The sequence below is a fragment of the Agelaius tricolor genome, unplaced genomic scaffold, assembly GCF_023055355.1.
Source record: "Agelaius tricolor isolate 1412-34295 unplaced genomic scaffold, bAgeTri1.0.p SCAF_28, whole genome shotgun sequence".
Lineage (NCBI taxonomy): Eukaryota > Metazoa > Chordata > Aves > Passeriformes > Icteridae > Agelaius > Agelaius tricolor.
This window is the reverse complement of record NW_027269288.1, coordinates 4430414-4677823: the sequence shown is the minus strand read 5'-3', so window position 1 is coordinate 4677823 and position 247410 is coordinate 4430414. Positions and strand designations below refer to the sequence as shown.

Below are 247410 nucleotides of genomic sequence, written 5' to 3'. Positions count from 1 at the left end.
GCAGATATTAATGTGGCCTAGTGCCTTCCTCGAGCTGAAATGCAACTGCTGAGGAAAGAACACAAGGTGATCCTTGGGTCATCTCTTTTGGTTTTATTTCTTCACTTGGATTTAATAGATTTAATCTAGGTGACAGCCACTTTTTTGACAGCACTGGTTCCTAAGTTTGGGGTAGAGCAGGATTATGTCAAGTGCAGTATTTTGCATTTTTACCAACCACCAGCCCTGAGAATGAGAATATTCTGCACTGTTTGCTGCTCTCACCTCCCCAGCACTCAGATCCTGGCATGTTTGGAGTCTGAGCAAACCTGTCAGTCACCAGCAGCAGTTTCATTCTCCAGGGAGCTGAATCCTCTTTGACCTCATGCTTTTCTGAAGGAGATGTTGAGCTGTGAGTAGTGGCAGCCACAGATTCAGGGACTTGGGGAAAGACAGGAGGAAAAGCAGAACTTCACCTGCAGCTCCCTGCAGCTCATTCTCTTCTGTCCCGTGTTTCCTGTGGGAAGATGACAATTCAGGCACTCCTGCCCCTTTACCACCCCCGTTCTCCTGAGGTCACCTCAGCCCCTTCCTCCAGGAAGCTGAAGCTCTGCTCCATTCTGTCATTCTGCTTTCCACATCACCCCCTCTTTAGTTCCTGTGGCAGATCCTGTGAGCAGGAACACACACTGACCCAGCCTGCCTGCACTGGGCTAAAGGCACAAACCTCTGGGACAATTTATATATTCACACCTTCCCAAAGAGTCCAAACTTACTGGTTCCTTATGCTCACCTTTGTTATGGGCATTGTGAGATGTTAGCACAGAAAAAAAAATAGGTGTGATGCTTCTGTATGCATCATATAATGATTTTTTCCTGCATAACCTCCTTAAATGAGGGAAGAAACACTGTAATTGGAGAGTGACTGAAAAGTATATGAGAACACAAAATAGAAGATGCAATCTTAGGGGGACTGTGATGGCCCTAAACAGACAGAGGCAAGAGGCCACCTGACATCCCTGGAGTTATATAATGCACAGAAAAAAATTAAGGCAGATGTGCGATGATTTTTATGCATCATATAATGATTTTTTCTGCATAACCTCCTTAAATGAGGGAAGAAAGCAGTGTAATTGGAGTTGGAGAGTGACTGAAAAGTATATGAGAATACAAAATAGAAAATAAGATGCATTTTTAGGGGGAGTGTGATGGCCCTAAACAGACAGAAGCAAGATGTCACCTTACATCCCTGAAATTATATAATAACAAAGGCCAGAAAAAAAATTAAGGCAGATATGTGATGATTTTTTATGCATCATATAATGATTTTTTTTCTGCATAAAACCAGAACAATTCCTCCTTAAATGAGGGAAGAAAGCAGTGTAATTGGAGAGTGAGAAAAGTATATGAGAATACAAAATAGAAGGTAAGGTGAAATCTTAGGGGGACTGTGATGGCCCTAAACAGAGGCAAGATGCCACCTTACATTCCTGAAATTATATAATAATACAGGCACAGAAAAAAATTAAGTGTGATGATTTTTTTTTATGCATCATATAATGATTTTTTTTTCTCCATAAAACCAGAACAATTCCTCCTTAAACGAGGGAAGAAAGCAGTGTAATTGGAGAGTGACTGAAAAGAGTATGAGAATACAAAATAGAAATAAGATGCATTTTAGGGGGAGTGTGATGGCCCTAAACAGACAGAGGCAAGATGCCACCTTACATCCCTGGAGTTATATAATAACAGAGGCATGTGATTTCCAGCCAAATGCAAAGTCTATAAAAGTTGTCACTCCTGCTCATTCCAGGGGGTCACTGTGCCCTAAAAAGCAGCCAATTAATTTTGTAGCTTGCTGGCTTGGAAACTCCAATATGCTGGTAACTGATAGCTGACTCTTGGGTTTTTTGAGGGAGGGAAAGCAGCCCCAACATGTAAAAACAAGGGTCAGTTTGACTCCCTGCTCACTCTCTCCAGCTGCAAGGGCCATCCATCATGTGTAGGTACTACAAGGACATGGTTGTGTCACTAATCATCCTGACCTGCTGCTACTAGGTAGATGGGGTTCCATTTCCTACTTTTTTCTTAAGCAAAAGCATTTTTTAAATTGGATTTTTCTTTATCTGAGTTGGTTGCCTCTGTATTGTACAGGCTTTTCACAGACAGGCATCCAAGCATGAAGTTTCCCTATCAGTGTTAATGAAATGATAATGAAAATACAAATGTGGAGAGTTCCCATTGGATGTTTTCCTTCCCCATGGAAGCCATGTGGAACTAAGGAGAGGAACCCTGTTGGAAGATCAATGCCTTACATCAATCCACCTCAGGAGCCTGCTGGCTTCTGTCTGAAAATGCTCCTGCCTTCCAAAATTGTCTTCCTGCAGCTCCCTGGGGCATTTGGCACTGAACTTGGTTTCCTGAGCAGGTCACTAGTGCACTGACAAAGTAAAGGCTGCACATGCAAACTCTGAACAGATTTAAGCTTCTGGTCCCAGCTCTTGAAAAATCCAGATTAAAGCAGGAGGTGAGGTCAGGTAACCAACACAAACCTGAGCACTGGGGGAGGGCTCTGCTTGTCCAAAGTGTCAGAGAGCTCAGGGCACAGCTCCCACCTCCTGCCTCAGATCTGACCCCTGGCTGGACCATCTGCAATCCCTGGGCATCAGGAGTACATGAATTGACATCTTCCTTGATTTTTTATCATCAGACTCTTTGTGGTGTGGCCACCAGCTGCCCTTGGGCATCCCTGTTGCAGTTACAGCTTCCTTGTGAGGGGAAGAGCAGGGGCAGACCCTGATCTCTCTGGTGACCAGGGACAGAACCCAAGGGAATGGCCTGAAATTGTGTCAGGGGAGGTTTAAGCTGGATTTTAGAAAAAGGTTCTTCACCCAGAGGGTGGTTGGGCACTGGAAAAGGTTCCCCAGGGATGTGGTCACAGCCCCAAGCCTGACAGAGTTCAAGAAGCATCTGGACAATACTGTTGGGCTCATGGTGTGACTCCTGGGGTGTCCTGTGCAGGGCCAGGAGCTGGACTCAGTGATCCTTGTGGGTCCCTTCCAACTCTGCAGATTCTGGGATTCTGTGATCCCGTGATCCCATGATCCTGTGATTCTGGGATCCAGGGATCCTGTGATCCAGTGATTCTGTGATCCATGATCCTGTGATCCAGTGATTCTGTGATCCCATGATCCTGGGATTCTGGGATTCTGGGATCCAGTGATTCTGTGATCCTGTGATCCTGTGATTCTGTGATCCTGTGATTCTGGGATTCTGTGATCCTGTGATCCTGTGATCCCGTGATCCTGTGATCCTGTGATCCCATGATCCAGTGATTCTGTGATCCCGTGATCCTGTGATCCTGTGATTCTGTGATCCCATGATCCTGTGATTCTGTGATCCCGTGATCCTGTGATCCTGTGATCCTGGGATTCTGGGATTCTGGGATCCAGTGATTCCGTGATTCCGTGATCCAGTGATCCTGTGATCCTGTGATCCAGTGATCCTGTGATTCTGTGATCCCATGATCCAGTGATTCTGTGATCCCGTGATCCTGTGATCCTGTGATTCTGTGATCCCATGATCCTGTGATTCTGTGATTCCGTGATCCAGTGATCCCGTGATCCTGTGATCCCGTGATCCAGTGATCCCGTGATCCTGTGATCCCGTGATCCAGTGATTCTGTGATCAGTGTTCCCAGACCCTGGGCTGGCACATGGCAGCATTAACTTCAGCTCTCAGAGAAGGAGGCAATTCCTTGCTGTCTTTTCCAGGAAAGCCAACTCTTGGTGCCTTTTTTTTGAAGAGAGGACTGAGGCGAGTGCAGGGGGTTCAGCTTTTCTGGGGTGTTCTTGTGACACGAGTGCTGCTGTCATGTGGGGTAAGGAAAAAGGGCTCATGTCAGAGGAATGTTAGCAGAAGATAGAAATAGCAATAATGGAAAACAAGTGATATCCAAGCACAAAATTCCTGTTCCCAGAGCCTGCTGGGAACACTGTTTCTCGCAGACATGGCACACAGAAGTCAGTTCACTGCACAGTCTTACACCTCCCTCAACTCTGCCTACTGCAAGTAGCAGCAGAGGTGACAAGCTCATGATCTCTGCTCTCTCAACTGTTAAATGGAGCAAAATAGGTGGTAAAAAAAAAAAAAAATCCATCCATCAGAGAACAAAGCAATTCTTTGGGTCAGGGTCAGCCTTAGAGAATGGAGGAGTCTCTCAGGTACCAGAAAAAAAGGAGCCACAGCAGCTCCTGCCTGATTCCTGGAGGCCCTGGGCCACATCTCCCCTTTCAGTGGCAATAAATGTGGAGGAATATGTTTGACTCAACTCAGCCATGGGATTAAACAGAATCCCAGATCAGCTTGGCTCTCTTTTTCCAGCAGTAAAATGCCTTATGTTCTTTTCTGAACTCCCACCAGAGCTGCAAATCCATGGACAGCACTTGAGGAGCCAGGCAATATTTTACTGCTGTTCTAAGGACTGTGCAAAAGACAGTGGGGAGAAACACAAGCAAGCACTATCACATGTGCTTTGGTGGCTGAATAGTCTGTTACTTTCAATATTCTGATGTTTTTGACTATTCAATAGAAGCAATCTGACATGTTTCTCAACTGTCTGCCATAGCCAAAAAACCTTCTTCACCCAGATCAACTATTATAATATTTTTGAATCCTAAACCACATTCAGTTTCTCCGTTGTCCTGTTGGTTTAGCTGAGGTTTAACAAGCATGTTAATCAAATTATCAAATATAGCCTTGAACTTCTCTAGAACTGATGCTGATGTTGGTGTAGAAAAATTAAAACTAAAAAAATGTTGATGTCCTGCAGCAAAAAGTTCTACATATGTTAAAAAGCACATCAATAACTTACAAAGAACTCTGTTTAATTAATGTGCAATAGAATGCTCTGCTTCCATCATCCCAGGGACACAGCACTGAGCCTCCTGGTCTCATTCTGTTTTACACATGCAGAGTCAAAGCATCTTCATTCCAGTTTTAAAAATAAATGACAGACTTGTAAGTTTTCTTGCGTAAAAACTGCTGCTTGGCTTTTAATTCAAGCACACACAGCTCTGACCTCACATCAGTTATGAAAATAATGTCAATTCTTTCAAACTCTGAAGCTCAGGATTTGGGAGCAGTTACACTTTCTGGCTGGAGATGTCACATTTCCTGTGATGCAACGTAGGAGGCAGAGTTGCAATCTTCAGCATTTCCCTTTAAAAACCTCTTCCCATTGCCAGTCAGAGTTGCCAAAGGCACAGAGCAGAGGAAGTTCTTGTCCATCTCTCCCCTGACCTGAGTTCATTGGAGAAGAGCTGCTTTTGAATGAGCCACAGGAGCCGTGCTGAGTTTATTTGAGTTGGGTTTATATTAGGTCTGATTTCTGCTGATCCCTTCATTTTTCATCATTTCATCTGCCTCTTGCAATTGTTCCCGTTGGAGAGGGCTGTGTTTGGAGAGCTCCTGAGCCAGAATGCTGTGCCTGCAGATTCATCTCTGCACCCATCTCTGCCCTGTGCACACCTTAGACATCAATTCTGTGCCATGGTTTGAGGCTGGCACAATCCCAGTGCCCCCATGAAAATATATTCTCCTTAATGTCTGCTCTGAGATGTGACCAGAAATAGAGCAGAGCAGGCTCCAGCTTAGGAATAAAGGAAAGAACTTTATTAATTTACATCATGAAAAAAGAAACAGAATGAAAACCTTCCAAAAACATTCTTCCTCCTCCTCCCCCCAGTTTCTACCACCACATGAAAGGAGCTCTGACCTCTTTCAGGGACCAGAACCAAGAGAGAATTCCCCTGGGAGTGCTCTGCTTTTAACCCCCTGTGTTCCCAGAGGTGGATCCATGTTCCTCAGTGGCCAATATTCAAATCTGAGCCCCCATTGCTTTGACCACAGCCTCCCAAAAAACCCACTCCCTTTTCAAACCAGGACACTCTGCAAACTGCCCTAAATATCTTCAGGTCTGTTCCTCTGAAGCATGAAGTGCAGCTGAACCCCAGAGAGCTGTGAGCTCTGCTCATAGCTGCACATTCTGTTTAACACCTACATGATCTGCATTTGAACTGGGAAGGACTGGGAGGGAGTGGGTGGCCAAAGCCTCCCTTTATGGTTAGAGGGGGAATCATAAGGTAAAAATCATCTGTTGGAAAATAGAAACACAGAGCAAGCCCCCAATACCCAGCACTGCTGTTGATTTCTTCTGACCATTTCATGCACAAATAGTAAAATAGATTATTCTGACCATTTCATACACAAATAGTAAAATAGATTATTCTGACAATTTCATGCACAAATAGTAAAATAGATTACTCTGACAATTTCATACACAAATAGTAAAATAGATTGTTCTGACCATTTCATGCACAAATAGTAAAATAGATTATTTTCACAATGCTTCAGAGTGTTCTTTTGCAGTCCTTTTACACACCCTTTAAGGCTGGGGGAGCAACTTGTATTCCAGTGATCTTTATTACAGCAGCACTGCTTTACTTGGGCAATCCTTGCTGTAAAATCTGCCTGTTTCCTTTCAATGGATCATTTTTACATAGATTTCTTTCAGATTTTCATTTACCAGATATTTTTTGCACACGATGGTTCTCAGCCAGTGATTTCCTTGCAAGCTCTTCGCCATAACTCCCTCTTTGAGTGCTTGCCATTCATTAATGTGCAGTTTTCCTGTGGAACTGGCCATCCCAATCACATGGTGGCTTTGCTTTCTCCTGGCTGGATGCCTTCCAATCCCACAGAAAGCTTTCTAGGGGCTCCAGGATGTCTGGTGATGACTGTGAGATGGCTTCTGGCAGCAGTGTTAATGCAAATGCATATTTGAGTGTGTTCTCATGACATATTTCCAATCCTGTGATCAAAAACGTGCCTATGGATGTTTTCAAGGGAAAAAACCCCAGCTTGGGATGCTGTCAAAAGTGCATTTGCCTTTACTTGCAGCAGAAAATTTTCACAGTTTGGTTTTGTTTCTTTCACTGGATTTGCCTCTCAGCCTCAGATCCTCAAGGGAAAAATAATCACACTGGAAATCCTGCAAAGAGTTCATTGAAATAAGAGTGACCTCCCAACATCAGGGCATGGCATATTTCCACATGAGGGGGGTGGCATGATGGTATTTTGGGATTTGTGTTGCATATTCACCCTTGGTCCATTTAAGAAAATAAAGTGGACTGGAGTTCAGTGCATCTGAGGTTTGGGGAGTAAGAAAATGCAGGAAAAGCACTGCACAGTGTTTGACCCTCAGCTGTGCCAGCCTGGCCCTGCCAGAGCACTTCCATTGGTACAGACACAGAGAGGGGACACAGAAAATGGCACAGTCTCACCTGGTGTCACACAGTGAGATCATTTATTCTTGTACTGCTGGCACAACCCTTAGGGTCACCCAAAGACCCTTTGGTGGCAGCCAACATCCTGAGTTTCTCGCCTGGCTGGGTCTGCCAAAATCTGGGTCAGAAATCCCAACAGAATACAGTGTTTGTTCATGATCTGTTGCTTGATTATTTCCCTCTGTACAGACAAACCCTAGTGGCAAATCCCTAATGGGATTTTCACACTTGCCCCTGACTAGTTGGATTAGATTGCTGCTTCCTCTTAATGCCATAATTGCAACATTTCCATGCCTTTAACCAAACCAGGGCTTGGAAACCTGGTCCTGTGGCTGCTGCTGCTGCCCAGGGGTGTTCTGGAGAAGGGGGCAGGTACCTGCTGTGCTGAGCACAGAGCCTCTGAGGGTTTCATCATCACAGCAATGTTTGCTCAGTGGCACTCACTCTTGGCTTTTTTCTTGGAACTTTGAGCAAACGTTGCCTTTGTTTGCATTTTTCCCTGGGATTTGTTTACTGTTCATTTGTGCTGCACATGCTGTGAGAAATTAAGCCACTATGTCCATATTTTTTTTTCCTTTCTCCTGCTTTCATTCCTTCACCCCCCCCCCCCCCCCCTTAAAAATCCTTACAATTCCTTTCATTACTTGGTGTTAACAGCACAAAAGAAATAAATACTTGAAAGAAGATACAAGCTGTGTTTCTGTTTGACTTTGGAGCTGCTGTGGTAACCAAATACCAGTCTGCAAGGTCAGGAAAAGAAAGGAAGAAATAAGAAAACTGCCCAAAAAGCTCAGACCATGGGGCTCATTGGCTTTTGCCCAGCAATTTCCAGCCACATGCCCCGAGAGCTGAGCAGTCACTCTGTAAATCTCTGAGTGTTTCATATAGTTTCCTTGTCATGTGGCCATTAAGTTTTATAACCTTTATATTTCAAGGGGAACAATGAAGGTGAATTCCTCTGAAATGCCCTAATGGATCCCACATGTTTTGGATTGTTCATGGCTTGGTTGCTCTGGAGGTGCTGGACCTGCCTGTGGAGGGTTGGTGTTGGTCCCTGATGGCCAAGGGACCCATTCCTGGTGGGTGCTGTCCTCCCTGCAGTGCTGAGGTATCTGTCCTGCCACACCAGGATGTCTGTCTGTCTCTCTGTCTGTCTGAGCCCCTGGGGATGCTCAGGGCCTGCAGGACATCTCTGCAGGGCAAGGAAACACCTCAGGGTCATGAATGGGAACAGCAGGGAAAGGGAAGGGGAAAAGGGAAAAAGGGAAAGGGAAAAGGGAAAGGGAAAAGGGAAAGGGAAAGGGAAAAGGAAAAGGGAAAGGGAAAAGGGAAAGGGAAAGGGAAAGGGAAAGGGAAAGGGAAAGGGAAAGGGAAAGAAATTAAATGAAGCGAAAGGGATAGGAAAAGGAAAAGGGAAAGGGATAGGAAAAGGGAAAGGGATAGGAAAAGGAAAAGGAAAAGGAAAAGGAAAAGGAAAAGGAAAAGGAAAAGGAAAAGGAAAAGAAGGAAAGGAAGGGAAAGGGAAAGGATCACCAGTCCTGGATCCAGGGTTGATCCAGCTGCTGGGATGTCATCCTTGGTTGCAGCATGGATGCAGCTGCTGCAGCCCAGCTGATGGGATGTCCAGGATCCTGGGGACACCACCCAGACTTGGGGGGTGCCCTTTATGGGCAGGTTTCCCATTGTCAGGATTGTTTTCTCATTTTCTATCAAATCAAGAGTCACAAATGTTCTTTCAGACCTTTCTGGAAATGGGCAGAGGCTCTGTGGGTCTCTGATGATCTTGACCCCCCTTACAGTCCCAGCCTCATTCCTGTGCTTGTGCTGTGCTTATCTCCAGGAGCTGGAACAAGGATGTTTGTCCCAGGAAAGTGCTGCCCTTCCTCCCCACGGGCACATCTTGTTCTTCCTCAGGGCGTGTTATCAACAACCATCCTTACAACAATCCCTGTTTGTCATCCACAACAATCCCTGTGTGTTATCAACAACCATCCTTGTGTGTCATCAACAACCATCCTTGTGTGTTATCAACAACAATCCTTGTATGTTATCAACAACCATCCTTGTGTGTTATCAACAACAATCCTTGTTTGTCATCCACAACAATCCTTGTTTGTCATCCACAACCATCCTTGTTTGTCATCCACAACAATCCTTGTTTTTCACCCACAGCAGTCCCTGCCTTGCAGCAGCAGCCCCTGGCTGGCTCCACAGCCACCCTGCTCTCATGTTGGACACACAGACATTTCTCTCCTGGGATTCTGCATCCCAGGCCTGCACTGGGGCTGGAGTGGATCCTCTCAGGGCTGTGGGAAGGGGAGGTCATGGCAAAACCCCAGGACCCCAAGTGATCCTTACCAGCCCATCAAAGGCTGCCAGGGTCATGGGTTTCCCTGTCCTTGGCTTCAATTTAGAATCCCAGATTCTTCTGGATTGGAATAGACTCTCCAAAGGGGATCTTCCATTGAGTCCAACTCTTGAATGGCCTGCACAGGGATTGAAGCCACACCTTTGGCATTATCAGCACCATCTCACTCAATTCCTTTGTTTTAATCATCTCCTGCTGTCACAGAGTCCCTGGGGTTGCAGGGGCTGTGTCTGAGCCTGCTCTGGCAGCAGCAGCCCCTGGGGAGATGCCCTGGAGGGGAGCACTGGGTCTGTGAGGGTCTGGCTGCAGTCATGGGGGCAAAACTCTGCCTCAGGAGCCTCAGGAATTTGAATCTGCCTGAGAGGCTGGAAGGGTCAATTCCCAATTCACCCTTTACTGCCATCTTACATTTTTATGCTCTGGGATGGTTTTTTGGGAGCAGGGGATGGGGGTTTTGGGGTTTGCATGTTTGTTGTGGTTTTTTTTCTTGGTTTTGTTTGGGATTTTTCCTCACAAACAGAAGCCTCTAAGTTGGATGCATGGAGAAGAGGACACAGCTTTGAAGCTTGACCTGTTAATTGCCTTCCTGTATTTTTAAAGTGAAAGTTGTTTCTCTCCAGGTTTTCACAAGCTCTTTTCTGTAATGACCAAACTCTGGGGTCTTGGGCTGAATTATTAAAATGGCTCCATCCACTATGTGCAGTCCTTTTTTCAAACTAGGTGATTCTTAAGCTGCACCTGTAAACAATTTGAGCTCCATTGCATTCAGCTTGTCTTTAATTAAGCTGGTATGGCATCTTTTGAAGTGTTTTTGCTTTTCTGTGCCGTGGCTGGAAGCAGCAAACAGGGATCTGTGGCACTGAGCCTGTGATTGACTTTCACCTGTTGGAACAATCCTGTTCCTTTTTTCCCACCCATGACTAATTCCAGCAGTTGTGAAGAGTTAAAATCCATAACAAAGTTTGCACAAAGGATTCCTTGTATGGAAATTATACATTGTTAGTTATTTTATGGATTAATTCTGTTGGGGCAGTGGTGAGTACCTGTGCTGAGGAATACAGGACCAGGGGAGTGATGCCATGTGGGTGAGGAGCTTTTGTGTGTCCTCAGTTTATTTATGCAGCAGTTGGAAGTTTCATATCTTCCTGACAACTTTATTTGTCTCTTCTCAGCAACTTTCATGCCTTGAAATCACAGAGCATTAGATGGGCAGGGTGGATCGGATGCTTTGTGACAGCCTGGGTTTTCTTATTTCAAGTTACTCTTTGTAAACTGGTATTTTGCTGCTTGGTGTGGGAGTGGTGAAGTTTGGGATGGACGGTGTCACTGAATTAGTGCCCACATCAGAACCAGGCCAGACTTCACTGCTTGCACAGAAACGGAGCCGTGAGCCAAGGCAAGGTCATCTGCTGACCTAGAGAAACAAGTTTAATATTGTTCTTACACCACAAGGAATTTTCACTTCTTGTAAAAGCTGTCAGACTGTTCCTGCCCTCCCTGCGAGTGGGACAGGAACTCTGCGTGTTCAGACACACTGTAATGGAGATTTGGGCACTCTGATGATACAGACTGTAAAAATAATAAAAATAATTTTAAAATAATATAAATAATATTAAAATTAACAATAAAAATAATAAAAACTCTGCGTGTTCAGACACACTGTAATGGAGATTTGGGCACTCTGATGATACAGACTGTAAAAATAATAAAAATAATTTTAAAATAATATAAATAATATTAAAATTAACAATAAAATTAATAAAATAATAAAATTAATAATAAGATAATAATAGAAATAATAAAATAATAATTAAAAGAATAAATTGACCATAAAATAATAATAAAAACAAGAAAATAATAAAAATAATAAATTAATAATAATAATAAAAATTAAACCAAATAGAATTAATACTAGAATAATAATAAAAATTAATAGAAATAATAAAAATTAAATAAGAAGAAGAAGAAGAAGAAGAAGACGAAAAGAAGGAGAAGAAAGAAGAAGAAGAAAGAAGAAAGAAGAAGAAGAAGAAGAAGAAAGAATAAAGAAGGAGAAGAAGAAGAAAAGGAGAAGAAAGAAGAAGAAAGAATAAAGAAGGAGAAGAAGAAGAAGAAGAAGAAGAAGAAGAAGAAGAAGAAGAAGAAGAAGAAGAAGAAGAAGAAAGAAGAAGAAGAAAGAAGAAAGAAGGAGAAGTTGTTGTCTGTGAGAGTCTCTCCTGGACCTGAGGCAACTCAGGTGTATCAAAGCCATAACGCAGCTCTGAGGTTCTTTTGTCAGGTCACAAATGATAAAGTTAAGATTAACAGGGAACATTTGTTCTGCTGCATTCACAGAACCTTAGGCACATCCCAAAAGTCACCTCTGACAGAGGCAGGGAGGTGGGAAGGGAAGTGTGGATCCTGGGGAGCCTGAGGTTAAACAGCTCAGCAGGTTTGGTTTGTGCCTTGCTCTGAGGCTGTGCCTGTCAAATGCACTTTGTGCTGCCCTGAGGAGTGTTGGGACAGTCCTGAGCACAGCAGGAGAGCAAGGGGAGCCTGCCAGGAGCTCGTGTTCCCTCAGCTGCCCCAGCAGTTGGCATCAGCAGCTCTGGGCTCTGACGTGGGGAGCCAGGAGGAGCTGGGGGGCACCGAGCACTGCCCTGCACCCCAGGGGCTCTGGGGCATTTCCTGGGCACTGGGGCAGGATGGGTGGGAGCTGTGGATTGCCAGGGAAAGGGAAACTGCACAGCAGCTTCTGAGCAAACCTTGGCCGTGTTCTGGCTGGATTCAGGCTGGATTCTGCACAGTGAGCAGCTTATGGAGGCATAAAGGTCAGGGATGCAAATATAACAAAAAACAAACATATAATTTCCACACAAGGAATCCTTTGTGCAAACTTTGTTATGGATTTTAACTCCTCTTCAAAACTGCTGGAATTATCCATGGGTGGGTAAAAAGGAACAGGATTGTTCCAACAGGTGAGAGAGAAAGTCAATCACAGAGCTCAGTGATGGATGCAACCAAGATCAGGGAATCCTGTTCACCAAAGAGCAGCAGTGGCACCTCTTGATACCCTCCAGCCTTTCCTCCACTGACTTCACGGGATTTGGGGTGAGAAAAGCCCTTTAGGGTCTCCCTGCTCATGTTCTGTGTCGCTGCGGCGACTGCAAAATTTAAATTCATGTGTCAGGTTCCTTCTGAGGATCTTGAGCAGCAGAAATGAGGGGATGGGCACAGTGGGGTAACTGGCATGGAGGAGGCTGTGGATGTGGGGAGCTGTGTGCCAGGGGGTCAGGGATCCATCCTGAGCTCCTTTAGGAAGTGTTGCATCCTCAGGAGAGCAGAGGGAGCAGGGAGGGGTGCAGGGGGTGCCACCCAGCCCTGGGGAGGCCGATAAGCTGGAACACCACATCAGGCAATGCTGCTGACTGTGGGGCTTTTGTGTTTTCTCTGGTTGCAGCTTGGAGCATAAATAAGGATGATGTGAGCAGTGCTGAGGCAGTGCTCTGTGCCTGGCCCTGTGTCCCAGCCCCCTCTCCCCTCAGCAGGGTCAGGGGAAGGGAATCGCAGGCGGTGCCTTTGGCTGACACCAGCCCGTGGGGAGGGATGGGAGGAAGGGGGTCTGGGGGCTGGGTTCAGAGCAAGGTTAGCCAAATATCGGATAAATTAAGCAAGAGAAACAGACAGCTCAGCTTGCAGTGAACTTTTCACCCAGCTAACCTGTTCCTCACCCTGCCTTGCACAGGTGGAGTGCCACTGGAGCACTGCCCTTGCTCCCCCTGCTCCCTCTGGCCAAGGGGAGAGCGTGGAGGGGCCTGCAAGCAGAGCTGAGTTCATAGAAGAAATAACAATTGATGGTTTTGAGTGTATCCATAGCAAGGAAGAAGACAAGGCCCTCAGCATAGAAACAGATTAGGAAAGAGACATGAAAATTTTTATAAGTCAGACTACATGCATAAGTAGATGTGTATGGGTGCCTTATTAAATTTCTGTACAACTTTTGCCAATTATTTTGATGTTAATTGCTTTGCACCAATGAATATATAAGTTATTGGGATGTAATTAATGACTTAGGATCCTGCTTTGTTAAGGGTATATAAGTGGAGAACACACAGAATAAAAAACTTTTTTCTTCTTGGACCCTGATCCCGTGTGTGTGTGTGTCACATCCAAACTAATGGTGACAGGAAAGCAGGAGCTGTTCTGAATCTAAGGAACATCACAGCTCTGATTCCTGTCATAAGAGCCCTGAAGTGAACACTACTAATTGCAGAGGGGTTGGTCCCTGCTTGCTGCAGGGTGAATGAGGACTGATGATTACTGGTCACAGAGGCAAGAAATTCCATACTTGTGGGGGTCCCAGCTGTGGGATCCTCTGGGTCTGCATTGAAGGCACTGAGACAGGAGTTCATGTTCACACTCAGGTGTTTATCATTTCTTATCAGTGAAACAGTCTCACTGCTGGGAGTTCTGCAGCTTTTCATTAGAAGGCACAAAATGGCCACAATCTCTTGGTACAAGGGCTTTTCAGACTAAACTGTCCAGTTAAGAGCTGACACCTGGATTATTTCCCCTTTTAACCCAATAACTGATCCCACAGAGCTGCAAATGGGGACTTTTCTGCCCAATTACAAAATGCCACCCAAACCCATGGAGAAGGAGGAAGAAGCAGCATGAAGAAGAAACCCAGGACAACACCCTGTGCCCTCCATCTTGCTGCCATCCACAACACACTAAAAACCCCAAAACCTCAGTTTCTCACCCAGTGACACACCTGCACTGCTCTCTAGAATCTATTTCACACTTTTGTGGGTTCCAGTCTATTCTGGAGTTTAGGAAACTTTCTCCATGACTGAGGGTCAGAGTCAGTGCTGCCCTGGGGGTCAGGGCACCCCAGAGCAGACACAGGAATATTCCCAGTGCTCTGGGTTTGCACATCTACTGGAGAGGGCAAGGAACAAATGTGAGTCTAAACAGCCATGGTTAGAGATTCTTTGTGGGAAAACACAAGACTGGTGGGAATTCTGGTGTTTATTTCTCTGACTTTTCTTCTGCATTTGCAGTGCAAGTAAATACAAATAATTGCTGACAGATGTTGTAAGAGCAGAGCACTATGCTAACCATTAAGGTTAATTTTTTTTAGGTTAATAATAGATACTGATAACTCTACATGGTGTGCTTGGCTCAAGCTCCCATTACCTTGTGGAAATGGGCTCTGCTCCAGGTGCATGTGTGGAACCCAGTGCTGGACTTCTTCTCTTGACCCTTCCCTAAATCCCCATGGGCTCCACTCCCTCCTCCCCAGGAAGCTCCAAGCAAATTAAAGTTCCTGGGGTTTAAGTAGTTGCTCCGTCACAATCAGTGCATAGTGGTGAGGCCTGAAGGTTTTTATCTTTTCTTAAACCATACCTCTGGTTTGTCAGGTCTCTTGGAGAGCAGGACCTTGTACTGCTTCAATCTTGGGTTGAAAACCACTGTGTTGAAATTGCAGCTCCAGGGTTCTCTAATCTTCCTTTTCCCTTTTCTCTCATCAGAGGTAAGGAAGGTCTGAAGCCAACAGCAGCTCTCTAATGCACAGTATTTCCAGGAGCCAAGCCCTGCATTTTTCTGTGTGTGTGCCTAAATGCCATAAAAGTCCAAAAAGGAAAAAAAAAATTGTTGTAGAGCCCTCTTAAGAAGCTCCTTCTGGCAGTGAACTTCTGGATGCTGGGAGCTGTGTCTGAAAAGGGAAGAGCAGCCTGGAGATCATCCCTGACTTCAGGAAGCTCAGAGCATCCTGGAGCAGGGAATCATTTCAGCTTTGCCCCGTTCCACACACAGGGATGGATCTGGGAAGTTCTTGAACTCCCTGTAAATGTCTGCTCACACCCAGCCCCTCAGCCACTGCCAGGTCTGGGGGCCTGGCTGCAAAGGAGCACTGGCAGCATCCAGTAATGTGCCCACAGGTGAGAGGCAGGCATGGGCTGGGGGATGGAGGGGTCTTATGTTGGCAGAAATGGCCGTGGTTGGGAACAGGGGTGTGTGGTGTGGAAAGGGATGAGGTTGTGGTGTGGTTACTCTTGAATTCCTGAGCCTTCTGATGCTACTGGTTGTTGATTGAGGAGTTTTTCCTTCTCCTGCAGTTGTTGATTGAGGAGTTTTTCCTTCTCCTGCAGTTGTTTAAGAAGGTAAAAGGAGCTGAGGTGTGCACAAGGCAGCACCGCCTCTGCTGCCCTTCCCCTGCGAGGCTGGGAGCTCTGGGTGGGTTTGATGAACCCAGAGAGCAGATTCTGTTCAAACTCTCTCTCTTTGCTTGGTTTGCCTGTTGTGTTGTTGTTCTGGTTTGGGTTTGTTCCCTCAGGATGGTTCTGCCTGGCTGATTTTACAACCTGTAGCTTCAAATACAAATTCCACCCTTGGGGAGGGGACAGGGCAAGGACAAGGTCATCAGATAAGAGAGGCTGCTCCTTCTCCAGCAGTTCAGGCAGATTCATCAGAGCTCTAAGTAACATCAGAATCTTGCCAAAGACAAATTTGCCTGTCTGGTCTGTCAGAGTGTGTATTCTCCACAAAACCTGCTCCCTTTTGGATGTGCTGGTGAAGTTTCCCAGACCAGCCTGGCCAATCATGCTGGGGCTCCAAACCCCTGTCAAGGCTTCTGCTGTATTTTCTACTGCCCCTTGAGTGACATCATTGAAATGATGAGTCTCTGAGATGATTCATACCAAAAAAAGATCTAATAATCGTTACCAGTTCTTCAGATCACTGTTACTGATTTCCAGCATCCTCCCCCTGGTCCCTGGAGCTCCCTCCCCACCCACTCGTTTTTCCCTGGTATTTCCCAGGCTCTGCCTGTGGGCCCAGTGTGCCCTCTCCTGTGGTGGGGTGTGAGTGTCTGCCTCTCCCCACAGGAGCATTTGGGTCTTGGCTGCAGCATTTAGGGCTGGCTGTAGGGGCAGATCCAGCTGGGCTGGGACAGGGAGGCAGAGGGAGCAGTGGCAGCTCCAGGGGAGCTTCCCAGGTGTGGGAATCCACAAAATCAGAGGGTTTTGGGAAAGCTGCAAAAGGCAGCCTCAGTCAGAGACAGCAGGACTGTGATTAGAGCTAAGCAGCAGCCATGAGATTGGTCAGCAGAAAAATTGTTTAAACTGTAGAAAAGCAAGGACAAATAGAACAATGGTCTGTGTATTAACACTTGTCTAGAATAACTCTCTAAGCTACAGAAAAGTTTATCTAGCAAGATATTAGGAAGGTTGAAGGTTAATAATGGAGCTCTATGCGTTGTGTTTTAAGGCTCACAAGCAGGTATTGCATTTGAAATAAGCAAGCATTGTTTAACCAAAGGTACCTGTGCTTATGGTGATTGGATAGAACTACTGTCAATGTGCTTTTGCTTTGTGTGATTGGTCAAAAAACTTATAAAGTAAGTTATGACATTAAGTTCTGTGTCTGCTGCTTGGGATGTGAGCTGCTGGCACCTTCCCATTGTCATAGCCATGTAATGAGGCTGATGCTGGAAAATCAAACAGCTCAAGGCAGCTCCACAGCAGCCCTGTCCCGTTTGTGATCTGTAAATGCCCCCAGCCAGCATCACCCAGGGTGTTGGGGGCACATCCCTGAGTGTTGAATTGCACTAAATGGTTTATTGAGTTGTTGTTTTGCACTGGGTGATTGGAAATTTGTCCTGAGTGTGTTATGTCACCTAGATTGTTATTTCCCCTCTCCCATCACATGGTCTATCCCTCATGTACCCCTCTGCTATACCCTGGTGGTCTGTGGGATTTTTCTGATTCTGCAGCCTGTGCAGTTCAGCCCCAGGGAATTTTCTTCTGGAGAGGACTTGGGGAGCCCTGGGGCTGTGCCCTGTTCCCTTTGGGTTGGGGGAGAGGCCCTGTGTCACTATAGGACACGAAGTAACATGACATGGACATGCTGCTCTTTCAAGATAAATGAGTTTTTTAATTTCTGAGTTCAATATTTATATATTTTAAAATTTTTTTTTTTTTTAATATTTTTATTTTTTATAGATTTCTAAAAGTGACAGTGGATTGGAGGGTGACAGTGCCACCTCTCCAATGACACTGGACAAACCAACAAAGTCCATCACATTTCTTCTATAAAAGAATGCAAAACAATAAGTTATTTACATAAAGCGTGTGAGAAAGTTTGTTATAAGACTGTAAACATCAGAAGGCTTAGAAAAATCTTAAAAAAATCAAGACAACTGTGTTGGCCTAGCAGAACGAGCTCCCCAAAAGAGCAGCAGAGAACCTTAAGAACCTTTCTGGGGTGGATTTAGGGCCGCTCTTGTGCAAGTGCTGGAGCTGGCACTGCACCCCTCCTGCGTCAGCAGCGGGGCAGCTGAGGGGAAGGGAAGCTTGGCATAACCTTTGCTGTGTTATTTATTAACACTTTGCAGTCCCCTGGAAAATGAACTTTGGAAACGCCGGGAAAAGGCCGGGAATCAGCAAATCCATTGTGCTGCGCTGACAGAAAGATCCTGTTACAACACACTTCAGCTGCCAGCTTGCTGCAGTCACTCAATCCATCACGGTGGGCTGGGGGATCACAAGGCAGTGAAACGCAGCCTGGCGTGTTATTTTAGTCTTACATGGGCTGTGAGATAAACGGGGCATGAACCGGCCCCCTGGCAGGGGGGCGACCCCCGGCGCCCTCATTAAAGTGCCAATCAAAAAGAGTAATGGGAGGGGGAATGGGAAACTGCTCCTCCAGCCTCGCTCTGTCCCGGCAGCTCGCACAAGCCAAGGGAAATGTTTCTGTTCTGAGCAGGAGCCAGGCCTCCAGAAACGCTCCCTGCGCGTCCCGGGGCTCCTCCGGGCTTGTGGGGTGGAAACCGGGCCCTGTGGCTGGCTGTGAGCACAGAAACACCAATCACAGCATCACCAAATCACCAAATCACAGAATCACAGAGTCACCAAAGCACAGGATCACAGAATCACCAAATCACCAAATCACCAAATCACAGAAACACCAAATCACCAAATCACCAAATCACAGAATCACAGTCACCAAAGCACAGAATCACAGAGTCACCAAATCACCAAATCACAGAAACACCAAATCACCAAATCACCAAATCACAGAATCACAGAGTCACAGAATCACCAAAGCACAGAAACACCAAATCACAGCATCACCAAATCACCAAATCACAGAGTCAGCAAAGCACAGAATCACAGAGTCACCAAAGCACAGAAACACCAAATCACAGAATCACAGAGTCACCAAATCACCAAATCACAGAAACACCAAATCACCAAATCACCAAATCACAGAATCACAGAGTCACCAAAGCACAGAAACGCCAATCACAGGATCACAGAGACACCAAATCACAGAATCACAGAGTCACCAAAGCACAGAAACGCCAATCACAGAATCACCAAATCACCAAATCACAGAATCACAAGACTGGAAGAGACCTTCAGGATCATCGAGTCCAACCTGTTCTCTGACACCTCAACTCAACCCTGGCACCCAGTGCCACATCCAGGCTTTGTTAAACACACCCAGGGATGGGGACTCCACCACCTCCTTGGGCAGCCATTCCAGAACTTTGTCACCCTTTCTGCGAAAAACTTTTTCCTAATATCCAACCTGTATTTCCCTTGGTGCAGCTTGAGGCTGTGTGCTCTGGTTCTGTCAGTTCCTGGAGAAAGAGCCCAGCCCCAGGTGAGCACAGGCACCTTTCAGGGAGTTGTAGAGAGTGATGAGGGCAGCCCTGAGTCTCCTTTTCTCCAGGGTTTGTGTTCCCAGCCCCTCTCCAGCCTCGTTGCCTCCTCTGGATGCACTCAGGGGAGCTGGGAGGGTCCTCACTGGGTGCACCCTGGAAAAGGTGTGGATATGGTTTCTGTGGATATGGTTTCTGTGGATGTGGCTTCTGTGGATGCACAGCCCCTGGACTGTGCCCGTGCTCACTCAGTGATGAGTTTTCTGTCAGAAGTGGTGCCCAGTTCAGGATTTGTGTGGGAAGCTACAGTGAAACCTCCCTCACTCACAGCAGTGCTGCCCTGCTCTGTGTGTCCAGGTGTGGGTGTGGATCCCTGTGCTCTGGGGGTTATTTCCACTGGAACCCACAGCAAATCATCACTGGATAACCTTGGGGTGAATGCAGCCATGAGGCACAGGAGCAGTGCTGAGCTGTCAGTGATGCCCTGGGCTCCTTGGGACTGGGAGAGCTCCCAGCACTGCTGTGGGAATTCCTGCATGGCCTGAGATGTGTTCTGGGTGATGTATAAATTCATGTTCTTCTGCATGTAGATCTCCCTCTGGTGTGTGCTCAAAGGAGAGGGGAAAAGGTGCCTGTGGAGAGAAAGGTGAGTGAAGTTGTACTGTGTAATGTGGATTTTTATTGTTAGAAATCAGGAAGCTGAAAGTGGGGGAGTTGGCTCTTAAACCTGCTTATAAATGTCAGCTCTGGTGTGATCTCACTGTGATTATGGCCTTGGCAGCCATTTATTTTTGCTCACAAGCTTTTATCAGCAGCACTGAATTTCTCCAGGTAGATACTGATCTGATTTAAAATATATATTTTTTATGGACAGGATCAGCAGTTGGGATTAGAATTAGTGAAGCAAAATGCATGAGTAGTAATATCAAGGAATGACGACTGCCACAAAAGAAGGAGTTCCCATGTGAAGGTGACATCTTATTGTCTACTGAGGCTGGTACAGATTAGAGGCACCCAACAGAGAGAGGAAGGAAATTATCCAGGTCTGGAGCCCTCAGCACAGCAAGGACATGGAACAGATCCAGAGGAGGCCACAGAGATGCTCCAAGGGCTGGAGCTCCTCTGGAGACCAGCCTGGAGCAGAGAGGGCTCCAGGGACACCTTAGAGCCCCTTCCTTTATTTCAAGAGGCCACTAGAAAGATGGGGATGAGCCTTTTAGCAGGGCCTGCAGCTGTAGGAGAAGGGAAAGTGGTCTTGAAGTGAAGGAGAGCAGACTCAGACCAGATATAAGGAAGGAAATGAGGATGAGGCAGTCACAGGTTGCCCAGAGCAGTGGTAGATCCATGGAAACACCCAAGCCAAACATTCTATAAATATCATGGTTGGTGTCAGCTTGTACTGAGCCAGGTCAGAAATAATTGCACCCATTTATGCACAAAATTCTAGAACATTTGCCTGTCTGAGCTGGGGGATGAGGATGTAAGGATGCTGTCTCTGGATAATCCTTTGAAGGACAGTGAAATTGCTATTACACCACAAATAAAGATATGCTCTGGCATGGAAGGTGTGCTGAATAGAATCTTCACATCTCTGGGATGTTTACTTCAAATATTGTTTCCTTCATACTTTGAGAGTCAAAGAAATCTAGAAAAGGATGAATGGAAGGGCCTGGAACTGCCCATTGCCAGGGGGGTGATGCTCCTGCTGCTGGACCTGCTCTAGGAGCTGGGGGAGTCTGGCCATGCAAATGCTGGGTTACTTGTGAAAATGATTTTATTTTTTCCCTCCCATTAAACCTGCATGCAGGCACAGGTTTTTTGCTACATCATTATTTTGATACCCAGTGGTTTGTAGGGCTGGATGTCAGTTGTTTGCCAAAGCAGTCCTCAGGAATGGTGAGTCACCCTCCTGGGGCAGAGCAAATGTTTGCTTTTGTGGTGTCTGCAGGGCTGAGGGATAGCTGGTATGATGGATTTCTCCTTTATTTATTAGAATTCCTCTGCAGCTGCAGCATGCAGGGGACTTTTTTTCTTTTTTCTTTTTTTTTTTTTTTTTTTTTTTTTGCTGGCATTATCAGAACCCATTGTTCTGCAGCTCCCATCCACAGCCCTTGTCCTCTGGGTGACCCAGCCATTTATCCAAAATGGAAATGCACATGGAAGCTGTTTACTTGGCCCATGGCCTTTCAGTGCTTTTGAGTCAGCCCAGAGCAGCCTGAGGTGCAGGGTTGTTTTTACCCACACTTTGTGCTGAGCACAGGCTTGGGCAGTGCAGAGTCAGGGAAGAAAACCCAAAAAACCAAACACACACCAGCCAGCCCTGTGTGACACTGTGCTATGGAAAAATGATGTATGATATACATAATACACCCTGCACCCTATATATTTTATATATATATATATATATATATATATATATATATATATATAATTATATATATAATTTTATATATATATAATTTCATTATATGTTATAATAATATATAATTTCATTATATATTATAATAAAACTATATATTATGATATAAAATATAATATAATATAATATAATATTACATTAAATTATGTATTATAATATATTATATATATTGTAATACATAATACACCCTATAATATATAATAGTACCCTATATTATATAATATATAACATAACATAACATAATATAATATAATATAATATTACATTATATTATGTATTATAATATATTATATATATTATAATACATAATACACCCAATAATATATAATAGTACCCTATATAATATAATATATAATATCATATCACATCATATCAATCATATTATGTATTATATTATATTATATATATTACAATACATAATACACCCTATAATATATAATAGTGCCCTATATTATATAATATATATAACATTATATTATATTATATTATATTATATTATATTATATTATATTATATTATATTATATATATTACAATACATAATACACCCTATAATATATGTTAGTACCCTTCATGGGGTGGGCAGGCCCTGGCTCAGGGTGCCCAGAGAAGCTGTGGCTGCCTCAGGAATGTCCCAGGACACTTCCATCCCTGGCAGTGCCCAAGGCCAGGCTGGACACGGGGGCTCGGAGCAGCCTGGGACAGTGCACGGTGTCCCTGCCATGGCACAGGGAGGATGGGTTGGTCTTTAAGGTCCCTTCCCACCCAAACCATCCTGGATTCTGGGATTCTGGTGCTCTCTGTTCATCATGAGTGTCCCCAGGCCCTGAGCAGAGCTGACCCCTCTGAGGGAACTGCAGTTTGCACCCACAGCATTTTGTATTTCTGGCCAAAAATGTGCTGTGGTTCTGCTAAGCAAAGCAATGTGATTGTTTTCCCCCAGTGTTTGTCGGTGGTTAATGATTAACCTTTTCTTTCTGGCAGGAATCCTTGTCAGATTCTGCCCTCTCCTGCAGCCGAGGCACGAGCAGGGCTGCTCACAGACCCAGCTAGGGCTGATTTCTCAATTCCAGTTCTCAATTCCCTGTCTCCCACTCCAGAAAATCTGCTCTGGAGAGCCACAGAAACTCCCCAGCTTGCTCAAGCTGCTCTGAGTCCTGTTAACAAAACATTTCCTCAGCCAGGGACGGCAGTGGCAGGGGAAAGCAGATGGGTCTGAGCTGCCCTGAGCCTCTGTCACAGCTCCCAGAGCAGCTGCAAGAAAGGGGCTGCAAGAAAAGTCAAACCTGTGACACAAAAGGAGTTGGAAGTGCTTTGACCCAGTCCTGCATTTGATAAAATTAAGCAATGTGGAGTAAGAGTGTGCTGTCAAGCTGGAATGCTGCAGCAATCCAAACTGGAGTCTGAAGCAAATCTTATTATGCTATTATATTTTTTTATTATTTTATTTTTGTATTATTTTTTATTATTTTATTTTACTTTATTAGATGTATTTTCAGAAAATTAAGGTTGCTCTTTCTTTGCAACAACCCTGCCTTTAGGAGGGTGGAATAGAGGAGTTTGGAACACAGCCTTTGCTTTTCAAGAGAATTTTGAAGTGTATGCACATTTGGGGGTGGGTGTATATATTTAAAGAATTAATACAGATGCATAGATGTGCACAGTGTCAGGTGAAAATGTGTATAAATGGATTTTGAGCAACTCTTGACTTAATTCAAATGTGCTTTGATTTTGCTTTGTTGTTTTTGTTGTTGTTTTTTTTTTTTTTTTTAATATCTGTGCAACAATCTAAAGAGAGTATATTCACTGAAACCTGCTTTTTCAGCATGAGGTACCAGAGGTGAAGCCATTGTGAGCAGCAAATCAAGCTGGGTTCCTCTGAGAAGGAAAACAGAGCAAATCTGAGAGGATCTGTCAGCCCACTGGAGGAAGCAGCTTTGTACTAAACAGTGCTTTAGAGAGAAAAAGGAGTTTAAAAAATATGTACAACAGTTGGGCTAAGATGTTACACAGTATTTTATTGAAGAGAAAATAGGTAAATGTTGAAAAGCATCATGCAGTTTAGGAAATGAGATAGTGGAGAGATCAAAAGGTCCCTGTCACTGGGAAATGTCTGGTTATGGCTCTGGTTGGAGATGGGGCCCATTTTGCCACTTGGCTTCTCCCCACAAGAATGCAAACTCTGCTCTGCTCTGGAAAGCAGCCTTGGGGCTGGAGCTGCTCAGAGGGATCAGCACTGAGCTCTGGGATCACTCTGGGATCATCACTGAGCTCTGAGATCACTCTGAGCTTTGGGATCACCACTCTGAGCTCTGGGATCATCACCCTGAGCTCTGGGATCATCACTGAGCTCTGGGATCACTCTGAGCTCTGGGATCAGCACTGAGCTATGGGATCATCACTCTGAGCTCTGGGATCATCACTCTGAGCTCTGGGATCACTCTGAGCTATGGGATCATCACTGAGCTCTGGGATCATCACTGAGCTATGGGATCACTCTGAGCTCTGGGATCACTCTGAGCTCTGGGATCATCACTGAGCTCTGGGATCACTCTGAGCCCTGGGATCACTCAGAGCTCTGGGATCACTCTGAGCTCTGGGATCATCACTCTGAGCTCTGGGATCATCACTGAGCTATGGGATCACTCTGGGATCATCACTCTGAGCTCTGGGATCACTCTGGGATCACTGTGAGCTCTGGGATCATCACTCTGAGCTCTGGGATCACTCTGGGATCACTGTGAGCTCTGGGATCATCACTCTGAGCTCTGGGATCACTCTGGGATCTCTCTGAGCTCTGGGGCTGTGGCAGAGCAGAGGGCAGGGAAGGGTTGGCAATGTCTGCCCCATGCTCCCATCCCTGCAGGAGCCCTCAGGCTGCAGGAGCTGTTGGGAACAGGATCACTCTGACCCAGCAGGGCTGGAGCAGGGTGGAGCAGGCAAGGAGAAGGGGTTTTCACTGTGACCAAGCCACAGGACACACACAGCTTCAGCCCTGCTTTTGGAACTAAAATTCAGTTTCTCTTTTCCATTTTCTTTCATGCCTTGACAAAGTGAAGACATTTTCTGTCTCAGGAGCAGGCAGCCAAGTGATGCCTGCCTGTCTGTCTGTCTGTCTGTCTGATGTCTGTCCTGGAGCCAGGCTTGGTGACAGGGTGGGCTGAGGCTGTTTCCAGCAGGGACAGTGGGGACGCAGCCCCTGGAGTTTTTCACCTTTCCAGGAGCACTGGAGTGAAACTGGGCAAGGGAGGAGAGGGCAGGACAGAAAAGGGGAGAAAAGGGGAATAAAGGGGAGGGCAGGAAAAGGGGGAGGACAGTAAAGAGGAGCAAAGGTGGAAAAGATGGGAAAAGGAAGGAAAAGGAAAGGATGTGATGGGTAAAGGGGATGAGGAGACTGGGAAAACAAGAAGGAAAGGGGAGGAGAGTAGAGAGGGAAGACATGAAAGGTGTCATTTCCATGCTCTGTGGGTCTCTCCACCACTCAGACACAGCTCCTCCTACCTGCCCCTGCTCAGGTGCTATTTCATCTACTCTTTAGTACACCTGGAAGCTGGACAGGTTTTTTCTCACACATGACTGAGTTCAGGGCATCCCAAGGGTGTTCAGTGGCTGCTCTGGTGCTTGCACAGCATCTCCTCATGGATGGTCACTGCCCCAAGCACTCCATCCATGCCCTGAAGTGTCCAACACAGCACTGAGAATTACCCCTTGTTCTCCCTCCCCACCTGTAGCAGCCCAGTATTTTACAAGAGCTCAGAAGTGGTTTCATTCTCCCCTTCAGCATCAAAATGTTCCCATGTGTCTTCATGAAAGGACTTTAAAACCTTCAAATTATTTTACCTTTTAAAAGGTTTACTTACACTGAACCAAAAGGTTTCTGAAGTCACACTTTAAAATGCAGGTTACTCAGCAGTTACTGGAGAGCTGTGTCCTCATACCCAGACCTGGCATCTCCAGGGAGTCAATGAGACACTGAGGGCTCCAGTTCCTGTGGGTCTGGAAGGTGTTTAAAGCACTCATTCCTCCCTCTTCAGTGTGGTCACAGTGAATGAGACAAATACCAATGTGCTGCACAACATCAGGGAAAATAATTGTTGGTTTTTTTTTATTTAGAAGTTTAGTTCTCAAGATACTGTGAAGTCCAACAAGCTGGTAATGTCCTCTCCCCCCACCCTTCCTCCACCTGAGGGAAGGAAAAATCTGAAGTTAAATGTTCAATTTCCAAGGCTGCTCACTTCAACTATTTCAAAAATAAGTCAGAAAAGAGGCTTTGAGATGCAGACTGTGAATGTAAAACTGAATCCTCCCTGTATTATTTACCAAAATACAATTTTTTTGTTAAAAAAGAGGCTGACATTTCAGTGCAAGACCAGGTCTCCTGTATTTACCTGTATTAGTGAGTTAAGAGAAAAAACCAACAAAAAGCCCACAAACAACCCAACCAATGCCCCCTAATCACAGTGTTAATGCACCCTATTCATGGTGTTAAAGCTCTAAACCACAGGACACCTGTGCTCCAAAAGCTGAAATTAATTCTTGATTTTATTTTTTAAAGGTTTATCTACATTCCTGCACTGTGAAAATCAGTTTTCTCAAGGAAAAAAAAAGACAGAGAGAGAGAAGGGCTTCTGTCAGGTAGTGCAGTATGACTCAGTAGAGCTCCTTTAATTTCTTTACACAGTAAACAGACTCATATTTATACCAACACCCTCTGCAGTTGTATTTACATGGACACTTGTACATATATACATGTTAGCAAAATACAGGGCTTCTTCTCCCAGACCCAAAGCTGTGTCAGCTACACCTCTGGTATACAACTAGTGCTTAAAAAAGAAAAGCCACCTCTTTTGTTTTCTCTAAATACTAAAATTATATTTTTTCCTTCTCTAGTCACCCAGTCCTGGCTCCAGCCTGGCACTTGCAGCTCTTTCTGGCAGTGAGGAAATGGATTTTCAAGAGTCCAGCTCGAGTTGCTCTTGATTTTCACTAAGTCTCAGCATCAGCTGCTGCTCATAATAAAGGCTCTTTGCATAGTTGATTTCTTGGGACACCTTTACTGCCAGAGCTTCTGATTTCACTTTCACCTGCAGAAAGAAAGAGGATTTTTCTTAATGTGCTTCAGCTAAAACAGAACAGATTTTAGATTTGAGGTAAGGGACAGAAAGGTTTCAGTGGAGTTTCCTCCTCAGCACTTGGGCTGGAGCAAGGAAGAAGGGTGAGGGAGCACCAGGTACACACACAGATATTCGAGGGTGAGAGCAGGAACACAGGGCCATATCTGAGGTTATTTCCTTGGCCTCCCCTCCCACCTTTTATCAGGCTGCTCTGTTTGGAATGTGAACTGCCTTGGGTCAGGGGTGAGCTTGTAACTGTGCCTGTAAAACAGCCCCTGAGCAACTACTGTAATGGCACAGAACATAAACACTGTTCCAGCATCAGAGACTCACAGGAAAAACTGCTGCATGTAGGAGAAGATTAAACAGACAGCAAAGAACCCATGTGGTTAAAAGTTAAAAGCATTTCACAGGTAAATACATGTTTCTTCCTGTTACTTTTCAGCCTGTAGGACTATTTTAGTGTTTTCCTTTCTTCAGCTTTCTCAGGAGTTTAGGGAGCCACTGAAACCCTGGCAGCAGCTGTTCCCAGTGCTGACAGAACAAAGCCTGTGCCTGAATCCCTTGGCTCCCAGGGGGAAGGTGCCAGTGCTCACCATGGGCCGCTGCTGGGAGGGGCCTGGCATGGCCAGCCCGCTGCTCGTGTTCACAGCCTTCTTGGTGAGCTGGATGTAGACATTGCCGTGGTCCTTGGACACCAGGCAGTGGTACAGGTCATCATACCTGACCTCCAGGAAGATGCAATCCCTGTCTGTGAAGTCTCCACTCTTGAGGAAATACACGGCCTTGGAGGAGATGAGCACGCAGTAGCTGTCGATGTTCTCGACGGCGATGAAGCTGCAGCAAAGGGGAGAGCATTGTTAGCTTAGAGCTGGAAATAGCAAATTAACAAGTGTCCTATCCTGCTTGGGACCTTCAGAAGTCCATCAGAAAATTAAGTAGTGCCACATGTATAATTTCTCTGTATTTAATTTAAATTGTTTGGCTATGGAGCTAATGAAGGACGCTCTCACCTATTTATAAAAAGATCATGCTGTAAATCAAATATCACTGCTGACTGCCTGGCCACCAGCTTTGGGCTTTACAGGTACACATAAAAATGTCTTAGGAACAGTAATTTCCATGCTCTGGAGCACTGCAAGTCCTAATGCTGAAACTTAATTGTAACTAACTTCAGCAAATCAAATTGCTGTAAATGCTGTAAATCAAATGCTGTAAATGCTGTAAATCAAATATTGGTGCTGCCTGCCTGGCCACCAGCTTTGGGCATTACAGGTACACATAAAAATGTCCTTTGACAAGGACTTAGGAACAGTAATTTCCATGCTCTGGAGCACTCCAAGTCCTAATGCTGAAGCTTAATTGTAACTCACTTCAGTTCCAGAGCTGGTATGTGAAAGGTTTGCAGACATTTATGACAAGAGCTGTCCTGTAATTCTCCTGTGCTTCTCTGCTCCCCACACCTCCCTGCCTTCAAAACCAAAATCAAGTTGAACCTGCTGCCAGGATCAGTAGCAGAAAAGAGAAATTAGCTGTTTAACAAGGGGTGAGAGGTTAAGCAGCAAGCAGGTTTCCCCAGGGAGATTAGGCTGAGTGATGAATAGGAAGAGGGAGAGAAGAGTGAGTTAGGAATATTGAGAGTTATGATGGCTGAAAAGAATAATTGTAAGGTGCAAAAGTGAAATGGAAGTTGAACACACAAATGCTTCTCCCCCACTTCTGATTTACTACTGAAATGAACCTCATTAGTGGGGCTTTAAAAAAGCTGAAAAATTCAGCAACATGAATGTGGAATCATAGCTGAGCAGAGCAATAGAGCAGTGCTAAACAGAGTAAAAAAGCTCTGCCAGCAGCCCCCAGGGTTGACAAGCATCTGTAAAGGAGGATTCTGCTGCTGTCAGGCAGGTTCCCAATTGCTGCCCCCTGAGCCACTGCTCATCCAAACCTGCCTGCTGTCCTCACATCCTGCAGAACCCTCCACTGGCTTAGAAATCTGTGACCTTTGTCACTAACTCAGTGTTTCTGATAAACAGAAGAGTTCCCAAATCTCCAAATGCACCCTTGGCTCTCCCAGTTAAATATCACTGCACACACAAGCTACTCTGATCTGTAGTTAAATAAACCCAGAGCTATAAAAGATATGTTAATAGCCAAAACTATGGCAAGAGGTCAGGCCATAGTTTCTTTTTGTGGTATAAAAGGATAACTCCAGTAATTCTGTATTCCCAGTCCTCTCAAAGACACTGCTCTGCACTGAACTTGCCTTTCCCTGTGTGCTGAGTGCCTGGCCTCACTCCCCTCACACTGGGCAAGGAGCACACACCAACTCCAGCCCACACTGTGCCCACACTGTCATGTGCTGGGAAGGACACAGCCTCATTAAAAAGGGCCTGGAACATGCTCTGCCCAGCTCTAACCTTGGATGAAGCTCCAGGAAGAGAAAAAACTGTGTTCCTTCAAGTAAAACAAACTGGGAGAAAAGTGGAGTTTGGCTTAGAGGAAGCCAGGTGAAAGACAACATGAACAGAGCTCCAGAAATCAGCACCTGCCCTGCAGTTTTCCACTGGAGTTCAAACACTTCAGGGTAAAGTTCTGCCTTTGAAATTCGTTAAATAGGATGGAGAGTGACATTTTTTATGAAGTGTCACAGAAAACTGAATTTAAACCCAGAGCAGCAGTACAGCTGCAGAAGAACAGCCTGGTGCCCTGGACAAGCACACCAAACACGAGTGTCTGAGGGAGGCACCAGATCCAAGTGGTCAGGATGCCACCAGGGCCACCAGGACACCCATGGGGACAGATGGGCCACTGAGAGCTGCTCCCAAGCCCAGGGGATGCACCTGGGCACTGGCCAGGGGTTGCATTTGCTCTGTAGGAGCAGCACATGATGCATGAACTTCTCCTTAAAAGACTTTTACTGGTGGCATGTATATATTCTGAGGAATGGAAACAGAGGTCAGTGAGTTAATGGAGAAGCCCAGAAACATTAGCTAATTTGTAGTTCAGGCTCTACATTTTGTTCTAAGTTTGAGTCATGCACCACTACCTTTGCTCTTGCCAGCTGTTTCTTTTTTCTCAGTGTTAAGTTCTTAAAACTGGTATTTTTAACCTTTTCAGATATTACTGCAAGATACAACTTTTTTTTCTTTTAAACCCATACATCTACACTATTAAAAATATCTCAAATTAATAAAATGAAAAATTAAATGAAACATGATCCAGTAGAACAAAGTAGAAGCAACCAGATCTCTGGAGAATTTGTGGGGTTCTTAACAACATCAGGAAGTAATTACACAATATTTTCCAGAAGTGAAACAGCGAGCCTAACTGGAAAAAAATGTGGAAACATTTAGTTAGAACAGTAGAGCAAGGTATTAAACCCCCTTTTATGGATTTAACTCTGAAGGAAAATATGCAAATAATCAGGTCTTCAAATGTGTTTCTGATTATGATACTAGGATAAAAGTCAGAGGCATAATTTTGTATTTATTTTCCATGACAAGAAACACTGTGTTCCTGCTGAATGATGTTTCTAATAGCCAGAGTCACAGTGAATGAACAGTGTGACTTGGTGACAAAGGCCACTGCACTGCTATGGGCTACAGCAGTGATTGTTTTTAGTCACAAATTGCTCTTTCCAGTCTAAGAGCCATCCTGAATAGGCACAAAGATCCTGAAAGGAGATGGAAACAGGACACCCCAAATGTGAACTCCCAGGGTGACAGCAAGTGGCAGATTGCAATCTCTTCCTGAGGCAGAACCTGGGGTGGCACAGGAACCTGCCCAGTGACACTGGTGACACCAAGTGACCCTGCTGAACCTGTCCCCCCCTCTGCCAGCCCCACCATCAGCAGTTCTGACCCTGTGCCTTGGGAGATGCTCTGGTGGGTGACAGACACAGCATCTCATCCCTCCCTGACACAGCTGATCAGTAACCATGGTGGAGATCAGGCAAGTGATGAATTCTGCATTTAGACCCCAATCCAAGAAACTGATAGTCCCCCTGAAGAATCCCAGAATAATTTGGGTTGGAAAACCCTCTGAGACCACCAAATCCAACTGTTCCCCCAGCACTGCCCAGGCCAGCACTGACCCATGTCCCCAAGTGCCACATCCACCTGGCTTTTAAACCCCTCCTGGGATGGTGACTGCACCACTGTCCTGGGGAGCTGTGCCAGGGCTTTATGACTTTCCATGGATAAATGTACCCCAATATCCAACCTGAACCTCCCCTGCTGCAACTTCAGGCCATTTCCTCTCATCCTGTCCCTTGTTCCTGTTCCCTGTTCTGGGGACTGGCTGCACCTTCTGTCAGGGAGCTGTGGAGAGCCAGAAGGTCCCCCCTGAGCCTCCTTTCCTCCAGGCTGAGCTCCCCCACCCAGTGCTCCAGACCCTTCCCCAGCTCCATTCCCTTCCCTGAACACACTCCAGCCCCTCAATGTCCTTGCAGTGTTGAGGGCCCAGAACTGAACACGTGTCTGTGTGTGAAGCAGTTTTAGACATTTAGTAGAAGACACAAAGGCAGCAAACAGAACAGAAATGCTCAGAGCAGCTGTGGAAGTGGCTGTGTACTCACAACTCATCCTGGATGTTGTCTGTCAGTTTGAAGAGCTGCTCCTGTCCCTCTGCTTGGCTCTCCAGGTAGCGGGGCAGGAGCCCCTGGGGTCCCCTGCAGCACCGGGGCTTCCGCACTCGCTCTGCCTTGGTCCTGCGGGCAGAGACACACAGAGATCACCTCCTGCAGCCTCTCCTTCCACTGACACTGCCTGCACACTCAATTCCAGCCTTTGGGAAATACAAAGCCTTCAAAAATCCCAGGTCTTCACAAACACGTGGATCTGGAAGATGTGGTGGCTACTCACACATTTCTGTGAGACGCAGAACCATGCAATAATAAAAACAGAAGAACTTTATCCACAATGAAGTAGTTAAATTAGTAGGAAGAAGTGACCTAAGCAGCACATACTCTCTGAAGGTTTTGGGATGTATTTATCAGCAGTTTTACTGATTTGACCATTTCTTCTCACTGCTCTAAAGAAAGTGTGCAAAAACCTAAAGAGAGCTCTCACCACTGGACAGTGCCAGGTGACTGCACACTCTATGGTTATGGCAATTGGAACATGCAGTTAAATTAAGACAGAAGAAAAATCCTCATTAATTAGGATCCCCATAGCAGGGTTTAACATACTTTACCCTTCTGTGTGTCTATTAAAAATGACAGTAAGAAGGACACACACTTGTGGGCTGACAGCCATCAGAGGTTGATGTTGGCCACAGAACTGCAGAACTGCAGGCTCGGTTCCTCCCTTAGCAGAATTTTGTTAAAAAATAATACTCTGAATTCCTTCAAGCTCCTGGAACGCCCTGCCCCTGAAGAATTGTGTTACAGGCTGCTGAGCCCTGCTTCATCCCCTGTCCCTTCCCAGCAGCATCACTCTGGGGCTGCTCCATGGTATTTCACAGCTCCTCCAGGCTACTGCTGTTACAACTTTCCCAGCCAAATGCACCATTTTGGATTAGTGCTCTCCCTTCCCATCCTGATTCTTTGTAAAACCCTGCACAAGGAACTCCAGCCTGTCTGATCCAGGGACAGGAGGAAGGTCCCATGTCCAGCCCCTCTAATATTCTGTAATTCTGTGATATTCAATGCACCAGCCTCTCTAATATTCTGTAATATTCAACACACCAGCCTCTCTAATATTCTGTAATTCTGCAATATTCAATGCACCAGCCTCTATAATATTCTGTCATTCTGTAATATTCAATGCACCAGCCTCTCTAATATTCTGTGATATTCAATGCACCAGCCTCTCTAATATTCTGTAATTCTGTAATATTCAATGCACCAGCCCCTCTAATATTCTGTAATTCTGTAATATTCAATACACCAGCCTCTCTAATATTTTCAGTTCCTTGAGAAGAGGCATCTGAAGCATTGCAAGCAGGACTACCCCAATGGCAGTGGGACAGAACAGGGCCTTTTAATCCCACAGACACTGTAATTTCTAATGTTTGGCTCAGAGCAGGTCAGAGAAAAAGTACCAGTGCTACAAAGGGCACCACAATGGATTTCTGAAGGTTTGGCAATTTCTGAGACAAGGTTTTATGTTTTGGTTTTGTTATTAAAATGGTAGAAGCACTTCAGAGTACAATTCAGTGCTCACTGAGTGCTCAGACACTGATCCTGGTGGTAACAGATCATTCCCTTCTTGGTGATAAGGCCAGCAGTTCTCCAACCCAGTGCCACTGGTGCTGGGTCTGAACTGCATGGATTTAATCCATCACTCCCTTGGCAAACTGCTTTGTTTGGTCTGCACAGCTAAAAACATTCCACACCACTTGATTTTTTTAATCTAAAAATTTGTTCTACTGTCTCAAGTTACGTTCTGTAAATAAGAAGCAACCCTGGTGAAATCCCCAAAGCTGCAGATTTGTCAAGCAGAGCGGGCAGCAGTGCCCACATCTGGCTCCCATTAGCCAGGCACTCAGCAGATCTGCTGATTCCTGTTTAATAAGCACACAAAGGCAATCCAAGGCAGGAATGGCACAGCAGGGAATGGTGCTGCTGGATGGAGGCACAAAGGGCTGGGAGGCTGGGATGAACACTGCAGCCCTGCCCTGCTCCCAGCTGAGCACTGCAGCTCCCACTCCAGCTGACTCTGCCCACTGCAACCAGTGCATGGCATGAACTGCTTGCCATGTGCTCAGCAGTTCACAGAATCCCTGGAATTCAGCTGGCCAGTTTTAACCACAAGTTCTGTAATCAAACACATCACCAACCTGCTGAAGGAAGTGCTCAGATATAAGTGGGGAGAATTATTGACCAACTTGGGTTGAGAAAACTCTCCAAGAGACATCACATGCTTTCCAGCATCACCTGTCCTTGCTCCTTCACTCCATTTTCACCCCTATCAGGTACCCACCCCACCAGGTTCCCACCATCAGGTCTGTAGACCACAGTTCAGGATCTGTGATTCCTGCAGAGGTGCATAATTACACTGTGGTTTTGAGAACAACAACTCTTACTTATCTCTGATGGTCTCCCTGAATTGTACCTTGAGTACCTTGACAAAAATATGAAAAACTAAAATTGAGAAGGCCTCAAACTTTGTATATCAAAAGATGTTGTTCTGCTAAAACAAACCATCCCTATTCTAAAATGATTTAGGAATTATTTACAAATTTACATCTTTCGGTTTCCTCAGTATCACACCCAGAATAATTATTCATCATGATACAACTTCAGGAAATGTAGCAACTTCTGAGAAAAAGCAACACGAACAAAATCCCATGACCAACACAGTAATGGTTGGATTTCATTTAAAATGTGTATCTGGGGGATTTCTCATCTGGGTAAGGGAATAGCAGTGGAAACCACAGATCTGCTCAAAAACCCAGCCTGAGCATGCACACCCCAAATCCTTCACTGTTATTTTGGTTTTTAAGTTTTTTGATGTTTACATTTTGGTAACTTTTTAATGCACTTTATGTAAATGACTTCTTGTTTTGTATTTTTGTATGGAAGAAGAGAAATTTGATGGACTGCTGGCTTGTTTAGTGTCATTGGGAAAATAGCACTGTCATCCTCCAATCCACTGTCACTTTTGGAAACCTATAAATGTTGGAGTCAGAAATTCAACTTTCCTCTTTTGTACCTCACAGAGCTGTGTGTCCATGGAGTTTTATTTCGTGTCCTGTAGTGACACTGCACAAACAACAGCTCTAAGGAGATGGAATTCTGGCACCTGGAACCTTCATGGACCAGGCTCATCACAGACTTGACCTGCAGCAGCCAAGCCCCCCCTGGGCTGCTCCTGGCCATGGGCTCCCTCCCAAGGGATCCTTCAGCCCCAGGGCTCCCCCCAAAACTCTCTAGGAATCATTTCCTTTAGCCAGGCCCAGTTCTTGCTGCCAAAACTTCAGCAACTGTCACCAGCCAAGGTCCAGTCTCATCACCTCGTTATCCCAGCCCAGTTAAGCAGTAACTTGCTGGTTCTGGTACAGATAAAATTCAGGGTTTTCATTGTAAAGTCTTTTTTTTTTTTTTTTTCAGGTTTGCATAAAATGTAGCGCCTGCTCTGGGGTGTAGCTTGGCATAATGACTTTCAGCCTGGCAACGATTTTTATCCCCTTGAAATCATTATAAAACAATCTTAATTCAAACAAAGGAAAATGGCAGGTAATGTAAGACACAATTCAAAAGCTGCTGGTATTTTCAAGAAATAATAAAACCAAACTATTACTGGCTCTGAAAAAAGTCTGCTCCCTAAATACAGGGAGTGCTTTGTCTGAGGAGGCTTCAGTGCATTCCAGATATTAAAAGTGACATGATCTGGTAAATTAAGGGAGGAATAACCTTTATCTTCTACCCTAAAATCCACAACTAAAATACCCGGTACACTTGTTTGAGTTCCAGACCATGCACATGAGTTCCATGGAATGCAGAATGAGGACAGTGCTTGTGCCACAGACATGGTGGGAGGACACTGTGCAAAGCACACTTGGGAGTGCCAGAACCAATTAAATGCTGAACAATGTATGCCTTAAAAATGGAGCTGAAAACTCAGCCATCACAGAGACAAACTCAGTGCTGGAGCCATAGCTTGAGAACACAGGGAGAACAAATGGAAACAAACGTGTGCCACTGGTAATGGGGTCTGTAGTGCACGCTGCACCTCTGCACAGCACCGAAAATCCACTGTGCCCACGATGCTTTCCTCACTGATGCATTTAACTTTGTTTCATGTGCTGAAGCCATGTGATGAGCAGGAATATTCCCTGAATTCACTGAACAGAAGGGGAGAGACAGCAGGTTTTTGATGTGCCAGTTCTCAGCGCCTGAGAACATTTAATGCCTCAGGCCTAATTTCAGGAAAACGTGTGGCAATCCAGATTCCCCATTCCCTGGTGATTCTACTGCTGCTCTCTTTCAAGGGGTCAGTGCAGTTGCCTCCCATCCTGTGCTGCACTTTGGGGTGAAGGTCACTGATCCCAGAGATCCAGCAAAGCTCTGCCACAGGATGATGTGGAAACCCAGAATATTGGGAATATTTCTGTGTCTGCTCTGGGCTGCCCTGACCCCCAAGGGAGCACTGACTCTGACCCTCATTCATGGAGAAAGTTTCCTAAACATCAAGATAGTCTGGAATCCACAAAAGTGTGAAGTAGATTATAGAGAGTAGTGTAGGTGTGTCACTGGGTGAGAAATTGAGGTTTTGGGGTTTTTAGGATGTTGTGGATGGCAGCAAGATGGAGGACACAGGGTGTTGTCCTGGGTTTCTTCTCCATGGGTTTGGGTGGCATTTTGTAATTGGGCAGAAGAGTCTGCATTGCAGCTCTTTGGGATCAGTTACTGGGTTATAAAAGGGAAAATAATCCAGGTGTCAGCTCTTAACTGGACAGTTTAGTCTGAAAAGCCCTTGTACCAAGGGATTGTTGGCCATTTTTGTGGTGCTTTTCCAGCACGCTGAGCCTGGTGTGAACAGCGTGCAAAACTTTAGATAAAATAATAATAAACAAGAACCTGAAGGCCAAAAGAATAGAGTGGGTCTCTCTTTCCTGACACAAAACCGCTCCAGGAGGGTTTCCCCAAACAAGGGAGCCCCCTGGGAGGGCCCAGCCTGAGGCCCAGAAGTCGGGGAATCAACAACAGGTACAGGATTCACTGGCTGGTCCCGGCACAGATGCTGCTAAGGTGTGTTAAAATGCACACATGGTGCAGTCAGTTGAGTGCTGGATTTGGCATCAGAACATCTCAGTTAGATGCAAGAATGTGTAAAATCACGGGCCAGACAGCTCCCTGCTGACTGCACATCTGAGGAAGCTCATATGCGCCGTTTATTCCAGCAAACGCATGGAATATATTGTGCTTGTTAAACGTGTTCCCCAAATGCTAGTTTCAGGCAGAAACATGCAAATAAATGGTGCCTAGGGTTAAAACCTCCCACTTACAGTTAAATCCCTCCTCTTTGGAGGGATCTCCCAGCTCAGATGCTGCAGACCTTTAGCTGACCCGACATGCCTTTAGGAGAGTACAGCATGCTCAAGGAGCAACTGTTTATCATGGAACTTGTTCCTGCCAGTTTCTTGGAGACAGAGCTTTTCTCCCCCTTGCCTTTTCTTTTGTACACCAGATAAAAACAAAATTAAGAGTTATTCCCCGTGTTTGCAGTTGTACATAACCTCATCAGGCTCCGAGTTCAAAAGGAATTGAGAAGAGATTAATTAAGACACGACTTAATTGTGACATCCATATTACAAATCCAGCATCTGGACAAGGTGTATGAGCTTGCAGTACAGACAAAGCACTGACACCAGCTGCACTCTGGGCATTAACTCCTGGCACTTGCCCCACCTGTGCCTGGAACAGCTGTGCAGCAAAACTCACACTTTCTCAAGCACTTTGGTAACATCAAGCTTCAGAAGTTGACAAAACACAACACTGCCATCCCAGCTTCCAATTTCCCCCAGACTCCTCCTGTACTGATTACAGGGATGAAAGCAGCTGTCACCTTAAAGGTTTCTTGTCAAACCAATGTGTTGAAAAATGCTCCCATTCACCTCCTGACTCGATGTAAAATATGGCTCTCAGCAGGGATTTCCTGCAAACACCTGTCTGAGAACAGGAGCTGAGCATGCCTTAGTGAAACCAAAGGACCAGAACACTGCTCAGCCTCAGGGCACTGTGTGAGGGTTTCAAATATTAAATACTGTCTGCTGCCAGGCAGGGCCTATAGCAGATGGAGCACTGCTTTTATGTGTGTGCCCATGGAATCTCAGGCTGATTTAGGCCAAAAGGGCCCTTAAAGCTCATCCTGTTCCATCCCCTGCCATGGGCAGGGACACATTCCACTGTCCCAGTTGCTCCAAGTCCAGTCCAAGCTGGCCTTGGGCACTGCCAGGGATGGGGAGTCATGTTTATAATGGTCTCATCAATGCTGGTCAAAAATATCCAATTGTGGCAAATACAAACATGGTCACTTCGAGTGTAAAATACTTCAATCTAACAGAAATGCTTCCACACTGTATTCCTGCCTTTCTGGGAAAGGAAATCCACTTGGGGAAAAGAACCAAACCAGGGGCCCTGCCCAGCAACAGGACAGTGACTCTGGCTGTGCATGAAGGACTGTGTCAATCAACTCTAATTACTGGGTGTTTCTTCTCTTTCCAACCCTCCTTTTATATTTCTCAGTTACTACAACAGGCACAGCTCTAGCGCAAACCTCACCCAACAAAAAGCTACTCACCAGGTTTGTTTGGATTTTTAAAGTTTGCAGTTGCAAGAACGATTCAGATCAACTGGCTGTACTTACAAAACTGATAAAGAGCATTCCACATGTTAACAGCAACATTAGGTGAAAAAATTATCTATAAAAATACCAGCCACATGCTAAATGAGGTGACATCAAGGCAATAAATAGCTCCATCTGTATGAAAGAGTTTGCAGAACAACCCAGAAGACATCTCTGAACAAAAAAGTAACTATGGATGAAGTAGTGCTGAAATAAAAGCGAGTTGGATTTTTTTTTTCCTGGTTAAAAAAAAAAAAGATCAGTTTTACATATTTTTCCACGATCACTTTATAAATCTGCTGCACATTAGAAATCAGACACACATGCACATTTTCCACAAGTACGGAAAGTTGAAGGTTTACATTTTACTAGCAAAGTGCCTATTTGTGAATGGCAGCAGTGTATATTACAGGCAGTGTGAGAGGGTTAAACAGGACAGCCTCGACTCTTTATAAACTTTTGCCCTCTGGATATGTACTCATTGGCTGCTGTACAAGACTCGAGCTGTATTACACGCCTTAACGATATGGTTCAACTGTCGGTCAGGCTCGGGGCTGGCGCTGGGCCAGACCGCAATCAATGGGACACAAACCTCCCCCTTTCAGATCATCACGAAGGCTCACATTATCTCCTTTTTGTCGTGCTGGTTAAATTTATGGAGCAGAACCCCGAAGCTGCATTCCTTGGCCTGGGCCGGCCCACGCGGGCCTCCCTTTGTTTGGTACTGTAAGGAGCGTGCTTTGGAGGATTGCGGGGTTGTTAGTTCAGGCACTGACTGTTTGCTCATGACTGAAATGAAAAGAGTTCAGGGGAAGGGCAAAAGGACAGCACAAGTGTAAAACCCCATCCCAGCAGGCCCTGGGCTCCCATCTACCGCTCCGGCCTGGGACTGAACACAAAACCTGGTGTTGATGACAAAGGGGAGAGTCTGTCTGTCTGTCTGCTGACAGGTACCGGTCCTTCTGCACCTGAGCAGCACCTCCAGCTCTCCTGAGTCCAGGCAAGCCTGTAATTGCTATGTGTGGGGGTCCCAGTTGGTTTTTTGGGTTTGGATTGAAGGCACTTGAGACAGTAATTTGTGCTCAAACTCAAGTGGTTTTTTATTTTTATTATTTTAATTTTTTAAAATTTTTAAAATTATTTTTATTAGTAAAACAGTCTCACTACTGTGAGTTTGGCAGCTTTTCATTAGAAGGCACAAAATGGCTAATAATTTCTTGTCACAAGGTTTTTTGAGACTGAACTCTTTGAGACAGTAATTTGTGCTCAAACTCAAGTGGTTTTTATTTAATTTTTTTTTAATTATTATTTTTATTAGTAAAACAGTCTCACTACTGTGAGTTTGGCAGCTTTCCATTAGAAGGCACAAAATGGCTAATAATGTCTTGTCACAAGGTTTTTTGAGACTGAACTCTTTGAGACAGTAATTTGTGCTCAAACTCAAGTGTTTTTTATTTTTATTATTTTTAATTTATTATTATTATTATTATTATTTTATTATTTTTATTACTAAAACAGTCTCACTGCCGTGAGTTTGGCAGCTTTTCATTAGAAGGCACAAAATGGCTAATAATTTCTTGTCACAAGGTTTTTTGAGACTGAACTCTTTGAGACAGTAATTTGTGCTCAAACTCAAGTGGTTTTTATTTTTATTATTTTAATTTTTTTATTTTTTTATTATTTTTATTAGTAAAACAGTCTCACTACTGTGAGTTTGGCAGCTTTTCATTAGAAGGCACAAAATGGCTAATAATTTCTTGTCACAAGGTTTTTTGAGACTAAACTCTTCAATTAAGAACTGACACTTGGATTATTTTCCCTTTTCAGTTAATAACTGCTCCCAAAGAGCTGCAATGCAGACTTTTCTGCCCAATTACAAAATGCCACCAAACCCATGGAGAAGGAGGAAGAAGCAGCATGAAGAAGAAGCCCAGGACAACACCCTGTGCCCTCCATCTTGCTGCCATCCACAACACACTAAAAACCCCAAAACCTCAATTTCTCACCCAGTGACACACCTGCACTGCTCTCTAGAATCTATTTCACACTTTTGTGGGTTCCATTCTATCTTGAAGACTGGGAAACTTTCTCCATGACTGAGGGTCAGAGTCAGTGCTGCCCTGGGGGTCAGGGCACCCCAGAGCAGACACAGGAATATTCCCAGACCCCTGGGTTTCCACAGCTGCATAAATCTGAACCTTGACTAAGCTGTCTTAAAACACTGCTTAAAAGTGGTATATTAGTTTTAAAGCAGTGCTGTATCTCTTTGTTTGAAAATATAACCCATCAGTGCAAACAGCCACACAATTTAGCATTTCCACCACTTCAAACACATGGAGTAGCCTCAGAAAACTTGATATTTATGATGTAAAAAGAAATTCTAATAGGACACAAAATTACTGGACATACAGAATGGAGAGAAGATGTGTCAGTTCTTAACTGGATAGTCTTAAAAGCCCTTGTAGCAAGAGATTGTTGGCCACTTTGTGCCTCCTAATGAAAAGCTGCCAATTCATGGTTGTGAGACTGTTTTACTGATAAGAAATAATAAACACCTCATCCCAACATGAACTACTGTCTCAAGTGCCATCAATCCAGACCCAGGGAAACCCGTAACTGGGACCCCCACACTTTCCTGCTATTTTTATGAAGTGAAAATCCTAGAAAAAGGGCCAGAAGAGATGATGAGAACTCACAGAATGTGCATGAGGTGTTTGTCAGTGCTGGGGCCTGAGCCTGACACTGGCCACAGCCTGCAGGGCTGTCCTGGTCCATGCAGCAGACACTGCTGGCCTGAATAAAGCCTTTGTTCCTTCCTGCTGGGCAGATGCTCCCAACTTATCCCACCTCATTCTGAGCAGGCAGAACTGTGAACTGGACCTGCAAGTACTTTATGGCCCAATCTTCGATGACTTTTAGTTGGTTCTGCTGATGGTCATGCATGAATATGATTTTTTTCTTTTCCAGACTCTCAAATTCTATTCTAGGAGGCACCAATGCAGACTAATTAAATCTGCAGCTCTCTGGAACTGTTTCCCACAAGGCAAGTGTTACACAGCCTACACCAAGACAGCAGCATCCTTTAGCAGAGATGCTGTGCTCTAAAAATCACAGTAATGCCACAAAACAGGAAACACACAAAACACTAAGAAGTGTTCCTTTTACTTTTTGGCCTTTGTGTCCTAGAGCTTTGGATGAAATAGAAGTTAGACAGAACATGCAGGCTCTAGAAATACAAAGATTTCCAGAAGACATAAAACTCTCTCCCTGTCTAGCAGCATTGCAGTTAACAGTTAAATACTGTGAAGTGGACACACAGAATAGGAATTCCACTTTGTGAAGCAAATATTTCATGTCACACAAAATTTAAGTAGCAGAATAAATCTGTAGTAAATCCAACAAGGGATTTATCTGCTCTTTTCAGAAGGAGGCTCATAATTGCTTCTATTTCTGATGGACTATGCCAGGCCAATGTTACAGTGTCCTGGATTTAAGTGAATTGGAAAACATTAGTCACCTACTACAAATGTCTGTGTGCCCCAAGAAACTTTCCCATGGCCTCCAGAAGTGTTGCACTGGAAAGGGAGCAAGTTCTGAACCCACAGTGTGTGTTTTCAGCCAGCTCTCCTTTCATACCTGACCAAATTCATACCACACAATGCATTTCCCTCATTAATTTGCACCTTTTCCAGACCACTCACTGCACACAGTAACATCAAACTGAATCTGAGCCCAGATTTCTGCACTGAAGCCAGCCCAGGCAGCAGCTGAACAGGAGCTGGGCATGGCTCACTGGATGCAGCACCTTTCAGCTAAGGATGGAAATGCACCTGCTCTTACTTGGAACATCACGGCACTGCTAACGTGGCACATGTAACAACATGGCACTAAGGAAAGAAGAATGGAAACCACAAAATCCAGTTGGACACTGAGCACAGGAGGTTGGGCTGACAATGAGGAAAAGCCCATGGCTACAGCTGTGCAACAGGGACAGGAATGGACAAATCTGCTCAAAGAAAACAGATTATCAGGAAGACCTGTTATCCCACTGGGAAAAAGAGCAAAGGATATGAAGGAAATCACACTGCTCAAGTAATTTATTGATTAGACTGATAAATACACTTTCTCTCTGGCTGCTAGGAAAATCTTAGGAAGGGCTTACCAGGATAGCAGCAACATCCCCTTGACCAGAAGGGCCCTTACATGACTGACATTATTGTGAAGACTTGTAAAGTCAGACCTAGACCAAGTCCAAGGTCAGGGCCAAGGCTGGAGCACATACAGAAGTGCAAAGGTTCAAACAATATTGATCTGTTCAGCTGAGACCCTCATGGCAGCACGTTGGCTGAGCTGGTCTCCACACCATTAGGTCCCCATTTCCAATTGCTCAGTGGCACTGATATTCCTGCTCTCAACCACGCTGCTTTTTACCTCACAAGGCAAATCACAGCTAACATAGAGATGGATGCAAAAAGGCAAAAAAAAAAATTGAGTTATAATCATCTGCTTTTGACATTGCATCAAACTTTGCAACCTCACTGCACAACTCTAAGTGATGAGCAAAGAACAACTAGCACAGGTTGCTGCTTTCCACATGAAGTACATTTAAAAGAACCAAACATTTACATAACAATTTTCTTTGACCATTAATGGTTTTCCAATCTCAAACTATTCTTTACTAATAACAGTCAGGTTCGTGGACAGAATTAATCAGAACTGGGGAGATCACAGAGTTATCTACTTCTAATTTTCACATTGTGACTCAGAAAGGAACACAAACTCTTGCAGCACCAGTCCAAGAATAATCTTAAACTTGCACTGATCTGGCAGAAGCCTGAGAGAAAGCCATAAAGGCACTTTCCTGCACTACTTGTTAGGTTAGACACACGTCTAAATATAAATGTTCTTTACTTGTGCTGCACCAGGACGTAAAACACGTTTCTAGGCAAGAGCTCTCCAAGCATGTCCAGAGACAGAACAGCTTTCCTGTTTTGAACTGGGCTTTAAAACTTTTGGCAGCATATGAAAAATATGGAAATAATCAGAACTGTTGTATGTGACACTGGAGTACTTGGAACACATAAAACCCTCTCAATAAAGGTATCGAATCACAGGCATTAACTGTTTATAAATTACATCTATGCTGTACTTTCACCAACTGCTTTATGCTCTCTTCTGCGTTAAATTTAGAAGACAGCATCTTTATGATTAAATAACAAATTTATAAGATTAGCCTTGAAAAAGTCAAGCCTAAAGTCAGATTAAAATAATATTTTCTTGCCCTTTAAACCAGTCACCTTTGAAAGTACCCCTTAAGGTCTAAAGGCTTCACCTGTGCCTCAGCCATGCTGCTCTGGCTCCATGTTCCCAACATAGGGCATGTGCCAGCTGCAGGAGTTCCAACACAAATCAACACATTTGAGGACAAAAAACACTCATGTCCATGTAGTCTGATCACAGGAACACATGCTGCAGACTGTTCCATTCCATTCAAGAATTTGATGAAGTGGATTTGCTGGAATTAGACTATGTCTTTTAGGAAAGCCAACAGCCTCAATTAAAATTCTTCATCCCACTCAAACCTGATCCAATGGTTAAAGTCAAGCAGCTGAAATTCAGAGCTTTTTTTAAATTTCAACCATGTAATTAGAGAATTGCAAGGGGCCTATAATTTACAGTTAGGTATCCTGCTATTTAAATGCAACTTGCAATTAAATGGCTGAGTCAGCTTTGCAGCAGCACCAGGAACGTGCACAGGGTCAAACAGCTCTTGTCACACTCATGAACTCAGTCCTCAGGTGTTGGAATGTTGGGGGACACCAGGCAGATGATGGACTTTGGACCTGGTTAACATAAGAGATTTGATAACAGGATGCCTTGGCAAAAGCAAAGGGAACTTTGAAAATTAGACCTGGATTGCAAGAAGATTCAAATCAAATGGGTTTGCCAGAAAAAGGAAATCCCATTAAACTCTGCAAGCAAGAGATGTTGTCATTTGCATAAGTTTGTGTATGTGATTTTAGCCTAATCACTGCAGTACACATTACCAGTCTCCCTGGAATATTACTTAAGTGTTTGTATCCCACAATAAAATTGGATTCTGATCACTGGGTCAGTCTCCCCGTCTCTCTCCATCGCCGACACTCCACTGGAGCTCAGCTCCTGCCATGCATTTCCAGTCCCATCCTTCAGGGAAGGCTGCTCTTGTGTGCTGAGCTGGGAAGAGCCCACATGGCCCAGCAGGCTCCAAGCAGAGCCAGCAGCTCAGCCCTGGAACGCTGCTCTCCTGCCATTCCAAACCACACATACTTGAGCAGTGACAAACGCGCCGGGGATAGCGGGACACGGCAGCCCAGAAATCAGACAGACCCCGTGTCCTGTGGGGCTTTTTAAACCCCCAAAAGAACAATTTGGCTCCTTCATTATACAGGCACATAAAACCCACACACCAAACAAACCATGAATGCAAGGTTGCTTACAGATGGAGGTGGCATTTTGGTCCCACCTCTCCCCACACCCCTAACACTATCTACATATTCTCAAGTACATTTGTTTAGCTAAAGAAGGTTTTGATCAGACTTTTGTAGACTGGAGAACTGTAGTAACTGAGTAACCTGAGAAAGGTTGGGGCTTTTTTGCCATTTTTCTTTTCTTTCATCTTGTAAAAGGTTGTTGGGTCAGAAACTTAACAGACTGTGTGCAGGCACTAAAATCATTTCACAATACTCATCTGTGACAACAGGATTTCAAAATCTAGGGGAAGCAAAACCATGGTTCAGCTCATCTGTCTTAACCTCTTAACTGACAGTTAACAAGGCAAAGAGAAATATTTCCCAAAGGAAACACAAGCCCAAGTTCAGGCTGGCTGGGGATCTTCTTGCCCTCTCTCCCCCAGCTGCTGTCCAGTTTGCAACTGTTGATAACACCTACTGTGTACAGGCTGGACCTCACAGAAGCATGTCAAAACATGAATTTTAAGAATATGTTTCTTCAAATTACAATAGACACACAGCTGAACCAGAATTCCAGCTACCAGCACAGACAGGTGTGCTTCTCCCCCCCTTTACATAAATCAGTCAACCTGCACAGTCACAAAATTAACACATGCACAAGTGAAACACTGAATTTTCTCAGGGATGCACTTTGATTTCTCAGTTAATTTTGTCCATGCAAATACACTTACTAAATTTCAGTCCTTGACCTCTTGATTTTACAAATCAGGGTAAGTCCCAAATATGTAAGACACACATGTACAAACTTCCATTTTCAGAACAAAGCTCACCTAGGGTAATTCTTCAGGCTTCCTGCACCTCACTCACACTTCATCAGATTTATTGTTTACTGAAACCCTGATGTAGACCCTTCAGAATTCCAAGAGTGGCATAATAAAATACAGAAAATGGACAAGCCAAATGGGAAGACAAAACAAGCAAAAAACCCAACATTTTTCAAGCATTTTTTCTCCAAGCTTTCTGACAACAAAACCTACTTAGGGCTTTCTTTCCCTTCAGCACAGAGGTCTCATGTCATGCAAGAGGACTTCTTGGCACAGTAATACAAAGGAAGCTCTTGGCCACAAAGAGCACAAAGACTCTTCCCTCAGAGCAGCCCTTTCAGAAATTGGTCCTTTCCCTCTGCCACACTCACAGTCAGTGCTAATAAACACTTATTTATTTTAAACAAAACCATCATGACTTTGCTGGGCCCACATTACAACAGCAACTGACCACAGGAAGAAGCCAAAGCATCCGTCCTGATGTGCTGACACCTCACAGCCACAGGAGCAAGGGCACATGCACATAAGGGCACACAGCCAATCCCTTTCATAACTGAGAACTTTGCACTGAATAAAAATTAAAACATGGTGGCACTATATTGATGACAGAGCTCTTCAAACCTTTCAATAACTGTTTTTCTACAGTAAAATGGAAGCTGGAGGTAGAGCAGGGAGAACTTCATTTCAACTCTGTGCGTATTCAGTGGTAGAAGTATAATTTTTAGCCTTTCTAATAATTTTGCTTCATCTAATGGTGTAGGTTAATAATTCCTACTTTATGTTGTAGCTTTTCCAGGCAAATTTCACTCTTGTTGAAGTATCAACAAATGCCATCTATCAAACAAAAAGCAAACGGAACACAGTGGGCTGGTAACAGCTCACGTTAACTCTGCTCATCGCTGCTTTGCCTGAGGAAAGAGAATCAGTTCAGAAGTTGCAGCAGGCATTAAAACACAGTTTTAGAGTATTATTGATGAGAAATCCCAGCTGGGGGCTGACCTGGGGCCGCTCAGGGTCGTGGTGTCCCTCAGCGCCTGCGCGGTTTCCGAGGCGAAGTCCAGCGCTCCCGCCACGGGTTTGGTGACGGTGCCCACCAGCCCCTTGCCCAGGCCAGATATGAAACCACTGACCCCTCCTTCTGTTTTCACACCTTCCACTGTGGATGTTATCACACTTGTCAATCCTCCAACGATACCTGCCAAAGACAGCAGAGAAGTCCAAAATTGTTGGTTCTAGAACTTACAGAACCTCATCCACCTGATGCTCTCTGCTATTGTATTTGGGGGGATGCCCTGACAAAGGAAGGAATGATGAATGTGACTTCATGCTCTCAGAAGGTTAATTTATTATTATATTAAAGAATGCTATACTACCTATACTAAAGAATACAGAATGGATACTTATTGAGTGCTAAAAATATAATAATGAAAACTCCTGACTCTTTGCAGAGTCTCGACACAGCTTGGCCCTGATTGGCCACTGAGTGAAAACAACTCAATGAAACAATCACCTGTGGGTAAACAATGTCCAAACACATTCCAAAGGAGCAAAACACAGGAGAAGCAAATGAGATAAGAATTGTTTTCCTTTTTCTCTGAGGATTCTCAGCTTCCCAGGAGAAAAATCCTGGGCGAAGGGATTTTTCAGAAAATGTGAATGCCACACTCTGCCTACACAGTTTATTGTGCATTTAATTTAATACACAAACTTTCAAACTCAATTACATTAACCAATAACTTTATATTTTGTATATGTAGTATACATATGCATATGTACAAACCGTATTATCCCACAGAAAAATATTTATTTAATCATTAAATACGTGTATTTAAAAGTATTTCTATAGTGGTTCATTTCCAGCTGCACTTACACCAAGAGTCCTCATCTGTTGCACAGGTTAAGTGGTTATTTAGGATGTGATAAAATTCCATCACCACAAAAGCTGGTACAATTTGAGACAGAAAACAGTGTGCATTTCTCCACTGGATGAAGTCAATTATTTTAAACTCGCACTTTAAATGTCTTTAAAGTAATTTTAAGTGACTTTAACTGTGATGCTGCTGACAGACATTTTTGTGCACATTTCCCTTCCAGAGAACTTCAATGCTCTGAGAAATCAAGCACCTACTGAGGTTTCAAAAGACTTGGAACAGTTCACATTATCTGAGAACAGACTTTGGAGATTTCACATCTCCATGATTAAAATATCAGTTCCTGGTGCCCTGGCTGAAGCACTCACCTGCCCAGCTTCCAGCAGTGCAGGGCTCCTCTGAGCTCTCTAAGTACAGACCAGGCAGATCTAAACTGCCAAACTCAGGAAGCACAAAGTGTTTAAATCTCTCCTCTTGAGTAACTAGAGTTTATGATTAAATCCTGTCTGTTGAAATGTAGTAATTAGCAGTTCCTTTATTTTTTAAAAAAACTGAATGGGGATCATTTAAAAATGCCACAGACTTAGGACTAGAAGAGTCACACTAATTACTGGATAATACAACACACTGAAGTGCTTTTATAATGGACTTTTCAGCAGAGATTCAGATAATTTGGATTTCCTGTGTTTTTACCAATTTATGGCAGACTGTTCAGCACATTAGTGTGAGAGGAACCTTTCATGATTCATTTCACACCTACCCAGTGTCTCTGTGTGACCAAAGCAAAAGGACTTTTCTCAGCATAGAAAAAAATCCTCTTTTAGTCAAAGCCAAATCAGCTTTGCACAGGCTGCAACAGTTACATTTAACATTTAAATAACTGAGCCAAGATGATGCAAAATATAAATATTTGATTTAAACTTGGCTTGTATTGATTTAACCTTCTTCAACAGATAAATCACGAACTAAATCGATGTGAAGTTCTGGCCAAATTAAAACTAGTCCACTACCCTTTACACAAATAAATGTCTCCAGTTCCTAGTACACTGAAAAAACCCACAAAATAACTCAACTGGTGAAATGTAACTTTAAACTGATGCACTGATTCCAAGGAAACTCATGTTTCTGGAACTAAAAGCAAATATAAGAAAGCTATAACCTAGGCATACTAATTTTTTTTTTTAATGTCTGGCCCTCAAAAAAAACCTGTTTCTGTGGGTATTTTATGCCTCTACAAAACAATGGATGTTTTGGATGAACTTTCTTTGTAATTTTCATTTTAATTTGCAAAAAATTAAAAAAAAAATGTAACTGCTTTTACTTGCAGTTACATGTGAAAAATCCTGATTATAAAATGTAGTTTCTGTTGACTTGAAGACCAAACAGTGCCCCCACCCTGACCTGCCAGCACTGAAATTCAAACATAAAGCCTCTGACAGCTCCACTGCCCAGGCTTCTAGCAGTAACACCCACTGTCCTCTGCAATCTGATCAGGCCTTTTAAGAGAGAAAGGAGTTAAAATTACAGCTAAGGGTTACCATGTGCAAGTCCATGGATTCCAGCCACCAGGTGCTCCCCGCTGGTTGCAGCGTGGTATCGGATGTATTCCCGCTCTGTCTGGTGCCTGTTGTCCATCATCTTCCCCAAACCATCCGACAAGGTCCCAGCAAACTGCAAGAGAAGATCCTTCCTGTTACTGGAAGAACAGACGCTGTTTCTCCTAAGTGGATTCACTGCAGAAAATTCTTGGATCCTACTTGTGAAATGCACAACTCATTTTGATACATAACAGAATCCATCCAATCCTTTTGCCATGGAGAAAGCTCAGAATTATATCAACAATTATAGCAACTGCAATGCTGAAGTGACAAGGAGGTGCCCCAGCTACTGTGGCCAAGCCAAAACAAACCAAGTCTGTGAAAGATGCACTGAAAGCAACTGCAACACCTCAAAACCTAAAATAAATGTTATTTAGATGTAAAACTTTTCCTCTGCAAAGATATGTGCAAAGCTTAAAGGCAAATATGCCTCTCATGAAACTACAACATTTCTAAGAGCTAATTAAATTCTTTTCAGTAGCTCAGAGTAGAAGTGGCTGTGCTGTAGAAAGAGTGGGAGCCAGGCCACACTCATGCACAATGTGGGGAGATCCCTGACAGGATCCCAGCTGTGCTGGAAGTGTTGTCCTGGTTTAAAGGACAGGTGTCTGCCAAGGAAGGCAGGAATTGGAGAATGCAACACCCCCTTCCCTCCAAATTATTGTAACTTTGAAATGACTGGACTTTCAGGAAAAGATTTAGTATACTAGCATATCTTTTGCCTCTCATTATCATTTCTTAGGCAACAAATGGGAGAAAATTCCCTGAGAGAAAAAAAAAAAAAAAGAAAAAAAAATCCTAACTTCCAGCAAGTGTCCACAGGTACCAAACCAAAAGCTCAGGAGGAACCCTGAGTGTGTGTGTGGAGCATTTTAAGTCCTTACCTTGAAAAGTGTGGGGGAGGACTGGAGACATGCTCCTGGATGAAAGGGAACATTATGTCCAAACAGGATTTGTTCTGAGAACTCTGACCATTGCTGTGAGCGAGTCAATGCAAAAGCACCAAATAAAAATGATCTATTGTGATCTGCTGACCTTTAGTCTAATGTAATCAGATAGAAACCAGAAGCTTGGTGGAAGGAGGAAGGCAAGAAAAGGAGACAAAAAACCTGAAACCTTGCCTTGTATTTAGGATATTATTAGAGAAAAGGGCTCCTAGAAGGAATTTTCCTGGAACACTCTCCACAAACGATCTGGTTTTTGATTATGTGTAATTGGACACCTCTTGTACCACTATCAACTATCAGCATTTGTATGTCCTTTAAAAAATGAACAGCCTTCATCCTCTCCACCCCTGGGGAAGGAAGATCATTTACAGCTTTGTTGTGTGTTTGACTGGGGCTGGGGAATGGACCAGGTGTCACAGGAATGTCAAGGACACTCAGGGTGCTGATGTCCCCAGCCCTGCAGGACAACAGCTCTTGCAGGACAAGGAGCTCCTGTGCAAAGGACCAGCCTGTGTCTCATGGACCATCCCCTCTGCACCCACAGCAGCTCCAGCAAAACCCTTCCCTGGCTCAGGTGTGCACCAGAGGACAACTGAGAGCTGCTGTGAAACCCTGATACACTGAATATTAAAAAGGAACAGACAAACAGTTCATTTATGGGCCCAGTGCCACAATGAAGTTCCCCTCCTTTCTCTGCTATTTCTGTGTTTCTTTTTCACTAATGACACAGTGTCCTGGTCTGAAACACTCCTTTTCAGCTTAAAGACAAACCAGTCCAGTGGCTCCCATTATCTAAACAAACAGATTTTAACAACAGGGATGAAAATGAAATCCCATGACCTTTCTTGTGACTTCATCATATGGAGACTAAACAGTGATCATGGACTGAGTTACTTCTGACCTTGGTATGAACTTAATGCAGATGTTATTTAAAAAAAAAATAGCCTAGAAATACAAACTGACCTGAAGCTATCTATGAACTGTGTTTAAGGTTAGGGTTTTTTTCCTGGAAAAATACTTTGCTTATGTGGATTAGAGTAGCTGCTATAAAGACTGAAAGGCTCAACAGCTCTTCAAAATTCAAACCTCATTCCAGAATCTCTCAAGACCTGAAAATGCTTTTTCAAGAACGTGTTTTAGAAGTTACAGTAGTGCATGATTGGGCAATCAGCCAGAAGGAATAAACCAACTTATTGATGAGAATTGGTAACCAACCTCTCTTTACAGCTTTCCCCCCACCTGCACCCACATTTTCCAGCTCCAATACCCCAGCTCTTCCTGTGAATACAATCCAGTCTTTCCTCAAATATCCCTTCCTCCATTACACAGAATCTGACACCTAATTGTCAATGGTAATCCTGTTTATATGTAGACAGAATTTTAATGTAATTGTGTATTTTTCTTAGTAAGGAGGAAAAAGAAAAAAATCCCACGCACATAGTTTAAAAGTCAAACTCCATTAGCTGTAAACCCAAAGTTAAACAGGGACATTTTTGTTTGTGTTATTTAGAAAATAGCATTAAATTACAGAAGTAAGCAAAACACTTTAAGGATTTTAAGGTACCAAACATACCATGAAGGGTTTCCATTCTGCCCTGATTCAGGTGACAAAATCTGAACCCAGTACACGTTAGTTACAAAACATGAACTTCATGATGAATTGTTTAATTACATTTTGAAGCAGCTCCTTCTCCCCCCTCCCCTGGCACTGTTTGTTTCCTGGCCCCATCTAACACAAGACTGCAGCCAAACCTTTGTCACCATTTGCAAAGCAAGGGGTTCCCTCAGTGAGCACAGTGAGTGGGTCCCTCCTGAGCCAGTTCCAGCTGGACCAGCCCTGTCCTGCTCTGTGGAGCTGAGTTTGTCAGTCAGGGGTGAAATGCCAGGGGAGAGAAAACAAGGGGATGTTCCAGGCATTGGGAAGGGCTGCTGGGCAACTGTGTGAGGTTTAGACTGGTATTTGATTAAAGGTTCAGACTGTGGTGTCAGAGTTACCCTGGCTCCTGATCTGAATCACACCCACATCCATCCTCATCAGCCACTACAGGTGATACCACCTGAGTGCAATAAATACCTGCTGGGGATCACAACTGGACACTGCTTTTTACCTTTTCTGTGCACCTCAGAAATACTTACCCTGAAATGGTCTTTGAAGTCTGTTGCAGTTAATAGGATTGTATCTACCTATACAATATGGAAATTAAGGATTTCTAACATTAAAACCCCACAACTAACAAAACACCTGCACAACACCTCCTGCCCAGTCTATCAAGGTTATAATCACTGTATTGAGAACAAGTTCCTCAGCTGTTACCTCATGATCAGAAACCTAAGCAAGCATTAGAAATTTAAGGAGTTTAAGTCCAGCTTAAGCTCTGAAGGGAGATTTGAATGAGCTGAAGCAAAAGGCAGATTTACCTTTGTCCCCTGTGTCTTGCTCTTAGATCCTCCTTCGGGGAGTGCAGTATCAGCTGCTGAGGCTGAGGTTTTAAAACTTGTGAAAGAGCAGAGATGGTGCCTGATTGAGCTGTTAACCCAGTCACACAGCAAATAGGCTCCAGATAAATGAAGGTGACACCAAAAGTGCGACCCACCCTTGTCTTCCTCAGCTTTTGTTAATAAGGTGTGACCTGGTAACTTCAAAGCCTACTCAAGACCATGTAAATGCCAACAGAACTAAACACAACAGTCTGTGGAACAAACATGAAACTAATCAAGGGACTTGTAAAAACCAGCTCCCTCTTTCTCTACCCTAATTTTCATGAGTTCTTGGTCTACTTGCTGATGAAAAAGCAAAAAAAATAAAAATTAGTCACTTGGTGATTTATCTCTGCATTCTTCCCATTTCAGACATCCTTTGCCTTGAAAACAGAAGTGCAACATCATACAATAGTTTCAGCTAAGGGAAGTTACCTGCTTCCAGAGCAAAAGGCTCCTGTGTTTCTGGATGAAGCCAGTCTGCACAAGGCACGTGTAGAAGTGGGGATTTTATTGTCCCCTTGGCCTCTCCAAACAGAGGGGAATAGGAGCCTTTCAGACTACTCATTTAAAGTTCTGTCATTTCATGTACTTAAAATATTTCAACTTACCATCAGGATGTATTGTTTAATGCTTTGACAGAAGGAGAACCCCTCCTAAAAGGCCCAGGTAGCTGAGCATTTGTTCACCTCCATTCACAAGACACCCTCTGCCTCCTCTCACCCTGTTTGTTCCCAGAGCAGATGGTTCTTCCTGCACTTTCCTTCTCCAGAGGGACACTGATGTTTCCTTCCAGATCTACACTCTAAAGACACCTGGATACCTGGTTTCTGTCCCACACCAGCTCATGTATGATATGAGGCTACTGACTGGTGACACACAGCAAGCAGAGAACAAGCCCCACTTCAGCCTAGCTGCTGGAACATAAACTCATCCTCCTGAGGAAGGTGAAATCTGACATTTCCCCCAACTCCCAGGACACTGTGCTACTGTGCACATGTCTTTGGATGAGCATGCTAACCACTCTCAGCCCTCCACAATCACTGAAGATGTTACTGCACTTCTGCCAGCCTGGACCATGCTGGGGTCAGCCTCCTCCTCTGCAGATTCAAGTAAATCAATGATTCATCATTTCTTGTTTTACATTTACACAGTGTCAACAATGAATACCAACTATTCACCAAGATCTGCAAAAGCAGATGAAATACTATCTGTACCAGAAACTGATTTATTCGTGTTTGGGGTTACTTGGTCTTTTGTTTTTCTTTTTAAAGGCACAAAAATTAAGGAAGTTTTACCACAAAAACCTTTTACCACTGACTACATATCCCTTGCTGTTTCAAGCAATAGAAGAAAAACAAAACCACCCATATACAGTGTTTGTGAACCAAAGCTGGTGCCAAACAATTAAGGCTTATGGGGCACAAAAAGAATTCAGAGCAAATGAGAACTCGACTTTGGACTGCTTGTTCCCTCTAAGCCAGATGCATAAAGCACACAGCATGGAAATAAGTTTTAAGTAATCTTTTAAAGTCTTTTTAAGCTCTTGGCACTGCCTGGTTCTCTAAGGACATCCCAAAAGGATAAATACACAATTATGACCTGAGTCCAAACATTCCATTGTAATTCTAGCATCAGAGAACGGTACATTTACAAATATTATTGACTGAGCAAAGCAGAACATTCCAAGATGGAATGTTAAGGGAGAAAGTGATGAAATTAAATATAGATCACTTCAAATTTCTGTGCAAACCTCACAATGAACTGTGTTTAAAAAAGAAACCAAAGGGTTTATTTGGTTCTCATCTTTGCTTTGCAGAACTCATCTAGAAAGGAGTTCAATCCTTCGTGGTCACTTGTGTTGCAGCAACATCATTAAAAATCACCTTTATTCCTACAACTCAATAGCCTGTTCAAGGTATTTTAGAGGAAGCCAATTTTTATGCTGCTGTCTGTTTTTGTGCTGATATCTGATAAATTAAAACAGTTACAAATCAAGCATTTGCCTATGGAGGCAAAAAATCCTCACAACGTACATGTTCCAGGCTAAGGAGACATATGTGTATGCTGTTAGGATTTGTGGCTAAAAAAGGTCATCCTCAAATCTTGCTGCTATTCTTTGGAAACAGCAAAAATCAAAAAGCCCTGCCAGATTCTTGGATATACACAAGGACTGGGTGCAGTGGGACAGATAAAGTTGTCCAGTAAATTCTGCAGCCTAAATTCCCCTGCTTTTACTGCAATGTCTCAGGATTGATATGTAATATAGTTCTGTGACTTACCATAAAAATAACTTTTAGAGCAGCTTCTTGGCTCATCAGTACACACATTGTTATAGAGTGGAAGCAGTATATATTCAATTTTACAAATTGGCCATCAGTAGGCACAGACAACAAACACAGCTTCCTCCCTTCCTATCACCGTGGTCAATGGTGTGTTATACTGGGACTGAAAAGTAAAATGCCTTTATTTGAAAACATAACAGGTGTTTGTTTGTCAGGTTTCAAATGAAACTGTTCCCCAAAGTACTTTTGCAATGTCTTTGGTCAGCCTCTTAAGAATTACTTGGGGCATTTCAGCAGGGAAGATTGTGAATTCAGTTATATTTCTATGGTCTAGACTTGTACATTTTCCTTTACACATATAAAGGAAGGGAAGATTGTGAATTCAGTTATATTTCTATGGTCTAGACTTGTACATTTTCCTTTACACATGTAAAGGAAGGGAAGATTGTGAATTCAGTTATATTTACAAGGTCTAGACTTGTACATTTTCCTTTACACATGTAAAGGAAGGGAAGATTGTGAATTCAGTTATATTTCTATGGTCTAGACTTGTACATTTTCCTTTACACATCAAGACAGACCAAGTGAACTCTTTGATCCAGTCCTAACCAGAAAGGACAGTTCAGGCTGAGCCTCCAAGGCTTTATAACCCAGCCAAGCTGTGCAGAGAGAAACGAGCCCTGGCACTCTGAACAGCACCAACACACTCTTAATTTAGAAAATACTAAATCAGCAAAAAGCTGATAATCAGCTTCTCATTTTCAGAGCAACATAAACTTTGACCCTCTCCAAATTAACTGACAACCACGAGAAGCCGCCGGCTTTTCCTACTGAACAAACACGCTCCTTGAGATTCCCCGCAGCATTCCCCACCCCTATTTATGACACACGCCCAAAGTAAAGGCGCTTTAATTAGCTCACATCCCATCGTTAACTGAGCTTCCTAATGCATGCTGACAAGGGCTGCCGGCGGCCCGGGAACCCCCGATGGGCCGGGCTGGAGGCGCCTGAGGAGCCGGGAGGCCCCGGGGAGCTGCGCCCGCCGTGGCCCGGCCGCGGGGCCGCTTCCCCCGGCACCTCCCGGGAAGCGGCAGCAGCAGCAGGTGCCCGCTGGCAATAGTTTTGTGTTACAGGGCTTGAATGAGTGAGTGATCCCTGCAGGAACCGCCGGCTGTTTTCACAGACACACAAGGCAGTCAAAAGTCCACAGCGTGAACTTGGAATGACCCCAATTGCGGAGTCACTGGCGGGTTCATCTGGAGGACAACTGTGCTTTATTAAACAACTAATACTCTTAACAGATAATTCCCCTCCCCCCGGCCTTAACTCTTACCGAACCTGAAGGTCTTCGTGTTTGTTTATTTTTTGGGAATGGAATTATTTGCCCTCCTCCCCCACCGCCTTCCTTAAACCCCTCAATACACTGAAAATCAGAGAAAAAGCCTCAAGAGATGCAGTACCTTGAGCTGACAGGTAACAACAAAGAGAGACCACATTAGGTTTGGTTTTAACATCGTCTTTCCCAGCTCTCTTGAATTTGATTTCCAAAAGCATTTCCATCTGCACTAACTGCAGCACTTAGGCTCTTTCCAGACAATTTATTTTTCTGCCATGACCACCTGTGACCACACTTGGGATCTGAAAGAACCTCCTGTTTAAAAACTAACAGGCTTGCCATGTTTCTAGATATTTTGAAGGAAAGCCCAAGCAAGCACATTAATTGGACCTGTGTGTGTAAAGAGTGAACAACTCTGAGCTGTTTGGATCCCCTGCACATACAAACACTATTTTCACTCCTCATGGATACACAGCTAAGGAGCTTCAAGTTGAAGTCTGTACTATTTAATATTCAACTCCACAACTTTAAATACACAGCAGGGAGGTGCAGTCAGCCATTTATCAAGAGTGAAATTATGAATTTCAAACCCACACCCCCCATTTTTTCTCTCCTTCAGATGCTAATGGTGATATATGGGACAGATGTGCCTGTCTGACATGTAACCGCTCAAAAACCGCAGGTTAAAACTAAATTTCATTTCATCTATGATAACTGCTTATTTCCAGTGTCACAGTTTGTGACTTGGCAACTCTTTGCATACCTCATTTTAAATTCTCCCTTGCTCACTGAATTCTCCAATGAGTCAGCAAAACAGGAACAGTGCATTTTATTTCACAGCAAAATCAGTTGGTAACTCCTTTGAAATGAAGCTCTGGAGCTGGTGTGAAACCTAAAGCTCTCTAATCTCTCTTTTTTCCAATTGTCCAATGGTCACCTGTACATTCCCCTATCCAGCTGTGCACCTCCATGTGTGCAGTTGCTGCATTGTTACAGGACTCTCATGCTCAATTGAGCAATTTCTCCTGGGTAAGGCTCATCCAATGTGTAGTTTGCTTTTGAATGGGGTACATTTAGGACATTAAGTCCACATTAAACCAGTTCTTCCCATAAAATATATCCCTATTTCAGTTCAGTCTACCCATACCCATTTCTCCACATAAAAATACACTGGAGTAAAGTGTGTTCACTTTGTGCAAGAAGTGAAAAAAGAATTTTTTCACTTACTTTTTTGTAAAAGAAAGGCTGAATTTAAACCAAACTGAGAAGAAAACTTTTAACCTAGATGCTGGCCACACACGTTTTATCCCATGGTACAAATGAAAACCAGGAAGAAATACTTCAAACTTCTCAAAGATGATCCTTTATCCCAAAACCTCTTTCAAAGATACCAGTTACAGATGCCAGATGTTCTGCACATTAAAACTGACACTTTCCATGGCTTTTGATTGCCACTAATTGGTCATAAAACTTGCTGTCTTTTCAAACTGGCAGGAAATGGGGAAATGGCCTCATCTGTAATATCCCTCATGTACTCAGCATTTCTGCCTGGGAATTTCAATTGCTTTCCACCTCATAATCTACACATCTTGATACAGATTCTCACTGCTCATGTGAAGCTGCAAATCTGTGGATGAAATGCAAGTTAAACTGAAGATGATCTGCAGTGCTACCTGGACAGGCTGCAGGAGCCTCTATGCTACACTGGGAAAGAAAGATTACACAGAGGAAAATGCAAAAAAAGCTACATTTGACCCAAACTGTACAAATCACAGCTGGAATAGAAAAAATTACAGTAAATCCCACAATTTCAATACCTCAACTACCCTTTGTAAGGAATGACTGCCAGCTTTCCTGAAGGAAAACACGAATTCTAATCTGTAAGGTTGAAGATGACATGTATTCTGGCCTTCCTCACCTTTGTCCAGTGAGACTGACACTAACCACACACATTCTGCTCTCAGGAGTTAAGGAAAAGAGCAAGGAATCAAACAAACACCATGAAAATACAGAGCAGCAGGACACTCAGCAAACTCAGAACCCAAACACCACCATGACCTTTCTACAGCATCACTGGATGATTCTGTTCAAGACTTTTCTGAGGAAAACACCACCATGTATTTCCTTCTCAGGCTTCAGATACAAAGGCTTTTGTTAGAAGTTCCCTGACACAAAGATATAATTTTGTTTTCAGCTACTTCCTTGGCATTTTGATGTTGCTAGAGCTTAGCTGCAGTTAGCCCCAAGATGGGAGAATGGTAGTTGTTCTTGCTTCTGAATGAAAGAGGAGTGATTGATTAAATGAACAAAAAACCACTTTAAACAAAGGCAATCATTTGCTTTGATTGTTCTAGAAACCTTTCTGTCTGTTTTTGGACAGAGCCTGCTCAAACTGGACCTTCCTTCTGTGCTCTGGTACAGCCACTTCTCATTGTGGCTACTGCCAACTTTGTTGAAGTTAACATTCATGCAAGTCAAACACTTGTTCAAGATTTGTTTTTAAATAATCCCTTTATTACTTCCTCTTTATTTTCCATTCAGTTATCTTTATCTTCCTGTCACTGCCAACCACTCGAGATTCTGCTTTGATTTCTCTTACAAGGAGGGTTAAAATTCACATTTCCCTTGGTGTTGCTTTCATGCTCCTGTTCTACAAATGCCTCCAGGCCAAACACTCACCTGGAGCATCCTTGCTGCTCTTAAAGTTTTCTTATCTGGTTCTAACACCTCACCTCTCCTCCTATCTCTGTTGAGCACCTCTGCCATCACTCTGAACTCAGCTGAAATAAATAGATGGAATGCAAGTCCAGGGCAGAAAGGTTCATCAACCATGAAAGAAAACAGACACTCAAATGCAATTTGCTGCTCTAGGGGAGTTTTGGCATCTCAGGTGCCTCCTTCTGGAAGAAAGCCTGGCTCCCAGAGCCCTGCATGCTTCCCAAAACCCTAACAGGGACCTGCAGCTCTGACTGATGGCTTACCTCTCCTTAGGAAGCCTAACTACAATGGAAACTTCAAAGTTCAATATGAAAACTAAGCTCTTTCATGAAGTTCATGAAATTCTTTTTCTCAAGAGGAAGGGAGGTACACAACAATTATTTCCATCCTATGACCTAACAGAGTCATAACAGCTACACTACTATTTGCTCATAATTCCTAAAAGATAAGAGAATTTATGGTGGAAAGAAATCAGAGACATTAAATACAGTATTGACAAGCTGTGAATCTTTTCAATCCTTTCCCACCAGCAGAACACCTATTTACCAGTGATAGATACAACCACACTTATTTTCCCTTTGGAGAACACAAGCTACAGAACAGCTTTGTTCAGCTGCTAATTCAGTGTTCAATATTCATTTCTAATTGAAACACATCTGAAACAGGGGAAATTTAGGATTTAGTTCTATCATGCCTAACGGGGGAAATAAAAAAAGTGTGGATGCCAAGAATGTGAGACATTTCCAGGCATATGGCAACTATAGAAGGCTCCATTCAGAGGGAATGTAATTCCCTCTGGTGTCTATATTTAGGATCAAAGAACTTTTTAAAATACAGAACTTGGAATCTCCAAGGGATAAAGCTACAAAACTGTCTGTAGTGAACTTTATTTAACCTAAGGTTTTGTGCCAATTTAAATACACTGCAGCTCTCCACTTGAAAGAAGGCATTACCCACTGCATGCTCTGAAATGCATGGAAAAGCCATTACAGGGATAATCAGCACAACTATAAAATAGAAAAGCAATAAAATGACAAAACCAGATACAACTCCAATAGCTTACTTCTCGATTCAGTTGAGCAGTGTTACTTTAAAAGCCATGATTATAGTCTTACTCTTTGTTTATCTATCTACTCACACCTCAAGAGCTAACTCATCTTAAAATCTAGGATAGATTTTTATTTTAGACACTTCATAAGTCAGGTAGTCAGACAACCAAAATGGAGATTTTTCCCAGCCCTCAGTGCCTGTGCAGGACACAGGCTCCTCTGGTTTTGGCTGCTTCAGTTACCAGATCCACAGAAATGAGCTGCAAAGACAAGAGCCCTCTGTGGCACAGCTGGATCAGGTGAAAATTTATGCAGTGAAAATATACTTAAAAATACCTTCCTGGAGCACCAACAGCAAGATAAAAATGACCTATTGTTTCAGTTTTGTTTCTCTTGACTAACTCAAATTATTTTTTCTCTCCACATTATTTTCTTTACCAATACTTCACGTATCCTAGACACACTCATAAGGCACAAAGCAGGTAAAACAGAAAGTAAAAGACAAATTTCTGTGTTGTACCATGAACATAACATATCCCAAACTCAACTTGAAATGCCAATTTTTTATCCTGTGGACATTCCTGGCTTAGTTTTTGAGCAGATTTAAATGCCTGCAAGCAGTGCAACACATAAGGAAGAATTCAACCTGAATATTTGAGCCTTTTGTACCATTGTCTTCCATGCAGCAGAATTAAGATTCAACCTTTGGAAAGAGGATTAATCAAGGAGCTCCACAATGTACTACTAAGCCTTCTTAAATTATGGATTTCTCTCCTTGTTCCAAAAGGACAAATACATAAACCATAGAAAAAGCTTTGAAAAGGGAACTGTGAGAGACTTGCATCACAGAGACATTTCTGATATATCAAGGAGAAAGAAAACAAATACCTGGGAAGACAAATAAATAGTACCTGGGGTGATTTTCAAAGGTATAAGTGGGAAGCAGGCACTCAGCTCCTGTTGAATTTTGAAAGGAGTTCAGCATCCAACTGCCCTTCTGCCTTTGAAAATCTTCCTTCACAAACCCCTTGGTTACAAATGACTCCAAAGTTCAAAGAATGACCTTGCCCTTGTGGGAAACAGAGGAAGGCTCGTGCCTTTTAAAGGAAGATTTATGAGACTGTTGCTGCAGATGTGACTGCAATGAGGAAACACCACTTTCTAGAAAGGAAGCTCTAAAGAAACATTCTCCATTGGGTGGAGTGGATGGGTCACCAGAGACCACAGCCATGAGGACAGAGAGCATGGACAGGAGGACTCAGCTGTGCACAGATCCAGCTGCCTTCCAGAGGCTCAGCAAGTCTTCAACCAGACTGCTTGGGTTTGCAGTGCTGAGAGTTACAGCAGCACCTACTAGGAGATTAAGGCAGGAATACCAACACAGAATTTTGTTTGAGTTTCTTGAAATTGTGCAAAATGCTACTGCTGCAAACAAGGTAATTGTGACAGAATGTGCAGGTCATCTTTCCTCATGGCTCAGCCCTCTGGGTCAGAGCCAGCTCTGCACTTGGTGATGGACCAGGCTTGATAATGCTCTCTGTAATTACACAGACTCTGCATTTCACATCTTCTGAATGACCTTTTTTCACTAAGGAAGGGAAGAAGCAGTTCCTTGTATACAAATAAGTGGGAAGGGTTATTAAAAGATGAAGCATGACAATACACACAAAGTTACCTGCTAGGAAAACGATAAAAATAGGAAGTAAAGAATTTTCACAAAACCAAACTTACCAACATGTCCTTGTGTCAAAAAAAGCATTATTTTAGTTGTACCCATGAAGGGACTCATGCTGACACCCCATATGTTTGTCATATGTAACAAAACCATTTCAAGAACATATGTTTGCTAATTATCAAGTACAGCATCAACCATGATCCAAACTCCTTCCTCTTTCTGACTCCTGCCTCAGACCATCCCTCTCTTGGGCACTAAATACAGTTATTTTCACTGATATAATTGAATTCCTTCAGCTGTTATCAGGAAGGACAAAAGAATGTTCACCATGCAGAGACTTTGGAAATAAACTACAGATAAATACAAAGCAATCTGGAAATTCTTTAGTTTGTTGCTATGTGCCACAAAACTCCCCAAACCTCAATTGTCAGCATAATAATTGCTATTCACACCAGCTTAATCACTTCTTAAAAATAACAACTAACAACTCCTGTTATACTAAATAACCCCTTAAATACTCCACCTCTCTCCAGTGCTCTCCCTCCATGTAGATTATATACATAATTTAACACAGCTTTGTTAATTTGCATGTAGGAGTAAATGATTTCTCCCTTTGGTTAGCTGTTGATTTAACTTGCAAGTATCTGTACAGCAGTGATAGGGCTTTGAGTGCTTCACTGACTCCTGTTTCTGGCATCCCTGGGATGTATAGAAAGCATTTAAGAAAATCTACACTTCAAATGTCATTTTTACAAAACAAAGATCAAGCAATTTAAGCATGGTCAATAGTTCTATTTGACTTTTTCCCTGTTTTTTTTTGCTTATTGTTCTACCAAACTTTAATATCACAATTTTTACCTTTGCAGCAGAGTTTGACACTCCATGAGTGACATTTCTGATGAGACCACCCACATTGCCATACTTTATAAGTCCAGTAACACCTTCTGAAACATCATTCAGTAGACCCATAGGGTTGCCAAGGAAATCCACAGAGCCTAGAATGCTTGCTGCCTGACTCAGCAGCTCCTGGAAAATCAAGAGGAAGAATGAAATATTTCTTATGGATCACATTTACACCAGCAAGGTTGAGGGGAAAAAAAAATCCCACCCACAACAGAATGTAGGTAATTTGGTAGCCCAGGTAGGTTTATGAGAGAAATCAACACAGAAATACCAGTAAAATTAACAATAGTTTCATCTTAAAATACAGTGTATTCTTAGATTTCCTCTGGGGTGCTACTTCTCCACAGACAAAGAAGCCACACAGCACTAACACTTGATAGCCAGGACAGAGTTCCCACATCCCCTGTGGAGAACTCCTCAAGCAAGAGAAGTTCAGCCTTTGCCACAGCATAATCTCAGTCCCACTGACCTCCTGGAAGTGCTTCAGAATGTCATTAATGATGAACTCCTGAGTTTCATAGGGATGGACCCGGGTGAAAGGATCCAGATTAATCACAGCATCCTCAAAGCGGATCAGAGGGAAGCCCAGGGTGCTTTTCAGTGCCTGAGTATTGAATAAAAGACATTGCCATTGTAATTCTTCTCATTCACAGCATCCTTTCAATGGTACCAAACCCAAGCTCTCTGAAGCTGCTGGAGTTCTCTGCACTGCAGTGTGGACCCTTTGATACAGAGAGCAGCCACTCACAAACCTTTCAGGTCTAAGCACTGCATTTCTCCAATAACTCAAGAGTCACCAAGTTCCCAATGCAATCTGTTTCCCACACTTGATAGGAATATTTCAAACCAAAATGTGTCTAAGATTCTATATACAACTTGGCTGTGTTGTTCTAATGTTCAATTCAACTCCAACCCTAAATGAATTTTCTTGACAAAACTGGCTATTTTCCACCCTGCTGAACTTCTGTGAAGGGATTAAGTGTCAGGATGAGCTGGAATAACATACATAATTTCCTGTAAGCCTGAGGCTCATTTCTTAACATTATATGGTCTAAAGAAATTCTTTAAACTAGCATTTCCTATTATTTTTCAAGGAAGAAAACTAAGATTGTAATTAGTTCATAGGCCATCTGCACTTTGTACAATTTATACATTAAAAAACACAGTTAAGGTGGACAAGCCATACAACCAAACAAAGACATACATAAATAAAATAACTTGGAAAAATTATAAGAAAAGTAATTTTTTAAGACTGAAAGAGGACCCTTCTTCTTCAGGTCTTGATAATGGCATCTGCAGACTCACCAGCATCAGACACTCTGAAGAAGGCAAGAAGCTTCAGGCTGATGTTTTATCTGTACACATTAACCACCAAAGCTGCCTGCTATGAGGAACACGAGTTTTTGTGCCATCTGCAGGCAATTAAGGCAAGTTACAGGTCTGAGTTAAGTTTGTGTGTAAGAAAAGAGCTATTTATTTTTTCATTAAATGGATGACCAACCAGAGTAGTCCTCATTATTCACTTGGGTAGGAAGTAATTTCCTGTTTAACTATCAGATATTATATAAGACAACTTTGTTAATACTGGTACCTAATAAAAATAATCTGTCTACACCAAATTACCAGACAGCCATGTCCAAGGCAGAAACATTAGAGGCAGTTAGAAAAACTTCCACAAAGGCTCTACTGTGATTATTCTCTCCCTCCTACCCTGAACTCTCCTGGGCTACAGAACTGAATTGAACTCTTTCTGTGAAAGTCAATATACAGAATATGCAGAGACTGTTAGCATTATGGAGAAAAATGTAAATGCCAAGTTTTTTCTTGGGAAAGCTTCCAAGATGGATCCATGTGCAATCCTATACCAAGGGTGGTAGAAATGCAAACAGAACAGTGCACAGGGCTGGCTTCTTAAAGCACTCACCACTAGTTCTGCTTCCTCAGCCTGCATTTCAACTACTGCAATTACAGGGGTGTTCATGGTGAAGCTGAAGTGCAACTGCATATTCAGGACAGGGCTGCTGTTATTGAGCAGTAAGGAAATCACAGGCAAGGAATATTCTAGATAGGAATATCACAGCCAAGGAATATTCTAGATAGGAATATCACAGGCAAGGAATATTCCAGCTAGGAATATCACAGGCAAGAAATATCACAGGCAAGGAATATTCCAGCTAGGAATATCACAGGCAAGAAATATCACAGGCAAGGAATATCACAGGCAAGGAATATTCCAGCTAGGAATATCACAGCCAAGGAATATTCTAGCTAGGAATATCACAGCCAAGGAATATCACAGCTAAGGAATATTCTAGCTAGGAATATCACAGCCAAGGAATATTCTAGCTAGGAATATCACAGCCAAGGAATATTCTAGCTAGGAATATCACAGCCAAGGAATACCCCAACTAGCTGTTGAACTGTCCTTGGCACAAGGATTCAGTAAAAAGAATACAAGAATGTAGGACTGGTGATCTCCTGGATCATTTTGGTAAGACTCCCTGACAGACATTCATTACACAACTCTAAATTTCTTTAGAAGCTTACTCATCATGATGTCCTTAATATCAAGGACAGAAAAGCCAAGTTGGTGTCTCAGTTTTGGGTTTTTTTAAAGGCAGCAGCTCAGTTCCTCCATGATGGGGAGGGTTTTTTATGGTTTGGTTGGTTGGTTTTGTTTTAACTCTCCCACCTTGGAGGAAAGTAGTTGTATTAGCTCAGAGAGAACTGAGGTATTTCTGATGAAATGTTAAATGAATCATTTTTGAAGGGGCAACTGACTGCAGCCACTTGATTGTGTCCAGGAAGGTGCAAACACAATTTGGGAACACTGGATGAGATTATGATCTGGCCATAATCTGGAATCCCTGGTTCACTCCCCAGCTGTGCCAGATTTATGACCATATGAAAAAGACCAGACTTCCCACTGATTTTAAGTTCATACTCAATCTCAGTTCACTTTAATTTTCAAGTATATTGCACAGTCCTCTTGCAAATTCTTAAATTCTTCAATTCCAATGAAACAACATTTTTTGGATGAAAACACTCAGAGTTGTCTTGTGTTTGTATAAGAAGTTGAATAACTTCTTATTTTAAGACAGTAATTCCCTTTAAGCTCTTTACACTTCCATCAGTGTAACTAAGGTCCTTTGTACAGCAGTGAGTCATTAGGTCCAGCTGGCTGTGCTTCAACTGAAATTACAAAAATGAAGGACTCTTACAGAAGAGACTGGAAATTATGCAAATTAAATGTCAGAAGTTGCTGGAACTTCTATTATTTTTAACTTGGATAATGCAAGAATAAAATGGAAACTGAGAGTGTTAAGTTAAAGCATCTGCTCCTTTTTCCTCCTCTTTACTGGAAGCCCACCCTGGGAATGCACTGGTGTACCTTGAGATCCAGAGGGAGCTTGTTGGAAGTGAAGACACTCAGCTTGATCTGAGGCACACTGATTTTCAGATTTTCAAAGTAGTAGCGTTTCTGTGCTCCACCTTGTTCAACAACCTTCTCATGGAGGTTTTCATCATAACTTTCAACCTCTGCATCCAGACAAAACACAGGAATCAGAACCAATCAAAGATAAATAAATACAGGGTTACACTGTGCTAAGAGTTAACAATCCTCTGCACAAATAAAAGTATGTGTGACTGCTGGTGGAGCCAGCAAAATTACTCATGCCTTGTGACATGAAGTTGACCTCTGAGGCTCAAGAATTTTTGTCAGATCTCTCTGCATCTCTAAACCCTGTTATTTGGGCTTTTAATCTCACTTCTAATTTCTCTTGATCAGCACACAGAAACAAGGAGATAGCACATGATTATGCAATGTTCCTACTGAGCAGTTGTGCTCTTACAGTCTCTTTTCCTCTCTCTACCCTCTCTGTAACTCCTTACACACTTAACCAGGAATATAATGTACAAAGCAAGCTTTCAAATATTCATTACACAATAGCCAACATGCCTACGTGGAAGACATCCAATAAATCAATTTACATGGAGAGTGACTCAAGTTTGGTTGACATTAATAGGCTCATGTTATTTGTAAGAGCACCTGGGTGGTGTGAGGAAGCAGGGCAAAGATGAAAGATGACCAAGCCTTCTGAACTCTGACTTATGAACAATAAAACATGCTAACTAAAAATGAGAAAATTATTTTTGTCTGAATCTAGGATAACATCAGCAGACAAACTACAAATAATGTAAAGTAAGTAAGGAAAAAGAGCACAAGGACCAGGGTAAATCAGAACAAAGGGGAGATTAGTTAAAAGGCTAAGAGCAAAACTCAAAATCTGTACTTCTTCCTCATCACTAGAGATTTAACTTTGAAAGTGCTCTGTGAAATGCAACACTGTTATTTTTCCAGAGACAATTCAGAGGATACTGTGGATTAGCAGGACAGAACTCTGGAGCATCATTTGTAGGCTTGGCCCCATTTGGAACCATGCCAAAACCAGTTCTTTTCCTGGGACAGTTATTACATAACAGCACACAGGCTACTGCATAATAGAAGTGACTTCTTCAATTGCCACTCCAAAACAAACATTTCAGAAAGTTTCCAAAGCACAGATAAACACTAAAATAGGAGGATTAGAATAGCACCTATGAGATCAGAAGATTGAAAAGGTCTGTCTTGCCTCAGTGAATGAAAGAAAACTTACATTACAATTAAAACCAGGGGTATGGATGCCACAACAAGGTCAGACAAAATTTTCTTGCAGTGAAGCAAGAGGAACTGCCCAAGGAACAAATTAACACAGATCCCACTTCTAGCCCTGGGTTAAATAAACAAACTAAACAAGTCACTAAACAAAGTGGCTTGCTAAATTAATAACACAATTTCTTTTATCCCAGTTCAGATGAATGCAGATACAGAGACAGGCTGGACTTGGGCCATCACCTGAGCTCTGCCACACCATGAGGAGCTTCACAGGGGCCACTGAGGCATTCCCAGCTCTGTTCAAGAGTGGGAGGTTCCCCACAGCCAAGAGTGTGCTGGTGTTTTCTGCTTTATACACAAGGATCATGACTCTCTGCACAGTGGAAAAGTGGCTGTGCAATGTTATACCACACCTGACTCCGACTGGCCGTAGCCAAAGAAACTCAACAGCTTCAGAAGAAGTTTCTCCTCAATCTGAACTGTGAACTTCCGGGCAGTGATCATCAGATGCTACAGAGATAAACAAGTCTCAGTTTACAGCATTAACAGCAGGTATATAATCCATGTAAGCTATTAAAAAGGACTCTATTTCAATGGAATATTTTCACTTTCATGGATTTGTAGCAAGATTCCCACCTTCAGAATGTGCTTGGTAGCTTTCTTCACTTCAAGTTATCTACAACTAGTGAGGATTATTTCAATTTCTGGAAGGCCTTGTATTTAATTACCTAATCCTAACACTTCAAAATCTTAGCTGCATTTCCAACACTAAAATCAGCTGCTTTTCAGAACAGAGTCAAAATACATGGGTGAAGATTCCAAGTGAGAAAGTAAATCTTGACAACCAACTCAGTTTTGCCATCACAGTACATTTATCCACAGTTGGTGGATAAATTTACAACCAATGTTCCCAAATGACTGCAGTGAACAGAACCAGTTTATGAAGCAAGATAACAGCTTATCACAGAGAATTTATAACCTTGTATTCAACTCCTGAAGAGCAAAACATAGAGATTCTGGTTCACTGTGCTACAGCTCTCAGGAGAGAATAACTGCCTTGAAAAGTAAGGTCACAGACATGGACAGCCAGCAGTCTGGACTGATTTGTCACATTTTTAAACATAATTATTACCCTGTTCATCACTGTACTATAGCTTTAAACACTGTGAACATGAGAAGGTGGACATTGTGTCCTTTAAGCTTCAAAATTGATTCAACAAAGTGTATTTCACAAATACCACTGAATTCAGATTACAAGTAAAAATTAAGAACAGGAAAGGTCATTAAAGCAAAGTAATACCTATGTTACACAAACAAAACATTGTGGTTTACCTTGTATATATCAGTCAGTGCATTTTTACTGGGAAATTTCATGGCATTGACTTGCACAGCAGGAGCAGGGTCCAGGGGCCCATTCTCAATCCTCTTGGGTGTCAGAAAGAGCATAAAAGGCTGTGTGGTGCCAAGAAGTTGGTTGTCCACCTAAACAATGGACAGAAAATGGCATTGAAACCCCAGTGATATTTAGGAATTAAAATCTCAGTCACTGCTCTAAACATTTTTCAAACCTATTATGACTCAAAAAAACTGAAGACCCGTGAATAAATGAATTTATTTCAAAATGGCAAATACCTGTATATCTTGCACACTGAGCTCTAGCACCTGACCAGTTGAGAGCTGAGTGTAGTGGACATTAATGTTGGTGAGGCTTGCAAACACAAGCTCTTCAGGGACTTTGTTGACCAAAGACAATCCTATTCCACCTTCCAGTTTCACAAGCACCTGAGAAAAGAAGGGGAAAAAGCCCATCACTAACAAACCAGCACTGAACAAACCTGTGATATCAAATACACATTTCTGCAAAGAAATGATTTTTTTAGGATCATCTCCAGATGATCCTGGAGCTCTTTAACAATTAGCAGCTCTTTAACAATTAGTCTTAGACTCAAGAGGGTTAAGACCTATTAACCCAAGAACGAGAAGCTGTAGCAGGAAAATCTAAAGTTCATAACACGAGGTCATCATTAGGAGAGGTTACTGACCATCACCCCTCTCCTGAAATCTAGAAAGGAAAATTAAAATAAAAAAGACAAGTACTAGTTGTCATATCTTACTTCCAATTCCTGCTCTGGATCTGGATTTTTGAACTTGCGCAGATCTTGATCCGAAACTGGAAGTTGTTCTCCTTCACTGAACGAACGATCGCTTCTACGTTGGTTACAATCAGTGATCTGAAAACAAAGAAATTACTACAGTGATCCCTTTCATATACATAAATGTAATGATAAATCAATTACTACAGTGATCCCTTTCATATACATAAATGTAATGATAAATCAATTACTACAGTGATCCCTTTCATATACATAAATGTAATGATAAATAAATTACTACAGTGATCCCTTTCATATATATAAATATTGTGATAAATAAATTAATACAATGATCCCTTTCATATACATAAATATAATGATAAATAAATTACTACAATGATCCCTTTCATATATATAAATATAATGATAAATAAATTAATACAATGATCCCTTTCATCTATATAAATATAATGATAAATAAATTACTACAATGATCCCTGTCATGTACATAAATATAATGATAAATAAATTACTACAATGATCCCTTTCATATATATAAATATAATGATAAATAAATTACTACAATGATCCCTTTCATATATATAAATAACTGAGGCTCCCCCCATATAATAAGAACTATATTGCCCTACCTTAGCAAATCATCTTTTTAAAAAACTAAGGACAAGGAAACTTCTGTACTAACTACTTCTGGTTTATGATAGTCCCATCCCCTTCATGTCATTATAAAGGCAGCTTTTCATGAGGATTTAAAGATGTAATACAGAAAAAGAGTATTTCCAGTATAAGCAAAGAATGTAACTGGATTCTAGTTCAGGAAGGACTGTCACCTGCAGAACTCTAGTTGGCCCATCTGGGATGACTCTCACAGCCAGTACTCCTGAGCCAGGCCGCATCTTTTGGTTTGTGAACTGCTGTTCAGGTGGAACTGGCCCCAAAAGTTCAAGTGAGTTATCAGGACCTAGAACAACTTCAGCTCCATCATGAAGACCCTGTATTCCTCCCTTTGCCTGGAGGAAAAAACAAAAGTAAGGAAAGAAAATTAAGTAATGAAGCAATAGGTAAAGACTTCAGATAACTATTTACATACATTAATTTAAAACAGTATTTTACTTTCCTTTCCTTATTCTTCGGAACTAAAAGAAGAGCAGTCCAACAGCATTTTACTTGATATTACTGAAGTTTCTACTAACTCACTTCTAATTATCTGGCAGATAAAAGGAACAGCCAAGATCAATAATTAAGTAATTGATAATCAGGCAGGTAATAGATTATTAAGTGGGAATTAAGTACTTCCACTGCACGTTTAAAACTGAAGCTATCACATCATCAAGGGACATTGCAAAGTCCTTCCTGAAAAGTCTTCCAAAGTGATAGGAAGCTTTTTAAAAGATGAACTCTGGACCTGTGCATGAGAATGGAAATCCTTACTGAGTCGATCCTTACTTCTTGCTGTCTAAACACAGCAATACAGAGCTTTTTTGGTTGCTTCAAGCAGTAACTTACTACCCTGCAGTAAATGATCAATGCAATATCATGGTACTAACTAAAATACTTTTCTAATTAATAGTACAAGATCTTTAATTATTTGAAATTGATAAGAACATTCAAATATAAACTTAAAACGTAAGGTGCTTGCACAAGTTTGTTTCGCTCTGTATTCTGAACTGGTCTCAAAGCTTTTAGTTCCCTTCAATACTAAGCCCAAACAACTCTGTCATCTACATAAACAACAAACAAAGCAGGTTAGACACACAGTCAGCACTGACCTGGACAACAAGGCCAGGGATGCCACAGGTCAGTCTCCCATCCTGGAAGCTCCATGTCTGGGTGGTGCTGCGCCGCCGGTCCGGCCTCCTCAGCATCAGGGGCTCGTACCTGCAGGGGAAGCCTCAGAGCTCACAGATTGCTCCTCAGAACTTTTACTCTGCACTGGTGTTAATGCTGAACATTTCTTTTGCCCCAGTTCATTTTCCTAATCTCTCTTCTGAGGTGCTCTGTCAAGAGCCACCTGCTGAAAAGGCATCAGCCATGCTTTTACAAGTATTTCCAAGTCACACAGGTGATTGTGAGATTTTCTAATAAAACCAGACAAAATCCAGCTCTTTCATATTCCTTCAGAACAATTCTTTCTGTATTCAGAGACTATCAGATTAAATATGTTTTCAAAGACATAGTTAGAAACCCCCATCAGTTTCTTGAGGAACTGTGTTCAATGTATGTATGTATTTCAATGGATGCACTGTGTTCAATGTGTGTATTTCAATGGATGAACTGTGTTCAATGTGTGTATTTCAATGGATGAACTGTGTTCAATGTGTGTATTTCAGTGGATGAACTGTGTTCAATGTGTGTATTTCAATGGATGAACTGTGTTCAATGGGTGTATTTCAGTGGATGAACTGTGTTCAATGTGTGTATTTCAGTGGATGAACTGTGTTCAATGTGTGTATTTCAATGGATGAACTGTGTTCAATGTGTGTATTTCAGTGGATGAACTGTGTTCAATGTGTGTATTTCAGTGGATGAACTGTGTTCAATGGATGCATTTCAATGGATGAACTGTGTTCAATGGATGCATTTCAATGGATGAACTGTGTTCAATGTGTGTATTTCAGTCGATGAACTGTGTTCAATGGATGTATTTCAGTGGATGAACTGTGTTCAATGGATGTATTTCAGTGGATGAACTGTGTTCAATGTGTGTATTTCAGTCGATGAACTGTGTTCAATGGATGTATTTCAGTGGATGAACTGTGTTCAATGTGTGTATTTCAGTGGATGAACTGTGTTCAATGTGTGTATTTCAGTGGATGAACTGTGTTCAATGTGTGTATTTCAATGGATGAACTGTGTTCAATGGATGTTTTTTCAATGGATGAATTGTGTTCAATGTGTGTATTTCAGTGGATGAACTGTGTTCAATGTGTGTATTTCAGTGGATGAACTGTGTTCAATGTATGTATTTCAATGGATGGACTGTGTTCAATGGATGTATTTCAGTGGATGAACTGTGTTCAATGGATGTATTTCAGTGGATGAACTGTGTTCAATGGGTGTATTTCAATGGATGAACTGTGTTCAATGGATGTATTTCAGTGGATGAACTGTGTTCAATGGATGTATTTCAATGCATGAACTGTGTTCAGTTGTATGTATGTATTTCAATGCATGAACTGTGTTCAATGTGTGTATTTCAATGGATGAACTGTGTTCAATGTATGTATGTATTTAAATGGATGAACTGTGTTCAATGGATGTATTTCAGTGGATGAACTGTGTTCAGTTGTATGTATGTATTTCAATACCTGTTATTTGTCACAGCTGCTAGGCCTGCAATATCTAAAATCATACTGGAGTCCTCAGAGCGAGGAGAAGGTTTGTGGGGGTTGTGAGGAACTGAAGAACCTTCATGGCAAAGCATTCCTGAGTCTGTCATCCTCCAGAGCTGGGATCGCTTTCCTGGCTCCTGTTACAGAAAAATTCAACATTTAAATACACTACAAAGCAAATATTTTTGTTCTATTTTGCTATCAGAGGCTTTGAATTATAATTCTTGGAATGAATTGTATATATTTAACTTCAGAGCCCTGAATTAGAATTAGGAACTAGTTTGGATAAAGGCTTCTGATTGAACCCTGACATTCAATGAATACACAACAGCAGCTAGATGAAGAGCTGCATTTAAAAGCTGTTTGTTAATCTCAGCAATATTTAAACACAGTTTCTATTTCTTAAGAGTTCCAGAAATAGATGACTTGGCTCCCAAAAAGGAAGCATTTCCTACCTTGTAACTTCATGACAATATCCAACACACAACTACCATATTCTATTGTCTAGGAGGCATTTACAACCTTCCTTGCCACTTCCTTCCAGTTGCCTTTTCTGTCACCTTTACCCTTATAAAAGTCTTATACAAAGTCTTATACACCACCACAATTCAAAATAATCTATCAGTTTGGAGTCTTCCTCTACCCTTTAAAAGTTAGAACTTTTTTTTTAATGTTGTCCTACTCTCAGCATTTGATTTTACTTCAGCACATAGTAACAGTATCATTAAATAAAGTCAACTGTGTCTTGGTACCTTCTTTTTCAGCAAAACTCGTTGAGTCTTTGGAGAAACATCAAGGACAAGCTCTGCATTTGCAGCATCCTTATTTGAAGTAACTGGTCTTACACTTGGCTCCTGTAACCTGGAACCAAGAAAACAGCATCATATTTGTTCAGCAGCTTCTTCTGTAGCACAAATTAGAGCTGTATCAAAATTCACCTGGAAGTTTACACTTCCAATACAGTCCATCAGACTAACATTTCTATTGGGGGTTTTTTCCCCTCTTGTTAGGAATCACCAGGGCAAGCTGGTAACCTGAGGATATTCTTAAAAGGGGCTTTGATTTCTCACTGGAACTAGGAACTTCACAACAAAACAGATGAATTAAAGGACAGTTTCTTACCTCATTTTGAGGAAAGTAACAAACCCCCTTATCAATCTCCCAGAGCTGTTTTCAGTAGCATATAAACCAGTGCAAGCTTAAACCTCACAGGCATGTTGTAAATAGGTGTGACTTGTGGTAAAAGTGTCCTTTATACACCAAAAACCATTAAGTCCCCAGAGGGGGACCCCAAACATCCCAACTCTTCCAAGACCACATAGTGGGGTCACAGCAGATGCCAGATGCTAAATCCTTCTCACTGTGTACAGAATAAACTGTAAAGCTGCACCTCTAAAGCAAAGGTACTATGTCCAAATGAGGTAAAACACACAAATTACTAACAGCCAGACAGCTTCTGAATTTGGCATTTTTTCTGCTAGCTACAAGGAAGACAAAAGTTTAACTCCATATGAAAAACTTTTGAATGGTAACCATAAAGAGAATAATAATTTGATATTATTAACTAAACCTTAATGTGAACATTAAAAGTATTTCCAGCAAAGATATCAAGAATTACCCTGAGAAAGTATATGTAGCAGCAATATAGATGAAGTTTTCATAGTAAAGCAGTTTGCTGTCTTGGAAGTCGTTCATGCAGCACATAACTTCTGAGGAGCCTGCTCCTTTCACTGTCAGGGTGATGAAGGGAGGCAGGATTGGCTCATCCCATGCATAATCCAGAGAGGTCATGGGCTTCACATCAGTGGAGAGCCTGGGTTCCACCACCCCATGCTGCTTAAACACAACTGGCACCTGCAACAGTCAGCAAAGAGGAGTTTGTTCATGCAGGAATTGTTCATCAGACAGACTTTTTGCTATCATTTGCTCATTCACCAGGAGTTGATGACTGAAACATGTTCACATCACTTCTTTCCCCCACCCCCCAATAATTTCAATATGCAAATTCTTCCATTCAGGTCTCAAGTAAAGAGAGCCTTAAAGGGATGATAAACATCATCTTTGCTTTTATCTGTGAAATGTCTGCAGGCCCATGGAGCATCTCAAACCCTGCTCATCTAAATTACAGGATTAGAACAGATTAAATTCCATCCCTCTCATTGCTAATACTTCTCTTCCTTGTAAGACTTTTAAAGCACCCATGAAAGCCACAATGTTACCACTGTTATTTGAAAAAGATGACGTGGCTGTTACTACCAATTTTTACTACAACTTCAGAAAATTGCAATTACTATAGACAAATAGACAGACTTTCATTTTATTTCATTACACAAGTTGGTCATCCCCCACTTCTAACAAACACAGAAGCATTACTTTTTTAGTCAAAATGGGGTTTGGTTGTTCTACCTTGGAGAAATTGTCGATGCGGAAAGGCGGCGGTAACTGGTCGGTGTCGCTGAACGCAACGCGATACGTGGCTCCTTGAAGGGTGATTTCTACTCTTAAAAAGTAACATTTGCCCAGGGTGTCCCTGAGGAAGATCACAGCACAAGACATGTCAACTTCTGATCTGCATTATCTGCACTGTTAAACAGCTGCTTCTATCAAAACACAGCAGCTGCAGAGGATTTCCAGGTCACAGCTACCTCATATTAATGTGGAACGAATTGTTCTTGTTGACCTCAAAGCCCCCAGACCAAATGCAGTTTGGGACTTCCATCAGCCTCACACACAACAGCTGATCATAATCATTCCGTGGCCAGTGGAACACAACACTGGAACCAGGGAGGGTGGAGATGTAGCCATCAGGATTGGATGCTCCCTAGGACCAGAAATTGGTAAATCATTGGTAAATAATCCCAGCACTGAAAAATCCAGAACAAATTCCAATCACTCTGTGATTAGTATACTATAAATATTTTCTTAGACAATCAAAAAAGATGTCATTGAAATTCAATATCTTCTTTAGTTTGCTATTACACATTTCTAGATGAATATTCTTAGAGTGTTAGCTGAAATTTCTCATTGATATGCCTAGGCACTCTGACCTTGAGATGTTAATCTGAACACAAGCATTTATCTCTGCCTTGTCACTGTTTTAGCTTGTGTCTTATCATCAAATCTTTTAGATGGGTGGATATCCATCACTTTGCTGCCATTGGCCTGTGTTGATTCATAGATGACATCTCAAAGCAACAGTTGCTTTGAATGTTCAATGCTTCATAAAATAAAGCAAGAAATTTCATAGTACTCCTGTGCTCTGGTAGTAACTACAACTATTCAATATTTCCTCTAAAATACAAACACAGCCATTCTTTTGTCAGGTGGATGCTGCTATTGGAATAATGAGAAAAAGCCAACAATACTTTCAAGAACAATGTCTGCTCTTCTTGGTGAGCAGCAGCTGTGACCAAGTGCAGTCCTGGGGTGACTTTATGATGCTCATATCCCCATTTGTCTGCTTAGCCCAGAAATAAGTTTTGCACCTTAAAGACTGGTTCTGAGAGCAAAGGGGGAGGAAGAAGAAGCACACAGTTTGTTTTCAGAAACTCTACTCACTCCTCCACATTCCTCCTCCTGGACTGTGCTGTCTGCAGATGGACAGACAGCAGGACAGAGCTCTCCTTTGCTTTTAGTTAGTTTTTAGCTAGCTGAGGCAGAGAAGTTCCCTGGACTGTGGTTTTTCTTTGGAGCTGTTTAAACCTGCTCTGGGCTGAACACCCACTGGCAGCTCTCACCTATAGCCCACCAGGCTATTTTTCTCCAGTGCCAGAGGGACTGATAAGAGACTGAGTGAGCTGAGCCACAGCCCATGGAGGGCCTTTCTGAGTTTGTCATCTCTTTTGGAGCAGCAAGAGGTTTTATTGTTTAGTATTGTTAATTTTTTGTGCTGGTGAATGCTTTGCCTATGAAATTATCTATATTTTTCCACTTTTCTCTGAGGAAATATTTTCCCCAAACTGGTTGAGGGAGGAGCCACCTGAATCTGCTTTCTAGAGGAACCCCTTTGGAGGTTCTCAGCCAAATTTGCCCCAAACCAGGACAGTACTGTACTAAAAAGTCACAAGCAGGAAGCCTCTTACCTGACCTCTGGCAAACTCCCGCTGAACAAAGGCCAGTTTGTAGCTTGATTTATTGTCCAAGAGGTACCGGGGAGCAAAGGTGACCATGCAGGTGTCGATGTAACGGCCTCTGCCTTTCTTAACATCAATACCTAGCCATAAAAACAAGGGGAAAATATAGCTGCTATTTATCCAAGAAAAAGACAGTCCCACTGTATATTTTAGAGAACATAAGTTCTATTTGGGTTTCTGAGATGAAGCTTTGTGCCATACAACTGCCTTGCACTGGAGCATTATTTTATTTTAAACAGTTAATGTAACCTTATGCCATCTGTTACCCTCTTATTTCTCAAGTACAACTTAGATACTGACAACAACTGAAGATGAAAAACCCCAAAAGAATTCCCAATCACAAGTTTATCAATGCAAGTAATTATTTCACTTCTATACATATGAAAAATTCCTTGACCATCACTGTGGAGTAACTTCCAGACTCTCATTGAATTCAAAACTAAAACCTGCTTGTACTTTCTGTACACCAGGAGCACAAGGAATCCAGAAGCTGCACTCCTGCACATCAGCCTATGCAGGCACCACCAAGCAAAACCCAGAGAAGCAGCCCATGGCTGAACAGTTACAGTACAAAGACACTCAAAATAATCAGAGTAATGGCATGGGATTTAGAATTAACATACAGAGGGAATAAAACCACAGAAGTTTGACAATGTAGTTATTAACACTTAATGATGAAATGTAAACTTAAAAATAACTGAAAGCTAATTTTTAACCTAATAAAGTTCAAAACAAAGATATAAAAATATTTAGAAGATTATCTTTTGTTCAATGGTTTTCTCTGGACCCTCAAAGCCTTTCAGAAGATACATGTCCCTGATGCAATTGTGCTGTTTCTTGTGTCACTGCCATTCTATCTCACCAAGAGCTCCACAGGGTTTTCCAGTGTTCCCATCACCACCTACCAATGTTATAGATGAGGCCTGGCCTGTTTCCATGCTGGATCACCTTGAGGGCTCTGACACCACTGCCACCATCCAGGGAGAAACCCTGGCACCAGCCAGGCATGCCATCAGGATGGATTCCTTTCCCAACCCGCATTGTACAGCTGAGGAGAAGAACAAAACACAAAGGTTTGGTCATTTAAATGAAGGATCAGGTAGCAACACAATGCTGGAGATCAAACACATGCACAGATGGAAAAAGAACATCTGTGTCTGGATGTAGAAGCATTTGAAGCCATGATAAATCTCTTACTGAGTGGCTCATTCTGCATTTCTGCCATAAACCCTTTCAACACATTGGTAAGGAGTCAATGGCCATGTCCTGTAAAAAGCCTGGCAACTTCCAGACTGATTAATCATGATAGCATTTCTGTGTCTTTTATCTTTGAAATAAAAAAAAATAAAAATTAAAATTTGGAATAAATTGAGACACAACAGTATTGCCAACCAGGGAGCTGTCAGTAGGAAATGTCTAAGGCTCCAGTATGCTCAACACAGTATTAAAAACCAATCATTTCACAGGTCATCGTAATACTTCCATCTTTTTAAATTTCCTCCTGATTGCCCTTCTTACTTACAAGTTTGGCTGTTCTTTATCAGCATAACAGAACAGCAGTGGGCTGAGGCTTCTAGCCAGCTCATGCTCCTCAAACTGACCAGCTGCATCTGTTTTTGCATTATCTTGTCTGAAGATAAGTGGCAATCCTTGAAGTGAACACAGAAGAAAAGAGTGTTAAACTACACATCACCTTTGTACAAATTAAAATGAGAACTGTAAAAATTTCAACTTAAGATATTTTTGTTGTAGTATTTTAGCCATCACTGTGCATGAATTCTCCCTCAAGTTCTTCTAAATCTTCCTAAAACAGCTGTTCACAGCTGCAGGTCATGAGAGTGGTCCATGCAGACCTGAAAGTGCCAGTGAAGTTCACACAGACTCACAGCAATTCAGATCTTGGCCTTCTCAAGGCATTTCAGTCTTTGAAAATCACAAATGTGAACAGTGATCTAATCTCTACTGACATACTGAGAAGCACAACAGCTCATGTTTGAAAACTTAGACATTGAGTTGCTGTATTACAGATTATCGGCTGTAACGTGCATCAAACAGTAGCTGCTGGCACTAATAAAAATATAAATTCTTACAACCTTTATTCCTCTTAAGTAGCATTTAAAAGCTTTATCTGGCTACAAGGCAAATCAAAATACTGCAGGAAATCCTTATTTCCCACTTGATTACAAGAGAACTTGCCTGTTTTGTTGATTAACTGATATGGAGCTGAAATTAGTATTTGAAGCCATGATAAATCTCTTACTGATAAATAATGTAATAATAATATAATGAAAAAGAATGATAGTCATTTAAATAATATATATAAAAATAAATTAATAAATAGATTAATATATAAATAAATTATGATAATTATAGTATAATGATACATACATTATAAATCTCTATTTATATTTCTATTGAAAACATAAATTCGAACGAGCTTTATTCCTCTTAAGTAGCATTTAAAAACATTATTTGGCTAGAAAGCAAATCAAAATCCTGCAGGAAATCCTTATTTCCCATGTGATGATCAGAAGAGAACGTGCCTGTTTTGTTGATTAACTGATATGGAGCTGAAATTAGTATTCGAAGCCATGATAAATCTCTTATTGATAAATAACGTAATGATAATTTAATGAAAAAGAATGATAGTGATTTAAATAATATATATAAATAATAAATCAACATATAAATTAATAGATAGATAATATATAATATATAAATAATGATAATGATAGTATAATGATACATACATTATAAATCTCTTTTTATATTTATATTGAAAACATAAATTCTTACGAGCTTTATTCCTCTTAAGTAGCACTTAAAAACTTTATTTGGCTAGAAAACAAATCAAAATACTGCAGGAAATCCTTATTTCCCACTTGATTACAAGAGAACTTGCCTGTTTTGTTGATTAACCGATATGGAGCTGAAATTAGTATTTGAAGCCATGATAAATCTCTTACTGATAAATAATGTAATGATAATATAATGAAAAAGAACGATAGTGATTTAAATAATATATATAAAAATAAATTAATATATAGATTAATATATAAATAAATTATGCTAATTATAGTATAATGATACATACATTATAAATCTCTATTTATATTTATATTGAAAACATAAATTCGAACGAGCTTTATTCCTCTTAAGTAGCACTTAAAAATTTTATTTGGCTAGAAAGCAAATCAAATCCTGCAGAAAATCCTTATTTCCCACTTGATTACAAGAGAACATGCCTGTTTTGTTGATCAGCCAGTAAGGAGCTGAAATGAGGATTTTCAGGGAGCCCTCAGCTCGGCACACGATGCGGATGGTGAGGTTGAGCAGGCGCTTGTTGGCGTCGTACAGCCTCATCCTCACCATGTAGTTCTGGGTCCCTGGAGGGATCAGCAGCTCTTTGCAGATTGGGAAGTTCTCCAGCAATACCCCTATGAAACAAAATAAAGCAGAGCAAAATAAAACATCACTTACACAAAGAGGAGTTTGGATAAGCATTTAAGCTGGCGTTTCACTTAACTTGATCTCCCTAAATATTACAAAGAGCTCACTGTGATCAACTTTTATATCTGCCCAACTTTTGTATCTCTGATCTCATGAAGAAATTCCTCAATTGAAGTCACAAACAGCAGAACAAGTTCTGTAAGGGACCCTGCTTAGGGCTAATCATTGCTTTAGGCATTACCAGTCCAGCCTGTGTTGAGTAACTCCACATACACTCTCAACAATTAATTCTGTTAAAAAGAAAAGAGAAAACCACCCACAATATTAGGAGCTTATTTGATTTATCCCCCTCTTTACCACTGTTCTCTCCAGTTTCCACTCTCAGCAAAACAAGAACTAAACAAGGAACATTCTAAGTGACAGCTTAGAGGAGCACAAACCAGGAGTGACAAACCAGGAGTGACAAACCAGGAGTGACAATGGCAACACTGGGTTGGATTTGTTCCAATGCCTTCACTTCATTAAAAATAAGAAGCTCTGCAACCCAATGAAATAATCATTTAAAGGCTTGCTATTTTTCCATTCTGTGCCATATTTCCTTGCAGAACAAGTCTCCTGGTGGTACAGGGAGGAGCAGCAGTGGTCCCTGAGCAGGAGCCTTACCCAGCTCCATGTTCTGGGCTGTGCAATGCAACCCAATGAAATCAACATTTAAATGCTTTCTGTTTTTCTATTCTGTGCCATATTTCCTTGCAGAACAAGTCTCCTGGTGGTCCAGGGAGGAGCAGCAGTGGTCCCTGAGCAGGAGCCTTACCCTGCTCCATGTTCTGGGCTGTGTAATGCAACCCAATGAAATAATCATTTAAAGGCTTGCTATTTTTCCATTCTGTGCCATATTTCCTTGCAGAACAAGTCTCCTGGTGGTCCAGGGAGGAGCAGCAGTGGTCCCTGAGCAGGAGCCTTACCCTGCTCCATGTTCTGGGCTGTGTAATACAACCCAATGAAATCATCATTTAAAGGCTTGCTATTTTTCCATTCTGTGCCACATTTCCTTGCAGAACAAGTCTCCTGGTGGTCCAGGGAGGAGCAGCAGTGGTCCCTGAGCAGGAGCCTTACCCAGCTCGATGTTCTGGGCTGTGTCAGCTGTGTGCAAGGCAGCCTCTTTGCCAGGCTTCAGGGTCCCACTGATGGGCAAACCCTTCACGTAGAACTCCAGCTCACAAGGCAGCAGGTTGCAGATCACCACCGTGGGCAGGAGGTAAATGGTGTGCCCAGGCTGCCTGAAAATCTGCTTGGCACTGTCAGAGAATATGCTGGAAGGCATGTAGTCTGGGTAATTTTCTTTCTTTATGGCCACACAAAACCTGGGAATGCAGACACAGGGAGAAGGCAATGAATTTGACAGAACAATTAAATCCTGTCTTTCTGTATTGCACTAAGTCCTCAAAGATGCTCTAACTTCAGGCTGAATAAGAGAAACAGCATTTAGAGCTGTTCTCCACATAATCACTTTGTAGATTATTATAAGGTATTTTGTATTTATGTCAGACATTAAGACAACATGAGTTTTCTGATTTTAATCAAAGATCAAAGTTAGTTCCCCAAAAACTGGCCTGTTCAGAGACCTAACAGAAAATGGCTATTGGAGATTACCACCTTTAAAACCAACTTTCATAAACTTGCAAAAGCATGTCCTTAACTGCTACTAAAAAGAGATTTTTAACCATTAAACTAAAATATAATCATGTTTTTAAACATAAATGCTGAATGTCTCCTTCTTCCCAGTAGATATATCCTTGCTCTAACCACTTGACATTTCAGTTTTTCATTAGTTAAGGTGAAAAATTGAGTTGGTTCATTTTAAATAATTTGTTTATTTTGCTCCCTGTGATACATTAAAAAACAAAAATGAACTATGAAACTGACACACAGCAATAACTCCATAGTGGGCAAAGGTCATTTCCTGACACAGTTTTCATAATCTCTACCCTAGTATTTCCTAAATTCAGAGCAGCCCTAAATCAATGGTATCAGAAAACTACACAATTCCATTAAGTCCTCACTATGCAGAGACATTATTGGCCTCAGAACTGAGCAGAGGATATTGAGGACAAAGAATGAGTATTTGTGAACACTTTTGGAAAACCACTCATTATCCTAAGTGAGACTGAGCAGCCAGTTTAATGCAATTCTATTTTCTGAATTTTCTTTTTTTTAAACAATAAATATTAATAGTGTACTTTGTATTGTCAGAGGTTTAACAGGCACTGCCAGAGGAGCTTCAAGGAGCCCTGCAGAAACAGAGCAGCTACACTTCACTGCTTCCTCACTACTCAACAGACCCAATAAAACACCCCACTAAACTGCAGCAGCTTTCATCTCTAAGCATTTTATTTCCTGTTATTTACCTTCACAGGATTTATCAGAGCTTACAGAAGAAGAGCTAAGCTTTAATCACCTGAAAAATCGGCTGTTCTCAGACTCCATGGAATGACACTCCCTCTTGCTGCTGCACACCTCTGCTGCCTTCTGCACATTGGTCCAGTGAATAGGAGCCTTGGAGAAGAAGAATCCCATTCCTTTGGGCCTGGCCTGCAAACGCCAGGATGTGAGATGTAAAGGAATAGCAAAGGAATCTCCTGGCATCACTGCTGGGAGGACCACAGGCTCTGCAACCAGAGAGGAAAACACACATTAAAAGAGGCTCCTCTACTGAAAACTATAAAATTTTGAAGCACTAAGTCTCAAATTTTTAAGGCAATACGTTTAATTTTAATGTAAATCACTTCCTGCTTTGTGCATGTTTTAAAAACCAACCTGTTATTTTCAGCTCTATTGACAATCTGGCAGCAGACTAATTTCAGTGTGTAAATCTGAAACAGCCTAAAAACTTGCTGGTACTCAAATTCTTCAGTGAAAATGCTTGTTTAAAAAACCTCATTAATAATATAACTTTTGGTACATTATCACTGTATCATTAAATTTCTACACTAAACCTTTGTACAGTAACACCAAAACCCTCTAGATTGCTGCTAAAGAGACAACTTTGCTACACACAGAAATAAGATTAAGTCTCTACAGAGTCTCAGCTTTCCCTGAACAACAACTGAAAATCCTGCTGGACTCTCTAGTCTCTTGTTGATTGTCTTCCTCTTAACATGACCCATATCCTGTCCAGGGAGGTCTGTTCTGGTGTGAAGCATTACAGACAGGGGTGAATCTTCTTGGGGAGAAAGCTGGACTCCCCACAGCACATAAGGAATGCTACAGCAATATGAGCCACAGTGTGGTTATTAATTATTGCAGTGTTGTGAGGGTCCCAGGATGAGGTGAGAGATGAGATTTGACTACAAGTTCTTAGAAGGCTGATTATTATATTATATCATATTATATTATATCACACCATATAATATTATACCATATATATTATAGTATATCAATATTATATCATTATATCAATATTATATTAATATTATATTTCATTGTATTATATCAATATTATATTGTAGTGTTGTATTGTATTGTAGTGTTGTATTGTAGTGTATTGTTGTATTGTATTGTAATATTGTATTGTATTGTAGTATTGTATTGTAGTATTGTATTGTATTGTAGTATTGTATTGTATTGTAGTATTGTATTGTAGTATTGTACTGTAATATTGTATTGTACTGTAATATTGTATTGTACTGTTATATTGTATTGTACTGTATTATGTTATATGAAAGTGATATACTAAAACTACACTAAAGAAAGAGAAAGGAGACAACAGAAGGCTAGCAAAGAATGAAAAATAAAAACTCATGACAGACTCAGAGTCTGACACAGGTGGCTGTGATTGGCCATTAATTAAAAACAATTCACATGCTGGGTAAACAATTCTCCAAATCACATTCCAAAGTAGTAAAACATGGAGTGTAGAGAGCTTTTTAGATAATTAGTTAGCTGAGAAAAGACATTTCGATGTGATACTGATACATAAAGATAGGAGAAACAAGCTGAGAACTGAGCAACCAGTGTCTAATCACTGACAAAGGTCACAGTGACTTTCTCTGAAACGGGAAGACGGGAGAGAAAATCGCTTGCCAGAAAATGTAGATATCTTAAGTAGAGAAGTTAGAAAAATGCAAACATAGAAGCAAAACAATTGTTAGAAGATAGAAGTAAGTGTAGTTGATCTAAGTGTGCTTTAACCAATAATGAGCTCAGCTTTTGCAATATGTATAAGCTTCATTAACACCACTATAAATATATGGGAGTTTTCAATAAACTTCGAGATTTGCTATTCACGCATATGGTGTGTCGCATTTCTCCCGCCGTTCACGACAATGGAGAAGCTGAAGCTCCCCAGCTTCCCAGGAGAAGAACTCCTGGCAAAGGGATTTTTCAGAAAGCATGCCAGGAGTGTCCAGCACGTACTGTCAGGGGCAGAGGGACTGTCCAGTCTCAGCTCCATTGGAATTTCCAGCTTGTTCCTCAGCATCAAGGCGGAGCGCACCGTTATCACCTTCCGGGCGCTGCCCTCCATGCTCACTTCAAACACCACACGAACTGGAGGCAATGAAGAAAACTGGAAGATATTTAAAAGCATTAAAAAGCTCAGGTAATGAATATAGCTAGAAGAGGGACACCTCCATTATGAAGCACTAACTGCTGGAGAAAAGCTTGACAACTGAGTCTAACCATGTGTGGCTATGAGGTGTATCAATAATGGTGGTTTATAATCCTGGACCTCCTCCTCACAGCACAGGAAAATTATGAAAAAGCAATTCCACCTACCACTAACTCCATTATCTTTCTCAAAATAATTCAAGTATTGTAATAAGAGCAATATAGATCATAAGACAAGAACTTTATACATCTTCTCACTATTACATTATTTAATAAATCCATGGAGTTTGAAGTCTAAGCCTCAAATAATTACCAGTCACTCATCATTCCTATCTGTCAAAACTGAAAAAGAAGTTGGAGCTTTCTTAACATATTCATACTTTGTTCACTCATATCTGCCCTTCTGCTGTGGTGTTTTACCTTCTACATTACACAAAGTCATTGCCACTTTGATCCTGAAAACAACATTTACTATGTGTTGATGTGCTAGAATTCATATACTGGAATTAAAGACCCATTCTTCAAACATTTATACTGGTGAGGAGTGGTAAATCATTTATACTGGTTATGATTGGTAAATCATAAATATTTGTTCTCATTTTGTTTGCTTAAGTTTTCTTTCCTTTCTATTGAAAATGTTCTAGAAGGATGGGAAAGTCAGTTCACTTGTAGAGGTTCCCTACTCTTACTTAAGTAGCTCTCAAAAAAATGAAAATATATACTCACGTAGACTTGTGGATGTATTATATTTGTTCTACTTATTGGGCTTCCAAGCTGAGAGGAAAGTAAACAAGAAGGTTAAAGTAATTCAACTTTTAATATACTGCACTCAGCTTTAACACAGAACTTTACTACAGAAGAATAAACTTTCATCACTTTGTGTTTTTGATCTTCAGCACAATTTGGAATCATGTCAGAACTAGATTAGCAAAGCCTGTTTGTAATACTGCTTTGCAAAAAAAAAATGAAGCTTAAGGAGGGTTTGTTGTAAAGAAGTCTACAGGAGATGTTGCTGAACAGGAGTTCTCATTAACTTATTATAATCTCATAATTTGCATCCTTTTCCTTCAATATTCAAATTACAGAGAGATGATCCTTTTTATGCTTCAATATAAAAACATCAGAAAATTCAAGTAAGAGACCACTGGCTCTTGTCAGAAGTATTAAATCAAATTTAATTCTGATTTATATCAAGAAGATCTCAACCTCCAATTTGCCCAGTGCTCAACAACTTCCAGTAGCTAGTCTCAAAATATAGTCTTGAAATCCACAAAACCATTTTTATCACTGAGCCTCCTCCAAATGCCAGCCTGCTCATTATTACAACAGCATTTTCCCTTCATGACAAGTATATTTTGTCTACAGAGCCACATACTTCGAAACCAATCTCTAGGCTTACAGGAAATTGCCAGTGTTGTTTATTCTAAGCAAATTAAATACATAAAAAGCATTCCTGCAATAAAAGAAATGAAAGTAGCTGCTGAAATGCTGGGCTGATTTACAGCTCAGTCTCCAGGAGTGCATGGCCTGTCACTGATGCATTCACCCTGGCCTTGGAAGCTCTGCCTGCCAAGCTCAGATTCACTGCTGGCTGCTCTGGCAGGCTTTGGGTACACAGTCAGGAGACCCCAGCTTCTCCAAGCTCTCCCAGTCCAGGCTAACTGGAAAGAGGACAATCTCATCCAGCAGATGCTTTTAGATCAAAATCTTACAGACATTATTACTCCTAATTTAGATATTCTTTTAAAACACTCAAAATCAGAACTTACAGTAGAAGAGGAGGAATTCTTATCTGGTGCAGCGTATCGGAAAAATGTTCCAACTTTGTCCACAGACACTGGGCTCACTTCTTCCCAGCCATTTACTCTCACTTGCAGCTGATGAATCCTGAGGTCATGTGTGTGCCTGCCAGGTTAGATCAAGTTAAATTACTATTAAGCATTATTGTACAGACTAAATACCAAACAGTTAAAACCACAAACATCCTCTGGATTGTATTTAAAAATCCCAAGAGTTTTCCCATTTCATAGATAGATGGACCTGATTTTATGTTTAATTACTCCACCTTTTCTAAGGAACATACAGACACATTAAAAAATAAAAGCATGTTATATATTTGTTAACAAGCTCTAGTTCTTACCTCTGCTAACAACCAATGCTGCCCCAGTAGTCCTTTAAAATAAAGGACATTGATTTGTAACTGAGGCCCCCAAGTCCTTCTAAAAGCTTATAATGATCCAACTCACACATAGGAATAGCTGCCACAATAACAATATTTGATGCTTTACCAGAGAAGTTATAATTTCACTCCACACAAGAGTATTAAAAATAGAAACAAAACATTAAGAGTAAAATTTTACAGAAATCCACTTTTAATGTGACACCTGCCAGCACCCTCACAACTGTAACCTGTGTGTTCCATATAGGAGAGTGTCAGAACATCTCATGGCCTGGTCCCTTCACCTGTGTCTGAGTTTCCCTCTGGTTTCAAACTCAAACGGAACCTCTTCCCCAGTGATAACCTCTTGCCATTCACTGACATTATGGGCATCACCCAGCAACGTCCCGTTTTCCTCAGGAACAACACCTGGACTCCCACTGTGGGACAGCGCAGCCCTGGGAAGAGAATCACAGCATTTCACAAAATGACCTCTGGTGGCATTCACATTCTCTGAAATAATCCCTTTGCCCAGGATTTTTCTCCTGGGAAGCTGAGAAGCCTCAGAGAAAAGGAAAACAATTCTGATCTCATTTGCTTCTCCTGTGTTGTGCTCATGTGGAATGTGTTTGGAGATTGTTCACCCACAGGTGATTGTTCCATTGCATTCTGCTGGGAGTTGTTTGCACTCTTTGGCCAATCAGTGCCAAGCTGTGTTGGGACTCTGGAGAAAGTCACCAGGTTTATCATTATCTTTTTAGCCTTCTGTAAGTATCCATTCTGTATTCTTTAATATAATATAGTATCATAAAATAATAAATTAACCTTCTGAGAACACAGAGTCAGATTCATCATTTCTGCCTTTGTCAGGGCATTCCCCACAAATACAATAAATACTTCAAGCTGCAAGTGCTTTTTAAGTCTGCCTCAGTCCTCATTCACACCATGAACACATGTGAACACATTCACACCATGAATGTACTTGACTGGTTTCCACATTCTGCTAGGTCTCTTGAAAAAAAAACCCTTTTTTGTTCAATAATAAAACTATCTCTGTGTCAAAGAAGAAGCTCTTAACTGAGTAAAACTGGGAGTTGCCTACATGTGTCTGCAAAACAAAAGCACTGAAAACAACAGAGATTGGCTGCCATGGAAGAGGAGGCAGACAAATCTGTTTGAAGTGATCCCCAAAGAGCTCCTTACCGGGTTGGGGTTGTGGTGAGGGTGGCAAACCAGAGAGTGCAGCCGGTGTGATTCCTCAGAGCAAAGGGGACAAAGGGCTGCCGGCGCTTTGGGGTCTTCATTTCAGCTACAAAACAACAACAGACTGGTCTGAATGCCCATCAGAAACACCCATCAGATCTTTCTGTGGGATGAGATACAGTGCCTGGAGAACCACAACCTTCACTAACTAAGAACAAAGAAACAAACATCAGATTCTCTGCAAAGCTTTTGCAATTAGTAACTGCTACAGAAATGGTACAAAACCAACAGACATTGCTCCCCTACATCAATCCCCCTTGGAACTGAGCTAAGCCTACACATTCTTCTGCTTCTTTATATCAAGTCTTCTAAAATACTATGCCTTCAGTTACACCTAACATGTAGAAAATCTAACTAAAACCTAATCTAACTAAAACCCCAAGCATAATCAGAAACCTTGTAGAAAACATGTAGAAAATCTAACTAAAACCTAATCTAACTAAAACCCCAAGCATAATCAGAAACCTTGTAGAAAACATGTAGAAAATCTAACTAAAACCTAATCTAACTAAAACCCCAAGCATAATCAGAAACCTTTTATGTACATCCAAATGCTCATGAAATACTAAATACACATTCACTTATAATTAGGATTTATGCTGTATTTAATGTGACAAATACAGGGTTAGCCAGCATCCCCTTTAAAGGGACTTTTACTCTCAAAGCCCGAACAAAAAATTTTCCTATACAGGACAAAGCCTACTGAAATATGGAAAATAATTTGAGAGCAAACAAAGGCAGTCTGGTTTTGTTAAACTGCTGGGACAGCAAAACACCAGAGGAAGATACTTCTCCCATGTTCAACTTCTTCTAAGCACAAATTTCTAACAGGCACACAAGTGCTACTCTCATTTTCCACACTGCAGTGCATGAAATCTGTGAAAATACTTACAGAGTTTGGACACAGAACAACCCCTGTCAAAGTCCAGTAATTTACTTAAAAAGGAAGAGAAATGGCTGCTACCTCAATACACAACATGTTTAGCATGAGGGAAGTGGAAAGAAGGCACACACAATAAATCAGGGGCTTAAACAACAGGCAAGACAGAAATCTCTTCCCCAGGCCTGATTTGAAGTCACTCCAAAAGGTTTCCAGAGGCAGGCAGGGGAGATGTGAGGAGGGCAGGGAAGGTTTTGAAGGAGTTATAGATCATGACAGATGAGTTTCTGTCTGATCAACAAATCCCTATGAACCCTCCCATTGTCCACTGAGACTTAAATCTGATCTTAAGCTTACAGAGAAAGTTATTTCCAATTAAACAGCAAGAAGATGAAATCCTTGAAAATCAAAACTCTGATTTTTGCCAAAAGCAAATACATGTTTTCAGTGTTGAGTTTCAGCTTATATAATGTTTTGGCTATCCCAGGTTCTACAAAATCAGACCAGAAGCCAAATGAACTTTTACTCTGGTGTTTAATCTATTGCCAGCTTATCTTTGGAGACTTCAAAAAAAGGATTTTTGGGACTATGGCCTGATTTTCAAAAGAAATGTAAAAGCTGCATTTTGAGACTACTGCCTAAAAAAAGAAGACTATCATTACCAGGAGGATTTTTTAATAATTAGTTCAGTAATTTAGCTGCAGCCCCCACTAAAAGCCAAACAATGAATATTAGATGTTTTGCTGTTTGTTTGATTTTTGGGGGAAAAAAATCCCAGAAAATATTTCATAAAAGTCAATCCAAAATTTTCCATTTTGTTTTTTTTCTTTAAACTCAGAGAAAATATTTCTAATGGTACTTGAACAGGAAACAGATGGAGATTTCTAGAAAATTTTCTGTCCTCCCATCCATGAACTTTTCTATAGGGCTATATATTTATGAAGTATGCTCTTTGTCCTCTATAATGTCAAAAAACGAAAAATCTTACTTTATCCTGCATGGTTTTGCCCCAAACCTGTCCTGTCAAATAGAACCCAAACAAATTAACAAATTATTTCTTAGGAATGCTTTACTTCCTAAGGCTTACTGAAAGCAGCCTGTGCTTCTGAAGCATCTGAAAGTTTCAGTTTTAAGTAAGTTTTAAGTACCTAAATATGGTAAATTAAGCATAAATATGTATATTGAATAAATAAATATGTATATTGATGGATATTTTTAGAATATAATTTAAATATTGTGATATTCTTACACAATTTTTAATCCCACTGTACTGTCCCTCTACAAGAGGGACACTGAATAGGGAACAATTCACATAACCTTCCTCTACAAAGACAGTTTTCCTTCTTTGGGTTTATTTCTCCATTCTTTCCTGAAGAACCCAGAGAATGACAGGATGAAATACTTCATTTAGCAGACTAAAACAAAAATAGCTGCTTTATTATTTTTCTTCAGGGTTTTTTTGGTTTTGATTATTTTTAAATATAGAGGCCAATGGAGCAGCAAGTCCCACATCCAGCACAGTATTTATTGTGCAAGAGCCTTCCAAAGAAGAAAAGCACCTTTTGTTTTGGTTGTCTGTGTGCTGTACAGTACCTCTAGCATAGATCTGATGCTCTAGGTTAGTCAAACTGGCTGTACTCCTAGTTCTAAGGTAGACAAGAGGAAGGCCTGGCAGACAGGAAAGACAAAGTCAGCAGGTAAGAAAATCCACACCAAACCAGGTAAATCTTCCCCTGCATGCATAAAGGGGAGATACAAATCATGCAGTTATGAGTCTCTACTTGGTTGCTTACATTAAGCTGGCATTTGAATTGATAAAGTTCCTTCCAGAAGGAACTCTGGGAGAAAATAAGCTGGAAAGAGCAATTACTTGGGGGATTATTTCACAAAGAATACAGTAATTTTCTCCAGAAACTCATTTATTTAGCTCTTTGGGGTACAGAAAGAAAAAGATTCTCTCTGAACTGCACACAGCCAAAAATCAACACTCTTAATTCTTCTCATTAACTGAGAGAGGCAGACAGAAAGGAAGCAGAACTAGCAGTGCAAAGCTCTTGCTCAAAGCTAAGCACTCAGAAAGCTTTTGGTTTTAAAATAATGGAACATAACTGAACAGAAAACAGCTTTTTTGTCTTTTTTTTTTTTTTTGCCAAACACATCTAACAAATCACTGTATTCTGTGAAGTCAAAATACTTATGTTTGTAATACATCAGACAGATGACCCTGTGTGTCAGGTCTGTTTCAAATAAAGTGTGATTCATGACCAACATACTCTGCCCAAAACACGGGGGATCCACTGAAGAAGCCATCCAGTCTTCTGAGCTGATTACATTCACTTCTTTGTCCTGTTTACAGTAATCTTCCATCCAGGACTGCTTGGTGCATTTGTATTGCTCTAGAGGAATGCAAGCACAGACAGGCAAAGTCTTCAAGGTGGCAGTAAACAAAGTCATTGAAAAGTGTGTGAAATTCATCACACTCAAGTGACTCCACCTGAACAGCACAAGTTTCATTTTGCTGCTTTTTCTCTGAGTCACATAAGTTCAAGACAAACAACAGCTCATAAAATCACAGCAGTGTCTTAAAAAAAAATATATCCCTAAGATTTTATTTAAAAAAAAAAACTGTCAGTGGAATTTTAATGTTCTTAAGATACTCCTATGTCAGTCTAAGAGCCCTCCCTGCTGAGGCAATTAGACCTTAAATATTTTTATGTTAGAAGTACTTCCTAGGGGTTTTGGGGTTTGCTTCATTTGAAGAGGCACATACACATTCCTGCATAAATATCAAGGCACCAATTGAGTCCTCTGGCACTGTATTAATCACAAACCAGCCTCAACACTTATTATCACTGCTTTTAAACAGCACCAGCTTAGGAATCATTCATTTGCTTCTCCTCCTGCCAAACCCCCAGGTTCTCCCTGGAAGGGAAAGACCAACAAAAGCTTTTCTGTTACATCTACAAGCTCAGCTGCTGGCAGTTTTTTTCCTGTGCCCACCAAGTAATTCTGAATGAGCAACAATATTGCTGGGAAAGGCACACAACTGGAGCTCCACAATACAGAAGCTCACATGAAATTGGAGTTACTGATGGACAAAATATTTTGATTTCCAAAGGTGGGTCATTGACAGCTCAGGTGCTCAGAGACTGAAGAACTGAAATGAGTAGCTCCCCACTACACCTGTCAATGTACTGAAAAATGATGAGCTTATCAAAATATTTTTAAGTCCTATGAAGAACAGAAAGATTTAGATGAAAGCCTGTTTCTGATTAAAAATAAATTTCAAATACCATACAAACTTGATAGAATTCATATGACCAGAGAAAAGAATTCCTACTAACCTCTAACATATGCAGCTCCTGTCTTTACATTTTCACAACATCTGACAGAACATAGGCTGCCTAAACTCACACCTGGTACAGCATCCTGCAAAGCATGGAGGGACCTGGGCCAACCCCACTTCCTCTACAGGATTCCAGCAGCACTTTAATTTGAGATGTCTGCCATTTTCAGCAGTGAAAAGCAGACTGTGCAGTGCTGCCCTCAAGGAATATTCCCACATACCTATGAGCACAGAGGTGATGCCAGCAGCACTTTAACTAGAGATGTCTGCCATTTTCAGCAGTGAAAAGCAGAATATGCCCTCAGGACTATTCCCACATACCTATGAGCACAGAGGTGATGCCAGCAGCACTTTAACTAGAGATGTCTGCCATTTTCAGCAGTGAAAAGCAGAATATACCCTCAGGGAATATTCCCACATACCTATGAGCACAGAGGTGATGCCAGCAGCACTTTAACTAGAGATGTCTGCCATTTTCAGCAGTGAAAAGCAGAATATGCCCTCAGGGAATATTCCCACATACCTATGAGCACAGAGGTGATGTTGATGTCCAGGCGGGGCTTGGCCTTCACCTCCAGCTTCAGGCGGGAAGGCTGGAGGCGGCTGGAAGCCTCTTGTTGCCAAGACACTGAGCACGGCCACGGCTCAATAAATGGCTCCCACCCTGAGAGAAACACAAAGCAGCATCTTTGGAGGCCACTCTGGAATGCTCTTTATGTATTTCATAAAGAAACTTTCATCATTAGGTCCTTCGCTTTTAATCCGTCCCCTACTTTTAATCTTCAAGGTGAAGTTGCAAGCCTAAGGATTTAATTTAATAGCTAATACAAATTTGGCCCAGCTCCTCCATTTATGTAGGGTCTCATAGAAATATCTTTGTTCCAATTAAAGCCCTACAAGGGGTCAATTACTGCTCTATATTTAAGCTAGCAGGAATTAAGCTCCTAAATAGCTTTGAAAATGATTTTGACACAATTATACATTAAATTGGTGATTATTCAGTATCTCAAAAGATAAAAGTCTAGAAACTATTAAAAAAACATCCTATGTCACCCTGATTTTTTAAGATTTTCTAAGCCTTCTGCTGTTTACATTCTTATAACAAACTTTCTCACACTCTTTATGTAAATAACTTATTGTTTTGCATTCTTTTATAGAGGAGGAGAAATTTGATGGACTTTGTTGGTTTGTCCAGTGTCATTGGAGAGGTGGCACTGTCACCCTCCAATCCACTGTCACTTTTGGAAAACTAAAAATGTTGGAGTCAGAAAATAAACTTCCTTTTTCTTCACCTTGAGAGCAGCAGTGTGTGTGCTCATGCTGTTCTGTGTCCTATAGTGACAACCCTACATATTTTTAAAAACAAAGTATTTTTCAAAACAACAAAAAACCCCCTTGTTATTGACAGATAATTCCTGAGTGCTTGTCACCAGTGATGTAACAGAAAATTTAGTTTCTAAGTTAAAAAAACCCACACAACTAGATGACTTTTGTCAGTATCTGGCCTGTATTGAGGCCTAACTTGCTTTTTTGTATCTAGAACAGAAATTGTGATGGTCTTCTTATGTTAATCCTTTGTCTTCAGCCTGCACATGATTCTCCTTCCTGAAATATGTAATAAACTGAATCCATCAAACAATTAAAGAGAAGAGAATGCAGAGAGAGCTTGTTATAAAACTCTTTTGTTGGATAACCACTTTATGCAATTTCATTTGAAAACCTGAGTGCCACTTTCATATCAGGCAAATCTCCAGTTCCACATCCCTCCAATGATCTCAAATCAGGATATCCTGTCTAGGATCACACTCACACACACACAGTCCCAAAATCAACCTTTCCCTATTCCCTTAGAGGCATTTCATAGTGGGTAAACTTCAGGCTCCTGTGGTAGGAAATTAAATTAAAATAAGAGAACAACCCCCAGGTATTTCACCTGAAAGCTCACGGTTGTAATAATCTCCAGAGAGGGTAAAATGAGCGTAGCCTTCAGGGCTGGTCCTCAAATGCTGCAGAAAATTCAAACCTGAGAGGAAAAAAAAAAAGAAGCGAAATTTAAACCAATGCAAAACAAACAAACTTTCTGATTTTGTGAAGTGTCAAGTAAGCAATGGAAGGTTTTGTCTTGTCTTTTAAACTGAAATGGGACAAAAAGCTTGTCATGATACTCTTCCAATAACATCTGCAAACAGCCACACCTTACAATACAGAGCCTCCCTAGGATTCTGCTCAGGAGAGATTTCATTTCTTATGTGATGCAAAAAGGGGAAACCAGAATCTTAACCCTACAAAGACTGTCATCTTCTCAAAACCAAAACTTAAAACCAAACAGAAATAAGGAAAAAGGAACCCCCAATATCCCACACAACCACCACCAAGACACTGTCAGCTGAAATTTGACAGGTGCTGACAAACAAGAGCACGATGCTGAACACACCCAGAACTGACACTCAGTTCATGCCAAGGAGAACCAGAGACTCACATGAAAAGGTTAATTCAGCCAGGGGAACATCACAGTCCATGCAGTCATCTATAAAGCAGATGCAAACACTTTCTGCCTTTATTTCCACTCCAGAGATGAACTGGAAAGGCAAAATCCCCTGGCTATCTCGACCAGAAGTCTGGGAAACTGATTTCAGAGGTTCAGCATTCTTAAACAACCAACTTGCTGCTTTTTTCAAGTCACCTTAGATAGAAGCAAACAGCCAATCAATCATCACCTACTTTCTCAAAGACATATGCTTAGTAAAAATCATACAGAAGAAAACTAACTCCCTTTCTCTTAAGAAAATATTCCCAGCAGTACTTCAATATGCTTATTTTGTAATATAACTATGAGAAGAATATAAAGACATCAGTATATCCTAAGAGTAAGAAATGTATTTTGAAGTTCACAAATGTAATAAAAATCTGTAACATTATGCATGCCTATATTTAAGGTGGGAAGCATGACAGTGCTAAAATAGTCACTTGTGGTAAAGCTTTGTTTTCTTTTCAGGTACTGCATGTAGAACTAGAGAAATAAGATTTTTAAAGGGAGAGATGAAAACACAAGAGGAAGAGATGTGGAATAGCAAGAAATTGGTGCACCATAAAAATTACCAGCCTGAACACAACTAAAACTCCCAAACAAAAATACACTCAAGCACCCACACATGACATCCCAAAGGGCAGAAAAAATCCTTGGGGGGTGGATTTTACACAGCAGCAGAACAGGAAGAAGAATGTTTCAAACTACAGGGCAGCACAGAGCCAAAGATGTTCTAAAGAAGGAAACAGTGCCTGTGCATAACCACCTGACAGTGGAAAGGCTTTACTTAATTGCAATTAAGGTCATAGGAACAAAGTGCAAAGCCCTGCTAAGAATATCTGGGGTTACCTTGGCAGGTGAGCAGAGCTTTACGGCAATCGTCCATGCTGAACCCCAGCTCCTGGAGCCGAGCCAGCTGGGCTTCTGCAAGGAACAGAGAAGCAGGCATGAACCCCTGGCAGTTACCTGCTTCTTTCATTTCTAAAATCAAGATATAGCTGCATGAAAAATAGGGGTTTGTTTATTTAAGAATAAGGGGGTTGTTAATTTAAGAAATGGGGGTTTGTTTATTTAAGATTTAACTATTTAACTATAATTATTTAACTATAGCAAGAGCACATGATTCAGCCCTGCTTTTATATTTTTTCCAGCATCATCAGGACAATGCCATTATTAGGAAGTTCCAACCAAGAAAGGCTCTTACCCCATGAAGATACCAACATCTTTTGTGTTAAGCATACAGATCAGCCTCACCTTGCAGAAAACTCCCTTCAATATCAGGAATGGCTTCACCCACCAGTGAAACACATACCAAGAACAGGATCCAGCCCACGTTTGGAGCCATCTCTGGTTTCCTGAGCCAAGGGGCTCTCATGCCCCAGTGCTGAAGTGCAGGGATCAGCAGCACTCCCAGCCCCTGAGGCAGCTGGGTCAGGCAGAGCTGCACTGGTCTGCTGGGGAATTGACTTTGCAATGGCCAGGAAGAGTTGAACATCATTGTAGGACAGTCTGATATCCAGTGCTTGCAACTGAATCTAAATGAAACATTAGAATATAAGAATTATTTTTCTTAAATAATTCAGCTATTAGTAAAGCTTTTCCCAAAGGAAGAAAAAAATTAGTGTTACAATCTGATCACCATGCTGTTTTAAAGATCAAATAATAAATTTATCAAATTTGTTATTTTCTACCAACAACCAAAAGCATTACATCTCAGGGAAAACAAGTTTTACTTTGATACAATGGTAAAAAAGTCTTTCAATATAATTCCCCTCTAATATGTCCTAACAATTAGAAACAGAAAATACAGAAAAATATAATTCCCTTTCAGCTATTAGTAACTCTCTAATACCATCAGCCTACATAATCAGCCCATTTCTTTCCCTCACTATTAATCTCTGTAACATATCCCATAAATCACTTTTTCATTACCACTAAGAGCATTTTCTACAGGCTTTCTTCTTTTCCTTTTCCATCTCAGGAAAAAGTTACCTTACTCTCTTATGCATTTGAAAGTCTTCTGTTGAATCCTTGGGCATAAAAATATCTCTGCTAGTATTCTCTACTGCAGTTTTATTCAGGCTTTAATATTACCTCTAGAATAGGAGGAAAATCTTCACTATTGAAAGCATCCAGCAGTCCTGAACCAATTGGATAGGAAGAATTCCCAATAAGTTCCATGTGAATCTGTACTGGATCAATAATTGACAGTGCAGTCTCTTGCTCATTTCCTAACCGGCATGAAAACACCTAAAAATTCCAAATTATTTTTAAAGAAATTATGAACTGAGATAACAGGCCTAGCAAGAACTAGCAATATTTTGAGGCTACAGTCAAGTCTTAGAATGTTTTAACAGAAACAATATAAAACTACTCTCAAAACTGCTGTAAAATGAGAGCATTTGATGAGAAATCAACAAACTTCAGAAAGCATCTGTGGATTATTCCTTTTGTATATATATTTATAGTCAAGTATCTTCACAAAACTCCTCTAATTTTGGATGTTATACAGAAGCAAATGTATTTTTCTTACCTCAATGCCAAACAAACTACCAGAGAAAGGACGATCTATCAACTTGGGCTTGTAAGTGAGAACAGTTGTTCCCTTCAGAATGATTGCATTGGTATCAAAGCAGGACATGTCTTCAACAACCACAAATTCAGTTCCTTAACCAAAGAAAAGAGACAAATAACTAACAGGGCAGTTGGCAATATCATTAAGGTACTTTGGGTATTTGTAGCAGGTTTCTTGATTTCCTTTAAGGGAGCTGTCTTTACATCAGCACACAGCTTTTAATGAGAAAAACTCTTCAATGAGAAAAACAAACTTCCTTCATGAGAAAAACAAAAGCATCAGGGAAGAGCACATTTACCTGTCACATTAACCTTGACTTCCAGCTGCTTTTCTGCTGTCACAGGGAGTGAGGAACGTTTGGTAACCACTCCCCTTTTCACAGTTTTGGGAACCACAGTGGTGTCACTGATGCAGGACCGCTGCCGGGAATGGGCATTTTCCCTCTTTTTGGTGTCTCCAGGAGTACACAAAAAGTCATGGACCAGTAAGAGCCAGTCAAATATCAGGAATACACGAAGATTGTTCAGAACAACTGTGAAACTGGAGGAATCCTTAGTAGACCTTTTAAGAAGAGAGAATCACACAGGTGAACTTTATAACCTGTAAATATTTAAAATCATGCTGACAACTGTCAGTATCTAGTAAGACTCATATGGCATTTTATAGGCATACACTTGCTTTACAGTGTCTGGCCTTTAAAGTACATCCATACATTTTTATATATACAGATATACATTTTATAGATATTTTTAATATATATACATTTATATATGTAATTTTATATATTTATAATATACACATTTATATATAAACTCATATATATAGGAGTTTGAACTCATATATATCTACATATATATGAGTTTGAACTCATATATATCTACATATATAGGAGTTTGAACTCATATATATCTACATATATAGGAGTTTGAACTCATATATATATACATATATATGAGTTTGAACTCATATATATATACATATATATGAGTTTGAACTCATATATATATACATTTTATATATAAACTCATATATATATAGGAGTTTGAACTCATATATATATATATATATGAGTTTGAACTCATATATATATACATTTTATATATATATATATACACATACTTTTTAATATAGTTTTATATATATTTAAACAGACTGAAATTCAACAATTTGCTATACCCACAGAACCCCAATAGGTCTTAACTGCCCAAATTCTAAGCCATCATGATACAAGAGATGAATTGAAAAACGACATGACAGGAAATTTATAAAAGCTGCTTTAACATACTTATATTATCAAGATTAATTTTCAAAATCTCAAATTTTAAAACCTTTTTTAATTATCATTTTATAGCTTTGTTTTATTATTTTATATCTTTGTTTTCTTATCATTTTATATCTTTGTTTTCTTATCATTTTCTGTCGTATGTTTTTATTATCATTTTCTGTCGTATGTTTTTATTATCATTTTCTGTCTAACATTCTGTGTGTGAAATTCAGACCTGGCTCTGAGGTAAGAGGTACAACATGAATTTCCTCTCCTACCCTGACACCATTTTGCAGCACAGGAAGCTGCTTTGTCATTCAGAAAAAATGTCAGCCTGCCTGAGCTTCCAGCATCACATTCTGAAGGTCTGGCTAGGAGGGATAAAGTGTTTGGCTTCATGGTCTGGAATACCAATTACATTTGATCATGCTAACTGGAAAATCATCTAAGTGCTTCAATAGCATGAAACAATTTTCAATCCAGCACACTGTGAACCATAAAATCTCCAAAGAACTGTGATGCCTTAGTGGGGAGCTTCCAACAGCAAAGCCTCTAACCCTGCCTGGCTCTCCAGGATATTTCAAGAGGCACCAGGCAGTACAGCACTATCAGAGAGCTCTGCCAGCCCTTGCATCCTCTGCCAAGGATGCTCTCACCACTCAAAACAGACCACATGCTGCTGCAGCTGACACTGAAAAGCACAACAGTTGGGAAGAAGATTCCTGAAACTCTCACTCATAAAGCAGATGAGGCTGAACTGTGCAAACTCAGTTGTTCTCCACTAACTGGGTCTAAGCTCGCTGCCCACTGACTCAACAGTTCTGTGAAAACCATCTGGGGGTTTTTTAGAGTGTATTTTTTAGTAAATCCCATTTTAGTTTTAATCCAATTGAAATGTTGGCTTCTTTCTGAACACATTTTTTTAGGTACCTAAAACCAGAATGCAGCATCCAAATCTTAAAAAAAAAATTCTATCAATTGCCAAGATTCTTTAGCTGGTTTTTATGAAAAATTGTCTCTAAAATTTTCTACTGGACTAAAATAATCCACTTTTTTTTTTTCTACATTATTCCTGCAACTGCTCCAGAAGGCATCATACTTAGAGAGTGAGAAAGCTGAGCTTGGTCAGCAAATCAGATCAGAAGTGACAGCAACATCTCCACTCATCTCACTTCACCCTCTTCTTTGATAGTCAACATTCCTCAAAAACCACCATGCTGAAACAGGTAAATACTGACATTATACTTTAAATTCCCAATTTCAACACTAAATTAGATCAAAACAAGAAAGAAAAACCAAACAGGGTAGGACAGAACACAGAAGAGAACACAGAGATTGTTTTTGAAAGGTGCCATTCCTGTCTGTATTTGATGCTCTCAGAAAACCACGTGTGACACCTGCTGGGAAACAGCTTTTGTGCATCTCATATTAAAAATTCTACAAACTGGTTTTATGCACACATCCAAGTGATAGGCCAGACTTATCAAGCTTTAAACACTATTAATTTTAATAGGTAAAACCTTCATCTGATCCATTACACACTCAAACCTAAATTTTATTGCAATAAGTGAAAAAGAAAACTAAAGAAAAAATACTTATAGAGAATTAATAACTCCAGATTTCAATCCATCAAGTACCACTGATCACCCCAAAAATGTCATCAGACTAAAATACAATGCCCTCAGGTTTATCTACAATAATAACAGATGTACTAAAATCAGGACAATACTGATTATGTCATTATTAAAAACAAACAAATCCCAGAATTACCAACCTGAAATGTAATTCAATCTGGATTGCTCCTGGGCTACTGGTGTTCTTTGATGATTGAAAGATACAATTGAAGACATTTGGGGGGCCTGTAGCATATTTCTGTCCAGCATAACGAGTGTCAAAGGCCATCATGGAATGAGAGACCAGATTTACAGACTTGGTTCCATCTGAAGAGCTTTCAAAAAGCAACTTGGATTTCTTAAAATCAAACCTGGGAGAATAAAAAGCAAAACATCACACCCAAGAGACTTACAGTTCATTTATTCCTTGGAGTCACTTATTTTACAAGTATGGCACACTGCTGAAATCTTTCATTTAGGTATTTTCTAAAACAACTACAATCATATCATAGATATAGAAAATAAACCTGTATTAAATGTAATCTCATTTTCCACTGATAAAAAGCCTTCTGGATTTAAAAATACCCAACAAGCCAACATAGCAGAAATCTGCTTTTTTAACCTTCCCTTGTTTTGCTTTCTTAATTAAAATACTATTACTTTTGGGCAAGTACTGATTGCTGGACTGTTATTTCAAGGACAAGTGGAAAGACAGACTGTATCTTTTGAACAGTGTCATTCCTTTTCATCTCTCAGAGCAGTTAAAACTCTCAGTTTGGATTCTAATTAAGAAACTCCATTCCACTGCATTATTAAATTGCAATTCCACATATTATTTTAATTCTTGTCCTGTATCTTTCACATGAGCACAGTACTTAGGACAAGGTATTCAGTAAGAGAAGAACATTCATACCTGGCTAAAGAGCTGCTTCCATCTTTTCCCTTTGGATCCATCAGCTCCAGGCTCACATTCACCATGTCAATGAGGAAGGACATGGAAGTATAAACTTCTCCACTCAAAACTGTCTGTAAGTGGAAAACACCAACATTCTTTTTCAGAGCACCTGCTTAACTTTGATCTCTGAATTAAGCTGTATTTCAGAAAAATGTAAACAGCTTTTGTGTGGGGTCCTTCTTCTCCAAATGGTTTAATCAATGGTTTCATCAACCATTACTGGGGAAATGTTACATTTCCCAACACTTGGCCTTTAACTTGAAAATGACCATTAACCCATTTTCACAGTGCTGGTCTAGAGCTCATTTGTCCTTAACATATTGCTGCCATCTCAGCAGCAAAATCAGCAACCACCCTGTTCCAGACTGCAGGGCAAGATGTGTTCTGTTCCCATCTGGATGGCAGCTGTCCTGTGTCAAGTGGGCAGTTTGCCTTATCTCCCTCTGAGTGATCACAATCACTTCCTCAGGAGGGGACATCTGCTGATAACAGCCATTGAATGTCACTGCATGGCTGATAAGAACTACAGCATCCCATTGGGAGATGTGAGCCCAGAGGGAGGAGCCAAGCATTGCTACCTGGATATAATCTGGAGATTCTGGAACACCAGCCAAGCATTCCTACCTGGATATAATCTGGAGATTCTGGAACACCAGCACAGCTTCTGCACTGGATTGCCCAGAGGAGCAGCAGCTGCCTCTTGCCCTGGATCTTCAGAGGCAGAGACTGCACCTTTCTCCAGGATCCCTGCTCCAGCAGAACCAGCCCTGGCACTGCAGGAGGGCTGAGCCACAATTCCAATGGTTCTGCTGCCAACAGCCTGACCCACAGGGTGTCAGGCTGGGTTCTGACTCTGGCAGTGTTGTTTTGGTTCACTGCGTTGTTTATTTTATCCTTTTATTTTCTTCCCTAGTAAAGAACTGCTATTCCTGCTCCCATATTTTTGCCTGAGAGCCCCTTAATTTAAAATTTACAGCAATTCAGAGGGGTGGGGAGGATTCACATTCTCCATTTCAGGGGAGGCTCCTGCCTTCCTTAGCAGACTCCTGGCTTTCCAAACCAAGACACACCCCCAGACATTTCAAGAGAATTTCAGGTGCACATGGATCCTTACAAGAATTCTTGGATCCTGCAAGTCATAGGGGCGCATGAACTCCTCGATGGGCTCGCCGAGGTTGTTCTCCAGCAGCCCACGGATCAGTTTGTACTTGTTCAGATCCAGAGAGCAGTGCACTGAGGACAGGTTGCCATGGATTGAAATGTCTGCAACAGCATGACTCAGCTCTCTGCAACAAGGAGAAAAAGAGAAAACCTCAGTGCTTCCAGGAGCTCCAACAGCAGGCAAGACCTTTAGGATACAAAAATATTGCTTTAGGATACAAAAATATGACTCAGCTCTCTGCAACAAGGAGAAAAGAGAAAACCTCAGTGCTTCCAGGAGCTCCAACAGCAGGCAAGACCTTTAGGATACAAAACTATTGCTCTAGGTGACAGCATAAAGGGACTCTGTTTAAACTCACTTGTCCAAATTTCTCTCTACTTTTAACTTCAGTCTGAAGGGCTCTGTCAGCAGGCTCCCTCCTGTCTGCCTCACCAAGTAGGATGGAAAGCTCAAGTCTGCACTGGCATCTTCCACAGCCTTGGAATATTCTCTCTGGTACCTTTCAGCAGCAAAGATGTCCATGTCCTGCAGATCAACTACAATGCAGTCCAAGAGGCAGATGTGATCCTCTGCAAGTACACAGGAGATAACACATTATGGAAGAAAAACAGAATCTGTGCAAAACTGATGCAACCTACTTTTAAGAAAGAAATTTAATTTAGCTTTTATTTTATTCCACTTTTTTTTAAAATTCATGTTTAATATCTGTAACTAGCAGATACCAAGCTCATTCATGGGTCAATCTAAATTCCTAATTAGGAGTCCAAGCACTCTCCTTGTATGTGTGCAATATGCATCTCAAAACACACCCAATTTGCAGGACTCTTCTTCCAGAAACTGAACTACAACTCCCTAATCCTTTAAGCTGCAAAAAATCAGCCTTAAAGCTCAGAAGTCATTTATTCTCCAATCTACAATCCTCAGGCCCAGAGCCTCACACCTTTCCAGTGTCACATAGGATCAAAGCACTGTCACTGGATATTTCACAAGGCAAAAGAGGCTCATGGGGCTCCTCCACCTCTCACATACCTGGGCTCTCAGGGTTTGGGACCACAGGCAGCTTTGATGGCTGCCCCTGCTGCTTACTCCATGTGCTCACTGCAGGCTCATTCTTCAGCCTAGAAATGTTTGCTCCCGATGATTTTTTCATGACCAATCCTTCTATTGCTGATTTGGACTCATCAGCACTTGTTTTCTTCACACTATGTTTTGGGGTTCCCATAGGAGAGGAAAATTGAACAGAATCCTGCTAATGAAAGAAATTTTGTAATTAATGTTAGATTTTTGACTTGAATTCTAATTACTGGAATGCCAGTATCTTCTGCTGTAGGAAAATGGCCAAACTTTTCTCCTACAGCCTTAACAGCAGATGAGAACATTTTCTATGTAAAAAAAAGTTTATTTCAGCAACCTTCCTCAAAAAGCTGTAGAATCATTTCAATGAGAAACGAATTCAAAAGCAGAGGGTTTTGCATAAAACTGAAATACTCTCATGTAAATGAAATTAATACCAAAGTGGAGGGGTAAGACTGTGACAGTATTAAACATTTCTGCAGAATAAAAACTGTTAAATATTTAAAGCTGTTTTTCAGGTGGTGAAAAAAACATATGCCATTATTTCTGCAAGATCATGTCAGCAATTTCATATTTTATTACAATATGTGAACTAACACTTCTGCACATGCACATTTTATGCACTTTAAATACTTCAGCTGTCACATCAAAATGTGTCCCAAAATTCTCCTGCAGTTTAAGGTTGGATAAATCCCTACATTTAATGTTAAATTCCTCACAGGTGAAGAAAGAAAAATTCATTTATATTGATGTAAACCATTTTAGACATCTCCCCACCACCACATATCCAGTGGAAATACATGAGCTGTCTTGCATCAAAAACCTGCAAATGTCACTACAAAAAGAGTCACATCAACATTAGAAATTTCTTTTCCCAAAAATCCTGCTTGACCAATCTGAGAGCCTTCTGTGATGGAATGGCCCCAGCCACTCTGGGATTTGCCTGGTGTAAAGGTTTGCACAGCACCCTTATAGCCCAAAGCCAGCTTTGGGATTCATCTGTCAATCATTTCCATTAATTAAATTCATGTTCTACATACAGGTAGCAATTCTCTTCAGTGCTTACTCAGCCCTTACTCCAAGATTGCTCACTTTGCCCCTGACTCCTGTATTGTTATTATCATTTCCCATCTTCTGTATCCAGGTTCTGATGTTACATCAATCCCTACCATAAACTTCCCTTTCTGGTTTTAATTGTTAATATTTTATTGCCTTATGTGGTTTTTAAATATTAGAAAAAAAATGGAAAAATTAATTGTAAACACAACCAAGGATTTTAAGAAAAAAGATTTGAGGATATTAACATTTAACTTCATAGTATAAAGAAAAGACTGAAAAGTACATGCAAAGGAAAATCACCACATCATCTATAAATCTATGAATTTATGCAATTAAATCCAAATTAGCAGCTCCTCAGACATGCATTAAGAGCACACCACAAAAACTTTACATCCAATTCTTATAGAATTCAGCAAAACCTTTAGAAAAGAAACATCATTTTTAATAAATGAAGTAGCTTTTTTAAGTGCTAAATTCCAGAAGAATACTTTCTTTTTTATAGAATGAATGAGGAGCACCTGAACACTGCCATAAGGATGTGAAATACCTCAAATAAAACAGGATCCTTGTATGCATTGCCTTGTAATATCCGATCCTCAAAAATGAACACAGGACAGAGGAAAAATGAAAACAAAACCAACAAAAAAAAGCCAAACCCTACACCTAATTCCATTTCAAACACCTACATTTCTACAGTACAACATAACACAGTATTTTTAGGCTGAAATAAAATTATTGTGCACAATTATTTTAAGTTACAATGTTAATGTAGGTGTTTACAGCTTACAAACCTGTCCTTGTACCATCAACACCCTACAGTACAACCCAACATCTCAGGGCACTGTTTCCTTACAGCAGACACAGGGAGAGACCAACCAGGTGAAGGCAACAGACACACCACAAACCCACTGCAGCAATTCAGTCCTTCTAACCTCTAATCCCTTCCAAATGGAATTAAAGGAGTCCCAGACAACTCCCTGTTTTGTTGAATGGGTCAGATACAGAAAGCCACCCAAGATGGATCCTCCTTCTCCCAAATGTTGTGGCTGCATCTCTGAGGAGCAGCACCAGCTGCTCCTGTCCTGTGCTTTGCCACATGTACAGCCACAGCAAACCCTTCCCATGGTCTCACCCCATCAAAGCAACTACACACAAACCTTTCCCATGGTTTCACCCCATCAAAGCAACTACACACAAACCTTTCCCATGGTTTCACCCCAAAGCAACTACACACAAACCTTCCCCATGGTCTCACCCCATCAAAGCAACTACACACAAACCTTTCCCATGGTCTCATCCCATCAAAGCAACTACACACAAACCTTTCCCATGGTCTCACCCCAAAGCAACTACACACAAACCTTTCCCATGGTTTTACCCCATCAAAGCAACTACACACAAACCTTTCCCATGGTTTCACCCCAAAGCAACTACACACAAACCTTCCCCATGGTTTTACCCCATCAAAGCAACTACACACACTCAGTTTTCCCTCAGAGCAGGAAATAAACCCCAATTTTGTTCTCCAGTGTGTTAGAGCAAGTCTCAGCCCCCTGTTTTCTGCTCTTCACACTGTGGAAATTTTGAGTGGTGAACAGCTGAGTAACCAGAAAGGGTGAGCTGAGAGCCCATCCTGGTCCCAGACTCAGGTGTGCACCCAGGTGAGTCCTGATTCCTCCCCAGAGCAGCTGGAGTGAGTTCAGCCTCCTTTATTCCCTCTGCTCCCTCCAAACACTCAGCTCAGTCCCCTCTGCCCCAGGGCCTCAGACAGTAAGCTCAAGACAGGAAGGGCAGCACAGCATGAAAATCTGTCAGATTTGCCAGCACACTAGCACAGACTCTCATTAGTAGAACTGTAAAGTCAAAATATGAAATAAAATTTTAGCATAATTTAAAATTTTGACTGCAAGCTGCTGAATGAAGCAGCAATGTTCCTACCTTGTTCTTTAATGAAAAGGTACCAGGCATTCCTGCAAACAGGAATCTGTTCTTCACTTTCAGCTTCCCCAGATTAGCTACAATAAGGCTGTTGGACTTGGAGCTCTCAGGTATAAGCAGAACAGGAGCCCCAGCCTCAATATCAAGAAGAACTCTGGAAGCTCTCTGGGCTTTATCTCTCACCTGGAAAGAGCAAAAATACATTTACAAAATAATTACAAATATTGCACGAAGCAGGTGATTATTTTCCACTGCTTAGTACTGAACTCAGGGATCATTACCCCTTGATTAACAAAATTAAGGGATGGTAAGAGTTTATACCAAACAAAAACAACAACAAAGCAACCAACAAAACCCCGTCCAACTCTTGGTTTAGGCAGAGAATAAAGGGTAATTTAAAAAGTATTATGATGTAAACAGGAAAAATCTGTGCAAGAGGTGCAGCATTCAAGAGTGGCACACCCTTTCAGCCCTGAACTGAGAGGCAAGACACTACATAAAAAATTCCTTAAGAAAAATTATTTGCAAAAAGCAAAACCCCAGCATTTAGAACAGATGTTTCAAAATCAGATTCAAACTTCCCACCTGGTGCACAATGAAGCATTTTAATATCCAAGTATTCACTGTCTTTGCTTCAGTTATGAGAAGTTTATTTTAAAAGAAGAGTTTTGACTGTATTAATTACTCCCAAATTGGGTCATGTGGTCTATGGCTGCCCTGATTATTGCAACACTCCACCATACCCCAATACTCTATACTGATATATTGATATTCTCTTGCTTTACAAGCTCTATATCCACACATTCTACCAGAATGCAGAAGTTCTGACTTTCTCAGACTACCAGCCATCAAACTAAATCAGAGACATACACCTGAGTGGAACAGAACTTCTCACTTGGTTCTCCTAATTCAGGTACTGTCACCTCATGAACAGTGGAGAATGAGACAAGGGAACACCTTGACCCTTTCTCTGCAGTGCATCCTGCAGAAACCACGTGCTGAAGTTTTAATGAATGTGCAAATCTGGTATTCTGCACTTTCAAACAGCAGCAGGATTGTCCTAATTAAGGTTTCTTGACTAAAAGATGAGCCTGAAAAATCTCTACTGTCACCCTGTTCTAAAGTTCTTCTATAGCAGCTCCTATAGCTTATCTTCTAAGCCCTCTGATGTTTACATTTTTGTAATGTAATGCAGCTTCTCATGCACTTTTCATGTAAATAATGATTGTTTTGCATTCCTTTCTGGAGGAGGAGAGAATTAATGGACTGTTGGTTTGACCAGTGTGGTTGGAGAGGTGGCAATTTCATCCTCCAATCCATGGTCACTTTTGGAATTCTATAAATACTGAGGACCAGAAATAAATATTCTATAAATAAATAAATATTCTAGAAATATCGAGGTCCAGTGGCTTTTTTTGCCTTGGACATCTCAGCACCAGAGTGTCATTCATTTCATGTTGTTTTGCAACACTCTACCAACACCAAAACTCTAAAACCTCCCACCATTTCAACTCAGTTGAATGCATTAAAATATATATTATAAATTATATACTGCATTTCAACTGCAAAAAACCAGGCTGGGAAAGGATAGAAAAAAGACCCAGACATACTGTTTGTCCTTCAATTGCTGCTCTCTGCCTGCCCAAGACATCTTGGAGCTGAGTAAAATGCTGGATGAAAGACACCACCTCTGCCTGGAAGCGCTGGGTGTGCACGTACTGCACAGAGGCCATCCTCAGGGTGACACGGATGTCACACTCCCTCTGCAGCAGGGGGTCTGGCCTCCCATACCTGTGACAAGGGGGGAAAGTAACATTTATCAATCTTAGCCACACTCTAGAAGCAGCACTAGGCATATTGCTGCATTCAAAATAGTAATATAGAGGATTTTGTGGAAACCCAGAGCACTGGGAATATTCCTGTGTCTGCTCTGGGAGCACTGACTCTGACCCTCATTCATGGAGAAAGTTTCCCAGACTTCAAGATAGACTGGAATCCACAAAAGTGTGAAATAGATTACAGAGAGCAGTGCAGGTGGGTCACTGGGTGAGAAATTGAGGTTTGGGGGTTTTTAGTGTGTTGTGGATGGCAGCAAGATGGAGGGCACAGGGTGTTGTCCTGGGTTTCTTCTTCATGGGTTTGGGTGGCATTTTGTAATTGGGCAGAAAAGTCTGCATTGCAGCTCTTTGGGATCAGTTATTGGGTTATAAAAGGGGAAATAATCCAGGTGTCAGCTCTTAATTGGACAGTTTGGTCTGAAAAGCCCTTTTACAAGAGATTGTGGCCATTTTGTGCCTTCTAATGAAAAGCTGCAGAACTCCCAGCAGTGAGACTGTTTTACTGATAAGAAATGATAAACACCTGAGTGTGAACATGAACTCCTGTCTCAGTGCCTTCAATGCAGACCCAGAGGAACCCACAACTGGGACCCCCACACCTGGGACCCCCACACCCGGTGCCCCTTGTGAGGCTCCAACTCTGATTATGAGACTGATCCAGCCCCAGGACAGATTTCACTAAAGTTCACAGCATGTAATTAACACTACTTCAGTTGCAGACATGAAAAATTTGTTTTGTATTAATTACTTCTAGATTTTGTACATTTAAGTGATGCTGAGATTTAATTAAGCAAATAGAAATGTGCTGCATTTGGAATCTCTGCATAGCAGTCAGACCTTTGGTGATTTTATATCAGAACAGTGACTACTCTGCTGCAGGAAAATGCCTACATTCAATTCTGAATCAGTGTGCTGATTCAGAATTGAATATAAAATTGAATATATCTGAAATGAATTCCATAACATTACTTGGATAATTTCTAATCTGATCAACTGGAAAAAACAGGAAACATGACAAGACAAGACCTATTCCTTAAAACATAACAAAGAAATTCAAATTTACATTACGATAAAAGCAAACCCCTTATTCCAAAATCAAGAAGCAATGGAAAATCTATTTCATCAGTTGAAATCTTCTTCCAACTTTAAAAAAAAAAGAACCATTTTAGCTAGGAACAAACTATCCTGTAAATAATTCTAAGAACACCTTCCAACTTTAAAAAAAAGAACCATTTTAGCTAGGAACAAACTATCATGTAAATACTTCTAAGAACACCTTTAGAGGTAAATAAAATACTACATTTCCTTTTCCATTTCTCCATACCTTGCAAGACAAAGTTAAGTTGAAAGTCTTAAGTTTATAACTGAAAATATTCTAAGTCCCACTTAAGTCCCAAGAGGCCAATCAGAATCATGCAGCCATGACAGTTGTGGGCTTGGGTATTCTGGGTTTGTTCAACTTTTGGGGTTTTTTTGGAGGGATGGAAATTAATGGAGCAACAAGCTAATATTGAGTAAGAAAAAGTTTAAATTCATACTTAAAGATTTGAAAAATGAGTGCCTCTTCACCACTTGTAGTGAAACGTTCTCTGTAAAATTCTCCATGAGATGTAAGATCACTCAAGGACAGACTTCCAATGCTTCCCTGCAAGGTTAAATCTCCCTCTGGAAAACAAAGGACAGACAATCAGGATCCTCAAACACAGACCAGTTACTAAACCCCAAAAGTTTCTATTAGTTTCTATTAGCCTCACTACAAGTAATTAAATAAGTCAATTCAATTAAAGATTAAACCTCATGTTCAAAGAAAATAATGTGTTTCTGCTATAAAGATTATATTAACCCAGACATTACTCTAGGCTTTACACACATCATGTGATCACACCACTTTGATTTGTGAAAATTACACACAATTACTTTGTTTCCTCTAGAACAGTAATAAAAACTATTGTTCTGCTCTGTGAAAGTGAAGTATTAAAATCACAGCTAATCCCAGATAAAATGATGAAAGGTTTGACAACTGGGAGGCATGTAAGGATTTAAAATAAACCCCAAAAAAGCAAAGTGGGAGGAGAATGTACATTTTGCCCAGAAAAAACACACAAACCCCAATGAGCACCAAAAGAAAACCACTTAAAATCCTAATTCCAGTGCATCTTTTACTCATGTGCACTGATTTTATTTTAAGCTGTGAACAACCTGAGCCCCTCAATCTACTCACCAATCACTTCCAAGTGAGCTGCAAGTTTTGCCACACTGGCTTTAGCAAGCTCACTGGTTGTCTTATTCAGGACTAAGGATAAAGAATGGACCTGGTCAAATAAAACAGGAACAAACTGGTATGAAAAACATGACTTCAGAGCTTGAACATCCTGTTTAGCTTTTTTCCAAGACAACTGCACTGTAATACATGAATGGCAAACAACAATTATCTGATTAGGAGGCACTGAATGAGAGCAACGTTTTTACTGCTTTGTTTGCACATTAATGGGTCTCCCAAGCAATTCAGAATGATCAGCCCAAGAACAAATCCCAGCACTGTTACCTTCATCTTCTTCTCTTTTGTCCCATCTAAGTTAGACTGCAGGGCCTCTAGGCAAAGACTGCATTATATACACATACAACATGTGTTCTTCAAAAAACACGTTTATACATATAGGTGTATAAACATATATGGATATATATTTATAAAATATAGAGTTTTGTGCATAAATAGACTCCAGAGTACCTAGAACAGCACAGTGCCAATTGCAGCATGTTAGGTCTTTAATATTGAAATAAACTTTTCATTCAAGAGAGGGTCACAGAGCAAGGGAGCCAAGCATTTTGCAAATGTTCTGCTTTTCTATAACTCTTTTTTTAAACTACATCCACATACATTTTAATTCTGTTTCTGCATTTATGTACACTGCCCACCAGAAAATAAAACACCTGATGTAAATGTCACCTTAAGTTCCTATAAACCAGATGCGTTATGACAGACAATCCAATTACTGTTTTCCATGTCAAGTATACCTTTAGATCCAGCTTAGTGTTTACAGGCTCTTGGACTTGAGAAGCTGACAAGGAATTTATTTCTGCTTTGATTGTCTGCTGAGTATCTTCAGGCTGCGGCTTCATAGCATGGTTATCAGCAGTGGATCCAATCCCAAAGAAATCCAATATTACTACCCAAGTTTGCAAAGTAATTAACACATCTAGACAATTAAAATCAACATCTACGCTACGGTTAATTTTGTTATAGCGAGAAGAAAATTCAGGATGTTTCCTATCCACTAGAAATATATTGATATGAACTAATGAATCATCAAAGTTACTTTTTCCACAGGGCAACTTGGATCTGTCTGCTGATGGAGAAGGAGGTGGAGTCAGAGGATACTCAGAATCAGCATCTTCTTTTTGCTTCTTACGGGAGGCACAGACTGGTCTTTGGTACAGCTGGAAGACATTGGGTGCTTCTTCCATATGGGAAGGGAGGGAACGTGGCATATCTGGGTATTCTGCATTGGACACTGAGGGACAGGACTGTGAAAGATATTCCTTATGTGCTAAACTGGATGGTTTGGGTGCTCCATGGGACACCATGAGGTTCTTATACTTAGAGTCTGGTTTCTTTTCCAAGAGATCTTCCATCAGCAGGGAACGCAAGGCAATCTGAATAGACAGGGTCTGAGGGTGATCTTTGGCAAACTCAACATCAAAATCCTGAAACTTAAGGCTGACAAGACCTTGTGCCCCAAGTGTGAGATCACCACTTAACTGAACCTGGAGCTCTGAGATGTGAAAGTTTGCTTGAATTTGAGTAAAAGATTTCGTTTCCCTGATAGCTAAGGGCTTGTTTGGACCAGAATTAAAACTAGAGTGGCTGAATAAGCCATTTTCCTTCCGTTCACTCAGGAATTCTGTGCCTGAACTATGAAGAGATGCTGAAGGAGAACTAAGACTAGCTGGAGATACAGAAGTGGCTGAAAATTTGTTCAAGTCTTCACTGTAAATTAAATTATCCAGAGTCTGAAGGACTTGTTCATATACGTGTTTTGCTAACACCACCTACAATGCAGAGAAAAGAAACAATCATCACATTGCAGCTCTCTATATTAATGTAACCAATGCATATATTCTAAAACTCAAAAGTGGAATTTCAAACCACACAAATTTTAGGTCCATCCACAATGATGATGATGATAATAATAATAATAACAACAACAACAATAATAATAAACAAGGTACAATGCAAAACTGAAGCAAAACAGTTCTTCTGTATGAGCTCTGCAAGATGACACTACCCAAAACCACCTGGGATGGGATCCTAGAATGGGATACCTTGTATTCCTGGGCAAAAAGCATCCAGACAGAATTAATTACAAATAATTCACCACCTGAGCTTACACAGTAATTAATGAAACAAACATTCTATGTAGCCATCATGGTTGTCTCCTAAGTATTAGAAGTTCCAGTTTTCTCTATTTAAAACCTCTGCTCTTGCACAGATTTCTTCAAGGTAATGGCATATTAATTCTTAGTTTCAACTACAACTGCAAATAAACTTGTTTGGACAATGTCATTTGGACAGTGACACATTTACTTTTCCTTCTGTATTCAAGATAAGCAAAAGTTATACTAATTCATGAAGATGTTTAAAATGTCCCCAAACAAGGTTAAATATTGCTCATTATTATTATTATTATAACTTCAGACTGTCTCTTCTAACCATGTCTATAAGGACCTGATTTCTAAACTACCAACATGTTAAACTGAAGACACTGGCCTGAAAAATACTTATCTTCTATGCAGGGAAACATTTTTATATTGATAGTGGAAATACTGCATTTCTGTACCTGAAGAGGGTTCACGAATTTCCCTTCAATTTTCATAATGCTTGATATTCCAAAGTCTTCATTACACAGAGGAAAAGTTAAATCCAAATCCTTCTCTAGTGGTATTTTTTCCAATTTAAACTGGATCGTGGTGTTATTCAGAATGTGGAAAGCTGTAAGAGAAAGTGAAATTAAAACAACATTAGAGTAAGTGAACTGTGAATAAAGTGAATAAATTCTGTATGGAAGAGATAACACAGGAGCTATTGAACTTGCTCAGAATCTGAGCAATGCTGGACTCAGGTTCTATGGTTATGTTTTGCTCAATTTCTGCTTAGAAGGCACCATTCCATTTTTGCTTAGGAGACCAAAAACGGATATAAACCCACTGTCATTAAAAGTGACCAATGTGTTTTAGCAGGATGGGTGAAGCAGAATATACAGTCAATACACATTTTTAACACATATCCTACTCATATTATAATAATTAAGCCTCCTCTGATTAACATACCATGGCCTTTATGCAATGATTCAAAGAAGTCATGACGAGTAAAATGAGATTCTTCCTGGCTGTTAATGCTGGCAGGACCTGATGAAGAATGTGGCCCACGGGATATCCCACCTGCAGGCTCCTTCTTGTTTGTAGACTGACTACTGTTTAATGAATACATCTTAATATCTTTAATTTCAACTTGCAGCCTATCACTTGTAGACTCATCTTCTCCGGGTACAAAATTCTGAATAGATATTTGTCCTAGATGACCTACAAGCAGTTCAGAGCTACCAGGCTTTCGAGGTATGGAGACAATTGGGGATTCAATGTTCACATTTAATATAAGTTTGATAGTATCAGCTTTGAGGGACTGTGACCCAAATGTGCCACCTTCAGTATCCTCTGCACTGGCAACATCTCTTGATCGTGGTGTGGTATCAAACAAAGAAACCATTTCACTGTATTCAGCAGTTTTAGTTGCCAAGACTGTTGTAACTTTTGAAGCTGCACTTTTCAACATGCTGCGGAAATTCTCTTCCAGCTCATCCATGGTCAAAGTCAGTTCTTTCAAAAATTTGGCTGAGTGGTTGTAGTGTAAGGAGGCCATTTTGAGGTTGAGAGAACACTCCTCTTTTGACTTTTCTGTGAAAGTGAAGCTTAAAGCATCTGGAAGGTTATTTCCATCATCGAGCCTAAAGAGTAAAGATTCAAAGAAATTCCCATCGCCAAGGAGATTTTCACACCTCCCTGTGTTCCCTATGCTCACCACATACTGGTTCTTCACATTGTCCCCAATCAGATCCATGAGGTGAAGGCATCCAAGAGAGCCATTCACATCCAGTTTACTGCACATGGAGACATTGACTTTGGTGCCACCAATACTGGCTGTTGCAATTTTTCTGCCATATTTTTCTCCATTTGTCATGGCAACTGTCCTGAGGAGGAGTACATTTAACCAGTGGATATCAACTGCTACCTCTGTGTTCTGTGCATAAGTAGACTGGAATGTTTCCTGTTCCCTCCAATCTCTCTCCAAATCAGCTATTAAAGGCTGAGGACTAGAATCTTCTTTCTCCTTGGGGAAAGATTTCTGGAGAAACCCAATCAGTTCAACAATAGTCTCTGGGTTCAGGATGATATCCAGGTTGTTCACCTGCAAAGAGATCACCTGCAGACTGCTATCCAAGTTCATGGACGGGCATTCTGCACTCACAAACTGATACTCCAGTTTTATCAAGGACTCTTGATCTTTCCCATTGTTACTGGGTGAGGTGTTGGAGGATGCACTGCATCTCTCTGCCAAACCAGCAACATCAATGGGATGTGCATCTTGTGGTCCAGAGACCGGGGACTGAGCCCTGCTGTCTCGAAGGCTTCCTGTTGGTACACAAAAGCTCAAGTTCTTATGAGAAGCCATCAAAAGATCAAAATCTGTTCCATATGTTTGCATAGTATCAACCAGCAACAGGCCATGGACAGTCAGGGACACCTCTGCATCATAAGGCCTTTTCACAAAATGGGCATTGGTGCCAAAAACCTTGAGCACAGAGATGTATCTGCCATTGCTCTCAACACCCAGCTGCATACAGTTGACTTTGAACTCGGCCAAAAGCAGCTGGGATTCCACAAGAACTTCCCGGGTGTGCTGCTCCAGCATGACAACACTCTGTGTCAGATTCATTACAGAATCGTGCAAGCTGCCAAACTGGTCCAACTCTGCAAAAATCTTGTCTTTCCCTAAATGTAGGGCATCTGAAGACTTAGCTTCAGATGTACTCAGCTGTGTCAGACAGTTCCTCAAAGCCAGCACTTTGTCTTCATTGATGTGAATTTTCAAGTCTGGCAGGTTGCCAGACAAGACAGCTCCTGGGTATTTTGGGTCAGATGTGTAGATCAGTCTGTGCTCCAGCTGCAGGTGAACATTGAATTTTTCTACCACATGAGTTGGACCCACATCACTATCCTGAACATGTTTCCAGTTGTCTTTCACTCGGCCCACCATGATCTGAAGGTCCATAAAAGAAAGTGTGTATCTCTCATACATTTTTTTACTCATTAAGTGTGCCTGTAGCTGCTCTTCACTTATTTCTACTCCAGTAAATTCAGATATTTTGATGCCACTATTGGTGTTGGATTCTGGCGGTGGAGTATTGGGAGGAGTTGCAAGAGGTGTTTTATATTCTTCATCACTCAGTTCATTGACCTCTGCAGAAATGGCACCTGCACTCCTCTTAGAATCTTCTGTGGATTAAAAAAAACCAGTAAACAAACAAATAAACAAAAGCATTCTTCTCCCTTCTCAGATGTTTCCTATGATTATCTGATCATTCTGTCTGAAGTTTGATTTTTTTTAACACAAAGCATATCTGGTACTGTCCTTGCCTCCTTCCACTGTGACTTCCTTTCTCCTCAACAAGAAACCTACTACACTTCCACCTTCACAAAGGTGTCAGCCCCAGTGTAGTACAGAAGCTATTAAAATACACTATTGTCTCATTTGTAACCCACTTACTGCAAGATTTACTCTTGACCAAGTTGTCAAAAAAAAGAACCCATTACTCTGCCCACACAATTCTTCTGATCCTCAAAACCAAATGAAAGGTTAAGAGCTACTTAACTACAGTACTTTTATCACCATCAGGTTTTTTCCAACTGGCTTTACTGCCTAATATTAACTTTCAATACTGCCTAATATTAACATTTTATTATCTTAAGAGAAGGATTTTTTTCTACTTTACAAAGCAGGAACATCCCCCAAAACTTCCCTGTACTTTTCCTACCTTTTTTTTAAGCTCTGACTTTCTGATAAAGATAGAAAAGGAAAGCTGCAATAATTCTAATCATACCTTGAGAATTTGTGAGTAATATTCTTCCCAGATCTACAACAACTAACACAGGGTCCACAAACTTGAAATCATCGGGAAAGATCACCTGAGGGGCAGAGATATCAAGGCACACGGACCAGCTTTTGCTGTTTTCCTGAAAGTTTAAAAGAAAGACATAATAACCCACAAGAAAACAAACCCAAAAGAGCCATGTGAAACATCTAATCTGTCACTTTTTCTCCTGATGAGCTGACTGTCACAAACTCCAGCCACACTCAGGTTTGGTACCTTGTTAAACCACAGATTCCCACTGTAGTCAATAAAAAAAGAACATTTTCAGCATGCCCTGCACCTCAATCCTGGAAAAGTCCCCTCCTGCTCCCAAAGAACATCACACAAACAACAAACCTCACTCTTTAGAGCTCTAAATCCCAAAGCAAAAGGGTCAAAGTCTACACAAACATTCAGGGGGCAAAAACTTACAATGAAGTCTCCAACTAATAAACGATCAATGGTTTGTCTGATTTCAGCCTTGGTCTGCATTTTCAGCTTGTTGTATTGTCTTCTGGCAGCTTCAGCCACTCTTGCCTCTAACTCAGACTGATAACCAAAACCTGCACAAGAGAGGGAAAACTCACTAGGTAGAACTTGGTTCACCCTTCGTTGAATCAAAAGAAAAAACGGAAGAAAAAAAGAGAAAATATTTCTTTTCAATTTTAGCAGTAAAGTACAGAACAGGAAAACAAAGCAGGTGAAAGTCACTGTCTGTGTCTAATCACCAGGCTGCTGCACAGAAAAAAGGAAGTATTTAAGCACAAAACAAATAATCACCCTAAAAAAATACTTCCCAAATAATTTTGGAAGATCTATTCTCTCACAGACCTCCAGCCCGAATAATTAAATTTGAGTAATGCAGAAAGGGTGCTAAGTATGGCCACAGAGGAAATCCTGACTAAACACTAAGATGTGCATGTGTTGCCAGTGGTTTTTTGTTTGCTTCCTTGGTTTGTTTGTTTTAAACTTGAATATTTATGGAATATTCTCACCTTGTGAGAAAAGATGCCACACACATCTTTATACCAGGTAACTCACATCTTTTGGTATTTATCATAATCAGCATAAAAACAACTGGTATTTCATTTTCATGTTCCTAATGTTACTTACTGACACTTCTCATCTCCTCGGGAACTGAACAACCAAAACTGCAGAGGTGGTCACTTTACAGGTAGTCCCAGGTTAGGCACTAGAACCCTAAATCTTGTGCTTAGAAATTTAAGGATCAAGTATGTTCAAATCTAAAAATCAAGGTATCTCAAGAAGCTGTAACAAAGGGCAGCCTTGATCTCATCAACAAAAAGAAACCAACAGGAATCAGAATATTTTCTCTGTATCATTACTATAGAAACACTCTTTTAACTGCCCTCTCAAAAAAACTCCATCAATTGCCAGAAGAGATGACAGGAACGAGTCCCACTCCTTATTTATGCATTTTAATTTAGGGGACATGAACACCCACCATGGGGTGTAACACCAACTTGCAATTTTAAAGCAGAAGTTGCATGAGTCTATCACAGCAAAATCCCTGATTCAATTAAACAGAGAACAAAACAAAGGAACAAAACCCTCCAGACAAGACTTTAGTATTGTTAAACTTGAATTTAAAGTGAAGATTTTTTGCTTTATATTTCTAAGAATGAAAATTAAAGACAAGAAAAGATGTAATTCCAACAAAACCCCAACCCCAGCAAAAAAACACATTAAAGGTTAACCTGAGGTATGAACCCTTCCCTTGTAGAAGAAATCTGCTACTTTCTTAATGGCTTGTGGATTGTAAATAATATTTAGTGGTCTGGTACTGACTTCCAGGCGCCTCTCAAAAGTGCTGTGAATTGGATTTCTTTCATAAAGCATCTCAAATACTGGGGCATCAGGATCTGCAACAGAATAAAAATGGTTTACAAAAAGCAGCTGTAAAAAAAAAAACCCAAAACAAACAAATAAGAGAAAAGCAAAAAACAATTCCCAAAAAAAATTGAATAACTGATTTTTAACTACTGGGAAAGTACAAGTGTCTAAGAATTCTTCAGTAACAGAAAAGGAAGGAATATGATCAACTGCTACAATCAGCAGCATTCAACAAGTTTATAAATACAAAAACCTTCATATAATTGGGGTTCTAATGTTGAACTTTCTGTTTTTGAACCAAAACAAACAGTAAGTGCAACTCCTACTGTCTTGAAATACATCATTTCTTCCTTTCTTTAAAGTCAGCCTGCATGCACTTACATCTTGAACAAAGCTTCTGTGATTTTATCTTTACCATGTGCAAAAAGCATTTGCATTAATTCAAACTCGAGATACTTGTTTTCAAAATTTCTGATTTGTAGGAATTATCTCAACAAACAAAAAATGAAATCTTTACCAGTGTTCTGATTATTCATTTCTGAGGACAAACTCTGGAGTCCAAAGGAAGACATGCAGCCAACCTCTTTTTGCTAATAGGAATTTAAAAGAAAAAGACTGATTAGATAAAATCAACCAAGCCAGCTGATAAACATAAAAGTCTTTTCTGTTGAACTATATGTCCAGTCTGAGATTATTATTTGCATTTTTCCCCTAACATGGTCAAGCAAAAGAAGGCAAAATGACCAAGCAGCAAACACTCCCCACTCCTGAGGTGCAAATTGCATTCAGTACAAAGCACAAAATGCATGGGAAACCCTCATGGCTTTAGATTCAAATTTTGTTCACTCAGAAGAGAGCTTTGAAATATTTTCTAGACTTTATCTGTGCATTTAGTTTACCAGCATCAGGTGAAACAGAACCATTACTTGGGCCCACAGCTTTATGGAAAAGAACAATCACTGATGAAGCAGCAATGCTGATTGTTCCAAAAATCAAATGTTGTTCAACAAATTATCTTCTCAACACATAAAACTAAAAGTTGAAGTCACAAGCACACAGTAAAGCAGAATAAAAAATGAGCAGTTCTACAAATGACATTTGGAAAGAGAGGGAAAAAGTAAATTCAAACAGGAAACTTTTCCTCCAGACTTTTGTTTTCCCTTTCTGCGATAAGAAATGTTTTGAGTTTTGGAGTATGACTATTTTCATACACAAAAATGCATCCCACATAGTAAATTACAGGGGTTTTGTCACCTACAGGATTTGGAAAAACAAGAACAGGAAAGATGGTCCCTTCTGTTGCCAAATCCCTCAGGAAAAGACCACCAAGCTGAACTTTGAGAAGGGAGGACTTTCTGCGAGGAAGGGATTCTGCCAAGACCTTTACACCTGCAATGTAAATACAGAAAATGATTTTGTTTCTTTTAGTACAGCATGCCTTTTATTTAAATTTTACAAATAAAAAATATTGTCCAACAAACAAGTATTTTTGAAGTCTTTATATATATTTATCTCTACTAAAAAATTTAACATGGAAATTTGTTATATAGTACAATGAGAGAGCTCTCATCTTTTTTATGAAAGAACAGAAATGGGCTTAATACCTGAAAACTCCAGCTGCATAAAAGCAGTCTCTTCAGCATGCAGTACCTTTTTCTTCCTATGCAACAGAGTGAAAGAGCCACCCTGCAGCTGTAGATTTAATTTAGCAAAAACATGATCTCTCTTGGTAAAGGTATTCATGCTGGAAGCATCTGCAGCAGGATCAAAAAATTCATCCGTGCCTAATAAAAAAACAAAACCAACACATTAAATAAATGAAGTTTCTGGAGGGCTACTGAAGAACAAGAAAGTTCCTATTAATATGAAAATAAGGATTTCTCTAGCTCTTGGGGGGAAAAATAGAAACAAAATTTAGATCAGATAGACCTTTATCCTTTTAAAAAAAAAGAATATTCCATGAAATTCTTCTATTTCAATCAAGGTAATATAAGTCTGAATTTACAAAGACCCAAAAACCCAGTACTATTCCCATTACACCCAGCACATGACCCACACATAGACCTGAACACAAGTCCCAAAGCCCTTTTGCCATAAATGACAGCAACAGTGAGAGCAAATCTATTCCCTGTATTGCTCTGGCAATAAGCAGGTGCCCAGGCACACACAGTGCTCAGGCTGCTCAGCTTTAGGCAGGCTCTGCTGCCTGGGTGCATCAGCTGCCACAGAATCCTTCAACAGAACAAGCCCAGAGCTCATTCTGCCCACCTGGACCAGGTAACAAAGGCAGTGTTTCCATACCCAGTATGTCTTCTGGAAGCTTCTAACAGAACAAGCCCAGAGCTCTTTGTGCCCACCTGGACCAGGTAACAAACCCTGGGGGCAAAGGCAGTGATTCCATAGAAGACATACCCAGTATGTCTTCTGGAATCCTTTAAGAGAACAAGCCCAGAGCTCATTCTGCCCACCTGGACCAGGTAACAAAGGCAGTGTTTCCATACCCAGTATGTCTTCTGGAAGCTTCTAACAGAACAAGCCCAGAGCTCTTTCTGCCCACCTGGACCAGGTAACAAACCCTGGGGGCAAAGGCAATGTTTCCATACCCAGTATGTCTTCTGGAAGCTTCTAACAGAACAAGCCCAGAGCTCTTTGTGCCCACCTGGACCAGGTAACAAAGGCAGTGTTTCCATACCCAGTATGTCTTCTGGATTCCACTGTTCCTTGGCCTCTGGCAGCAGCCCTTCAAAGGGTTCCCCTCCATATGGCTGCTGAGCATACCCATACCAGCCTCCCCAGCCAGGAAACCAGGACTGCAGGTACTGCAGCATCCCAGAGCTGCTGTCACGGGTGGCTTCTGCTGGAGGGGAGCCTCCAATGGCATCAGGCAAGGGCTCTTTAACACTCTGTGAGAACATCCAGGACATCCAGGTTACTGCTGCTGAGTGAAGAGTGGCACCAGTACAAAACCAGCACAATAAAAACATAATTTCATCTCCTATTTACTCAGTGATATTCTCAATCAATACTCAGGCTAGAGGAGAGCAGCAGCAAAGAAGTAACAAACATATCATCACTTAATAGCATATTGATATGAATATAAAAACATGCATGTGATTATGCACATATGAAGCCATATATCACCATTTAAATCTTAGCCTAGAAACACTAAATTAAGAAGTCATTTGACACCATAAAGCACAGCTCTACATTTTAGCATTTGTATTTGCAAGAGATTATGTTGTGTATATTTAATGAAGTGTGTTCCCCAAGCTATTTCCATGGGGCTCACTTCTGTCACGTGTTTGTTTTGGGAAAATATTCATTACAGGCCTTCATTTCCACTCTGCTTTTAAGATGGGGAGTGGAATTGATTTTCTGACCCTGTAGACTCCTATTTACTCCTATCAATACTCAGCCTAGAGGAGAGCAGCAGCAAAGAAGTAACAAACATATCATCACTTAATAGCATATTCATGTGAATATAAAAACATGCATGTGATTATGCACATATGAAGCCATATATCACCATTTAAATCTTAGCCTAGAAACACTAAACTAAAGAAGTCATTTGACACCATAAAGCACAGCTCTACATTTTAGCATTTGTATTTGCAAGAGATTATGTTGTGTTGTTAGGGAAATTAGTCCATATTTACTGAAGTGTGTTCCCCCAGCCATTTCCATGAGGCTCACTTCTGTCATGTGTTTGTTTTATTTTGGGAAAATATTCATTACAGGCCTTCATTTGCACTCTCTGTTTTTAAGATGGGGAGTGGAATTGATTTTCTGACCCTGTAGACTGGGATTTTCCACATGAACAAATTCAGAACCCAGCTGAGGTGGGGAAATGCCTGCAGGAGAAGTGGCCAAAGCTCTACCCCTACACTGATTCATGGATGGCAGCCAAAGCTCTGGGGCATGGCTGGACAGGTGGAAAGAGGCTGATTGGCAGCATAGAGGAAAACCAATTTGGGTTTTCCTGACCTAGGAATTCTGGCAAGGATCCTGCTGGGGAACATCATCAGATGGCAAGAGAAGATTTCACTGTGCAAGTGACACAACAGCAAAAGCTGCAGGAACTGAGCATTTGTGCAATTTTTGCATTAATGCCACACTTTTAAATCAATGAAAATACATGCTCAGGCTCTCCAGCAGAACAATACCTCAGAAAATCACTTAAAGATTCCAAATATTACCCTGTACAGAGAATGTTCTCACCTCAGCTAAGTCATGAAATTTATTATGGACTATCTCATACAGAACCTTCAACTCCTCATAAGTCAGCTCATCCTCAATACGATGCATTTCTGCCTGGAGAGACAAAAAAGGTTAAGTACCTGCACTAAAGGAGTACAGAATCTTGTTCACAAACATGCCAAGTACCTCTGCACTGATTTAGGGACTTGTAGAAAGAACTAAGATGGCATTAATGATCACATCCAAGTGCCTCAGCACATGAAAATTAATTAAAGTCATGTAGGTAACTGAAACAATGACATTTCCCTGAATTATAAATAAAGCTTATTTGCATTGCAAAATACACTATTTTAGCACTGTAAAATTCACAACTATATCCTCCTATTACAAATAAGGAGCAAGAGCTGCAGTACAAAAATTAAACCAGGCAAAATAAATTGATTTAAGAGAATGCCTTGCTTAGCCAGGAGCAAAAAAAAGCTTCTGTCTTGAGTAAAGCAGGTGGAGGAAGTGAACTGGGTGAATGAGGACAATGCAGTATTCATAGTCAGTTACTCAGACACGTTGTCTTCTTTGCACTGATTAACAAGTTGTTTGAGGAACTGATGATTCACCCAAGTCTAAAAAATCTATCATGAAACAACAAAGCAAAAGACATTTTCCTAGTCCACTGCTGTTACATTTCACAGCTCTGCTGAACACAATATGTGCTCTAGAAGACCTGCCTTTGACAAGCACTAGAAAAATTTTCTGTACATTAAGATACTTCTACTCAAATAACAAAAGTAAGGATTACATACAACTTAAAAGTATCAATAGAATTCCTTTAATCCTTTCATACAGGTGTGGTACAAGGTACCCTGAACTGATTGGAAGAAAAAGTCCCAATATACCTAAAGATAAAAAGCAAGTAATTAGAGTTGATGGGTTTTTTCTTTCTGAAGTAGGCCATAGGGTCATTATTAGGGGCACTAAATTCTTCATCCTCAAATAAACTTGGAAAAACAGAACTAATAAACAACCCAAACTGTCACATAGCCACAATTTTTCCCAATTATCTACCCAAGCATATGGACAGACATTTCTGGTACTTAAATACCTTTTGGATCTACAGAGAACATGAGTTAAGAAAACATTTTACCAACTGTCACAGGCATTCTCCAGCAGTTAATGCTATTTTTGGCAAACCCTGGTTACAGATCAAAAACCAGACAGCTTTTTGCAGTGCAAAACAAAACCACATGAACCCTGCAGCTCACACATCTCATCATTACAATCTCTGCTGCAGTCAGTGCAAAGCCTGCAGTACAACCGAAGCTGTTTCTTAACTTGTCCAGCTTTTAAACATGAAAAGATGAAACAAACCAAGTGTAATATCCTTAACCATCACTGTGGAAGAGACACAAGTGTAAATACCTGGTCTGCAGCAGACAGGGGCTCCCCCTTCAGCTTGCTGTAGTACATGTCTGTGTAGGACACAGCATCCCGGGCCCGGTGCAGCGCGAACGCCCAGGTGGAACGCTGCCTCTGCTCCCTGATCTCCCAGAGATTTGCATTCAGGGCAAAGATCCACCATTCCCGGCAGCTGGAACAATTTTGAATTACTGTAGGACCAGGATTTCATTAGAAAAACCGAAGGCAAGTGCATGTGCAGCTGGTGAAAGGTCCAGGAGACTGAGTGGAAAGCAGTGGCCAGAAGCCAGGAGCAGCAGCAGCCCTGGAGCCAGCACAGGCCTGGTCCCACAGATGTACAGGACAGGGCTCCCCAGGCCCTGCCACTCCCCTGGGATTGACTCCACACAGCAGGCACAGACAACAAAATCTGGAGTTACACAGAATGGACTGAAAGGCTCAGGTAAGGATAATTTTACATTTGAATTTCATCTGAGTATTTTTAACTGATTTCTAGGGTAGGGAACAAATCACCAAGACTGAATCTCTAACATCTGATTATTATGTATGTTTTTGTATTTCTCTCATTCTAGTTTTTCTAATATAGCTGACAACACCACATAGGAGATGTACTTACTTTTCTGTTACTGTAACCTTTGGTTTCCACTTCCTGTATTTAAGCTGTCGTTCCTTTCTATCCAGCTCCTTTAAAAATCCTATGATCTGCTGATACTGCATCTTTTAATGAAACAACACACACATCAGTGAGGTGGTACTGGAGTGTTTTCCCAAGAAAAGAGGAGAGGAAAAAGCCCAGCCAAAAACCCAACCACAGGTTTGGTTTACTGGAGGCAATGGCCTGTTCACAGTGCAGAATTAAGATTATTGTTAATTCACAGTTTTGTTCCCAGTGTGACATATCTTCTCCCAGCCACTAGTGGTTCATGTGTCACATTCCATTTATGGCTTCATTTACAAATACACAGAATGAAATCTTCCAAGTCAGGTTATCAACATCAGCTGCTTTTGTACATTGTACAGGCCAACCCCCCCCACCCTCACAACATGGACCCTTCCTATTACTACAATAAAGAAACAATTTCATTTTTTTGCAATAATCAGTTTCTGTAAAAGAAGTAATTTTGAACACTTGACTTTAGAACAACTTATTCAATATATATCTTTGAGCTGCTTCTCAAACAAAATCTTTCAGAGAGTATTAATGCTCAGAGTAATTATTATTAATAGTTATTGATGCAGAGAGTATTTATGCTACAATAACAGCATTGAAATTGTCACAAACACTGCCACAGTTTTATGATACCTGTTCCAGCAGGTAAAAGGTTGGTATTTACCTGGGAAAGCTTCAGGGGTATTGTCTCAAGCTTAATGTCACATTCCAGCCGTGGAGTATGGCGGGATCTCAAAGGCTCCTTGGAACAATTTCTCTTGAGAAGAGCAGAAGTGCAGACAGGCTCCATGATGTAATTGTGATCACGACTTTCCATACTTCTGTCCATTGCTTCCTGGGGGTTACAAGCAAATTACTCTCTAAGAAGTGAGTGTACAATAGTCACTAGGATGCACTGATTTCATGTACTAGAATGTACTTTATTAGCAGGCCAGTCCACTGGAAAAAACTTCTTGAACATGTTCTCCCTTCAAAAGTAAAACAAGCTATTTCACAGCACAGCTTTGTTGCACATGTATCCTATCAGTAAAGCATGAAACCATAGACTTTAGCTCTTAAAAGATCAGATCCAATAAACTCTACATCAATCAGTTCTGTAGTACAGAAAGGAGACTAACAACAACCCCTCTTTCACATGCAAAACCTCTGTCATGTACCTGTAGCTGAGCAGGAGGCAGGTCACCCAGTAAAGTGCAGCTGGTATCCCAATAAACACTGAAATCAGCAACATCCATCTGCTTTTTCCGCATCAGCTTCTCCACCTGCAGTAGAAGTGAAGTCAAGATCACACAGCACGTGTCATGTAGCTCTTAGTTCTACATACCCAATAAAAACCATGAAATGCACAGAGTCAATGTATTACAACAACCAAAAGATTTTTAAAATGCTCTATGTTTTTTTGAGTATTTGCTAGCACCCCTAAAATGCAGCAGGATCCCATCTGAGCTGCTCTTGCACACACAAGTTTGCACTTACTGGTTCAAACACTGCGTTTTGCATTGAGACGTTTTTGATGCAGATGCCAAATGCAAACGGCTGTGAGGGATTTGTAACACCATCCTCAAACCTCAAATGCACATCCTGGATTTTTAACTGGACAGAAAAAAAGCATTACTGGAGATATACTATTCACATCATTATAGCAAACAATAGTATTTTCACTAATGCTGGAACAATTTAATATTTAATTTCTGCAATTTTCCAATAAATTTCTAGTAGATATTTACCCTAACAGAAACCCTATTCCTCATTTCTGTTTTGTACTCCCTGGTTCTACCTTCTCCTCAATACCAGCAATCCCTGCCCTTTTCCCTATAAATGAGTCATTTTCACAACACACTGTACTTTATTTTTGCTATCCTAGAATTATTCTCCATTTAAAGGCAAATGTGTAACTGCCAAGCACTCAAAAGCAAGGACTTACTTCAATGTTTTCTACAATTCTGGTGACTACAGATGCAGTAACTGAGTACCAGTAGGACTCCCCTTTCTGTTGTTGTTCTTTCTGCAGGAGGAAACAGGGAGAAGCATTACTAACCACTGTAGGACCTGGTAGGAGACAATAGACTTTGTTACACTGAAATCACTGCTAACAAGCAGACAGAAAAACAAACCAAGTTAACTTAAGGTATGTAAATATCTCTGACATATGTGGGACATACCACAAAATGGTGAGGGGTGGTAGGGCAGAAACTGCACTCTGCCAGCATGTGGAAATCAAATTCTAACTCCATTTGCTGTGCATTAGTTCTGTCTCTTATTAGGAGACTCAAACACAACCCATCCACCACACAGGTTTCTTCACCATGAAACACAGGTGTGACTCACCTTCCATTTTTCTTCAAGTGCCAGCAGAAGGGCTTTCTTGTGTTCTCTTTCTTGCAACTTTTCCCTTTCCTCATCAAACTCTTCCCTTTTTTCTGGTGCACCAATTAAGTGCAGTTTGGAGACAGATATCACCCATGGATCCACGTGTGGACGATAAAAAGGGATCTGTAGTGTTATTTTGCCAATGAAACCTGAATAAACAAAACAGAAACACTATCAGATTCCTGCAAAAGATTACTTTATTAATCTTGAAAATCCCCAAAGAAAAAGTGGTATAAGAAACAAACAAGCTAAAACAGAAATAACCTAAAAATCAAACTACCTCATTTGTTCAAGCCTCTGACTCACAGGTCCTCTAAAACATGCAATACTTCCTGGTTAGAAAATATCTGTCCTGCACACACAAGCAAAATACAAACCTGCCTTTACTTCAAATGGTAATTCCAGCTCCTTTAAGGCATCTTTTTTTAGTGGCAAGTTTTCCAATTCAACAGCACCTACACAAAGTGGAAGAAAAAGAGAAGTCTGCTAAACAAAACTATGTTAAAGAAAGCCAACTTGAACACTGTAAGCCTAAAACAACTGGAATTGGTTTTTTTAAAATTTTAATGGGATTTAATAAGAACAGCCAACCTATCACTTCAGGGTGTGTTAAGATCATGATAGTTACTTAATACACTTGTTAATTTTCCAATGCCATGTGCTCAAACTATTTCATGATGTCATCCAGAAGCAATCATCTGTGGGGTTTTAGAACTGAACTTGGTTGTAGCCACAGACAAAACCTCTCCCCACTGTCTTTTCAAAAGAGATACTTTATTTTCTTAGCATTGTGAAAAGCACACCCAGAAAAGCTTTGGAGTATTACAAAATATTCTCAGCAGGAGCAGCAGATAACAGCAGCAGAGGGTGAACAGAAAGCATTGATTTGAGGACTCTGTACAAAGTACAAAACTCGTGGATGCAGCATGACTCAAACCAGAGGACCTATGAGCACCCAAAGGTAAGAGGCTGCAGGACACTGCCTGCCATGGGCCCTGGACAGGAAAGGTAGTGAACAGTATCAAGAAAAAAATGACATAAATTCAACATGCTAAGGTAGCTAAGCATACTTTTGAAAACTTTATGTCAATTGCCTGTACATAAATTTTATGTAAATTTAAGAGTGTTGATAAAGAGCAAAGAACATAAGATCATTTACTGTTCATTATAAAGTTCTAGCACCAAACTCTGTATTAAAAGGGTTTATATAGATATTAAGCACAATATTAAGTGATTATTTCTATTCCACCTTCTAGTTATCACAAAAAAGTAACACTTTTCTAAATCACAATATGAAAACAGTAGAGAAGATAGCATAAAGGCTCCCTCACCCTTTAGAAGTGCCACTGAAAGTTGGTCTGTGTTCAAGTTATTGACATATTTGCCCAGGTAGGTGTTGAGGACCCAGGCTACCAATCCTTCCAACATGACTGTCCTAGAAGAAGAAAACTAATGCTTTTCTGTCATTTTTTGGATTTCTCTTCCATAATTAGTCTCAGTCTGAAAGAAAAAAACAAGAAAATTATTGTCTGAAATAGGCACTCAGCAGAGCTGACATTGCTGTCACTTCAATTCTCACTGTGATATATCTAAAGAGAAGGAAAAGCACTAAGGTTGATTTCTACCTTCAAAAACCTTTATCCCATGCCCTTTAAGTGTCAAATCAGCTTCACAGAGAGATTTGCACATGAAGTTCATCCTTCCATCCTTTTTCTAACCAAAACATTACCTTTTGGTGCAACAATCAACACGGCAAATCTACAATCCCCCTGCAGAAAAGGAAAGGACAAAACTCCGCGTTGATCTGAAGCTGGCACCTCCTTGACCTCTGCTGCCAACATTTTCACCATGCTGGGTTTGGCAGCTGCTCTGAAGCAACAGCCTGAAGCCTTCTGTGTTTTTGTAGAATTCTCACACGACACCTATGAAGCAACTCACCCTACTCAAACCCCTTTTTGGGAGAGCGTGTGTGTGGGAAGTAATCAGATCCAAGCCCCAAAAATAGCTCAGCAACAGTTACTGCAACAGGTCTTCAAAGAGGCAGCAGAGATCATTGCACTCAAGAGGGAAAAAGCTACATCAGAGAAGCAGCACTGGTCACACTGCAGAACGTTTCCCTTCACTCTTCTCCAGTCACTGCTGCTTCACCTCTGTGGCAATCAGGGTATTAAAATCCCAAAGTCCCTGTCCAAGTTTTTAACCACTGAATTACAAAACCACTCAGAGCTCTTGCAAGGGCAGGGTGAAGCCTGGTACAGTCAGGAAAAAGGCATGCAGGCTATTCCTTGAGATTAGAATGGAATAAATATCTTGGTTTTGTGTTTAAAAAACTCTCCCTATCCCATATACCTGCCTAAACCATTGAATTCTACCAAGCAGAAAAAGCAAGATACATCCTTTATTTACAGCTGACAATAGAAGGGAACAACAGCTTCAAGAGTCACATTTTAAACTTTAAATTAAGATTTAGAGTTTTCTCATTATGAGATTTGCTTGATTTTAGGCAGCCCCATTTAAACTTCTATTTCTTTCTTAAAAAGGCAGTGAAAATATTTAACTAATAGATAAATTAAATAACCAGAATTAAGCAAGCAATGAAAGGCTTTTTCTAAAGGCTGAAAGTGAAACTGTGCTGTCCTGAAGAATGAAACACAAAGCAGCACAGACAAGTTCGATTCAACTCAAGTCACATGACCTTTAAAATGTGTTTTAACAGTTTTGCCTTTGTAAAATTTCTCAACAATTTTCAAAAACAATACAGTTGTTCCACATAATAAAGACTAAGCATTTGTGCTCTTGGGCCACCAGCTTACATTATAGGTTTTTATTTTAATGAAAGTGACAAGAAAGTCAAGATCAAATAAATGTATATACAGTCATCTTTGTTACACAGTCATTAAAAAAAAAAGTTAATAAAAGAAGGAATCTACAGGTGTTTGGACCAAAGCTAAGGAAAGACCTTGAGGAAACATTTAAACACAGCAGAGCTGAGCATCCCAGTGCCTGAAACGCTCTGGTGCATGAACCATGCCTGAACTCACCCTAAGAACTGTAAATGAAGCACATCACAACCTTAACCTAAACTCATGGGACATAACTAACCATATACAGACCTTTCAAATGCTTTAAGTCTTTTATATTTTTATCTCTCCAGTGCACTGCTGTGCCCTGGAAAGAAAAATAAAGGCATTTCTTTTCTATGCCAATGTTTTAATTTCCTTAACGCACACAGTACAAGAACTGTCAGGATGACAACCAAAGCCCAAAGCAGGCCCTGGCTCAAAGCGAAATTCGGATGCAATTTTCCGCAGGGGGAGACAGAGCAGGCCCCGCAGCGCCGGGGCCAGCGCAGGTGCCCGGGCAGCGCTCGGAGGGGCGGGGGGGCTCTTCCAGCGCCCCTTTACCCAAACCCGGCAGGGAAGGAGCCTCCGGGACAGCGCTGACACACGGGGGATCGGCAGCAGCGACCTGCGGGCTCGCCCGGCGTGCCGGGGAGGAAGCGAAAGGTCACCTTGCCCGGCGGAGCGGGAGGGACCCCGGGGAGCCCCGGGCAGCGTGAGGCGGCGAACGGCCCGCGCCGGGCGGGGAGGCCCTGAGGGACCCCCAGGCCCCGCCGCCGGGCTGAGCCCCCCGCGCCCCGCGGCGGGCGCGGGCACCGGGACACACCGGGACGCACCGGGACGCAGCGCGGACGCACCGCGAACGCCCCTCGCCCACCCTTCCCGGGGCGGGGCGGGGCGCCGCGAGGGGCGTGCGGCAGGGAGGGGCCCCTCAGGCCGGACCCGAGGAGCGGGAGCGGCGGCTGACGCAGAAGGGAAAAGGCAGCGGGGCCGGGGGTGCCCCGAGTGTCCCCCCCCGATCCCCTCGGGGCCACCTCAGGAGCCCCCCGGGAGCCCCGGGCTCACCTGCGCTGCGCTGAGAGCGGGCGGGGGGCGGCGGGCGCGCGCCGGGCGGTCGCGGGGGTGCGCCCGAGTGCGGGAGCGCCGAGCAATCGATGGGGCGGCGGCACCGCCCCCTGCAGGCGGGGCCGGGTAACGCCCCTGGGCTGGGCCCGAACCGGGGCCTCCGTGCCGCCCTCACAGAAATGGGCTGAAACGGGGCGGGTTTGGGGTCGGAACACGCCCTCACGGAAATGGGCTAGAACAGGGCGGATTTGGAGTCCGAACACGCCCTCACGGAAATGGGCTCGAACAGGGCGGATTTGGAGTCGGAACCCCCCCCGAGTTCTCTGCACCGCCCTCACGGAAATGGGCTCGAACGGGGCGGGTTTGGGGTTGGAACACGCCCTCACGGAAACGGGCTCAAACAGGGCGGGTTTGGGGTCCGAACACGCCCTCACGGAAATGGGCTCAAACAGGGCGGGTTTGGGGCCGGAACACGCCCGAAGTCTCTGTGCCGCCCTCACAGAAATGGGCTCGAACAGGGCGGGTTTGGGGTCCGAACAAGCCCTCACAGAAATGGGCTCGAACAGGGCGGGTTTGGGGTCCGAACACGCCCTCACGGAAATGGACTCGAACAGGGCGGGTTTGGAGTCGGAACACCCCCGAGTTCTCTGCACCGCCCTCACGGAAATGGGCTCAAACAGGGCGGGTTTGGGGTCCGAAAAGCCCTCACAGAAATGGGCTCAAACAGGGCGGGTTTGGGGTCCGAACGTGCCCGAGGTTTCTGCGCCGCCTTCACGAAAATGGGCTCAAAGAGGTGTAAAAAATGAGGTTCTTGCCTAAATCCTTCAGTTCTGAAGTAGTTACAATTTGCCCATTTTCCAAGTCTTTCCTGAAAAATACCTTCAAGTGGAAGTTTAACACAGATTTGCAAAAAGCTTCTTCATAGTAGAACTACAGACCTGTTCGTCAGTCCCAGAAATAATTACAGCTTATATGATACCAGAGCTTTTGTGGAAGTTTAAAATTTGTATTTTTAGAATCTGAATACTCCTTTATAGCAATTTTATTCCAAAAGATCCTTTTCCATCTCAGGCCTCAGAAATAACCACTGTGCCTGTCTTGAGATAGATTAGGACAGTTCAGTGGGAGTAAAGGGAGCACATAGTCCAGCAGTGTTTTTATGGCATGAGACAAGGGTTATGTGTCACTCTATGACTTCACTCCCATGGGATTCAGACTCTGGATTGCAGATTCTGGTTGAACACAGCCACCACAACTGGCAGTTAAGTCACAGATGTAAAATATAATTATGGGAAGTGGGTTCCTGAATATTGGCTTCCAAACCACTTAATTCAAGAAGAACCTCCTCTAATGTTCTGTAAGAGAGGGTTGGAGCTTCAGCATCATCAAGCAGTGAAGAAGAACAGGATTTTCAGGTTCTGAGGTTTGAGTAAATTCCATTTATTACAGATGATGCTCTGCCACCTGAGGGCACGGAGCTCTCTGGCAAAGATAATCACAGGGATCTGCTCTAATAGTCACTGAACACAGGGAAAATATTTTGGATTTATGGTTTACCTCAAAAATGAGATTAGGATCAATTGGGGAAACATGTTACCTCAGCCAGGACACAAAGGTGACGAACTCTAAGGTTGTCAACAAATGGAACTTACTTCCTACTCCAAGATAACAACAGTTCAGTCTAGGTTTTCCCTTCTAAAACAAATGAACTATGTACAGGCAATGAAATACTGTTGTTTAGACATAACAGTTGTAATTTTAGTTGTAAAAAAAAAGCTTGTGTAAAAGATTCCACTTCCTGATATCCTATATGTTCTTAAGAAATATGGTCTGATAATGAGAAAAAAGAAACTTTAATAATAAAAGAAATATCCAGGAGGGTGAGGGAAAGCATGACAACTAAAATACAGGATAGGAACTGATAGCTTTAAAATTTAAATCAAATGGATGATTCCTGAGCATTGAAAGAATGATAATTTAACTCCAGTCCCTTAGAAGTGCTGGTCACATCCATGTTCTTGGCACGTGGCAGACCTTGAATAAAAATCATCATCACAAGAAGTCTCAGGAGAAAACGGCATAAAGTTTGAAAAATATTCCTTTTCAAGTCTGGTAAAGATCCTCTTAGGGTATCACAGAAGAAAGGGAGGAGTTGGCCATTCAATTTTAAAAAGTTTCAATGCTTTTTCTTTTAAACCACAAAGTGACAGAAGACACTAAAAACCTCGAAAGCATCAGTGTCTGTATTCATCTGAAATTTGAAATCTCTGCGAGAAAGCTTCATTGACCATAATGTTTGTTTTATAAGACAAGATTGTTTGATTAATTGTATCAGTCAATCAGCATATGATCTGTGAATTTCCTTTAACTGGTTTTCATCCCAGCATCTTGAATGCCCAGAGGAACCTTCTTTTCTTCTGGAAGTAAGTCTTGAAGTAGATTGTCCTCATTTTCCACTGTGATGTGAATTTGGGTTTCTTTGTTCAAGGCATTTTCTTCTTTGGAAAGGAGGGTTTCTTCCCCTGTTGGGGAACTCCAGGGAGTGTGCCCATTATCCCTGCCAGCAGAACTGATCTGCTCAGGGAGCTGGGAGCTGCACTCTGGTCTACAAAACTGAACAATGCACGTCACATTCACCTGCGTGCCTCCGTTACCGGAATGTTCTGTCAAACGAACACAAAACAGAGGAATGAAACCAGAATAGGGCAGCTGGATTCTTTATCCAGCTCTTTGACTTACAGATAAAATAGACACTAAATATCTTTTTTCTTCACTTAATTTAGTCAAGCTGGTTGAGTTGGTTCTGTAACATTTTGGTGCCATAAAATCCACGTATCTGCCCAGAAATAAAAAGGCTACCAAAATTAATGCAGAGACCTGGATTGCAAACAATCCCTTGCCCATCTGTTGTCATTTCAAATGCTTTTGACAATGTTCTTTTGTAACTGCTCCCTCTGCTTCTTCTCCCACTCACAGCTAAGTGCCAACCACCTGATCCTCCAGCCCCTAAATTCCTGTTTGTCCACTGAGGAAACTCTCTTTACTGTCTCAGGTTGGCAATACACTCATTTGTATTTGTACAAAACCAATAATTTTTTCTTTTCAAAAGTTACTGAATTTTCTCTCTGCTGAACAGGACTCAGATGTTTTATCCTGCCATTTAAACTTCTGCTAAAAAGACTCATAATTGCTAAATATCAAGAGGTTCTGGATCATTCAGAATCATTAATACCTGAACTTGCAGAGCTGTGTCTGTCTCCACTCAGGAATTTAGAACCTTCAGGAGGTGAATGTTGCTGCTGAAATCCTCCTGAGTTTTTATTTTCATAATTCTCTTTACTTATTACACTGATGGTTGCAGATCCACTTGGATTCAGGATACTACTGCTGGACCCAGAAGTTTCCAAGAGATGCTGTTGTTCCTGTTCAGAACTCCCAGAGTTCTGCAATTTTGGATCTCTGACTTTTTTGTCACACTGTTTTTCTGGAGGGGGAAAAGGCTGGAACATTTGCAGAGAAAAGTAAAATGTTAATATTAAAAAAAAAAAACAAACAAAAACCAAAAATAAAAACCAAAAATAAAAACCAAGCAACCCACTAGCAAAGAACTGGTCAGTATTTGGGCAGATAAAGAAACCACTGATGATTGGAACTAGAGGAGCTTTAATGTCCCTTCCAATCCAAGCCATTCTGTAATTATTTCATTTGCATAGTGATGAGTGCAAGTCAAGTCCATAACAGCTCCTTAGGGCTTCAACAGAATGAACCCAGATCCTGAAGGCACCCACAGCACTGCTCTGATTACTTAGGGACCAAAGGCTGTCAGATGTAGTTTTCAAAAGCCCACCTGGGTTTTACTGCTGTTTTCAGCCTTACATAGAGATGGTGGGACATTGTGTAGGATAGAAATGGTCCATCTTACACCCTGGCTTGGGGACCTAACCAACCTGTTCTCACTGCGGTTTTCTTGCTGCTGTGCAGTTTTTTTCTACTGGTAATTAGGTGAGAGTTTATGATTTCTGTGTAACTTGTAAAGAAATGGAAGAGATGGAAAGAGAGGACACTCACCAAACCTGCTTCTGTAGCTGCTGCAGAGTACACAGGGGCTGCCAGTGAGCAAAGACAGTTTATTAGCACCCAAACCTGTCCCATTTGCACCAGCTGCACCCTAAACTAGGCTGAGGCATCCCCTGCTCCTGGAATAAACTTCAAATGTACATTGATTACACACAGTTTGAAAACATTGAAACCTGTATTCCATGAATTTTGTGACTTAAATTTAGCCAGGAAGCAAAGAGAAGCCTCAGCATTAATTCATAATTTTTCTTGTATAGTGTCAGTGAGAAAAGGTATTGGAGACAATAAACCACATTCATGTCTGTTTAATTATAACACTTGAAATAGTCTAATATTTAAATGATGAGGTACCAAATATTTAACAAGCTTCAGCAGGAGCACAACTGTTGCACAGTTGTCCAACTCCAAGGCTGTTGTGTATTTAGACAATTACCTAAAATCTGAGGAACAAGACAGATTTGAAGAAAGCTGGCATCTTCTAAAACACTAATTTCAGTCAGGTTAATGGGAAATAAGGCAACACTTCACAGTTTTACAGATTTGCTTGTTTTCACTTCATGAATCTTACCTTTTTTTTTTGAGACTAAGCAATACCCCAAGATAGCAATTACCAGGACCAATAACAACGGCCCTGCTACTGCTCCTGAAAATAAATAAAAAGAAGAAATTATTTAGCAGCTTGATCTAATTAGAAAAAGGTCGTTTTGTAGTTTCTGTGCATCACTACAAAAGCTAAATTTGCAAGTATTGTGTATGTCTGACATTCACATTTGATGCCTCAATGGTCAGACACCAAGGTCTCATTTCAGTCACCACTACTTCATAAAAGTGAATTGTCCTCTCCTGAAAAGTGAGGACAGACTTTTGGCCTTGGTCATAAAAGGTATTTCTCTGGGCAAGCAAAATTTTGTCACATACAAGGCCAAGTACTCAAAAAGCTCCTAAACATCTCTGCCTTCTGCATTCAAGGGCTGTGAACAGCAGAGAGCACATCCACACCTCAGAATGCTGTCAGGACCTTCTGTCTCAGGAAGGGCTGACAGGAGACTCACAGACCTCTCACCAGGCCAGGTTTGCCTCAATCCAGAATTTAAGATACAACCTTTTCTACCAGCTATAGCAGCAATTATCAGGAAATGCCTTGTATAGTCTAGTTTGGGGTTTCTTAGAAATATTTCCAGATTTACAAGGACCATAGAATGCAGAGGCATGGGTAAAAATGCAGTTCACTACAAGCTGTGTCACATTGAATTAATTGAGCTCTTCTGAGGTTCTGTTTGGTGACTGGTTTTGGAAAGACACTGAGAACTAAATATAAGCTTGGTTCCTGAGCAGACAAAAGTGACTTTAAATGAGTTAAAGCTCACCAGTGATGTGGGACAGGTCAGCTACAGAGTTTAACATGACAGGTTGAGTTATTATTTCAGCTTTGTGGGAAGCTGGGCTTTGGGTCACAAGTAGGTTCAAAATGGTGTGAGGCAGAACTGTGGCTGTTCCTGACCCACTGCAAACAGTGTCATTCCTGCTGTTCCCAGGGACAGCCACTGATTTACAACTGCAAGAGACCAAAAGAGAAGTTAGGAACAACAGAAAGCCCTGCACAGTTAAGGCTGCTCTTGGGCAGAACGCTGGCTCACACGGTGTGGGGCGTGCAGCTGGTGTTGTAGGATTCCTCAGGGGAAAACGTGCCAGGAGGACAAGGTTCACATTCTGTGTCTGTGCTGTCTGTCCCTTTAAAGAAAGAGGAAAACTCCAGTTACTTATCTGGTGAGAAACAAGAATGAATAATCAGGGTCTGCAAGAGATCCCAGCAGTGATTTCAGAAGCAGTGCAAAAATGCAGTCTGAGACTGTCACAGAAGACATTCACTTGATGCACCCAACCCGAAGAGAAGATCAACCAGCTCTAAGTTTGGTGCCATTAAAGTTCAAATGTGGTGCTGCAGACAAAGCTGAGCTTTTCACTGGGCTGACTACCATGCTGTTGAATTCTGCATCTTCTCAAAATGATTCCTCATTTTTTTAAAATGTTTAGCGTTTCAAATATTTTTAAATGATTTATCATTTTGAGACAGATATATTATCAGGGTAGTAGATTCCATCAACTAATAAAACCAGATCAATTCTGCAGGACAGAATAGAGTCATCATTATTTACTGTACCCAAAATTCCACCTGAAGCCCTTTTTCAAGGATTTGAGGAGTGATTAAGTGGTCTTGGATCTCAGCCACTTGTACAGAATAAATCACCCAGCAGAGCAAAACGAAGATTAAGTTGCATTGGGAACTTTTTGATATATGACAATAAGAAATTGCAACATGTTGTCCCTTTGGATATACCTCTGGAGAACACAGTTACTCTGGTTAGTGCCCACTTGCTTAGAATGTAAGAATAAACCCTAAAAAGGGAGGCACAGCTGAAGGGAGTCAGGCCAGAATAAATGTGCAGTAAGCAGAGTGCTCAAAATCAAATTACCTCTTCTGGAAACCCGGTAGCCTTTGCCACATTTTTTGTGTGTTCTACACACTTCACAGTACTCATCCAGCTTGGAAACACAATACTTGTGGGGTGGGCAGCTACAGATCCTGTCCTGGGACCTCGTGCACGTTTGATTCTGCACAAGCCCTGGTTTTAAAACAGAAATAAAGGAAGATGTCATTGACAGCATTTAAAATCACAGCCTGCAATGTTTCGAGTGAACATGAGGTGATGTTCACATACAAGTTTTGGGCTTGTATAGCACCATAAACCAAATGTGTTACATGCCCCAATGTCTACGTTTTCAAAGAGTTTTCTCTCTCCAGGCAAGGAGAAATTTGTACCTGCAGAGTGCACATTTAAAACTCTGTGCCTGCAGTTGTGTTATATTTTGTCATAACCCCAAATGTGGCCATTTGTGTTCACCACTGCCGTACCTGGGGGCCACATGAGATTTTCAGTCTGTGCAGATCATGTCACTGTATTTAATGTGTTTGGAGATTTTACTACAGATATTTTCATATTGTAATTAAGCAGCTTTTGTAAGATTATCTACTTAGACAAGACCAAAGGTCCTTTCAACTTAGACTGTATCCTTAAAACTTACTTGTCAGTGAATCAAGGATATAATGTTCTCCACCAATTTCCATTAGAAATGATGGAGAACAGCATGACTGAGTTCATTAATGCAGGTGATCTATTAGCCCAAAGTACAGGTGTTGGTACAATGTTCTACCTTGGGTACTGTTCAGCTGCTTCAGTGAACAGAACCAGTGTGCTCTCACTGACTGCTGCTTTGCAAAACAGACCTGGTTTATTTTGCAAAATAAATCCATGTTTGCTGTTGTCACTTCAGCAGACAAAATGAGGAATGACAGGATGCTGGAAATGTAATTATCCATTTACCCATGTCCAAGTCAGGTATTAAGGTCTCTTGATGGGATGTTATAAGCAGGAGCTTATTCTACTGATGACATTTGGAATGTTTTAGTGATGTAGTGCCTTAGTTTTTAATAATATAAATCCTCATTTTCAGGACTTAAAAAGAAAAAGAGCCAGGGCTCCCTGCAAGATTTTTTTTCCTTGATTCCTAAATCTTACACATTCCCAAAGCATGAGGACCATACAAGTGGTTGACAAAATCTCCTGGGTTTCTTAGGAGAAAAGACAAGGTTAAACCGAGCCCAGTCTTTGAGCAAGCCCCTTTCCCAATCCAAGCCTACCTTTCCTGCAGGGTGCTGAGCAGGCAAAGCACTGTGGAGAATGATTCCAGATGGCTGTGTACGTTTTGGGTCTGCAGGGGCTGCACTTGGTGTCCACTGTGTGGCTGCAGCTCCCTGTCCTATACTGACCTATTAAAAGAAAAATACCCCAAACCAAATCAGAGAAATCATCTCACTGGAAAAGATCACTAGGAATTCAGTCTCATTCTGAGCTGTAGAATCCTTTCCCTTCACTGACATTATCAGATTGGTGTCATGCACCATACACTGATGTAGAGAACTGCATGTCTCTACAGGGAAAGTCTGATTTATGTCCATCCATGTTTGACTCCTTTTCCTACATTCAGTTCAGTGGATTCCAAACACATTCAAAACAAGACAAACCAAAACCCCTCAGCACATACTTAGGTGCAGCTACCACAATACAAAACCCAAATATTTTACCTTTACAGAAGCTGTTTTGTGGTGAACACGTGGAGGTGTTTCAGAGCCAAAGTCAGGCATGTGCCAGAATGATGTGCCTGAGTGAGACCCTTGCTGCTGTCACAGGCAAGAGAGGGCAAGATCAAGTAACATCACAAACAGGCCTGAATTGGAACTTCACTACTGTGGATGCCATGGGGCAGAGAGAGACAAACAGCGAGTGTTTCTCACAGTGGCTTGTGAGAATTTTTAAAGAGTTGTAAAGATGTGATACCTTGTTAAGTATAAGCAATCTGCAGGTGGTGTTTTTCTACTTCATCTTTCTGTTTTTCTCAAGGACAGTGTATGAGGAAGATGTTTTTGTTAACGAGCCAATCAAATAGAATCTATCGTATCACTCTATAAAAACCACGTGGTTCTCTTGAATTAAACCTTCTTTGTTCTTTCTACAACACTGCCTCCCACCTGTTCCTGTGTCATTATAAAAACCTTGTGGTTCTCTTGTATGAAACCTGCTTTGTTCCTTCTACAATGCTGCCTCCTGCCTGTTCCTGTGTCACTCTTGGTGCAAGAGTGACACACCACTTGTCACTGTGAAAGGGACATTCCAACATTAATTTTGGAGAAAACACCTCAATTGCCATTTCCCTTTCGTGTGAAAGGAGAAAGAAGATAAAAGTCAATGTCTCATATCCGTTACAAAAATATCCTGGAAAACATACTCAGAAAGCAGGAATAACACTGAAAAAAGTTTAGAGATGCTTGGAGAATCTGTTTTTCAAAAGAAGAGGCCCTGGAGGTGAGCCAAATTAATTCTTTCCAAAGACTTTGTTTTCCCCCATACTTAATTAAAGTTTTACATTCTGCATCTTATGTCGTGCTAATGATCTAGGCTGATTCACTGAACACTACATAACACAACTGAAAAGTTTTTCTTATGAATTCTCATCTTTCATCTGTCATGAACAAAGGAAGTTTGACAGATCTATCTAGATAATTTCAGAAACTGCAGCTGTTTCAGCAAATACTGATTTCCTGTTTAAACTTCCGGATCTGACAGACACTCAGCATTCATGGAGACAAATCTTCTTTGCTCAGCATGTAATGAGAAAAAAAAGGCAGGTTTTTTTTCTGTATCTAATATAATAATATAGTTGCAACTTATTGCATAAACTCTATGACCAAAATCTCCGAAGAACATTATTATCCCCCCAAAAATCAATCCCAAAACCCACAGACAATAACTTTGGCCAACTACAGGTCCCTTATAATCACTCCTGGAGTGTAGGGTGTGACAGCTCAGTGTCTGCAGTCCTGTCCCCAGTGTGACTGTGCTCTGCAGTGTCTGATTTACAGTAAAAGACAACAGCTCCCTTAATGAGCAATGACAGATTGACCTGTCCAATGGAAAGCCCCTTAGATAAGTGATATTGTCATAGCACAGAAACCAAGCTTTACTTCACGCCCTGTTTTGCAAAATGTATTTTTATTAGTGGGCTGGAGTCTGTGTTGCCTACTTTTTGTAATTCCCTTAGTTGCTTCCCCTCCAATGTTGACTAAAATTACTTTAATTATTTTCATGAAAACCTCATACAAAGCTGTGTTTACACAAGCTCAGGAACTACCTCCTGATAAGTCCCAGCCCAGTTAACCTTGTAGGAGAATTCCAATGTGTCTCTTTTGCAGGTGTTTTGCAGTCATGGTGTTTTGTCGTCTTGGTTGAGGAAGAATGCATTACAACAGCAAAAATCTGATGCACTTTAGATGTATAAGTAATCCAAATACACTATGATCATCTGAAAACTGATGAATTTGGCCGTGTAAAGTAATAGTTGGAATGATAACCTACCTGGAGGGCACTGGCTGCAGCATTTATTAAGTTCTTCATCATAGAATTCAGTGCTGGGATCGTTGCATTGTGCCAGCTGGGGTGTGTAAGGTAATGAATATTCCTAGGAGAAATCAAGGGGAAGTCATGACTCACAAGTCCCTTCTGATCCTGAATTAGAGACTCAAAAGAGACAAAAACCTAAAGAGCAGTGCAATTGCAAGCACCTCCCTTTCCAAGGCACCGTGGAACAGGGCAGAGCAGAGGAGGCTGCAGGGCCATGAGCAGCTGAGGAGCTGCATGTGACTCTTCTGAGGTTCCTTTGTTTTCCAAAGATCCACCACAAAGTGATTTCTCCAGGTTTTAGGCTCAGTGGAACGATGGGATTGGCATCACACCCTGTCACTACTGCATCCCACAAACCAAGGGGCTGGGTGCCTTATCCCCAGCTGCCATGGCTCAAACAACATCTGACAAAGCACCAGAGAAACATCAATTCCTACCTGTGGGTTTGTGGGAGAAACATTTACTGTAAAGTGGCTTAAAAACTTCAGTCAATCTTTCCAAAGAAAAGGGAAAAAGGCTTTTATCTGTCCAGATACTCAGTGATTCCTTCCTGAGCAAGAAAGGCCTTGATGTTCTGAAAATAATGTCTCCAAAAACTGCACAGCTGCTTCTGAGAAGCAGCACTGCTGCAGAAGGTGCAGACAAATATGCAGGTTCAATGCATTAGAGACAATCATGAAATAAATACAGGGTGCCCAATTTCAGCTCACACTGATCAGCACAGCTCAATGAACAAGTGTCAAATTATTTGATGACTTACAGACTATTTTCAAAGGGAAAAATACACTCACTTTAAAAAGGCTCCTGTTAGGTAGGACAAGTGTAGGAGTTTCCTGCTAGACCAAAAAGGCACTGTTAAAAAAGGATGTGACACTGCTCAGCTTTAAGGCATCATTGCAGTCTGAGGAGATTGCTCCATGAATAATCTACACACATTTAGAGGAATCATTGCTAAAATGAGAAATGAAAACAGGAACAAGGTCTTGGGAGGCCGGTAATGAAAATATCCTTCCGCCTTACTGAAAAACATCTTGAATATCTATTGTGGCTTCACATTACTGACAAAGGAGATTAATGTTTCCTACCCCCAGCAATTGCTTAAAGGGAACTAGCATTTTCTTATGCAGCTCATTGAAATATTCCACTCTTATTTAGCTGTGATCAGAAACAAGATTTTGTCAACCTACTCAAAAAAAACCTTTTCTGAGAATGTGAAGACAGAGCAAAATCTAGATATCATAGGATGGATAATGATAAATCATCCTGTTTGCAAACTTGAGCTGACACTAAAATTAGAAGGAGAAAAGGGCTCTGCTCTCACCAAAAATATTTTTCATTAAGTTACTTTTTTATTAGAAGAGGAAAGATCAAGTGTTGTTATCCCATTTTTGTAGTCACTATGATCAACTTCATTAAGAATAGCAGTTGAGGGCCTTTTCAAAACATAAGGCAGACACAGGGGAAAAAAAAGGAGAAATACAATAAACCACATCAAAAACGACCCTGCTGGTGAGGTTTCCTGGCCAAAAAAATAAAAAGTTCTTATCTCATGCTCTTCCCTCTCTGTTGTAGATCTTGCCCTGTGAGCTGCAGGCACAGGAAAACCCATCAGTGGCTGGGTTCACACCTGGCTCTCTGAAGTTGTGCTTGGAAGGATCTCTCTGCTGTCTGATACAATCTCCCTGAATTTTATCTGATGAGCTGTGGCTCTCAGTGACTTATAATTGACAGTTTCTTCCCAAATGTCCTCAAAGAACATAATGGGAAGCTAAAAGGGAGTTGTGACTGGCTTAGACACAATTTACACACACACAGAGACACACACACACGTGCTTAGCTTGGTTTGCCCAAGGAATCCTTCCAATTCCCACTTGGAAGGGTTCAATTCATTTAGTAGACCCCATTTTCAAGCAATTTCACCAATTGTAAAGTCTGAGTTGGGCCATAGAAGATTTCTGTCTGGCATCCAGATGCATTGGCTACTTTGGACTGAAAGACTGATGAGCAGAGGCCACATTCTATCTCACAATATTTGCATTTTGTTAGTGTGTGTATCTTTCACAAGACTTTATTTTATCCTGTTTTAACTGTGATTCAGTGTCTTACAAGCAGATTGTGTGAAGGGAAACTAACCTGATGCTGCACATTTTGCATTACAGGCTCAGAACTTCTCAGTCTAGGTAGCAGTGCCTAATGGCAGCTGATTTAAAAGAAATTTATAAGGACCAAATTAAGACTTTGGAAGACTTCATTTAATTTAACAGCTACAAGAAGAAATAAAATGCCTCATCTGTCTATCAGCAGAGGCACAAACATTCTTAAACATGAAATTTAGTCTAGCTCTATGCACATCAAATTAAGCAATACATTTTGGCATAGAAATGGGTAAACCATGTTTGCCTTTGACTTCATAACTCACTAGGGAGATTCTTGCAATGCCTCTGCATTAAGCAATAACTAAGAAGTTACACACACAAAGTCAGTGACTCCAGACTCTCTGATTGTTTGGATCCTTTTCCTGTTTGCACTACAGATATTACTATACTATATATAAATTAGGTGACCTAATTTGTCCCTGGAGAGGAGTGGGCTAACAGTAACCTCCACACCAACTGAAAGGGCTTTATGTGTAATTAAATTTCAGTACCTTAAATAATAAAAATAAAACATATTAATACAACGGATGAATCTATAAAAATCCATTCATATAACACTCATTTTCGTTTTCACTCAAGGCCATTTAAACAAAGATATTTAAGCATGTATTTTAATCCTAATTTACATGTCTACATTTCTGTTGATCTCCTTTTCAAACATTTGCCTTCAAACGTAAGCTGCCAGTCAGAGGATCTGAAGAGGAATTACATTTGTGTGCAGTGTTCTTCACGCGTGTGAAACCACAATGAAGTCACTGAGGTCTCTGGTGTAAAATCTGTTTCTATGGAAAGGCCTTGAGGTACAGAGACACTATTTGCTGAGCTAGCAGACCTACTGGAGGCAGGAAAAAAACAGAATTATGTCTAAAATATATAGACTTCTAATTTAAAAAAAAAAATCTGTTGAAGTTTAGTTACCAGATAACAGCATTACCCAAATCAGCTGGAGTTGTGTCAGGCCATACCAACTTTACTCAAACTATAAAGTTTTTTTCAAAGCTGCTGTGCTGCACATCTCTCAAAGATTATGGTCCATAATGTGAATTATTCTCCCATCCTATATCACAGTTCTGTGAAGCAGGAGTCCCTGCACAGCCACACACCAACAGATTTACAGTTCAACATCCCCCCTTCCCTGAGAAAACAGTGTCTCTTCTTTCTGCCAGGAATTCTGCTTCGTTGCCACTCACCACCAGAACATGAAAACATCTTCCCAGAGTGACAAAGCAGGGGGATGCACAGAACATGGAAGCTGTTCACAACAGGCAAAAATTATAGAAGTCCAAGTTTGTAGGAAGACACAGTACAGTTTATTATATATGTATTTGGGAAAACATACATATTTCACCAGTTCTTCTCTTTAAAAACTTCGGGCTGTTACTGATAACCTTGGTGATTCAATTGTTCAAAATGGCAAAAATAATGTTCAGTTCCTGTGTTTAACAGGGACTGAGGCTGGGAACTTTCAGAGACTTCCAGATGAATGAGAAAAAGCCCAAGAAGTAGTGTCACTCAAGAACTATTGCTTTGCCAGTTTGTCTCCCTCAAATATAAAGTAAGTGTTCTGTAACAAATCAGTGTTAAAAATTGATATAATGGGCAGGGGGTTTTTCCCAGCTCTGTGGCAGGTGTGGTATCACTGAAACTACTGTGTTTGCTTTTCTAACTTTATATATAAGCTTTTCCTTATTTTGTCACAGTACAAAAAGTGATGCTGAAAGTTTCTGTCATTATTTCCACCATTATGTTTGAGTCATATTTAGAGTGAGAGGACAGCAAATTCCTTTTGAACCAAAGCCCCTTGCTCAGCATGAAACGTGACAAACTTAAATTCTGGTGATAAGTTCTGCTACAATTCTGAGATTATCCCTTCTCTATCTGCTTTTTCCTATCCACTGCAAGGTGCCCAGTAAATCAGGTACAAAACATTCTCACCTTAAAACCAGAGCTGAATTAAAAATTAGTGAGTTAAAGTAATTATTTTAATCTATTATCAGCTCATTGTAGCATTCCCATACTCCTTAAAAGACCACTGTGTAATTCCAGGTGTAATTCCAGGTTCAATACACATTCTGACATCCTCACCTGATTTCACTGAACCTTTGCTTATCCAGCCTAAATTCCTATGAATAAATAAACATGTAAATAACATAAATATCCCATAAGAACACAGAGACCTGGACATCTCAGCAACATTTCCATATTTATCTTCACAATCCTGCACATTTTAAAACCAGACAGAAAAGTCCTATCAATACACCAGTACAGAAAACACCGAGTTGAAGGCAAACAGATCCCACTGAGCTCTTTGGCTGGCACAGTTACAAACCCTCACTGCCAAACAGTGCAGCAGCAGCTGGGTATAGAATAGCACAGTAACAGCTGCAGCACATCAGATCTTCATGCAAATTAAAAGGGTTTTCTGCTTTAATAGGGAAGAGTTCTAGGGAACCAACAGAGCAGAACAATTCTTCCTGTGTAAACAATGTCATATAGATCTGGGTCTACACTCTGCACTCGCCAGGATGCTCACCATGGTTTTTACAAACATTCAAACAAGCCTGCAAAATCAGCCTATTTCCGCTGAAAATCCAGGAAAACTTAATAGTCATTCCTTTGGGAAGCCAAGGAGTAACAACAGCACAGACAAAGGCTGAGCTTTGAAGTTTTAAGAGCGGGACTTGAGATTGCTGTAGAGATCATGGGGAATCCAGCCCAAGCCCGGGGGCACGGAGGTGACAAGGAACAGACAGGTGACAAGGAATAGGTGATAAGGGACAGGTGACAAGGGACAGACAAGGGACAGAAAGGTGACAAGGGGCAGGAGAGAAGAGACAGATGACAAGGGACAGGTGACAAGGGACGGACAGGTGACAAGGGACAGACAAGGGACAGGTGAGAAAGGACAGCCAGACAACAAGGGGCAGGTGATAAGGGACAGGTGACAAGGGACAGGAGACAAGGAATAGGTGATAAGGGACAGGAGAAAAGGGACAGACAGGCAACAAGGGGCAGGAGACAAGGAGCAGGAGACAAGAGACAGGTGACAAGGGACAGACAGGCAACAAGAGGCAGGAGGCAAGGGACAGGTGACAAGGAGCAGGAGACAAGGGACAGACGGGTGACAAGGGACAGGAGAAAAGGGACAGACAAGTGACAAGGGGCAGACAGGTGACAAACGGAGCACACACACAGCAGTGAGACGCTGCCTCCAGGGCAGCATCCCCAGGCGATGCCCGCTGGCCTCTCCCCCGCGGCGCTCCCGCCCTGCAGCGTTCCCGCATCCCCGGAGCAACATCCCGGGAGCAGCATCCCCGAGCAGCAACCACGGAGCAGCATCCCGGAGCAGCATCCCCGGAGCAGCATCCCGGGAGCAGCGCCCTGGAGCAGCATCCCCGGAGCAGCATCCAGGGAGCAGCAACCCCGGAGCAGCGTCCCGGCCCCGCCCGGCCCCGCTCACCCGCCCGGCTGCGGCGCCGATCAGCGCGGGGATGAACACCGGGATCAACACCGGGATCAACACCGGGATCAGCGCCGGGAGCGGCTCCAGGAGCAGCGGCCGGCGCGGCCCCATCGCCGCCGAGAGCGCCCGGGCGGGCCCGGCCCCGCAGGCGCCGCCCCGAGGATGCGGCTCCCCCGGGCGGGCAGCGGCGCCGCTCGCTCCGGGCGCTCGAACTGCGGAAACGAACGAACTCCACAACCCCTGCGCCAGCTCTGAAGCCGCTGTGTTTATTACAGCGCTGGACGCACGTGGGGATCGTTCCCTTTAACAGGACATGCGTGGCTCTGGGAAATCCAGATCCTTTTGTATCTCCCTCTCAAATGCATATGCAATTTCACAATAGGTTCATACATATTCATTTTACTGATTTTGCTGCTCATTTTTTCTTTATCATAAAGAATTCCTGGCTCATTTTGACCTTGCTTTCTGCATCAGCCTCTGTGTGTCCATTTCAGAGCTCAAGGGGCTTCTCCTTTATCTCTGTCCTTTGGCTGAAGCAGTTTCTTCCAGCACAAGTTTTTTGCAAAACAGTCAGACCAAACAGCTGTTTGCAAGCTACAGACTTAATTCAAAGATGTACATTTCACCTAAATCAAAATGGATTTCTACTCTGGAAAATTTCCACTCTGTCTCACAGCATGTGTGGAGGTCTCTTCAGCCCCTTCATAGAATTCTGAGTTGGATCAGCAAAGTGCAACTCCTTCACCCCACAGTACGAAGTTACCTTTGCAGCATTCCAATATTCATTAATACTCATTAACACCAGTCACTCATGTGTCACATGCAGCCAGGATGGTACAGACAGACTTTACAATAAATTCAGCCCTGCTCCTGAGAAAAACTCTAATCCACTAAGAACTCTGTGAGCTTCAAATGGCTTTCTTGCAAAAATCCACTGCAAGGTGTTCAGCAAATCAGGTTCAAAACACTCTCACCTTAAAACCAGAGCTGAATTAAAAATTAGTGAGAAACAGATGAAATAATTATTTTAATATATTATCAGCTCATTGTAGCACCCCATACTCCTTAAAAGATCACTGTGTAATTCCAGGTTCAATGCACATTCTGACATCCTCACCTGATTTCACTGAACCTTTCCTTATCCAGCCTAAATTTTAAACTTCAGAGACTGAAATCATCCACAATTTAACATTTACATATCAAACTGGAAAAGCATGGCCATCGCTTCAAACCCATGTAATTTTTAATTCAGAGATTACCAGCATTATTAAACCAACTAACTATAACACATCCAGCAGGTTGCAATGCATATGGTTCTTTTAGAAAGTTGTTCCAGTAAAAAAGATTAATTAATATACAGAGTGGAAATACACGATTACAGTCATTGCAGAACAGCCCCAAACAATCACAGCCAGGTAAATGTGGTTATTCAGTTTGTGGATTCACACATTGGTGTTCTCCAAAATGAAATATGTAGTGAAGTTAAAGTAGATGTGGAAAAGGTCAGCTAAAGTGACCAAGGCAGTGGAGCATCAAACTTACATGAGTAAAAAGAAAATATGGGAACTCAACCTGGAGGCTTAGTTCAATCAAAGCTGAGATACAATCAATCACAAAAGCAACTAGGTTAAAAAAAAATAAAAAGCAATTCACTGACTTCTGTAAGGCAAGAGCTAGTGACACTCACTGAAATAAAGAGGGCCAGTTTCAAAGTGCTAAAAGTCCTTTACACAGTGCATGATAGCTGTAATCTTTTGCCACAGGTGTTTGTGGAGGCAGATTGTACTTGGAAATTCAAAAGAGAGAAGAAAAACTAATGGTGATACAAGAGAATAATAAATCAAACTCTTTGACATCTGCAGAGCCATGATGAATGCAAACAGCAGCTATGGTGCTCCTGACCAATCCCTCCTGCAACTGCCAGAGCTGAAATGTTGGGCTCAAGCTCCAGCCTGGCCCAAGAAGGGGTTTCTGTGCCCTTGTGTTCCCTCTGAGGCAGGAGTCACTGCAGCTGCACCACTGTCTGAGCAGGACAAAACTACAGAGCCAGTCATGGCTTTTGTGGTTCCTTTTTCTGATTATTAAGACACACTTTGTCATATTGCTCATTTTCCATTGGCCTGTGCAAAAGTGTAGTCAGCTCTATTACATTTACAGTTACTGAACAAGCAGCACTAAAGATTTAAAAATAGCATAACACAGGCCACTTGGCCACCAAAGAGGTTTGTTTTTAAAGGAAATGCAAATCAGTGTCACCCTGATGATTATGAACAATTCTAAAACAAGTAGATTTTAACAATGTTATAGGAAATAATTGCTGTGCCTCTTTTTCAGTAGAAAAATAGTTTCTTTTCTTCATTTCTCTTTTTACAGGCTCCACATTGGGCTTAACCCATAGTTCATCCAATAGCCAGATGCTCAGGCAGTTTGGCTTCCATGAGAAGAGGCTGTTTTGTACACTTACTAATGATTTGATGTAGTCAAAAAAATAAGAATTGGACTTCAAAACCTAGAAAGAATGGCCTAAAGTACAGTGGATGTCAATTTTATTTGCCTTCTATTTTCAGAGCCTGTGTGGCACCTTTTGATCCTAATTCCTGAAGAAACATGAAATCCACAAACTTGAGAGTTCTGTTTATGCTAGGGAAAACTGAGGTTATTATCATTTTCAATCAAAAGTTGAAGCCTTGAGTAAATGCCAGATGTTGCAAAATATATTACAAAATTTAATGTGTTGGAGTAGAAACAACAAGACCGAGTCTCAAGCTTGATTCAGAATATCCTGGCCAGAATTTTCACAGCTAATAGAAGTAACCAGACACAGATTTCAATCCATTCCTTCACAGTGAGAAAGCAAGCTGTGAAACTTCAGCTGACATCCAGATGTCCTCTAAATTAGGCAGCTTTGATTCAAATTTGTGGTCAGTATGAGATTGGGAGACAGGGAAATGGAAGCATTTGATGTCAGCCATGAAGGCCAGCAGTTTGGATGATCCTGCCCTTTGTTAGGTGAAATAGGTTCCAACTCTCCTTGTTTGAATGTGTTTCAGTGTTTCCCAGGAGTTTCCCAATAATCTAAGGCACAGTGTGTGCACCTCCCTGGTCACAAATTCAGCCTTAGTGTCACTCTGGATGATTCTGTGTCTTCCCTCTCTGTGGGCTGTCACTTCTCAGTGGCAGTGGTAGGGTGGTGAAATTCCTTTCCCTCCTCTTCCACAGGCACCATTACATCATTCCCTGGAAAAGACTCTGTCTCCTGCTCTGGGTAGTGCATTTCCAGTTCCTCCTCTGTGCTTTCCTGGGCATCAAGGGTATTTTCACATCCTTTAACAGCACAGTTCTTGCCACTGGGCACTTCTGAGACAGACCCCACGATAACAGTGTCGGCCTTCATGATGTAGAGTTTTTCTGAGGAGGGAAAAAAGTAGTGCTGAGCATGGTGAGCAGTCACTGCTGCCCCAGAAATGGCTGGTTTTTCATGCAACATTTTTATTATTTCACATCAAGTAGATTGTGCTTCCATGGGGTTAAGCCACTTAGCTAGAGGTGGAGCTACACAAGAAAAACAAAGTGGAAAAGGCAGAAGATATTCACAAGGATCTGTTAGAAGAAGCAACTAATTGGGATCTACAGAATCCAAGGTTTATGCTCCTGCTGTTTCAAGAAACAGCACCATATAAAAGATACCTTTGGGTAAAGATCAGCACTGCACAGAAGTTCTGGGTTCTTAGGACCTGCAAAGAAATTAGTTTCTTTCTAGCTGAGAGTAAACTACAAAATGTTCTGAATTATGGGTCCAGCTTGTTGTTGTACTCCTTCACAGAAAGGACAATAAAGCCTTTTCAGTGGCTTAATTCAGAAGGATGCTGCACATCAGACACTGCAGCTTAATTCCCTGGAGATATTTGGATATGGTAAATCAAACCATCACATTCATCCCAATCCATAACTCACAGTAAAAACAGGAAGGGTGTTTAGTAAGGAAAGGTCAGGTTTTGTAATATGAAAAAATAACACCTTCAAAGAACCTCAGAATTGGCTTTGGAAGCACTGCAGAATGTCTCATGCAGGTGGTGTCCCAGGTAAGAATTCACCCCCTGTGAATGAGCTCCTTGCCTGAATTTCTGTCCCACCCTGTGCCATGGTCAAAGACTTCATGGGAACACATGGGAGATGCACTTCAAGCCATTATTATGAAACCAGAGAAGAAAATTACAGCTAAGTACAATTCTCATTCAGTATGATAGCATCATCTTCCAGCTGACATATTCAAATTTCTTCTGTAAATCTACATATTCCAGAATGAAAAGGTGGAAGAAGGGAATTTTCTGTCAAATTCATAGTGACTAAGACAAAGATGAAGAAAAGAAAGCATTATATTCCAAGGAATAGGTATTTTTGTGTCAAAGATCTGGAGATTCAGCACAATCTTTGTTAGGAGATCTGGACACTGAAGTTTGCTAATAATCTTGTAATGCCAGTAAGTGCCATGTTTGAAAATTTGAAAAAAAGAAGATGACAAGAGGAAATAAAAGAAAGCAAGACTCACCAATTCTGTTATTTGTGTGGTCTCTGACTCGAGGGTCCACGGGGCACTCTGGGGCATTGCCACTGCTTGGTGTCACCTCAGCCACGCTCCAGTGAGGACTCGGGGCTTTTTCTGGGCTGGACACCAAGTTATTGTTGGTTTCCAAAGGAAGGGCTCTGTCAATCAGCTCCTCCTCTTCCAGCCCACTCTCGGTGGTCAGTATGATCTTCTGCCAATAGAAACAGGAGAGCAGGAGTGGGGTGGGTGTAAAAACACCTTGGACATTGCAGCAGGTCCACAGAATCCTCCTGTGGCAGTCAGGATAACAGAATGGGCTTCCCAGCACTGTCACAGGGAGAGGAATGTCCCAAAGTACCCAACAGATGCAGGAACTTCAAACTCCCTGCATCACTCAAGACCATACTTCAAAATAGTGGTTCTAAGCTGAATTCACAGATTTCTGATGACATTTTCAGGAATGTACCTCATTTCCACTGAAGAAAATATGTTTTAGTTGCCTCTTAAACTTTGCAAAGACCTATCATGTTCCTATGGAAGAATAGAGCAAGCCAGAGGCCAAACTGATTTAACTTCAAAATGTAATTGCCACAGCAGAATGTCAGAGAGAAGAAACAAGCTCAGAATGCCTAACACATGAAGAATTAATCACAAGCAAGAATTAATTACATACAAGAATTAAGAACAAGCAGTTCTTTAAAAGAGGAACCGAAATCTGAGAGAGGGTAAATCACAATTTTCTGGTGGTTCTGATCTTCTTCTGTTTCTACAAGGTTGGGAAAGGAAAAAAAGATTTTGAAATGAGCACTTTATAACCTTTCACATTTTTTCACCATTTTCTACATCACAGTTTTCTGGTGGTTCTGATCTTCTGTTTCCACAAGGTTGGGAAAGGAAAAAAAAAAAATTGAACTGTGCACTTTATAATCCTTGCTCATGTCTGACTCTCTATAGAGGCAAGAATTGAAGCTCCTCACAATTCAGGAATTAACAATTAGACACTGAAATTATGACAGCTGATTGCAACCAGACTGGAAAAAGCAATATCTTCTGTGTGTGCAGGTGCACAACATTTAAAAGCAAACTCATTTAAAACAAAACAAAACAACAAAAAAAAAAGATTGGCAGCTGTGGAAGAGGTTTTACTGCAACTTCTGTCAGCCAGAGAGAAGTTTGAGAAGAGGATCCGTGTTCACTCTTGAAAGAATTTTCTACCAAGGTTGTTGACATAGAAACCAAGAAAGAAAGGAGGATAAATTACAGAAACCTGCAAATGTCTGTGCTAGGTTCCAGGAAGAAAGAAGGAGAAATAAGAGAAACCTGCAAATGTCTGTTCTAGGTTCCAGGAAGAAAGAAGGATAAATAAGAGAAACCTGCAAATGCCTATTCCAATGAGCACTTTGTTTGTCTTTCCTGACCAATGAGTAAAGTGTAAACTTAGGAGTTTTGTAAGAATGTATAAAAAGCATGCATGCTATAATAAAAACAGTTTGAAGCCTTCTGAAAATGGAGAGTTGCTTTGTATTGTGACCATCTCAACTATGACATTATTTAACACCACATTAACCTCAGTTCAAGACATGAAAATATCGACTCCTAATACATCTCATCCCACCTAAATTATTATATATTGTAGAGGGAAGTCCAAACTAAAAGGCTGGCACTTTTTAGACAGGACATTTGAAAAGAACATGATTGACTTTGGCATGGAAAGTGATCTGTTGTGGAATATTGTTCACACTTACTGCACATTTGTTCACGAGATCCGAGCCTGCAATGGAAAGGAAAAACATTATCAGAAGAAACCTCACAAATATTTCATGAGGATAATAATGATGATGATGATAATAATAATAATAATAATAGTAATAATAATAATAATAATAATAATAATAATAATAAATGCTCTGAAAGATCACCTAACAATGTACTTCCTGAACCACCCCATGTGCATGATGGTTTTCTTAAAACTCAGGGCACATTGAAATGAAAACCCAGGTTCACCTCACACTCCTGAGGTGAACCAGCAACAGGATCCTGCCAAGACTGTGATATCCTGCAGTCCCCAAAGCCTCTTGCATCACTGTCCCCACACCACAACTGGTACCCATCTTATGAAAAAATGAACTGATGAAACTGTCTAGATAAGAACAATACAAGCTTATTAAAAAGAAAAAAAAAGTATTTAATAACTTTCTACTGGATTAACCAGTCAGGTCAGTTCATCATATTGTCAGAGGATTATTAAGGGGTGGGATTTTATGCACAGTTCCATTAGCAGGGAGCACTGGGCAAAGAAGAGGTGAGAAGGAGGGAGTGTACAACACCCTGAGCACCATGGAGGCTCAGCCTTACTGTCTACTTACACCCTGATGTGCAATCACCTTTATTTTCAGAGCATCAGCTCTGTAATGCTGCACAGTGACAGTTTTTATTGTGCAAGGCAAGTGAGGGAGAAAAAAAATCCCTTTTTGAGAAAATTAAGCTGCACACCGGAGTTTTAAATTGTATTCCCGAATTAATGAATATAGAAAGCTCTGCTGTGTGGTGATTAGAACCTGACACAACAGAGAATAGCTCTGTCAGTGGCAGTGGAATTGCTGAGAGGGGATCAGCTAAATGGGGAAAATGTTTGCACTTTACGGGATCTGGGCAGGATTTTTTTCTGAACAATCTCCCAGGTTTGACTGATTGAAATCAATCAGGCGTTTTCCAGCACGGACACATCAACGCCTCAGCAGCAGTGGGGACAAAGTGCCATCTGCTGGCACCTGCTCACACCCACTCAGGAGCAGCAGCACTGGCCTCCTGCATGGGACAGCAGCAGGGACTGACATGGGACATGAGAAGCTTCCAGTTTTTATAAAATTCTGTAAAATAAAATCCCACGTTAAGCTATGTATAGTAGATATTTTCCCCCTAATGAAGGAGAGGAATGAGGAGGAGGACTCCATCTTATCAGAAGGCCAATTAATTACTTTATGATACTATATTAGTCTATATTAAATTACACTATGTTACATTACATCTAAACTGAATCTGCCAAGCACTCAACTACACAGCATCTCATGACTGTGAACCAACAGTCCCAACACACACACACCTGGATCCAACTGGTCAGTGAATCAAAACACCCACACCAGAATCCAATTATCAATTCCCTTCAGGTAATTCATCAATTCCCTTCAAGTAATTGATCAATTCCCTTCAGGTAAACCATCTTCCACCATGCATTCCACTTGTGAACAAACACAGGCACACTAAATGAGATAAGAATTGTTTTGTCTTTCTCTGAGGTTCAGAGAATGTGAAACCCAGAAATATTCTTGGGAAGAATTGTGCCTTGCTTTTCTCTGTGAGGAGAAATGTGGTGACAGCTATCTCTTTACTCTTCAGACACAAGGATGGCACTGCTGGCCCCTCAGTCACTCACCTGGAGACTTGAGCACGTATTTGTGTGCGATGACCGAATGCAGGTGTGCTGATAAAAGAAACTTTCATTTAGTCCAACTCACCGTGGAGCCTGAAGGCTCCAACAGCTTCCCCATACCCACAGATCTACAACCAACCAACCTACCAGGTGCACAGCCTGCTTTCTAGAAAAGAGGGAATGTGGTTCTGCAGACACACCCCACATGTAACTCCAGGCAAAGTCAGTGTCAGTAAAATCACCCTTCCTCTCATGCCCAAAGCCCAGCTCTGTTCCCAGAACCAAAAACTACTCACACAACACTTCAGGCATCATTTAATACTAATGCCTGAGATACTAATACTAATTGATACTACTACTAACACTGTCATTGTCATCTGACAATACTGATACAAATTTAATACTAATGAGTGACAGAAGAAACAGCTGGTTACCTTTTCCCCTCTTGTACATCACCCACCTGCTTCCCTCCCTAAATTCACATCTTTCATGTTCTCCAACATCCTGCATGAGCAGCTTGCCCTAAACCCTTATCTGGCCTGGAGAGAACATTCCCTTCCCCAAGGACCTCCAGAAATATCCCCATATTTGAGTTTCCCATCTGCTGTTTGGCAGATCCAGTGTGACAGCTTGAAAAACTCACGCTTTCTCCTGAGGACGAGGATCCTCTTCTTGCAAACCTTCCATTTCCAAAACACCAGCATGGCCCCAAGAAGCACTGCCAGGGAGAGAACCACTGCCCAAAGCACCACACCTGCAGCACAGAGAGGGAGCACAGGACAGGCTGAGAAAAGGCAAAGCCCTGAGTAGATCCACGTGTTTGAACATAGGACCATAGGCATCATTTCACTAGGCAGAGGGGATTTGCAGGAAGTTCCCACATAAAAATTGTGTTTACCAAAGATATTTCCAAATAAAAAGTGCTGGAGAGAGTAAATGTTGAATGAGTAAAGTTAAATGAGTTAAAAGAGAGTAAATGCTGTGTCTGTGTTACCTCCTGTTGCCATCTCCCCCTTGGCTGAGGTGGGAGCCTGAGCTTTCTCCTCAGGAGTTGAACTGGGATTTTCGGCTGTTGTAACACTTAGAAGGTCACCACTAGCAGAGGTCACCAGGTTCTCCTTCACCATCCTCAGGTCAAAGTTATTTGTTTCATTGCTGAATCTCATGGACAAAGTGCTTGGGGTGAGGTAAGTGGGCAGCTGCTCCAGGCAAACTTGATCGTGTGTGGCATTTCCTTTCCTTAGGGTGACTTTGTTCAACTTGGCACAGCTGGGTGTGAAAAAGAACAGGTACAAGGCACACGTGTTTGCCATGTGACAAGCATCCCCTTGGTTATTTTTGTACCAACCACAATTATTGCTGTCTGTGTAAAAGTCATTATTCTTCTCATCCCTGTGGCATTAATTCTTGGCCTGTGCAAAGCTGCTACTCACACAGGTGTGCAATTCCACTGTACTTAGTAAACTAAAAATGAGGCAAGCAGGAATCCTTCCTTCTCCTTCTCCTTTCCTTTCCTTGAAATTTCCTTGAAATTTCCTTTCCTTTCCTTGAAATTTCCTTTCTTCTTTCCACAGGTACAAAGAGAGGCCTTCTAACCTCTGCACATGAGCCCATAGTGATTCCCTCGCTTCAAGGATGAATTTGTGTACTTTGCACTAGAAGTGACATACCTTGTTTCATCCTTCATTAATTTCACTCAATTAGCCAGTCCCATTAAAGAAGCACAGACTTACTTGGTGTGGGGTTTGCAGATGTCAGTGCTGGAGCTTTGATCAGAGAAGGTCCCAGCAGGGCACTCTTCACAAGTCACATCATTTGTTGAGGTGCCTGATTAAAAATCACAACTGAGGACCAAATAAAACGCATCAAGTCCAGGCCTATGGCCAGGACAGGACAGGTAAAGTGCACAGGTGGGATTCCTACCCCTGGTTTTGACCCCAAAGCCAGGCTTGCAGGCAGAGTGCTGCTGGCAGCGGGAGCAGCTGTCCACCACGGGCAGCTGGCAGAACAGGCCGGGCCGGCACTCACAGACGCGGCTGGAGCTGAGGGAGCACGGCTGCTTCTCCACCAGGTCTGGGGGCAGGAAACACACACAGGGACAAGGGAGCCATGTTGTGGTGCAATTTCAGGGTTTACCTCAGAACCTCGGGTCCCTGCCCTGATAATTCCCTGCAGGGTGTGTCAGTCACCTCTCCTTCCCCTCCCAGCACTGTCTGTCACTCCTGGCATTCCAGAAGGGCATGGAGTGATTGGCAGATTCAAAGGATGCCCCCTACCCCTGGGGGGCATTGGGCCATCCAGGTGTCCTTTGTCCCTTTGTCCCTCCCCTCCTGTCCCTGCTTGGTGCCTCCCTGCCCCTTCCCTGCCCCTCTCCCCGGGGTTAAAGGAGCAGCAGCCACGGGCTCAGGGAGTTCTGTGGGAGCTGGTGCTGGATTCAGAGGCTGTGGGCCAGAATAAAGCTCTGGATCCAAACCCTCCATCAGAACCGACTCCTTTCCTTCACCATCGCCTCAAAGCTTCTCCACAGAGGGAAACCTGAGGAGCAGCCCCTCTTATGGGGGGAAGCTCCATCCCAGCACCACCAGAGCTCCTGCAGGCCTGGACTTGTCCCCATGTGCCAACTGCAGCACCCAGCCAGCCAAAAGTGTCTGTGGGGTGAAACACCACACAGCCAGGCAGCCAAAAGTGTCTGTGGGGTGAAACACCACACACCCAGCAGCCCAAAGTGTCTGTGGGGTGAAACACCACACACCCAGCCAGGCAAAAGTGTCTGTGAGGTGAAACACCACACACCCAGCCAGCCAAAAGTGTCTGAGGGGTGAAACACCACACACCCAGGCAGGCAAAAGTGTCTCTGGGGTGAAACACCACACACCCAGCCAGCCTAAAGTGTCTGTGGGGTGAAACACCACACACCCAGGCAGGCAAAAGTGTCTGTGGGGTGAAACACCACACACCCAGGCAGGCAAAAGTGTCTGTGGGGTGAAACACCACACACCCAGGCAGGCAAAAGTGTCTGTGGGGTGAAACACCACACACCCAGGCAGCCCAAAGTGTCTCTGGGGTGAAACACCACACACCCAGGCAGGCAAAAGTGTCTGTGGGGTGAAACACCACACACCCAGCAGCCAAAGGTGTCTGTGGGGTGAAACACCACACACCCAGCCAGCCTAAAGTGTCTCTGGGGTGAAACACCAGTTGCCGCTGTTTGGTTCAGCACCAAGGGCCAGACAAGCTCAGGCACGTCCCATCTGCAATATTGGTAATTATTCCAATAGAGCACCTTGTATGGGAAATGTAAACTGGGGCCAAAGCTGAACAGCACCAGCTCTAAGGCTCAGGATAGCAGGAGAAGGTGCTGTCTCTTGTCACTGTCATATTTTCTAAAAAATCCCTTTGCCAGGATTTCTTCTCCTGGGAAGCTGAGAGGCTTCAGAGAAGAATGAAAACAATAATTACCTGATTGCTTCTCCTTGTTTTGTTGCTTTGGAATGTGGTCTGGAGATTGTTTATCCAAGTGGTGAATGTTTGATTAGTTTCATGTAAATTGTTTTAACTTGATAACCAATCACCAGCCAGCTGTGTCAAGGCTCTGAGGAGTCAGTTTTTATTATTCCTTCTTGTTAAGCCTTCTGTAAGTATCCTTTCTCTATTTCTTTAGTATAGTTTTAGTATAGCTAATTAATATAATATAATTAATATAATATAATTAATATAATATAATATAATATAATATAATATAATATAATATTCAACCTTCTGAGAACATGGAGTCAGATTCATCTCTTCCCTCATCCTAGAAACCTCACAAAGACCACAATGAATAATTAGAGGAACCTGTAGATAATATCTTGTAATGTAAGACAGAAAGCAGAAACCAGACTGGAATAGCATTGAAGGGGAGAATTTTTAGTCCCAGGTGACACAGGCAGTAACATGGATTAAGTGCAAGGTGACATTCTGCAGTCTAACTCAGTAACCAAGGATAGATAATTTTGCTGTGGAAATTCTAAATGAATGAAATACAAAAATTAAGTGAAAATAAAATATACAGAGAGAGAATGTAACTGTGAGGTATGTGTGGGGAAAAGCAAACCTTTTGAGCATGACACACAGGCATCACATTGTGGCTTTTTGGATTTATTGTTCAGGTACTGATCAGGTCCACAGGTCATGCAGTCTGCAGCTGGATCCTGAGGACATGCTTTCTTTTTAACATAGCCTGGAGAAAGAAAAAAAAAAGGCAAAATATATCCAAAATGGGCAGAAAACCATCCTGAAATGTTCTTGTCTGCTTGTTTACCTGTTAGACACATTACCACAGTCTTCTCTGAGTTATTTGGTGTCTCTGGGACATTTTTGCCTTTCCCATTCAAGTGTTAAGGAACAGGGCCAGGACAGTCCCAGCTGGAGTGGACTGCTGTGGAATGGGCAGGTGACAAGAGATTTGCTGACAGAAAAGACAACCAAGCTCCCTGAGGGCCACTGTCCTGCCACTCCCAAGCCCCCAGGGAGCTGGGTTTCATGTTTCCTTCTTTGCTTCATTTTATTAAAAGGAGTTTTAGAAAAGCTCCTCTTTCTTTGCAGTGAGCCGCTGAGTTAGTGGCAGATTTGAACAGGTTATTGCTTGAAGGAGTAAGGATGATTAAGGTGGAAAATGATTCTTAAAACTTTTATTGTGGAGGGGTCCAGGACTGACATGGGGATGTAGCAAGAAGAACCAGCAAAGGTGAACTCATTACAGCCTGGTGTAAATAACTCATTGCAGCCTGGTGTAAATCAGATCTCTGCTTCTCACCCAACCTTACCATGACATCCCTCATGACAGGAGCTTTGGTTTTGAAGAAGAAAAGAGCTTTTCTTGGGACTGTCAAAGTCACATCCCCACCCATTTTTTTCTTTTATTGGACCATTTTTTTTTCTTTTATTGGGCCATTTTCTCCATCCCTTGCTCTGATTTACATATCCAGCTTCTGAAGGACTCTAGGGGTGTGCCCAGCAGCACAGAATATCCCAGTGGGAATCCTGATGAAACTGGATGCAAATAAAAATACTGGATTAAATCAAACACTAAACCCCTCTGTATTATCAGAACACAAATGCAGGTCAGAAATTTCCTTTAAGAAAAACAAAAGAAAAAGCCTTCTGCAAGAAGATACAGTTGGTGGTGAATAAAATACCCACCCACTGAGGGGGTTTTGGCCAGTGGGGCAGTTTCAGACATTTCCAGAGCTCTTGTCTCACCAAGGTGTTTCCTGTTGCTGACCTTATGTGCCTCTGAGTCACAGCCAGCTTCTAGGCCAGCAGAATGTGGCTCCTGACAAGGGCCTGCTTCCTCCTGTGAGACACTTTGCAAACTGTTGTGACTGTGAGAATAATGTCAGATTTTCCATACCTTCATTTTATATTTTTTTTAATCTCTGAGAAGAAATTCATTAAGCCTAATTTCACTGTGCTAATTCACACCCAGGGGCAAGTGTTGGGAAGGATGAGAGTTTGACAAGAAAGTCTCACAGATATGTGTGCTTGGCAGAAAGATTTTTAAATTTAGAGTCTGATGAAGGAATAGAGATGGAAGCAAGTTTTGATAGAGAAGAACAGAATTGCTGAGCCAGTCTCACTGGATAACCAAGGAGGCAAAGGGTGTGTGAGTTAGAAGGGGTTTTTATGGCTTACAGCAAAGGATAAACCCACCCCAAACAAGAAGATGTTTTTACCAAGCAGAAAGAGAGCACAGGCAAACAAGGCAGCAAATGGTGCAGGTAGAAAAAGGTCTCAGAATTTTCCACTGCAAGAAAACTGAAAAACAACTTCTAGCTTAAACTGTAATGTACTGACTTGTAGTGATTGGAGAACAGTAACAGGAATATGGTAATTATAGTAGTTATGATGGGCTATAGATGAAAGTTAAGGTATAGATTGGTTCTGCTGTATTAAGATGCTCAGCAAAGAAAAGAATATAATGCAATGTAACCAAAAGAAAAGTATAGAATGCATTTGTAACCTAAACCAAAGGGTCTCCAGGCCTGCCTGCAGCTGGAGCTGAGAGCTGTAGGCACAGGCTCTGTCACCCAGGACCCTGGGCTGCTGTAACATCTTGGATGTAATAAACTGCATTTTGGATACAATAAACTGCATTTTGGAGAGCCCCTGGAGTCCCACATCTCTCATTTAGGCTCTTACAGGCAAGTTTGAAATTAATTCTTTGACCTGCTACTTCAGTGTCAAGTGAAGTGATAAAATCCCACAAAAAATCTGTCAGGTTGTCTGGTTTGCATGCAGACTGCCCAGGAGCAGAGGAGATTCACATCTGGAGCCTCATTAGAGAGGGATTAATGAAACTGCCCCTTTCTTCAGGGACAAAATACAGCTCTGCAGAGACACAGGGCTCCTGCTGTCTCCATGAGAAGGGCTCCATATAAATTATAGAATAATAAACTGAATTATAAACATACCTGAGGGACACTGGTAACAGCAGTTTTGTGAAGTTTCATCATAGAACCAATTCTCTCGTGTGCCACAGGAATGAGGTGGGGTTAAGGATTGCTGGAAATTGAAAGAGACAAAAGGCACAATTAGAAAACAATTAATTCTGTGCTAGAGCAGATCCCAATGCCTGTCTCAAGCAATGGTGGTGGCAGATGGTAAGGAAAAGCCCACAGTCCTTTGAAAATGCAAGTATTCCCAAAGCAACTAAATTATTGTCTGCATTTCCTTTGGAAGCATTGCAAAATTGCAATGCTAATTGCAGTTAGAAAATAAAAACAAAAAAAAAAAAAAAACAAACCAAAACAAACTGTCCTAAAATTAAAAAAAAAAAAAAAAAATTACCACCCTAAAATTATTTCATGTTAATTGGAGCTAAGGATTTGGTGTAATCCACAGAGGTCATTCCTATTTGCAGTATCCAAGTTTTCTGTTACTTATGCAGTCATTCTGTTTGAATTTAGCAATCTGAGTGGGTATTATAAACCAATAAATTATTTTATTTATCATTTAGGGACAAATCCTGCAAGAGGATTTTGCCTTGAAAAGAATGCAAATACTCCTATGATGAAGCCCTTATTCAAATAACTAATCCCACTTCTGTTGTGAGTGGAGGTTTTCAGAAATAACCTTTCATCACTACATAGCCAATATTTATTTACTTTTTAAAAAACCCATTAAATAGTTTTGATATTAACTTACAAAATGAGACCCAGCTACAACTTCTAACAAGAAGCACATAATAAGATTTAGTTTTTGTATGGCTGGGCCACTACACGCTCTGGGAAATTACAGTGCTACAAGTGTTCTGATGAAAAAATCTGATTTTTGAACTTGGCATCTCCCTTAAGAATCCCCTAAAAGTGTTGTTATCTGAAATTCATTTTCAGTATTTACTAGAAGGTATAAATAGTGATTTTTTTTTTTTTTGTGAGGGGGGTTTGGGGGTTTTTTTGTTAAGAATTGATAAATCCCCTGGAGATTTTCCCACACGATACTGGTAGTTAAATATCTCAGAAACTCCATATCTCACTTTCTGCCAGTGAATTTCCCACTGGTCTTTGAAACAATACTTGCTGTCACCTTTGTGCATTGTGCAGAATCTCATTCCTAACTCATTTCACAGCCTGTTCTCCTATTTAATATACACAAAATACAAAAATTATGTAACTTCCACCAGAAAACAGGAGCTTTCAGTCAAGGAGGAAATTAACAGAAGAACAAGAAATAGAAACACATCAAAACCACTAAATTTCATCCAAGTCCAGTAACAGAAGTGGGAACTGTGACACATCCCTGCCCTGTGACCCCTGGGCTGCCCCACAGGCACATTTTGTAGCTGCCTGTAGAGGCCAGAGCAGGAGTTTCTGCTGCTCAGCCTGACTCAAAGCACCTTTAAAAGGTGCACCTGGTGTCCTCCTGCTCTGGGGGGAAAGCCCCAGACTCAAACCACCTTTAAAAGGTGCACCTGGTGTTCTCCTGCTCTGGGGAGGAAGCCCCAGACTCAAAGCACCTTTAAAGGGTGCACCTGGTGTCCTCCTGCTCTGGAGAGGAAGCCCCAGACTCAAAGCACCTCTAAAAGGTGCACCTGGTGTCCTCCTGCTCTGGAGAGGAAGCCCCAGACTCAAAGCACCTTTAAAAGGTGCACCTGGTGTCCTCCTGCTCTGGAGAGGAAGGCCCAGACTCAAAGCACCTTTAAAAGGTGCACCTGGTGTCCTCCTGCTCTGGAGAGGAAGCCCCAGACTGGAGGAGAGGGCTCTGGTGTCTCCTCATCACGTGTGCCATTCACATTCTCTGGAAAAATCCCTTTGCCCAGGATTGTTCTCCTGGGAAGCTGAGAGGCCTCAGGGAAAAGGAAAACAATTCTTATCTCATTTGCTTCTCCTGTGTTGTGCTCATCTAGAGTGTCTAAAATTTGTTTACCCACAGGTAATTGCCTTATTAGACTCCAGTGTGAGTTGTTTTGACTCATTGGCCAATTGCAGAAATAACCTTTCATCACTACATAACCAATATTGTTGTGTCAGGGCTCTGGAAAGAGTAATGAGTTTTCATTATTATCTTTTTAGCATTCAGTAAGTATCCTTCCTGTATTATTTAGGATAGTTTAGTATTCTTTATATGTAATATAAATAGTATATATATATAAAATTTATATATAAAATATATAAATTATAAAATATAAAATATATACACTTTCTAGATATTATTTTATAGTTTATAACGTTTATATATTTATATATAAATAATTTATATTTATTTATATATATTTATGTATATAAATATAAAAATATATTTTATATTAAAATATTTTTATATATTTTATATAAATAATTTATAATTTTATGTGTTAATATACAAATATATAAAACATTATTTATAGATTGAATATAAATTTTATAAATATATAAACCTAATATATATAATATATTTATATATATAAATATATATATACATTTTATATATAAAGATATTTTATATATTTATGTATAAATAATTTATAATTTTATATATTTCTATAAATATATATTTTATAGATATAATATAAATTTTATAAATATATAAATCTAATATATATAATATAGCATAATAAAGTAATAAATTAGCCTTCTAAGAACATGGAGTCAGATGCATCATTCCCTCCTTTGTCAAGGCACCCTACAAATACAGTTCTCACCTCTGTGTGCAGGGGCCATTGCCACACAGACACTCCAAGAAATGACCATTTAGTCCCGAGTTACTTTGTGAATTAACTGTTTCTAGAAAGAAAATTCCAGAAGCAAGAGCATCCTGGTTGTGGCTAAGTTAGCCTGGATTAGTTTCTCTGCAAGAGCTGTGGGAAGTCACCACAAATACCGAATTTTTTCTTCCTGGTTCTCCTGGGCAACCAACTCTGGCTGCAAATGAAGCTGAATTTTAAACAAGAATACAAGCTCTTGAATTATTGAATTACTAATGCAGCACATAAGCTTACAGCTTCTTTAATTGTCTGGTTTGGGGTTTAAATAAAAGAATAGTGTTTGTGTAAAAATCTGAGAGAACTTTTTTAATGTGTGAGAGCTTTTTTTAAAAGTTACCATGCCAAGAATATGAAAATCAGGAGTTTAGTATTAGATTCTGCTCCTGGTTCCAACAGTGCACATTCTGATGATGGATTTGACCTGGTGGCAGTGCAGTGATAAATCCCAAAGTAGGCCTACATACTGAACAGAATCTGCAGATGTACACATGAGAGGTACTCAGGTTTATTTTCCCCCTTTCCACGGGAGGGCAGCTCTGCTCTGCAGTCACCCACAGCTCGTCCCTGCCTCCTCCACAAATGCTGCTCACAAGGGGCCAGCTGCAAGCACAGCTTTGGACACATCTGTTCTGTTACTGGGCCAAAGGTGCTCTGCTGTGAAAGAACATCTCTCAGTTACTGTGAAAAATGTGTATTTTATGATGGGCTTTTCGCAAATATTAAAATGAATATTATATGTGTTGTGTTAGAAAGTTACGCTGTGGTAATTTTCTTAAGTAGTGTGTTAAATATAGTTTTAGGTTATAACAGAATGTTAAAATAGAAACTATGCTATGTAAGTTACTTTTTTTAAAGAGAGGAATGAGGTGCTCCCACTGAGATAGCAGCCATAGGACACCTGGATCTTTCAGAGAAAGAGAATTTATTGCTCCCTCATCAGAAGAAATGAACTTCTTCCTGCCTTGCTCAGCCCTGAAAACACCATTAGGATTCAGAGGAAGAAGCTGACACTGCCCAGACAGAATCCTGTGTTTGGATGGAATTTATGCATCATGTGTGAGGTGTATGAATATGCAACAGGCTGTTGCTTTTAAGGGTTAATCCTCTGTTAACGTGGGTCTTTTTTCAGGCTTATGCTGCCCAGAAAAGCCCCTGGAGTGTCCCTAACTCTTTGTTTTTATTGTCTCATATTGTCCTAAATCCTAATTGTTCAAATTTTTATTACTCTAATTATATTGCTATTTTTATAACCATTTTATTACTGTTAAACTTTAAAAATTCTAAAAACAAGTGATGGGTGTTTTTCACAATTACCCCATCTCAAAATCAAAAAAAACCCCTTAATCCAGCAGAAATTCATTTTAACAAATCACAGCAGGATGTCTATGACTGGGAAATCACCTTCTGAAGACCCCATCACATCTAATGCATAAGCAAAATGCCTGTAAGTCAGCATCTGCTCAGTAGAGGTGTTTCATGAGTGTAAAAATTAGCACAGATCCTTTCAGTGATAAATAACATTCATGTCAGTGCTCAGCATCAGTCACCATGCCCCCATCCCTGTCATCTTTGTCCCTCCGAATTCTGAAGCTGTTTGACTCCTAATGTGACCTGTAACAGCAACACAATGATGCAAAGTTCTGCTCTTAACTCAGCAGGAAGGTTGGTCCCCAGCACTCCCTGAGGGGTCAATGAAAAAATACCAGTTTTATTGCAATAACATCTACAATTGCCATTAGAACTTAGACTTCTGTTTGTAAATGTGAATTATAAAAAAACCCTTTAACATTGCAAGATCACACACGTGTTGCAGTAAGGCATGTGGCTGTGGTGGACAGTAGGTCTTTATCCTTCTCTCTGACTTTCTGCTCAAATAAAGGCTTTGGATTTAGCAGGAGCTGGGACAGATCTTGTGAAAGGAAAGATGACAATTCCTGTCCTGCCTGGACTGCTCTGGGACAGAATGCACAGGAATGCACTGGTTCAGAGCTTTTAGTCACTCAGCAAGTCAACAATTTTGTTTTTCTTTTCTGAATGCATTGCAGATCAAGGACCAATTAAATAAAGCAAACATATAGATCAAAAGTATTTGGGTTTTTCAGCACTTGCTTGAGAGAATTTGTTTTAGGAAATAGGCTTTTTACAGCTCTTCTGACTTTCTACAGAAATGTTTGCTATTCCAATTTAAAAAATGGAGCTGTAAAAGTGGTGCTGAATTCAGTGGCTACTCTGCAATTCAGTCAGGACAAGGTTTGACTCATTTATTTATGGTTTTTTGAACTCATAGAGAAAAAGTGATGTGAGGCAGAGTAAGAAATGGGGCTTGCTACAAATGAGCTGTAAGTCAGGAAGAAAGCATATTACAGTAAAAAAGAAAAAAATCTACCAGCAGTGGCTATTCTAGAACTGACTAATACTGCAGCAAAACAGTTAACTGCCTGTCAAGCTTCTATCCAAATTCTGACAGCACAGAAAAAGCTGATAATCTACAGCTTCAAGCAGTCAAGCTTCATTTGCTTAATAGTAAAGACATTATAACAAGTGAGAGTTCTCTGAATATAAAAAGAAACAAAACCCAAACTGTGGACTGAGGTAAGATGGAACATGGTTTAGAAATATGACCACTAAAGAGTGACTTGCTCACATTAGAAAGTATCACTTGTACTCCATTAGCAGTAAGAGCAAATATTGCTGCAGGAGAGTGCAGAGCCAGGTCCTCCTCCCAGAAAGGTCTGTGATAATTTTACAGTGACTCTGAATATTAACAATGAGTGTCAGAAAACCAAATTTTCTCTCTGCCCCATTCATTTTGTGAACAAACCACCAAAAATGATGTCAAAGAGGAAGAATATCATCTTTTTGTTTCTACTGGCTTTCCTCCTGAAGCAGTCTGCATTCAGCACACTGGAGAAGCTGATCTGAATCCCTTCCCAAGCATTCCCCTGGTGAGCAAGGATTGCAGACTCCAGCCCCACAGAACACTCATCCCTCTGTACCTCAGGGAGGAGACAGTGGCAGGACACATAACGTGGGGAAAGTAACCCAAATTCACAATGTGGGAGGGGAATTTACAACAGAGGACACAACAGCAAACTCCCACTCCTACCAAAAGAATCAGGGGGATCTTTTTCAATGTCTATGAAGAGGGCACAGAACTTGGTTATTTTCAAAGATTTCACTGGAGTCAGTGTCTTGTAAAAAAATCTGGCAGCCCAAGTGAAGTGCTGGAGTTTTTAGTTCCCATGTACTGACAGGTGTTTTAGGCCAATACATGCTGGTATTTCCACTCTAAGGGGATATAGCTCATTTCTGATCCAACACCATGCAAAAACTCACCTACCTGACCTCACCTGGGCAGCCTCTCTGTGCCTGACCTTTCTGCTCTTTAAATGTGAATTTTACAGTGTCAGCGAGGGAAATCACCTGGATTTATGCCAGGTGCTGAGGGCTGGCTGCCATGTGATCCACGGGAGGAGGGGATCAGTGGCAGTGTGTGGGTGGAAGCAAACCCACAAGAGCTGATAAGATTAGAGCAGGGAGCTGCTGTGCATCTACAGCATCAGCTGAGTGCAGCTAGTGGGTTGTGTCTATTTGAAGTGATTTTTGATTCAGAAATAGTAGTGGATTCATGAGGAAGTCAGTGTCAGTAGGGTGAGGGGGGTGTAAAGGAAAAGGTCTATTATTGTTTAGCCTCTACACCTTTCAATTTGCCTCTCCTGACTTGCATCAGCAGAGTGGGCAGCAGCCTCTGACCCAAGCTCTGTAAGGATGTGCCTGGCACTGAGCACACAGGAAAAATAAAAAAAAACCCCAGCCCTATGAAACCTTTCCTCACTCCCAAGCTGTTTTGTTTCTTTTTCTCCTCAGAGAACTCTCACTTGTTGATTATGTGCCTGGAGCTGCAGCAGCTCCAGCAGTGCCAACCAGATGCAGATCCCAGCTCCTATCCCACACTCTTGCCTGCAAAGATCCCAGAGAGGGCAAATTCCCCTGGCTGCTCTTTCCACAGTGCTGCACAAACCCTGCTTGTGTGGACAACCACCCAACACCCAGCTGAGGGCAGGGTGACTCTGCACCCCCAGGTGCCCCAGAGCTCACCAGGCAGGCTCCTGGTGTCCCCTGCCTTACCTGAGGGGTGGTCTGGATGTCCTGGAGCAGCAGCAGCAGCCACAGTCCCAGAGGCAGGCTGCAGGCAGCCATCTGAGGGGCTGTTAGATGCCCCTGGCTGCCAGCCCTGCAGGTGACACAGATGGCTTGTCCCTTCTGGAGGCTGAGACCCTTCCACAGTCCCACCAAGTCATGCTCCTTGCCTGTTCCTTCAGTCCAGAGACATCACAGCTGCTCAAGACAAGCAGGCTTTGAGACTCAATTGAGCTGAGGAAACAATTTAGAAGGAAGGGGGAGGGGGGCTGCCCCAAAAGAGCAAAGTAAAAATAGAACAAACCAAAACTGCCTCAATGCCCAGTCCTGGTGCTGTCGGTTTCTGCCAGTCGGTTGTGAGAGTCAAGGTTGTCACCCAAGGCACAGGGCTGGCTGTGCACAGGCTCCTGAGTCATCTGTGCTGCCCTCTGAGAGCTCCTCACCACCCCAAAGCCTTGGCCAGGCACAAGTCCAAGCCCTGCCCAAACCAGCAGTCACTTTTTCAAGAGTTGCAACCAAGCCTCAAGGAAGTTCCCAGTTAGAAACTCTAATTCTTTCAGTACAGTCATTCTACTCCTGTTTGGATGAGTGGGTGAAGAGTCACCACCAACCATGGTGGCTCCTCTAAGATTCGGGCTTTACACACTTCAAATACCAACATAGTACAGACCTTCCCCCTGAGAAAGCTTCCCTTTCTTCCAATCCCAGGAGAAACTAAAATTCCTGCTGAGGACAATCATCCTTAAGACTGCACCCATTGTTTCACTCACTTTCATTTGTTACTCTGGATGGTTTTTGTTCTGATGCCTGGAAATGTTTCAGTTGGTTGAAGATGTCATGAAGCCTCCTTATCTGCCCTAGTATGTCAGAAGTGAGGGTTAGCCACTTCAAAAAGGCAAAATGCCTTGAAAACCCTCTGAGGTACACAGGAAAATAATGACAATTTGAATTCTCACACCGCTGAGCTGTTTTTTCTTTGCTTCTCACCCTTATCAACAACAACAAAAGAAATGAGAAAATACTGAAAGTCAGATAAATTATTATTATTTTACTAAAGATCCACAGCCACCTCACTGCCATCACCACCAAGCACCAAAGATGAGCATTCCACAGGGACCCTGTGTAAATATTTTCAACTCAGAGCTGCAGCAATTTTAACTACCTCGATTTTTTTCTCCAGAATTCCATCATACAAAGCCCAGGCATTTTCAGCCTGATGTCTGTGACACACAATGCATCTCTTTGCTCTGCCAGGGCACTGCTCAGTTTCTAAGCTCTCTTAGCTACAGAAGCCCTTGGGGTAGATATGCCTTATAGGTCTAGAGACAACTAAGAATTTCAATGCCAAATCTTGATTTTCCTGATTAAGTTATGGGCTAGAACACACCTTAATCTTCTGTAGTAATATGCTATTAGGCAATTATCCCAATTTATTAATGCAGTGTCAAATAACACAGTAGTCAGGACAATTGATGAGATCTGTTTGTATTTTTTCCCTCCCCTCTGTGTTTTTTTTCCTCTTATCAAGCCCTGTCCAAGCTTTTCTAACTAAAGGACAGGCACCAACATCACAGAGAGCCTGGAAGGTTTAAGTTACACTGCTGAATTCAAAGCATCTGATGCAACAATGACTGATGTTGAGTACAAAAATCTGTATGTAAAAGACTTTCCCAGAACTGGCACCAGGGAGAGATTTCTGGCCTATTTTCCATAGGAAAACTGAAATGAGCATACCAAGGATATTTTATATATATGTCTATTCATTCCTTTTTAATGAATGGTATCAATCACTTTTTAACCCATTGGATAACTTCAATTAAATTTCTCTGAGAGGGCAATGCCATTAAGTTTTACAAAGGTTCATGGAACAAGATGACCTTGGATAAAGAGACAAGTGGCTGGTGGCACTCACTGAGGGAAAGGCTCCTTAATGCTCCTGAGAAGAAAAACTCCAAAGTGAAACTGCACTTCCCAGCTGCCATTCTTCCTTGAACTTCTTAATCATTCAGTTCTTTCTTGATTGAACTAGATATTTAACAGGATAGGAAGTGAAAAGTGTTTATTGTTGCTGCTGGCTTTTCAGAAAGGCTGTTACATGACAAATGTTATTACAAGTGTGTAACAAAAGCAACACAAATAAAGAGGGTGAAGAGGTTGTGCCACAGGAACGTCACAGCCTGTGTGCATTTCCAAGTGAATGCATTTTTTCAGACTTGGTGTATTTTGATTTCAAATACAACAAAAGGGGCTTTCCAAAAGAAGCCCTATCAGTAACTGGAAGAATCACCTCCATTTTACAACAAACCCACGCTACTGTTCTCTACATAGTGGCTCTATTTCCTAGAAAATAACCTCCTCTGTTAATATGAAAAAAACCCCACAGAACAAATAGAAGCAAATAACCAACCCCTCATTCTCTGGTCTTCCATCACAGGACAATGTCTGTCAGGCCCCTGTGAGCATGCTGTTATTATTTATAATCTTTATTTATTACACATATCTGTCTCTGGCAGCTGGATCACTTTTGGTTTAGGTGTTGAAGGTAGTGATGCCCTCAGACAAGCTTTCTTGGCATTTTCTATTTTAATTCAGAAAACCCTGTCAGTCAGGGGTTGTTCAAATGCCACTTGGTACCTGGAGCAAGAGAATGCAGAGACCCAAAGAAGCCACAAAGGAAAGTCTCCACCACAAGCCCAAAAATTCCTTCAGCAATGTCTGCTCTCTGTGCTCTAGCAGTGAGAGCCTTTCAGCAATGGAATACTCCAGAAAGATCATTGATACACACATACTCAAGCAAAAGCAATCATGACATTTTCTAATTTTGAAATAGCTCATGTGGTACTTTTACCATGGTTTCTTCTGCTTTTAAATATGTATGTTCAGTTCATATGTATCTAGCTGTGTATAAGAGGGGAAAAAAACCACCTAGAGAAGTGTCATCTCTAAACTTCTGACAGATAAAAGAGACCATGAAATTTAAAAGGATACATATTAAAATACCTTGTCTAAAATCTGTATTTCAGTGTCTGTCAGTATTGCTATTCAGAGTGATGCCAAGTTGATTTTTGCCTTTATATATTCTCAATATTCTTTACATATATATTTGTAGCTCTGTAGCCTATTATTGTATCCATAGCCAGCATTTTACCCACTCTATCAGACAGAAATAAATACCCTGGGGGCTCCAAGCCCTGGGGATCCAAGGTTTGGCTCTCTGGGAGCCAAGGCTGAAACCAGCTCTCTGAGACACATTTTCATAAAGAAACCTTAGCTCCTGTCCAAGAGGGTGCAGGGTTTCAGAAAAGGGTAGAAGCAGGGAGGAGTTCCTTCATCATTATGCCTCTAACTGGGGACTCTTGTCAGTTATGGTAATTTGATAAACAAATAAAAATTGTATCTGCTTTATGTTACATGTGCATCTTTGGCACTTTCCATCGAGTGTGCTGTGTGCTATAAGGACCCTTATGAAGGATAATCTTTATTTATAAGGATATGTCTATCTGTCTATAGGGATATATCTATCTATCTATAGGGATATATCTATCTAATCTATCTATAGGGATAACCTTAGAAAGGATAATATAAAGAATCCCTTATAGGGAACCCCTGTCATCACCTAACTCTGTCTCTCTTGTACTTTTAGGACCACTGAAACAGCATCAAGAGCATTTTGCCAGCAGTATGCTGACAAAAAAATTCACCAAACTCTTGCCCATTACCAGATGAAACAATGCCAGAGCTTGAAACTTCCTAAGGGGCCCCAGGAGTACTGAAGGCAGGGTTGGTTGAGACACACTCTACACACCTTGGGGTGCAAATGAAAAAAGAGAAGAGAAATGAAGGCATTTCCTGCAATGAGAAGTGCAGAGAAGCTCATGTTTAAAAGAAGGAAAGCAAGAAATGGAGAAAGGAAAGAAGACAAGAATTATTTTCTTGCTGCCTTTCTTGATTATTTTGGCATTTTAGCCATTGGAGAGCTCTGTGCCTGGGTATCCCAGATAGTGACACTGTGGTAACAACACACAGGGTCTCGATGATTTTAGATATACTGAACTTCTCAGGAAATATATATATATAATAAAATATAAAATATTAATAATATAACATATATAATATATCTACATATTATATATATGTTATAAAATATAATATACTATATATAAAAATATATATAATATATAAAATATATATTTACATATAGTATATAATATATTATATAAATATATAATATAGTTTATATATTATATATTATATTTTTAAAAATATATATACTGAACTTCTCAGTAAATATATATAAAATATAATATCTAGAAAATATCTATATATCTATAATATATAAATATATAAATATATTAAAAATATATGTTTGTATATACTATATAATATATACATATATACATATATATATATATATATATATATATATATATATATATATATATATAAAAATTTTTAGTTTTTTAATGTATATACTGAACTTCTCAGTAAATCTTTCCACAGCCACAGAGAACAGACAGGAGGGACAGCAGCACTGGTGCCATGGGATCTCACCAAGATCCATCACAGCCACTCATTGGGGTTTGAACTGGCTGTAGCTGACACAGTATTTGAAATTGCACATGGAAGAAACAGACCCTCATTTATGCCACAGATTGACAAAATTCTGTCCCTCTCTGCCACTCTGGTACTGATATTTATTTGGTGACCCTTACACTTCTTATTCTTAGTATGAAATATTTGTCAATCCATTTCATTAAGTCACTTTAATGGATTAAATACACTGCAGGTACTCTTGAGAACATGATCTGAGGTCTGTTTTGATTCAGCAATTTACCTTAGTATATTTCTCCATTGTGATCAAAAATGAAGATGGTTTAAAGCTCTTCTTGCACTCTTGTTAAAATGTAGCAATGGCTTAAAATAGGGTACCATCAGGAAAAAAAAAGGTTACCATATTAATAATAAAGATAACAGGTCTTAATTTCCACTTACACTCCTTTACGTGTCATTTAGATAAATTTTATGTGGACAAAAAAATCTTGTACCTTTGTTTTCATTATCTTAACTAATTCTACTGCCTTACATAAAGGGACAAAATAACTAATGTAACAACAAAAAATCTGTATAAAATGTCTTTTACTGCCCCATAGTAGCTTCAAAACTAAAGAACATTTTGAGTCAGACTGAAAAATGAGAAGAGCTGACAGAGAATTCAGTTCTCTTAAGAAAGCAGTGGCTTCCATGAAAGAAACCAAAATGATATCACAGAATTACTGTCCACAGGCTGAGAGAGACAGAGAGGAGAGGGAGGGAGAGAGAAATGACCTTAGATGAGAGATCACACCATGTCTGCACTTTCAGTAATTCTGACTACAGCTTCTGGAATGGTGGGACAGTTACACATGGTCACTCTCCATAGAAAAAGCTCTTGGTAAAGCAATTTGGAAAAGCACCAAGAGCTCCAATTCTAGGTATTTTAGTCCCAAATAGAAAATAAAAAAAGTTTGGGGAAGACTGGCCAGGGGGTTAAAACACAGAAGTGGGACTCATCTGTTCCCCACAGTGTCACAGACCTCTGGGGTAGCTCACATCCTTTCTTGGTACTCTGGTTCTCCTCATCTAAAAGCTGAGTTTTAAAGTTTACCTAATAACAGAAACCAGATGAACTTTCCTTTGTGGATACAGACAAAAGAAATTTGGGAAATATGAAATAATTTTTGTGAAAGAATCAAATGGGAAGATTTTCAGGATGTAGTTTTTCTAAAGACTGTAAAACTTCTTTACTCTGACTTATTGAGCATCTCAGCCTTAAAAATTTAGGGTGTTGTTTTCCTCTTCCTGGCAATTTTGCTCTGGAAGGGAGGAAACCAAGTCCTTAGTTTTGGTCAGCCATTATCCAGGGAGCTGGGGAAATTGAGGGGTTTGACTCCAAAGAGAAAAGACAGAACTTCTCTTGTGTTTTTAAATTTGAGACACTTTGAAAACAAATCCTTATGGGCTTTGAAAACACAAGTTCCAAAGAGATGAAAGCCCCCAAAATCAAAGTTTGCAAGTGATTCAAAAAGCAAGTTCAAGCCACATGCAGCTGTTTCACCTGGGAGTTCTGGGGAGAGTCACTGCTTGATGTGCTGATAACAAAACAGAACACATAAATCAGAAAACTCTTGATATTAACTCTTACTGGCAGCAAGAAACACCTGATCCTGAGACACCACAAAAATGATTTTAATAGGAGAAGGCAAACAAACACTAAAGACCATCTAACACTGGTACTGCGAAGTAGGTGGGAGCTGTATTTTAACAGCTGAACTACATTGCTCTGTTCAAAGCACTCACAAACACATCATTTACTGCCTCTAATATGTCTAATTAAGCAAAGCTGGATTTCCCATCTCATGAATCAGTGTTATATTTATGAAACACAGTCAGCAAGGGGAACTAAACCACCAGCTTTACTACAAAAACATCAGGCAGAAGAGAACTGACACAAATGAGCACACAGAGAGCCAGGCATTAACAGGGTACACAGCTGCCCAGACTAAACCAGTGTGTTCCTAGTGCTAAATATGGGAAAAAATATAAATCCAGGTCAAGCCTACCTCCAGGAATAGCAGACAAGCTATCCCATACTTCTGTGCCTACACAACCAAGTCCAGTGTTTGTATCATTTTGAGGCTTAGGAAACTCTTGGCCTCAAAACATTTCAGTATTCCTGAACCCTACGATCCCAACGAACCCCACAGACTCCCCCACTCTCTGTTTTCCCTGGAAATGCAGATCCAGCACTGCCTCCAGCACAGAGTCCACAGTCCAAGTGCAGAAGCTGCTTTAACACTGGCTGAAATGCAAGTTCCAAGCAGTAAGAAGAGGTGTTCCTTTACAGTGTGCCCCCAGGTGACATCTCAGTCCCATCCCCTGCATGAAAGGTTCTGTTCTCCAGGACTGTGTAAACAAAGGCCCCGTGCAAACCTCATTATTGCAGAACAAAACATTCCTGTACCCACCCTTGTTCCAGACTGCAAGGCAAGATTTATTCTATTACCATCTGGATGGCAGCTGTCTTCTGCTAAGTGGGCAGTTTTCCTTATCTCTTCCACAAGAGATCACTCCTCCCTAGGGAGGGGGACATCTGCTGATAACAGCTATTGAATGTCACTGCATGGCTGATAAGAACTACAGCATCCCATTGGCAGATGGGAGCCCAGAGGGAGGAGCCAAGCATTCCTACCTGGATAGAATCTGGAGATTCTGGAACACCAGCCAAGCATTCCTACCTGGATAGAATCTGGAGATTCTGGAACACCAGCACAGCTTCTGCACTGGATTGCCCAGAGGAGCAGCAGCTGCCTCTTGCCCTGGATCTTCAGAGGCAGAGACTGCACCTTTCTCCAGGATCCCTGCTCCAGCAGAACCAGCCCTGGCACTGCAGGAGGGCTGAGCCACAATTCCAATGGGACTGTGCCAACAGCCTGACCCACAGGGTGTCAGGTTGGGTTCTGACTCTGTCAGTGTTGTTTTGGTTCACTGCATTGTTTATTTTACCATTTATTTTCTTCCCTATTGAGGAACTGTAATTTCCTGCTCCCATATTTTTTGCCTGAGAGCCCCTTAATGTAAAATTTATAGCAATTTGGAGGGGAGGCAATTTACATTTTCCATTTCAGAGGGGGCTCCTGCCTTCCTTAGCAGACTTTCCAAACCAAGACAACAATCCAACTGCTCCTCACAGCAAGGCCACCTGTGCAGGTCTGCCCTTACACCACTCCTGATGCCATGAAATGGAGATGGGGGGAGGGAACATGAATTTAAAAGAGAAGCTCCACAAACAGGAGCATTTTTAGGCTGTTTGAGCTTGCAAATGAAGGCAGGATCACACAGGCCAGAACCAACAGAGACAAACATGAGTGAGCAGGGGCAGCATCACCAACTTCTTTCATCTGTTTCTAATGGAGGGTCATAATCACACCTCCAACACTTCCACAGGTGTGAAAGACTGAATGTATTCCCATCTATCAAGAGACATCTTGAATTCAACATTGGCTCCAACCTGCATCCACCAGAGAGATCTAACACAGGTTACTCCATCTACAGCATTACCTTTTCTCTGTTTATAGTATGAGACAGACTTGCTGGAATTTATTTCAGGATCAATTAAGGAAATGTTGATGATGCCTTGAGTTTGAAGGCAAAGTAGTAAAAATGTTTGAAGAAAGAATTTGTCCTATTTGGTATAAAATTTGGCACCTAGTGTTCTATAGTCACTGGATTAGTTTATTTTTAAATTAGTATTCCCAATAATGGAAATTATGTGACCAATTCCATTCAGTTGACCCTACACATACATAACCCAAAGCTAAAGTCATGCTAAGTCATGCTTCCAGTGTTCCTCTCCTTGTTTAAAAAAGTATCTTCATGCATTTGATTTAATAAATAATGTATTTCATATAAAAGTAAGTGAATGCCAAGAAGCTGCACAAATCAAATTAATTCTCTCAAGTTAGTTCCCTAAAATACATTTGAGGCAGGAACTTCTGTTTCAGAGAATTCAAAGCAAAATAAAACATCATTTTTATTGTTTTCAGACATGGAAAGTAAGATCAGTCTATAAAGTTCAAACAAATCACACTATGTGAAATAGCTTGGTTTGGTACAATTTAAAAATTCTAAAATGCTTTTTTGGTTTATCTCCAGAAAACTTGGAAAAGTAGAGGTAAGCAAATTGTGCAACCACTTTAAGGCATTATCTAGCTCACTGATGAATAAAATCTCATTTTACTTTACCATTTTTTTCACATTCAAAGTTACTCTGATGTGCTACACTCTGTAGCTACACACTTTTACTTTACCATTTTTTTCACATTCAAAGTTACTCTGATGTGCTACACTCTGTAGCTACACACATTGCACTGAAAAGAAACTGAATTTTTAAAATTTTTACAAATCATTGAGGAACTCGAGTTTAACGGGCTAGAATACTGTGTTTCACATTTCGAATATTTGGAAGTAAACATATTTGTGTCACTCCACTGAGCCAGGCCCTTCACAGGCCAGTTCCTCACCCTGGCATTCAGAGTTAGTGCCACTGCTGGTCACTCAGTTGAGGTGGCAGATGCACCAATGATCCTGCACACATGACTTTATCCAGCCCCAGCTGGGACACTTCATGCAGCTCTCAGTAGCTGTAAAAGGCAAAAAAATGTAAAGTGAACTGTACAAACTCACATCTGTCTATTGGTTGCTCACATAAGCACATGACTATGAAAACTGGGGAAAATCTGTGCAAATATTTATTTTTATCCAAATTGCTTTGTTTCTGAGTTGTTTCCACGTGCTGTGCCCATCCCTTCCCCAGGACAGTCATGGTGCAGAGTGTTGAGGGAGTGGGGTCTGAGCTGAGGCTGCTGCCTGGTGTCCTGGTTTGCTCTGCTAAACCTCAGGTGTGCCAGGGGAGGCAGTGCAGGAACCTGTCAGTTCTGGCTTCTCCTGACAATCTGGACACTGGGTGCTGGAATCCAAATAAAGAGGATATTAATTAAAGAATGCCAAAGTGACTTTTCCCATTTTGATGAAGACTTGAGCTGAACAGGCTTTTGCCAGTTACTCAGCTCCATTTGCTTTTTTGTCTCTGTGCACACCAGTCAGCAGAAGGAAAACATTTCCCACCAGTGGTAAGGAGAAACTCTCCAGGCATTTTTGTTTGCTCAGCCCTCAATAATCACACCCTTTAGAGATGGGGCTGCAATTTCCATTTGTGCAATTCCCAACTGGCACCATCATATTTTCTGAAAAATCCCTTTTTGTATAATTAACATAAAAAGAAACTGTGTTGAGCTGTCTGGGAAAACTCAGGAGATTCTTCTGTATTCAGCCCTCGCTGTGAACTCTGCCTGTCTCCAGGGTCTGTTCTTCAGCTCAGGCTACAACCAACATCTGGTGCCACCATTTGTGGTATTTTCAGGGTGGCAGGAAGGAAATGATGAATCTGACTCCATGTTCTTAGAAGGCTAATTTATTATTTTATGATATTAAAGAATGCTATACTAAACTATACTAAAGAATAGAGAAAGTATTCTTACAGAAGGCTTAACAAGATACTAATGAGAAACTTGTGACTCTCCAGAATCCTGACACAGCTGGACTGTGATTGGTCATTAAGTTAAAACAATTCACATGTTGGATAAACAATCTCCAACCACATTCCAAAGCAGCAAAACACAGGAGAAGCAAATCAGATCATTATTGTTTTCATATTTCTCTGAGGCTTCTCAGCTTCCCAGGAGAAGAAATCCTGGCAAAGGGATTTTTCAGAAAATATAATGGTGATACCCAACATCTCCTGGGACTCCAGAGGCTGTGCTTACCAGGTGAGGGGAGGGAGAAGGCTTCTCTTCCAGGGAGGCTCTCAGATCCAAACTGCTCAGCAGAGTGCTGCTGGAAGGAATCATGTTTTCCCAGCCAGCCAGGCAATGCTGTGGAAAAAGATGGGAATGCTGTTCCCTTTTTTATCTATTATGGCCTGTTATTGTTTAGAAGTAACTTCTGCATAGGGAGGTTTAACTGAGTAATTAATCTATTGTTTTTTGAGGAGTTTGATATGACTAACAGATAATGATAAATGAAATCTCAAATAAAAGAGAACTAAACAGTTCTCTTCCACTTTTCTAAACTGATCTCTCACTTTGAGAACTCAAGCACCTAACCCCTCTGAACCTGTCTCAACTGACTCATCCAGTTCCCTAAACCACAAAACTAAGCCTCCTCCCACCTCTTCCCTGGAAATCTCCAGGCCAGGGTTAGGTTAAATTAACAATACTGCCTGCAGCATTGACTGGAACAGAATACAGGACCAGCAACACAACAGCAGTTTTAAATCCACCCTTGCCACTACTGATTTAGTGAATACTTTATAGACACTCGCCTTTCAGACTCCTTAATGTCTGTGGAAACAAACACAGGCACTCCTAGCTGTGCTTCATCCTATTGAGAGGCCTGAAACAAGTCAGCCAAATCTCCACATGGCATTTCCTTTTGTGCAGTGTAAAGCATTGGAAATCTGTCACACACTTTATGTCACTCACAGCAAGGCATGAACTCAGAACACACCAAAGGATGTTCTGGCTATCTCACTGATGCATATCAAAAATTTTAGTGGAAACTCTGCCAAGGGAATGAGTCCCAGATTTTCTTTCCTTCTTGCTATAAAGCAAGGACCAGGTGGGCTTGGGCCTTCAGCAGGAAGGCAGCAACTTACTGAGGACAGTGCAAGATCATCTGTGGGCTGAAAGCTCCTCCTGCGATGGGCTCTGTACTTGTGGGCTGGCAAAAGGGCACCCCTGGGAATGCTGACCCTGGAACCACACAAGGGAATCACAGAATGATGGGGTTGGAAGAGACCTCTGAGATCATTGAGCCCAACCTATGCCCCAACACCTCAACCAGGCTATAGCACCAAGTGCTTTTTTAAACACATCCAGAGATGGTGATTCTGCCACCTCCCTAGGAAGAGCATTCCAGAACTTTATTATTCTTTGGGTGAAAAATTTCCTCCTAATATCCAACCTGTACCTTCCCTGAGGTAGCTTGAGACTGTGTCCTCTGGTTCTGTCAGTGCTGCCTGGTGGAAGAGACCAACCCCACCTGTCTGCAACCTCCCTTCAGGAAGTTGTAGAGAGCAATGAGGTCACCTCTAAGCCTCCTCTTCTCCAGGCTGAGCACCCCCAGCTCCTTCAAATATTCCTCACAGGGCTTGTGTTCCAAGGAAAAAGGAAGGTGTAGGAAGTAACTGCCCACACCTCTGCCAAGGCACAAGGAATGTGCATGCCTTCCCACTCAGAACCCAAGGGTCTAACCCCAGAGTGAACCATTTTGGATTAGGGCAGTAGACATTTTACATGTACATTCAGATTCTGGACCAAATTCAGACAAAACATGCATTTCTCATTGATTTCAAAACTGTTCATGCTTACAGAAAAAATTAATAAGGAGTTTTTAAGCAAAATATCTCTGCCTTGAAAACAGCAACCTTCTACAGAACTGTTGGGGTGCTCTTTTCACCTGATCAGATTTTATTCTCTATTATTTCCTTGATTTGTGCAGATTAAAAAGCAGGAATTCTTATTTACTTGACATGGGTTGGCTCCTCCAGTGTCCCTGGGGGCTGGTGGCTACGTGGGATCTTACACACAGGGCAGGCAGCTTCTGAATCCCCAGGGATGGTAAAGAGGCGCTCGTTTAATCCATAACAGTAAACACCTGCACACAGCAACAAACTTTCAGCAGGGTTCTTGTTTGTCACAAGGTCCCTGAACCCAGCCAAAAAAACTGTGTTCTATCACAGCACCACATCTGCATTCTATAAAAAGAGCTGCTTTTCCTGAAATATCTTACACATTTCCTGTCCCCAAGTCAGTTCCTAAAAAGCAAAACCAAAACTTCAATCTCTTCAATTTAGAAACAGAAGATTAGCCAATTACAAGAAACCCTAACAAATTAAAATGACACTGAGAGTGGATCCCTAGAAGACTCAAGTATCTTTGGAGTAGGATGTTGAGTCTGGTTGAAAAGCTGCAGCTGACAATAACACATTCTGGCTGGTCTGGCATGACGTGGTGCTCTCTCAGGATGACAGGTAAAGACTGCTTAGCTCTTTATTCACAGAAATTGCATTAGGAAGAAATATGATCTTACACTTATGAGAACCAATTATCAGATCCAGTTCTTGTTCAGGAGCTGTGTAATCCTCAGGCCTACAGAAACACACAAGGAAATCAGTCAGTGACAGAGGGGCTGGCCCTGTGAACAGCACTGCCTCTTCCAAGCACACATGGCTGAGAGGTAAATAAAGACACTCACAATGTCCTGCTCCAAGCAGATTATGCTTATCATTACTACAGGGATTACTAAGGGACTGAGCATTGAGGCTTCAGCCCTTCCCCATTCCCACTTACTGCAGGTGCTGCTGATGAATGCAGGTTTCTCTGTTGGACTGTCGGAACTCGTGCAGCTCAGCAAAGTACTGCTCAGATTTTTCTGTTACTGGAGATTTTGTTTCAAGAAGCCCTGAGAACACCAAGGAAAGAGAATGATTAATGATTTTCAATGATTTACAAAATTTGGGAAAGTACCAAAGCAAGCCTCACAAGATACAGTCCAAACAAAATAATGATAATGAGAAGGGCAGATCATGTCAAGCCAGAGATTTACTGTGTGGTTTGGGTCCCTTATTGCACTCATTCATTCCAGGTATTTGCTATCCCTTCTGACCTCACCAGGCTTTGCCATTTGCTGCCTGAATTCCCATCCCACTGCCACTTCACCACTCCAGCTAAGCACAGGTCACCTCTAGTCTGGAGAGGGGCCTCAGACAAAGCTGCAGCCCCTTTGCTGGGACCTGCTCCATTGGCCCTAGGACAGCAGTTCCATCACACCCCAAAGGGGTCAGAAGCTGTATTTTAACTCTAAATATCACCATATCACACTGAGAGCTTTGCTTCAGAGTTAGGATTCACCTGCAATCCAGTCATAGCCCAGGAAAGGACGGGCAGACCAGCTGCTGACAGGCATGGCATCTTCTTTAGGGTCAGGCTGAAAAGTCACATGACGAGTTTCCTTCTGAAAGAAAACAATTCATGACAACTTCCTAATCACCTGACAGGACATTCAAAGGCACAGCTGAGGAGACAACCAGCAGATGGGACAGCTGTGCCTTAGTTTGAGACTGGATTCCATCTATGCCCCTACTCATTTGCAAATTTGAGTATTTGCTCACCAGCTCTTTGTCTTGTCAATAAATAAAACAGAAAGAGGAGACAGGGACTTGCCCAAATAAGGCAGGATTTTTCAGAGCTTTAAACAAAATGCTGAGCTGTATCACACATCACCAAAGATAAGGCAACCTGTGCTGCCATGGAGGATGATCACAGCCAGGGCCTGCCCTTCATGCCTAAGGAGACAAACTGTGGGACAGCAGCACTGCACCTGCCTGCTCTGCCTCAGCATGAGGATGACATGTGCAAAAGCCAGACAACACTTCCCAGTCAAGTGTTACAGATTTCTGGTCTTCAGTTCACTGGCTCAGGAAAGCAGGGCCTGAACAAACTGCCAACAGCCCCTGGCTGGGAACAGCTCTGACCCCAACTTCCAATTTACACAGTGGGAACAGGAGAGGTAACATTCACCCAGCCCTTCCTCCTCATCATTCTGTTGACTTAGGAAAAGAAGAAAAGCATTGGTGTAACATTTACCTTCAACTCTTTGGACTGAGGCATCAGCAAGACTGACTTAGGGCTGTGGGGCTCTCTGATGACCACGTGCTGCTCACCAGCCTCTTTATTTTGCACTCTGCTCAGTGTTGGCCCTGGATGACATTTCTCATGGAAAGCATGCAGCAGAGCAGACTGTTTTCTGTTCTCTCCATGCCCCAGGAAGGAGGATTCTTCCTCTGGACTTCCTTGAGCACCACCATCCCCATTCTCTCTGGAGATGTCTCTGCCAGACGTGATGACTGCAGACACTGGCATAACATTCTTCTCTTTCCCAGGAAAGTTGGAATTGAAACCTGCTCCTTCCTGTGTCTTTGCTTGTTGTTGCTGTACCCCTCTGGCACTGCTGCTGTGTTTAGGAGATGAACTGAGGGCTGGGCCAGCTCTGGGTTCCACAGACACCTTTATTCCAGGGTCAGATTTTACTGCATCCACCTGATTTTCCTTCTGTAAGGACAGACTCTCTTAACACATTATCATCAGTCAGACTACAAACACCTTTTGTAGGAACATTTCACTCACTAAATCAACCTCTCTAGATTCTGTTCTAGAATCAACCATTCTAGTCTGTTCACTCCTTTAAATTCCTGCAGGGGAAAAAGCAAAATCCTTATGTTCTGGAGAGTGTAAGAAAGAGATCCACTTCCAATGGAAGCTTTTCCCTGCTTTTCCTTAAATGCAGCTTTTCCCAATTTCAGGAACCATTGAACTTTCAGCCCTCGTGCGTAGAAGAAACAAAATGATTTTGTTCCACAATGCTCATTCCTATCTTAGAAGAAGAAAGTTGCCTTTCTTAGGCAGGAACTGATCTCCAAACCCTTTGCCAGGAGAAGAGATTGAGACCACAGAGCAAACAAAAACCAAAGGACAGACTCCATATTCCACATACCACTTTCCAAGAGCTCTTCCATGCCCATATGCCTCCTTGACCACACCAAAGCACAGGCAGAGCTGCTGTCTGTCATAAAGGCCCATTTGCTCCCTGAATTTCTAGCACATACCACTCTCCTGGACAAGAGGATCAATCTCTCAGCAGATGCAATGCCATGATGAGATGCTGGAAGGAGCTGCTTTCTGGGAAGTTCTTTTCTCATCTTCTCCTGCCTCATTCTCAGCCTCTGCAGAAGGTCCTGGCTGGCCTGGCGCAGCCTCTTCAGGAGCTCCAAGTCCATCCTACAAAAACCTTTTAATGTGAAGCCAGAAGGAGAGTGAACTACATAAATTCACTGCAATAAGTGAAGAAGCAGACACACTTTCAGGGGAATTTTGCTAAAAAATACTTACAGCTGTTGAAATGTTGATTTTGCCCCTGAGAAATCAGCCAGTGTCACAACTCCTTATGCTCAGAACCAGCACCACAAGATGCTTCTCTCCCCTTGGATAAACTGCCAAATATTTTGCACTCAGAAACTGGGAGCTGACTAAACAAAGAAACTCTGACAGAGGAAACAGTAAACACGAAAAATTCACATCAAAAACCTAGATAAGGGATATTTGGTTTAGAGGCCGTTATTTAGGACATACTTATGCAATTCTGCTGTAATGTTCTTTTGAAGCATGGAAATTTATATTGTGGTAACACCAGGATGCTTGTAAGTTCAAAGTATAACTAATTAATGTGAATATCTCCTACATCCAAAAGAAATACAGAGTCAAAGCTGTCTTCCATGTTCCCTGGCCAGGAAGGCTCCAAAAGGCTCAACTATGACTCAGGACTACAGTTCAGGCAATTCCAATCCCACAAATTAATTAAATTAAATCTCACAAAGGGATGCCCTTTTATTAGAAGAGGGAGGTGAAAAGGAGTTAATTAACAGATAAATAAATAAAACCTAGTTTGACTGAAAGGCTGTCACACTGTTCAACATCTTTACAATATTGCAAGCTCCTCTAAATTTGCAGAAAGTGGATTTTAAAATAAAACAGCTGCAAACCCTAAACCCGAACTCCCACACTGCTTTTGGCTAGACTGATAAATTTTGTTCTCAAGAAGACTTTGTGTTTCTCTGGGACCTTTTGTTCTAAAGGATCCCCAAATACTTCTGGCAAAGCTCATCTAATTTGTTTTTGCATCTGCTACCTTGGCAACTGGACATGAGGAATCAAATGCACATGTGATACAACAGCAGTGGGAGGACTCAAGAGCAGTGCTAACTATCAATACACTACAATATCTGTTTGTTGCAAAAAATAAGGGAGAGGTGCACTCACTACAAAACATAAAATAGAAATACCAGTGTTGAGGCACTAAATTCGAGACAATTTGGAAAAAACAGTAGTTTTCACAGCCTTCACAGGACAAAGCTAATAGATTTGATGAGCATCCACTCATCATTGCTTATCAGAAAGCAAATACTCGGAAAATAACATCAGTCAAGGGACTTTCTGGAAGGGTTTTACCAGATGAGATCCACTCTTGGCATTATCTACAAAACCTTCATGTCCAGCCACGGGGGCTCAGGTTTATGAAACTGCTGTAATTTGAAATCTTTCTGAAAAGGAGCTTGGCCTCCCGCAGTTAATAAACAACGGTTGTGTGGGGAGCTGAGAACCCTGCGAGGAGGTTGTTCAAACTCCGCGCTGCTCTGCACAGATGCGCTGGCTCGGACGTCCCATCCTCACAAACGAGAGCCCGAGCATTGTAAAATCGTAAAATTGTAAAATTCCCCTTTCCTATGCGAGAGGCCGGTCGGGCAGCGGCAGAGATCGGTGAACTCCTTCCTTCCTCCCTCCCTGGCAGTGCGGGGAGCCCGCGAGTCCCGCCCGGCCCTGCGGCCCCGGGGCTGAGGCGTTCAAAGTCCCCGCGCCGGCCCCGCTTTCCCCGGCCCACCTGCGCCGCCCCCGCCGCTCCGGGGCTGCCCGCCCGCTCCGGGAGCCGGGGGATGCCCGCCCAGCTCCAGCCGCCGCCGGGATTCCCCCGGGCCGCCCCGGCGCGGCCGTTCCAGCGGGCGGGCCCGCCCCACGGCTCCCGGCATGCTCGGGGCCTGCCCGGCCCGGCCGCGGGCCGCAGGGTAGGGCTGGGGCAGAGCCGCGGCCCGGCCGCGGAGTAGAGCTCGGGACAGAGCCTTGATGTGACCGTGAGAGGCCTGCCTGGCTCGGCACAGAGCCCTGGCACTACCCTGACAGGCCTGCCTGGCCCGGGACAGGGTAGAACTCGGGACAGAGCCCTGGCACTACCCTGCGGGGCCTGGCCCGGCCTGGCCAGGGTAGAGCTCGGGACAGAGCCTTGCTGTGACCCTGAGAGGCCTGCCTGGCTCGGGACAGAGCCCTGGCACTACCCTGAGGGACCTGCCCGGCCCGGAACAGAGCCCTGGTGCAACCCTGCGGGGCCTGGCCCGGCCTGGCCAGGGTAGAACTCGGGACAGAGCCTTGATGTGACCCTGAGAGGCCTGCCTGGCTCGGGACAGAGCCCTGGTGCGACCCTGAGGGGCCTGGCCAGGGTAGAACTCGGGACAGAGCCCTGGCACTACCCTGAGAGGCCTGGCCCGACCTGCCCAGGGTAGAACTCGGGACAGAGCCCTGGCACTACCCTGAGGGGCCTGCCCAGGGTAGAACTCAGGACAGAGCCCTGGCACTACCCTGAGGGGCCTGCCCAGGGTAGAACTCAGGACAGAGCCCTGGCACTACCCTGCGGGGCCTGCCCGGCCCAGAACAGCCCTGGCACGGTCCTGCTCCCAAAGCTCCGTGTCAGAAGGGCCGCGTAGCCCCAGCACCCCCCCACAGGCCAAAGGAGTTGTGTCTGAGATGAATAGCAGATTTGTCTTTACAAACCAGCTGTGGGGCTGCTGGTAGATAAAACCAGCACTGGGAGATAAATAACTGGGAGGATTCCACTGATTGATGAATGGAAAAAGATATTTGCTTTTACGAATAAACTTTAGGTTTGCTGATAAATGAGATTAGACATTGAAAGATGGAAGAAACAATAGGGAAGAAAAACCCCTAAATTCTGTAAGAATTAAAAGAGAGGGTTGTACATTAGAGGGGAATCTTTGGTATCAGGCATTTTGAGAAGTCTGAACCTCTCAAGTACCTCAGCCAATGGGGAAAGAGAGAAGGGAAATGTGGCTGGGAAACTGAGATAAAAAGGAGGCTGTGTCCTCCAAAAATGGGGAGGAATGCCCCATGGCCTCTGCCTTTATTGGAATAAAGCCAGAAGGGACTCCTCTGTCTCCTATTTGGACATAAACCTCTGGTGTTTGTGGATTAATTTCCCTAATATTTTGAAACCTTGTCACAGGAAATCTGGCCTTCTCTAACTCACCTGATGTAACTTACCAGCTGAGGATGCTGATGCACCAGGGTTTCAGGCCACCAACCCAGTAGTTGCTCACTAATATTTCCAACAATTTTCTCAAGAAATCATTGATTCAACACTCACAATTTTACTGCAACTAAAACTTCCTATCAGGCAATTCAATATCACTGGTCTCCTTGTTAATTTTCAAAGTAAGAACACAGAAAAAGGTCACAAATGTCAAATGCAATTCAGTAACACAAAGCAGCAAAGCTGTACATATTGATGTAAGCTGATATGCTTACACTGGGAGACTGTATCACAACATGCAGGACACATCAGGAGAAATGTTTTTCCAATTCATTTTTATTTTGGTTTCCATTGTTTACAGCACTGTTACAGGACTAACTCATGCAAATTTATCACCTTAAATACAGCAGAGAAAACTCACTGGTAAGAGTATTTCGAAGAGCTCCATCAACATAATACAACAGGAAAAGTAAGTAGCAGCAATAAGATAAAAGTGCATTTAGCTGACCTTCTTTAAATGGGAGTTTGGGGAAGACTGTTTCTGGAATTACCTGTCTTAAGCAATAGTTTAGCATTCTTTATGAAAATCAGAAGAGAACAAACTCATGATAGTGTTCATTCCTCCACCACTCTCAATTAAAGAAGTACAGCTGTAATTTGTTTCAGAAGAATCCAGCTTATAGGCCTGTCTGTTAAAAGTTTGATTCTCAATCACTAGGGCTTCCAGGACAAGGGTTACTCACACATGTTAGCAGTTTTGCTTCTGAAAAAGTTCAAGTGATTCTTTCCCCCATTCTGTAGGTCAGGCTTCAGCTCTGCAGTGAGAATGCCAGCAGCACCCAGGCCTGAGCAGCATCACACACACAGCAGCCAAACACTGGGTTCTAGGAACCCATCAGTCTCTTCTCCCTTCACAGATAAGACACTCCCTTAAAGGTCAGCTCATTTATCAGATTTCCTCTGAAGGCTGCTGAAGAGATAACATTACCTCATCAAAAGCAAGAATCATGAGCTGCTAAGCAGTAGAACCTCATCCTCTGCCCTGACCTGGAATTGACAATACCTTGTGTATTCGGGACTCAGTAGAACAGAACATAGCTTATTGCAGCTGTGTATGTGACAGATTGAGAGACTGAAGATTCAAATTTATTCAACAAGACCCGCAGCAGAGGAAGACTAGATGATCCCACTTACTCCAATATACTTCACCACAGGCTCAGAGTACCCACTTCCAAAAGCAGGGACTCCAATTTCTTTCTTGCTCGTTCTCAGATTTGATCAAATCTATATTCCCATCCTGGTGGATGCCCAGGGAACCCAGTCAAGGTCAAAAAAAACCTTCTGATAGAAAGAGCTTTTCAGTTTGAGTTGGAGTCAAAGCTTTCTACTGGAAGGGAAAGGTTTGTTTCCTTTCTGCATTCTAGGGATGTCTCACCACCAGCTCCTACACAATAGAGACACCTCAAGTCTTTCTACAAATCTCAGAACAGCCTTACCTAAGAAGTACTTACTGACATTTCACTATTTTTACTCCCTCAAGTAGCAGGCAGCTTCCTTCTGGAAGTTCCATGATATGAAAAACATGGGACTTATCACAGGCACATATATTCACACCTGAGCATGAATGAGAAATCCTAAAGCCATTTTCAAGGGAAAAGTCTCTTTGTCAATATGAAAAACACCACTGCTCAACAGGTCAGAATTCAGCTGGGACCTGCTCAAGGACAGCCCATATTCTATGTGTGTGATGCTGAAGAGATTTAGGTTGTCACTAACCTCAGAACTACAGGATCTGAATTCTGGATTCCTCAGGTATTTTGTAGGCAACAGAAAGATTGTAACCAACACATGGCAAAATACTGACCTACAAGGGGAGAAAGAAGCTTGCAGTAGAGGAACTTAATCCTACTCAAGCTCCTACAATCAGCCAGCATTTCTTCTCTGTCAATTCTGACTGGAAGAGACTCAAGTCCTTACAATTCCCAATTATTATATTCCAAATGCATCAGACCAAAACTCAACAATTAATTTCATGTATTTGCAAATAAAGAATGTATTTAAAAAACTAAATTGCTTTAAGCCATTCTTGCCCTGGCATGAACTACAAGAGCCACAACTCCCCCCACCCCAGAGGAGCTGTACTTGCCAGCATGTTCTGATACTTTTAACAGAAGAGAAAAATACCAAATCCTATTGCTGCCCAGACTGTACATCCTGTGGGAACTCTACATAAAGCAACATCTCTTACAGCGTGTCATCCACATGCTGTTCTTGTGGCCAAATAGTGGTAATGGAATTCCACAGGCCTGCTTCCAGAAAGACAGCTGTGCTTTTCCAAAAAAAACCCACATTCATCAACTGAGCTCATCATGCAGTGCTTTACATTGTGTCAGCTGGCTTCTCTTTCCTAGGTTTCTTCATCAACAAGCTGCCAAATCATCAGCACTATCTCCTTCACAGGAACTAGTTCTGTCTTTGCAAACTATTTGTCCACGATGGGAAATGGGCCAGACTGTGTTATTAAAGAGCTCTTAAAAGGAAGAAACTAACTCCAAATTCACTAAGCTCACCAAAGCAAAATCTTAATCCCTCCTGCTCCAGAGGAGAACTGGGTTTTGTTCACAGGTTTAAGCATCCTGAGGGCAGTAAACCTTTCAGTGCAGTGACACTGTGATTTTCTGTTATGTTCTAGAACAACGGAATGTTAACCTCAGACAAGCCTGTGTGGGCTACAAATGCTTTGTGAAACCACCACCATGTCTGTGTGCGTGGGATCTGTGTTTAGTCAAACAGCTGCTTGTCACACATACGTCAACCTGGGGCTTCAAAACTTCTGTCTTTATGAAGTAAAACAAATGACTCCATAAAGATGGGTCAGAATAACTTTTAACCTGATAAACATTTGCTTGATTGCTTTAAATTTGTTTAAAGCAAAATAAAGTACAGTAAAAGCCCCCTGTAAATGTATAAAGCACACACTCCTCCTGAAATAGCCTGGTCTCACAAGGAAAAAGAAGAGTTATTAACAGGTAGTGTTTGGAGGTGGGACACAGAACAGGGAAGCAGAACCCTACTGTTCACACAGCAACTGGAAACACAGCAACTTGCTCTTGCTCATTCCCTTTAGGGAATTCCATCACCCACCACGTTCTCTGCAGTAATTAAAGAGCACTGAAGGGAAACTGTTGTTTTTCTCTTTTTCTCACACTATCTGCTTTGCTGCAGGTACTGATGTGTGAACATGTTGAGCTCGCTGTCAAGCCAACCTGCTTTGTTCCTGCAAGGACAGAAAGTTTTGTTAGGTGAATGAAACAGTGAAGGAATTTCTCAAGCCAGTCAGAAAAAAGTGCAACAAAAATGAGTACACAGCAAGGCATGGAGTGCCAGAGGCTCATTCCAAAAGGCTGCTGCCATCCATTCCTGTGCAGGTCAAGGATGCTTGCCTGCTGTCAGTCACTAAGCTTTGAGGTTTAGACAGAGATTTTGGACACAACTTCACATTGGCCTTACTGTGTAGGTAAGGAATGTTTGAAAAAGTCTTCCCAACATCCTCTGCAGGGTAAAGAAAACAGCAGACAACTGAGTGCAAAGGTGAAGGCAAGACTTTTTGCATAATTTTATAAGGGCCTGAAGGAGCTTGTAGGAGTGGAAGACTGTACGTTTTCATAAATGGGAAGGAACTGTAATTCCAAAAAAATAAAAAACAGGAAGAAAAAGGTGCCTTGTGAGACAGAAGTTTTAAATGACTGTCAACAGTCCATAGGAAAGTACCTAGTGAAAGGGAACATGAGCTGGTAGGGAAAAGGGCTGACAGCTGCACATCAAGTGCTATGACTAAGACAGAATGAACTCTAAGGCACAGCTCATATGAACATCCTGGGGAAATCACATGAAAAACAATTATATGGAATAATCAAATCTCACCTGAGCAGTTTTGCTTTGCTCTGCAGTGAATCCAAAACTTCTATTTTTTTATTCATGGCAGAAATTTCTTGCTCAAGATTGTCCCGTGTGACATCCACTTGCTGACACAAATGAGCAAACGTTCCAGCAAGCTCTCTATGAAACAAGAAGAGTTGAGTATAAGGGAAAGTAAGATCAAGCAGCACATTCAAGGAATAAATCCCTTTGATGTATAGGGATGATGGCATTGTGACTCAGACACTCATCTTACACTTCTGCACAAGAATATGTCAGAGCATTTTGATTTGAGACATGGAAGTATATTATGACTAATGACTAACAGCACCCAAACACTACATATTCAAAATAAAAGTAATATTATTTTAAAACAGGTGTCATTACAGTTTTGAAAATCTGGAATTCAGCATGAATAGAAGGAACAGCACTAAAAAACCCCAAACAAGAGAATTTCCATCAAGTGTTAGCTGAATACAGGGAACTCACTGCTGGACTTGGTGGCTGCAGTTGGAGCCCGTGTAGCTGACAATGAGCTGCAGTTTCTCCCCAGCATACTCCACAAACTGCCTCTTGAAAGCTCTCTCCTTGGCTTTGGTGGTCCAGGTGAGGCGCTCGTACACGTAGAGCAGCCCATAAAGGCCAAAAGAGAGAGCAATCAGCCTCCAACCCACAGCCTTCCACACCTAAAGAAGCACAAGGATAAACAAATTACACAATATTACTGATATTCACTCCACACAGAGCATTGCAAAATCAGCTCACTGTACTCAAATGGAAGATCAAAGGAGAAAATAGAGAACCCTATCTGTCAATAGCAAATATCTACAGGATTTGGCAGTGCAAGTGCTTTTTACACCAGTGCTCCAACTTAAGTTATAAAAATGCTACCTAGAATGCACACATACCACACCACCAACCACGATGATCCCCATGGAAGTTCGGGAAGTTAAAGAGGCCAGTCCAGTCACCATGGACACCATGAGTTCTTCCTGGGTCATAGAGCCCTGAGGCAAAGGAGGCAGGCTGGGATTTGCTGGTGTTAAAGGGCGCTGAACCTAATCAGGAAAGCAGGGACAAAACAAAAATCAAAGAAGAGAATAAAAGGAGGTGAACTACTGCTCTTCCCACCAAAGGAACTTCAGCAGCCATTGAAATAATGAGAATCTACCCCAGTCACTCAGTGAGGCACTCTACCTGGTCATTATAGCCCATCAAGGCCCGACGACCATTCTTTGGTCCCAAAAATCTGTTCACCAGCATTGTCCATCCGAGAGAGAAGTGGAATTCTATGTCCTCCTGGAAGTCAGCACAGAGCTTGTCACAGTTCAGGTCATAGCTGAGCCTGAAGCACTGCCGGGGAATTAACATGTCGATCTGGCCCCGCACAGAGACCGGGAGGAGGGGTTTTAAACCATCTACACAGAGAGACAACAAAAACATGCAAAAAACAGCTGGTGAGGTCACAAGAATTAACTGGTCTTGTATTCTATAATCAAGGTGCTTATGGATTGTTTCATCCTCTACAGTCAGTTTTTTTAGTATGTTAAATTTCATAAGCCAAGCATGTTGCAAATGCTGAGACAGCACTTTGCAACAGAGATACAGCATCAATTATTATTCAATTCTTGGTTCTTCAGACCAACCCAGAAGGAAATCTTTCCATGAACCCTTCAAAATCCTTACAGGTAGCTGGTGAAGTTTACAGATTAACAAGACTTTGGAAAACAAAATCTGAAACCCGGTTCTTTAGGCACCATATTCAGACAGGCACCTAGTTCCAAGTAATTTGTATTTCATTAGGATTTGGTGTGAGCATCTTCCAGATTTTGCCAGTTCCACTCTGTCATGAGGGTTACAGTGTGACTGTACATATTCATTAGGAAATCACTGCATAGGCTCAGACACAGAACTAGTCCTCTGCACAACAGCATTACTCATCAAGATGGAAACTAAGGTGGTGTCAGCTGCACGTCAGCCATTGGATTAATGAGAAACCCAGAACATCTACCTATAGTTATTTCAAAATGCAATTCAAGGGAAGAGAAAGGGCAGTATTGCCTGTGGAGCTGACCTATCATTTCTTGCTGCACTGTCTGCAGGGAAGTTGTGATAGCACTGGAGCAACGATCTGACATGTTACGGCCCAGGCCTTCCTCGATGTGTTTATGCAGCTCCTGACAAAAAAGAAAGGTTATTAAGATTAGAATAAACATAGCTAAGATGCAGGCTGAAGGTGCTAGTTAAAAGAGTTAAAAGAGTTGCTAGTTAAAAAGACTCTCCCAAAACAAAAGCACACAATCTGTCTGCCCAGTGTTCTAACATTAATATCATACCTCCCCCCATTTTTCAGTGAAGGGGATGAAAAGGCAAATTTAAAAAAATCTCATAGAATTTAGTTCAGGAAAAGTTCTGTTCAATCTATATAATATGATATATAATGTGTATCAATTTATTACTGAGATTATTAAAAAACTAAAGCTTTACCTCTATCCTAGTTGGAAGATTGAAATGTCTAACAATGAGCTGGCATAATTACTCAGAGCTAAAAAAGGTCTCTTAAATTGCTTAAGCAAACATCACTTACAGTCTTGTACACTTTAAGAACTACTTGAGATGGGTGGAAGTCTGCTTGGTATTCATCTACCAACACTGAGAGCCGTCTGATTTCTTCTGCCATTGCATTGGACACCTAGAGAAATAGCACAGGAGAGAAAACAGAGCTTCTGAAAGCTTTTCTCCTCTTCCCATATGTAACTCCCACGTTGTTAGTGCTTCAAAGCTTTGTCAGCACTGTGCATTTTCCCCACCATGCTGGTAGCCCTTTCAGACTGCAGTTTTGTGCAGACACTCCTCCTTACCTGCCTCTCCACTTCTTCAGTGATTTGTTTGATTTTCCGCTTGTAGTCTTGAGTAAGGAGCTCCAGCTGTTTGTCAATGAAACCGAGGCGATCCTGACGTTCCTCCCGCATTTCCAGGCAGTAAACTCTGGTGAAAAAAAAACCCCTGTGCATCAAAATGCCAAATAAATGCATTTTTTATCTATAAATATATTTGAGTTCCAGAAATAAGACAGATTTTCCTGCCCAGTAACAAAACATGTCAGTATCTGCAAAGCATTACACAGTCATGGCACAGGACAAAAATAAGGTCATTTCCCAATATTTCCATAACACACTAGAAGCAAGACCACCAATACACGTCCTTCCTGCTCTCAAACATGCTGGATTCTGCTTTGCATTTCACACACTCATGTTCCCTCACATTTCTCCCAGAATACAAAGTGCAGTAATGCAAGCACCAGCAGAGTTCTCACCGCTGTTCCTGGGCAGCAACGTGCACGGAGTCCATGATGAGGCGAACATCTTCCGCAATCTGCTTCGCTCGCACCGTATGCTGCTCGAATTTTGTTTTCACTGCTGACTGTGAGATACATTCCTGTATACAAAAGGCAGCCCAAGATTAGCAGCAGGCAGAACCATATAAACACAGTTTCTCCTTCCTGTACAATCTATTTCCAAAATATGTCCCCACAAGTGCCAGTCTTTCAGGAGTAAAATCTGACCAAAAGTTCGGCACACATAATGCTCACCTCAAACCTTCTCTCGAAGCTTTGAAATTCCAGCATTCTTACTTGAAACCCATCTGCCAATGCTCCACCTGAGAGAAGGAATGCACAAAACAACCATTTAAATCTTGAGAAAGCAATCAGATGTTGGACATGAAGAAATGCTTTTGCTTTACACTGAAGCCAATGTAAAAGTGCTACTAAGTCACCCTTTCTGTTATGATAGCCTTATTAATAAATTGGCATACTCAATTTTATACATTTTTTGAGACAAGATACTCTTTATTTTCATCTCTATAAGTCAATGGAAAGTTTCTGCTAGCTTTCCTCACCTCCTTCTGGCATGCCTTGAGCCCTCTGAATCCTGGCATTCAGCACTTCTTTTGCAGACACAAAGAAAATCCGATCCCCTGCCTGGGCTCGGTCCACCACACCCAGCTCATCCACCAGGAAACTGGTGCAGCGCTCCATGTGCTGCCGGCGCACCTGGGGGAAGCCATCAGAAACCACACACGCAGTTAAATCCACATTATCCATCCCCTAAAGGTTAGACCAGGCACCCCAATGACCTCTGCTGGTCTAAGCTACCAAAGAAGCATTGAAGAAAAAAAAAAATTGTTATTTAATGGAATTTTCCAGAGGTTTTCTGAAGCGATCTAACTTTGTGAGACTCTTGATTTCCTGCTCAGAAATTTCCAGATTCATGTCCTGATCACTAGTCTATGTTCCCTTGAGTCTCCACACTCAGGTGATAATGATTGCATCCCCAAGGACCAGAGTCAAAACAGACTCCATAATATCCATGCAAAGAAAAGTACTTTAAACACATCACAAACCTCCTCCATGTATTCTGGTTCAGAGGCAGATGCATCCCAACGGTTGTTTAAAATAAATATATTGGGTCGAGACAGACGTTCATTCACCTTGTGAAAGAACTGCTTCTCCTGAGGAAAATGAAACAAAACCTCTTTAAATTAATATCTCAAATATTTTTAACCTACAGCCAAATTCATTGAACAAGTGGACTTGCACATACAGTTTGCATCAATGTTGATTCAGAATTTGCCACCAGAACAAATACATCAGCATCAAGACAGAATTTGTCAATCCAGCTGTCCAGCTCTGTGGTTACATCAATGCCAGGGCTAGAATTAAAGAGAAATGAGATATTACTGTGCTGTGAATACAGCAAAAACAAAATTTAAATAGTTAGTAAAAGCTTTTCAGAGCATTCATTTCCCATGTCTGAGCTACACTATCCTGAGGTGACAGAGTACAGGCTAAAAGGAAGTAATGATCAAGAAAATCACACTGTTAATTACAGCAAGGGACTTTGGTCACTGTCTTAGATTAGAACAGGGTCAATTCCCTGGAGGCTTGTTAAATATATTTGAAAACATTTCCATAATTAGTCTGTGATAAGCAGGAAAGGAAAGAAAGCTATTTCTCACCTGTCCATCAGCACCAGGTCGTCCTTTAGGAGAGAACATTTGGAATTGGGCCACATTACACTGACCAGGCTGCCAGCATTCAGATGTTCATCCTGATGAAGGGCATGAGCCAGCTGGTTCACGGTCTAGGAAGAGATGGAAATAACATTTCCTGTTTGCCAAGACCCACTAACACATTTATCCTCCCTTCAGGGCCCTTCACAGACAATTTGAGATAAAGCCCAAGTTCAAATTATATTCTCTCTGGAAGGTTTTCCACATAAAACCTTCTTGAATGTCCTAGGAAAAAGATAACTGCTAGTGAGAGTTTCTGAGAGATTTTTCCCATCAGGAAAGGATACTGAGGAATTACCAGAAAGTCTGTGATTCTGTCAGTTATACAAAGCTCAGAACTTCCTGAGTCATTGTTCCCTCCTCTCTCTAAGAAATACAACATATCATCTCTTCCATAAAACAAACAAGTCCTCATTCTGCAACTTGCTGCTTACATCTAATAAAGACTCATTCTTCATCTCCACTTCTTTAATGATTAAAATCCTTAACTGTGAATTTTTTTTTCTTTCCTTTTCTGACCTTTCTGAAGAGCTCTTATCCTTAACCTTATGTTTAAGGAAATTGTACCTTTACACTCTTCTTCTCCTCTGAACCTTCAGTCAGCAGGAAAGCCTCGTGTCCATCTGTCCCTTCTACACGCAGGAAGCAATTAGTGGTGTGTCCAATTCCTGAAGGGAGAACCTTGTCCCACAGCATGGCATTTATCACAGTGCTCTTCCCATTGCTTGTCCTGCAGCCAGATTAAGGACAGTGTTTCAGGCTTTCAAGAGCCAGGTGTGCTCATTTTGATGTTACAAAAGCAAGTTCTCTACAGCCAAGCTGTATCAGAGCCATGAACAATTTAGGTGCCAGAGGCAACCTGCAAAAAGACTTTTTTATTTCCCTATTTAAAGAATTCTTCAAATTGAAGAATTATGTGATACTTGTTTCCAATTTACAAGAGCACCTGTATCAGGGACATTACAAGCAAAAGCTAAAGCATAGTGTTTATATAAATATTTTTTACTGGCTACAATACTCAAATGCTTTCCTGAATGGGCAGCACAGGCAACACAAGCATGTGACTCACCTCCCAAAAAAAGCAACTTTCATGTGTCGTCTTGCCAACACTTCACTAATACCACTGACTTTTGACAGGTAGCCTTTGACTTCCAGTACCTGCTCTTCTGTGGTGACAGGATCAAGCTCTGCATTCTTGTGTGTTTCTAAAATCAAAATAGATCATGTCTCTGAATGCCAGAAGCCATGTGGGTCAGACCTGGGTGAAACCTCTCTCTGCCATGGTATCACTTAACATTTATCTGTGTCCCACAGCTCACACGGGTGTTCTTGACATAGGCAATGACACCCTGAAGCAATTTTACAACAGGATTTATCAAATGGACTCTTTTGTGTATCTCATAACTGTTCATTCTTGGGACTGCCTTGAACACAACAGCCAACACTGCAAACAGGCCAGCACCCTTAGAGATAAAATCTGTCTGTGCCTTAAGCTGTTAAAGCCAATTACTGGTGCATGTTACATGTCAGTAGCAATGATGTGTCCAGGCAAGAATAGTGAAAGGATTACAGGCAAAAAATACCTACTGGGGTTGTGTAATTAATTAAAAATCTCCCAAACATAAAAACCAAGCATAGCTCCCTAACTAGCTCAGTTTCTTAACATGCATGAACTTCTCATCTTCAAATATGAACCTGAACTCCACCCAAATTCAACAATTTTCATTTTTTCTTACAAACATGAATGCATAAACAGACATGCATGTATAAATAAACACAGATTTGGCAGTTCTGTTTAACTGACTGAGGGGGTGATGTGTGTTTTGGGGGAATCATATGTAGGTAGAGCACTGTTCCACACTCACAGTCCAAGAACTCAAATTACCTTCTAGGAACGAGGAGCTCTCGTTGATGTATGCAGCCAACTGTTCAAAGATACCATTGATTTTCTTCTTTGCAGTGACAAAATGTTTAAGTGGAGAAGCATTTACCTCAGCCATGTGTCTTTTATCCTTCTTCACTGCAACTATTGAGTTGGAACGAGTAAACAGCAGGGACATTGCGCTACAGGAAAAATCCAGCAAAGAGCAGGGTCACCAAGTGTCACCACCTGTCCAAGGGGTGCAGTGACAGGACAAGGGGGAAAGGCTTTCCACCTACACAGGGCAGGGTTAGGTGGGATATTGGGAAGAAATTCCTCCCTGTGAGGATGGTGAGGCCCTGGCAGAGGTTTCACAGAGAAGCTGTGGCTGCCCCATCCCTGGAAGTGCTCAAGGCCAGGTTGGACAGGACTTGATCCGCCTTGTCTGGCAGAATGTGTCCCTGCCCATAGCAGGGGTGAAACTCTTCAATCTTTAAGGTCCCTCCCAACCCAAACCATTCCATGACTCTGTGATCCAACCGAGCATCTTTACAAGAACTAGATAAATATGCATTTTAAGGACTATCTTCTGTCTTTCATAAAGAAATTGTTCCACTTTATCAGGAAAAAAACCCCCAAAACTCTTTCTTTCTCCCTTCCAATAATCAGGCTCGCAGTGATCACTCCTCCTCCCCATCCTCTGCTTACTTTCAGGATGAGTTACGTTTTCACAAGTCACGCATGGCCAGCTTGAGGCCCTCTCGAGAACAAACGGCAGCAGTTTTCCCTGCCTTCTCCCTCGCCCCGGCCGCACTCGGTCCCGCAGCTCCTTCGGCGACGCCGAGTCCAGCCGGTCTCCACCCCTGTGGCAGAGTGACCGTGGATGACGGACAGAGGCCACCGAGCTCCGCCGTCACGGGCTCTGCTCCGGTGTACCCGGAGAATGTCCCCGGCTCTGCTCCCCAGCCATCCCTGTGTGCCCGGAGAATGCCCCCGGCTCCATTCCCTCACCATCCTGGTGTGCCTCAGGGATGCTCTGGGCTCCGCTCCCCCGCCATCCCGGTGTGCCCAGAGAGCGTCCCCAGCTCTGCTCCCCCGCCAGCCCTGTGTGCCTGGACAATGTCCCTGGTTCTGCTCCCTCGCCAGCCCTGTGTGCCTGGACAATGTCCCTGGTTCTGCTTCCCTGCCCGTCCTGTGTGCCTGGACAATGTCCCTGGTTCTGCTCCCCTGCCAGTCCTGTGTGCCTGGACAATGTCCCCGGCTCTGCTTCCCCGCCATCCCGGGGTGCCCGGAGAATGCCCCCAGCTGTTCCCTCACCATCCCGGTGTGCCTCAGGCACGCTCTGGGCCCTGCTCCCCCGCCATCCCGGTGTGCCTCAGGGATGCTCTGGGCCCTGCTCCCCCGCCATCCCGGTGTGCCTCAGGGATGCTCTGAGCCCTACTCCCCCGCCATCCCAGTGCCCACAGAACGCCTTGCGTTGACGCCCCGGCCGGACGCCGCATTCCCTCAGCCCTCAGGGGCGGGAAGAAAGGGCGGGAAGCGCCCTCCTCGCGCCCCCTCAGGACCCTGCCCCAGCGGGTCCGACACTCACCCGTCCCTGCCCTTGTCCCTGTCCCTATACCTGCTGCTCCGGAGGCGACCCTCAGAGAGACTAAGCCGGCCTGGAGCAGCTGCCAAGGTCCCCTCGGGCCGGCCCCGCCCGTGGCTCACCTTCACCGCCGCTCCCGCACAGCCGCCATGTCACCCCGCGGCGCCGTCGCCCGGGAGGTGCGTAGGGGTGTGCGTCATCGCCGCGCGCGGGGCACGCTGGGAGTTGTAGTTCCCGGGCCTGACGGCGGGCGGCGGCCCGGGCCCAGCAGAGGAACAGAGCCCACAGACCGGGAAAGGGTCACGGGAAAGGTTTAATGCGAGTTCCCCGTGCTCAAACCGTACAGCTCGTTAACGCCACCACCGAACCGGACCGAGGAAACACACAACAAAATAACAAAAAAACCCAAACAAAAAAAACCCAAAACAAAACCAAAAAACCCCAAAAAACAACAAAACCCCACCAAAAAATAATCCCCCCTCAAATAAAAATAAAACAAAAAACAACAACAACAAAAAAAAAACCCAAACAAAACATAAAAAACCCCAAAACACTGAAAAAAAATCCAAAAAACAAAAAAAACCCCAAAAAAACCGAAAGAAAAAACCCACAAAAACCAACCAACCAAAAAACCTACCCCAAAACAAAAAAAAACCAAAAAAAAACCAAAAAAAACACCACCCCCCCAAAAAACCCCAGGAAACCAAAACCAGTAACAAAAAAAAAAAACAAAACCAAAACCAAAAACAAACAAACAAAAACCTACCAAAAAAAAAAAACCCAAACCAAAAAACCTGCTGCTGAATAAATACATAATACACATTTTGGACATCTCTGACTTGCTGATCAATCCCTTCGTTTGGTAACAGGCATTTAACAGTTCTGCATTTCACATAACACAACTTTAAGTACAGTTTTACTTCTCAAATGCTTGCCCCTGCCTGGATTTTTCTCTCCTGGGCACGGATGAGTGTATGGCCTCAAAATAGACCTAAAAAGCTCAAGGAAAGCAGTTGGGAAAGCTGCCTGTCCCCTTCCATGTCTGAAGCTGTTCTGCCCCATTAGAGTGACCCGTCCCAGAAGAAAGGCTCTACTCTGACAATCAGGCAGCAGAAGCTGGAGACACACAACTAAAAGGCACATAATTATTTTTTTCCCCTAAGGACAATCACTCTATGAATTTATTGCTTGTGAAACACACTATTCTGGCATAATGGTGTCTGATAAGCAGAGCAGGTATCCCACAGGCACAGGCAGAAAAGGTTTCTGCCCCTTCACTCTCTAACCACAGGTCTAGTCTGGATATATTTTTATAACTACTGGCTCACCCCAATCTCTCAGCACTTCCCAACCACTCATTTCTATCAGCTTTGACCCCATTGGAGAAGTTTCTGCAATGGAGTGTTTTGGTTTTCAATCTCAAACAATAAAAACACTGAATAATTATTTCCTCTAAGAACCAGAAAACAGCTCTTTCCATCTAATGTGAATGGGCCATCAAAGAAAATTATTAAAACAATCTCTGACAAATGGAATGAGGCCACCAAAGACCACTGGGACCTCTGGGTTGTTATCCAGAGATTGATCAGAGCTTTTGGCTATTGTAACATGGGATAGAACAGACAATTCTGAGAGAAGCCCCCCTGACTGATGGAGCTGTTCCCAGCCTTCCCTTTCTTAGATTTAATCTACATATTGACATGGCATGAATTTGTGTGGGTATGCCTGCTGCTCTTAGCTGGAGAAACAGAAGGTAGGGAGGGAGGTTTTTTATCTCTTCAGTCCAATCCCAGAGGTAAAGCACCATCAGAGGACCTTCCCTTAGCTAACCAGAGCACCTATGTTACCACTGCTGCTGCTTTGAATTTTGTGATTTGCTTGCAAAGACAGCAAAGAGGTAAAGAATCAGATGATCTTCAGGCTCTTCCAACTCAGCTTCATTTGGTGTGACACTTAACTGTTATAACTCCTGGAGTCAGCTCCCTGATTGGTTTATATTTGGAATAATGTCCAGGAATTATTGTGTACCATCCAGTCCCGTATATGCTGTGGATGAAAACAGGCTTCCAGCTTGTAACTTGCCTCCTAAAAGCTGGATTTCCGTTCCAAAAAACCATTTTTTAAAGCCAATGAATCACTGATGAAAGTTCAAGTAAACAGCACTTTCAAGAAACAGTGGATGAGGAGCAGAATCAAAAATGAAGGCACAAAATCTCCTTTGGACTTCTACAGCAATATTCCTAGATATTACCTGCAGTGTCAGAGAGTGAAGTCCTCCAGCAGTGGAGTCTTAGAATATCAATAAAAATCACATTAAAAATCATATAAAAATCAAATCCACATATCTCTGAACAACGCCTCAGAAACTCTCAGCAACATTCCCTGTTTCTACTCCAAGTCAGCAGGGAAAGGGCCTCTCCTCCCCGGGGAGCAGAGCTCTAGGGGTCGATGAAGGACACGGCGATGTAGCGCGTTCCCCTGGTGGTGGGCAGCCCCTCGTGGTAGTGGGTCAGGCGGCCGGGGTGCATCAGGGTCCAGCCCTTCCTCGGGGCTCGGATGGAGCAGTTGTAGCGCAGGAACCGGCAGCCTCCGCCCTGGGGGGACACAAGGGACACATGAACCTCCACAAGGGACACTCAGCATCCTCCATGAGGGGACACAAGGGACACATCAGCCTCCACCAGAGACAAATCAGTGTCCTCCCTGGGGGGACACAAGGGACACATGAACCTCCACAAGGGACACTCAGCATCCTCCATGAGGGGGACACAAGGGACACATGAACCTGAACCAGAGACATTCAGCGTCCTCCATGAGGGGACACAAGGGACACATGAACCTCCAGCAGAGACACTCAGTGTCCTCCATGGGGGGACACAAGGGACACATGAACCTCCAGCAGAGACACTCAGTGTCCTCCATGGGGGGACACAAGGGACACATGAACCTCCACAAGGGACCAGTGTCCTCCATGAGGGGGACACAAGGGACACATGAACCTGAACCAGAGACATTCAGCGTCCTCCATGAGGGGACACAAGGGACACACGAACCTCCACAAGGGACACTCAGTGTCCTCCATGAGGGGACACAAGGGACACATGAACCTCCACAAGGGACACTCAGTGTCCTCCATGAGGGGACACAAGGGACACATCAGCCTCCACCAGAGACAAATCAGTGTCCTCCCTGGGGGGACACAAGGGACACATGAACCTCCAGCAGAGACATTCAGTGTCCTCCATGGGGGGACACAAGGGACACATGAACCTCCAGCAGAGACATTCAGTGTCCTCCATGGGGGGACACAAGGGACACATGAACCTCCAGCAGAGACACTCAGTGTCCTCCCTGGGGGGACACAAGGGACACATGAACCTCCAGCAGAGACACATCAGCCTCCACAAGGGACACATCAGCCTCCTTCCTGGGGGGACACAAGGGACACATGAACCTCCACCAGAGACACTCAACGTCCTCCATGAGGGGACACAAGGGACACATGAACCTCCACCAGACACACATCAGCTTCCTCCCTGGGGGAACACAAGGGATACATGAACCTCCAGCAGAGACACTCAGTGTCCTCCATGAGGGGACACATGAGACACATCAGCCTCCTTCCTGGTGGGACACCAGAGACACATCAGCTTGGAAAAAGCACCTCAGGGAAGGGGTCCCTGCCTTCTGACAGTGCTGTATTTGTATTTTGGGACTTCAGCTGCTCAGAGTGACCCCGAGATGTGTTGGAAAGTCTCTTTTCCCAGCCCAGCACTTGAAGAAGGAGTCAGAGCTCTTCACTTCTCAGTCTCAAGGTTGTTCATTGTTTCTTATCTATAAAATTCTTTCTCCTGACCTGCTGAGGTCTGTTCAGCAGGACAGTCAGAGGCACTCTGCCTGCCCCAGGGCAGTGTTATGTCTTTATACTAAAAACTATGTCTACAATATTTATAATTACTTTCTAATACCTATCACTTATGTTAGACAGTGAGCTTCTACTCTAAACCAATCTAAAAATGCCAACATCACAGCAGAAGATGGAGGCCAAGAAGAAGAAGGAGAAAGGCTGGACACGCCCAGATTCTTCTATCTTGCTCCCTGAACCTCCAAGCTAAAAACTTCAAAAATCTATTTTTCACTCCATGATAAATTCACTATCATTCTACTTAAAATGTCATGGCTTGCAGATCTTTATATAAGGTTGGTAATTTGCTTCATGGGTTATAATCAAACACACAGGCATTTTGAGCTCTGTGCCAGGGTCTCTGAGCTCTTTGGCAGGGGTCTTGGCAAGCTAGGACACCGAGAGGGATGTCCTGAATTATGACATTTGTGTTCCCTGCAGACAGAGGAAGGAATGATGAATCTGACTCCATGTTCTCAGAAGGTTAATTTATTATTTTATCATACTATATTATATTAAAGAATACTAAACTATACTAAAGAATACAGAGAGGATACTTACAGAAGGCTAAAAAGATAATAATGAAAACTCCTGACTCTTTCCAGAGTCCTGACACAGCTTGGCCCTGATTGGCCAAAGAGTGAAAACAACTCACAGCAGAATCCAATGAAACAATCACCTGTGGGTAAACAATCTCCAAACACATTCCAAATGAGCAAAACAGAGGAGAAGCAAATCAGATAATTATTGTTTTCATTTTTCATCTGAGGTTTCTCAGCTTCCCAGGAGAAAAATCCTGGGCAAAGGGATTTTTCAGAGAATGTGAATGTGACATCACAGCACTTCTGAAAATGTGACAAGGTGTTTGAGGAATCTCCCATATTCTGATGCATTCAAATGTTGCCACATTTCTTTTCACAGAGAAAAGCAAGGCACAATTCTTCCCAAGAATATTTCTGGGTTTCACATTCTCTGAACCTCAGAGAAAGAAAACACAATTCTTATCACTTGCTGTGCCTGTGTTTGTGCCAAAGTAGAATACAATGTGGAGATTGTTTACCCAAAGTGATGGTGTTTTGTTTCCTTGGCCTATCAGGGCCAGGTGTGGGTGTGTGTGTCAGGACTGCCACTGACAGTCACGAGATTCTGTGCAGTGGAGTGCTTGGCAGATTCAGTTTAGATGTAATGTAATATAGTGTAATATAATATAGAATAATAGAGTATAATAAAGTAATTAATTAGCCTTCTGATAAAATAGAGTCAGATGCATCATTCTCTCCCCTTGTCAGGGGCAAAAATACACACTATATTCCTCTTCCTCCACTGCCCATTCCCCCGGGATTAGAAGTCTCCTGCCATGAGGCATCACCCTCTTTTTCCCACCTGGGGGGGTCACCTGGATGATCTGGTGTCTCCTATCAAGGAAATAAAATTAGCACTTTGTCCCCACGTGGAGAAGAGCACTGTGGGCTGGGGTCCATAGCAAGCTGGATTGGATCCCAACAGCCCCCCATGAATTCTTACAGCCATTAATTGTAATTCTTAGTACAAAGAAGCCTGATGTGGGTCAGGGCAGGGTTTTCAGCTGCTCCAGGTGCTGTGCTGCACTCCTGAAGCCCTGGCAGGCACTCACCTCGTAGTCTATGCCCACTCTGTTCAAGGCAATGTTGATGGTGAAGGTGGAGGCGTCGTGGTGGGGCACCAGGGACGGCTGCTCGTCAGGCTTGTAGCGAACCACAAAGGCCAGCTCAAACTGGGTCTGAGAGAGAAGGACAAAGAGCACTCTGTTAGAGGGCTACAGGGCTCTGTGGCTTCTGAGCTGCAGAGCAGGGGCTGACACTGAAATTGCATCCCACTGCTAAAGGAGAAAGGCAATTTCTCAATGACATTCTTCTGCCTGATTTTTGCCTATCTCCTAATGCACACACTTGGGTCACACTGCAGGGTCAATTCCTCTGTGCTGGGAAATACTGTGTGTGTATTGCTGGAGTATTCTTGTCACAAAACTGCAGCTGGAGGAGGTGCTGAGCTCACCATGAGTTTTGCTGTTAAGGTGGACACACTGTGGCCTCAGCTCTCTTTACAGAGAGCAGCAGGCACAAGCTTTCCCAAGGATTTTTCATGGGAAAGCAGTGAGAAGCACAGAGAGGAGAAAAGAAAACAATTCTTATCTCTTATTCACTGCTCCTGTTGTTTTTGCACATGGTAGGAAGATTGTTTACCTGAAGGGATTTGGTAATTGGATTCTGGTGATGATTGTTTATATTGATTGGCCTATTAGGTCCAAGCTGCATCCTGACTGGAGACAGGCATGGGTTTTTCTTTAGTATCCTTTTAGTATCTCTTTAGTATAGTATCTCTTTAATATAGTAGGTAATTAATTAATTTAATATAATGTAATATAATACAGTTTTAATAAAGCAAATGTTCAGCATTCTGAATCAATGGAGCCAATCATTCCCAGTTGTTGGGGTTGCCCTGCATACAACAGACATACCTTGGTGTAGTATCCTGGGTACAGCTTTTCTGTGATGGGTGCAATATAGTCCAGAAGAAACTTATACCATTCTCTTTCAAAGCCAATTTGGTTCATGTGTATGTCAATAGTTGGGACATTCTCATATCCTCCTTGTATTCTGCTGTCCTGAAATAGAATCAGCAGAAATCCCTGTAAAGATGGGAACCTTGGAATTCAGGAATGAAAAGTACTTGTTCCTGGTAACTACAAATAAATATGATGTTTGTTTATCAGAATTTGCAGGATGGAAAGCTCATTTCAACTTAAGGGATGCAATATTACCATCAGAGAGGCTGAACACCGGAACTTCAGAGGACACTAAAGAGGACTCAGGGAAAAATCAGAATTAATCAGGAACAAAATAAAGTATTGTCTCTACTCTTCTGGTTTAATTCAGGATCTAATGCCTTCCCACAGGAGGCACTGCTATCACCAGAAATGCATAGAAAATGGTGGAGCCCAGAACTCAAAAGAGCTCCTGCCTTTACTCACCGTGTTGTCACCTGTGGACCACTGGCCATAATGTTCCATTTCTTCCACCAGCTCATCACAGGCAGTGTCAGTGAATATGGGGAACCAGTAAACATCTGGGCAGGGCTGCAGATAACAGACAGGTGAGAACAGCAGAAACAAGGACAGGTGCTTGAGGCAAAAGAAGTAGGGCTAAAATGAGTGCAGACTGAGTGGAAGGAAACTAAAATACTGAGGATAGAAATTTGTCTTCTGATTTATGTGCCCCATTCCTACTTAAGAAAGCTGGAATGATTTAGCTCTAAAAGTATTTCAAGGTCATGTTTCCTATGTTCAACTGCTTATTCCTGAGAATTACAATAATGATGATAAAGCATTGTCCTAAAGCTCATTTCCCCATTCTGATGGATAAGAATGATGTTTTCTTACCATTTCTACCAATTTCCCTTTCAGAGCTGCTGTGTAGTTTTCATGGATGTACTTTTCTCTCCAATCCTGCAATCAGAAGAGATACAAACCACTAATTTCTGTGGGGCCCCTGCTTAAAGAGGTAATAAAGGGCCAGGCACTCATGCAAGCAGTATTTCACAGGCTTTGAAGATCCATGTGTTATGAATCCCAAAAACACGTTCTCTTCAAATTGTGTGCCTGTGCTCTTCATCCCACCTGAGAGTCACCATTATTACAAAGCCTGGGCTTCCCATAGTGATGAAGCTAATATCAGATCTTCCCACATTGCTGTGCCTTCTGAGTATGCAGGTTATCTCACCTCAGGATTGCTGAATATCTGCCAGAGGTCGTTGTGGAGGTGACTTGTCTGGTAATTCTCCAGGGACAGTATGTGTCCAAACTGATGCTGGTTTGTCAGGTACATAAAGACTCCCTGCAGGACAGAGAGAAATAATAAAGGCCTCATATTTCTGAGAGCCACTGTGAAACCAAACACTGGACAGTTCTCCAAGCTGTTAATTTATTCATTCTTTCAGTTTTATTTCCACCCTGCACATGAGAAACTCTGAAAGGTTACAGACAGAGACAGTAATTCTGCGTCCTGTCAGCCAGGGCTGGAAGCACAGGAGAGCAGCAGCTGTGAGATTAGAGTCTTCCTTCTTACCCTCTCAATCCCATTTAGAGCAGTCCTGAAAAGGCCTAAGAACAAAAATGTTATCCACATTTAGTGGTCCATGGCTACACAAGGTTTCACAGCAAGACAGAAATGCCAAGCTGTTCCAAAATCTCCCCTGTACTGACTAGTAAGAGTTATTTACATTTAGTGGTCCATGGCTACACATCATTTCACAGAAATCCCAAGCTGTTCCAAAATCTGCCCTGTACTGACTAGTTTGAGTTATTTACATTTAGTGGTCCATGGCTACACAAGGTTTCACAGCAAGACAGAAATGCCATGCTGTTCCAAAATCTGCACTGTACTGACTAGTAAGAGTTATTTACATTTAGTGGTCCATGTCTTGCTTTCATGGCAAGACAGAAATGCCATGCTGTTCCAAAGTCTGCACTGTACTGACTAGTAAGAGTTATTTACATTTAGTGGTCCATGGCTACACATCATTTCACAGAAATCCCAAGCTGTTCCAAAGTCTGCACTGTACTGACTAGTATGAGTTCACCCTACCCCTGCCCTGGCAGAGCTGAATGCCTTGAAACTGCTCAATCCTGTCCCCTTCAGCCTGGCAGGCAGCTCTCCCCTGGCAGGATCTCTCCTTGACTGACCTGGCTGCGAATGTTGTGGCACAGAGCCATGTCAGCATCCAGCTTGCCACTGTGGAACAGATCCCCCTGCTCCAGCTCCGAGCGCAGAGCCTTGCCTTTAACCATGTAAACACTGCTGATGTAGGGAACATTCCAGAGCCCACTGAAACACAGCAGAAGAAAAGTGAGATACCACTGAGGATGACAGGCAGCACTGCAGCATCAGCCAGGCTTGCCTAAATGAGCCAGCTCAGAACAGCAGGAAGAAACCAAACCATACCAATAGAGATTGGCATTCCAGAAAAAAATCACTTGTACTGCCCACAGCTTTTAAGCTGCACAAATGCTAGTCCACCAGGAAAGCAATTAATTGCTACTGTGTGTTTTTGCTAGGAATGTAATTAGTGGCCTGAATCTCTTCCCAGAGAGATCAACATATTTTTTCCAGTGATTTAAAGAAACTGAACCAGCCAAAAGTGCATAAGCTGATTTCCAGCATTTACTGGTCTATAAAAAAACAGGGTCCCTCTTTTTTATAGGCCAGTAAATAAAAAAAATTATCATGGCCTATAAAAAAGAGGGTCCTTCAAGAATATGAATGAATCAACAACTCAATTTTGTGAATCTTCCATTCAAAGATCACCTGAAAATTGATCTGACAGAGATTAAACAGCACTTTACAGGATTTTAAGGATCACACTAACTATAATCCCCAGGTGGGAAAAACCTGACTTGAGTAAGATGAGATGATTTCAGCAGTCAGCACTCTCAAACCCTTACTCTGATCAAGAGAAAGTCTGCCCCAAGTATGTTATTGTCTCTGCTCAGGGCAGAATATAAAACAACTTCCAAATGGGAGCAGAGATTTCCTTTCCTATACACAAAGACATTTGCACTCTCTGGTTGTTGGGCATTAGTTTGATGACAATGTGCTGCAGCAAGCTTTGCATTTGAGGGATTTTATCAGTGAAAAGCTCCCTTTGCACACTCACACTCTCCTCCTTTGAACAATATCCACGTAATCTTCCGAGCGGGCGTAGTATCCATCGGGGCTCAGGGCTCCCCAGAAATTGGACCACAGCTTCTCATGACGGCTGACCAGGGGGGCAATCACCAGCCTGGAAGCATGAAAGAAAAAGGAATTGCAGTACAGGATGTTACCACAGGAAGAAAAGGAAAATGTTTACAAACCACAGTACTGGAAGAGCTGTTTCCTCCCTCACTTACAGAGTTGCTGTTTTGTTAACTCTGTTGGAATGAAATGCCCCATAAGAAAGGGTAAATATGGTCCCAATCTCCTCTCTGACTACACTCTGCACCAGGTCTGTCAGAATCCAATTTGTTCTAGTGACTATATAAAAACAAAGCTAAGGATGATTTATATCCCCTGCCTAAAATCCAGGGATTACAATTACACATAAGAGGTGTTTGGCTAACATCTCTGGCATAGCTCTTCTTGTTCCCTAAACATCTCAGGGATGTGCACTGAATTCCTCATGTGAGATGACCAGTAAGCATTGCTCAGACCAAAGAACTCACTTGTTCTGTTCAATCAGGATCCTCAGAGTCTCTTTGTTCTTCAGAACTACCTCAGCATCCAGGCTAAAGTAATAGTCACAGTCAGGATCCTTCCTGCACAAATCCCTGCAGGCAGAGAAAAAGGAAAGTCACATCCTAAACCAGAGGAAGACAAAGGACAGAGCACCAAGAATTCCTTCACCTTGTAGTCTAAAGGTCTTCTGGGTGCTCAGAGAAGTTTGTTTTAATGTACAACCCAGAGGGCCAGCATAGTACAAGCACATCAGATTCAGTATCCAATAACTGATACTGAGACACAGCCAAAATCACATTTAGCAAACTGTTTCTTCAGCTCAAACTGAAGGTTTGTAAATAGGAACTGAGGTTCCTATTTACAGCTGCTCCAAATCCACACCTGAGCTCAAACTTCCTGATCACAGAGAGGAAGATACTCTCCCACTAGCTCTTAGTTTTGCTACAGCACTCCTCCTCTTCAGAGATATGGGTGCATATCCTTGTGCTCTGTGACTGGGTATATAGATGAGGGCAGGAGATACAGGGCTATCCTTCTGTCAGAACAAAGGACCAGTGAGAGCTTAGTTTCTGAAACTGGACAAAGTGAGCTGGAATGGAAGCTGCTTTTTCCCAATATATAAGGGTATCAGAGTTAATGCCAGAAAAACTGAAAGGGTGACAGAGAAAAGAAGAGCAATCACTTGATAGGGATGATCCTGAGAACAAACAGATGTCTTAGTTTGGACACAGGCTGTCTCTGCCAGCTATCATGTATGGCCTCTTCACTTACATGCCCAAGTTACGTGCCTCAGCATTCTCCACCTCATCATCTGGTCCGATCACTTTGACAGCGAGATATTCTGTGCCATGCTCCTCCACAAAGGAGTCCACCTCCATCAAGTGATGCTCCTCCTATTCCAAAAGTAAGGAAAAACACTTAATAAGATGGGCTCATCCAGGCCACTCAGCCTCTTGCCTTCAAAATGAGTAGCTGGGCAACAGCTCTTACACCCATTTCCACACCTTTACAGCTGGGTTGGTGTCACTGCAGATAAGTACACAATCCTGTGGGTGCCATTGCAGACAATAACTGTGATTACACAGCCTGGAAGTCTAGCCCAAGGCTGCAGAAGTGCCTGGAGTAGAGGATGAGGTGCACATTTTCCCCACATTTGCTAAGCCCATCACAAGCCAGCCTCACTTACGTGGTTGTGAATGAAGAGCTGGATTCGCTGCTTTGGGTAACGAAGGTTACGAAGCCGCAAGAAGAACTGGGAGAGGAATGGGGTGGGCTGCTCAATGAAAATGCCAATCAGAATCATTGGCAGTGCCTCATCCTGCATTCAGGGACAAGAGGAGAGCAGTGGTGAGTCAGGTTTAACATCAGACACATAACAATTTTAAGACTTGTTTTGAGAGCTCTGAATAAACACAGCAGCCTTACCTTAAACCCCGAGAGGCTTCGCAGACCTTCATCACACACTGTGCAGCCAGTCTCAAATGTCCACACTTGAGGAATGTAGTTTCCCAGGTAGTTCAGCTGCAGCTGCAAAAGGAAGTTTGCCAGATTGTGCATTACAGGGCAGGGGAGTTTCTTTGTGTGCATCCCCACTGTGGGGTCACATTTGAACTTTGTTAACCTTCTCCATGAACTAAGGAATCTGAAAAACAGGACAGCCTGAGCATCCAGCTACATGTGGGTCTTTGAACCAGAACCATCTTGCTGCTAGGGGCCTGGACTGATATGGTTTCTCAAATGTAAATGTACACAGGGAAAGTCAGTCTATGTGGAGGCAGTAACCTGATCCATTGAGCCTAAAGGGTCACTTTGCAACAAACACAGAACAAATCTTTCTCTCAGGACAGTCCACTTACCTTGGTGGGTCCATTTCCATGGATCACCACAGGCAGAGTGTCATATAACAAGTTTCTTGCTCTCACTCGTGCGTTTTCAAACTTCAGAACTATCTCATCTGGAAATGATATTATCATCATGTTAAGGCTTTTATTAATAATTAGAAGCACAATGCCTCATTTATACAGAAAACTGCTGAAAAATGAAAAGTGTGGACAATGGATAACCGTGCACAAGTAGTTTAAGGGCTGCAGACAAAATCTTTAAAGGAGAAAAATATTCAGAATGATCCTGTGAAGTAACAGGAGGATGCCTGGGAAGCTGGAAAATGACTGGGAGTTGGCAGAAGCCATATTGAAAGGTTCTTTCAAAACTGGCAGTGAGGAGCAGCTACTGATGACAGGGACAGCTATTGATGGGAGGACTCAGGCCCTTCTCACCTAAGTGTTCTATGCACCTGATGTCTCTCTCTGTCACCCCTCACAAAAGTCCATCCTCCTGGCAGAGATAATTGAGGACGTTGCCTCAACACAACCCCATACAAAATCCTTTGGAAAAAAGATAGCACAGATACAAGCTGCAGTCTGTCACTGATATAACGAGCACAGCCAAAAACTACACTGCCATTATCACTTTTTACTTGACCAGAATAAAGATGGAATGGGGCAAGACTGAAAACATTAGGCAGCATTGATAGGAAAGTAAGTGAATCCCTCTTGCCAGGACTAGCAAAATCAATGAGCAGGTCAGGTCAGAAGCCTGGTACAATCAGTGAGTGCTCACAGGCATATCTGGCTGCTTCTCACCTCCCATGGCATTCCAGCACGGCTCTGAAGCAGAAAGGCAGGCGAGCCCTAGGCAGGGCTCTGTGTTATTACTTGCACTGAAGTCCCTCCCAGTTTCAATCCCCAAGGCTAATGCAATCTGACATGCCTGGAGATCAAAGTGGCTGGGAGGTGTGAGATGAAAAACCTGACCTGCATTCCCTGAAGTGGAGAAGGAATTGCAATGAGAGCATAGTTGCTCTCAATGGAATTGCAAACAAATCCCAGAACTCTGGCAGAGACCTTTACTAAAGCTTTTTCTGTGGGGACAGCCATTTCTGAAATACAATCCCTTCAGCCATAACTTTATTTCTGGTGTCAACATGCAAGTTGCATTCCAAGGAGAAATGAGCTCCTTCCTTCCATCTCACCTAATGCTCCATTTAGGTTTTGGAAGATCCGGCTTCTGTGGTCTAGACTGATGTTGATACTTTCCTTTAAAAGAATTAGATAACCTTAATTAGAACACAAAAGGCATCCATTCTTTACCTACAACAGACCCTATGCTCAGTGAAGATATATCCCATTCCTACAGTCATTTGTAAACTCTCCAAACTCTGCAGCCTTAAACATTCCCAGATGATCATAATTTTAATTCAAATCTGGGACAACTCACCATTTCCAAGAACAAGTTAAATATAGTCTATTAGGCAAAACTATGCAAACCCCCTCTCCCCCTCTTTTAAAGCTGCTGTGGGTGTGTCAATAAATCTGCATCACATGAATGAAGTAGACTTACACACAGTCATGTAAACCAGAATACATAAAATACACAGGAATGCCAGATAGAAAAAACATCTGCTGTGAAAAGTTTCTTGCCTTCTATCCACAGGGCAAGCGTGACCCTGAGCATTGCCCCAGGTACCAGTGTCAAACCAGAGGAAGGTGCAAGATCAGCTTGTGCAATCTTTGTTTTTATCCCCTGCTGCAAGTCACACTCTGAGTGGGACTAAAATGCAGCTCTGACTTAACAGAATTCTGTGTCCCTGCAGGCATCTGTAAGACTGATTACTGGAAAGGACAGCAGGGTGCTAACATCCACTGTCTGAGTGCCAAGTCAGGGGAATTACTCAGCCCTTGTGTGGCACAGGGCCAGAACTGCAGATGAGAACATTAAAGGGACTGCTCATGTGGAAGTATCACAGGCCATACTCAGATTTGGGCAACTAAAAAAGTTCTAAATTTTCTACCAGCTGTTCTAAATTTTCTACCAGCCTTGCTAGCAAAAAATTTCAAGTGTCTCTAGTCTGAGAGCAGGTCCCTATTTCAAATGTTCCCTCTTGATTTAATTGCTGCTACAGTTTTGAGTTCTCCATGTCCCTGGGTCTGTCCCCAGGGACAGATTGGCCTCTGTAATGCCCAGCTGGGCAGGGACACCAGAACCAGAATGACCTGTGGGCTGCATGGTCTGGCCAGTGCACCACACAGTGCTGGAATCACAGTGCTGCTTCCAGGGTCCATTCCAGGCTTCTGGAGGATATTAAATGGCATTTTCCTAAAGGTACTTCAGTGCTAGGCTGGCTGTCTCTAAGGCAGCACTGCACTCTGCAGTTTCACATCCCCTGGGAGGAGGCTGGTTAGTTCCTCCACACTCAATGGCTTTAAACACCAGCACCTACAGATAGTGGCATGAGCCTCCAGTAAGATTTGTTTCCAGACATCTCTCTTCCCATCTCTCATCCACATTTTATGCTTAAATAGAAAAACTGCTGATACCAGAAAATGGGGGTACTGGCTAGAATGCAAATTTTCACCAACTCAGAATCAAGATACACCTACTCTTTTTTCTGGATCCAAGAAGATTCTTGTATAGAAGAGCTGGTCACTGTCATCATCCTCTCCTTTCCACTCCTCCACAAGCTTCTTCAGGTTTGGAGCATAACCTATGAAGCCTGTGGGAATAAGGATGAGGAAGTGTTTCAACCCAGATGACCAAAAAATAGAAATACTCCTGTATACATCTACTTTCACTTCTCTCACATGAAATCTCACTACACCCTGTGCTGCTGCAGAGACTCATCACCTTTCAGTTTGCTTTGCCACTTCTCCCACAAAGGTCAAATAGGAGGAGAAAGCTGAAAGCAAGCTCTGTGTCTCACCTCCAGAACCCAGGAAGCGCTTTCCATCTCGCACCTGAGGGTACTTGGCTTCCAGCTTTCTGTCAGGATAGATGTAATTCTCTGCTGAGAAAACCACCTTGCTTTTGGCTTGTCTGAACTTCTTCAGCAGTTCTGTGGGGCCTGAAGCAAAGAGCACATCATAGCTAGAGAGAGAGACAGACAAAAAAAGGACAAAAGGAATGGAGTCAGAAAAACATGTCATTGAGAAAAGTTTCTAGAAACAGATAATTCTTTGGGAATCTTTCTTTTAGTTCTGTTTAACAGTATTAATTCTGTTTAACAGAAAAACAATTCTTCCCATTTGCTGTGCCTGTGTTTATGCCAAAGTAGAATGCAATATGAGGATTGTTTACCCAAAGTGATGGGGTTTTGTTTCCTTGGCCTATCAGGGCCAGGTGTGTGTGTGTGTCAGGACTGTCACTGACAGTCACAACAGTATTAAATTTTTGTTAATGCAACTAATAAAGTGTAGTCTTATTTGTATGCTGGGCATATGAAAAGACACTGAGACTCCAACCCTTCCTTTTCTCTCTCCACCTCTCTGGAGACTAATTCTTGGCTCTCAGGACGTGCTGCAGCCTACTTCACCTTATAAAACAAATAACTCTGGTAAGAAAGGCCTGCCTAGTTCCATAGGAATTGTCTGCTCATTCTCTGCAGATGGAGGCAGCCAAATTCCACTGTGGCAGAATCAGGTACAACACTATCAACTTCATGCAGGAATTGGCATCAGCCTGTTGAGATCAGCCCTTCCCAAGTGCCACGGATGCAGCTCTGAGCAATTGCCAGGAAACCACAGAGCATTCAGGGGAAAAAAACAAAAAACAAACCACCAGATATCTGGACACACTTTTCAAAAGCAATTGATTTCACAGTTCATCTCTTCTCAGTGAGAACCCATCCAAACCACTGTAAGATTCAGTTCATGGCAAATTCTTTGCAAGCATTACCTTTCCACAAAAAGGATGATCAAATCCTCCTTATCCCCGTGCTGCTTCAGAGCTGACTTGAGGAGACGAACCTTCTGCCCCCCTCCAGCTGGCTGCTGGTCATCTCCACCCTGCCACTCCTCATCCAGCCCCAGCACCTACACAGCAACAGGCACAGGGTTACTGCATTTGCATTCCCCCCAGATGAAGGGAGGAATGATCGATCTGACTCCATGTTCTTAGAAGGTTAATTTATTATTTTATGATACTATATTATATTAAAGAATGCTGAACTAAACTATACTAAAGAATAGAGATAGGATACTTACAGAAGGCTAAAAAGATAATAATGAAAACTCCTGACTCTTTCCAGAGTCCTGACACAGCTTGGCTGTGATTGGCCAGAGAGTCAAAATAATTCACACCAGAATCCAATGCAACAATCACCTGTGGGTAAACAATCTCCAAACACATTCCAAAGCAGCAAAACACAGGAGAATCTAATGAGACAACAATTGTTTTCTTTTTCTCTGAGAGTTCTCAGCTTCCCAGGAGAAAAATCCTGGGAGAAGGGATTTTTCCAGAAAATGGGAATGCCACACAGGGTCACCTCAACAGGGCACTTTCCCAGCAAGGCTCACAGGAAAGAACCAGAACCCACAAACTTAGTGGTTCTGATAACTCCCAGTGCAAATCACAGCCCCAGGACAAATGGACTAGGCAGCCTTGGATCCAGCCTCTGGGCTGCACAATCAGGGTCACAAGGTAACACAAAGCACTCCTGGCCACAGGGACAGGAGCACACCCTGTACTGTGTGTCCTGGCAGTGCAATGGAAAAGTGCCATGAGGCTCCCTTGAGCAGGAGCTATGGATCTCACCCCAAGCCAACACTCAGGACACTGCAGAAATAACCCAGTCACAGCACTTTTCAGCCAGCTGAGCAGATGTGTGTCCTCTCTTGAGCTTTTATTTAATCACTGTGGGGCCAAGGCTGATCCATTCCACAATTTGAAATTCCCTTTGACCAACTGTTGCCACATTTCTCTGCACAGAGAAAAGCAAGGCACAATTCTTCCCAAGAATTATTTCTGGGTTTCAAATTCTCTGAACCTCAGAGAAAGGAAAAACAATTCTTCCCATTTGCTGTGCCTGTGTTTGTGCCAAAGTAGAATGCAATATGGGGATTGTTTACCCACAGTGATGGGGTTTTGTTTCCTTGGCCTATCAGGGCCAGGTGTGTGTGTGTGAGTGTCAGGACTGTCACTGACAGTCACAAAATTCTGTACAGTTGTGTGGAGTTGAGTGCTTGGCAGATTCAGGTTAGATGTAATATAATATAACATAGAATAATATGGTATAATAAAGTAATTAATTAGCCTTCTGATAGAGTCAGATGCATCTTCTCTCCCCCTCATTGAGGACAAAAATATCTACTATATTCAAAAATGTCTTTCCTAGCCTAAGCCAGTCATTAATGGTAATCCTTAGTGCAAAGAAGCCTGATGTGGATCAGGGCAGGGTTTTCAGCTGCTCCAGGTGCTGTGCTGCACTCCTGAACCCCTGGCTTGGCAGATTCAGTTTAGATGTAGCACAATATAATGTAATATAGTATAGAATAATACAGTATCATAAAGTAATTAATTTGCCTTCTGGTAAGATGGAGTCAGATGCATCATTCCTTCCTTTGTCAGGGATTTCCCTGAAAATCTGATAACCAACCCCCATGGAAGGTGCTAGAAATCACCTGGACTTTGTAGTTGAAGAATTGGGCTGATCTTCTGAACCGCTGGAATCCCTCAGTCTGCTTGGTGGCCACAGTCAGAACCAGCAGATTTTCTGCACACAGGGGAAAGCATAACAGATACTCAGCTTGTGTGGTTTCCACAGCCTGCTGGTTCCACACCTAACTTGATTGTGGGTATAAAATGAGAGATTATGTAGAGATACAATTTCATTGCCTGAGTTCTGAGGTAAAAAAAGAAAATAAAATTAATTTAGTGGGCTTTTTTGCCCTGCTAGTGAAAGCTACAACTCTCTTCTCTGACACAGAGTACAGAAGAAATTAAACTTGAAGATAAAAAACAGAAATACTACAAAATGCCCATTTGAAAGTCATCAATTTAATGCAGTTTTGACTTTCTGTTCCCCACAGAGCTGCTTTTTTGTCACTCAGCATTGACTGGATGTAGGGAAAACCAAAATTAGATTAAATGTTATTTTTCCCTCTCCATGGCTGCTTCAGTTTTCTACTCCATTCCTGAGGCATTTTCCAGTTTTTCATACATATTCAATGTGAATTTAATTGTGCTATAATTTTAATTTACATTCTCCTCCCAAACTTGTTTTTCATTTCCAGTCCCTTAAAAAGGATAAAACTTAATCCTGAAGTTCTCTTTCAGAAGTTTCTCTGTGGTACCCTGGAATATGATTTTTACGTGGAATTTCTGCTTTCCTCATTGCAATGATGAAATGTTATACTTCACCTTCACAGTTTTGCTGAAGTAGGAATTTGTATAGGCTCTGGCAACAGTGCTTAAAATGCAAATCCTGGCCATCCGTTTTAAACATCAGAAAATACCAGGAAAAACTGAAAGGACATTTTCTTGGCCTCAGCAGGCTTCTTTTGGAACAATGATTTTTTTCAATGGATGTACCAGATGTATCTCCCTCAGGTACCCAAACTGATATTCTGCCTAGTCTTAGAGAGGAAGGATCTAGAAGTTTAGATGGACCTCACAAAGGCAGCAGAAGTGAAAAATAAGTATAAGACTCCATGTCAGGAGGAAAGGAGATATTACCAAGGAAATTCCTCAAATCCTTTACCTGATTCAGAATAAAAAAAGAGAAGAGAGCTTGAGAACAATCAATAAGTCAGGTCTAATTGTATTTATGAGACACATGCACAAAGTGATAAATAAAAGAATATGAATCCCACAGAGGTGAAGTTTTTAAGGGCAGATTTTTAGACATATGAAGTGCATTCCTAATCCAGCACCTCCAGCACACTCCAGTGCCTTGTGGCCAGCCCAGTCAGAGGGAGCAAACAAATGATTAAAATACATATTTCCTTAGGGAATATGTTAAAGCCATTAAAGTTTCTAGCCATATGATGGCACACAGAAAACCATGGCAGCTCTTTGAGAGATCTCTGAGCTCATGGATCCTGAGAAAGTGAGGATCATATTGCCAAGGAAGAGGGGGACAAGCATGGGTTTGTCAGAGAGGAATGCAGACAACCCCCAAATTCTAGTACATGAGGGGAGAAAGCATATTATAATAATAGGAGGGGAAGGAGGGGAAGGAGGGGAAGGAGGGGAAGGAGGGGAAGGAGGGGAAGGAGGGGAAGGAGGGGAAGGAGGGGAAGGATCCTGACTGCTATGCAATTATTTCAGCCCAAAATCTCAGGCATCTCACATTAAATAAGTCACCAATTCATTTTTGTGCTGCCATCCCAAAGAAGCCACACACTGTTTATGACTTGACTGCCAAAATTTGCTGGACAGGATGAGTGCTAAAGGCTCACACAGCACAGGAAGCGGTGTCCTATTTCTACGACAGAAAAGTTCTCCCCGTGCAGTTTGTGAACTCAGAGGAGCACGAAAAACCAGCACAAAGCCCACTCTCATCCCCAGCAGAATCCCAAGTCACAGATTCCTGTGAGAAAGGACACAGAGACACTAAGCTCAGTTTCTGTTCTAAGAGCTCTGTGCAGTAGGCACAGCTTTCCATCCCAAGAGACATTCCTTCAGCCCAGCAATGGGGTTTGTGCTATGTTGCCTCCACTCCTTCTGCTTTAACCCTTTCCCCTCTTTCACAAAGATTTTGCTGAACTCTCATGCAGCTGATGGATACTTTCAAGGACAGAGCAGGAAACCCTCTCCTCTTACTTTCAATACTCCCTAAACAGATTGATGCATCTCTGTTTCCCATATCACAGTCAACTTCCACATGTAGAAATGCAGCTTGCTCTGCTGAGCCAGGCCTCCTGGGCCCAGAGGCTCCCTGGGCCACACCAGCAACTAGGAATTGTACAAATACTTTTAATAATGGCACGGCTGCAAAAAACAAAGCAAGCACTGGACTCAGAAGCTGGGGAGCTGGACTGTATTGCTGGTTCTGCTATGCAACAAGGAGCTAATGCAGCTATCCCTGCTTTTCCATCTGTAGAATGATAGAAGAGGATATTTACCTCTTTTGTGAAGGTTTTAGAGCTCTATAGATGAAAAGGATTCTATAAGAACAAAGCACTGGATCAGGAACCTTGATACCAAGATCACAATGATTCAGTAAACATCTGAGTTTTTATAAAGAATAAAAATCAGAGACCAGATGAGTTCAGAAACAAACAAACAAAAAAAAGTTATTTACTTCTGCCCTAAGTCTACAGGGAAAGCACAGCTGCAGCTGCATTTCAGGACAAGGAATGAATTTATCCTCAGGCTGTGATTTGGGAAATCTTACTGTGTCACTTCCTGTTAAGACAGTGTCTAAGAAAATAACATTAATATGGGGATCAAGTAGAAAAAAAAAATCAACTGTGCACAATTAAACAGTGGATAATATAATCTTTGTATTACATTTACAGAAGAATTTTTTAAAATTCTATCAACTACAAATAACTATGTTGAGAGCTTTTGCAGAGATATAAAATAACATCCAAGAGAGAAGACAGGTATCACTACTCTCACATTACTCTGGAGAAGCTGAGGCACAGAAAAGATGAGGCATTTTCTCTTTCAGCCATGCCAAAAGTGATGGTTCAGATAACAGCTAATTCCAAATTCCTCTTCCTAACCAATTTACCTCATTCTCTTTCCCAGCCCTCAGTTTTATATCTCTAGTGCATACTAAAACCATGGAAGATTTGGGATGTGCAAGGAAGGCAGGACAGCACAGAGATTCTTTGTTTTAATTACACCACTATAGCCAAGGAACTCCCAACACCCCCACAGATGCACATTAACTGTATTAAGTAATGTACATAAAGATAGTTATACCAGAATCTCACTGTGAAGGGAAATATTACACACAACAAGATGAAATCTCCTCCTAATTGCCACTTCTCTAATGAAGACAGAGATAATTATCCAAACTTCTTGGCAGAGTGACAGAGTATGAACCACTTTGTCAGTGCAGCTGACATTGTGAAGCTGCCCTAATCCTCTGCTGTTCTACCAGCCACTCTAGAGCTTTACTGACTGTTTACAGGGCAGACACAAACTGATGCTATTTTAGGAGCATCCCTGATCTTGAGTCACAGTGTGGCCAGTCTGGAATCAAACACCCTCCGCTAACCCAATTCTTGAACCGTCTAAGCTCAAAATTCTTGAATTCTTGAACCGCCTAAGTTCAAAATTCTTGAACCGCCTAAGCTCAAAACCAGGGAGTGGCTGACGCAGGTGGGATAAAGGACCGAGAGTCCTTCACGGGGCTGGAATGATGGATGCTGTCTCACCGAGGCTCCAGGTGCCTCCCAGGGGCTCACAGTGCCGCAGGCTCGGCCCGGGCAGTGCCGGGCAGGTAGGGCGGCACCGGGGCGGCTGTGCCCGTCCATCAGCCGGCTCCCCGTGCTGCCGGTGCCCTCCCCGTGCTGCCGGTATCCCCCAGTGCTGCCGGTGCCCCCCCAGTGCTGCCGGTATCCCCCCAGTGCCCCGAGCATCCCCCTAGTGCTGCTGGTCCCCCCAAGTGCTGCCAATCTCCCCCGGTGCTGACGGTGCCCTCCCAATGCTGCCAGTCCCCATCGTGCTGCCGGTGCCCCCCCAGTGCTGCCAATTCCTCCCCCGTGCCCCGAGCATCCCCCCCGTGCTGCTGGTCCCCTCAAGTGCTGCCAATCTCCACCGGTGCTGCCGGTGCCCCCCGTACCCCGAGCAGCCCCCAGTGCTGCCGCCCCCCCCCCCTCCGGTGCTGCCGGTATCCCCCCCATGCTACCAATTTGCCTCCCCCATACTGCCAATCCCCCCCCAGTGCTGCCAATCCCCCCCAGTGCTGCCAATCCCCCCCCAGTGCTGCCAATCCCCCCCCAGTGCTGCCAATCCCTCCCATACTCCCAATCCCCCCCAGTGCTGCCAATCCCCCCCAGTGCTGCCAGTCCCCCCCAGTGCTGCCAATCCCCCCAGTGCTGCCAATCCCCCCCGAGTGCCGCCAATCCCCCCCAGTGCTGCCAATCCCCCCAGTGCTGCCAATCCCCTCCAGTGCCGCCAATCCCCCCCAGTGCTGCCAATCCCCCCCATACTGCCAATCCCCCCCAGTGCTGCCAATCCCCCCCCAGTGCTGCCAATCCCCCCCCAGTGCTGCCAATCCCCCCCATCCTGCCAATCCCCCTCCAGTGCTGCCAATCCCCCCCCAGTGCTGCCAATCCCCCCAGTGCTGCCAATCCCCCCCCAGTGCTGCCAATCCCCCCCCAGTGCTGCCAATCCCCCCCCAGTGCTGCCAATCCCCCCAGTGCTGCCAATCCCCCCCAGTGCTGCCAATCCCCCCCCAGTGCTGCCAGTCCCCCCAGTGCTGCCAGTCCCCCCCCCAGTGCTGCCAATCCCCCCCATACTGCCAATCCCCCCCAGTGCTGCCAATCCCCCCCATACTGCCAAACCCCCTTAGTGCTGCCAATCCCCCTCCAATGCTGCCAGTATCCCCCGTGCTCCGAGCAGCCCCCCGTGGTACCAATCCCCCACCCCGTGGTACCAATCCCCCACCCCGTGGTACCAATCCCCCACCCCGTGGTACCAATGCCCCACGCCGTGGTACCAATGCCCTCCGTGCTGCCGGTGCCCCGAGCACCCCCCGTACCTTCCTGCTGCGAGGCACGGCCGCTCCCCGGCCCGAGCAGCGCCAGCACCGCCCAGAGCAGCAGCAGCACGGCCGGAGGCACCATGGAAGCGGCTTCTCCTGCGCACACAGAGCAGGAGCGGTGCCTGCGGGACGGAGCGGGGCTGCCGGAGCTGTGCCACGCACCAGACCCGCCCTGGAGGAAGCGGGGAGGCGCCGGCTCCTCCTCCCGGGCAGCCCCCGCAAGAGGCGGGAGGGAGCCGGGGCAGGGCTGGGAGATCCTGGAAAGCGAGGGAACAGCGAGGTGAGCTCGTGGGTTTGATCCCGGAGCTGCAGCGGATTAAAAATAAATAAAATAAGCGTTTTTCACATCCCGGTGTGAAAAATGTGTATTTTATTATTGGCTTTTTGCAAATATTAAAGTGAATATTATACGTGTTGTGTTAGAAAGGAAGGCTGTGTTAATTCTCTTAAGTAGTGTGTTAAATACAGCTTTAGGTTATAAAAAAATGTTAAAATAGAAATTATGCTATGGAGGATACTTTTTTTAAAGAAAGGACTTGCAGTGAGACAGCAGCCACAGGACACCTGAATCTTTCAGAGAAAGAGAATTTATTGCTCCTTTATCAGGAGAAATGAACTTCTTCCTGCCTTGAAGGCGTTGTTAGGATTCAGAGGAAGAAGCTGATGATGACCAGACAGAATCCTGTATTTGAATGGAATTTATGCATCATGCATGAAGTGTATGAACATGCAACAAGCTATTGTTTTTAATGGTTAATCCTTTGTTAACGTGGGTCCTTTTTCGGGCTCATGCTGCCCAGAAAGAGGTACCCAGACTGTCTGTAACTCTTTGTCTCCATTGTCTCATATTGTCCTAATTCAATTTGTCCAAATTATTATCACTCAAACTGTATTACTATTTTTAGAACCATTTTATTACTATTAAACTTTTAAAGTTCTAAAAAGAAGTGATTGGCGTTTTTCACACCCAGGGTGCAGGATCCTGCGGGGGCCGGCAGCGGGCAATGGATGAGCAGAGGGGCAAAGAGGCACTGAACTGTGCAAACCCAGGGCTCTGGGAATATTTCTGTGTCTGCTCTGGGGTGCCCTGATCCCCAGGGAGCACTGACTCTGACCCTCAGTCATGGAGAAAGTTTCCTAAACTTCAGAATAGACTGGAACCCACAAAAGTGTGAAATAGATTCTAGAGAGCAGTGTAGGTGTGTCACTGGGTGAGAAATTGAGGTTTTGGGGTTTTTAGTGTGTTGTGGATGGCAGCAAGATGGAGGGCACAGGGTGTTGTCCTGGGTTTCTTCTTCATGCTTCTTCTTCCTCCTTCTCCATGGCTTTGGGTGGCATTTTGTAATTGGGCAGAAAAGTCTGCACTGGGGGCTCTTTGGGATCAGTTATTGGGTTATAAAAGGGGAAATAATCCAGGTGTCAGCTCTTAACTGGACAGTTTGGTCTGAAAAGCCCTTGTACCAAGAGATTGTTGCCATTTTGTGCCTTCTAATGAAAAGCTGCAGAACTCCCAGCAGTGAGACTGTTTTACTGATAAGAAATAATAAACACCTGAGTGTGAACATGAACTCCTGTCTCAGTGCCTTCAATGCAGACCCAGAGGAACCCACAGCTGGGACCCCCACATTGAGCAAACACTGGTATAGGAGGGGAGGAGTCACCTCTGGCCAGCTTCAGCTACTGCTGGGCTGCAGCTGGCTGACACTTATGGGATATTTATATATAAAAAGCAAACCAGAAATGGATTATAATATTATGCACAGCTCTAGAAACTGGAAGCCTTATTAAATACCTTCTTCATACCTTCTTCCTACCTGTCACCTCCCATATTTCCTTGGTGAACACAAAGTCTGCAGTGGTTTTGTTTCCTGGAGTAGCTGGTTTTCTCTGGCCTTATACACATCTTTAAGTCTTACATTAATCTCTGTGGCCTTGTATTGGGCTTTCTTGCTGTAGCTCTGGTCCCTTATGTAGGCATCTTTTTCTATTTCATTCTGCCCTTGAGAATAAACAAAATAATCCTGCTTTAGAAAGTTACACATCTTAAAATTAACATTTGCTTTATGGTCATTTCTACACTGCAGTGAATGTAAGGTTTAGATGTAGGGAAACCCTTTTGAGCCTGCAGGACACCAGATCTGACACAGATCCTATGTGAGGCCTGTCAGTAAATCATCTCTTTAAATTAACAGAAATCACAGATATAACAGGGTTCAGGTTAAAAACAAACAAACAAACAAACATAAAACAAGAAGGCACGAGGAGAAAAAAAAAAAAATCAAGCACATTAGAAGGGTTACACGGTAGGTAACAGATATTCTCCATGATCCATAACAGCATCATCCCAAAGAATTCCCATTACTGTTTGTTTGTTCACTGAGAATATTCTTGAGTGTGTTCAAAGCACTGTTCCTTCCATTCCTTCTCCCCAGTGCAGGAATTCCCTCATAATTACCAGGCAAACAGAACAGCTGTCATGCTGAAGCCATGAGCATCCCAGGCAACAACCCTAGTTCTCTCTAAGATGATGATTTCAGAAAACTTCCTTTTGCAAAGCTGCCAGTTTCCCTAAATCAAAAAACTGAAAAGAACATACATTCACTTTAGATTTCTTCAGTACTTTGCAGGCCCAGAAAAAGCCCATGATAAATCTGTTTAAGGCAGGAGCCACAGCATAGATGTTCCCTCCTTCACCTTCAGACCTCAGACTGAGGTCTGCAACTCAAGGTGGATTTTTAAAATTGCAAGTTTCTCATTTTAATGAAGTTAAATCTCTCCAGTCTACAACGAAAGCGGTTTTGCACACTCCAAATCATGAATGCCTCATTGTTTATGCTGCTGTAGCCAGGCTGTCTCTGTTTGACAGCTTTGTATTCTGCAGCTATGCCAACCCAGCAAGCATATTCCCCCCTCTTTGTGTGTTTGTGCTGATCTGTGTGAAAAATGCCAATCACTCGTTTTTTAAAATTTTAAAAGTTTAATAGTAATAAAATGCTGATAAAAATAGTAATATAATTAAAGTAATAATAATTTGGACAATTTGGATTTAGGACAATACGAGACAATAAAAACAAAGAGTTAGGGACAGTCTGAGTATCTTTTCTGGGCAAAATAAGCCCTGAAAAAGGACCCACATTAACAGAGGATTAACCCTTAAAAGCAACAGCCTGTTGCATATTCATACACCTCATCCATGATGCATAAATTCCATCCAAACACAGGATTCTGTCTGGGCAGTGTCAGCTTCTTCCTCTGAATCCTGACAACGTCGTCCTACCTGAGAGAGGCAGGAAGGAGTTTGTTTCTCCTGATAATGGAGCAATAAATTCTCTTTCTCTGAAAGATTGAGGTGTCCTGTAGCTGCTATCTCAGTGCAAGTCCTTTCTTTAGGTAAAAAAAGTATCCTCCATAGCACAGCTTCTATTTTAACATTTTGTTATAACCTAAAACTATATTTAACACACTACTTAAGAGAATTAACACAGCATAACTTTCTAACACAACACATATAATATTCATGTTAATATTTGCCAAAAGCCAATCATAAAATACACATTTTTCACATCTATGTGCTGGCTGCCTGTCTTTTTAAGCAGAGCCAGCTGCCGATGCAGATGTTGCAGTGAGTACGTGCAACACGTGCTCCAGGCAGAGCAGCAGCTTCCTGAAAACTGGAAGGGCCAGACCTCTGCTCTTAAAGCAGCCTCAAAGCTGACACCACCAGCCTGTTTTGGTTTTTTAAGTTCTTCTAAGCCTTCTGATGTTTATCTTTTCTATATTATATTTTTATTTTATATGTTATATTTTTATATTTATATAATTTTATATTTTCTGTAAATACTTACTGTTTTGCATTCTTTTCTGGAGGAAGAGAAATTTGATGGACTTTTGGTTTGTCCAGTGTCATTGGAGAGGTGGCACTGTCACCCTCCAATCCACTGTCACTTTTGGAAATCTATAAATGTTGGAGTCAGGAATTAAACACCCTTCTTTTTACCCTGGAGATTCCAGTGTCTGTGTCATTTTATTTCGTGTCCTAAAGTGACACCAGCCCATTGAAACCTGCAGTGAATGGGGTCTCATCCACTGTTTAGGATTCCAGTGCTCTCCCCACCCACCCCCCTAGTCAAACAGCTCATTTGTCGGAAGAAATCAAGAACGTGTCTCCTCTGTTTCCATTTTTTGAGCTGGTTCATTGCCTCAACCTGGTCGAGAATTTCACATTTCACCCTAACTCACAGTGTTTCTGCCTGACTTGCTTGAAACCCATTTTGTCTTTCGAGCACTGCTCTGGACACAAAGCGTTCCTGTGCCCATCTAAGGCATCTGAGAACGTTTGTTCCATTATTTACAACACAGTGGGACAGAGTTTGATAAAAAAATTTCCTTTCCCGCATAGTCTGTGGTGGCAAGCCACTAAACTGCCACGGGAATCACGGAAAACCCCTCCAGGCCTTTTCGATCGGTGCAGTGACCCGGGGAGGAGACACAGAACCCCAGCGTGGGCTGCAGCTGCCCGAGGGCACCACGGACACCGCAGAGGGAGCAGGGCAGGGCAGGCGGGCCCGGAGCCGGGGGAATCCCGGTGCCGGCGGTTCCGGAGCTGAGGGGGCTCGGAGCCGAGAGGGGTCCCGGTAACGGGAGGGGCCGGGAGCCGGGGGGGCCCCGGGCAAGGGGGGACCTGGAGCCGGGGGGGTTGGAAACCGGGAGCTTGGAAGCCGGGGGTTTCGCAGCCGGGGTTCCCGGCGGTTCCGGGCTGTTGGCAGCCGGAATCCCGGCGGTTCCGGGCTGTTGGCAGCCGGAATCCCGGCGGTTCCGGGGCTGTGACAGCCGGGTTCCCGGCGGTTCCGGCGTTTCCCAGCCGGGTTCCCGGTGGTTCCGGGGCGGTTTCGGGGCCGGGCCGCGTCTCCCGGCCAAGCGCCCCCTGAGGGCCGGAGGGCGCGGCTGTCGCAAAGCGCCGCCAAGCGCCGCCAAGCGCGGCGGAGCTGCCTGTGGCGCGGCGGCCATGGCGGCCTAGGGCCGGTGCGGCGGGGCCGGGGCCGGGAAGGACTGGGCCGGGGCTCGCCCGCCGCCGCCGCCCATGTGGCTGCAGCAGCGGCTGAAGGGGCTGCCGGGGCTGCTGTCCAGCAGCTGGGCGCGGCGCCTGCTGCTGCTGCTGGTGCTGTTGCTCGTCGCCTACTGGTACCTGGGCGCGGCGCGGGCGCGGGGCGCGGGGCGCGGGGCCGAGCCCTGGGGCCCCGCCGCGCTCTGCGTGCAGGCGGCCTCGGGCGCCTGGCGGGAGCAGACCCAGCGCGGCGATGCGCTGCCGCTGCCTGAGGAGGCGGCCGGGGCCGGCGAGCCCCCGGGGCTGGCGGTGGCCGGTAACGGGTTCCTGCTGCTGGACGTGTCGGCGGGGCGGCTCTGGGTGCGGCCCGCGGGGCCCGCTGCGGGCCCGCCGCTCGCCACCGAGTACCCGGCGCTGGTGCGGCTGAGGGCGCTGGGCGGGCGCGGCGAGGCGCGGGCGGCGCTGGCGGCGCTGCGGGACGGGGCCGTGCGGAGGTTGCGCTGCGTGCAGACGGGGCCCGGCGCCGGGGACTGCGTGACGGTGCGGGAGGAGGTGGTGGCCCACCGGAGCCGGCCGCACCTCTACCTGCAGCGCATCCGCATCGCCAACCCCACCGTGCGGGTGGCCGCCTTCGAGGCCTCGGCTCCCGCCGCCGCGTCCGCGCTGGGCGGGCGCTTCACCACCAGCCTGGAGAAGGTGGAGGAGCGGCAGTTCCTGCTCTCCTCCGGCCGCCTGCTGCTGGCCGGCAGCCCCAAGGTGGTGCTGGTGGTGGTGGCTGCCAAGAAACTCGTGAGCCGGGTGCAGGTCGCGCCCGAGTCGCACTTTGACGAGACCGTGCTGTCCGTGGTGTACACCTCGGAGCCCATCGAGGTGTCCAGGCTGGAGGAGACCTTCAGCAAGCTGAGGGAGGCAGCCAAGAAAGAGATGCTGGAGGTGATGCAGATGGGGGTGGAAGATCTTTTCCAGGAGCACCAGCAGACCTGGTCTGACTTGTTCATTTCAGGTAAGGAAAGTGATGCTCAATTTCCATGGGGTGGCTTCAGAGGGTGTCTGAAAGCTCAGTGTCCTGGTTGCTGTAAGGTCTCCAGAGGCTCTGGTCTTCCTGATGGGCTGTGGGATATTAAAACAGTGTTCCTGGTTTGGAACCCAGCTTATCTTACACTGGAGTACACCTGACTATGTATAGAAAGTGGTAGAAGAACATTTATAATCATTGTTCTGTGTGTACTGCTTCCTGTGGCTTCAGGAACTTCACTGATTTGCCTGCATGTTAGCTGGAAATAAAGCTGACCTTTAGTGATAGCATAAAAGACAGATTCTGCATGGAGATTAAGGGCCATTCTACAAAGATGCTTTTTCTTAAAATTTTAATGTCTTACATAAAAGAGTAGCTGACCAAATAATGTATAACTTGTTATTTTATAACAAGATTATATTCTTTTGACAGATCATTCTTGCAGAGTCATGACAACAGGCCTGTAAGGCATCTGTATATTAAATTAACTTTGTCTTTAGTGGGAGCTTGGCTTTCAAACTGCCAAGTAGCAGAGAGAGTGTCTTTTAGACAAACACAAGGAAACATTTCACTTTTGTTACTATAGGATACGAAACAACACGAGCGCACACACTGCTGCTCTCAAGGTGGAGAAAAAGGGAAGTTTATTTATATTTATTTATTCTGATTCTAACTTTTATATTTATTTTCTAAAAGTGACAGTGGATTGGAGGGTGAAAGTGCCACCTCTCCAATGACACTGGACAAACCAACAGTCCATCAAATTTCTCTTCCTCTATAAAAGAATGCAAAGCACTAAGTTATTTACAGAAAGTGTGTGAGAAAATTCGTTACAAAAATGTAAACATCAGAAGGCTTAGAAAATCTTAAAAAATCAGGGCGACACACTTTGGTGTTTTATAGATAAAGAACACCATATTGAACATCAGTGTGCATGTTTGATCTTCTTTTCCTCCTAGTTAATTCCTGACTATTGGTTGTTTTCTTTTGCTCCAGGGATTGAAATGAGGAAGATCACAGATGCACACACCCCATCCAGTGAGACTGTCAACATGACCCTCTACTACGTGCTGTCAACTGTGCCAGCCCCCCTGCTGGACCCTCTCCTTGCTGGTGAGGACAGGGAGAAGATTGAGGCCAGCCTGAACTATGCTGACCACTGCTTCAGTGGCCACGCCACCATGCACGCCCAGAACCTGTGGCCACCCAGGCTGACCAGTGTCAGCCAGATCCTGCAGCTCTCAGACCTGTGGAAGCTGACTCTCCAAAAACGGGGCTGCAAGGGCCTTGTGACAGCTGGAGTGCACGGGCTGATGCAGGGAATGGTGCTTAGTTTTGGGGGTCTGCAGTTCACAGAAAACCATCTTCAGTTTCAGGCTGACCCCGATGTGCTCCATAACAGCTACTCCTTACGTGGCATCCATTACAACAAGGACTTGATCAGTTTAGCTGTTCTCCTGGATGCAGAAGGAAAGCCCTTCTTGCACGTGTCTGTGAAGTTCCAGGAGAAGCCTGTCAGACTGTATGCCTGTGAGGCAGGCTGCATGAACGAGCCCGTGGAGCTCACCTCAGAGGCACGAGGTCACACCTTCCCCGTCATGGTCACTCAGCCCATCACACCACTGCTTTATATATCAACAGATTTGGTCCACTTGCAGGACCTAAGACACACACTCCACCTAAAAGCTATTCTAGCTCATGAGGAACACATGGCCAAGCAATACCCAGGCTTACCCTTCCTGTTCTGGTTCAGTGTGGCCTCCTTAATTACTTTGTTTCATTTGTTTTTGTTCAAACTCATCTACAACGAGTATTGTGGGCCGGGAGCCAAGCCCCTCTTCAGGAGTAAGGTATAAAACTGCTGCTTTTGGCTGCTGTCCACTGAGTGTTGTCAGCCTGATGTTGTGTCAGCTGTGCCTGGGCAGGCTCTCTCTTGGACTGTGAGGATTTTCAGCCTCTCTTGAAACAAGCAATCTCTTCTTGCAAGGAGGATTAGGGCAGGGATTGGAGCAGTAGGGCTCAGAATCATAAGAAAAGATAAACTCATCATCTGTCCTTAGACATTTGTGAGGCTGCAGGTGGAGGCAGACACAGCTTTCTGTCCTTTTCCCACACACACATCAGTGTAGGACATTGCTTGTTTCTAGGCCAGCACTTGCAGTTGCCATGAGATGATTCTTGTTAATCAGTACCAAAAAACCAGTGAGAGAGCTGCTGTACTTGTCTGTACTGCTGTGTGGAGACCTGCACACCTGCCTGCCTGCTCTGGACGTGTGAGGTGTCCACAGCAACACCCAAAGGCAGGCTGCTGTTGGGGGTGAAGCTGCTGACATGCTGGGACTTGTGGTAGGTGTTCACATTACAGACACTGTGCAGCCTCCATCACACCACACTTACCACCAACATTTTGGGAGGATGCTGAATGGGTGTTTCTCCCAGTCAGACAAAATACAAAGCTGTGTTAAGGAAAGTACTGAGTGCTTTTTACTGTGAGTTGAAGGTTCTGGCTCCAAGTTCTGGAGCCAGAGCTCCAAGCTCATCTTACCTGGGTGTAAAGAATTTCAAGTTGTTCTGAGTTGCCTTGGAAAACTTATTTGCTGTAAAAACTTAGCACAGAATAGATGGTGAGTTCTGCTCTTAGTACTGGGAATTTCTGATTGTGTGTGTTGATATGAAGTGGAAATGCAAGACCAGGCTGGATTTACTGTGTGAGCTAGTTGTGCTGTTCAGAGGCTTCCCTCCTGAGAGCTGGACTGAGTTAAATGTAGCTTTCATTTAGAAAAAAAGGAGATGGTAGTTAAACAGCTGTCAGAGGAAAAGTTCTAGCTATAGATTGTGCTGTTACTCCAAATTGTAAAATCAAATTTGATTTTGGATAGCTAAGGCTGAACAGAAGGTATTGAACTAAACTTGACAGCTGGTATGTAAGGGGTCTTTAAAGTGAGCTGCAAGTTTCCCTGTCAGCTCACTGGTTTTGTCATTTTGAGCACTGGAGATCAAGCCTGATCCCAAGCAGGTCTGAGTACCTGTGATCCAATAAAAGATGGAGTGGGAGGTGCTTGTAGCCAGACAAACTGACCTAGGAAGAGGTAGGATAGAAATGGAAATCAGACAACTGCAGTTAGAAGCCTCTGATCATGATCAGAACCTCAGTGCAGAGGGAGGAAGGGGTTAGGAGGTGATGTCAGTTACTGTGTAACACCCCTAAAATGTGTCCTTGGAATTATGTAATTGTGTCCTTTCACTGTTGTCTATCCAGTTGCCTTTGTCATCTCCAGGCCTTGCCTCCTGCCTTCACCATGACCTGTTAACCCTTGCTGCAGGTGGCTGTCCCCAACTCTGCCCGCTGAAGTGCCCGGAGGCTGCACAGCCACAGCGAGGGCTGACCTGGCTCCTCATCCTCCTGGGCACTGCAGAGCACACAGCTCTGCTGCCTCCTCTCAGCTGCACCTGCTTCACATGAAGGTGATGCAGAACTTGATTCCAGAAACAGGGAAGATGTGGAAGGCAGCTGGAGCTCAGAATCTGTAGCAGTGAGCAAGATAGATGGTCTTGAAATAAGACCCTGTTCCAGTCACTGAATGGGAGCATCCCCTTGGCCAAGTGAACTTAGTCCTGCTTGCAGCCTCCATTTGCACAAGACACCTGGCAATATTGCAGCTGAGAACAAGGAGCATTTGAAAGCAACAATCCTTCTGTGCCTTGCTATTACAGGAATCTGAGACTTGGAAGGTGTGGTGATTCAACTGTTTATCCCAGAAGCTTGTGTAACAGATGTGTCCTTTCCCTGTAAGCTGTCCAGTTCCCTAGGAGTAATCTATTTGGTGAAAATACTTGAAGATATACTAAGACCTTGGATATTTTGATCTGTTGTTTTTTGTTTTGTTTTTTTTTTTTTTTTAGTTCTACAGAAAAATAAAGGATAATGATTCCCTTCTGAGAGTTAACTAGAAAACTTTAGTGTAACTTCCTTTCTGGTATACAGTTTGTAATTTATTGCTTGGGGGGAGGGGGAGTATGTTAATTTTTCCTCCACTTCAGTTACAGTCAATTGAACTGTCAATATCTAACAGTTTTAACTGTCAGTAAGTTCTGGTAACAGGTTTTATGACTGTAGAGTGCAAAATCAATTTAATGAAATTGTTTTCTGGATATGCACTTGGAAATGCTGATCTACAGGTTTCTTATTCTAAACCTATTGAGACTTTGTGCATTGATTTGTTTTGGCTATGGGGGAATACACCCCACTTTCTAGTGACTTACAGGTTGTTTGGTTTTAAAATACCAAAGCTGTTGTTTCTAAATAAATATCTTTCAGTCTAATCTGATTGCTGAAGTGTGGTTGGGGTTTTTGTTGGGTTTGTGTCTGTTCTCTCCTGCTGTTGCTCCCCACCCAGTTGAGATAAGCAGGGCCTTATGTTACATCTGTGGCCAGTATTGACTGCAAATACAGTGTGGAAAATAATATATCAATGGATATAAGACAATTTGGAAGGCACAACAAGTGACAAAAACACTCAGGGTAAAGCTGATCTCCATTTCCTTGCTCAGCATAACCTTGTTCTATCCTGAGGAATGAAGGCCAAACTTTACTTTGAAGAACACAGAAACAATCCCAGGGAACCTTCAAGCAGGAGGTTTAACAGCCACCCTGCAAGTAATAAATTTGGCAAAGTTAGGGGTCCCAAGTTAAAACTGGGTCAGGATTTAACTTCAGATTTTCAGAGGGGTTACTGTCTGGTTAAGATGAAAAGCAGCCCTCAGGAAAGCAGATTTCAGTGTCTAACTTTTCTGCAGACAATTCCATTTGCTAATTAGTACAACAGAGTTACTGCCCCTCAAGGGAATAAAGACAGGGAAGCAACAGAATCCATTTTAAATTGTACACAGGTACATTGTGCATTGAGGGAGATATCTACTGTTTGCTTTAACAGAACATACCAGAAGCTCCTTCTCTTTCTCACCAAAGTTCCATGAGCTGCTTGGTTTCTGTGAAATATCTGGCATGAAGATGATAAGAGCTTCCAGGGGGCTCTTTCCAAGCCAACATGGTATCAGCTGAAGGCTGAGCCATTTGATATTTCCTGGCAGAATTGCCAGCAGCCTGACACCCATGGAGTCCAAGGAAAACTGTTCAGGCCTGGAAAAGATGGATAAGCTATCATCACATAAAGCATGAACAGAACAAAAAACAAAACAGCTTTGAGAGTGTTTTACATTAAATATATTAGGATTCCTATGAGAATTTCCTCCATAACAAAAGAACTGTTTCAGAATTCCTCCATGAAGAAAGGGAAAAAGAAACAGCATTTCTCTATTTACAGTATGCAAGAGAGCAGAAGGTCATATTTGTTTACATTAAATATATTAGGATTTCTTTAAGAATTTCCTCCATAACAGAATAACTGTTTCAGAATTCCTCCATGAAGAGAGGGAAAAAGGAACATTTCTCTATTTACACTATGCAAGAGAGCAGAAGGTCATATTTGTTTGCATTAAATATATTAGGATTCCTATAAGAATTTCCTCCATAACAGAATAACTGTTTCAGAATTCCTCCATGAAGAAGGGGGAAAAGAAACAGCGTTTCTCTATTTACACTATGCAAGAGAGCAGAAGGTTATATTTGTGAAATGCAGAAATGCTTAAAGAACTAAACAAAATTCCACATTTACAAGCACACAACAAACAAAGCAAATTAAAATAGTAACTGACCATCTGAAATTTACACTTTATGTATCATGAAAATGATAGTGACATGGAAGTTAAACTGAGCACATAATGTTGTTTAGCTTGTAAATTCAGACACTGAGAAAAGAGCCAACAAATTAATGGAAAAAAATTTAGAATCTCAATTCTGCGCTGTTAATCCTGGTTTCTGCTTTTGTCAGATAATAAATACAAGATGCCAGAACAGGGTTTGGTTGATCCAATTTGCAATTCAAAATGCAGCTTCCTCAATTGCTGTTGTCTGGGTAGGAAAATATATTATTTAGAAGCAGATAAATCAGCAAAGCATTCTATATTTGTGCCTTCCACATGTGTGCTCCAGGCATCTTTCATCCAGCACAGTACCTGCTGCTGAATGGGAGCTCTGGAAATCAGGGATTTTGCTGCTTATTAATCCTGGCATTAAACATTAGATTTATTTCAGCATTTTTGTACCCCTTGTTTGGTGTCTGTGTACAACACAAGTCTGGTTGTAAAACTGACATTATGATATTTGTTTCCATTCTAGTAAGTTTGTTCCCTATGATGAGTGTCCTGGTTTATGGGATGGAGATGTTTGTTTTTCAAATAACCAGAGAATGGTTGGTGGATGGAAAGGTGATGGTGGATGGAAAGGTGACAGAGGATGGAAAATTCCTGTAGTAGAAGAGAAAAAGAAAAAAGAAAAAAAGGGACAAGGGAAAGCACTGATATCCAGTCACTGATCTCAAATGTCAGTAATGAATTTGGACACTTCTTTTTGTGGCAGCATCTCTGGAGTGGTGTCAATGCCTGCTCTTGCCTGCTTTGTCCTGTGAGTGGAAGTGCTTTGCTCTTCTCATGAACAAGCTCACAGTGTTTTATAGCACAGGCCAGCTCTGCTCTGGGGGTGCACAGGCTCATTTGCAATGCTGCAGGAACCCTGTTCTCTTCAGGGCCGCTGATCTAACAAAGGGAAATAGGGAAGGAATGGAGTCTGACTCACCACAGCATACCAGGGTTTCAGCTTCATCATGGACAGCTGTTTCTTTGCATGGCTTGAAGTATTGCTTCAAAGCTTGAAGTCCCACTTCAAAGTGGTTAAAGTCTGGTGTGCTGGAGAAGTCTGGCCTGCTAAAGCACATTGCAACTTGATCTGGGAAAGAAAAGACAGGTTTTCAGTCAGTACAATGTGGTAGATACCATTCAGTTACACACAAAACAAAACAAAACAAAAGCAAACCAAGACCCCAAACCAAAATAAAATCCCAAGGAGTTGTATAATTGTACAATAACCAAGGTAGGAGGGGAGCCTCTAGAGATCAGCTAATGCTGATCTCCACCAACACATCTGACTCTATCACTGTCCCAACAGATCAGGCACTTACTGCTGACATATCACCAAGTGTTAGAATTACTAATTTAACATTGTCCTTCTGTGGACACCTTGTGATGAAATTTCAAGGCAATGGAAATGCACACAGCTGCTACAGATAATAAGCATCAAATTAGAATTATTTTTAACTAAGTTGTTTATATAGCCTGTATCCAAGGTCCACCTAGATGAGGATTTTATGTACATAAAGAATTATCCCACAGTGATACAAGTTTTCCATTAGTATTGGAACAGCTCTGCATCTAAAGTCATGTGTTCCAGAGATTGAGGGCACCATATAAAATGGCATGAGCTGAGCCTGCAGCCCACAGCACCCAGGAACAGGCACCCAGGAACTGGCACCATGCTTGGAGTCCTCTTTGCTGTGCTGGCTCTGGCCTCTGCAGGTACGTGTCCAACTTCTGCTTTAATTTTAAACGATCAAGTTAATTAAAATCTAAAACCAGCTTTCCTTTTTTTAGACAAATTGAACATTCTGCATCAAAGAAAAGAATACAGCAGAAGGTATTCATGACAAGGGTCTCTTGAAAGAGTAACTGGGTGCTGTGCTGTTTGATACTTTACAGATACTTTTCTAAACCTTCTTTCAGAACACACATTCTATTTCTATGTCTTCCAGCCTTCGGCTGCGGGGTTCCTGCCTACCCACCTTTAGTGTCCAGAGTGGTTGGAGGGGAGAATGCAAGGCCATACAGCTGGCCCTGGCAGGTTGGTGATTCTGTGCTTTCCCTGCAACTGCTGGGGCTGTGCTCTCTCTGCACAAACCACTTTAGTTCCATTTGATGCATCTTGCCTGACGCCTTTTGACTCTTCTGATCAATCCTAAATTTTCCAGTCTTCTTAAAAAAGCTCTGAGTGTGCTGCATTTTGCTGGCAATGTTTAGGTGCCCAGTTTGTGGTCACTGGCAGTGGGGCTGCTGTGAAAAGCAGGTGAGCAGCACTGAAGGTAGTGAGCCATGGAGTGCCCAGGGACTGACAAACCACCAAAAGGAACAGAGGGGTGCAATGCATGGACATGAGGGGGGTAAAATGTTGGGCTAAAGATCAAGACACTTGAAGCTCTCTGATGTGCTATGGTGTTACTGTGTATGGACAGATGCTTGAAGCCTTCTGCTGTGGAATGATGTTACTGAGTGTGGGAGAAAGCTTAAATCTTCTGCAATTCTGTATTGTGGCCCTACTGACATGGGAGAAAGCTTAAATCTTCTGAAATTCTGTATTGTGGCCCTACTGGCATGAAAGAAAGCTTAAATCTTCTGAAATTCTGTATTGTGGCCCTACTGACATAGGAGAAAGCTTAAATGTTCTGAAATTCTGTATTGTGGCCCTACTGACATAGGAGAAAGCTTAAATCTTCTGAAATTCTGTATTGTGGCCCTACTGACACAGGAGAAAGCTTAAATCTTCTGAAATTCTGTATTGTGGCCCTACTGGCATGAAAGAAAGCTTAAATCTTCTGAAATTCTGTATTGTGGCCCTACTGACACAGGAGAAAGCTTAAATCTTCTGAAATTCTGTATTGTGGCCCTACTGACATAGGAGAAAGCTTAAATCTTCTGAAATTCTGTATTGTGGCCCTACTGGCATGAAAGAAAGCTTAAATCTTCTGAAATTCTGTGTTGTGGCCCTACTGACTGCAGCATGTGCTGTGACAGTCATGCAGGCTCTCATTTTAAGTCAAGTAGACTTGGGCTATTTAAGCAAGATGTATTTTAAAAATCAAGCTTTGGATGATAGGGAAGGAGGGAAAACCTTTCTGTGGCCAGGAGCTGGGAACTTCAAAGCCTTCCACCATCAGCAAGTTGTGCTCTGGGTGCAGGAACAAAGCACAGTGATGAAAAATGAGTGAGTAAAAGCCTGAGCCTTACCTGGTTCTTCAATCCCAGGTCTCCCTTCAGTACAATGCCAATGGCAAGTGGAGCCACACCTGTGGGGGAACCCTGATTGCCACCAACTGGGTGATGACAGCTGCCCACTGCATCAGGTGAGTGCTGAAGGTAAATTTGACCCAGGAAGAAGCACATGAGCTGAAAGAGATGAGTGAAAACCACATCAATGCCAGTTCTCCATTTCCCAGTTGCAAGCTCTGAGTTTTGCATCATATCTTTTGATTAAAAGTCAGGAGAATGATATCTATTTATTTTCTTAATGTAAAAGGGGAAAAAAAACCCCAGTTACCTGAATTATATATTCTTCATTTCCATAAACAAACTACAAACATTCTGTTTTCAAGCTGCTATTAAAATTCAGCTATGTTGCCTGTTTCTGTAATATGTGTCAGTGAGATCCACAAGTTAACTAATCAATCCACTCCCTGAAGAAATAATCACAAATATTTTGAATATACCAATAATTTTCATAAACTCTTCATAATGTGTGGCAGTGTAGCAAATAAATTATCAGGTACAGAAATGTCATCAAAGCTGCTTCCACAAATACAACCCCATTTTGCTCTGAGGTTATTGTAACATTAATTTGTAGCAAATATTATAAATATATAATATGAAACATGAAGGATTGGCTGCATGTTATTATTATAAATACTGCATATTATGTCTGTCACACCGTTATTCATTACTGAAGCTGTTGAAAAAAAAGTCCAAATTTGTTACTGCATTGAAGAATGTGAGCTGAATATTGCAAAGATTGGAGGCACCTTAAATGTGTTCAAGAAGCCTTGAGCAGGAGTTGAGAGGACAGCTCAGAGATGGAAGGATTCTCAAGTCTAGAGCACAATCTTTGCCCTCAGCAAATCACTGGCTCAGCTCCAGACCAGCCCTGCCTGTGATGAGAGATTACAGTCAGGAGTGTTCCTATTGAATCCCTCAGGAGCCAAAGGTGCAGCTGCACAACTGAGTGTTCATCCTTTTCTTGCCCAGTTCTACTCTGACCTATAAAGTGCTTCTTGGAAAATACAACCTGGCAGCTCAGGAAGAAGGATCAGTTGCAGTTTCTCCAGCAAAGATCGTTGTTCATCCCTACTGGAATCCAAACAATGTTGCAAATGGGTAAGCTGGTGGAAGGTATTTTTTCAGTTTTTAGGTGGAGGGTAAAAATCAAACTGCCTGAATCCCACCCATCTGGAGTTATGGTCATTAAATTCATGTTTAGAGCCTCCTGTTACAGTGTCCAGTTTCTACCTTCCCCCTCAAGAGAATACAAAGCAATTAACAATATTGATTTTTTACTAATTAATAATGTTTCCAGAAGCCATTTTCATGTTCATGCTTGGGTCAGAAGCTGTTACATGCAATGATATCTCTTCTGCAATGCAAGGGAATGAAGCATTTCATACAGCAGCTTTGAAGCCCTTCTACCAGCAGCAGAGACCCAGAATCATGGATCACTAAAGTCCATGTGGCTGAGGGACCCCCGTGTCCTGCTGCAGGCTAAGGGCAGTAACAAAGAAATCCCCTCAGTTCCAGTCCTTGGACTGAGTCCTAACATATGCTTGGTTTTGGTGAAAAAAAAAATTTAAAAGACAGCTCTCTTCCATCAGAAAAACAGGCAGTTCTGCAGGAAACAGCCTTCCAGCCCTTGAATTTCCCAGGAATTGCTTTGGGGTGCAGGAATCTTTGCTGTTTGTGCACTGGCCTTTGCTCCCTTGCTTCTCTTTGGAATAGGCCTGTGGTGTTTGTGAGGTCCCCAGGATGAGGTGAGAGATGAGGATTTGACTCCATGTTCTCACAAGGCTGATATATTATATTATATTATATTATATTATATTATATTATATTATATTATATTATATTATATTATATTATATTATATTATATTATATTATATTATATTATGCTATACTAAAATTATACTAGAGAAGGATACAGACAGAAGGTTTAACAAGAATGATAAGGAAATCTGGTGACTGACTCCTCAGAGTCTGACACAGCTGAAGGTGATTGGTAGTTAATTAAAAATAATTCACATGGAACCAATCATGTTGGTAAACAATCCCCAGCCACATCCCAAAGCAGCAAACACAGGAGAAGCAATCAGATCATTATTATTTACATTTTTCTCTGAGGCTTCTCAGCTTCCCAGGAGAAGAAGAAATCCTGGCAAAGGGATTTTTCAGAAAATCTCACAGTGACATAGGCCAGGAGCTGTGTAACTGCTGAGCACTCAGGCTGTTGTGTCCTAATCCATTTTGGAAACCTTTTCACCTTGCCTTTCTCTGCCCCACAGGTACGACATTGCTCTGATCAAACTCTCTGAGCACGTCACCCTGAGTGACCACATCCAGCTGGCCTGCCTGCCCCCTGCCCAGAGCATCCTGTCCTCCAACACTCCCTGCTACGTCACTGGCTGGGGGAGACTGCAGAGTGAGTACTTGGCTATTTGCAAAACCAGGAAATTAAAAAATAAACACCTTTCAGAAGTTGCTTCTCATCTGAGATTGATGGCAAAGATTATTAATGGTGCTTAAGATCCCCTCAAAACTCAGTGTAGTGAGGTAGTTTGTTATATTAGGCCCCACTTCACTCACACATTATGATTTTTCCTTTTGAAATTTATTTTCCTTGTAACAGAGCTGGTAATGCACCTGAGGGGCCTTTATTGAGCTTTTAGGAGCTATTGTAATGCAAATGTTAATAGTGTGCAGACAGGTGCACTTGCCAATCCCAACACACCTGATGAATATCTGAAGGCACACAAGGGAATAGATGTGAAGTGAAGAAATTCTCAGAGTTGAGCAGAGGTTTCAGCTTGGCTCAGGAGGCAATTCCTTGAGGGATAAGTAAATTGCAAACTCCTGAAAATAGAGCAGCTCTTTGTTTCTCTAACAATGAGACGTTTTTTAATGGAATGCAAATTTTTAGCTAGTGAAGGTGTATATGAAAGAATGGAACTAAGGGACATTCATACCTATAACAACTTCTCCTTTAATATAGCCCCTATGGAGTGCTTTACCTGGAGTGCTTTACCTTTACCAGACACCATTTAGCAGAGCAGTTTTATTCTCCCTTCAATGCCAGCTACCACCATGGCCCTGTGTTTCTGTTCTCTCTCAGCTAATGGACCCCTTCCTGATGACCTGCAGCAAGGCCTTCTGCTGGTGGTGGATTATGCCACCTGCTCCAGATCTTCCTGGTGGGGAACAATTGTGAAACCCACCATGGTTTGTGCTGGTGGGGACGGAATCACCTCCAGCTGCAATGTGAGTCCACTCTCAGGGCTTGGGTTTAGATTATTGAATTTGGGATCCCTAACGAGGGGAGAGAATGATGCATGTGGCTCCATCTTATCAGAAGGCTAATTAATTACTTTATTATACTATATTATTCTATATTATATTACATTAGATCTAAACTGAATTTGCTAAGCACTTAACTCTGCACACAACTGCACAGAATCCCAAGACTGTCAGTGACAGTCCCAACACACCCACACCTGTCCCTGACAGGCCAAGGGAACAAAACCCCATCACTGTAGGTGAACAATCTCCACATTGCATTCTACTTTGGCACAAACACAGGCACAGCAAATAAGAATTGTTTTTCCTTTCTCTGAGGTTCAGAGAATGTGAAACCCAGAAATATTCTTGGGAAGAATCGTGCCTTGCTTTTCTCTGCGAAGAGAAATGCGGTGACCGTGAGCAAACAGGCCTGATGGGAAGGAAAGGTTAAAAACCCCACAGAGGGAGCTGCTCACCCTCTGACTCTGTTCCCCTTCCTGCCAGGGTGACTCTGGTGGCCCCCTGAACTGCCAGAAGGCTGATGGCACCTGGGAAGTGCACGGCATCGTCAGCTTCGGCTCCTCTCTCAGCTGCAACTACTACCACAAACCCTCTGTGTTCACCAGGGTCTCTGCCTACAACAGCTGGATCGCACAGGTGAGCTGCAGAAAAACTTTAAAAAACCAGGGTGACATCCACACACCTGGCTGTGCTGGGGCCCTCTCACTGGGATTCTGCCCCCTGCTAAGGGAGCTGTGTCACGCCCGATTCAACCATGACCAATCGAGAGTATCCTCCTCTGAAACAGATATCAAATTTTTCTTCACTTATTCAAATAAGTTTTGATAGTAGGAATGCATTCTCCCTTTATCCTAGAGCTTTGTTGTGGTCATAAAGATTTACTCAAATTTGCATTCATCAATACACTGATGCAATTGCACCCTAAAAAGGTAGCACATGCAGCTCAAGTCTGGAATGTCAAACATCTTTTAATTTAATATAAATTTTGATTGAGAAGCAAAAATCTTATTTCACTTATTTAAATCCTGTGACTTGGACACAGCACAGACCGTTCACAAATTCCTGCAGCTCATGATCTGATTTTTCTCTTGTTTTACATTTTTGTAGGTTATGGCAAGCAACTAATCCACTGAGAACTGGAGGAGATACCAAAGGACCTTTGATCAAAAAAACCTGGCAAATTACACTTTTAACAACACAGATATTAAACCAAATGCTCGTTAAATAAACTGTAATTTTTGCAAGGTGAAAACAAAACGTCTCTGTCATTTTTTCCTGACTGTTGGCAAGCCCAGAGCCTGTATCTGGGGGTAACACTGGGTATTTTTCCCTGTCCCCTACCTCGGGCTGGAGCTTGCCAGACTCACCTGGGGGAAGGTGTGAGCCCCTCTGTGGAGGGTGGGCAGCAGAGGAGGCAGCAGGTCCCTGCAGGTGAGTGTGGGAGTGATGCTTTCACACAGAGCTTTTCCCACCTCAATGCGGCCTCTGCTGGGTTTCAGGGTGTGGAAAACGCCAATCACCTGGTTTTAAAATTGTAGAAGTTTAATAGTAATGAAATGGTTATAAAAATAGTAATACAATTACAGTAATAATAATTTGGACAATTTAGATTAGGACAATATGAGACAATAAAAACAAAGAGTTATGGACAGTCTGGGTACCTCTTTCTGAGCAAAAGAAGCCCGAAAAAGGACCCACGTTAACAGAGGATTAACCCTTAAAAGCAACAGCCTGTTGCATATTCATACACCTCACACATGATGCATAAATTCCATTCAAACACAGGATTCTGTCTGAGCAGTGTCAGCTTCTTCCTCTGAATCCTGACAGTCTTCAGGGCTGAGCGAGGCAGGAAGAAGTTTGTTTTGCCTGATAATGGAGCAAGAAATTCTCTTTCTCTGAAAGATTCAGGTGTTCTATGGCTGCTATCTCACTGTGAGTCCTTTCTTTAGAAAATAGTATCCTACATAGCACAGCTTCTATTTCAACATTTTGTTATAACCTAAAACTATATTTAACACACTACTTAAGAAAATTAATACAGCAAAGGTTTCTAACATAACACATATCATATTCATTTTAATACTTGCGAAAAGCCAATTATAAAATGTGCATTTTTCCCAGGGGTATCCCTGGCAGGCTGCAAGGGGGTCAGGATATCACAGTCCTGTTCAGCACAGCCTGTTCGGGTTCCCAGGCCGCTCCCAGCCTCAGGCTACCTTAGCAAGCTTAGGTGATATCAGCTCTAGTGATTATCAGCTCCTTTTGTGATTTCAGCTCTTTGCTTGCTAAGTGCCTTGGGCAGACGCAGGGAGAGGGAGGAGAAGGCTGTGTGAGGTTCTTTCTGTTGGGTTTGTTATTGCTGAAATGGCTCCCGAGATAGTAAAGAGTCTGTCTTCCCAGCCCCGTGCTTGAAGAAGTCGAGATTCTTCAGTTCTGCTTTTCAAGGTTGTTTATTTTTTGCTTATCTGTTCCATTCTTTCTCTGACCTGCTGAGATCTGTCTGGCAGGTCAGTTTGTGGCACACTGACTGTCCTTGGGGTGGTGTTGGCTTTTTATACTAAGAACTACATGTGCTTTATTTACAATAATTTTCCAATACCTATCACCCATGTTAGACAGTCTGTCTCTAAACCAATCCAAAAGTGCCACCATCACAGCAGAAGATGGAGGACAAGAAGGAGAAGAAGAAGGACAGGACACATCCAGATTCTTCCATTTTGCCTCTTGAACCCCCATTCTAAAATCCCAAAATTCTACTGTTTCACCCTGTGACAAATTAACTCTCATCCTCCTCAAACTCTTGTGGCTTGTAAATCCTCACACAAAGTTGGGAATTGTTTCCATGGGTTAAAATACAAGGCACAGGTGTTTTTGAGTCCATGCCAAGGTCTCTGAGCCCCCTGCCAGGGTCTGGAGTCCTCCAGGGCAGCCAGAGCAATGTCCTGGGCTCTGACACCCCTCTGCAGAGGGTGGGCAGGGGGAAGAGTCAGAGCATCACCAGAAACACCTCGGGGGCTCGGGAGGAGGGGCAGGGAGGCACCGCAGGGCTGGAGGCAGCAGCAGGAGCCTGAGGCTGGGCTGGGAGCTGGGGATGCCCGGAGGGAAGGCGGCAGAGCAGCCCGCAGGTCCCTGCAGGTGAGTGCGATGCTTTCCCAGAGCTTTTGTACCTGGCATCTACAAGGCAGCAAGGGCAAGGTGCTGTATGAATAAATAGTTCAATAGTTATTTAGTTGTTCGCACTTGGTGTTTGGTAATTGGCGCTGTTCGCATGGTTTGTATCCTATCACCACACGATCTTCCCCTTTTTCCCCAAAACAGCCCCTCCAGCCACGGATTCTTACAGCAAGAGCCAGCTCTGAGGGCTGACCTGTCTCCCCCATGGCCCTGCTGCTCCGTTTTTAGCCATTCAGGTGAAGAATTCAGCTCCTGTTTTAGTCACTCAGGTGAAGAATTCAGCTCCTTTTTTAGTCACTCAGGTGAAGAATTCAGCTCCGTTTTTAGTCACTCAGGTGAAGAATTCAGCTCCTTTTTTAGTCATTCAGGTGAAGAACTCAGTTCCTTTTTTAGCCATTCAGGTGAAGAATTCAGCTCCTGTTTTAGTCATTCAGGTGAAGAATTCAGCTCCTTTTTTAGTCATTCAGCTCAGAGTGGGCACTGTCAGCTGCCATGCTGGCACAAACCTGGGGGTTTGGCAAAGCAGAATTGTAGGAACAGGTTCTTTGTTGACAGAGTGACAACACTAATTTTTTGTCTTTTTAAAAAGGAAATAAGCTCAGAAGTTTGTTTTTTTTTTTTTTCCCTCGATTAGGTGGAAAAGGCATTTCATAGGCTTGGGGGATTTGACAGAACCAGAGGACACAGACTCCAGCATCAGGGAAGGTACAGGTTGGATATTAGGAAAAAAATATTTCACCAAAAGAATAATAAAGTACTGGAATGCTCTTCCCAGAGAGGTGGCAGAATCACCATCTCTGGATGTGTTTAAAAAAGCCTGGACATGGCACTTGGTGCTATTGCCTGGTTGAGGTGTTGGGGCATAGGTTGGGCTCGATGATCTCAGAGGTCTCTTCCAACCTCATCATTCTGGGATTCTGTGATTTCACTTCAAACTTAAGGATAGTTAATTAATTGGACAGGACCCAAAAAGTCTTGCTTAGGCAATTTACTAGAAAAAGAAGAGAGCAAAGAAACTAATTGCTTTTGTGAGGTGTGTTAATAGGGGCAAGAGGGATCTTGCACTTAGATCGGTTTTTTTTCTGTAAAGAGTTTGTTATTTTACTTTTTATTAAACTTTTTTGTTTCCAACACTACCACAGAAGCCATCCTGCTGATTTTATGCCTCTAAAGGTAGCTGAGCTATTTTGGGTGAGAAATAGATCTCAATTAAAGACCCTCTTAATATTTCTTTTGTTGTAGAAGACAGGCAGTATAAAATCAAGGTGGGTTTTTGTTGTGCTTTTCTTATTATTCTTAATAAATTCAATTAAAGAACCTCTTAATAATTCTTTATAGGCAGTATAAAACCAAGGTGGTTTTTGTTGTGTTTTTCTTATTATTCTTAATAAATTCAATTAAGGACCCTCTTAATATTTCTTTCTAGGCAGTATAAAATCAAGGTGGGTTTTTGTTGTGTTTTTCTTCTCCCCCCAGCACGTACTAGATGTTTTCAAAAGTAAAAGGAATGATTATAAAGGGAGGGCAAGTGACCTAAAGCAGGAGATAGAGTAAGGAAAAGGTTGAAAGTTTGATGTGAGGACAGAAATCCTCAGAGATACATTTTCTAGGCTTGCAGTTCCTTTTAGTTTGATGTTTTGCAGATGTTAACCTTTGGACTGAAAGTAAATATATTATTAAACAGAAATTGTATTAAATTAGTAAGAGAAAGCATGGCTGTTTATCATCTTTGGGGACAGTATTGTTATCACTTTTCTTCCACTTTACAACCATTGATAACCATTCTGCCCAGCAAGAATTTGTTTTGCTTGATATCAGCCTCTGCTGAGAAATAATATGTTTAATTGGATTTTATTTGCCTGACTAAAAGTGTGATTTCCTATATCTGAAAGAACAGGGGATCTGAGGAGGGCTTTTTTCAATCAGCTTTACTATGCAGAGCTTTGTTCTTTACCAGTGGAAATAAGGATTACCCAGTTATTCAGGAGTCATCAGCTCCAGCACAACATCCTGAGGTTTTTTCCATGAGTATCATTAGAGTAAGATTGTTAATGATGGAATAATAGTTTTGAAAATTAAAATCATTAGAGGTCACTTTGTTGTGTGGAGCATGATGTCCATTATGTGCAGTAGGAAAGACAGACAGAAAGGTAATCATGAAGCTCAAAGAATAAAAATTGGATGTGCAAATGCTTCAGTAAAAGCTGAAAATATAAATGTGATTAATTTCCCATCTGAAATATATAGCAAATATTGTAAAAAACATCTGGGCTCATTTGAACATATCAACAGTAATTAATCACCATATGGAAATGCCTATTAAGAACAAATTCTCAAAATCTGATATTAAAAAATCAACAGTTCCAGTTTGTGATCACTGGAATCACTGGGGGAATAAGTAACTTATATTTTCATGACCTTCCTTAAGATTTGGAGAGAAGTATCACCGAGAATAAAATCTACAGAAAATGGTTTACTTGCTTTTTTTCTCACAGAAAAACTGTATCATTCATCTGGTTCTTCAGATCACAGTGTGTCAAGGAAGCAGTCTCTAAATACAGCTTTTCTTTTAAAATTAATATGAGGTGGAACAAAATATAATAAAATATATCTTAAAAACCATCCAGATAATGTATGCTCCTTTTGCTTTGTTTCAGAATGCATGGGATTTGTTAAATATCACTGCTAGTGATATATAGAAAACCACAGTTGTGGTTTCAGGAGCTGGAAGAAACACTCTCAGGATCAGACAAGGCCACTGTTTTTTTTAATTTAATTTTTTTTAAATTTCTTTTTTTTTTAGGTGTTTTCCCTCTTCTAATGCTGGTGGTAGAAAAACAGTTCAAAGGATTTTGACAGCATGCATGGTCTCCCTCTGCAGCCTCCTCGGGGCCATTTCTTTTGATTTGAGCAACAGCTTGGAAATGTGGAAGAACACAGGCAAAGCCCTTCAGGAACTTGCCTCCTGTGACAAGCTTTGGGCTGCTCAGCTCATCTCTGTCCTGCAGGAGGAGAGGCACAGCTGGCTGCTCCCAGCAGCAGACAGGAACAGATCATTCCATTCTCAGCCCTTGGGGAATTTACACTCCCTCTGCATGGCAAGTGAGGCAGAACTGTACTGTGAGAATTGCCAGTGCAAGGAGGAGAGAATCTCCATTTGTAGATTTTACACTACTGACCTGAGACACCAGCTGAACATCTCAGGGGTTGCTGAAGCCAGGCAGGTGCTGTCCAGAGCCATCTCTGAGCTGCTGGAGCGCTTCAGGAGCCCCCATGAGGAAATCAAAGCCATGAGACACAATCCTGACTGGGCAGACACGGTGGCTTTCAAACTCTTCCTCCAAATCAGAGAAGCTGTGCTCAAAGCTCAGCCAGTGCCAGCCCCTGGGAGCCTTCAAGCCACACTGCAGCAGCACTTGGCCACTCTGAGCTATGCTCTCTTCTCCTCAGAGACTGCACAACAGTGCTGGACAGACAATGTCAATCTGTCACTCCATTTCACCCCTTTTGAAGGAATCACTTTCTTTAGCCCATTCCTGGGTGACTTTGTGTCCCTGGAAGGCACGGTGAGGGGATTGCACCATGCACAGAGCTGTCTGCTGCAGGAGGGGCAGGAAAAGCTGCGCAGGAAATCCAGGGAAATCCTGTCCACAATAAGCCTCAAGATCAGTCTGCTGGTGGTTGCCTGTCTCATTTACCCCATTGTACTGATGTCCTTCAAGCAAATGACAGATTGGATCCACAATTATGCCAGGAACCTCAAGGAAAAGACAGAGGATTTGAAAAGGGAGAGGCGCCTGGCTGAGGACCTCCTGCACCAGATGCTGCCAAAATCTGTGGCCAAGCAGCTCAGGAAATGCCAAAAAGTTGAGGCAGAAAACTATGACCAGGTGAGCAAATGGAAAGGATGTTGCCACCAAGGGTGTAAAAGTATTTATTCCCCTAAAACAGCTCCTACCTTGTCACAGTTTGGAGCGTCCTGGGTTCGTAGCTGGAGTCGAGCGTGGATGGAAATCCAAGTACTCCTGGTGGCTTTTGGAAAGAGCTGTGCAGGATGCCATGGAGCACCCAGGCTGATGGGGAAGGAAGAAAAGCTGAGATTTCCAAATTCATAGCTTTGGACATCAAACATCCTGTACTGGCAAATTGTCTTGGTGTTTAGGATCCTCCCACAACTGCCAGCCAGCACCACTGGATCGTGAGTTCATAGGAGAAAGAAATTAATTTCCTCCTTGTAAAAGATGAAGAATAAAAGAATTGCTGCTGCCAGTGTTGAATTTAGCAGCTGTGCTGCAAAGCCCTCGGCCCAAATCCTCATGCTACAATAATTGCAATTCTATTCTCTCTTTCTCCCTGGACACCTCTTTACTTTCAGCTGTG

General features: G+C 42.4%; 8 protein-coding genes across 20 annotated transcripts; 2 read left to right on the top strand and 6 right to left on the bottom strand.

Annotated features, from left to right (window-relative positions):
* Positions 1–25838: 25838 nt before the first annotated feature.
* VPS13D (vacuolar protein sorting 13 homolog D) lies at positions 25839–130988 on the bottom strand. 4 transcript variants are annotated; one of them, XM_071449218.1, is made up of 70 exons: positions 130840–130988; positions 128266–128434; positions 127312–127389; positions 126893–127083; positions 126489–126569; positions 126041–126157; positions 125722–125826; positions 125229–125399; positions 124511–124611; positions 123898–124066; positions 122503–122595; positions 120977–121187; positions 119889–120068; positions 119543–119673; positions 118802–118874; positions 118149–118313; positions 116863–116993; positions 116401–116533; positions 113573–115795; positions 113083–113234; positions 111260–112294; positions 110466–110556; positions 109783–109909; positions 108017–108197; positions 106407–106589; positions 103365–103584; positions 102694–102904; positions 102288–102459; positions 101132–101244; positions 100380–100589; positions 97640–97902; positions 97300–97433; positions 96861–97016; positions 96079–96301; positions 95616–95690; positions 94719–94922; positions 94173–94262; positions 92763–92903; positions 91167–91289; positions 90487–90561; positions 87954–88059; positions 87056–87208; positions 86362–86497; positions 85319–85366; positions 84401–84551; positions 82443–82653; positions 81101–81348; positions 79780–79971; positions 78057–78183; positions 77440–77582; positions 76484–76614; positions 75047–75222; positions 74808–74931; positions 74020–74255; positions 73154–73262; positions 72378–72538; positions 70839–70947; positions 69900–70079; positions 69073–69189; positions 68591–68740; positions 68291–68440; positions 67372–67468; positions 65693–65841; positions 62771–62905; positions 62257–62424; positions 48851–48983; positions 46441–46636; positions 31451–31582; positions 27471–27711; positions 25839–26844 (listed from the first exon to the last, which is right to left on the bottom strand). In XM_071449218.1, the coding sequence occupies exons 2-70, from the start codon at positions 128360–128362 to the stop codon at positions 26713–26715; spliced, it is 13170 nt and encodes a 4389-aa protein (XP_071305319.1). In that variant the 5' UTR covers positions 128363–128434; positions 130840–130988; the 3' UTR covers positions 25839–26712. The 4 variants fall into 4 exon arrangements, with proteins under 4 accessions (XP_071305319.1, XP_071305320.1, XP_071305321.1 ...); XM_071449219.1 differs by having other exon boundaries at positions 103365–103581; XM_071449220.1 differs by lacking the exon at positions 90487–90561.
* Positions 130989–132676: 1688 nt separating this feature from the next.
* Positions 132677–146816, bottom strand: LOC139600667 (tumor necrosis factor receptor superfamily member 1B-like). Its single transcript, XM_071449022.1, has 10 exons — positions 146550–146816; positions 140889–140991; positions 138617–138745; positions 137391–137540; positions 136554–136647; positions 136284–136471; positions 135485–135559; positions 134908–134945; positions 134072–134339; positions 132677–133502 (listed from the first exon to the last, which is right to left on the bottom strand). Exons 1-10 carry the CDS (start codon positions 146661–146663, stop codon positions 133204–133206), a joined length of 1458 nt encoding a protein of 485 aa, XP_071305123.1. The 5' UTR covers positions 146664–146816; the 3' UTR covers positions 132677–133203.
* A 326-nt stretch (positions 146817–147142) lies between these two features.
* Positions 147143–168061, bottom strand: TNFRSF8 (TNF receptor superfamily member 8). The gene is made up of 11 exons (XM_071448859.1): positions 167883–168061; positions 160984–161074; positions 158625–158750; positions 156452–156601; positions 156262–156355; positions 155523–155797; positions 155172–155282; positions 154532–154579; positions 152844–152869; positions 151102–151309; positions 147143–149960 (listed from the first exon to the last, which is right to left on the bottom strand). Exons 1-11 carry the CDS (start codon positions 167952–167954, stop codon positions 149716–149718), a joined length of 1446 nt encoding a protein of 481 aa, XP_071304960.1. The 5' UTR covers positions 167955–168061; the 3' UTR covers positions 147143–149715.
* Positions 168062–176423: 8362 nt separating this feature from the next.
* Positions 176424–185135, bottom strand: MIIP (migration and invasion inhibitory protein). Of its 9 annotated transcripts, none has more exons than XM_071449023.1 (12): positions 184986–185135; positions 183440–183591; positions 183157–183338; positions 182138–182602; positions 181403–181505; positions 180842–180953; positions 180582–180640; positions 180017–180146; positions 179146–179242; positions 178256–178363; positions 176726–177399; positions 176424–176660 (listed from the first exon to the last, which is right to left on the bottom strand). In XM_071449023.1, exons 3-11 carry the CDS (start codon positions 183325–183327, stop codon positions 177328–177330), a joined length of 1317 nt encoding a protein of 438 aa, XP_071305124.1. In that variant the 5' UTR covers positions 183328–183338; positions 183440–183591; positions 184986–185135; the 3' UTR covers positions 176424–176660; positions 176726–177327. The 9 variants fall into 9 exon arrangements, with proteins under 9 accessions (XP_071305124.1, XP_071305133.1, XP_071305126.1 ...); XM_071449032.1 differs by having other exon boundaries at positions 176726–177073; XM_071449025.1 differs by having other exon boundaries at positions 183157–183328.
* A 1605-nt stretch (positions 185136–186740) lies between these two features.
* Positions 186741–199074, bottom strand: MFN2 (mitofusin 2). 2 transcript variants are annotated; one of them, XM_071449223.1, is made up of 19 exons: positions 198985–199074; positions 197983–198137; positions 197299–197477; positions 196483–196618; positions 195981–196143; positions 195360–195484; positions 194945–195053; positions 194745–194852; positions 194241–194394; positions 193933–194000; positions 193657–193778; positions 193202–193328; positions 192928–193032; positions 192415–192517; positions 191538–191758; positions 191249–191398; positions 190830–191026; positions 190347–190481; positions 186741–189699 (listed from the first exon to the last, which is right to left on the bottom strand). In XM_071449223.1, exons 3-19 carry the CDS (start codon positions 197471–197473, stop codon positions 189630–189632), a joined length of 2268 nt encoding a protein of 755 aa, XP_071305324.1. In that variant the 5' UTR covers positions 197474–197477; positions 197983–198137; positions 198985–199074; the 3' UTR covers positions 186741–189629. The 2 variants fall into 2 exon arrangements, with proteins under 2 accessions (XP_071305324.1, XP_071305323.1); XM_071449222.1 differs by having other exon boundaries at positions 198896–199046.
* An 83-nt stretch (positions 199075–199157) lies between these two features.
* Positions 199158–222228, bottom strand: PLOD1 (procollagen-lysine,2-oxoglutarate 5-dioxygenase 1). The gene is made up of 19 exons (XM_071449224.1): positions 221511–222228; positions 216472–216563; positions 214748–214884; positions 213777–213940; positions 213457–213569; positions 212049–212112; positions 210874–210971; positions 210443–210544; positions 210204–210335; positions 209789–209910; positions 209005–209109; positions 208458–208583; positions 207487–207628; positions 206525–206638; positions 206185–206250; positions 205777–205881; positions 205264–205410; positions 204400–204525; positions 199158–201456 (listed from the first exon to the last, which is right to left on the bottom strand). Exons 1-19 carry the CDS (start codon positions 221593–221595, stop codon positions 201301–201303), a joined length of 2196 nt encoding a protein of 731 aa, XP_071305325.1. The 5' UTR covers positions 221596–222228; the 3' UTR covers positions 199158–201300.
* Positions 222229–226396: 4168 nt separating this feature from the next.
* KIAA2013 (KIAA2013 ortholog) lies at positions 226397–231900 on the top strand. Its single transcript, XM_071449225.1, has 3 exons — positions 226397–227560; positions 228569–229422; positions 230896–231900. Exons 1-3 carry the CDS (start codon positions 226594–226596, stop codon positions 230920–230922), a joined length of 1848 nt encoding a protein of 615 aa, XP_071305326.1. The 5' UTR covers positions 226397–226593; the 3' UTR covers positions 230923–231900.
* Positions 231901–234185: 2285 nt separating this feature from the next.
* On the top strand, positions 234186–241042 carry LOC139600599 (chymotrypsin-like elastase family member 2A). Its single transcript, XM_071448898.1, has 8 exons — positions 234186–235042; positions 235276–235364; positions 236543–236640; positions 237536–237664; positions 238842–238978; positions 239669–239814; positions 240337–240489; positions 240961–241042. Exons 1-8 carry the CDS (start codon positions 235000–235002, stop codon positions 240976–240978), a joined length of 813 nt encoding a protein of 270 aa, XP_071304999.1. The 5' UTR covers positions 234186–234999; the 3' UTR covers positions 240979–241042.
* Positions 241043–247410: the final 6368 nt, after the last annotated feature.

Excerpts from the sequence above, each read along its gene's own strand:
- KIAA2013 (XM_071449225.1), top strand. The coding sequence starts at position 226,594 with ATGTGGCTGCAGCAGCGGCTGAAGGGGCTGCCGGGGCTGCTGTCCAGC. Across the intron at positions 227,561-228,568 it reads GTCTGACTTGTTCATTTCAG|GGATTGAAATGAGGAAGATC; the intron begins GTAAGGAAAGTG and ends CTTTTGCTCCAG. Across the intron at positions 229,423-230,895 it reads AGCCCCTCTTCAGGAGTAAG|GTGGCTGTCCCCAACTCTGC; the intron begins GTATAAAACTGC and ends CCCTTGCTGCAG.
- LOC139600667 (XM_071449022.1), bottom strand. The coding sequence starts at position 146,663 with ATGGGGCCGCGCCGGCCGCTGCTCCTGGAGCCGCTCCCGGCGCTGATC. Across the intron at positions 137,541-138,616 it reads CTCAGCACCCTGCAGGAAAG|GGCTTGTGCAGAATCAAACG; the intron begins GTAGGCTTGGAT and ends TTTTAAAACCAG. Across the intron at positions 135,560-136,283 it reads TGACCTGTCCCACATCACTG|GAGCAGTAGCAGGGCCGTTG; the intron begins GTGAGCTTTAAC and ends ATTTATTTTCAG.
- TNFRSF8 (XM_071448859.1), bottom strand. The coding sequence starts at position 167,954 with ATGGCTGCCTGCAGCCTGCCTCTGGGACTGTGGCTGCTGCTGCTGCTC. Across the intron at positions 155,798-156,261 it reads ATCTGCAAACCCCACACCAA|CTGTGCCAAGTTGAACAAAG; the intron begins GTAAGTCTGTGC and ends TTTCACACCCAG. Across the intron at positions 155,283-155,522 it reads GGGGGAGATGGCAACAGGAG|GTGTGGTGCTTTGGGCAGTG; the intron begins GTAACACAGACA and ends TCTGTGCTGCAG.
- MFN2 (XM_071449223.1), bottom strand. The coding sequence starts at position 197,473 with ATGTCCCTGCTGTTTACTCGTTCCAACTCAATAGTTGCAGTGAAGAAG. Across the intron at positions 191,759-192,414 it reads AGTGCAGCAAGAAATGATAG|ATGGTTTAAAACCCCTCCTC; the intron begins GTCAGCTCCACA and ends CTCTCTGTGTAG. Across the intron at positions 190,482-190,829 it reads TGCAGCCACCAAGTCCAGCA|AGAGCTTGCTGGAACGTTTG; the intron begins GTGAGTTCCCTG and ends CTTGTTTCATAG.
- LOC139600599 (XM_071448898.1), top strand. The coding sequence starts at position 235,000 with ATGCTTGGAGTCCTCTTTGCTGTGCTGGCTCTGGCCTCTGCAG. Across the intron at positions 236,641-237,535 it reads ACAGCTGCCCACTGCATCAG|TTCTACTCTGACCTATAAAG; the intron begins GTGAGTGCTGAA and ends TTTCTTGCCCAG. Across the intron at positions 238,979-239,668 it reads TGGCTGGGGGAGACTGCAGA|CTAATGGACCCCTTCCTGAT; the intron begins GTGAGTACTTGG and ends GTTCTCTCTCAG.
- VPS13D (XM_071449218.1), bottom strand. The coding sequence starts at position 128,362 with ATGTTGGAAGGATTGGTAGCCTGGGTCCTCAACACCTACCTGGGCAAA. Across the intron at positions 95,691-96,078 it reads TGGGCTGGATCCTGTTCTTG|AAGCCCAGCTGGCTCGGCTC; the intron begins GTATGTGTTTCA and ends TGTTCCTTGCAG. Across the intron at positions 46,637-48,850 it reads AATCCATGGACTTGCACATG|GTATCGTTGGAGGATTGACA; the intron begins GTAACCCTTAGC and ends TGTCTTTGGCAG.
- PLOD1 (XM_071449224.1), bottom strand. The coding sequence starts at position 221,595 with ATGGTGCCTCCGGCCGTGCTGCTGCTGCTCTGGGCGGTGCTGGCGCTG. Across the intron at positions 213,570-213,776 it reads GCGCTTCCTGGGTTCTGGAG|GCTTCATAGGTTATGCTCCA; the intron begins GTGAGACACAGA and ends TTATTCCCACAG. Across the intron at positions 205,411-205,776 it reads GGTCCACAGGTGACAACACG|GACAGCAGAATACAAGGAGG; the intron begins GTGAGTAAAGGC and ends ATTCTATTTCAG.
- MIIP (XM_071449024.1), bottom strand. The coding sequence starts at position 183,327 with ATGGACTTGGAGCTCCTGAAGAGGCTGCGCCAGGCCAGCCAGGACCTT. Across the intron at positions 181,506-182,137 it reads CTCAGTCCAAAGAGTTGAAG|AAGGAAACTCGTCATGTGAC; the intron begins GTAAATGTTACA and ends GTTTTCTTTCAG. Across the intron at positions 177,400-178,255 it reads CTTCTCCCTCCCCTCACCTG|CACCCAGTGTCCAGATTGTC; the intron begins GTAAGCACAGCC and ends TTTGGATTCCAG.